The sequence below is a fragment of the Schistocerca americana genome, chromosome 2 (assembly GCF_021461395.2).
Source record: "Schistocerca americana isolate TAMUIC-IGC-003095 chromosome 2, iqSchAmer2.1, whole genome shotgun sequence".
Taxonomy (NCBI): Eukaryota; Metazoa; Arthropoda; class Insecta; order Orthoptera; family Acrididae; genus Schistocerca; species Schistocerca americana.
In genome coordinates this window covers 546,902,529-547,146,321 of record NC_060120.1, presented here as the reverse complement: position 1 = coordinate 547,146,321, position 243,793 = coordinate 546,902,529, and the positions used below count along the sequence as shown (strand labels likewise).

At 41.0% G+C, this 243,793-nt stretch overlaps 1 protein-coding gene across 1 annotated transcript; it reads right to left on the bottom strand.

Annotated features, from left to right (window-relative positions):
* Positions 1-14,739: 14,739 nt before the first annotated feature.
* Positions 14,740-152,845, bottom strand: LOC124595118 (inactive rhomboid protein 1). Its single transcript, XM_047133715.1, has 12 exons — positions 152,728-152,845; positions 133,917-134,104; positions 132,186-132,344; positions 122,030-122,213; positions 112,527-112,601; positions 106,690-106,851; positions 101,370-101,390; positions 83,137-83,222; positions 73,697-73,949; positions 51,550-51,650; positions 27,461-27,614; positions 14,740-18,939 (listed from the first exon to the last, which is right to left on the bottom strand). The coding sequence occupies exons 1-12, from the start codon at positions 152,800-152,802 to the stop codon at positions 18,505-18,507; spliced, it is 1,893 nt and encodes a 630-aa protein (XP_046989671.1). The 5' UTR covers positions 152,803-152,845; the 3' UTR covers positions 14,740-18,504.
* Between the last annotated feature and the right edge of the window lie 90,948 nt (positions 152,846-243,793).

Below are 243,793 nucleotides of genomic sequence, written 5' to 3'. Positions count from 1 at the left end.
AAACATGACCTGCAACAAATGATGATGCCCAAGTAGGTGTTTTAGCTGCTGTTGTAGCTAATCCACACATCAGTAGCAAACAAATTGTGCGAGAATTGGGAATCTCAAAACCGTCGGTGTTGAGAATGCTACATCAACATCGATGGCAACCATACCATATTTCTATGCACTAGGAATTGTGTGGCGATGACTTTGAACATAGTGTACTGTTCTGCCACTGGGCATAAGAGAAATTATGGAACGATGACAGATTTTTTGCATGCGTTCTATTTAGCGATGAAGCATCATTCACCAACAGCGGTAACGTAAACCGGCATAATATGCACTACTGGGCAATGGAAAATCCAAGATGGCTGCAACAAGTGGAACATCAGCAACCTTGGCGGGTTAATGTATGGTGCGGCATTATGGGAGGAAGGATAATTGGCCCCCATTTTATCGATGGCAATCTAAATAGTGCAATGTATGCCAATTTCCTACATAATGTTCTACCGATGTTACTAGAAGATGTTTCACTGCATGGCAGAATGGCAATGTACTTCCAAGATGATGGATGTCCGGCACACAGCTCGTGTGCGGTTGAAGCGGTATTGAATACCATATTTCATGACAGGTGGGTTGGTCATCGAATCACCACACCATGGCCCACATGTTCACCGGATCTGACATCCCCGGATTTCTTTCTGTGGGAGAAGTTGAAGGATATTTGCTATCGTGATCCACTGACAATGCCTGACAACATGCGTCAGCGCATTGTCAATGCATGTGCTTACATTACGGAAGGCGAACTACTCTTGTTGAGAGGAATGTTGTTACATGTATTGCCAAGTGCATTGAGTTTGACGGACATCATTTTGAGCATTTATTGCATTAATGTGGTATTTACAGGTAATCATGCTGTAACAGCATGCATTCTCAGAAATGATAAGTTCACAAAGGTTCATGCATCACATTGGAACAACAGAAATAAAATGTTCAAACATACCTAAATTCTGTATTTTAATTTAAAAAACATACCTGTTACCGCTGTTCATCTAAAATATGTTTGTGACTATTACAGCACCATCTATCACAAAGAGAAAAAAGTGGTCCAACTAAAACATTCATATTTCTTTACATACTACACGAATATGTAATAAAAAATGGGGGTTCCTATTTTAAAAAATGCAGTTGATATCCGTTTGACCTATGGCAGCGCCATCTAGCAGGCCAACCATAGTGCCATCTGGTTTCCCCCTTCAAGCTAGACAAGTTTCGTTCTTTGTAGTTTTTTCGTTTGACACTTATTTTGTGAGATACTTGGCCCGGTCACGATCAATGGACCACCCTGTATAAGTGGCATATCAGAAGCCCACAGGCAGTCATATCACTTGACAATGGCCAAGAAGTGCTTGGCTGAGAGCTTGTGTAATTTTAATCACTTAATACAGCTGGAAACCAGAGAACCTTTTATTCAGATGAAAACAGTGATCAAAATTAGACTGAGCCCCAAAATTGTGATACACTCAGATCATTAGCTACTAAGTTCAATGATTACTTCCTCACAGTAACAGCACACACTGCACTCACTAATAAACAACCAAATACAGATGCTTTAGATTTACTTACACAGAGACTACACGAATCAACAACACACATTAGTTTCAAAAATATAGCTTCTAAGATGAATACAAAATTCATCTGGTCACTAGTAGTAATTCTGCTGGTCATCATGATATTTACAGCAGAATGTTAATATCTCATGTCAGCTTTGTAGGACTATCGCTAAGCTATCTTTGTGATCATTGAATGACCATGGTCATATCTCCTGATGGATTTAAATATGTATTAGTAAAACCCATCTATAAAACTGGAGTTAAGCAAACCACCTCTAACTATAGTCACATTCCTTTTCTTCCCAACATTTTGAAAGTGGCTTGTGGTAGAATAATGACTCGTTTATGTAAGCAGAACTTCTTAATTGCCTCTCAGTTTGGCTTTCATAAATGATCCTCCCCAGAGAAAGCAGTACAAGACCTCGCAAATGAATTCCTAGCAAAGAAAAGCAAGAAAAATCATTGGTGCATTTCTCAATCTTGGCAAAGCCCTTAATTGTGCAGATCCAATGGCTCTATCTGCTAACAGAAGTTTACAAAATCAACTCCCCCTGCTGCTTGGATTACGGACCTGCAGAGCCCCATGCACAAATGAAAATTTATGTGTGAAAATCATGTGTTTTAAAAATGATATGAAGGTTGTCTTACCATGGAAGTCATGATTTGGTTCTCATCAGACAAATAGGCCCAAGCAAAACCACAAAGGAAAATGACTACAACAACTGACAGATGTTACAAGTCATTTCACCAAAGGTACATAAGAAGAAGGCCACAGGAAAACATGAAGAAGCTTGCATTTTTGCCATTCTGTGGCTCAATTATGTGAAAGATTAATGGCTCCTCAACAGGTATGAAACTGAATCACTCTTCAGGCCTCCAGTAAGCATTTGACAACTCAATGTCTATGATGATGATGTAGGATTGAAAATGCCCAGGATATATACCAAGATACTGTGTGGTTGTGGAGAGTCTTATGTTGAATAGAGGCTTGTGCACTAACATATATTCCTGAAAAATCAGCAGTAGCAGAAAATTCACTGCCAAATGGACACCAAATACATTAAAGAGTCTGGAATAGCATAATAAAATAAGAGATAAAAATAAAAATACATAACAGCACCCTGAATAAAGAAAGATGGTAGTACAGCTATATAAGGGCAGAAGCAGCAATCACATGGCACTTTCCACTTGACAATGACTGAGGAGCACTTGTCCAAACAGTCGTGGAGATTTAACCACATAATGCAGCTGAGAGCTAAAGAAATTATTTTATATTGCCTTGAGACAATTTACCAACCTAGAAGTGCTAATGCTTCCAGATTCTGAACCAAAAGAAATGCTGTGTGTAGCCCAATTGTTTGAAGTCTCTAATGCAGCAAGCAGCTACATGCAGAGAACAATGGAAGTGGCACTGATCAAACTTCAATACTAATTTCATGCTTTCCCTCTGACATCATCATCTAACTCATCTAATAACTCAGTATGAGGATTTGACCTCTGCCATCGCTTAAAATTTACTCTAAGTTACATAAATAATACAGTTTCCTCTATCAACAACAGATTTGTTCAAAAAGTTGAATACCCTGACATGTTGCCTCCATCTGCCAGCACTGTCACTGCTGCCACAGATCATCAGAGCTATGGATAGAAAGCACAGAAATAGACAGCACTCAACTTCAGCAATCAAAACTATCCAGTTCAGCACAACATAGGTTTATAGACTTCAACGTGGCATTCATACATACATACAGATCATGAATACGACATTTCGTAATGATGTGGAATGTGTCAGTTTAACATAAGTTCTCTTTACACAAAATAATTAATTAATTCTTTCTTTGTTCTTTTTATTTTTTTATTTTTGTTTATTTATTTTTGCAGTTACTACTTCATATGTAATAATTCATCTATTGAGTATTCTTTTCATTTGCTTTCAAATGTTGGTTGGCTATCTGTCAGACTTTTAATACTATGTGGCAAATGACCAAAGATTTTTGTGGCAGCATAATTCACCCCTTTCTGTGCCTAAGTGATATTTAATTCAGAATAGTGAAGACCATTCTTTCTTCTGGTGTTGTAGCTATGCACTTTGCTGTTATTTTTGAACTGGGATAGGTTATTAATGACAAATTTCATAAGTGAATATATTTATTGTGAAGGTACTGTGAATATCCCAAGTTCCGTAAATAAATGTCTGCAAGGTTATCTTGGGTGGGCTCCAGCTATTATTCTGATTACACACTTTTGTGCAATGAAAACTTTCCCTCATAATGTCAAATTGCCCCAACATATGATGCCATATGAAATCAGTAAATGAAAATAGGCATAGTAGGCTAATTTACTGATATGTTTATCACCAAAATTTGCAATAACCCTAATAGTATATGTAGCTGCACCTAAACTTTTCAGCAGATCATCGGTGTGTTTCTTCCAATTCAATTTCTCATCAATGCACACACCCATAAATTCTGAATATTCTGCCTTAGCAACAGACTTCTGTTCATAGTCTATATTTATCAGTGGTGTTATGCCATTTACTGTACAGAATTGTATAAACTGTGTTTTCTCAAAATTTAGTGATAGTCCATTTGTAGAGAACCACTTAATAATTTTCTGAAAGACATTATTTACAATTTCCTCAGATGATTCTTGCTTGTTGAGTGTGATTACTATACTTGTATCATCAGCAAAAAGAATTAGCTTTGCAGCTTGATTAATATAGAGTGACAAGTCATTAATATATATTAAGAACAATAAGGGACCCAAGACTGAACCCTGTGGGACACCATTTTTGATACCTCTCCAGTTAGAGGATTCTGCTGATTTTTGCAGACTATCTGTACTGTTAATTTCAACCTTCTGTATTCTTCCAGTTAAGTATGAATTAAACCATTTGTGCACTCTTCCACTCATAACATAACGCTTAAACCTAATCTAGGAGAATTTCATGGTTCACACAATCAAAAGCCTTTGAGAGATAACAAAATATCCCAATGGGTGATGTTCTGTTATTCAATTCATTTAAAATCTGATCTGTGGAAGCATATATAGCATTTTCTGCTGAAAAGCCTTTCTGAAAACCAAATTGACATTTTGTTAGTACTTTGTTTTTACAAATTTTACAAATTGACATTTTGTTAGTACTTTATTTTTACAAATTTTACAAATTTTAGATAAAGCTATGCAATGGTTTAACAATAGGGTATTTCAGTCTATCTGTACAAATGCCCTGTTTCAGTGAGCTATTATATATGTGGCTGAGAATCCTACTTATTTGTTGAGAACAAGATTTTAATACTCTGTTGGAAATTCCATCAATTCCATGTGAGCTTTTAATTTTGAGGGAATTTATTATTTTCCTATTTCAGTAGAAGAGTTGGGTTGAATTTCAGTTTTATCAAATTGGGTAGGTACTGCCTCTTCCATATACTGCCTTGCATTTTTTAATGAATAGCTTTGATCGTATTTTTTCTACAACACTTTAAAAAATGATTATTAAAAATGTTTTCTACTTCTGGCTTGATTTATAAAAACTCGTTGAAATTAATTTTGTTGCTGAATAGTTCATATCCTCTGAATAAATCATTCTTAAATGAAACTGTTCATTATAAAATACTGTTCTATAGTTCTTAAGCACAATGTGACTGATTATATTAGGAGCATTATCAAACTATCTATACACAGTTAGCATGAGATCCATCACCCCAGAAGTCACTGTTCAAGTCCTGAAAAAAAAGGAGCACGGCATTACAAAGCTTACCTCACACGTCGTACTCAACAGGGGCCCCAATTTTTTCTAGATTCTGCTCCTGCAGTGATCATATTAGCTACAAGAACACCCTTGTAACCATCATCCAATGTACTTATGGAACAAATTCAGCATATGGTTGCACAAGTACAGCATGTGGTTGCAGCCCTGCCAAGATATTCCATGGGTGACAACCGTACTCTCTCCTACAGCTGTTTATGCCATCACCTCAGGACACCAAGACAACAGTCTCATCACCATCAGAACAGCACAAAGGAAATAAGGTTTGGGCCCATACATTTGGTTATCTCAAAGGATGAACATTTGCAGTGGTCACCAGCTGGCAAGCACATCTGACATACATAGTTCAGCTGAAACCAGAGATCACCAGTTGTGACCCTAAAAAGAAGTTCATTTGCCACACTACAGTCTTCATGTTGTTTGTGGACTCCACTTCGTTTCTTATTACAAATTCCAGTTCATTGTGCTACAAGTGATAAGCATTAATCTGAAGTTTTATTGCATTTGTGTCTGTGCCATTGTTCACCCTGCCAATAAATTTCATTGATATTCAGACAGATTTTGTTTTACTTGTAACCTGTAGATGGACCATTGCTGGACATACATTACCTGACAAAAAAAGTGACGCATCCAAAAGGGGAGGAGGAAACAAAATGAAACTTCATGGATTATGAGGTTAGTCTACTTGATGTTGTTTCAATACTTAGAAAATCAAGTCAAATTTACAAAGAACATGGCAGTATGAGCCTACTTATCAGTATGACATTGTACCCCCCCTGGTCTGAATGCACATACCGACTCAGGTAGGGAAAATGTCGTAAAACCTTTGTAATCTCTCCGGAGACAAGGTGGCCCACAACTGCTGTAACTGATCCTTGGATACTGTCACTGGTATCGAGTTGATGTCCAACCTGGTCCCACATATCTTCTATCACTGACATATCCGGGAATCTTACTGGTCACATCAGTTTTCTCAACATCACACATGTGTGGACAATCATTGTTCTGATGAGATACAGCACCACGATACTGTTGCATGAGAGGTAACACATGAGGACACAGGATGTCTATGAGGCACTATTGTGCTATAAGAGTTCCTTCAATCAACAGTTGTGACCTGAACTCATACTCAACTACTCCCAACACCATGACACCGGAAGTAACACCCCTGTTCCTCTCCAGAACAGTGGGAGAATGGGACTTCTCCACAGGTCTCTGCCATGCTCGCTGGTGATGGTCATCCAGGGCAGTATAGAATAGTGATTCACCACTGAACGCAATGTGATGCCATTCATCAGTGATCCATGCTTCCTGGCCATGGCACCACTACATACACAGCCATTTGTTTTGTGATGATAATGGCATCCTATGTATGTGATGATAATTCCCTAGTCCAGCTACTGCTAGTCTCTGACCAAATGGTATGGGATAACACATAACATTGTGGAGAGTCCATTAGTTGTTCTCTGATGGCATGTGCAGATGCAAAGAGGTTATGATGAGCATGGTGCACATTATGGCAAACCTTCCCTGTAATGGTCAGATGTGGTTAACCAGAACCTAGATGATGAGCATGTTTGCCTTCATGATCCCATGCAGTCCATCATCAGGCAACAGTCACATTTGAATGTCCCACAAATCTGAATATTTCACTATTTTAGCAGCTGAGCAAATGAAGACCTACAATGAGGCCCCTGTCAAACTCTGTCACATGCTGTCTTACATGAGTACTATGTGGTTTCCATGTTCTCCACAGCGATCACTCAACACTCAACTCTTCGCACCACTTATACAGGGTGATTTTTTTCCACTGTTCACAAACTCTAGGGACTGATCAATGAGAGGACATGGAACCAAAACTTTATAAGGAACTTATATCCACAAGTGCATGATTTCCATGCTACAGACCATTTATTCATACTTTGTTACAGAGAATGCTGTCTGATATGCACTGTACCATGTAGCCACAGTTACAGTATGCATGGTTTCCTCCTAGAGGGTTCTACTATCACTCATATGTCATGCCCTAACACTGTCTCCTGCTATAATAATAGGTAATGTTGTGTCCAATTCACTTCTCTTGCTGGCATACCTTGTAGGGGATGTGATACATTGATGTACACAGTGGTTAAGTATTCGAATCAAGAGCTTGCCGAGATGGTGTTTACTTGGAGAAAGGCAAAAGGCAATGGGCAAAGGGCAGCAGGTTTGTATGAGGAAAACTATTCCCGCTGGCAATAACCACAGCATTCAATATTTGCAACAGTGTTTTGCCATTTGTCTGAGACAGGGTCATTTCACAAAGCAGGAAATCATAAAGGTAATACCCGAAATATTCAGACACAAGACTTGAAGGAAAATGTGATTAACACTGTGGAAGGCAACCGCTGTGTCAGTACCAGACAGTTGGTCTGCCTGTACAGGGTAAGTCAGATGGCCATGTGGAATATTCTCCATGACAACTGTCACTACCCTATCACTTACAGCGTGTTCAAGGCTTACTAGCAACAGACTTTCCACACTGCAAGTAGTTTTGTCACTGGTTTCTTCACCAGGCAACCATGGTTCTGGAATTTGTATCATCTATCCTATTCACAGATGAGGTCACCTTGATGCAGAGTGGTATCTTCAACTTTCATAATAGTTATCTGTGAGATAATATGCGGAACCTCCATGGTATGGTGATAGTGAATCATCAGCATCAGTGCAGCCAGCATGTGTGGGCCAGGATAATTGGTGATTGTATTTTGGGACCAGTCTTCCTTCCACGTCACCTAACAGACCAGAACTATCGGCACTTGTTGCAGGTGATGTTGCCTCCCCTGTTGGAAGAAGTGCCATTGTCCAGCCCACTTCACTTTTAACATACGAATGCATAGCAATCATGTCTTCCCTGGTTGATGGATCAGTTGAGGGGGTCTAGTTGTATGGCCTGCTCATTCACTGGATCCCAAACTGTGTGGTTTCTGGTTATGGGGCCATCTCAGAAGTATCATGTATGCAGAGTCCATTCGAGATGTGAAGACACTGGAGCAGCATATTTGTGCTGCATTTGACACTGTTCAGATGCATCATGGCTGATGTGAACGTGTGAAACAGAAGGGGCTACAGTGTGAGCACACATGTATTGAAGCACATGGAAACTATTTTCAGCACATACTGTAACTGTGGTACATCACAAATTAGACTGCAGTCTCTGTAACACTGTATGATTGAATCAATGGTCTCTAGCATGTAAACCATGCATTTCTGGACATAAGTTCATCAGACCTTTTTTGTTCCATAACCTCTCATCAATCAGTCCCCGGGGATTCTACACAGTGAAAAAAATCACCCTGCATACCTACCAGGATTGTTAATGACACTGAACACAAGCAACACTAATGAACTCTGATGGCTGTTCTACCTGTCACAAGGAACTGCTACTCCAATCATTTAGGTATCCACCAATGGTGTGTATATATACAAAGTTACATTGACAGCCAATCATCTCTTCCGGGTGCTCTCTTTTTTCTCGTGCAATGGCTGTTCCTATGCTTATAATAGTAATTTAAGGAAGTAAGGTTTCTGAATTATTTTCAGAATCTTCTGCCATTCTACAACAGAATAAGCTTCATTAGTCACAATAATGTTTATTAGGGGCATCAATGCCTTTATGTTCAGTGGTGACCTTTAAAGAAATCTGTCCTTGTGGCCAATGTCACTAATGCGCAATTGTTTTTGGGTGCTTGACTCAAAAGTAGAGACTTCAAATATTGGTAGTAGAAGAAATTTTCACCGCCAATATTTGGCTAAGGTGTGTCATACTGTTCCTGATCACTAAACATAGTGCAAATTAACTGAGTCAAAGCACAAACATCTCCTCACAGAGTCAGGCATGCAACACTTTTGGTGGTAATCTGTTCATGATCCAGAGATGGACATTAAGCTTCATGGCCCCTTGGTACTATTTGAGAGGAGTGGACTATGTATCAACATTTGGTTTTATCGTCGCCCATCTCTCATTATACAAGACAAATATGACAACACTCTAAACACCATTACAGTTACCTACACTCAAAAAGCACACTATAGCACAACATTTACATCTCATGAATGAAACATGCCATTGTGCACTGACAGGGTGTATACGCAGACAAAGAAAATAATTCCTGGATTTCCCAATTAAAAAATACACTGTTTCACAGGTGGAAATACACTTTTTCCGTGTTATTTGACAGTAAAATTTCCCTCAGATTCATAAAACTTATCAGTCCTTTGAATGGTTAAGGTTTTATAAACCAGTGTAGAACCTCCCACCACTTTAGGAAATGAACCCTAGGGAAAAAAAGAAAAAAAAAAAAGGGTTTTCAAAAGATCTTTGACTTGGAGCAACATGCACGGTGCATATTTTCATGTTATGAAAGTACATAGTCAAATTCCACCAAACATGTAACGTTAGTTTCCAAAGCATTGAAATCGATATTGCGATGTGCTATTGGATAGCAGATATTTAACGCATTTACATGGGGCTCCCAAAAGTGGATTTTGTAAACCGATCTCCAAATACTACTTCTGGTTGCCAGTTTTCCAGTTCCAATTGGTTTCCACTCCCATGTAAATGCAGCGGTATTGAAATGTGCTTTGGCTGTCAGGTTTCGTCTTGTTTTTTAAAAATTTCAGCTGATATTGATGGAGCGGCTTTTTGTGCAGCGAAGGATAAGTAGAAATATTAGACTGAAGCTGTTTACACCTTGTCTAATTGAAGAGAAGTAGCAATTGTGCTGACTAAATCATAAACTATATCAGCTATTTCCAGGCACTGTAGTTAACTGGGCTAGCGAATCCGCTTCAGACCTTAACATGTAAACACGACAGCAAAAATCAGTTTCCAAAATTCAATTTTCATCTTTCAGGAGATGCGTCAAATGGAAATGTAGTGATTCAGAGCATAGGACATGTGATGGGGTCAGCCTATAGCAACATCACTGTTAAGTAGCACGAACACAAAATAGGAAAAGTTAATGGTTTAAATTAATATATGTAGTGTAGCTACAGGAAAAGCTGAGATTTCACATTTTTTTGCATGTGTTGCACTTCGATACATCGCACAATTGAGCCAGTAAAATTTTAAGTAATGATGTAAATGTCTGTCTGGTTTTCTGGGCTCGAAATTCTTCTAAGTGACTGGCCATAAAACTGTTAAGTTTAAATGAAAGTCAAATGTTCTGTTACTTAAGAAATTCAAAACTTGTTCACTCACTTAACATAACTCATATTGTGTAAAATGAAATGCACTTAGAAAGTAATGCTTTTCAAACAACCAATGGCAATATTTTCCCGTGACCTTTTACAATTCATTTCAGCTGTTGTCAGAGCCAGGAAACGGCATTACTGTGCCTTCGCAGCTATGATGACATAGGTAGCCTGTATTTTCATATGTATATAGCATTAAGATATCTTACATTATGTCTTAAATGAAACAGGGCATCAGAAGATACTCCAAGAGCATCGGAATTTCGTAAACCCTACTAAAAGGCTTAGTTCAACTTAAAGGACACATTCATATTTCCAGATTCATGAAGAAGTAGGCCTCAACCTGATATTAAACTTTTCAGTGTAGTTTTCAGGATGCAAATTTTATTGGAGTACCAGTTTTGTATTATCTCATGTTTAGTTCTTTATTTCCCAGATGATAACAATGTGCACTTGAAATTCTGTGAACAGTTGACACTAGCAATAGTGTTTCAAATAAATTGACTGCCTCTGTGGGAAAGAGTAATTAAACTCAATTTTTTTTAGCAAATCAACAAAAATAAATTCATTTTTCTGCAAGGCAATTAATGCACGACTGCCTAAGACCTCGAAATAAAATAAAATCAGAAAAGTGAAACTAATAACCATTTGACATGAGAACTGTAAACCAAGAGGAGACAGCAAAATCACTAAACATAAACACAGTTCACATGGAGACTACACCTCAACCCACTACAACCCAGACTGCTCTGTGCATGCGCAAATCGGGCAGCATGGGCCCGCCAGAAAAACTTTTCCGGGTAGCATCTGGCTGCTTGTTGATACTGCTGATACAGCTAACAGCCATGCTTCAAGTAGCCAGAAGCGGGAGAAGGTACTGCTCATAGGTGACTCAATCGCATATGCGCATAAGACCGCTGGCAATTGCTCAAACAAACCTAATATAAACTGTTGTGATGTTATGCCCATTGGAAGCAGTTTGTTGTTATAAAGTATTGTATAGCCTTTAACACATTTTGCTATTGGCAGACGTTTGTGTGTGCACTGTGTTTTGTTGCTGTAAATGGCACATTTCCTTTGTATCTTAAGCTGTATTTTTTTCCTTGTTTATGTTTTATTAATGGAGTATTATTTTACAGTAGCGGGCTAAAGTAAAATTCTTTGTTAGAATATCAGTTCTTACCAGTCCAGACTACAAAAATTTAACTGAAAACTAAAACAATGAAAAATTCCCAGAATTCTAAAAATTTCCTGGATTTTTCCCAGTTTTCTCTTAGCTGAAAAAACTCTCGGGATTTTCCTGGCCTTCGCAGTTCTCCCAGAGGGTATATACCCTGACTGATGAAAAGCAACTTTTCCAATCATGTGGCTGAATCTACTCTTTGTGATCTCACAGCCATCAACACAATAAACTTTCCATTTTACTTCAAAAAATTTTATTAACTTGCACTAGTCTGCCCGAAGGCAACTAAATTTGTCAGCAGACCTTCTTGTGTTTGAATATGGTATATATCCTGTAATTGCAGAGTTATTTGATAGATAACCACTTCCTCAAATGAAAAGCGAACACAGAGAGTATTAAGTTTGAATTTATTAGTTTCACATTCCAGTAATTAGCTGCTACTCACTCAGTGCTGCCACCCTTGTGAGTAAGGCCCTGTAATAACAGCTAAGGTAATTAGGCCCAACAAAAGAAAACTGTATAGTAAATATGTCAGTGGCTAAGGATGTGTTGGGTATGGAGTCAGTGGATTGTGATGGATGATTTTGCTAAAGAATTGTAACTGTAAAACAATATCTAGTTCAAAGTAATATTCCAGCTAAACTGTTTTAAGACTCAGGTCCTTAAAAGTGAAAAGAAGTTTAATATTACTTGGACTTTGCAGAACACAGAGAGATAATACTGTACAACAAGTGTGTGATGTAGGTAACATTAGTTTAGATGAGAAGGCAGCTGGTGGGAAAGCAGTAATAAAATGTGATGACTAGTTGTAAAATAAATTAGAAAGGTGGATGACCATTCACTGTTAATAAGTTATGAGAAAAACTATCCTCTTAAATTAAATACTTTCTAATTATTATCTGAAATTAAACTGTTCATAAAATGTTTACAAATCTGAAAATGAATTGGTCATGTAGTGGGATTTCAGCATGAAAATTACCTAGCAATGAACTCTTCAAATTAACGTACTTTCATTTATGTCTATTGTTTCAAGCAAATACTATAGTGACAGCCATTAAAAGGCAAAACTGAGGGAAAGCCAAAAATTCACTGAAATTATAGAAGTATTGAACAAAATCATGTCATGTCTGCAGAAGATAAAGCATAAAAGTGGCACTTAAATAAATTGCAATGCATAATATTTGTAACAGTGAATATTCTGAGTGATAATGTTGAAAATTTGTTATACATTAATGTGACCACTTGCCAGAAGCACCTTTTGCAATGGGGATGTGCAGGAAGAGACAGTGAGGTTCTGGAAGTTTTCAACAGGGATTTGAAGCCAGTATGATTCTAGTGTCACGGTCATCTGCACTAGATTTCTTGTTGAGGATACATGGCATGGACGTGCCAATCGAAGTGGCCCCATAGATTCTTGATTGGGTATAAATTCAGGGAATCTGGTAGCCAGTCGAATATGGTAAACTCACCCTGGTGGTCTTTGAACCACCCACATACACTGTGAGCTGTGTAACACCTTGCACTGTCCTGCTGGTAGATGCCACTGTGCTGAGGAAAAAATAAACTGTATGCAGGGGTGAAAATGGTACCAAGGATAGATGTATACTTATGCCAATGCATTGTGCCTTTCAGAATGATGAGATCACCCAGGGAATGTCATGAAAACATACCCAAGGTCATAACACTACCTCCTCCAGTATGGACCCTTCCAACGATTGTTGCACGTCTGTACACACCAATGGTCATTGGTGCAATCGAGCATAAAACATGATTATCTGAAAAGGCCACCTATCACCAGTCAGTGGACATCCTGTTGTGATACTGGTGTGCAAATTCAAACCTTTGTCACTGATAGATAGCAGTCAGCATGGGTGCTGCCTGCTCCAGAGGCCCATACACAGCAATGTTCACTGAACAGTCATTGAGGAGACACTGTTGGGAACCCCTTCATTCATCTGGGTGGTTGATTGCTCAGACATTTTGCATGTCTATTTGCCCATACACATCTCCACAGCCATCATTCATGCCTGTCATCTACAGCCAATGATGCACCACAGTTGCCTTGGTGCAGGATTTGGATAGCAGCATTTTGCCATATGCGGTATACTTAAATCATGACAGCATGTGACAGACTTAGCCATTTTGGAAATGCTTCCAGTCTTGGCCTGAAAGCAAATGATCCTGCCCTCTGAGTGTCTGATAAATCACTCTGTTTTCATATTACGATAAAGACTGTATTGTTTTCTGCATCCCCCCAACACAATTAACATACCTTCCTCTGTTAGTGCTGCTGTCTGAGTTATTATTGCATGTTGATGTTGAAAGAGGTGATAGTCGCATTAATGTGACTGGTCCATGTAAATATGAAGTGTGTGCACAGAAAAATGGGGGTTGCAGAGCACAAATTGTGTTAGGATTCATAAATGTGACTACAATGAGAATGTCAGAGTGGCCCATGTGAGAGGAAGAAATGAGGAAACAAAGTATAAATGTAACTGTCTCACCAGTGTAAGACTCCTGCACACAGAGCTAAAAAATTATGATAATTAATAGTGTGAGGTGACATTATGTATGTCTGCATAGCACCTGACTAATAATGTAAAATCTGGACAGAAATACACAATCCAGTTTGCTATATTAATGATTTACTTTATTCTTACACAAAAATTACCCCATCTGTTTATCTTCTCATATAAAAATCTAGGTTGGGGAGGGAAAAAATCACAATTACACATAAACTTCCAGTATAATAAAAGTTCTTCTCATGTTCATTTCATATTATGAACAATAATGGAGAACATAAAGCATATTACATTTTGTTGTTTAACTGCAGAATTGCCAAATATTCTCATCAGTCTTAATGATGACCTGAAACATGCTCATATTTCTAAACATACTTTCAGTGACCAGCTCTGATTCTACTCAATCCCAATAAATTAATGTGACATATTCCCATACATACGTGGAATATGAGACAAATTAAAATTAAGTTATTTTTTTCACATGATGAACCACATTATTAAAAAGAAAAAGCTAAAAGCATTTGGTTTTGGAAATTGAAAACCTGCACTTCATAGTTTCAGGAAGTACAGCCATTTCCAGGTGTTCATGTTAATAATTATGGAAACATATTTCAAGGTTACTTCAGTTTCAAAATATATTTGGTCACATGTAAATGTTATTGTACAGAAATATCATCTGATAAGTATGTTGCACAAACACATTACATATTTTAAGATTAGAATACTATTTAAATGTTCTTACTGTTTCAATACATATGGGAAATCTCAGGAGTGTTATATATTTAGCAATGTCAAATCCAAATTAAAATCTGACCTGAATGAAAAATTAACTTTGAAGTAGAAACAAAACTTACTGCCTTAAATGGCAAAATAACATCAGACTGAACTGTTCCAGGGTAACTTTGCATGGCTGTATACAAATGAAATCTGAACACCATCCGTAAGTTGTATAACATCATGGATAATTTTGTAAATGAATTTTACTATGCAGACATCCCCTGAGATTTCTTGAGGAGTACTGTTAATTTCATTGATCTACAGCAAGGGGCATGTGTGAAATTTTCACAACACAAGGCTTAAGGTCAAGAGATTTGTATGGTGTTTGCTATCAGTTTCAAAAAAGCTTCAGAAAATTAATTAATATAACAATAATAATAATATTTCTGACACAAATACAGAGAATATATAAGATCCACAGATAATCAACAGCTGAATGTCATCCTTTAGTATACATCATTACCTTTGTACAGAATTGTGGCTTTGGGAAAACCTTCATTATTTACGTAAGTATGTTTGGATTCTTCCTAACACTGTGATCATTCATCAGATATTAAGAATAAGAATGAGAGAAGACAAGCAGGCATTCACCATCTCAATTACTTTCAAGAGATGCAGCCATTTCAATGAAAGAAAATACTAAATTCTGATGGGAAGAAAATGCTCCATTAAACCTGAAAGTACTTCATTGTTTGAGCAACACCGGCACAATAATGTATAATTGCCCTGTAGTATGACAAAATCCATATTCAGAGGTTAATGTATGGTACTGATGATCACTTAAAATTCAGATCAAGCATAAATTTTTACTATACAACAGACCATCCACAAATATGCATTTAGTACATGGGCACAGACTAGTGAAAGGTCATTTGGCCTTAAAATATTAAGCCTCTATAAATAAATTTAAACAGATTGTGCATGGAAACTTAAGTTCCTGAAACTGAGATCTTGAGGACATATGATAAAACAATGTCTCATTAAAAAATAAATAAATAAATAATAAAAAATGAAAACAGTTAAATAACTGTTGTGGTCTCTAGTCCTAAGACTGGTTCGAGACATGCGATAATCACATAAATCATGTTCTATGGGTATTGATTAGAAATAGGATTGTTGGTAATGTGAAACTGAACATTACACAATGAAAATGTAGATGTAGAAATACCAACTAAGCTTCAACCTGCAGGCTCAAATATTGCATATCGAAACATACAGCTCAATATGAAAACACATTTTAGTATGAAGGTTTTTCCAGTTCCATTGCAATGTTTTATGTATGTATACAATTTTCAAACATGTAACAAAAGAAAACATTAATTAAAAGATATAAATGATTTTAAGATGTAATGACATTACATATATGAATTAATGTTTCAAAACTTGTTTCCCTAGGGAAAAGAAACTTTAAACTTTAAGGCTGACAAATAAATTTTTAAGGAGAGCATCAGGCATGTTCTTATTTGGAAGCTTGCGAGGAAGTCCCAAAAAAACAGCACAGAGTTTTCTTCAACAAGTTTTAAACTAAATAAACATTATTACTATTGTTGTAATTATCATAATTATAATTATTATTGTTATTATTATTACTCTTACTTTTGTTGCCATTAGTACAGAAGGCAAGTGCACACTTCAGTCTCATCAAACAAAACTGAGAATGATGGGTAAATAGAATATGTGATGAGTAATTAATGGAATTTGTGAGTAAAAGCACACATTCATCTTCCATTATTATAAAAAAAAGCCATTCAAAAAGATTTTTTACATACTAACGGAAGACACATACCCCATGCTGTATAATGCTGAGCTGACTCATACACAGATTCCTCAACATGCCAATGACCAACTTACATCACTTTCATATCATACCATTTCATTTCAACATGAAGTCTTGCAGTGTGATGGAGTGATTAAAAAATTGTTTATCACATGCTCAAAAAAGCATTTTGGATGATTTGTTTATAATATATATATATATTTATATTTATTTATATATGATGGAAAAAATATCACAAACTGTACATGATGAGTCTTTCTATATATTTTCAGTTTCTATACAGACACTTGTGTGTAGCTTTATTTTTTATATCACTTTTGTAGATTTTTTTATAAAAGACTGAAGACATTGTAAAACAATGTTGCAATCATTTTTGCGATTTTTTCGTTACATATAAAAGGAGTCATTCCACAGTCCTGCCTTCTGTCACATCCTAGAGCCTTAACGTGTGAAATCGTTCACTATGGGGTGGATACTGGTGAGAGTGATGACTTTTGAGACTCAAACAAAAAGAGATTTTAATTATATCCTGCTTGTAGAGATTTCAGAGCAAATATTATCATTAACTCACAAAAATAACAAATATAATTTAATTTATGATGTGGCATTAATTTGTAAATGAAAAATCACCAAAAAAAATATTTTTGATTAATGCCCCAAAAATATAAAAAATAACTCGTCTTCCCAGGGATGAGGCATTCTATTAAAATGAATATGTTCAACGTACACTTAATGAGTAAAATGGCTATATACTGGATAAATATGGGTAATAAAACAAGAATTCTCACAGTGGAATGCAAAGTTTTGACACATGTTTCACCAGTATTATGTTCTGTACATTTATCTCTGTCTCATCCCTAGGTTTAAATAAAATAGTGTTGATAGAAAGATAATCATAAATATAAAGCAGCTGAAACAATTATTACAGTTTACAAAAGTTTTCTTCACTTAACAAATCTCACAGGTTATCTCTTACATCATTTCAGTTTGAAAGTTGGCACATTCTCTTTCCTAAAAACAGTTTGTACCACTCTTACCCCCACTGGTATTAGAAACACAATGTGAAGTTTTATTTCTCTGACATGTTCCTATTAACACTGACAGACTTCATAACAGAGAACAAGTGCATCTTATCAGTTTTTTAAGCCACAGATGCAGAAGTCTGTCGTTACAGTTTTTTATTAGTATATTGTCTTCATGTATTTTGAGTTCCACACTAAACACTTCTATTATATGTAATGAACAGTATTTTCAGAAAGCATTAAAGCTTCAGAGTTAAACATCTGGCACATTATAAATCCGGCAATGATGGTAGTATAAAACAATCACTCAAAGGCAAAGATCAGCACTCATAACATACACTTTTGAAAAAACAGGCTGTAATTCTTGTGAAACATAGTTGGAAGGAAAACTGCAGTTATCATTTTGTAGGAATTTAGTCCAAGTAAAACAGTATTCATGTGGCAGTCAGTCTCAGATGGCATAAAAGCATCAGTACAGGAGCTCATCTGACTGTTTTTGTAGTCTCGTTTCCAACTGTCCACATTTGTTTGGAAATCAGTGTACTTCCCACAAGAAAGCATTTGTAACCCAGCTGACAGGAGCCTGATGAAAATAACGGTTCCTCCCAACCGTTGCCACATTTGTCATACCACAGGTTCTTCACGTTTGAAGTTGATGTTCTGGCTGGAGCAGAAGTCCCGAGTGATTGGGAGGCAGTTGAAATAAGTACATACTTCACAGTCATAAACAGGGACAATATAAAACAGCACAATAAGAGCTGCAAACAAGAAGGCTGCTGAAAGCAGGCAGACCCAGATGAGGGCTACTTTCTTATGACGATCATACTCCCCAAATGAAACAAACGGTAGCAATGCATATGACAAGAGAAAGCCGAATATGAACCCAAACAAGTGTGCATAGTTGTCGACCCAAGGAAGCAGGCCAAAAACAAAAAGTACCAATGTGATACAAAGCAGCTTCAAAAGAGCGTGATCTGGATGGCGTAACATCTGCCACACATTAAGCACCTCTACAATGAGGCACGCAAGAAGTCCAAATTGTGCACCAGCAGGACCCACCTGAAAACAAAACAGAAAGAAGCTCCTTTTAATTACAGAAAATAATTTTTTTATTATATATATGACAACTGTTAGTTTAGTCATCTCAGTTTTAAATAATTTGTCTTCCATTCATCCAAGCTGAAACTTACTACTACTAGAACTGGGCACAACAATGAAAATGAAATTCGTAACACCAGCTCCAGTTACCAGCACTATATGCAGTGAGTGAACCGAGAGTAGTATACAGCTCAAAACACATTAACCTCCTGACAGGATGTTCTGCCAAGTAGTGGCCATCGTCAAACTATTACCTGCTGCTGTTGCACTGCTGTGCAGGCATTTGTGCACACAGCCGTCTGTTCTCACCCTTGTAATTATTCCTGTGTTTTGCAGCACTTTCTTGTGGGGCAACATAATCTGACCAGTTCTGCCACACTTTGCTCCAGTCAAGTGATTGTTGTGATTATCAGTTGCCAACAACTAAAAGTTTTTTCAGCAGCAGTGTGATTTTGAAAATAAACAAATTAATTGTGATTCATTTTGAGAGTCAAATGAAGTATTTTATTGAAGGAGTTCATGCATAATATGGTACACTACTTTTTGTAAAATCTGTGTTTCAAGAATTTCTTTCCTTGAGTAATACATTCAGGTTTCTGAACAATACCTTGTAGGAATAACATTGTGAACAAAGAATAAAATTCTTCATTGTTTGTTGGTACCCATTTGTGCACATGCAATCATTGTTTGTGTGTGTCTGCATGGGAACTTACAAATGGTTCAGCACATATTTTGTTGGTCTCATTGGTCATCATTGTCAACATAAAATAATGCGAAAATACCAAGTGGATTCCGAGTATCTGAAAAATGTATTTTTACACCTGGTGTCTCTGTAAGTGCAAATTTACTCCTATCACTGTAAATGTAAGTTTACCGCCATCTGCACTAGAATTGACAGACCATGTTCTTGCAGAACCACAGTCAGCAGTCACACATCTTTTGACACTGCTTTCGCCATTTGACATTTATGTATCAAGGCATTTAACTTCTCATCATCGGCCTTCTTCTCCACACAACACAAATGCCACTGATATCTGTCAGATAACACTTATAATATGTAGTGCGAACCTTGTGGCTTATATACAAATATAAACACAATTTGTAGAGCCTCCCAAATTTTGCTGACTGTGAGCCCAAGCACCATTGTATTGCGCACAGCACACTGACATCAAGCAGCCTGAACTCAGTCTGGAGAGCACGTGCAACACGGCAGTTGGCATGCCTCAGTCCAGCTCATAAGCAACAGATCCCAAGCTCAGCTCCCAGATCACAGAGCACGGTTGAGAATATAAGCCTAATGCATATTATGGACTACTACTTACAATAAGAGATAAGTAATAATGGCACTAAACATGTGCCATTATTACTGCCATAATATAATAGAGGGAAACATTCCACGTGGGAAAAATATGTCTAAAAACAAAGATGATGTAACTTACCAAACGAAAGTGTTGGTATGTTGATAAACACACAAACAAACACAAACACAGACACAAAATTCAAGCTTTCGCAACACATGATTGCTTCATCAGGAAAGAGGGAAAGAGAGGGAAAGACGACAGGATGTGGATTTTAAGAGAGGGGGTAAGGAGTCATTCCAATCCCGGGAGCGGAAAGACTTACCTTAGGGGAAAAAAGAACAGGTATACACTCGCACACACACACATATCCATCTGCACATATATAGACACAAGCAGACATGCAGCAGTGCTCCAACAGATCTGCTTGTGTCTATATCTGTGTGTGTGTGTGTGTGTGTGTGTGTGTGTGTGTGTGTGTGTGTGCGTGTTTGTTTGTGTGTCTATCAACATACCAACGCTTTTGGTTTGGTAAGTTACATCATCTTTGTGGGGAACTAGCCAACCAGCCCCACCTCCCCCTTGCAGGGCTGGAAGCTTACTTCCATGTTCTGTGATCCTGTGACAACAGAAGTGACGTAACGGTCACAGTGACTGCCAATCCCTTCTTGTGTTGCAGTGTTTGTAATCAAAGCCCATGGCATAACAGGAATGGTCTCTTCACTTATTTCAAAATAAGAAAAGAAAGTGAGCAACACACAGCACAGAGCAAAGTGGAGTACACAAAGCATTTGATAATGGCTACAGTGCAATAGTTTGCTGAGGTTGGCAGTGCAGTGAATGTTGTACTTCTGGCCTGACTTCTATCAGTATCTTACACATCTATAGGTCAGAACACACTCACCTAAGGCTGCCACATTAAACTGTCTGCATAATACATGGCACAATTTATGTCCTGAAGAGGAAACATGGAATAAGTTACAAAAATGGTGTTTACATTATGAACTGAGAATAACAGCTCATGATGATGAAAGTGTTGCTACAGAAACTACACTGAAAATGAAGGTTAGGTGCAGTCAAACTTCATCTAAAGCTATTATATCAAAAATTTATTATTATAAATGGGATGAAGATAGAAAATGATTTTCATGTGCAAAGTAGGTCACCATCAAAACTTTTAAGTAGTTTTGATTTTTTGAATTTGTGAAAAAGGGCCATCATCAAGTAAAACTACTAGCATAGACAAAAGAAAGGACTATATTATGTTATCAACTAGGGTAACATCAGTGGGAAGTTCAAGAAGTCATAACCAGACAGAAACTTCAAAAATTGAAAAGGAAGTTTTAATGGTGAGAATGACAATTTTTCTGTAGATTCAAACAAACTGGACTGTGATGAGTGGTACATTGACAGTGGTGAAACACTTCACATAACAAATCAGTGTGACTAGTACACTATATAAGAACCATTTGAAATCCTAAAATGATTTAAAAATTGAGGTACTTGGTGCAGGTCAAATGGATTTACATGTTTTCAATTAACAGAGCAATATTTTGAAGACTTTGGTTTTGCCCAAGTGGTCTTGTAACTTGTTTTATGTTAAGAAAGCTCCACAGAAAGAAATAAATCAAATAATTGAAAATGATGACAAATTGTGGGTAGTTTTCAAATCCAGTGGCAAAATGAGCTTTATTGTTTGGCTGTGGAAGTAGTTCATCAAGAAAAGTCTTATGTTATTGCTAAAACTGATGATACTTTACAGTCATGGCATGAAAAAATGGATCATTAAAATAAATTCTATGTGCACCACTTTTTAAGGATTGTGATATAGAGACAACTGATGTCAGCTCTTGTGAGGAGTGCACCTGTGGTAAACATCATCAGCTGGCGAATGGTGAGAGAGTGCACACTAAACGAGGAGTTTATGCAGAAATTTGTGGATGGATGGAAGAAAATGATTCACTCATGTTTTGTTGTTTTTATGGATGATTTTTCCAGTTTCAGGGTAATGTATCTTTTGAGAAGATAGAGATGAAATTAAAGGAAAGTCATTACTGTTTATTAAAATGATTAAGTCTCAATCTGAAGTTTCTGTGAAAGTATTACATACAAACAATGGTAAGTTGTTTCATAATAAAGATGTACACAAGTCTGCTGAATCAGTTTGACTGAAACATTCAATTACTGTGGCATATACTTCCTCAGCAGAACGGAGTTGCTGAGAGGAAAAATAGAATAGTTCGCAAAATGGCATATTCTTGGCTCTGCTCAGCTCTGCTGAATAACTACTAAAAGCATTGAAGGGTGAGACAGTTTCGGCTGCAATGTACATTCCGAGTTGAACTGGTCCCACAAAAATGAAAATAAAACTCCAATTGACATATTTCTTAAGAAAGAAGGTCATTTCGATAATTTGGTGATGTTTGGTATGGGGTGCTACATGGAGGTACCATGTTTACTTTCCTGGAAAGAGGAAAAAAATAAAATAAAATAAAATAAAAATGTATTTGCGTGTCTGCAGAGAGATAAAATTGAACTGGAAACAATTAAGAAACCTCTTACACAGGAGACTGCAAGGGTTATTGATAATTCAGATATATATGAAAGGGAAGATGTTACAGAAACTGAATGTGAAAATGTTGATTGTGAAGGGGATGGTTAATGATATTGTATGACCCATGATGTAACTGTAAGTGAAGAAATGGTTAGTAGTTCTTTGTACAACACTGAGGGACAAGCTGAGACCAACTTGGAAGCAATAAATAAAGACACAGGAATCCACAATTTACATGTACAGTGAAACTTGAAGAAACCATCATGTTACCGCAAAGATTCAACCCATCAATCAAGAATGATGCTACTTTGTGAAATGTCAAGAAATTATAAAGCAGTAGTGCAGTCAGGCTATTCTGAAGAATGGAAGAAAGCAATGGAGGAAGACCTCGTGCTCTGAAGAAGAATAAAACATGGAAACTAGTTGACAAAACTGAAGCAAATGAGATGACTGAAAATTGATGGGTTTTTTTTCCTACAAAATTAAATTCAAATAATGAAATGGTTTGATATAAGGCTCATTTGGTGGCAACATGTTATACCCAACATTCTGGAGTACATTATGTTTACACATTTAACCCTGTAGCAAGATTTGAGCCAATGAGAGCCCTGTTGAATGTTGTGATTCAACATGATTGGTGTATCTAAGGACAGCATTTCTCAATGGTACTTTGAAGATGAAATCTACATGGACCAACCAGAGGCTTTGCCGATGGTACACAACATGTATACAAATTACTGAAGAGCTTGTATGGTTTAAAGCAAGCCTCAAAATGCTGAAAGTAATTTATGACCTAACTGTTCAGATCCATATATGTTTTATGGTGAAAACTTGGTACTGATGTTCTATGTTGACAATGGACTGGCTATGGGCTCTATTGATGCAATAACTAATTTATTGAGTAGCGGAGTAAACATTTTCAGATCACTGTAGAAAAGATAGATTACATTATGGACTTGTAAATCAACAAATTCGACAACTGTATTCAAATTAATCAGTACGAATATGTGAAGAGAATGTTAGAGTGGAAAACCATTATCTTTATTCATTGAGCCAGGATGGAAACAAGGTGCATAATCTTCTTTTAATAATACTAAACTACTGAGGAAGACAGCAGTTGGAAGTTTGATGTATTTAACACAAGGTGCAAGACCAGATTTGTCATACTTAGTTAATGTCACATCAAGAGTTAAAGATTCACCAATACAGACACATTTTCCATTGCTCAAACAAATATAGTACACAGGTATCTTAAATCAATTATTAGGCCCTGCAGATGGCAGTAAGATTGAGAAGGATGACTACTGCAATATTGAAGTTTCTAGTGATGATGATCATGGTGGAGACAGAGGCACAAATGATCAACAAGTGGCATTCTACTCAAGTTTCATGGATGACCAATTAAGAGTAAATGTAAATTAAAGCTCTTTCTTCAATGGAGGCAGAATACATGACTGCAAGCAAAGCTTTCTAACACTTGTGTTGTTAGACTGACTTCTGAAAGAAGTAGCAGCTGTTGATGAATCCTCAGTTCCTACTGTGCAAAGTTACAGGTGTGTGTGTGTGTGGAAGACTGTGGAAATATCAGTATCAGTATTTATTCAGTGTTGTTAGGAAGATGCATACAGTGTGCATTATTAATCTTCGAAGGTTGTCAGTTGTCATCACAGAAACTTTCTTAATTCACTACAGAGTGGAGTTGGGAGTGCTTTGAAGGTTTTGACATATTCTTCCAGTGCTGTCATACTTTTGTGGGATTTATATAAACATTTTGTTTAAAAACAGCGTTTGATGTTTTATCAACAGTTTAACATAAAAAGTGAAAGAAACATAATTTTTCTATTAACCACTGTACTATAAAATGTTTCATATGCATGTGCAAACACTTCTGTGTCATTAGCTCTTGAGAAATTAGTCCATGTTATGCTCCTTCCAATAACACTGCATTCACTCTTCCATGTGATGCATCAGATTCAAAGATATATACAGTGTGTAACTTTACATTACTTATGTTACTGGGTAGGGTTATTGTTCTGGAAATAAAATGTGTAGTGTGTTTCTGTTTTATCTTTGAATTCAAATACTTCTGGGAATGTAAGTGCCACCTTTACTTTTGACTGCTGCATTGGTAAACTGTTAACACTAATAAGCACTAAATTACTACGTGTTATTATAGGTTATCTGTCTTGAGCTAACTGCAATGTAATTAAATAGAATTACACCAGAAGCATTTTGCTTTAATTCCTAAAGCATCTTCTGTGGCATTCTGTAAATTGGATACATACATTTGTACATTTATTTTTTGATTCTTCTTGGTTAAAAACAGTGCTTTCTTTTGAAGTTAGTCTGTAAGCTACTTACGGTGTTTCTTTACATAGTCTGCACCTTCCCCTCTTGTTAGCAGTGGCTGATGTCAACAGGCTTCATTTCACATCTGCAGTTTTTGGTATTTTGCCTTATTTCCTGTGCTGCACTACTTATAAATGACTTTCTTAACTGTTTTTGATTCATCACTGCTGCAGTGTTTATTCCTATTCGTTTGTTGTGAGTGTTGCCAACCTATGAAATTATTTTGTATGTGTGTGCGTGTGTGTGTGTGAGTGAGTGAGAGAGAGAGAGAGAGAGAGAGGGAGGGGGGAGGGAGTTAGTGAAAGTGTCTTATATGTAGATAGAGACATGAGAGGTGTTGGGTGGTTCCCCCCCCCCCCCCCCCCCCCAAGAATGGGGATGGGGTAGAGGGGGGGGGGGGGGGGGCAAGGATGAGAGGGATGGCCTGGACAGTGATTATGGGATAGATTTGGGAGGTAGTGGTAAATGCCTTGTTTTTTGGAAGTATTGGATATTCTGTGTGTGTATTTGTGGTTGTAAGTCATTGTGTACCATCTTTTACCATCTGTTTCTTTCACACATTGTGCTGTTTCTGTTCTTGTATTTGTGTATTTCCTTGTGTGTGATTTTGTGCTTGTGTTGGTGACAGTTGGGTGTTTGTTCTTTTCTATTTCTTGATTTTATTGTTCAACTTTGTTACTAAGTTCTCTTTGTATTCATTGTTTCAGAAATACTTTGCAAAAACAATAGGAAAAACTGGTCTGTATCAGAAATCAGGAATATACCAACTGAAATGCAATACATGTGATGGAAGATAGATAGGTCAAACCAGCAGGACATTTGACACCAGATACAAAGAACATGTAAGAGCATGGAAGTATAGGACAAATCATTCAACTTTTGCAGAACACTTACACCAATACCAACATAAAATTACAACCAGAGGCACAAATATGGAAATCATAAGGATAAACAACAACAAAAAACACCACCTCACATTACAAGAAAACTACCACATCTAAAAAACCATAACAGATAAGAAACAACTCATAAAAGATCAGATCAACTTGGTTAACCACACACTCTTAAACTGATTGACTACTTAATATAACATTTAAAGTACAAATATAACCACAGGCACCTTTTATCCATTTATCCTAAAGGATTTATTGGTGCCTAAAGGATTTATTGGTGGCCAACTCCTTCTACTCCGTTGATGAATTTCTTAGTAGAATCAACTGATTTCTATATATATACAATATAACTTCTGCACAATTTCAGTGCAGTAATACGTTCATTGTAAATAAGAATGTGTGTGTGTGTGTGTGTGTGTGTCTAAGTACAATCTAACTTCAGCACCAGTTCAGTGCAGTAATGTGTTCATTGTAAATAAGTATTTATTAGTTGTATTACACATTTACTACCTTATAAATAAATTAAAAAGAAACTTTTTTATTTTAAATTCAGTGCATTAGTATTTGTAAAATGATTCTTTCATATAGCGTACATTAAAAAATGATGACCATGCCACTTGGGACCTGTGGAATGGGACATTAGCTTATTTGTTTGAGTTGTAAATATTTGTCATGTATTGTTGTTTTTCTGACATGTTCTACATCCTGGAAGACCTCCTCACTACGGATCAATTGGAATGATAGTAAATCTAATATAATCTAATCTAATCTTACCCAACAACTCTCACATCTCTATCCTCATACAAGACATTTTCACTAAATCTCTCTCTCTCTCTCTCTCCCTCACACACACACACACACACACACACACACACACACACACACACGCACAAAATCATTTCATAGGTTGGCAACACTCACAACATGAACAAAAACAAACAAATAGGCCTAAACACTTCAGCAGTGATGAATCAAAAACAGTTAAGAAAGTCAATTATAAATACTGTAGTGCAGGAAATCATGCAAAATGCCAAAACCTGCAAATGTGAAATGAAGCCTGTCGACATCAGCCACTGCTAACAGGAGGGGAAGGTGCAGACTGTGTAAAGAAACACCGCAAGTAGCTTACAGATTAACTTCATAAAGAAAACGCTATTTTTAACCTAAAAGAATCAAAGAATAAATCTACAAACGTATGTATCCAATTTACAGAATCCCACAGAAGATGCTTTATAAATAAAAGTGAAATGCATCTGGTGTAATTCTTTTTAATTACATTGCTGTCAGCTGAAGACAAATAACCTATAATAATAGATGTTAACAGCTGGTGTGGAAGATGGTCACACAAACAAACGTAATTACTAATTTTTACAATATACTGAACTTACCTCTGCTCGGTAGGGTACAAAAATGGCACTTGCCAGGTTTCCAGCCATGCCTGAACCCAAATATATGATAGCTATTCGTAGGGGACCTGTGAGTTTCTCCAAATCTCTCATCAGAAAATACTGAATCACAAGGGTTATTGCAAGGTGTAGTACTCTGTACAGAAAGAGAAAGAAATACCTGTCACTATAATGTAACAAGAGAAAAAACAATCAAAATTAATGTAGTGCAGGAATAAATGAATTAGTTTTTGAACATTTTGGGAATGCTAAAAATGTTACTCCATATTCAAGAAAATAGTATAAATTTAGGTCATGGTTATGAAACTGTTGGACATGCAGATTCATTTATTATTAATGTAACATTTGCTAAAAGTAACATACATAATAATGGACACTGCTGCTCAAGCAAATAGGAGTTGTTGTAAATGGGTGTGTTGGAAGGGCACCCAAGAGTCATTTACCAGAGATAGCAACAATACTTCAAGTACTATAATCTCCTGCAGATACTGATTCTTCTGCAGGAATACAGAATCTATCACTACTCATCCACTTGACTGTGAATGGTATGTCAATGTGTGATTAGTCCTATGTCAAGGGAGGCAAGCAAAAAAGCATAACGATCCACTAACCATCAACAGTTTGAACACATGGCAAATAATGGTACCCCTTAGGGAAGAGGCAGCAAGAAATGGGAAGGAACACCATGTCCACTGAGTGTGTATGCCTGGATGCCTCACTCAATATGTTGAAGAGGCTACCCCAACAACCACTGAAGGAACAGGGTTTAACAAACTGCAGACCGTGGCACATGTTGGGGTTAACAATGCCTGTTGTCTGGACTCGATATCATACTCAGATCATTCCACTGAATGACAGAAGGTTGACAATACCAGCCTTGCTCACAGAGTTTCAATGAAGCTCACAATCTGCAGTACCCAGAACACATCATGGCACTTGATTTTGAGTGAAGTGGAAGGTGCAAACCAGAGACTGAGAAGGTTCTGTGCCAAGCTGGACTGTGATTTCCTAGGCTTGTGGTACAGGGCTGAGATACGGAAGACCCCCTAAATGGGAGGTGTGCACTGCACATCAGAGGCTGTTACACAGGTAGCTGATTGTGTGTAGGGTGCACACAAGGTATTTTTACATTAGTCAACCCTCCATCCAGTCCAGATAACAATAGCTATAGGAGACCTGGAAGTATCAGTGTAAGATCCAAAGAAATAATAATACAAGGTACATCAATAAGAATCACCCAATTTAAAAAAATCGTAATTATTATGTTACTTGAGATATGTGCATGAACAACATACTGTTGGAAAGAGCAAACTCTCAAGTTTTGCACAGTTCCTGCTAGGTAGCAGCAGTGTGCACCCACTTCAGTTCTAGTAAAAATTGTGTTGGGACAACAGAAAGCATTTTGTGTTCTACATTTTGTGGAGTGCAAGTCAGTAACAACTGTTAAGCATGACTTTTATACTAGGTATGGTGTGGATCCTCTACAGCACAGAGCATTAGACGATTGCATGAACAATTCTGAGAAACAGGTTGTTTGTGTAAAGGCAAATCACCAGGCCATCCCCGAGTGTCTGACACAGACGTCAAACTCATCTGCCATAGTTTCACAAGGAGTCCGCAGAAATCTGTTCATCATGGAGCTTGACAGCTCAACATGCCCCCAATGTCCATCTGGCGTGTGTTGCTTCCACATTTATACATGAAACCATATAAAATTCAGCTACTGCAAGCTCTATGTGAAGTTTAGTGACGAGTCAATATTCCATTTAAATGGAAAGGTAAACAATCATAATGTGAGAAAATGGGGTACAGAACAACCACACGAAGTTGTACAACATGAGAGGAACTCTCCAAAATTTAATGTGTTTCATGTAGTTTCATGGGGAAAGATCTATGGTTCATTTTTCTTTGCCAATAACACTGCTAAAGGAAGCACATATCTCGATATGGTTGAGAACTTTCTTTCCCACAATTTGAGACTGATTTGAATGACTTCTTTTGTCAACAGGGTGGGGCACTGCCACAATGGCATCTGGAAGCAGGAATTTTTAAATCAAAGGATTACTGAACGATGGATTGGTCACCCTAGACCAAATGATTCAGCCTTACATTACTGGCCTCCAAGGTCACCGGATGTGACTGTATGTGATTATATCTTGTGGGGGGTTTATAAGAGACTGTTCATGTGCCTCCAGTACCAGCAACAATGAATGAGCTGAGATATTGCATAACAGCAGCTGTAGAAGCTGGAACTCAGAACATGCTTGCTGCAGTGTGGGAACAGTTTGAATACAGCATTGACATATACCATGCACCTAAGGGGGGGCTATTGAACACTTATGAAAAGGTATGAAGAAAAAGCTTTTTGCGTTTTCCGTTCATCAAAAAACAAAATTCATTGTATATGTTTATTAGTTTCAGAAATATAGACATGGCAAATCGGATGATTATTTTTGATACACCCAGTATTAAAATACTAATTGTTATCTGTTGAAGCATTCAAAAGTCAGCACCTGAGTTTGAAGCATCCCAAAAAGAAATGAAGGTCACATGATACTAGGTATAGAAAGCTGGTAAAAACTTGAACTTGACAGCAGTGAAATTTTTGGGGGAAATTTAACTGTATATCAACAGGATAGGTTAATGGTAAATCAGTGTGGTGTCTCAATACACAAGAAACACAAATGTACCAAGACAGAAATTGACACTGTATGCCAAATTATTGGGACAATGCTTAGTATCAGGGGTGGGCATAAAATTATAACTGGAACCTTCTATCGACCACCATACTCACCTCCCAATATACATGAAAACTTTAGAGGAAACTTTAGTTCACTAGCACATAAGTACCCCAACCATACTGTAATTATGAGAGGAGATTCAAATTCTTCATAATTAAAGATAAGAAGGAGTGATCTGTAATTGCTTTGAAGAAAAGCTAAGATCACGTCCAGTACTATTTATTCATGACGACCAATTTCAACAGATAAGACTGTTATCTTCTGATCTTCAAAAAACTTGTTGAATTATGACGGTATGGCACATGTGATGCAGTCATAATGGAACAGAACAAATAACAATATGATTTTTAAAGGTAAGAAGACGACAGATTTAACTGTTGAAACTGGTCATTACAAATAAATATATTGAATACAATCTTGGCTTTTAAATTTTCTTCACTGTATGAGACTTTAACCATCCAACAATCAATTGGAATAATTACAGATTTTTATTCGTGTGCTTGACAAGTCATCCTGTGAAACATTTCAAAATGCCTTCCCTGAAAACTACCTAGGACAGATGGTTCAGAACACCACCAATTATGGGAATATTTTAGATCTAACGGCAATAAACAGATCTGACTGCTAAACAGATCTAATGGCAATAGACAGATATGACTGCTAAGGACACCCACATCAAAACTTGTATCAGTGACCATGGACTAGTTGTAGAAACAGTGATTGTCATGGTAAAAAAGGGCAACTAAAACAAGTAGAAAGATTAATATGTTGAATAAACTAGGTAAAGAAACAGTGCTGTCATACCTCAATGAAGAACTTGAAATTTTTTGCACACCACTGGAGGATGTAGAGGAATTATGGCTCAAGTTTGAAACAATATAGCTGACGATGCACAGGATATATGTACCCAGTAGAACAGTTCAAGACGGAAGGGACCATCCAATGTATACAGTCATTTTACAGAAACTTCTGAGAAAGAGACATTATAGGTGCGACCGAGCGAGATGGCACAGTGGCTAGCACACTGCACTGGCATTCGGGAGAATGACAGTTCGATCCCACGTCCAGCCATCCTGATTTAGGATTTTCATGATTTCCCTAAATCACTCCAGGCAAATGCCGGGATGGTTCCTTTGAAAGGGCACGGCCAACTTCCTTCCACATCCTCCCCTAATCCGAAGAGACTGATGACCTCACTGTCTGGTCTCCTCCCCCAAACAACCCAAACCCAACATAATCAGGGTGTTCATGCGGGCAAGGAAACAAATTCCCAGATTTTTCCCGGATATGCTGTTTAAAGACAGCAAAGGACTTGGAAGAGCAGTTGAACAGAATGGATGGTGTCTTGAAGGGAGGATATAAGATGAACATCAACAAAAGCAAAACGAGGATAATGGAATGTAGTTGAATTAAGTCGGGTGATGCTGAGGGAATTAAGATTAGGATATGAGACACTTAAAGCAGTAAAGGAGTTTTGCTATTTGGGGAGCAAAATAACTGATGATGGTCGAAGTAGAGAGGATATAAAATGTAGGCTGGCAATGGCAAGGAAAGCGTTTCTGAAGAAGAGAAATTTGTTAACATCGAGTATAGACTTAAGTGTCAGGAAGTCGTTTCTGAAAGTATTTGTATGGAGCGTAGCCATGTATGGAAGTGAAACATGGACGATAACTAGTTTGGACAAGAACAGAATAGAAGTTTTCGAAATGTGGTGCTACAGAAGAATGCTGAAGATTAAATGGGTAGATCACATAACTAATGAGGAGGTATTGAATAGGATTGGGGAGAAGAGAAGTTTGTGGCATAACTTGACTAGAAGAAGGGATTGGTTGGTAGGACATGTTCTGAGGCATCAAGGGATCACCAATTTAGTATTGGAGGGCAGCGTGGAGGGTCAAAATCATAGAGGGAGACCAAGAGATTAATACACTAAACAGATTCAGAAGGATGTAGGTTGCAGTAGGTACTGGGAGATGAAGAAACATGCACAGGATAGAATAGCATGGAGATCTGCATCAAATCAGTCTCAGGGCTGAAGACCATATCAACAACAACAACAACAACAACATGCTGTTTAAGAACTATACTTTCTCCCAGGTGAAAATTCACTTTTTCCGTGCTAAGTGACAGTAGGTTTCCCATAGATTTTTCCTTTGGAACTGTAAAACTTATCAATCCTTTGAGTGGTTAACATTTTATACACTGGCATAGAACTTCTCAGAAAAAAAGAAAAAACAGGGGAGAAAAGTTTTGAAAAGGCTTTTGAGGGAAAAGAAGAGAGAGAGAAGTTTTGGAAAGACTTTTGATGTGCAGCAACATATACACTGCATATTTTTGTATTATGAAAGTATAAATTCAATTTGCATCAAACACAGCACGTTAGTTTCCAGAGCAATGAAATAGAGATTGTGATGTCCTTTTGTAAGCCAGTCATATCTCATGCCACGTGATCTCGCCAGCCGGTGACAGCAGATATTCAGAGCATAGGACCTGTCTTATAGTCAGCCAATAGCAAGATCACTGTTATGTAGTGTGAATACACAAAGAGGAAAAGTTAATGGTTTACAATAATATAAATAGTATAGATACAAGAAAAGCTAAGCTTTCACATGTAATATTGGTTTCAAAGATTAATAAGCTATAAGAGTAGCTAAGCTTTCACATGTAATATTGAACTTTTTTTGCGTGTGTTATACTTTAAGATACATAACACAAATGTGCCAGTAAATTTAAAATAATGACATAAATGTTTGGTCTTCTGGGCTCAAAATTCTTGTAAGTGGCTGGTTCTCAAAGTGTTCAGTTATTAAATGCTCTGTGATTTAAGAAATTCATCCCACTTTATCACACGTAACATAATTCATCTTTGTAAAAAGAAATTTACTTTGAAAATAATGCTTTTTGAATCACCATTCGCAATACTATCTCGAGACTGTTAGAAATAGGTTTGACTTGGCAGTTGCCAGAGAACACCAGAAAACAAGTATTATTGCATGTGCGCAGCTGCAGTGGTGTAGGAAGTCTGCATGCTTGTATGTATAAAGCATTAAGAGAGCTTACATTACGCCTTAAAAGAAAAGGGACATCAGATGATACGCCACAAGCATTGGAATTTTGTTGAAGTACACATTGGTTTTTTCCAAATTCACAATTAAGTAGGTCCCATCTGAAATTAAGCTTTTCAGTGCGGTTTTTGGGATGTAATTTCTTGGAGTACCAGTACTGTACTATCTCATATTGGTTCTGTATTATGGCATAATGCCATACATGGCAGAAGATGAAAACATGCACTTGAAATTCAGCGAACAGTTGGAACTAGTCAATACCGTGGAACGAAACACTTCATTTCAAATAAATTGATTGCCTCAGGGGAAAGATTAATAAACCCACATTTCTTTGGCAAACTGACAAAAATAGCTTCATTGTTCTGCAAGCTGATTAATGCTTGACTGCTAATAACTTGGAAATAAAATAAAATCAGAAAACTGAAACTAATAATATATTTTTGCCCTCCATAATTACGTGAATGTATTATAATTCAGTTGATAGCTCGCAGCCGCAGAAATCTGTTTTGTTTTCATTTAACGTAGGAGCTATAAAGGAAGAGGAAACAGTGAAATCACTTAGCGCAAACAGGGATCAGGTGGAGACTAACCCCCTCCCCACAACTCAGACAACTCTGCACGCGCGCAAATCTGGCAGCTAGGGTGCACGAGAAAATTTTTTCTCATTATAATCTGGCTGCTTGCTGCTGCTGCTGCCGATACAGCCAACAGCCACATTTCAAGTAGCAGGAAGGGGGAGAAGGAACAGCTCCAAGGCCCACGAGAAAGACAGGCTGTGGCACGTACGTCACGAAGGTAGGCCTGAACTCTGCGGGCTTTCAAAAATATAATGAAATGATGAGGTGTGGTGGCCCTCAAATATGCACCCACAGACTCAGAGTTGAAATATTAAAAGTTTTGACTGGTTTCATTGTCTAGGGGCTGGGATACATAGTTGCCACATTACAACTCAAGTACTGCTGAGTCTACAGTATACAATATGAATATGCATATGAATCGAATGGTCGATGGTTCCTATCACTCGGCAATGCGAATGTAACATAGAAACTTATAACTAAAATATTGCAATTAAATAAAATGTGCAGGAACTATTTTTAACGACTTCAAATGGTAAGTATGATAGTAGAAGTACTTTTGAGAATGTGGTATATTTCTGCAAAACACTTACTGGTGTCGATGGTCCAGCAATTAAACAAAATATAAGTTTAATAACAGGGAAACAATAGATTCCTACTTTTTGTAATTAGTTATGAACAACAACATAGCTCACAAAATATTCACTTCTAAACGCATACTATGTCTTCACTGCAGAAGCCACAGAAATCACACAAGAACACAAGTCAGCACTCCAAAACAATTCTATCTCCTGTGACCACATGCAAACCGCTCCACACTCTCCAAGTCTCTCCCGCGACTGTGTGTCCCCATCGCATCTCCCTCATATCCTGTGTGACCGTCCATCATGCCACACTGTTCACAACTGCCCCTCCATTCGCTTTGGTAGTTGCTTCCCTTAGTAATGAGCACTGTGACTGGCGATAGTGCTCCTGCCATGTCTCCAAGCCAACGCACACTCACAAACATTTTGAAACACATTCTAAATACTGGATTTACATTTAAATAGCTTGAAATTAAACAAATATTTCTACGGCTGGACCATAAACATACTCTAACACACATTATTAAATACATAAACCAATTAAATAAACATATATCAAAGAAATAGCAACGAAAGGTAGGCCAGTGGCCTAATGTCTCTGTGCTTTCTAAAACACAGTAAATATTTGACCAATTTCTTCATGAATAGTATATATCAGATACAAACGAAGACATAGATGAATAAATATATTTATAAGCATGCTGCTACCATTTTCTCATGCAACTGTGGAGTACTTATGGACTGATGCGATCGATAGTAATCAGCCACTTTGACCTCCAATAACTCATGTACTATTCAAGTTACATGCCTGTAATTCATACTAACTTAGGTTTCACTAATAGCATTCTAAGGACACTTTGATCGATGAAATCGGATGAACTATTTAGATTTTGGACATTCGTTGCTGGGTGTTACCTGTATAATTTACTGTCAGATACTAAACTTTAAATTAATAGAGATATTGAAAATCTGATTACACCATCAGAATCATCATGCAAATAATGGTAAGGTAGATTTTTCTTTTCGAGGTATCATGATTCATCTGGCTACTATTAATTTCTATATGAACTGTGAAATGTCTCCCATGATGGTTTCACAAAGTCCGCCCTCTTTGGCACTCTCCGCATACAAGTCTCTTTCATCAACACAAAATCACCAAGAAATTCCCTGCCTGGACCCTGGCTAATGTTTGGCACCACACGGCTGCTGATGAGCTGTGAACCGCCGAGAGGCCCCAGCGTGGCCACACTTGGAATTCAGAGCGCCACAACTCGCCCGTTACCTCACAACTTGCTCGCCCAGCTCTTCCACTTAACAGTCCTCATTTCATACAAGAAGTGATGCCTTAAGCAACTGATAATCACTTTGGCATGATTCTAATTTTACTGTAACCTAGTAAAGCTGCAACAAATTATAAGTAGACCTGTAGACTTCCGATCATTGTAGGACTAATAACAGTAAGACTCCATAATAACGGATTCCAGTAGAAGAAGCAATTCTCATTTGTACGAACACACCTTGTCATGAGTTAACAGGTGTAGAAACGCATTTTGTCTGATGAGTTGAGCGAACAAGTGAGCACAGGCCTACCTTCGTGATGTACGCACCATGGCCTGCCTTTCTCCTAGGCCTCATACTGCTCATACGCAAGTCAACTCCGCTTTGCACTTAAGCCCCCTGGCAAACCTATGTAAACAATTGTGACATCGCACTTATAGAAAGCTGATTATTGTTATGAAGTATTACATAGTCTTCGGCCTACGGCTTTTTTGACATATTTATGCTGCTTGCAGACATTTGTGCATGCACAGTCTTTTGTTGTTGTAAATGGTGAAATTCCTTTCCAGCTAAAGTTTTATTTTTTTCCTCTAATTTATATTTTATTGTTGCAGTATTATTCTCCAGTAGCAGGATACAGTAACATTCTTTGCTACAGAATCAATTCTTACCAGTCAAAATTACAAAAATTTAACTGAAAAAACAATGAAAAATTCCCAGAATTCTGAAAAAGTCCCAGGTTTTTCTTGGCTTTCCCCGGATGAAAAAATTCCTGGGCTTTTCCCAGATTTCCCGGGTTGTATACACCCTGATAATAGATGAAAAACAAAGCATAAGGCTGTGAAGACAGTGCCCCGAAGATTGTCACTGACCAGTGATGACAGCACAGAGTGAAGTGTTTGCACCCAAAATAGTTAGTTCAGGCCAAGAGACTGCAGTAGCAAGATGTTTGTGTATAATGCTGTGTAAAATAAATTACATGTATTGAGATTCTTTGTCTATGCATGTCTACACCATGGAGGGACCAGCAGACATAACTTGGTGCCCACCAAGTGTTTTACAAGGTTCGATGATTCCGATTGTATCACATATTAATCCTGCTCAGTATCCACAGTACTCAGAACAACAAACAGTATGCAAGTTGCAAATTAGAATAGGATGTGGCTGCTGACATTACTGTGCAGAATACAGTGACTGTGATGCAACAATGGATACTTTCAACAGGTAACTGGAGCTCTGAACATAATACAAAGACTTTTAGTGATCCATCACAAGCTATAAGTATATGGAATGATTTTACACCTTCCACATCTTCAGCACCTACTCCGTCACATATACAGACGTCTGGTAAGACCACTCCGTACTAATAACAATTGTGCAACACCGACGACATGTGCTGTGAAACTACAAATTTAGTGTTTGCAAAGGACAAATAATATTCCAACTGCCAATCCTAAATCTACAGTAATGTACACCCCTACTGCATCTCTTATGCTCTGTGATAACAAACTTTTCATGTGACCATTCCGCAACACAACCTAGGGCAAAGGTAATGCCATGTTTCATTGAAAAACTATGTCATGTCTACAGGCAAAAGCCATGGTAGTGCCTTAATATCCAGCCCTCACAGGGCAGCAACCAGTGGACTACACTGCACAATGATGATTAGTAACATGACCTAAAATCCCTCTAGTCAGGCCTGACAAAGTGACATTATGATTTGCAATGACAGAGTGCATATTTGTGACGTTAGGAATTGCCGATGATAACTTTAAATTTGTGATGCTAATATGCCATCTCGCTGAGCACACAGAGTTAATCATTGACCTAATACTCACCCTTCCTACCAGTAATAAATTCAACACATCGAAGGCACCACTCTTGCAATGTATTTCTCGCTCACCGGAGCAATGGGTGCGGCAAGTGATTTACCAGGAACATTTACTGGACGGCACACCCTCTCAACTGTGGCACTGCCTTATGGTCATTAGTGGATCCATCCTGATGCCTGACCTTGCCCTCTGGACACTATGGATTGTGAAGCCCCCTTAGCAAATGCGGATGATAATGATCACACACAAAAAGATATGCTGGACAGGAAATTGGCTCCGGCAGACAGATACTTTACAGTCACGCAATATAGGTAGTGAATCAGCACAGGTGAGCCTATCCCTCTTCCCATCTGACTGGCCAGCACATAGAGTGAAGCAATGTTACCTGACAATGAGGGAAGCTGACATCGCAACCCCCTGGCCCGAGCACTGGCACCTGGAGTGCGCACTTCATGGCCCCACCAGGCCAGCTGATTCTGCCAACCTGCTGCCTCCTCACTGCAGGTACGATGTACATATCAGCCATACTGCTCTCAACTGCTTGCACCCAAACTTCAAGCACAGACTGATATAGGTGCACCAAGCTGGCCATAACTGACAAGTCAACTCTCATCCACAACGATAACACACACTGGAGGGCGTGTGTACATCTGGAATGCATCCACTAGTACATATTCCCTGATCAACACAGGCTTGGAAGCATGTACAGTATCATGACACATACCTAAACCTTGCTATGAGGCTCTGGGTTTACAACTCGGTGCGACAAATGAGATCAGCATCCATGTGCATGGCAAAGCAGAACGTACTGTATAACTCATGACCATGTTACATTATCCTTCGATGTTCTATGTCACCAATGTAGCAGATAGTTCTGTCTCTCACTTGACCTCCATTGGGCCACTCTATTCAACCACATGACCCAACTGTTCGTCCTGCGCTCTTTGCCTCAAATCTGCCACCAGTCGTGAGACAATATTCACACCTGCTCGGGGCTGCCAGCATGAAAACTGACAGCTTAACCCCACTATTACACAAATGCAAAAGCTATGACACCTAACACACATAGCAGTGGCTGTGAATATCACAGCCATGTCCCCAACAGGCAACAACACCCCTTCACAGTATGCAAAGGATACCGTGCAGCCTGATCTATTCTAATGACAACAAACACGTGCTGTGGTAGCCACAAATGATGTAGCCATGCCCTCAATGGACACCAACACCCTTTCACCACATACAAAGATAGCCATGCTGCATGAGCTGCTACATAAACAACTCTCTCATAGTAAAGCACACCTCAGGGTACCTATTGTGTCTTCCCTAAAACTCCCTGACACCATCAGTGATCTGCCTCAAGTTCTACTTTATCACTGCCTGGTTAAAAATGGTATGATGCACTACATAAAAAGGACAATGGGGCCCCTGTCTAGCACAAAGCATGCCATCTCATTCCAATCCTCCTGCTTGGAAGGTGAGATGGCTGTAAATGATATGTTGCATGTGGGCATCATACAGCCATCAGAGAGTGCGTGAGCATCTCTCATGAAAGTAGTAGCTAAGAACGATGGTTCTATCTGATTATGTGGAGACTACAGAACACTTAACTGATGCATAATTTATGACAGTTACCATGTACCAAACATACAGTGCTTTGATCATAGTATGAAGGCTTTCACGACCGGATACCAGAAGATGTACAGTGCTTTACCCATACGCTTGCGGGGGCAACTGTTCTTTCCATATTTGATTGTGCAGAGGCGTACTACCAGATTCATATGCATTTAGATGATATTGGTAAAATGGCCAACATTATGTCATTCGGCTTCTTCGAGTATCTGGGGATGCAGTATGCCCTCAAAAATGCAGTGTGGACCTAGCAGTGGTTCATCGATGGGGGATTGTTTAAACTAGACTGCTGCTAAGCTTATTTAGACAACATTCTAATTTTTTGCCATTACCATCAGAGCCATGAAGTTCACCTCAAACACAGTCTTAATGAGCTCTGTGACGCAGGTGTGATCTTAAATGAAGACAAGTCACAATTACGTACAAACAGGGTCATGTTTCTCAGACATACATTCAATGTGGACTGCACTCAACTGGTTCGACAGCTGCTGCCTCCTCGCACATATCATGACCTTCAACAATTCTTGAGAATACTTAATTTTTATAAATATTTCCTACATGCTGCACAAGTTCAAGCATCACATGTCCTCATGGGCCCTCACATACAAGACAAGTGTAAACTACTATGAACAATGGCAATGCAAACAGCATTTGCTCATGCAAAGGAGTGCCTGAGAGACGCAGTTGCTCTGGCAAACCTGGTACCAGATGTGCAGCTTACAATTAAAATGGATGCAAGCGACACAGCCATAAGTGCCATCCTCCAGCAGGCAGCAGCAGGTAATACACAACCTCTACAATTTTTCTCCAGAAAGCTTACAGCCACACAAAGAAAATGTCCATCTTTGAACCATGAACTGACCATAGTTTAGAATCTGTATACCATTTTTATGAGGATATCGAGGGCCATCACATAAATCTTTATACAGTTCATCAATGATCAAACTGAGACAATTTCACCACCTTGGTTCAATTGCACATACTCTACAAATGTCCAACACTTCCATGGGACAGATAACATTGTCGCAGATTACCTGTCACAAGTCAGCACCATCTCCCTCACTCCTGAACTCAGCAAAGCTGCAGAAGAACAGGAACATTATCAGACAATTGGTACAGTACCTCAAGACTGAACTCAGACTGATCCAGGGAATTGATGCAGCTGTCCTCTGTAACATGTTGCAACAATGTTTTTGTCATATCATACCTTCATTGATGGGGCACATGATTTTCAGCACAGTATATAATCTGAGCCATCCAGGCATATGGCCAATGACTCGGATCATTACTGAACATTTTGTTTGGCTGGGTGTTAAGTTCAAATGGAAGAGGCAATGAGAGCAGGCCTGAAGTTGAATATGGATAAGACAAAATACATGTAGTTATCAGAGAAAATGATGCCAGCCCCCTGAAGGTGGAGGACAAAGTCTTTGAAAGGTAAAAGACTTTAAATATCTTCCGGCTGTACTCAATGAAAGGAACAAGATAGACCAGGAAATTACCGCATGAATACAAGCAGGAAACTGATCAAGGTTTGCTCCGGGAAAGCTGTTAAAGTCCCGGCTTCTATCAATAGCCTCAATGACCAGTCAACAAGACAATAATACAACCTGTGGTCTTATACGGAGCAGAGACCTGGACCATCACCCAAAAGATGGAAGGAAAACTCCTGAGATTTGAGAATGCCATCCTCAGACATATTTTTGGGCCAGTGAAGGATGAAGATGAATGGAGAAAAAAGAAAGAACTGTGAATTGCAGGAGCTGCACAAGTCGATGGACAGTGTGGCAGTGATCAAAGAAAGAAGATTGAAGTGCTATGGACACATAATGCGTCAAACCAGATTGCCATATTTGGCTGCCCTGGCACTACTACAGCAAATCAGGGCCACCAATTTCAGTCTTCACTTTTTAAATCATTATGCAACTTTTCCAGAATAACTCATCATCATTTCACAGCTTGTCATCACCAAAGCAACAGCCTGCTGGAATGATGAAAACTGCACTCATGTGGCATGGGGGTGAATGAATGGAGATACTTCCATGGGTTTTTCCTGGAATCCACATGGCACAGGATGATTTAAAAGCATCACTTGCAGAGATTCTATATGAGGAGAGTTACATTGCTGGTGGAGTTTGTGCTGCCTATACTCGTCCCTTGGTTCAACTGACATACTGAAGATGGTATGGTGGGTCAAAAGACATATACAGAACACAAGTGAACCTTCTCCAGTTGCACATACAGTACAGATGCTCTAAGGACTCACTGACTGTGACTATGACAATATTACGATAAGGATAGATTGCTACTCACCATGCACAAGAAATGTTGAGTCACAGACAGAAACAACAAAAAGACCAAAGAATGCATGAGCTTTTGGCCAGAAGGCCTTCTTCTAAAACAGGCAGCAACACACACACACACACACACACACACACACACACACACACACACACACACACACACACACACATTCGTGGTAAATGCAGCTCGCACAAACACGAGTGTCTGAGTCTGGCCTTAGCAACCAGAGACAGTGGTCATGCTGTGTGATTTGTGTTTGAGTGAATGTGTGTGTGTGTGTGTGTGTGTGTGTGTGTGTGTGTGTGTGTGTGTGTGTCTGTGTGTGTATTGCCTACTTTGGAAGATGGCCTTCTGGCCAAAAGTTTGTGTGTTTAGTAGTCTTTTTGTTGTACTTGTCTGTGACTCAGCATCTCTGCTATATGGTGAGTAGCAATCTATCCTTTTTGTAATACTGTCAATATTCCATCTTGGATTTTCCATTGTTTGACTGAGACTAAGTACTTATTTGAGATGATACTGTACAGATAGCACTGCAACCACCCTACAATGGCCCATTTTGGGTGACACAATGGTATAGGCACACTTCTGATTTAGTCTTAAATGGCAAGATAACAAGAGCGTTTTTCAACAAACTAAAGCCTGTATGGACTCTCCACTCCTTGGATGATATGAGTCTCCTCCAACAAGACAACACCTCAGGCAACATGCCTGCCACTAGCTGTCTGTTGGCACAACCAGTATGTACTAGCTGTGGGAAGTGCTCCCAAAAGCTATCACTGACCAGCAATGGCAGCACAGAGTGTCAAGAGAGCAATGCTTGAAGCTTTCAGTGACTACCATAGCAGAATATTGTCAAAAGATCTTTCTCAATACCCTGAGAAAGCCTGGTTGTATGTGAAGCCTGTTAATGGCACCAAAATTAAGTCGAGTAACTCAGCGATGAGACAGGAACCGAAACAAAATGTGTCAAAGTAAAAGCAGAAATGCGTAACTCCACTTCCAAATGCCCCTATACAAAGAAACACCTAGGAGTACTGCCACAATTTAATTCAGTACCACTGGAAATATAATTGAAACAGACATTAATGACAATTGTATTGAGAAACAGCTGAAATCACTAAAACTGAATAAGGCTCCAGGATCTGGTGGAATTCCCGATCCATTCTGTACTGAATTTGCAGCTAAGTCAGCCCCTGTTTTAATTATAATATACCACAGAGCCCTCGAACAAAAACCTTGCCCAATAGTTTGAAGAAGGTATACGTCACATCCATCTGCGAGAAGGGTAATAGAAATGATCCACAAAACTACCACACAATATCCTTGACATCCATTTGTTGTACAACCTCAGAACATGTTTTTGATTATGGGACACAGCATCTCTGAGGTAGCGACGAAGAGGGGATTTTCCTGTACATCCAGTTCAAGAGTGTACTGTGAATATCAGGAATCCAGTAAAACATCAAAACTCCAACATCGCTGCAGCTGGAAAAAGGTCCTGCAAGAACGGGTGTAATGACAACTGAAGAGAATCATTTAACGTGACAGAAGTGCAACCATTCTGCAAATTGCTGCAGATTTCAATGTTGGGCCGCCATTGATATGGGCTTTCAGAGCCAAAGGCCCACTCGTGTACCCTCGATGACTGCACGACATGAAGCTTTACGCCTTGGCTGGATCCATCAACACTGACATTGGACTGTAGATGACTGGATACATGTTGCCTGGTCTAACAAGTTTCATTTCAAATTGTACAGAGCACATGGACGTGTACAACTAAGGACAGAACCTTGTGAATCCATGGGCACTGCATGTCAGCAGGGGACTTTTCAAGCTGGTAGTGGCTTTGTTATGGCATGGGTCATGTGCAGTTCGAGTGATATCGGACCCCTGATACATCTAGGTGTGACTCTGACAGGTGACACATACATAAGCATCGGGGCTCATCTACATCCATTCATACCCATTGTGCATCCTGATGGACTTGGGGCAATTCTAGCAGGGCAGTGCGATACCCCACACATCCAGAATTGCTCCAGGAACACTCAGAGTTCAAGCACTTCCGCTAGCCACCAAAGTCCCCAGACATGAACATTATTATGGTCATCTGGGATGCCTTGTAATGTGCTGTTCAGAAGAGATCTCCACCCCCTTGTGCTCTTACAGATTTATGGATAGCCCTGCTGGATTCATGGTGTCAATTCCTTCCAGCACTACTTCAGACATTAGTTGAGTCCATGTCACGTCATGTTGCGGCACTTCTGCATGCTTGCGGGGGCCCTACATGATATCAGGCAGGTGTACCAGTTGCCTTGACTCTTCAGTGCACAAAACGAAGCGAGCAGGGGACTTGAGTTTACATATCTAGAGAAGGATGATTTATTAAAATGTTTTCTGTTTACTCACTTAAACATGACTACAACTTACGTTTTGTGTTTGCATGCAGTAACGTTCGTCTGTTACGCTTTTGACGGATGATGAATGCAATGTATGTTCAGAAGGAAAAAGATATGTTTTATGTGATATAGTTACAATTTAACAAGTTGAAGGTATTTATTTTATTTGTACTGTGAAATCTTGCTTCTTGCTGACTTTCAAGATTCCAGGTCATCTAGTCTTATAGGTTTTAATGAGTGAGTTTGTGAGTATTAAAATATGTAGCCTAAATGGTCATATCTTTTGGGTGCAATGACTTGGAAGCTTAAAACTTTTACACCACCAAGGGCCTATAGACCTTAGTATGTGATATAAATTTTAACTTGGTGCATCAACCTACTCCAAAGAAAAAGGGTCTTAACAGATGGACACACAAAGAAACAGAGGGATAAAAAATGACAAAAATATGTTCTCTCATGTGATATAATTACAACTCAACAAATTTCAGATTTTTCCTTTACTTTTAGTGTGAAATTTTCCTTTTCCTCAAATTTCATGATTCTAACTCAACAGGAAGTAGGTTTTGATGAGTGAGTTTTTGAGTATCAAAATACATTACATACACTAAGTGATCAAAAGCATCTGGACACTGGCTGAAAATGACTCTCAAGTTCATGGCGTGCTCCGTCAGTAATGCTGGAATTCAATATGGTTTTGGCGCACCCTTAGCCTTGATGACAGCTTCCACTCTTGCAGGCATATGTTCAATCAGCTGCTGGAAGGTTTCTTGGGGAATGGCACTCAATTCTTCATGGAGTGCTGCACTGAGAGGAGGTATCAATGTCAGCTGGTGAGGCTGGCATAAAGTCGGTGTTCCAAAACATCCCAATGGTGTTCTATAGGATACAGGTCAGGACTCTGTGCAGGCCAGTCCATTACAGGGATGTTATTGTTGTGTTTATGCATTATGAACAGGTGCTCGATTGTGTTGAAAGATTCGACTGCCATCCTTGAATTGCTCTTCAACAATGGGAAGCAAGAAGGTTGCTTAAAACATCAGTGTAGGTCTATGCTGTGATACTGCCACGCAAAACAACAGGGGGTGCAAGTCCCATGAAAAACACGACCACACCATAACACCACCATATCCGAATTTTATTGTTGGCACTACACATCTGGCAGATGACGTTCACCAGGCATTCACCCTATCCACAGCCTGCCATTGGATCGCCATATTGTGTACCATGATTCGTCACACCACACAACATTTTCCCACTGTACAGTCGTACAATGTTCACGCTCCTTATGCCAAGCGGCGCGTCGTTTGGCATTTAGCGGCATGATGTGTGGCTTATGAGCAGCTGCTTGATCATGAAATCCAAGTTCTCTCAACTCCCACCTAACTGTCATAGTACTTGCAGTGGATCCTGATACAGTTTGGAAATACTGTGTAATGGTCTGGATAGAAGTCTGCCTATTATACAATTGGTGGTCTCTGTCAGCCAACAGAATAGTTTGGCCTGTATGCTTCGGTGCTGTACGTGTCCCTTCACTTTTCCACTTCCCTATCACATTGGAAACAGTGGACCTAGGTATGTTTAGGAGTGTGTAAATCTCATATACAGATGTATGACACAAGTGACACCCAATCACCTGATCATGTTCAAAGTCTGTGAGTTCCACGGAGCACCCTATTCTGCTCTCTGACGTTGTCTAATGACTAATGAGGTCGCTGATATGGAGTACCTGGAAGAAGGTAGCAGCACAATGCACCTAATATGAAAAGCGTATGTTTTTGGGGGTGTCCGGATACTTTTGATCACATAGTGTAAATGACCATATCTTTTGATTGTAATGTCTTTGAAGCTTAAAATTTTTACATTACCAAGTGACCACAATTCTTAATATGTAAAATATGTCTGAACTTGAAACATTTACCTGTTCCTGAGAAAAAGAGTTCTTAAAAGTTGGAAAGATAGAAAGAGAGAGTGTGTGAGAGAGAGAGAAAGAAAGAGAGAGAGAGAGAGAGAGAGAGAGAGAGAGAGAGAGAGAGAGACAGTAAAGCAATCCTATAAAGGTTCCAGTTTTGCAATTAAGGTATGAACCTAAATGTGTATGATGAAATTTAAAGCATAATTATTAAGATCAGTGTGACATACATTAATTCTGCACTTAGTCACCTGGGCAACGTGTCTTCCAGGTGTGGCCAGTTTGTTGGTAGATTGAAATACTCATTACTGAAATCACTTCAGAAAAGGGTGGGACAGATAACATAGACAAATAACAACCAATTTCTTTGACACTAGTATTTCTGAAAGTTTTTAAGAAAGCTATGAAAAGGAGAGGCACATCTCAGTTATATAATTTGCTGTTACACAATCAGTTTGACGTTAGGATCAGTGTATCTACAGGAAACACTATTTATTCTTTTATTGTGTGGAGTATTCAATACCTTTGCACAAATTGGAACATCATGGGACTGGGATAAAGCTCAGCAATGGTTATTTCATATCTGGAAAGTAGGAAGCAGAAGGTCGGCCTCCAGTGTCCACAAACAGGAAAGAGGTTTGAATCTGACTGGAGCCATGTAAAGTGGGTGACTGCCACAGGACTCTATTCCAAGTCCATCGCTTTTCTTGACACTAACATAATATATGATACAGAAATTGTTCTCTTTGTGAATGACACAAATGTTATCGTGAAAGATGTGGAATGGATTATAAAAAAATTAAATAATTTACTTAATAGGGTAGTCAATGAATGAACATATGGCTTTCAGAGAACAGATTAACGCTTAACTGCAACAAAATACAGAGAACACAGCTTCTGAAACAGAACTCTTGCACAAGTGATATTTTATTGTCCACAGATAAACAAACAAATGGTGAAGTCAACCATTTTAAATTCTTAGGACTGTGGGCAGATGGACTACTTTCTTGGAAATATCATATTCGCCATTTTCTGCAGAATGTGACTACTCATATCTTCACTAGAAGAATGATGTCTGCTGTCACTGACATTGAGAAACAAAGGCTTGTCTATTATGTTTACTTTCACTGTATTATCTCATATGGTGTTTGGGGAAACTCTGTGCATTCACTAAGAATATCCTTATCCCAGAAACAGCTGATCAGACTGATCTGTGGTGTCAGTTCATGAGCTTGCTGTAGGCCATTTATACATAGATTCTACTGAGAGATTTGTTTTTGACAGTATTGACTCATTCAGATAAAACTGCAATGTTCATTCCATGAAAATGGAAAAATTATGTGCACTTGGATCGCATTTCATTAAGCCTCACACAGAAAGGTGTTCACTACTCAACAGGTTTCATTTTCAATGGGTTCCAGAAGAACTGAAAACACTGAGTGACAAACCCTAAGTATTGAAATCCAAATTGGAAAGTGCCCTTATAGCACACTTCATCTATTCTAAATAAGAGTTTCTTGCAGTAGTTAGGACTTTTCTCTGTAATGTGTTATTTATTCATTTGCTCTTTTTCACATCTTTTATTAATTCATTAATTCTTTGTTTATTAATGTACGGGTTGTTCCATGATCAAATAGCTTCACCTAACTTGGTTCCAAAGAGTTTGGATAAACCTTTAAATAAGTACATAAACCCAGAGCAAGAGCAGAAGGCTGTGTTTCATTCCTGGGATTGGACTTTTGACATGCTACTGACATCTGTCTAGAAGTAACTTCATTTCACATGTGCAATTTTTGAATGTCTCCCTGAGAAGATCAATGAGGTTTCAGCATCAGCAATTGTTACTTGCCTGTTATAACTAGCATCAACAACTTGAAGATACTGAGCATTTACCTTGATTAAATAATTGAGGTAGTTAAACACTCTGATGTGCTGCCAGATACAACAAATATAAAAGAAATAATCTGCAAACTGGTTTGATTACTGAAGTACACTGCTGGTCACCAAAAATGTAACACAATGAAGGAAGCATCCAAATCAGGTAACATTTGCAACATGCATTTGCGGTGATGAGAGATGCACGATTAGCATTTCAGTGTAGGTGCATATCACAGTTGCCAGTAGTCCCAGCTGCAAGTGCTATATAATGGAGGAACAGATGTTCATACGGATGTACTGGAATTGTTCCTTTGTGTAGTTGTTTTACATAAGCAGCTTCAATAGGCCTCGTACGAGACAATGATAGTCTTTCAAGTGTGTTCCAGAGTTCAACCTAGGAAAAATAGTTGCCTATAGGGATGGTGGATTATCCTTTAGAGAAATGGGTGATGTATTGGATAGAACCAAGCAACTGTGATGCAGATCTGTAATCGCTGGATGCAGGAGGCAACGACGGATCGACAGGGCTGACTGCACTCACCTTGTTGCACCACTACACCTGATGACAGGCATATTGTGTACATGGCAGTGATGATCACTCTGCAACACCACAGTACATATCACAACAAATTCAGTTTGTTGCAGAACAAGCAATGTCCGTGGATATCATTTGACACTGTTTGCAGCAGAAGTGGACTATCTGTGAGGTGCCCATTGCTGTATCTACTACTGAGTTAATGCCAAAAGTGTTTGCACTGGCAGTGGTGTGATGAATGATGGGCATGGACAATAAAATGGAACAAAATAATTTTTTCCAATCAATCTTGATTCTGCCTGCTGCACCACAATGGTCAGATTAGAGGCTAGAGACATAGCAGTGGGAGACTGTTGAACTGCTACCTTATGCACTGCTGTACTGGTACTGCGCCTGATATTATAGTTTGGGGTGGTATTGGATTCCACTCCTCCACCCTCCTAATATGCACTGCTGGTACACTAATAATGTTACAGCTCCGAAATGTTGGAGACTGTTGTTCTTCCATGCCCTTGGAGCTTTCCAACAGCCAAACTGCAGCAGGATAATGTGCAACCATACGTGGCACGTAATGTTCAAGACCTCATCACCCTCCAGATTGTATTTCTGCTTCGGCTTCCCTGTTCTCCCACTCTCTTGCCTATTGAAAATGTCTGGTTGATGACTGTGCAATGACTGGCTCGGGTTACACAACCAGCTGCTACAGCAGATCAGCTTTGGCAATGTATGGAAGCAGCATGAACTGTTATACCCCACAAACACATCCAGAGCCTCTTTGATTCAATGCTGAGGTGCGTAGCAGCCAGCTATGGTGGCAACAGTGAATAGTGATTTCATCATCTTCCCCATTTCACATGAGGCTGTATTTTAAATTATGAGATCTTTGTGCAATTTGTTATGTCCTAAATCAATTTAACTGTGATGTCTCTGGTCCTTCTAAGTGTTACAATTTGGATGGCCTGCAGTGTAGTTTCAACAGTGAAGTCTTCACATAGAAGTTCCATAATCTGTAATGGATTTTACTATCTAACACAACCTGCTTGAGGCTTTCCCAATCTAATAACTGCTTCAAAGATTCTATGGCAGTGTTTCAGATGGTGTTGTGGAAACTGCACAATATTTCTTGGAGTCACATCAATCTGAAGATCAAGAGCAGCTGTCTCATACAAATATTGTTCAGTTTTCTCAACATCATCTGATGCAACACCTGAGAACCTTTCAAGCAATTACAAAATATGTTTGTAATCAATGCAGAAGAAAATACGACCATGGATGGGTCCAAACAGATTGTTCACATTGATGACACAATGCTAGCCATGTAAGGAGTAGCTGCCATTGAGGTGAAGAATTGTGTGAGTTAGCTCCTGTTCTTGCACTTTATCAATATTCATGGGAAGACTGATCATAGCTACAAATTTATTATGATAAATGGAATGTGGACCTGCTGAGGGTGACATAATATTTGGGATTAAAATGTGTCCATCCGCATTTCATTTAGTCAGCACTTCTGCTTGTATTTCATTCCACTACACAGTTTTGTTGCACTTAGACTTCTCAGAAAATAAATTAGCATGCTGACTCTGAAATTTATGTTGTGAAGTGGGAACCTTGTATTGTTTAAACATTGTGAAATTTGACTGGCAACCATTTTGTATGATAGTCCATTTAATTAAGCTGCACATTACAGCCCTCTCACTGACATTTGCTGATATACTTGTGTTAATGGCTGCAGATTTGTCATTCCACTGCATTAATATAACTCTTTTAGTAATTGATGAGTTGTTATGATTTATTATTAGTTACAGGTCCCTGTTTGTCAAAAAAAATCAAGATGTTTGAGTCCTAAACTTTTTTATAAAATTATCATGCATGCTAATTTCCCTCCTCATGCTGGGTTCATGACCTCATCAAATTTTAATGTCAAATAAGAGAACCCTTTTGCATCTAATTTGTCTCTTGCTTGGTCTACAAGCTTCCAGCTAAATTTTTAAAATTTAATTTTTAATGCATGCTTTTAATCTAACTTTTAACTAATCAAAACTGATTTCTTGTGCCACTACAGACAACATCTGGCTGAAACTGCTACAAAAAACACGGTGGGGTAGATAATTATTTTTCTTTATATAAATTTAGCAGCCATATGGAATCAGCTCTTCAGACCTCTCAGCTTTCTCACAACTCAAAAAGGCACTATGCTACCCTATCATCCTACTTATTTCTTAAAATGTAACCACCTGCAGTCACTATTCAGCCTGATTCACAGTGATACTTCCACTTGGATTGATAAGTAATAATGCCAGAAAACAAAGTGATTGCTGTCCCCATTTATTTGTCAACAAGCAGTATACTGTCCTTGTTTCTTACTTTCTTAGTTTCAAAGTAAAACAATTTCTTTCCAAATGGTTTTTAGTAACAGTGATATTTATAATCAAACATTGCAGTCTGTTCCACTGCTATTTTTAGAATGCTGTTTCGGCTAGTTCCAAACTTCAGTGACCTTCTATAACTGTTGAAATTGAAACTCCACTACACCACTGGAAAGTTTGGTGTTTGAAAGAAGACATGATCTTTCCACAGAAGGTGTTGTTAAAAATGAGATGAAATTAAAATTTTGATCAAAACCTTCTAGCATCATAACCCAAACCAAAATGTTAAATTCCTGGAAATGAAAGCATATAAGCATATGTCTTTCATACACAGCTTTCAGCAAGCTATTCATTTTGATATTTAATACATATATAACAACTTGCCAAATGGTAAGTCTCCCCTGACCCAGGGTTCTGGGCAACTTTTCCAAACTCTTCCCATTTCTTAAACCTTGTCACTTGTTTTCTTTCACCCATCTTCCTTATCCTTCAACCCTTCTGCCAGAATAAGGAGCCACTGGCTCTGAAAGTTTGCACATTTATTTAACCTTCACATATGTTTTCTCCTGCCACCACTTGTTGAGTAGATTTCTTATCTATCCAATTACATTTTCAAAAACTGTTTATGTTTGTTGAAGTAATAGCTATGTGAATCCTTGCACATCAACTTCAAATAAGCAAAGCAAATTGTCATCAAAATATATTCAGTTATTTCTTAAGTGATGTGACCATGTACAGACAGAGAAAAACTTTATAAACGGTTGTCATATGCCTAGAGATCTTTAAACTCTATCAGTCTGACTAATATTTTTGATGCACTGACAAAACATAATTGCAATTTATTACGTTTTTAAACAAATGGTCATGAAAAACTACATTACATATATCTTCAAATAACTCCATCACAACAAATCCTGAAAGAAATTTTAAATTAAAAATGATGAGATGCATTATTATTCAGACAGGAGTTGAGAATTACCCTGCATGTAGGAAAAGGGAAGTCCACAGCCTGTAGAACTGATCTGGAACTTCTGGTGCATAGAAAGGAATCATTCCACAAACATTGTCAAGGCAGGAAACCTGAGGACAGACATGAAATTTATTGTTGCTTTTTATGGTTAAATTTGCAAGCAATTTAAGATATATTGAAAAAAAGGTTGCCCCACATTTTAATGCACACCCTTTCACAATTATTAAAATTGTTACAAGAAGGAAATGAATTTAGTTCTCCTTTGCAATACATTCTCTTGTATTAACTAAACAACTCAGAAATTATTTTGATTTATACTGAAATGTCAAAATGCTAACAAAATAAATTCTGTTAAGTAACTAAGTCAAAAATGATAACATGTGTTTCTTGTACACTGTGTAGATCCACTAATTTCGTTGTCTTTCACTCTCTTCTAAACTGAACAAGAACAATCAACTGTTGACCTCGAAAAACTAGATAGAACTACCGTCAAATGTCAAATATTTTTTATTCATGTCATTAGTTGAATTTCATTCTATTCCTCAATCTGTGCACTCAAGGAGAGGAATAGAGCGAATTTCATGAGTATTGGAGAGGTTAGTAAATTTTCTGTGGTTTTCAGACTTTCCAATTAATTTAATTAAGTGTGGAAATCCAAAAGTTTATGGGCGGTATGTGTTATTTAAAGTGATGATATTTCTGACTCATAAGAGAAGAATAACACTACTATTGATATTTGTATCATAATCACATCTATGATTTCATGTTACATATTTTTCCATGGCAAAGGTATATATATTCAAAATTCTAGCTTTCGCAACAAATGGTTGCTTCGTCAGGAAAGAGGGAAGGAGAGGGAAAGACGAAAGGAAGTGGGTTTTAAGGGAGAGGGTAAGGAGTCATTCCAATCCCGGGAGCGGAAAGACTTACCTTAGGGGGAAAAAAGGACAGGTATACACTCACACACACACACACACATATCCATCCACACATACACAGACACGAGCAGACATTTTTCCTACGTGGAATGTTTCCCTCTATTATAATTTTTATATATATATATATATATAAAAAACAAAGATGAGGTGACTTACCGAACAAAAGCGCTGGCAGGTCGATAGACACACAAACATACACACAAAATTCAAGCTTTCGCAACAAACTGTTGCCTCATCAGGAAAGAGGGAAGGAGAGGGGAAGACGAAAGGAAGTGGGTTTTAAGGGAGAGGGTAAGGAGTCATTCCAATCCCGGGAGCGGAAAGACTTACCTTTCCGCTCCCGGGATTGGAATGACTCCTTACCCTCTCCCTTAAAACCCACTTCCTTTCGTCTTCCCCTCTCCTTCCCTCTTTCCTGATGAGGCAACAGTTTGTTGCGAAAGCTTGAATTTTGTGTGTATGTTTGTGTTTGTTTGTGTGTCTATCGACCTGCCAGCGCTTTTGTTCGGTAAGTCACCTCATCTTTGTTTTTATATATAATTTTTCCCACGTGGAATGTTTCCTTCCATTATATATATATATATATATATATATATATATATATATATATATATATATATATATATATATATATAATAGAGGGAAACATTCCACGTGGGAAAAATATATCTAAAAAGAAAGATGATGAAACTTACCAAACAAAAGCGCTGGCAGGTCGATAGACACACAAACAAACACAAACATACACACAAAATTCTAGCTTTCGCAACCAATGGTTGCCTCGTCAGGAAAGAGGGAAGGAGAAGGAAAGACAAAAGGATATGGGTTTTAAGGGAGAGGGTAAGGAGTCATTCCAATCCCGGGAGCGGAAAGACTTACCTTAGGGGGAAAAAAGGACAGGTATACACTCGCACACACACACATATCCATCCACACATACACAGACACAAGCAGACATTTGTAAAGGCAAAGAGTTTGGGCCAAACTCTTTGCCTTTACAAATGTCTGCTTGTATCTGTGTATGTGTGGATGGATATGTGTGTGTGTGCGAGTGTATACCTGTCCTTTTTTCCCCCTAAGGTAAGTCTTTCCGCTCCCGGGATTGGAATGACTCCTTACCCTCTCCCTTAAAACCCATATCCTTTTGTCTTTCCTTCTCCTTCCCTCTTTCCTGACGAGGCAACCATTGGTTGCGAAAGCTAGAATTTTGTGTGTATGTTTGTGTTTGTTTGTGTGTCTATCGACCTGCCAGCGCTTTTGTTTGGTAAGTTTCATCATCTTTCTTTTTTTATATATATATATATATATATATATATATATATATATATATATATATATATATATATATATATATAAATGGAAAAGTTTACATATACCAGTTCTTCAGCAATAATGAATAAACATTTGACTTTAATTTTTCCTACCACATATGAAGTAATGATAATCTCTACTGAAATATCCCATTGAAACATTTGTTCCATATTGCTGTAGGTTTGTTAATTAATGACTGCTTGGTGCCACAAAATAGTTGATAACCATGAAACTGACTTGCACAAAATAATGTAGTGATGCATTTAATGTAATAATTTTGTCTTTAAATGACAATTACTGTTTCTGAAATGACTTTTCAGAATAATAAAAGCTATTACTCTTCATTCAAAACAATTAAGTAACTGTTTGGCACATATCTATTTGAGTAATGCAATCTTCTTAAATGTATCATTGAAGATCCTGTGTGTAATAGGTATAAAACAAAGTATAAGACTATAGATAGAGAGATGCTGAATGAAACACATTTGGCAGTCAAGAGAGCAACACATGAAGTCTATATCACTGCTGTTGCAAAATATTGTTGAATGATCTTTCACAAAGCCCAAAGAAATTCTGGTTATATCCAAAAGCCGTAAGTGGCAATAATATTAATGTCCAGTCACTCATGGACAAGAAAGGAATTGAAACTCAGAGTAGCAAAGCAAAATCAGAAAGCTTAACTCTTGTGTTCCTTCACACAGGAAAACCCCAGAGCATTGATAAACACCTGAAAACATCAAAATTCAACGAACCCACAGGACCCGGTGGGATCCCTATCAGATTCAGCTCCTGACTTGCAGCTGAGTGAATCCCACTGTTAAATACACTGGCGTCCAAAATTAAAGTAACAAACTGCCATTTGCTCATCTTCTGTCTAATTCACCGTACAATCATACAAACTGTCAACAAATGTCTGTACAATGAACTTCAGCATGGAAAATGGCATTCTGTTCAATGGACAACCACATCAATGATGATGTCAGGGCATCTTTCATATGGGGTAGTGTTTGTTGGATAGCCTCACATCCACAATCACTCTGTATACAGTCACCGATGGTGCAATATGATCAAAGAAGATGCCTACCAGACTCTCTGTGGTGAAGAGCCATAAGAAGAATGGAAGCAGGACATCGCAAACTGATGAGGCCTGATAGCTTAATGTGAATCATTCTGTTGTTTCTCGGATGTCACAATTTATAGAGATCAAAACAGTACTCCAAAGACTAAGTCAGGTCCGACCAAGTGTGACATCACTGTGATTTGGATGTAAGGGCATGATCGTACCACATTAGAACTGGACAGCAACTGGCATCTGACATTGCAGCATACACTGGACATATCGTATTAAGACAAATGTTGTCCAGAAGGCTCCAGAAGAGTGCCTTTATTGTTGGAGACCTGTTGTGTGTGTACCTCTGATGCATCTTTACAGGACAACATGCCACCTTGGCAGTCGAACAGTGAGCCAAAGTTCTTTTCACAGATGAGTCTTGATTTGGGCTGGAGAGTGATTCTCGGTGCATTCACATCTGGAGGGAATATGGAACATGATTTTGAACCCAAGCATTATGGAAAGAGACTGATATCAAGGAGGATCCTTAACGTTGTGGACAGGGATTATATTGATCACATGAACACCTCTTCATGAAAATGTATGAATGAATCGGCAAGGTTTAACTGCTATCAGGTATCATGATGAGATCTTGGGACCTCATATGTGGATGTTGTGAGGTGCTGTGGGCCCAGACTTTGCATTGATGGATGATAATGATCGCCCTCATAGAGCAAGAGTGGTTGACATTTTCTTGGGAACAGAATATATTGCACGAATGGCATGGCCTGCTTGCTCTTCCAATTTGAATCACACAGCGCATGTCTGGGGTGCACTAAGAAGATGGGCTGTATTACTTCAGCATCCACCAAGTACTCTCCAAGACTTACAAGCAGCTGTCCGGGAAGAATGGGTGTTATTGCCTCAATATGAGATTGATGATATCATTCATTCACAGCATGCCCCATCATTGACACAGACCTGAATTGTTGCCAGAGGTGGTCACACCCTTTACTGAGCACATTAAACAGCTGTCGGAATGTGTGTGCAAATCCATTAAGTTGGAAAAAATGAACATTTTTGTCTACTGTTATGCATATTGCAGTTGTTTATGATCTGTATTCTTTACATTGTTTCTACTTTACTATCATCTGTTTACACTATTTCGTGGCAAAATAAACACAACCTTGCAAAATTTCTGTTTGTTGCTTTAATTTTGGACACCAATGTATAACCTATCACACATCCCTCAAACAAAAGACCATGCCCAGTAGCTGGAAAAAACATGGATTACACCTGCCTACAAGAAGGGTAGCGGAAGTGAGCCATAGAACTACCATCCATTATCCTTGACATTTGTTGTAGAATCTTAGAATATATTCTTAGCTCAAACATAATGAGGTATGTCAAACAGAATGACCTTCTCCATGCCAACCAGCATGATTTTCAAAAACATTGATAAAGTGAAACCCATCTTGGACTTTTTTTCACATGACATCCTGAGAACCATGGATGAAAGCAGTCAGGTAGGCGCAGTATTTGAAATGGATTTAACTCTGTGTCATACCTACACTTGTTATCAAAAGTATGAGTGTATGAGACATAAGGCAAACTTTGTGATTAGATTGAGGATTTCATGGCAGTAAGGATGCAGCATGGTATCTTGGATACAGTCATCGACAGATGTTGAAATACCTTCGGGTGTATTCCAGGAAAGTGTGTTGGGTCCCTTGCTGTTCGTGCTTATGGTTTTCACAGATGATGCAATTATCTACAACAAAGTACAGTTTGAATGAAGCTGCATAAATATTTAGGTGGAGCTTGATAAGATTTCAAAGTGATGCAGAGATTGGAAACTTGCTCTAAGTGTTCAGAAATGTAAAATTGTGCACTTCACAAAATGGAAAAAAAAAAAAAAATGAAAAAACCATAATATCCTATGGAAATAATATCAGTGAGACACAGCTGCAGTTAGTAAACACATACAAATACCGGATTGTAACACTTTGTAGGAAAATGAAATAGAACAATCACAAGCTCAGTCATGGGCAAAGCAGATAGCAGACTTCAGTTTATAAGTAGAATACTAGGGAAATCATTCTACAAAGGAGATTGCTTACAAATCACCCATCCTATAATACTGCTGATGTGTGTGGCATACACATGAAATAGGACTGGCAGAGGATATTGAATGTATATGGAGAACAGAGGCATGAGTGGTAAAGGGTTTGTTTGACCTGCGGCCAAGAGCTGACGAAATTTTGAAAAAGAACTGAATTGGCAGTCTCTTGAAGGAAAGTCTACTAATAAATTTTTGAGAACTGGTTTTGAATTATGACTATGATTATACCTACGACTCCCTATATATCACTCCCACAGATTTCATGAGGACAAGATTATATTAATTACAGCATGCACAGAGGCATTTAAGCAATCATTCATCCTGTATTCCATACATGAATGGACCAGGAAAAAGCACTAATAACAGATATAGTGGGACGTTCCCTCTACCATGCATTTCACAGTGGTTTGCGGAGTATAGATGTGTATGCAGATACAGATTATTAAGCTGAGAGTAAACAATAATAGCTATGTGTATTAAGTATTTTATTCTGTGCAATATTTACACATAATTATTCAAACGTACGAGTTTCAAGACTCGAAAGCTGTCTTTTCTGTAACATTAATGTTTTTGGATGAAGAAATGAATAGAACTAACCATGCAATGTTTTTTGTGTGTCCTCTTAGTTTCAGTGATTTGATTTGATATTACCACTAACTGCCAATTGTATGAAATGATTCTAAATTCATTTTTATGACACTTAAATGTGTGATGTCCAAAACTTACAATAAATATGAGAGCAGAAATACCCACAAAATGAAAAACGGAATTGTGGAATTGCATACTAAAATATTTAAGTAGTTTGCACTCATATGAAGCCACAACTTTAACACTACTATATGTTGAAGAAAATAGAAAGACAGAAAGGATGTCATAGAGGAAGACAACAGAGGTTTCACATTCTTCAGGGAAGGATGGGCAATGGAAGCAAAGGTGCCAATGGGATAAGGGCTAGTGCACATACTAGAGAATCAGTGCAGCACTTTTAAGGCCATACAAAAGCAAATGATAACAGGAGGGGAAAGATTATGTTGTCAGAATCAACCAAAATCTGTTCTTCTGATCTACTGTTTGTCCTGCTGTCTATTCTTATTTGCTTCTTTGTACTTTTTAAATTTTCAATTAATTTTATTTAATTTCCAATACTACTTTTCTTCACTGTCTTCTATCAAATAGTTCCACAGTCCAGATGTAGCTTAGCCAATTCTTTCACTTTTCCCTGATGATTAAATCATGATTATTATTATCCTCTGTTGCTATAATAGATTACTTGCTCTACTGAACCTTTGATCATCTTCAACATTTCTTCCGCTACTGGCTTCTACACTTGATAGAAGTCTCCACAGTTGTCTGTGTGCTGTTAATTAAACAATTCTATAGAAGAAACAAATTTTGTCAGGCAAGAACTAATCTCAGCCTTTTAAATGAGCCTATATGTCGCATATCACTTAAGTTTAAAGGCGTGTCAGTAGATTGACAAGTGTGGTCAATTTCCACGAACAAAATAGGAATTTCTGTTAAGTGGCATGACTACTAATGAAAATGCTATACAATTTTGTTGACATGTTTAACAGGAATAGTTGAAGATGAATAGCATGTTGTATCATGTATTTCATGTATGTGATGAAACGTTTGAGGAGATGTTGAGTGGCAGACAGACACAATGAAAAGACCACTAAACATTTAAGTTTTCGACCGAAAAGTCTTTTTTGGAAATAGAAAGCAGACAAACACACACATTCACGCAAGCAGAATTCACACATACATGGTTGTTGTGATTAGCAATTTACCCTTTTGATAATACTGTTGTTATACCATCTTGGACTTTCCGCTGTCTGATAAAACATTTGTAGTTGAAATGTAGTCTGGAGTCCAGATATGAACTGAGATGACATAAGTTCATGAGGATTCTGTATTAGCAGTCAACACCATTTATTGCTGGACAAACAAATGTTAACATAATCATATGAGCATTGCACATATGGAATGTTCCAAATGCTTAACTGTGGTTTCTACTAATGAAATGGCTGATAACATTCTTGGTATTTTGATAGAGGACTGTGGAGATGGTAGGTATCTTCACACAAATGCTTATCTCATATTCTGAATGATTTTCATCATGAGAAGGAGCTAAGCATATAATGGTATCATTAGTGGCTTTTGAAAATAGTGGACGGAAATTAGAAAATTAAATTTAGAAAACGAAAGCATGCCACAATCAAAAGAGCTTCCGGTTTTGTGTTATGTGACTACATAAAATAAGGATTCATCATTACATGTCAGAGACAAAACTGCATTCAAGATAGAGAGCTTGTGAAATTAAAAATGCACAAAATATACTGAAAATAATTTTGAAAGCTGGAAAAGTGATGGAGGCTGTTTGTGGCACTCACAAGGTACACTAAAGTTTTGGAGTATTAGGTCGTTTGCATACTAAGTTGAAGAAGACCTAAGGGGTGTGTTCAATAAGAAAGGTGACTATATTTTTGCGAAAAAATATTTATTTGTTCATCAATATTCATGTGATCCCTTACAAAATAATCCCCCTCAGATACAATACACATGTGCCAACACTTCTTCCAGTCCTCAAAGCACTACTCATAAGCCCTTTTTGGTACAGCCTTGAGTACTCCCAGTGATGCAGTTTTTACTTCCTCAGTCATTGAAAATCTTTGTCCTTTCATAGGTCTCTTCAGTTTTGGGAACAGGAAAAAGTCATAGGGGGCCAAATCCCGTGAATATAGTGGCTGAGGCATGATTGTTATGTTGTTTTTCGCCAAAATATCTCTCACAAGCAATGATGAATGAGTAGATGCATTGTCGTGATGCGAAAGCCATGAATTGTTTTTCCACAATTCTGGACGTTTTTTGCGTATTGCTTCTCACAAACCATGCATAATGTCAAGGTAATACTCCTTATTGACTGTACAACCTTGAGGCAAAAATTCATGATGCACTACGCCACAGTAATTGGTAAAAACACTGAGCAAAACTTTGACATGTTTTTTTCAGTCTTGGCTCTCCGGGATGCTTCCATTGGGATGACTCGGCTTTCATTTCGACATCATAACCATAAACCTATGTTTTGTCATCAGTTACAATGCTTTTGAGAAAATCAGGACCATCACGGATGTCATTCAAGAGCTCCTGAGCGATGCTCACGCCCAAAACATCTAAAAAAAATTGTATGACACCAGCCGACCGATGTGCCAACATCCTCAGCAACGTCCCTTACAGTAAGTCAACAATCTTCCAAAACAATTTTCTTCACAGATTTGATGTTATCATCTGTTGTTGATGTGATAGTGTGTCCAGAGTGAGGTTCGTAATTGCCATTTTCTCGACCTTCTTGGAAGAGCTTGTACCACTTGTAAACATTGCTTTTTACTTAGAGCAGGCTCATCGTATGCCACAGTCAACATTTCAAGTGTTTTAGAGCAGTTGATTCCATTTTTCACACAAAATCTGATGCAAATTCTTTGCTCTATTTTTTATAATAATCAAAAATTGCTGAGCACACTGAAACACATCTAACTTTCTATCTGTCATAAACAAACTAAGTATACTCTACACATGAAACTGTGAGTATATGTTCAGGACATTTGTACCAACACAAAAAAAATTAAAAAAAGGATTGATAATTGAATGTATGTTGTCTGTACAATTTGGAAAGTCACCCTACTTTTTGAACAACCCTTGTATGTCAATGCACAAAAAGTGATATTGTACCAGAAGATTGTCTCTGCTTATACACTGACCATTGCTATGGCAAAAAGAGGATAATTTGGCCTTAAAATAGTTCCTCCAATCACATTATTCTCCAGATATGGCCATAAACAATTTATTTCTGTTTCTTAACTTCAGCTGCAACAAACCCAGAAGTATCAAAGTAAGATCCAAATAAATGCCTCCCACAGGTAAGAGTATTAAAATCCTAATGATAAAATGCCAAAGTATTCACAAGGTGCCAGTTTGAAGCACTTATAAAAATCAGTGAAGCTCACATAATACTAGGTGCAGAAAGCTGGTTGAAAACTGAAATTGATAGCAGTGAGATTTTTGGGAAAAATTTAAGTGTATGTCAAAAGAATAGGTAAACAGAGGTGGTGTATTTGTTGCAGTAGACAAGAAACTCAAATTCACCAAGGTAGAAACTGAAGCTGCATGTGAGAGTGTGTGGACGAGATCGAATAACGGGTGGACATCAAATGGTAATTGGATCCCAGCAGACTCATCTCATTATGTAACCAAAAACTTTAAAGAAAACCACAGCTCAATTGCATGTAAGTTCCCCAATCATACTGTAATCATAATTCGGAAGCCCACTCATTACGGAAGTATATTGGGTCTTATGACAACAAATAGATCTGACTTCTTTGAGGATGTCCACATTGAAACCAGTCTCAGCGACAATGACACAATTGTGACAACAGTGATTAACAAAGTACAAGGGACAATTAATACAAGCACAAAGATGTTCAGTAAATTAGATAAAAAACCAGTAGTGTCATAAATCAATGAAGAACTCGATACTTTCAGCTCAGGGCAGGAGCATGTAGAGGAAAAATGGTTCAAGTTTTAAAGAATAGTTGACCACGCACTGGATAGATATGTACCTAGTAGAACAGTTCATAATGGGAGGAAACCTCCATGATACACAGTCACCTCTAAAGAAACGGAGATTACTGAATAATAGGTGTAAAACAAAGGGTATGGCCATTGGCAGACAAATGGTGAATGAAACACACTTGGCTCTCAAGAAAGCAGTGCATGATGCCTTCGATGACTACCGTAGTAGAATACTGTTAGATGATATTTCACAAACCCAAATAAATTCTGGTCATATGTAGAGGCTGTTACTGGCACCAAAGTTGGTTTCCAGGCCCTAGCAAATGAAACAGGAATTGAAACTGAGAGTAGCAAAGCAATATCAGAAATGCTTAACTCTGTATTTAAATGTCCTTTAGAAAGGAAGACCAAGGAACACTGCCTCAATTGAGTCCTTGTACCACTGAAAACATGAATGAAGGAAGTGTTAGTATCAGCCGTGTTGAGAAACAGCTGAAATTGTTATAAATGAACAAAGTCCAAGGCCCGATGGAACCCCTGTTAGATCCTATACTGAATTTGCGGCTGAGTTAGATCCTCTTCTAGCTATAATCTATTATAGATCCCTGAGACAAAAAATCTTGCCCAGTTCTTCACAAAAAAGTACAGATCACACCTATCTACAAGAAGAGGAGTAGAAGTGATCCACAAAACTACTGCCCAATATCCTTGACATTCATTTGTTGCAGAATCTTAGAACATATTCTGAGCTGAAACATAATGAGGTATCTTGAACAGAATGACCTTCTCAATGTCAAACAGCATGGAACCCGAAAATATCGATCATGTGAAACCAACTTGCAGTTTTCTCCATTGACATACTGAAATCTTTGGATTGAGGTAGTCAGGTAGATGAAGTGCTTTTGGATTTCCGAAAAGCAAATGACTCAGTACCAAAACTACAATTATTGTCAAAAGTATGATCATATGGAGTAACAAGTGAAGCTTGTAAATATCAAGTGAAACTTGTGACTGAACTGAGGACTTTTTGGTAGGAAGGATGCAGCATGTTAGCTTGGATGGAGAGTCATTGTCAGATGTACAAGTAACTTCAGGTGTGCTCCAGGGAAGTGTGTTTGCCATTCAAATGGCTCTGAGCGCTATGTGTGTTTGCCATTCATGTTGTATATAAAAGACCCTGCAAACAATTTTAATAATAACATCAGACTTTTTGCAGATGATGCAGTTATCTACACTGAAGTGCCAAATAAACTGGTATATGCGTGCATATTCAAATACAATATAACAGAGGAAAACATTCCACGTGGGAAAAATATATCTAAAAACAAAGATGATGTGACTTACCGAACGAAAGCGCTGGCAGGTCGATAGACACACAAACATACACACAAAATTTAGCTTTTGCAACAAACGGTTGCTTCGTCTGGAAAGAGGGAAGGAGAGGGAAAGACGAAAGGAAGTGGGTTTTAAGGGAGAGGGTAAGGAGTCATTCCAATCCCGGGAGTGGAAAGACTTACCTTAGGAGGAAAAAAGGACGGGTATACACTCGCACACACACACATATCCATCCACACATATACAGACACAAGCAGACATATTTAAAGACCAGTGCAGAGACAAAGATGATGTTGAATGACAGGTGAGGTATGAGTGGCGGCAACTTGAAATTAGCGGAGATTGAGGCCTGGTGGGTAACGAGAAGAGAGGATATATTGAAGAGCAAGTTCCCATCTCCGGAGTTCGGATAGGTTGGTGTTGGTGGGAAGTATCCAGATAACCCAGACGGTGTAACACTGTGCCAAGATGTGCTGGCCGTGCACCAAGGCATGTTTAGCCACAGGGTGATCCTCATTACCAACAAACACTGTCTGCCTGTGTCCATTCATGCGAATGGACAGTTTGTTGCTGGTCATTCCCACATAGAATGCACCACAGTGTAGGCAGGTCAGTTGGTAAATCACGTGGGTGCTTTCACATGTGGCTCTGCCTTTGATCGTGTACACCTTCCGGGTTACAGGACTGGAGTAGGTGGTGGTGGGAGGGTGCATGGGATAGGTTTTACACCGGGGGCGGTTACAAGGATAGGAGCCAGAGGGTAGGGAAGGTGGTTTGGGGATTTCATAGGTATGAACCAACACGTTACGAAGGTTAGGTGGACGGCGGAAAGACACTCTTGGTGGAGTGGGGAGGATTTCATGAAGGATGGATCTCATTTCAGGGCAGGATTTGAGGAAGTCGTATCCCTGCTGGAGAGCCACATTCATAGTCTGGTCCAGTCCTGGAAAGTATCCTGTCACAAGTGGGGCACTTTTGTGGTTCTTCTGTGGGGGATTCTGGGTTTGAGGGGATGAGGAAGTGGCTCTGGTTATTTGCTTCTGTACCAGGTCGGGAGGGTAGTTGCGGGATGCGAAAGCTGTTGTCAGGTTGTTGGTGTAATGATTCAGGGATTCCGGACTGGAGCAGATTCGTTTGCCACGAAGACCTAGGCTGTAGGGAACGGACCGTTTGATGTGGAAAGGGTGGCAGCTGTCATAATGGAAATACTGTTGCTTGTTGGTGGGTTTGATGTGGACGGACGTGTGAAGCTGGCCATTGGACAGGTGGAGGTCAACGTCAAGGAAAGTGGCATGGGATTTGGAGTAGGGCCAGGTGAATCTGATGGAACCAAAGGAGTTGAGGTTGGAGAGGAAATTCTGGAGTTCTTCTTCACTGTGAGTCCAGATCATGAAGATGTCATCAATAAATCTGTACCAAACTTTGGGTTGGCAGGCCTGGGTAACCAAGAAGGCTTCCTCTAAGCGACCCATGAATAGGTTGGCGTACGAGGAAGCCATCCTGGTACCCATGGCTGTTCCCTTGGTATGTCTGGCCTTCAAAAGTGAAGAAGTTGTGGGTCAGGATGAAGCTGGCTAAGGTGATGAGTAAAGAGGTTTTAGGTAGGGTGGCAGGTGATCGGCATGAAAGGAAATGCTCCATCGCAGCGAGGCCCTGGACGTGTGGAATATTTGTGTATAAGGAAGTGGCATCAATGGTTACAAGGATGGTTTCCAGGGGTAACAAATTGGGTAAGGATTCCAGGCGTTCGAGAAAGTGGTTGGTGTCTTTGATGAAGGATGGGAGACTGCATGTAATGGGTTGAAGGTGTTGATCTACGTAGGCAGAGATACGTTCTGTAGGGGCTAGGAAACCAGCTACAATGGGACGGCCGGGATGATTGGGTTTGTGGATTTTAGGAAGAAGGTAGAAGGTAGGGGTGCGGGGTGTCGGTGGGGTCAGGAGGTTGATGGAGTCAGGTGAAAGGTTTTGCAGGGGGCCTAAGGTTATGAGGATTCCTTGAAGCTCCGCCTGGACATCGGGAATGGGGTTACTTTGGCAAACTTTGTATGTGGTGTTGTCTGAAAGCTGACGCAGTCCCTCAGCCACATACTCCCGACGATCAAGTACCACGGTCGTGGAACCCTTGTCCGCCGGAAGAATGACGATGGATCGGTCAGCCTTCAGATCACGGATAGCCTGGGCTTCAGCAGTGGTGATGTTGGGAGTAGGATTAAGGTTTTTTAAGAAGGACTGAGATGCAAGGCTGGAAATCAGAAATTCCTGGAAGGTTTGGAGAGGGTGATTTTGAGGAAGAGGAGGTGGGTCCCGCTGCAATGGAGGACGGAACTGTTCCAGGCAGGGTTCAATTTGGATGGAGTCTTGGGGAGTTGGATCATTAGGAGTAGGATTAGGATCATTTTTCTTCGTGGCAAAGTGATGTTTCCAGCAGAGAGTACAAGTGTAGGACAGTAAATCTTTGATGAAGGCTGTTCGGTTGAATCTGGGAGTGGGGCTGAAGGTAAGGCGTTTGGATAGGACAGAGGTTTCGGATTGGGAGAGAGGTTTGGAGGAAAGGTTAACTACTGAATTAGAGTGTTGTGGTTCCAGATTGTGTTGATTGGAATTTTGAGGTTTTGGAGGGAGTGGAGCTGGAAGTGGGAGACTGAGTAGATGGGAGAGACTGGGTTTGTGTGCAATGAGAGGAGGTTGAGGTTTGCTGGAAAGGTTGTGAAGGGTGAGTGAGTTGCCTTTCCGGAGGTGGGAAACCAGGAGATTGGATAGTTTTTTGAGGTGGAGGGTGGCATGCTGTTCTAATTTACGGTTGGCCTGTAGGAGGATGCTCTGAACAGCCGGTGTGGATGTGGGAGAGGAAAGATTAAGGACTTTTATTAAGGATAGGAGTTGATGGGTGTGTTCATTGGCTGAGTTGATGTGTAGGTGAAGGATTAGGTGGGTGAGGTCAATGGATTGTTCAGTTTGGAACTGGTATAGGGACTGATGGAAAGAAGGGTTGCAGCCAGAGATGGGAACTTTAAGTGTGAGGCCTTTGGGGGTAATGCCAAATATCAGACAAGCCTGAGAAAATAGAATATGGGAGCGTAATCTGGCCAGGGCGAAGGTATGTTTGCGGAGGGAATGTAAATAAAACTTAATGGGGTCGTTGTGGGGGTGTTGTGAGGGTGACATGGTATTAGAAGGTGGAAAGTGTAATATGAGGCTGAAATGAAAATGAAAATAAAAATATATGGGGAGAGATAAAGGTGAATTGGAAAGTAACTGGAGATCTGGTGTGAAAAAAGGCGAAAAGGTGTTGGTTACAGCTGGGCTATGTTGTCGCCAAAACACGTTAAAGGACGGAGAAATTCGGGAAAATTTCGAAAAAAATGCGTGTAATATATTAAAAGGAGTGGTTTTGTGGTGGCAGATTATGAAAATGAGGCTAACAATTGTCTGACGAAGAAATAATGACGTTAAAACCTGGGGGAAGCAGCTAAAAATTATCAGTGATGTGGAAAAACGGAAATGGAAATAAAGCGAAAGTTATTAGAACTAGCCGAAATGGTTGTTTAAAAGGTGAAAGGAACTGTTTGTGAACTAGAAATGGTGGATTTTATAGCGGCAGTAGTGTTGAAAGCGGCAAAAAAATTTTTTTGGTTTTGGTTTGGAAGTGGGTTGCATATTATTGAGTATATATAGGCGGGATAAAATTGTATAGCAGATTACGGTAAAAAGGAGAAGGTGAATACAAAGTGAAACTACTGGAAAAAACAGGAAGAGAGAATAAGACGACAGAAAAGATTTCGAAATGCAACAGTGACAATAACAAACGTAATTGTTGGGTTCAAATTAATAATATCAATATAATAGAGGGAAACATTCCACGTGGGAAAAATATACCTAAAAACAAAGATGATGTGACTTACCGAACGAAAGTGCTGGCAGGTCAATAGACACACAAACAAACACAAACATAAACACAAAATTTAGCTTTCGCAACAAACGGTTGCTTCGTCTGGAAAGAGGGAAGGAGAGGGAAAGACGAAAGGAAGTGGGTTTTAAGGGAGACGGTAAGGAGTCATTCCAATCCCGGGAGTGGAAAGACTTACCTTAGGGGGAAAAAAGGACGGGTATACACTCGCGCACACACACACACACACATATCCATCCACACATATACAGACACAAGCAGACATATTTAAAGGTCTTTACATATGTCTGCTTGTGTCTGTATATGTGAGGATGGATATGTATGTGTGTGCGAGTGTATACCCGTCCTTTTTTCCCCTTAAGGTAAGTCTTTCCGCTCCTGGGATTGGAATGACTCCTTACCCTCTCCCTTAAAACCCACTTCCTTTCGTCTTTCCCTCTCCTTCCCTCTTTCCAGACGAAGCAACCGTTTGTTGCGAAAGCTTGAATTTTGTGTGTATGTTTGTGTTTGTTTGTGTGTCTATCGACCTGCCAGCGCTTTCGTTCGGTAAGTCACACCATCTTTGTTTTTAGACATATTCAAATACAGATATATGAAAACAGGAAGAATACGGGGCTGCAGTCGGCAATGCCTATATAAGGCAATAAGTGTCTGGCGCAGTTGTTACAGCTGTTACTGCTGCTACAGTGGCATGTTATCAAGATTTACGTGAGTTTCAGCATTGGCGCATGAGCGATGTGACACAGCATCTCTGAGGTAGTGATGAAGTGGGGATTTTCCTGTACGACCATGTTCAAGAGTGTACCATGAATATCAGGAATCTTGTAAAACATTAAATCTCTGACATCTCTGTGGCCAGAAAAAGATCCTGCAAGATTGGGATCAATGCCAACTGAAGGTAATCATTCAACATGACAGAAGTGCAATCCTTCTGCAAATTGCTGCAGCTTTCAATGCTGGGCCATCAACAAGTGTCAGTGTGTGAACCATTCAGTGAAACATCATCGATATCGGCTTTCAGAGCAGAAGGCCCACTCATGTACCCTTGATGACTGCATGACACAAAGCTTTACACCTTGCCTGGGCCTGCCAACACTGACAATGGGCTGTTGATGACTGGAAACATGTTGCCTGGTCGGACGAGTCTCATTTCAAATTGTATCAAGCGGATGGTCATATATGGGTAAGGAGGCAACCTCATGAATCCATGGCCCCTGCATATCAGCAGGGGACTGTTCAAGTTGGTGGAGGCTCTGTAATGGTTTGCAGCATTTGTAGTTGGAGTGATATGGAGCCCCTGATATGTCTAGTTATGACTCTGACAGGTGACACATATGTAAGCATCCTGTCTGATCACCTGCATCCATTCATGTACATTGTGCATTCTGACAGTCTTGGGCAATTCCAGCAGGACAATAAGATGCCCCACATGTCCAGAATTGCTACGAGTGGCTCCAGGAATACTCTTCTGAGTTTAAACACTTCTGCTGGCCACCAAACTCTCCAGTCATGAACATCGTTGAGCATATCTGGGATGCCTTGCAATGTTCTGTTCAGAACAGATCTCCACCCTTTCATACTCTTACGGATTTACGGACAGCCCTGCAGGATTCATGCTGTCAGATCCCTCTAGCACTACTTCAGACATTAGTCGAGTCCATGCCATGTCATGTTGTAGCACTTCTGCATGCTCACAGGGGCCCTACACAATATAAGGCAAGTGTTGCAGTTTCTTTGGCTCTTCAGTGTATAAAGAGGTACTATCTGAAAGAAGTTACATAAATATCCAGTCTTATCTTGATAAGAATTCAAAGTGGTACAAAGATTGGCAACATGCTTTAAATGTCCAGAAATATAAAACTGTGCACCTTCACAAAATGAAAAAATGCAGAATCATATGGCTATAATATCAACGAGTCACTGTTGGATTTGGTCAATTCATACAAATACCTGGGTGCAGCACTTTGTAGGGATATGAAATAGAATGATCACATAGTTTCTGTCATGGATAAAGCAGGTGGTAGACTTGGTTTATTGGTAGAATACTAGGGAAGTGCAATCAGTCTAAAATGCAGATTGTTTACAAATCACTTGTTTTTACCAAAGTTGTGAGTGTAACCCTTTATATGCTTGTCCGTCCTCGTATATTTTCAGTCAAAGGTTTTCTGCAATAATCACTTAAACAACAGTTACAATCGAGAGATTTACACACACACACACACACACACACACACACACACACACACACACACACACAAATCCTGTCACTGCACAGAAAATTCAGCAACTACAGTTCATTAAAATTTATCACATTAACACCCTGTACTAGGACGGTTACTGTACTGGAAATATGGAAACACTACAAGAAACGTGTGGTTCTACATAAAAGCAGATGCCAGCCAAGCTTGCAGGTTGTGCTCCTGTATTTGATCATGAATGGCACCTATGCAGTGTCCTCAATATGTTGTAAGTGTCAATCATGATCACAACAGTATTCTGTGTAACTGTGAGTGTATTATGTCAGAGTTAAGTGAATTCTAACATGGACAAATTGTTAATGCTTGTATGGTGGGTGCCACTGTATTGAAAATATACCGCATACAGGGAAACCAGAGAAACATCATCTGCTAAGCTACAACATGGACAAAAGTGTGTGTTGAGTGATCATCAGAGATGAAGATGATTGTGATGAAAAATAAGAGGACAACATTTGCAAAAGTCACTGTAGAACTGAATGTCACACTTGTGAAACTTGTCAGTACCAAAGGGAGCTCCATAAGCACAAAACTGCTGGGAGAGCTGGAATTGCCAAACCACACCAGTGACACAAATTTTCTGCAGCTGACATGGTGCTGCAGCCATAAAATCTGAACTACGGAGCAATGGAAAAACTAATTCAATTAGATGAATCTTTTTTCATGCTCTTTCCTATTTTCACCCAATTTTATGTCCATGAGTGAAACATGGTGTGGGTTTGGTGATGATTTGGGCAGCCATATCATGGTACTCCATGGGGCCATGTTTATTCTGTTGCATTCTGTGGTCAGGCTCATCCCTTGGCACAATGTTTGTCACGCACTGCTGTGTTCCAAGATGATAGCAGTGCTCACACAGCTTGCATGATCCAGGATTGGTTTTGTCAGCACAAAGATAGATCGTTGCATTTCCCCTGGCCACCACAGTCACCAGATCTCACTATTACTGAGCCTTTGTGGCCTACTTTGGAGAGAAGGGTGCATGATCACTATCCACATCCATCAGTGTTGCCTAAACTTGACACTATGCTGCAGGAAGAATAGAATAGAGTCCCTGAGAACCATACAGAAACCTGTATTTATCTATTCTGAGATGAATTAAAGCTGTTTTGAATGCCAACGAGTTGCCTACACCGTATTAAGCATTGTAATGTGTTGCATTTTTGCTGTTTCCATGTTTTTATTCACTCTCTGTATCATTCCTGGATGTGCATTGGGGCATTGAGGTGCCTGAGCTGCTTTTCAGCAACTGATGTTTGGAGGCCTTGTCTATTATGGAGATTATGGGTCAAACAATGGAAAATCCAGGATGGAATGTAACAATATGAGAGAAGGAAAGTTTCCACTCACCACACAGCGGAGGTGCTGATAGGCTCAACAAAAAGATTCACACAATTATAGCTTTCGGCCATTAAGGCCTTTGTCAGCAATAGACATACATACACACATGTGCACGCACGCACGCACGCACACACACACACACACACACACACACACACACACACACACACACACACACACACACACTCACGCAAACGCAACGTGCACACACGTCTGCAGTCTCAGATAACTGAAACCACACTGCGAGCAGCAGCACCAGTGCATGATAGGAGTGGTGACTGGTGGGGGTAAGGAGGAGGCTGGGATGGGGAGGGGGAGGGACAGTGTGCTGGGGGTGGTGGACAGTGAAGTGCTGCAGTTTAGATGGATGGCAGGAGAGAAGGTGGGGAGGGGAGGGGAGGAAGTAGCGGAAAGGAGAGAAATGAAAAGAAATTAAAAGACTGGATGTGGAGGTGAAATGATGGCTGTGTAGTGCTGGAATGGGAACAGGGAGGGGGCTGGATGGGTGAGGACAGTGACTAACAAAGGTTGAGACCAGGAGGGTTACGGGAACGTAGGATGTATGGCAGGGAAAGTTCCCAACTGCAGAATTCAGAAAAGCTGGTGTTGGTGGGAAGGATTCATATGGCACAGACTGCGAAGCAGTCATTGAGATGAGGGATATCATGTTTGGCAGCTTGTTCAGAAACAGGGTGGTCCACTTGTTTTTGAGCCACAGTTTGTCAGTGGCCATGCATGTGGACAGACAGCTTGTTGGTTGCCATGCCTACTTAGAATGCATCACAGTGGCTGCAGCTTAGCTTGTAAATCACATGACTGGTTTCACAGGTCAGATTATGGGTCAGTCTTTCTGCATAACATCTACTTGGATTGTAGTCAGAGCTACTAGGCTAGCTCAAGGACTAGAGATTCTGTAATGTGGACAATTATGTCCCATCAACTTTTGTAAATTAATTTGCGAGAAATCCCTATAGGCAGCAGCACTCTGTAGAGTGCTATTGGTGGGAGCACAAAGTGAGTGATGGACATTCTTCCATTCTGGTCCTGAGGCTGCCTGGCTGAAATAATGAAAACAATTTTGTGCAGCTGACTGGAGCTCACAAAATTGAGAAGTTGGCCTCATGGATTTAGGAGGCAGGTCATGGGCCTTCAGGGTAAGAGCTTTTCTTCACATAAAATTTCTGAAGACAGAGTTGCTGTGATCCTTTGTGATCCACAAGACACTTTTTCAACATGGAAAGCCAAATAAAAATTCAAAAGTGTGTGTCTATGCATTACCATAGAATTCTGAATAGTGCTTTTCCAGTTTTCTTAGTGAGTGTCATGGTTTAGTGAGCCTGCGTGTACTCTGCAGAAACAGGACATGTAGCAGAGCATAGAACCATTAGCTAGCTGGATGTGATGTTTAATACAAGTGGTGAACTTCACCAACATATAATCAAAGGCAAAAAATTACTTGTATTTCCCTGGAAACCTAAAGTGTGATGTACTGACTCTCAGCAGTGCACTTTTTCTTGTCTTTGTGAATGTAGTTGGATAATTATGAGTTATTAATCATAGGTTTTAGAGTAGTGACAATTTCTGTCCAGTCTCATGGGTCAAATAACACAGGAAATCCTCATTTAGCCATATTTTAATAGTTTAGTAGTGAAGAAAAATGATCTGGGTCAATTAATAAATGCTTCCTCGTAAGTCTTCAAAGAAATACTGGTGTGAACTGTGCTGCAAGGAATGTCGCTTAGCAGTTGGTGTTGCTGACTGGCATACTGCAGTTTGGTGGTTCAAACCCAACCACCAGCAACTATTTGTTATTTAATATTTATCAGTTCTGTAAAGTTCTCAAAATATCTCATGTTTCTTATGTTTGCATATTCTGAAATATTCAGTGTTAGTACAAATATCAGTAGTCTTTGTACAGGAGTTCTGTTCCACTTGTACACTGGTGTTCACAATAATTGTGCCTCTAAGGCTCAGTGTTGTACTTCACTGATGACCCTGCCTTCATATTCAGAGTAAATTTTGGTTACGACATGACATAATTGCATAATTTGTCTCATATGCAACATGTCACTAAGAGTGTGTCAATTATGGCCACAAGTGTGAGTGAGAATTTGCGCAAAGCCAACAAAGCAACACCCTATCCAGTGATGGTGTAAGGAATGTTTCACTGCTTCAGCACAAATCAGGAAGGATGGGGTAGTTCACTGTCCAATTGTAAACACAAGCCTCCAAATGGACCAAAGGAGCCCTCATATGCTGCCAGTATACCTACCTTTGATGAACAATGGATTTTATGATAACAATCTATTTCATTTCACAAGAACATTCCACAGATGTGGATACTACCAGATTCAAATGTATCTTGCTGACTCCATTCCTTCATGACTTTTCTAATTCACCTCTCCCGTCACTGACATTTAGCAACATGTGCTGTGATTTACCATCTGCCCAGTGACTTTATTCTCATAGTTTGAGTATTCATTGTGAGGCACCCTGCGCATTGGCATTCACAAATGTAGACAGTGGCATCTGCACTCCATTGTGAAGGGATCTTACTTGATCACACAATTTCTCATTATGTTTTCTTTGTTTAGCACTAAACTTGCTAGTGATTTCCGGCACTGTGACCTGCCTATTGGCAATTACATACAGAGTTGGTTGACAGTGATCCTTGCAATCCACACCTTGTTTCCTAAACCTGTTGTGTATTACGTAAAATGAGGTACTCACAATGGTCACTGGCATAGTAACTAATTGAAAGTCCAGAATCTGGATGACTTTTTAAGTGGAATGAATCCTGTGTCAAAATGTAACGATTGGGCTATATCAAATAAAGTGAAAACTTGTGTCCAGAGCATACTGTGTATGACCTATGTATAGACTGCGCAAGATCTGAGAATATAAGCCATGATCTATGTTGAATTTTTCCATTTACTGACAAGTGGAACACATGAGTCCTGTATATAATTCATTTGCTCACCACTGTGGCATATAGACATAAAAAATTAACTAAGCTAAGAAAAGGTGATGAAAACACAATGTAAGCAAATAAGAATGCTCAATGCTGTGATCAGTTCCCAACAGACCTGCAGTTTTTTTTTTTTTTTTTTTTTTTTTTTTATACTGACCAGAATGTACACTGTAGTGAAGTATGCCTAAACAGAACACAAAAATGTGATGGAGAGTTTTCACATACAATATATATTGTGTACAAACGTAATAACACTTTTTGTGACTTTAAATATGTAGCACCAAATCAAAAAAATAGCTTTAACAATGAATACTGAAGTGCACGAGTGAAAAATAACTATTGCATTTCTTCACCTGAGAGCAAAGAGAGGCCTCTTCATGGAAATAACCACGAACAAAATCACAGTATTCCTTTGTTGTTATTCGGCATGTCCCATGAATACCAATACAGCATGGGTGACCTATAACTTCACAAACCATATGCTCTGCCATTTTGTCTTTGTACCGAAACCGTTGTGGAAAGGAATTGGTTTTCCGGCAGATGGGCCACTTGGTGATGTCATCAGGCCACTCATATGGTGCAATGGATGCTGGAGCTTCACAAAATCTGGAAATGCAAGTAATTTAAATAAAACAACATTACACCTGCAGAAATTATATGTCTAATATTAATTAGTCTCAAACAAATGTGCAACATTATGTGCTACCCATAATAGAGACAAAGGAAAAACCAGTTTAAATATTTTTTCTCTGTAGAAACAGGCTAACGATGAGCAAACAATGGCTGCATTGACATTGTTGTCACTTAAAATTTCTGGAACTACAAACCATCCTTAACATTCACCTTTGCATCTCTCTCCACAACCAGAGATGTAAGTACCTGACACATTCCCCAACTTACTATAATCTATGTGATCTCTTTACAGAGCAGTGGTTCGATCACCTTCAATATTTTATTTTCAGTTAATATTTTTCAGTGTGAATTCAAATGCTCTCATTTTGAGGCTTCCACTATAAACCTTACGTGAATTATAATGCTCATACAGCTATTTTTGTGTCACACTTTTACTTCTATGACACAGAAGATGTGTGCTTAGAATACACCGATGAAAACATTCTGAAAGCACTACACAGTGTAAAATTGACCACCAGATTTCATGAGAGAGAGACCTGCCAGTATAAAAGGAGACAGAGAGTTTTTGTTGTCAATAGAGAAGCAGTAACAGCAGAATGTGTGGTCAGGAGACCTCAGTGATTTTGAATATGGACTAATCACTACATGCCACCTCAGTATCAACTCCATTAGTGATATTTTGACCTCCTAAAGCTATCATAGTTGACTTTTGGTGATGTGATGGTGAAGTGTAAATGCTAAGGAAGAACCACAGCTAAACCAAGACATGGCACACTTCACGTACTGACAGACAGGAACCATGAGTGCTGCAGAGGGTGATGTAGAAAAATCACATGAAATCATTTGTTAGTTCCAAAGCGCTATCAACAGTTCATTTAGTACAATGACTGTGCATAGGTTGTTAAAAAGAATATGATACACTGATCGAGCTCCTCGTAAGCCACAAATTTCTGTAGTAAATGCTAAGCAATACATCAAGTGGTATAAAGAGTGAAACCATTGGACAGTGGCTGACTGGAAGCATGTGTTTTCGAATGATGAATCACACTATACCCTGCAGCTACCCAGTGGGAGAGTTTGGATTTGGTGAATAAAAGAGGACCTTACTTGTCATAATGTGTAGAAGCAACAGCGAAGTATGGAGGAGATTGTTTTGCAATAGGGGAGTGTGTTTTCAAAGTAATGATATGTTCCACTTACTGCATTTGAACACTGCTAAATGCAGAAGCATACGAGAATTTTTGTAGCAGTATGCACTGTGTGCAGTACAGAAAAGGTTCAGAGAAACGATTTTTAGTATAAAAAATACAGTGCACCATATCATAAAGCAGCACAAATGAGATAATGGTCTGTGGACAAAAACATTCCTGAAATAGACTGGCCTGCTCAGAGTTCCAACCTGAACTCAATGGAACACCTTTGGGGTGAGTTACAATGTCGACTCCACTCTAGACCCCAGCATCCTTCTCTAGTTTCAGCTCTTGGAGGTGAGTGGCCTACCATTTCTCAACAGACATTCAGACACCTAACTGAAAGTGTTCCCAATGGAACTGAAGCCATCATAAAAGTGGAAGGATGGGCACACTCCACATCAATGTCCATCAATATGTGTCTGAATAATTTTGATAAGCTAGTGTATTAAATAATAACATACATCTACATTTAGTTTAAGAGAATGGTAAAACTGCTCTGTTCACAAAATTATATAAATATTTTCTACAGTGGAAAATTTTTATAATCTTTTGCATAGAGTGGCAAAGCATTGAACACCATCAGTCTAATACAAGACATACATTACATACATCAATTTTGCACAAATTTTTTCTTAAATCTACAGAATTTTTCAGTGGAGCCTTCCTATTTACATAGGACACACCACCAGGGTGTCTTCACCAAATATTACAATGATCAATAAAGCTATTACTTCTAGTCTGGTACCTGCTGCAGTTTCCATACCAACAGCAGCACTATTATACAACAATGTTTCTTGAACAATTTTTGGGTGCTGGTTAAACAAGTTGCATGTAATACACATTAATGTAAATATAACCATCTATTTTACTCTGATATAAATGGAATGGTATAATTTCAGCTGGATTATAATGTATTCAAATATACTAATGAATGTGCTTTGTTGTTCTTGCCAAGACAGCATAAGACAGAAGAGAAATTTGGAGCAATGGTATAATTCAGAAATGGGCTACAAGTGATCATAGAAAGACTATAGTTAATGTACTCGCTCCCCTCTTCAAAAAACAAGTATCATCACATATTACTTCTCTCATCTGCATGGATGAGTCATCATCTCATAACTGGATATTAAAAGTGAAGTAATTGGATGTCCTGACCAGTTCAGCAGCAAGCAAAAATTGCTGCCAAGAAAAACATGTAGGATTTCATGAATTTCACAAGGGGATAGATCAGCTGAACCTAGAAGAATCATAACCACTTGTCTTAAGTTCTGAATTTGGTTCACTTTAAGCTTTGAGTTCTGTTTTATCCACACACCCAGCCAAGGAAGTTTTCCTGTAAGTAGACTTAAATGCAATGAATTTGGTCACAGTACTGTAGTAATACCATTTACGTTACAGTATAACATTTACATCTAAAGTCTGTAGTGCCAAGTACCATCATCTACAAAATGGGGACAGAGCTGCCAATGGTGTCAACAGGAGGTTGTAGGATGCCGTTCCCATAAATATGTGATCCCATTTAAGTATTTCAGAAGACACGTTGGGATGTGCCCTCACCAGTGTTTATACCTACACATTCAATCAGTCCATTACTACGACGTTAAGAGTATTCAATATAACACTGTGAGATTACTTTGTACACCACACCATCTTCAGATGATTGTTACGGTTAGTTTTAAGTTATGGCTTATAGCAGCTGTCGGCTATCCACAGGCTGCATGCCTTCTCCTTGCAGCCAGAGACTGTTTTATAAATAAAGGTCTTATTATTCAGAATTATTTTAATTTCACATCAAAGTTGAAATCTGAATAACAGCAATGACCAGACTTCAGGAAAAGGTGCTATTATCTGAATGGTTCTCTTTAGCTATCGAAGAAAGTGATGAAGCTTCAGATACTGGGCAGCTACTAATATTTGTTCACGAAACTAACCACAACTTCAGTGTTTTCGAGGAGTCTCAAAGGTGTGACTACAAGGGAAGATTTATTTCACCACTTAAAACACACAATGTAATTACCATGGCTAAAATTGCTAAGCTTTGCAACTGATGGAGGCACAAACATGACTGGAACAAGAATCTGGTGAGTAGAATTAAAACTAAACTTACAGAGATCAATTGCGATATCTCATTATTTTTCTCCCCTACTGTCCTTCAAGAAGTGTTATGCTGCCAAGTTCTTGCACATGGAAAGAAGTAATGGATATCGTAATATCCACAGTAAACTTTGTCTGAAAAAATAGATTGATACATTTCCAACTTCAACAGTTTCTGTCAGATATGGAAGGAGGTCAGTGAGATGTCCTATATTATTCTGAAGTGAGATGCTTAAATGCAGGTGCAGTAATGAAAAGATATTTTGACCTAAGAAAAGAAATAAAACAATTATGATAGAAAAAGGCAATTGTGTTTCATAACTTACAGATCTTCAACAGTTAAGAGATCTTGGATTTTTTACAAGTAATGAGTTGAATGTGTCGAATATGGGGCTTCAAGAAAAAAAAAGTAATACCTGATACTCACACATGTGTGAAGGCATTTCAAAGGAAAAACAAGCATTTTACAAAAAAAAAATGAAGAGAGAAAGCTACATTATTTCCAAAATTGTAAAATGAAATGTCGTGTGGCTAGGGCCTCCCGTCGGGTAGACCGTTCGCCTGGTGCAGGTCTTTCAATTTGACGCCACTTAGGCGACCAGCGCGTCGATGGGGATGAAATGATGATGATTAGGACAACACAACACCCAGTCCCTGAGCAGAGAAAATCTCTGACCCAGCTGGGAATCGAACCCGGGCCCTTAGGATTGACAGTCTGTCACGCTGACCACTCAGCTACCGAGGGCGGACTCCAAAATTGTAAAAAAGCTATCAAGAAAGTTGGAATAAACTTTCATTGGCAAAAGCGATAATATGAAATTCACTTTAATGCAGCTACAGAATCATTTCAATGGGAGATTGTAACTTCTAGAAGGTTCCTGGTAAACTGAATATTTTTGCAAACCATTATTCTTGTGGTACTGATTAATTTACAAATGAATGTGACTGAGCTTCAGTCTAATGACTCTTTATATGAGATCAATGAGGTTGTTAAATTTTATGGCAGTTTGTCATCTAATTTTGAAGAAATAAAAAGGTTTGCTCGCCAAATAATTACAATTTTTTGCAGCACTTATTTATGTGATCAAACTTTTCCAATTCTCAATTATGAAAAAATAAATAATGTTATCATATCACAGATGAGCACTTGAATGCCATTCTGTGAACTTCTGACAGACATGAAAGCAAACATTCCACAAATAGTCAATCAAATAAAGCCTCAAAAATCATATTAAATGTTTATTTGATGCACATGTATTATTATTTTGAAGTTCTCAACTAAGTTATCTGTTTTTTTCCCCATTTATCAATAAAAGATGACGATTGAAATGTAAAAGTAAATATCTGTATTTATGAATTTTTAATACCATAGTTATAGTCATACATACACAAAATTATTAGTAACAAATGCAGCCCCCTTTATATCATTTTGCCACAGTATGGCTCTTTCCTACTAAGAGGTTGCCAACCACTGACTTAGAGAAAAAACGTAGCTCCGTCTCCTTTTTTGTTTTTTTCATATAGATGTATTCCTCTGCAACCTTTTTCTGTCAAGCACCCACTCTCTTGCATTACTAAGTGCATTTTAGTTTTATAACAGTCATACTTGACCTATAAGAACATTTATAGAGGCTGTCAATGCAAGCTTGAGATTTTATCTGAATTTGACATGGCAAATTAAAAAGTATGTTTTATCCACATGAAGCGTTTTCTGATAAACTGAAAGACTTTAACTAGAAAATATATGAAATCTGAATATCTCTGAAGTGAGTCATCATTCAAAACAAAAATTAGTCTACTTTGCTTATTTTCATTCGCTTATGTCATATGGTATTATATTTTGGGATAACTCTTCCCATTATAAAAGGATATTTTTGTCTCAGAAATGGACAGTTCAGGCAATATGTGGTGTAAGTTCACGAACCTCTTGTCAACCCCTGTTCATGAGTCTGGGTATTTTGACACTGGCCCCTCTCTCTCTCTCTCTCTCTCTCTCTCTCTCTCTCTCTATATATATATATATATATATATATATATATATATATATATATATATATATATATATATATATATATATATATATATATATATATACATAAAAACAAAGATGAGGTGACTTACCGAACAAAAGCGCTGGCAGGTCGATACACACACAAACAAACACAGACATATGTCTGCTTGTGTCTGTATGTGTGGATGGATATGTGCGTGTGTGCGAGTGTATACCTGTCCTTTTTTCCCCCTAAGGTAAGTCTTTCCGCTCCCGGGATTGGAATGACTCCTTACCCTCTCCCTTAAAACCCACTTCCTTTCGTCTTCCCCTCTCCTTCCCTCTTTCCTGATGAGGCAACAGTTTGTTGCGAAAGCTTGAATTTTGTGTGTATGTTTGTGTTTGTTTGTGTGTGTATCGACCTGCCAGCGCTTTTGTTCGGTAAGTCACCTCATCTTTGTTTTTATGTATAATTTTTCCCACGTGGAATGTTTCCTTCCGTTATATTGATATCATATATATATATATATATATATATTCCTTAATGTCATTTCTTGTTAACAGTATTAGGTTATTCCCAAGAACAAGCAGCTTTCCCTCAGTTAATACTCGGCAGAAATCAAACCTGCATTTGGATCGGACTTCCTTAACTCTTGTGCAGAAAAGTGTGCAGCATACTGATGCACCCATTTTCAATAAGATACCATTCGAATTCGAAAATCTTAGCAGTAATCCACGCGCTTTCAAATCAAAACTGAAGAGTTTCCTCACGGGTCACTCCTTCCAGTCTGTTGAGGAGTTCCTTGAAAAATTAAGCTGATTATTGTTATATTGTTGAATGCGTTTACTTAAACTTATTGACTTTTTTGGGTTCATAAACATTTATTTTTATCTGTTATTACTTTTATGTTGTAATTTCATGTACTGACACATTCCATGACCTCCTGAGTTTAGTCCTATGGAACTTGACATGTAAATAAATAAATTACACTAACTGTGGTAAAAGAACTTGATTTTGAATGAGTGTTAAGTCTCGACTGAAAGTAGGTATCTGAGATAGGAAAACCTTTCCATGGAGGTATATGTGGAGTAGACAGAGGGAGAATGGGATTTTCATATTCGTACATGAACCATAGTTCATACGTTTATACATGTATCATTCACATGTCATCAGATTTTCATTGACATTTAAAATTAGATTTGAAGAGTTTGTTTTAGCATTAATAATAGGGTGAAAGGGCACAAGACTGTGTATACAGGACAGGTAGTGGACTAAGGGATAAAAATGTTATTAACAGACTGATCGATCTAATGCAGCTGGTAAGATTAGCAAAAGCACAGAAATTTGTGAAGAAATCATCATGCCAAAACTGCACTAGTAAGTAAAGATGGAGTTCCTGGTATGTAAGGGATCCACTCTTAGTTATTTTAACATTTGTGACAGTCAACTTTAATATGAGCAAGTGGTTCATGAAAAGTGTTGTGATATGAATGTGAATCAGCAGTACAGAGAACGTAAGTGATCCTAAGCAGAATGAAAGAAAAGAACAGTTCCCTCATATCATAAAAAACAGGTGGCAGAATCTAAGAAGTAGCTGGATGAGAATGTCATCTGTGTTATTAAAACTACATATCAGTAATGGCAACACATGTATGGAAAGGAAACAAATAAAATATATTATGCAGCATAGTAGCTTACTTAAGATATACATCTTTGCCTTAAAGTATCTCTTCAAAAAGAAGCTAGATTTGGTAATACCCATGTAAATGGGAAAGAGGATAATTATGAGAGAATTGCAAAAACTCTGGGCTCTCTGATTTGATCAGAATTTTGAGCAAAATACTTGAAGGAATTTTATACAGTTTGTTACTGTCTCTGACCCTCCCTCCCCTAATATAACTTGCTGTGATTCCTACTTTTAATGTGCCACAAATATGTATGAATTGTATATTGCCTTAGAATAGCACCCAAAAAATTGAAAATCAAAAAAGTATAGCCCAGGAAGTTGAGGAGTACCTGTTCCATGCAATCAGCTTAAAAACTATAATGGCAACAAACTCTTACAGTCTTGATAACTTCTTAATTTACGTGATATAAAATCAAAGTGAATATTCACAATTACAGTGTTTTCATTAGGAACTATGATTGTGAACACCATTCCATAACTATGGCTACATGAGTGGAAAAAGATGGGAATGTTGTTTCTTTTAGTAGTTTCTTTTTGCATTTGGGAAGACAGTCTTTTTCTTCTTATTTTCTTTTTTAGTTTAGGGTCTTCCCCCTTATGTCTTTTCTTTCTCAGCCTCCTGTGGGTTGGTGGTTCTACTGTGGGCTCATAAGCCACATCGGGTTTGCTGTTGACAGCAGACACAGTCAGCCTGTGAGTGGTTACATCGCTAGAATATTAACAGTTAGGTGGCACGCGGGTTAAAAAAAACCTTGTGTTCAACAGAGCCTGTAAGTTGACTCCCATGATTCCCACCCTCTTCTTTCTTGAATCTGTGCCTGTATCTAAATCAGTGTGGAAGAGGTTGCATATGTTTAAAACAAGGTTTTGTTGAGTTATAACAGGCTGATTCTCAATGTGACATAATGAAGTGCCTGACAGGAAGGGTAGTTACACTAAATATTAAAAGTCTCTGATGTGATAAACGAAAGTTGAAAGTGAAAAAACAAAAAAAAAAAAGAAATGGAAGCATCGATGTTAAATTAAGTGTAATTACATAGATAAGTGTTTGTTTGCATCAAAGAAGATGTACATTGGTACAGGCAGGGATAGGACTGGGGGCAGGAGGAGAGTGTTTCTGTGCTACATGAGGCTGTATTAGGGATAAGTGTATACTAAGCACTTCACTATTCTTACAATTAGAAAAGTAACTGACCAACAAGGAGAAGTTTTACTGAACGAAAAAGTGTTTATTGTGAGATTAAGATTGTAGACATTGTAAAATATTGCAAAAAATATGTAAAATTATTTATAATTCGAGATTAAAAAAATTAGAATGTTGCTGGATTCTGAAAAATAGAAAAAGGGAAGGAAGTCAAATGATGGGCCAAAAAAATGGAGGAAATAGTTTTATTTTAGTTGATGATTATATTGGATCTTTAGTTCTTTCCAGAATGGTGCTAATGGATTTAGATAGTTGAGTGATCAGTGTCAGAATCTTGCAAGTGATGCATCATCATAAACTGTGGGATTTACATGTTGATGTTACACAGTGTCAGAGTATAACTGATGTAGTGTACTTTCTAAGAAATTATGCTCACCACCTTGGCATCTGGCACATTTGTGAACCTGTTTATTGTTTTGAACACCTGTAGTGTATTTTAATAATATTTTGAGAAAGATAGTTGCTACTGACCATATAGCAAAGATGGTGAGTCACAGATAGGCACAACAAAAAGATTGTCAGAAAGTGAGCCTCCAGCCAACAAGACCTTTGTTGAAAATAGACAAAATGAGCATGCCCCCCCCCCCCCCATCCCCTGTCCCCCCACCCCCACATGACCACAGTCTCTGGCAGCTGGAGCCAGATGGAATTTTTCAATTACTTGACAATGATTATATCCTAATATCCAATATAATCTTGCAAATTTCACAATAATTGCTGCCTTTACTGTTTGTTTCTAACCCTTTCCCATATTGCATTAGGCACACTGATCTGTCCAAGTCTCCAATGAGTATAATTTTTGGAATGTAATAACTAATATTTCATTTTGAGCTGGTTCTGTGATTACTGGTACTGTTATGAGTTACGTATTTCTTATTTGGAGATTGATTTCAAATTTTTAGATATTAGCAGTTGGCGAATCATATGGTCAAATGAAAATTGTAACATTAATCGTAGTTTTTTTAAATATATAGTAGAAAGTAACACTTACTTTGGATCTAACCCACAAACGGATCCAGAAATTCTTCCTCCTGGGCCAGCATCTCCGGCAGACCACTTCTTCCATGTGGATGTGGTCTATTGGCAGACAGGGATGTCAACATTAACAAAAGCCTAGCTTTGGAATTACTTTTGTAAGTGTGCTAACGCTACTAGTAATAATATCATTTATATTGTTTTGGTCTTGCTTAAATCCCATATTAAAATTCTGTATGCTAAACCAAATCTGATTCATTAGCAAATATGAACTAATTCAAATTATTATTAAATTAAGGTATAGGGAAAAATGATAAAAATACAATGATACTAAAGTGACATTATGCACATTAAGAGACTGATTACGAACTTTCATTTTCACATTAAGATATGGCTGAAAACCAGTATTATGTCTTTGAAATAAAACATACATTTTTTCTTTCTTGTGGTTGTTTAATATACTGTATTTATATGCCATTCTTTTCTTACAGTGCTTTGTTTTCGAGATAGGTTGGTACAATGAAGTTTCTTTCCATCTACATGGCCTATGTCCTTGTAAAAAGAGATCTACAGATGAATAAAGCTACTACTACTACTACTACTACTACTACTAAATTCTGATGCTGTTGCCTACCTAACTACAATAATAATTTAAACATGCAAAAAATAAGATTCGCTGACATATAATACAGCATGGTAAAGATGCTGGACTGGAAAAAAACATATGCAATGAAAAACGGAGAAAATCTATGCAGTTAGGAAATCTAAGTAATTATGTATTATTTACTGCACTAAAAACCTCAGTAGAGTTGTGTTTGCATCAAGAAGGATAATCAACAAATGCTGAACATCATCTCTCAATAGTCATTTGACATCCATTCCTGGATAAGTCCTCCTCCAGACATGCTAGACATGACAGTACATCAAAGTCCATGTTGCTCCTGAATGATGTCACTTGTAATAATTTATTAAGCTGTAGCTTAAGTATTTTTGAACCTTACCTGATCTATCTAACATACATTTGACTGACTACATGTGCACACCAATTCTTTTTCATTACAGTCACAATTACACCTTTTACATAATTTTGTTCTGTCGCCAACAAGTCCAACCCCTTGTCCATGTCATGAAAGACTGGTAACAGTATGAACTAGAGGAATGCCTGTGGGGGCAGAATACAATGGTCACTGTGTGCACCCCAAGAACATTAGGGTAGCTGTGAAGGTCATACGGGAATCCTGAAAAATGATGGCCAACAAGGCTCTAGTGAAGACATGATAGGGCTAACAAGTCAGTAGTGGACAACCTCTTTGCTTTCAGCTATCAAATGAGCTTCAGATCGAAACCAATACTGAAAGTGACAAAAAATTTGAGCAGATCTGCCAGGTATTATGGTCAACGTGATCCAAATTAAAGACAGATTTGTCCAAAGAAATATATAAAAATTGGTACTTATGTTGTATCCCTAGAAAAGGAAGCAAGAATTTAGTAAATCACCAAGTAATAAGAGAGAGGAATAGGACAAAGTGTGATAAGAAAGGGAACGGTAGTAAGGTGCAGGGAAAAGGAAATACAATGTGGTAGTCAGGAACAAACAAAAGAAGAAAGCATGTTGCAATAATAGTTGCTAAATAGTTGGCAAACAAAATACTTACGGTAATGCAGAAAATGTAGGTGACAGAATAGGTAAAGTTTAGATAGTGACAGAAGGAAATATTCTTGATGTCATCCAAATGGCCTTGCTGCAGTGGTAAAACCGGTTTCTGTCAGATCACCAAAGTTACATGCTTTCATGCTTGGCTAACACTTGGATGGGTAACCGTCCAGGTCTGCCAAGCACTGTTGGCATGCAGTATCCCCTTATGAGGCCACTCAAGGAACTACTTGACTGAGAAGTAGCAGCTCCAGTCACAAGAACTTGCAACAGTTGGGAGACCACTGTTCTGATCACATGCTCCTCCATATCCACATTCAGTGATACCAAATATCTGAGGATGACACAGTGGCTGGTTGGTACCATTGGGCCTTTTGAAGCCTGTTTCGATGGGGAGAGAGAGGGGGAGGGGGAGGGAGAGGGGGGGAGGGAGAGAGCCACAAAAGTTAATCAAAATAAAAATATAAACAAAAGTATCTGGATAAATAATGATGTCATTGAAGCATGAGAAAAATTGAAATTATTCCACAAGGCAATGTTGAATAATAGACAAAATCTCCAGCTACAGGAGGCCTTCAAAATGTGTCAAGAATGCTATAAAGACTTATTAATACAGACCAGGAGCAATTACATTGCAAACAAGCTTCAGGCTTCACACAGTGTTACTACTGGTGTCTGGGGAGTGATGAACAGTTTTAGAACAGGCAGAGACAAATGCTGTATGGACTTTAATATACCTCTGTCTGTAGCAGTAAATAATATAATAGAATAATGCACTTTCCCAGACAGACTAAAAATAGGTCCGGTAACACTGATCTTTAAAAAAGGAGACAAACACCAAATTCAAAACTACAAATCAAACTCAATACTTCCTGTCCTTTCCAAAATAGTTGAAAAAATCAGATACAGCAGAATTATACACTTTCTCTAGATGCACAACCTAATATCTGAAAATCAAAATGAACTCTTAAAATGTAAATCAACTAGCACACCAGCTGCTCAGTTAATTGAAGTGATAATAGGTGGCACCAAGAACAAGCAATATGTTGCAGGTATATACCTACAACATAGAACCACAATAAAGAGAAGAACAACAAAGGTTTTGACCCAGAAGATCAACTCTAGATGTCGTATTTACAGCCAGACAGGCTGGAGGAAAGAAATGGGAATTCATGAGACATTGTAGTTGCAGTCATAGATATAAAAAAGGTGTTTCACTCTGTTAGAATGGAAGAGACATGGAAAGGTCTGAAGAGACTGTAGTTGTCAAAAGGAATGCAACTCAGAGTCAGAAACTCTTACAACAAATGCCTCAATTGTGCTATAAAAGATGGCAAAAAATCAGAATTGTTTAGAAATGACAGAGAGGCTCAACAAGGAAGTGTGCTCACACAAGTGCTCTGTAATATACTCACTGACATCATCATACACAAAATTAGCCAAGGGTCAACAGCAGATGATATGAAAATTGTAGCATATGCAGATGACGAGATGATTTGGGAAGAAAATGAGCAGAAATTGGAAGAACAAATAAATATCTGGCACGGAGAGTAATTGAAGAAACTATACCAGCAAAAAATGAGGCGATGAAAATCAACAGGAAAAATTAAAAAAAAAAAGAAGGATAGAAGTTGTGATGGAAAAATTATGAAAGAAGTAGATGCTTTCATGTAACTTCAGAGAAGATGGAAATTTATTCAAAATTTTATTAATTAGATATTGAGAAATACCTGCAAAAGCAAAGATTATGATACACAAGTTATATTATCTGACAATTTTGACCTATGGATCAGAATGTTGGACTCGCATAAACGAACATCAGAGCAAAATACAAACAACAGAGATTCACTTTCTATAAAGGATCCTGGGTAAGATGAGAAGGGACACGATAAGGAATGAAACATAATGAAATACCCTTCAGATCAATCCCCTAACTTTTGTATTGAGAGAAATACACTTAAATGATTTGACAAGAAAGACTCCAAAAAGAGCTTAGTAGTGGACAGAATCTGGACAAAGTCCAGTTGGAGGACCATAAACAAGACTGACAGACAAGGTGAAGGATGATGTGAACTACAGAGGACTTCAGAGGGAGGAAATGCAGGATGACAGAATGTGGAGGAAAAGAGAAGCTTCAAAGAGGTGCTGTAAGCGACTTGCATAAGCAGAAATGTTTCAGGAAAAAGAAGATGAAACTTAATTTTGTTCTATGGTTCATTTTTGTTTTATTTTGTCTCTTGGTAATTATCACTGTGAATCTCTCAATAGTAAATTGAAGAAGCCCTAAAGCTTTGAATGGTTTTCACATTAATAGTCCATGTTTCACTCCCATAAGTGAATACTGGTAAAATATACTATGAACTTTCCTTGTCTGGCAGATTGGAAGCTTAGTTTTGAAATTCTGTTTAGTTTACCAAAAGCAAGTCAGGTAACTTTTACTCTTCTCTTAATTTCTTTTCTAGTCCATTCAGTTGTTGTCTTCGACCACCCCAAATACAAAAACCCTTCAACTGGCTCTGTGATGTCATTGTTACTTCATACTATTCTCTTTGCAGTGTGTACATGACTGTAGCCTTGCTATAATTTATTTTCAGGCTTAATGTCAAACTTGCTCTATCAAGTTCGTCTGTCTTTCTTTAAAGTTTATCTACACTGAAGGACAACTATACATTGTCATTAGCAAAACAAAGGTGGTTCAAATATATTCTATTAACATGCATTCCTTCTTCTTTTCCCAGTTTAAAGATGTTAAAACTTCCTCTAGATCAGGTAATAATGGTTTAGGTGATATTTAATCCCCACACTCGACTTTTTTTTCAATTCTGCAAATCTTATTATCCTGATGAACTGTATTACAAGCTGTAGCATTCACATGTATACTCTTAAGGGCATTAATATAATACAAATCATAGCTTGGTTCTCAAGGACTGTTGGTATAGATTTTTTTGAAGCAGAATCCATAGCTTTCACAAAAATCTATGAACCCCAGACAAAGTAGTAATTCATACTCATTGCTCCATTCTGCAGGGGGAGGCAGCTAAGAAAGACCATTACAAAAATATATACAGAACAAATAAATATATTGCGGTATAACTTTTGATAAGTTACAGCTGCCTATGTGGTGCAATTTCTCACATATGCGAGTAATTTTATAGTTGGTGAATAATGTCACTGATTTTCTTTAAATGAAGTAAAGACAATTTGCTGTGGCATGGAAAGAGCCTTTGAAGACAACTTCAGCTTCATAACAAATGTGGAGCCTGATCAAATAGTAACAAGAGAACAGCACCACAAACAACTGTCCTACCTCCAAGAGAAAGAATGCCACAATGTCTGCTCTGCTGTACCAAACGGAAGCAAACAAATAACTCAATTTATCTGTGTACTTGAAGCCCATCAGTCTGTGCTATACGGTTGTAGTGGTTAAACAACCTGTTTGTGCAGGTATTCAGCACTTAACAATTTATATGGCAGTCAAAAATGCAGGTGTAACTTTCAGTTATGACAAATGTCTCCAAACTGTTGGAGCAGCAGTGTCATGTGATGGATGGTATCCTCATCACATCCAGTGCTCATGACAAGTCCAATATCACTATTTTATAATAAGGATGCTAAATAAATAAATAATCTGTATTTACTATCATGACAACAAAATTTGAAGAAACCGGAAGTGTGAAGAATAAAATATTTGAATGAAAAGAACAGCAAGTGACGAGAAAAATGTAACTAATGTTCAGGAGCGATAAAACATAAGCCACATGTCACTACGAGGCAATTTGAATATGCGCGTGGGACCAGCCTAAAGAGTATTCTGAGAGTATAAGAATCCAAACACATTTCATCCTTTCCACATTTTGCTGCATCAACAGCTTCATGCCAGAGTTTCAAAAGTGGTTACTGTTCTCTGTATGTAGTCTACAAACAGTGAATAGATGCAAGACTTTATATATGGATGGAGTATTGTTAACAGACCATGGTAAATCAATCTTCACAATATGCGCTACTGGTCAGCTAAATATCGATTCTGCCTGAGGATAAACAACAACCCTGGTCTGTCAGTGTGTGGTATGGGCTTTTCAGTAGTCACATAATTTGTTCCTGTTTTACTGATAGGACTCTAAATGGCCACATATATCTACAGTTCCTAATTATATGCTGCCACAGTTATTGGACATGACACAGCCCATATATCAATGTGAAGGATGTCCCACTAATGTTGCATACATAATTTTAGACCTTACCAGAAAAGTTAAAAAAAATGAATGATTAGTTATGCAGGAAAAGCAAAATGGCTTTTTCTAATAGTGTGAAAAATGAAACCAAGACTCCTACATAACTACTCAAGATATGAAATTACATATAACATGGGGCTGTACTGCTTTAAGTTCCAATGAAATTTCATCAGTTTGATCTGGAGCTCCTTGTGTTGGCTGTGTTTTTAGTTAAAATTCTAGGATGTGAGGTCTGCCAGTTATGCAAAACACCATTTTTTCTCAGTACCCAAACATGTTTTGGCACCACTGTTCCATTATCAGTGAGTTTTTGCTTTTATTTATTCTGTAATGTGAACAATTCTGTTAAATAATTATAAAATTATATGCAACTTTAGTTCAAACAATAGATCATTTCTTTTTGTAAATACCTTTACATTTGGTGTGCATGAATTTTCTGGATCACTTGTGTGTTAATTACTACAGGTAGCTTGTCATCTGCAACCAATGTTGATGAGAAAGTTTTTTGCTGGGAGTTAATCTATCTTCTAGAATGTCTCCTGGGACACACAACAAACCACAATCACACAGTGTTTTGGTGAAGTGAAAAGTGTTTTACTACATTATTTGTGAATATACATGTTGTAGTTACGTGTGCATCACAACACCTCAGCATGATGCAGAGAATGGAAATGCTTGCCACACGAAAATGTAAATAAAACTGAATATAGGCACGAAACATCACGACAAATTAAATTACATTCTAGAAGACAGATTAACTCCGAGCAAAAAACTTCCTCATCAACATCATTTGGTTGCAGATGACAAGCTACCTGTAGTAATTAACACATAAGTGATCCAGAAAATTCATGCATACCAAATGTAAAGGTATTTACAAAAAGAAATGACCTATTGTTTGAACTAAAAATGCACATAATTTTATAATCATTTAACAAAAATGTTCACATTACAGAATAAATAAAAACGAAAGCCCACTGGTGATGGCACAATGGTGCTGAAACATATTTGGGTACTGAGAAAAAAAAAAAAAAGAAAACGGAGTTTTGCATAGCTGGCAGACGTCACATACAACAATTCCAATGAAACTGAATGTGCAGTATTGGCCATTTGTAATCATTAAGGCATGTGTCACTGCTCAATTTCAACACTGAGCACTTGATATGCCAGACATAATAAAAAAGTCATAAAGTGTAAATGAGTTATACATTTGCTTACGTTTGATACAGCAGGCTAGACATTTGTGGGGCATTATCTCTTGGTGATGCAACAGTGATGTGAAGCTCTGTTATATTGTTTCTATTTGATCAAGTTTCACACTCACCACAGTCCTCTTCAAAGGCTCTTTCCTATGCCATAAAAAAGTATAATTCCAATAAAAATGGTGTTATAATTTTGCAGCTATAAACACTAAAAATAACAAGAATGTGTCAGAAAATTCCCCTCATTGTCAGCAATGACTTAAAAGAAATCACACCTTGATATCTTGACTCATTATGGATACATCTTGAGTGGATGTCATCATTGTCTCAGCCTACACAATTTCACTGATGACTTGCAAGTGGTCCATTGTGCAAATTTATACCTACTTTTAAAGTCAGTGTGTTCCTGTGAATTGTTAATAATCAAATGATTTTGCATACAGTTAGTAACTGTTTTACTGAGTAGCTTGCATATAATGAAAAGGAATTTGATAGATCTATAGTTTTTTATGGATTTTCTGTATCCTTTTTAGTGAAGCAGGACCATTACAGCATTGTTCAAGATTTGTAGGGTTGCTTTACTTTGCAGATATACTACAATCATTCTTCAAGTTCCTTGTTATTTCTCCAGCTTTAATCATTTCTACTGAAACATGATTATCTTCAGGCATCTTTCCTTTCCTCATACCACAATTAGATTACACATCCCACCTGATATACCTTCCAGAATGTTATTTTCATTACTAACTGTGTCGCTAAGTCATCTCTTAAACTTAATAAATACTTACAGAAATTTTTGAATACTTGTATAGTGGTTTTTGTTGCTAATTAGTTATGCAGCCACTTGCCATCACAACTAATGAAATGTAATTATCATCTAGCAATAAGTATCTGTATTGTCTTATTCACACACTTACTGTCTTCAGATGTGTCTTTTATAAAATTTTCATTATAATATCTTATCATACTCTCAAAGACAATTCCTAATGGTTTTGTTCAGTTATGAATTTTTGTTGTGTTTTCTTAATGGTTTTTGCAGAATTCTCATACCCTACATAATAGCTGGATTGTTTAATTTCCAATAGAAATTTATTTTTCTGCTTGCTTCAGCAGCTGTCAATGAATATTGCTATCAGTCTATGTATGTAGGCCTATAAGCTTCATTTTCAAAACTGCTAAATTTGTGTGATTTGCTAAATCTCCCTAATTTTAAATAAACACATCTACCTTTCTGATTTATAATCTAACAAGTTTCATTTCTTCTAACTCTGCATCTTTCTAATCTTGAGTCCTTAAAATTCTAAAGACCATCACATCTTGTACAAAAAATGGTTTACGATGATCAAATGCAGTACAATTTATTTACTGCTTAATAAAATACAGTGAATTTAATTTTCAGTTCCATTCGGTACTTTCGAAGTCAATTTTCTATTTGTTTCCTCCTGGATGAACGTGTTACAGTCAAGTATGTCTCATTCCATATCTTACGATCTCTGCAAAGGTTACCATGGTCTATGGTTAGAATCATTGATTACCAATCATAAGGTCCTGAATGTCAGGTTTCATTCCAGTCACTCCTTAGATTTTGAATATAAATCATCTGGAATGGCATCTTAAGACTTCCCCATCCACTTGTGGCGACCATCAACCGCCAGTAGCTGCCACCTACGACGAGCGGAGTAAACAGTCTTTGGGGACTTGTTGTTCTTTGGGTTGGTCTTGTGGACTTGGGTTACGATGTGTGTGTCGTGATTTTCTGAAGTGTTTTTCTTGTTTTTTCTGTAATTACACGAGCCTTAATAAAAGTGCCTGATCATAATAGGTTGGAGTTTTCTGTGCGTGGTCAGTCGCTATAGCCAGAAAACCCAAATTGGTGACCCCAAGTCGCGAAAATACATTGCATTCATTCGCTGTGTATCACCGGTTTCACACCAATAGACAATGTCACAACCTCCCATTTTTCCGGCAGTGCAGGACACCATGACCGCAGAATGGACAATCGACTGTGAAGTGCTGTGCTTTACCCCACATGCTACTAATACAGTGGGAATGTTTGTATCTCTGGTGTTTGCTTCGACCAGCCAGACGACCCTAACCTCCACCGGCATACCACAACGGGCACTGTACACATCAGTGTAGACACCTTCTACGGCATCTGCAGTGAATTGACACATGGTGCAGGGAATGGCAATTGAATCTCAATGTAGACAAGTGTAATGTGCTGCGGATACATAGAAAGAAAGATCCCATATCATTTAGCTACAATATAGGTCAGCAACTGGAACTAGTTAATTCCATAAATTATCTGGGAGTACGCATTAGGAGTGATTTAAAATGTAATGATCATATAAAGTTGATTGTCGGTAAAGCAGATGCCAGACTGAGATTCATTGGAAGAATCCTAAGGAAATGCAATCCGAAAACAAAGGAAGTAGGTTACAGTACGCTTGTTCGCCCACTGCTTGGATACTGCTCAGCAGTGTGGGATCTGTACCAGATAGGGTTGATAGAAGAGATAGAGAAGATCCAACGGAGAGCAGCGTGCTTCGTTACAGGATCATTTAGTAATCGCGAAAGCGTTACGGAGATGATAGATAAACTCCAGTGGAAGACTCTGCAGGAGAGACGCTCAGTAGCTCAGTACGGGCTTTGTTGAAGTTTCGAGAACATACCTTCACAGAGGAGTCAAGCAGTATATTGCTCCCTCCTATGTATATCTCGCAAAGAGACCATGAGGATCAAATCAGAGAGATTAGAGCCCACACAGAGGCATACCGACAATCCTTCTTTCCACGAACAATACGAGACTGGAATAGTATGGAGAACCGACAGAGGTACTCAAGGTACCCTCCACCACACACCGTCAGGTGGCTTGCGGAGTATGGATGTAGATGTAGATGTAGATTCTATGCTCAGCAGAATGCTCATGGACCATGCAGCTGTCCAGTTTCGGGCTCCACAGGCATGACTGCCCCCTCCTCAGAGTGGTCCGCCGTTTAATGTGTCCCCCTCCGTGCCGGTCGAAGGGACACTCTCGTCAACTGCACCGGGCCATGTATATGGCTACCCATCCTGCTGCTCCACACACACCTCGGGTGGCGCACCTGCTGTGGTTCCGCCCTGTCACTTGGTGCTCAATCGCGATTTTGCGCCTCTACTCTAGATTTTGTTTGCATCCAACGTTGATCCTTCCGCATTGCCGCACTGTGCTCGTCGTGTGGCAGGTATAGATTTCCTGCCTACAAGGACTGGATATCAAGTCTTGCCTGCACATCTAATGGATGTTCAATGCAACACATTGCCTGCCACTGAGGCACAGTTCGCATCAGTGAACACCATGCAGAATCCCTGTACGATTCGTGCCTGTACTACACCCCTGCAAGCACTGGTCCCCAGTCATCTTCTGAAGCTGCCACCATTACAACAGGACAATGCAAAGACATGGTTTACTTTGGTGGAAAACATGTTGGACATACACGATACTGCAGATGACAGCACTCGTTTTGTGTGTTTAGTGAACCACCTGCATGACCACCCTGATCTCATCAGTGACTTGTTGCTGGACCACTTTAGTGCAACAAATATGCCTCTGTCCGTGCATTACTCATCGAACTCCTTTCTCGTTCACCAGCCGATACGATTCACAACATTGGTTATGACGAGACTTTAGGCAACAGAACCCCTCACAGCTGTGGCAACACTTGCGTGCGCTGGTCAGTATCGAGATTTTGCCAAACTTAGCGCTCTGCGCATTGTGGTTGGTGAAGCTGCCGCAAGAACTACAATTACATTTGCTTCCACGTACCGTAGCGTCACTCGAGGATAACTACGGCTGGCAGACCAGGCATACGCCTTTATTCGGCACTGCCACCTCTCGCGCAGCACAGTGCCTAATACCTCTGAGGTTGATAATCCTGTGAATATACTTTCACTGTTGGGTGGTAGAGGCTGGGCGCATGGATATTGCGGACAGCACATGGAACAGCAGCCATCTAGTGGCTGAGACCGGGAATCGTGAGCAGGCCGGCACCAGCCTCTCCCCACCCCAAATGGGCTAGCGTCTGCCCGCCCTACCTTCCCCTCGCCTGACGCTTCGGCTGGCAGGGTGAGTACAGTTGACTCACACATATGCTAGTTCCACTCCACCTACAGGGATGCGACTTGCAACTGCTGTCCAGCATGCGCATTCCCAAATGCCACACGCAGGCCACAGTAGGTGCCATGGCTCACGAGTATGTCTCTACATCTTGGATTTAGGTTCGAGCCGGTATTTTCTCATTAATACCAGAGCAGACGCGAGTGTCATTCCTCCCACATTTACCGTAAAGGACACGATACCAGCCAAACTGTTTCTTCGAGCAGCAAATAAATCGTCAATTTATGTCAATGGTTTGGTTGAGTTACCTATTGAACTCATACCTAGCAAACAGTTCACTTGGTCCTTCTACATGGCTGATGTAGAAGACCCAATATTAGGCATACACATCCTTTTTCATTTTGGACTGTCTCCAGACCTCCAATTGGCCACAATATTGCACCACGCCTTGTCCATTCATCTCATGTTCAGTCGCCTCCTTGGCCCCCCTCCCCCTCAGTTTCCTGATGATGTTGTCATGGCTAGGGTGACCAGACATCTGGATTAATCTCGACATGTCCTCCTTTTTAGCTCTTGGTCCAGGGTCCGGGCAGATTTTTACAGTGTCCGGCTTTTTCGCAAAGTTGAGCGTAATACAGTTAAATTTACAATTCATCCCATTCATCGTTCTTTTCTTAAATACTTTAACTACTGGCACAGCCTTCGTGATAAACACGCACGAAGGTGGTGTTAGTAGGTGGCACCAGGATCATCGATGTTATCGTTGATCGACCTAAAAGTGAATGCAAATATCGATTATTTAAAATTTTCATTTCATATTTTCGCTTTGTATTGTCTTGGCTTCCTGTAGTGCACGAGTGATTTGTGAGTGTAATTTTTGACCGAGTGAGTTACGTAAAATATTTGGCTATGCCTAAACGAAAGTGTACATTTTCTGATGTCCTTTCCTGCAAATATCCGGCTTTCAAGAAAGGAAGAAATGAATTTGAAGCAGAATGTAAGATACGTGGAGCTGGAACGTACATCTCAGTGGCCAATAAAGATAAGAAATAACTCGGCAGATTAACTGTCATGGTTTTATTTCATTGTTTTATAGTCATTCAGTTCACTTGTATTCACAAGGTTAAACTGCAGTTTACATGTCATCAGCTGCTGCTTGAGTTGTAGCTGTTGGTAGCGGTGCGATGAATGAAGGGAGGTGAATGGTCTTACGTTTTTCGCTTTGTAAACAATTCTGTGTTGTTGACATAACAAAACAATTGATGCCACACTGTCACCACAATCAATGTTTTTAATTTTATTTTATATTGCTCAGTTAACTACCAACTGACCATCAGTAACAAACTACTAGTTTTACCAGAAATTCCCAGCAGTCATGTGACTTGTCCAAAGCTGACGGGTGGTATCCTCATCTGCAGTTGACCCATTTGATGTGTCCTCTTTTTTCTTCCTTTGCCCTCCTTTTTGAATCTGTTTGTCCTCCTTTTTAAACAATTGCATTTGGTCACCCTAGACATGGCTCTCACTGAGTGCTCTTCACTGGTGAACAGCCTCGCAATTTCCATCACCCAGCTTCAGTCCAAATGCTCTGCAGTCGAGGATCTCTGCACTCGCAACGCTGAACTGAACTGTGCCGTATCATCGGCTACGCAAGCCCTTGCCGAGGAACGATGCCTCGTACAATGCCTGTCAATGTCGCCATCCTCTGACACCAGTGACACAATGCATGGGACTTTCACACAGCTGCCCCCCGACACTGGAGACGCACCTCCTTAAACTTGTCACCGCTGACATGGTCAGCTTCCCCGGCCCATCAGTTTAGTGACTCTCACATGCTACTGATTCTCGTTCACGAGGGTCCCCAAGTGAGTTCGTCAGCCCAGCTGAACGCTATGACACTCAAAATTGTCACAACAGATGGGCCACCAGTGCGTCATAAAGCATGCTGACTACTGCCACATAAACCACGCCTTGCTAAGGCCACAGTGGAGGAACTTCTGCGAGCAGGTAATGTTAGTCCATCGGACAGTAACTGGTCTTCGCCCATACATTTAGTTCCCAAAAAGGATAGCACAGTGCAATTCTGTGGTGACTATCGCTGCCTCAACGCACGGACCGTATTAGACAATTATCCAATACTGCATATACAAGACTTCGCGCAAGTACTTAGCGGAGCATGTATCTTCAGTGTCTTGGACTGCTGCAATGCATATTTACAGATACCCATGGAACAGAGTGACATACCAAAGACAGCACCAATCACAACCAAAGACAGCGCCAATCACACCTTTCAGCCTCTATGAATTTTGTTACATGCCTTAGAGTCTCAAAAATGTGGCCCAACTTTTTATAGACTAACTTCTATTTAAATGCACATATTGTTACGCACACCTCGACGACATACCCATTTTTTCCTCCTCTGACAGAGAACATGAACTCCACCTGGCCATGATACAGGTGTTATTGACATGTAATGGAGTCGAGATCAATAATGACATGTCATAACTCTGCTGCACCGCTGTCACTTTCTTGGGGTACACCATCTCCTCAGAAGGTATATGCCCCTTCAGGAGCGGGTTGACTGCAATTGCGATCTATCTCTTCCAGTGTCATTCCATGAATTACACCGGGCTTTAGGAACTATAAATTTCTACCATTGTAACCTGCTGATGGTGGCAGCAATTTAAGCCCCTTTGACTGATGCATTGGCTGGGAAACAAACCTCGGGCAATCACCGAGTACAGTGGTCTGACAACATGGTGAGAGCTTTCGAAGACCTTAAGTCAGCGTTAGCACATGGTGTCACTATTGCCTACCCTTTGCTAGATGACTGCATCTCTATTACAGCAGATACAAGTGATTTTGCAATCACTGCAGTCCTCCAATAGTGCGTCAGCGACATGACACTACCACTATGTGCCCCCCCCCCCACCCCACCCCCCAAAAAAAAAAAACTATCTACGACTCAATGTAAATGGTCAGCATTTGACAGAGACTTGCTTGCAGTTGATGAAGCTGTAAAATATATCTGCACAGACATCAAAGGAAGGAACATAACAATTTTCACAGAGCATTGAACCCTCTCAGAGGCTATCCGTAACCCCGCTGTTAATCATCCCCCAGGTAGGTTTTGGCAGATGGACTTAATTTGCCAACACACAACAGACATCTGCTACATCCAAGGTTCAGAAAATGTGGTGGCCAACTACCTATAATGTATCACTGCCATTTCATTCCCCATTAATTTTGACGAATTGGCCAGCTTACAGGACAATGACATCAAATTGCACAACCTCCGACAGGACTCAGATACTCATCTCCAGATCGTCTCCTGCAACCTACTGCGCTCAGTCAGGCCACTGTGGTGTGTTACATCCAGGGTCACTGCCCAGCCTATTGTTCCTCCTGCACTGTGTTGCCAAGTATTCATTACATTACATAACCCTTTACATCCTGGTGCTAAGGCTACTACGCGCCTTGTTACATAAAGAACACTTTGTGTGGCTGGGTGTGAAGAGGGATTGTCGTATTTGGGCTCATGCTTGTTTACAGTGCCAGTGCAGCAAAGTTGGCAGGCACACACAACCCTGTCTAGGTTAATTCAACATTCCGAAAGTCTGCTTCCGACATGCGCATCTGGACCTCGTCGGACAGCTACCCATGTCTGATGGTTTCAAGTATATCCTGTCTGTCATCGACTGCATTACACATTGGGTAGAGACAATACCCCTGCAGGACATCACAGCAGGTTCTGTAGCATGTGCATTCGTATCCTCCTGGATAGCTCGATTCGGCTGCCCTACATCCATCACCACTGACCAGGGAAGGCAGTTTGAATCTCTGCTGTTTAACAAACTCTGTGTACTCTGTGGGGTGGATAGATTCCACAAAATGGTTTATGAGCCACAGAGCAATGGACTGGTCAAGCAGTGGCACAGGACTCTGAAAGCGGCCCTCACGTGCCACAGCGGTGAGTGGTCCGATGCCCTTCCCTGGTTTATGTTAGGGACAGACAAATCTCCAGGCTTCACTTGTGTAGCTCCTGTATGTGAGACCCTAGCTCTCCCAGCAGAGTTTGTCAATGATGAAGCACTCGTCGACCTGTCCGACCTCCCCGCTCCAGCTGAGCATGTCCGGACACACATGGCTGCAATCCGCATGCCCCCTCCGCAAGCACACACCCGTCCTTGGGTCTTTCTGCATTCAACACTGGACTCTTGCGAGTTCGTTATGTTATGGGATGACACAGTCAAACTGACTTTACAGCCACCTCAATCTGGCCCACATCGAGTAGTAGCTCACACGGACAATACTATGGACTTTCTTGTCAGTGGCCGTCAGTAGACAGTTTCCCTACAACACATGAAACCAGCCTGGATGATTGAGGGATCTGTACCACACCCTCTCGAGTTGAGTGTTCCTCCATCAGGTGATGACTCTGATCTCACAAAGACTGCCCACTCCCCTGCGCCCCACCATGATCATATGTGCACTGAGCCTACACCTGTGGGCAGCTCAATTGTTGCGTGTGATGATACTCTACCCTCGTTTCACTTGGGCACTGTGTGTGACAATCCACAACCTCAGGCCCAACCACATGTTGCATGTGACATTACCCCATTGCACCCAGTGCCCCCACAGTGTGTTCCAACGTTTCTACTGAACTACATTATTTTTCTCCACCACCTCCCATAGTGCCCCTATGTCCACTGTCAACAAAATTTGTATCTCAATCAACACCTCTAAGTGCCCACGTGACGAGCTTTCCTTGCAGCTCCACGAGGGATCCATCTTCACCCTCCGCATAAGAGGCACTTTGCACGAGTCTACTCCGACGTCACATATCACCATCCTGCGCACAGTCCCCATCCAGAAAGGGGTGGATATGGCTGGCATAGCTGCAACGTTCAGCACCGATGGGATGCTCAAGATTTGCATCCCTCTCTCTGCCTGTATTGTAACACCGACATCTTCCATGCCAGTCCAGTTCACGCATGCAGGTCGACCAGTCTGTCGCCCCCCCCCCCCCCCCCTCTCCCCCCACTGGATGGCAGACTACACAGCGCTAGTCCACCCAGCACCGACAGCATGGACTCTTCGCACACGCCTCTATCAACCAGCAAGCATCCCACAACACCACTACACAGTAAGACACCCACATCCTTCCCCCAGTGCTCCACACTCCTGGGAAGGGGAGGAGGGGGGATAGGGGGGGGGACTCTGTGGCAACCATCGACCGCCAGTAACTGCCACCTACGAAGTGTGGAGGAGTAAATGGTCTTTGGGGACTCTTTGTTCTTTGGTTCAGTTTTGTGGACTTGGGTTACGATGTGCATGTTGTGATTTTCTGTAGTATTTTTCTTGTTTTTTGTGTAATTAAACAAACCTTATAAAAGTGCCTGATTGTAATAGGTTGGAGTTTTCTGTGTGTGGTCAGTCGCTATAGCAAGAGAACCCACAAGCTCTTAGCACAGATACATTTTGCAGCCCAAATGCAGAACACGTCATCAGATAAATATGTGCTGAATATATTTATTCAATTTATTTGGTGTGAGCTTCAAGTTTATCACTGTTCAAGCAATCTGTAATGTATCAGCACTGAGAGATAATTATACTTCTCAAAATGTGATCCATTCTAAGGAGTTTGTTATACTAGCCCTATCACTTTTTACAAAAGGAGTACACCAACAGAATTCAGATAGGGTATGTAAACAAGAAAGTTTAAAATCATTGTGATGTAAGTCAACACCACAGCAGGAGTTTATTAAGGAAGCTGAAGTTAACCTTTTCAAACAGAGGAGTGAATAGCAGTTTATTTCTTGTTCCAAAGAAAAAGGAAGAACAATAAAAAAAAGAAGCAAACTTCATGCATAAAAAGGGAATTGTGAATTCTTACTTGTTTATGTATTAAGATCAGTGAATTAACTATATTAACATCATGCAATAGAAAATACTTTAAATGTATTGTTGTGTGTGCATTAGTGTTCCTCGCACTATAAAGGCTTATATATTATAGAGTGGCATTTTGCAAAGTGGTTGTTAATCTGACGGGTAAATAAATGGTTGAACATTTAAAAAAAAAAGCGTATAGCATGGGCAGTGAAGTTCATAAATTAAATTTAAAAGGATATACTTTTACAAGATCAATACAACTTGTTTTTCACTTCATAAATTTCTTCCCATGCAAATTACATCATTGGCAAATAAAATGTACTGCTATTTCATAGATGGCATGTTCCTTCTTTCCAACAAATATTTTATTACTACCCACACTTCTACATATTTTACCTCTGCCATTTTGCTTCTATAGCCACTTTACATTTGTAGCTTTTTGTGACTATAGCTTTATTTAAAGTCACTCTTTCTTCCTAGTTACAAGGCACTTTCTGTGTCATCAAACCCATTGTTTAAAATTATATAAAACAACAACTACAAAACATGATGTTGATATAAAACATTTTGATAATGGCAATCAGTAAACATACCCTTTTCACTTAGATCTTTTCAATGAATTAATGAGTTACAACAGTGCAGTGCATATTTTAGCAGCAACCATATCAAGTGACTGATAGTAGAGAATAATGCATTTGACAGTAAGATGGTTGGCATTAGAAGCATTAATTAAGAAATAATATATCAAAAGTAAATACAAAAGAATTGCTTTTTTGGATTCAATGAAGTACAAGTCTTTCTGACAATGGATAATGTTTGTGTTTGACATTATTCAAAAAACTTGTTCCATTTAGTACATAAATCTAAACTTGTTACCTCTGGTTTAGAGAACCTATCCACTGGTGGGCATGAATGAACTTGGTTACAGAGCTGTGATCACTACTCTTATAATTTGTGTAGTTCAGGAGGGATGAAACAAAATATGGCCAAATCGTCTTTTCTCTCATCATTTTGTGTGTTACATGGACAGTATTAAATTACATACACAAAAAATTAACAATCAAAACTACTTGCACTAAATTTTCTAAAGCAGTAAGTGTGATATACAAGTGAAAAGCATACATACAGCTCATGCACATGACAGATCGATGACCAATTAATGGCTTCTTAACTTACCGTAGGTCTCAGTCCCCGCACCAGTTGGTTGGAAAAAGAAAAATAGTGTACCTTATTAGATTTGAAGAAGTAACAAAACCATGCACAAACAATCACAGAAGAAAGTATCATCACAATCCTTAGCATAAAATCAAATTTATATTAATATATTATTTCAAATTTACTTCTTAGTTTAAATGTTCTCCATTGAAATTAAGTAAACAAAATAAGTGGAATTACGAGATTTAACTGGAATGAATGTAACAACATTGTAAGATTTTGTATCATGAGTTTAAGTACAACAAACAACCACAGACTATTAAACTGAGATGATATTAGCTTTTAAGTAATTTTAATTGAGTTAATTGACTTTCTTATAATTATACATGACTGAGATACAAAAAGACCATCACTTAACATTACTGTAACTGTTTTTGCAGGAGGTTTATATGTTAATTGTTTAAGTAATTTGAATGAGAAAACTTAAGAGCCCTTTCTTATTGTTTACAGCAATAAGTTCTTTCAACTCTCTCTGAAATGTGAAACTCGCTACTAAAGCTAAGTAACATGTGCTAGACATTATTATCGTACTATTACTCACATAATTCTCAGGAATTCAGATGGCCAACTGTATTGGAAAGCACCGATGAACTGTGCACATTTATAACATTTAGTAAATGGGTCTCAAGTATTTTATTTGTCAATCATGGATAATAAAATGCAATATCCACTAACATTGCATGAGGAAGTAATTCACAGGCAGTTTAGTTGAGATTTTATAATGTATACTGGAGGCCCTTAAAATGGCATAACTATACAGTTATAAATTATGGTTTTGTGTGGTGAGTTCTTGAAAGTATCTGAAGTGTATAATTACTTAAATATTTCTGCAGAATGTATCACTGCCACTATCAAATCAAATGCTGATGACAGAAAGACAACGAGAGTACTTTCTCAACAAGACACCTCCATCACACTAAAACACTAAGAACTCATAATACTCCTACAATCCTGACAAAAGATACCAGTTTATTTACCATTCACTCACTTATCTCTTTCTGTATGTAATACTTTTGTGGGAAGTAAAGGGCTCATTCTTCACTGATATTTCAGTAATTCACAACCTGGGAGGTACAATTATATTTTAAACTGGCAAAGGACCGAATATAGTGATCAATTATAAGAGATCTGGAACTGCTACATGTAAATTCAACACTTTCTCTCTTACACATATAGCAACTTTACATACAACATACATCTGATTGCTGAAATTGGCCACGCGGGATTAGCCGAGCGGTTTAAGGTGCTGCAGCCATGGACTGTGCGGCTGGTCCCGGCGGAGGTTAGAGTCCTCACTCGGGCACGGGTGTGTGTGTTTGTCCATAGGATAATTTAGGTTAAGCAGTGTGTAAGCTTAGGGACTGATGACCTCAGCAGTTAAGTCCCATAAGATTTCACACACATTTGAACATTTGAACATTTTTTGCTGAAATTGAATATACAATTTTCTACCCTGTTGCCCAGTACAATAAAAGTGTGAATGTTTTATTATGAGACTTGCTTTAGATATGACACTCAGTTTTATGCTAGTAAGAATCTGAAAATGTGGCTTGGTGGTTCACTGGTTAAATGGCAGATTACAAACCAAACAGCCAACATTCAATCTTCAGTCAATCATAGGATTTTTTTCTGTCACTTATCATTTCTAGCAATGATTTATTAGTGGAAAAAATCAAAGTTGCACCATGGCTTGGAGTTCATCTTAAGCTGCAGGTTCTGCTACAAATGTCACAATCTCTGCAAATGCACCTCTGATGTTTCACAGGGACTCCAATTTGCTTACGGCAACACGTCCCTCACTAACATTCAACAATACTGATCCAATCCTAATACAAAGACAACCCAGTAGGTGTTTTAATAAGTGGAACATACACCATAACAGAAGTTCTCTTATAGAACAGGGCACTTTAATAAAAATAATTTACATGTGTGTGCAATGTTTTTGACTCTGATGCTAATGATTAATGGCTCTGTGTTATAAAACTCACTGCAAAGACAAGTTATCAGCATCATGGGCTGTTCTTCCTCATGCCTTTCATTCTTACAAAGCACCAAGGTGAATCAGCTGTTTTGTTGCCACATCTTAGTATTAGAAAAGATAACTAATCCACTTGTATCAACAACACAGGATAAAGTATTTTCTTCATTAAATTTTTATTCACAGTTTGCTGAATCTGTTATCTGAATATGTGAACACTAGTGATATGGTTACTGGTGAACTGTGACTTAGATGCCCAACACAATACTATCAACAACAAAGGATCATCACGTAATTGGCAACATTTAGCAGTAAAAAATCAGGACAACGAAAAATGGTTTCTTCTGGTATTTACTAGTACTTACAAGTCACAGTTTGACTAAGTGTGATGAAATTATTCAGTGAAAATTGGAACTAATTAAGTTCATTGCATGCTATCTAAAAAGAATAGGATCATGTTACTGAGTATCTCCGGGAAATAAATCAAATTTGGCCATGGGTTTCAATATGGTGAAATTAAACCATACTACTATTAGCATAGTGTCACAATCTCTGCAAACACATCTCTGAATGTTTCACAGTGATTCCAGTTTGCTGATGGCAAAAATTTTGTCCTTGGTGTGATTATTGCTTGCAGTTATTCGTCACTGCCCACTCATTTTCCACCCAATGTTTTCTGAGTTTGACAAATGTACAGTATTATGAGACAAAAGACTTGTGATGCAGATGCCTTCATACCTACTACCCAATGCTCTCAAACAGAGTGCATTTTGCACATTTGATATGATGCATGTTACACTTGTTGAGAAAGAGGAAACTGTATGTTGTTGTTTTGCATAGGTTGGGTGTTCAGTAGTAAGAATTGACAATTATATTATAAATTTTTGTTGTAAATATGATGTGATCAGCTCTTTCAAAATAAAAACGAAACTTGGGAGCTATTGTGGTGTATTGTTACATACCACCCAAAGTTTAGAATATGTGGACTGCAGCAGAATGGACAGTGTATTTTTCTGGGAATCAGGGCCTAAAACTGTATGTGGTGTTAGACATACAGTTACTTGTGAAAAAAAGAAAATGGGTTCCATTTCATATTTGAGTCAGACATACAGGTGCAGCAACAATGGACAGTGGCAGTGCCCTCTAAGGAATAGCTTCAGTTCCATGTAATCAAACTTTTAGAACATGGGGTGTGAGAAAACTGGCACTGTACTTTTATCTGAGACAGGAAGCAGTGTAATGTTGGTTATGTTAAGGATATCCAGTGCAGACATCTGGAAATAAATTACAAAGAGCATTAGAGTGGTGATAACTGTGGCCGACTCAATGAATGAAAAGAAAACTGGTGGGCCTAACTGGACGTGGCAAGTGAATTCAGTATATATCAAGGTGTTGTGTCCAGGCAATGGTACTGTTTTCAAAATACTCAGCTCTTTGCTAGATGATACAGAGGAGACTGGCTGAGGACAAAATTCACAGTTGGAAATAAATCAGCAAATTCATTTCTAGCTTCGAAATGATCATTTGATTTCACAGTTTGTTATGGTAGTTCTGAAACTGTTAGCAGAGGATTCAATCAAGGCTTCTTGTATCTAAGGATGACAGGGCTTTGATATCCACTGAATCAGAAGTGTAAATCATGTACTTCACATGGTGCTGAGAAAATGTTATATCTGAGAAAACCAGTAAGCATTTACAATTTTCATTCATGAATCCCACAATATTTTATTGACCAAGTCCATCTGTATGCTGAGAACTAATCTTATAACATCCTAATTTCACAGTAACAAGGTCATTTGATGGTTGTTCCCAATAATATAGATTGGTATATGCAAAAAGAAACTCTTACAATGTGGAATGTGGAACTCTTAAAGGTGTAGCATTTATTAGGACATAATTCTTCATGCACGAATTGTGGTCTGGAGTTTTCATAAACAAATGATAATGTATAACCAACCCACACTCATCTGTTTTCTGAGTCATCAGAGAGAGAGAGAGAGAGAGAGAGAGAGAGAGAGAGAGAACATCATTATACAGAATAATGAACTAAACACACACTGGATCTTACTTCCATTCGACATAATGAGATGCTGTTGGTCAATAGCAATAATGGACAAGACAGCAGCACCACAAACCATTTCTGAAATTGTACAACCCTGTCAGCAGAGTATCCTAGTGCCCTTTACACATTCATGAACATTCATACCTGCAACACAGAGGCCAATTGTTGTGGCTGTGTACTTGTTAATTTGCACTGCAGTATGCATCTCTACTTATCTGATGTTCCCATGATCTTTTATGTTACTTCTTACAAATTGTCTACCCTCTGTGGAGGTGCATTTTTTCCTCATATTTTCACATTAATCTATAAAATGATAGACAAGAAGGTAAATTGCTTGGGGAATAAATAAATCTGTCTGGAGCTGTGTTGGCAGGTAAATATCCATGTTTTCATGCAGACAGCATTAATCAACAGAAATTATTCTTTTAAATACTGTACACAAGTGAGCCATATGCTCCATATGCAAGAGAAAATTACAAATGATTTAAACTAGAAAAGAATATTAATAAAATAAAATATGTAACTGTATTCTAAAAAATATGTGCCTGCACTGCCCATGTATGAACTCGGTGGAGATTTTGATGTGCCAGTCATAAAAGTCCATCTTTGTAGCTAAGTGGTAGTGTGGTTGACTGCTGTGTGGAGGATCCAAGTTCAGCTCCTGTACTGCCAGGGATTTTGCCTTGGTAAGAAGGCCTGGAATGAGGTGCACTCAGCTTCAGAACACCAACTGAAGAGCTGCTTGAGTGAGAAGTAGCGGCCCTCAGCTTTGGAAAGTCAGCAATGGCCAGGAGAGCAGTGTGCTGACCCCATGAGCCCCCTCCACACCACATCCAAATGATGCATTTGGCAGCCAGTCTGTACTGAATGGTCCAACAGGACCATCAGATAGAGTCTTCAAGCTTTCACTCATAAAAGGCACATAGTCAAGCTTGGAAATATGGTTTATTTTGCATGCATTATTAAATGTGTTTGAGAGTTAAATCATTATTGAACTTATTTTTAGGTAATATTTCACTTTGTTTCTTCTTGTCTGGAGATCTTAAAGGAGTTCCTTGAAAACTTTTCAGATTTCATTTGTCTCCAAAAGCATACATTCTGGGTGAATGAATCATTTTGACTATTTTAGGTAAATAAATCTTAGATAACTCCACATTCAAGCATTATACACTTTTCTTTGGGCAAATGCAGACAACAAAATGATTTATTGTTTTAACTGTACATTGTTCTTGAGAACTTACTGAACAGTCTGCTTGTGATGACTGAACACAACCAGAATCATCATTCCGAATGCAACAGGCTGTTTCTCTCTCCTTTTCCCTCCCCTTCTCAATTTCCTTGATAATCTTGGCATCTTTCCTCATGCAAGGTGCGAATTTTGCTCCAAGATGGATTAAATCGGCCTGTAAAATTTTAACATACTTACAAAATACCAATCCAAAATTATATTTATAAATAAGTCTTGGGGTAAATTCTATTCAGCAACCAGCTCCTTATTGTTCCTAACATACATTAATGATCATTCACTTACAATGTAGTGAGATGCAAATGTTGTCATTATAGTAGGTAATACAGATATTAAAATAAAATTTAGTTCTTTAGACCTCTTGCTGTTACTGAAATATTTGAAAATATTGACAGGTGGTTGAAGCAAATGGACTGTTGTAAAATTTTGACACGACCATGTACAGAAAGTTTAGTTCAGTGCTTCCTGCAGACCGTAAACTATTGCAATCTATAACAAACTAACTACAATTTATTTAAACAATGAAATCCACTAAGAAGATAGTGTCTGGTTGTGGAGCTACAAGCAGGACACAACTTTAATATGGTCATATAGATGTTAAGGTAGCAGTAGGATATGAACAATAGCTAATTAGTATAACTAAGGATGTTGAAAATCTTATTTTTTTCCAAAGTCACACCATTCCTATGTTAAATTTAGTCTGTCTAATCATAAATAATAGACAGTAAGAGGTTAATGATAGTTTATTATCAATTTAGTGTTTAAAATTATTCAACTAACTTATTAGAATGCAGTAGATAAATCCTTGGCAACCGGTTGTTGGGGATGTTATCTGGCTGCAGTCCTGTAAGTTATTTGAACATTCGATACATTAGGAGAAGCTGAAGTTTCGTGTTGTTCAAAACTAGTTTCCATCAGTCGCCTCTGATTTTTAAAGCATACTTTGATTCATCCTTATCCCCACAAGTTCTCTTTTGTAATGGGATTCATAGAACACAATGAATGAGTAAACTGTTAACAGCAAACCATGGATGTAATGGAGACACAATTGAAGTAGGTTGCTATAAGTGATTAAAAAATGAATGAGTCCCTTCACTAATCATTTACAGAAAATTATTTTTAGGGAAATTTGACTTATAGAGATAACATTTCAAAACACAGAAGGGAATTATAGGAATCATTTATGGTGCTAGGCCTAGAACATATTGTATAAATCTATCTAAAGAGATGAGGGTCTGACGGCTATTTTACTGCTTATAATAACAGGATGCATTTTCTACAAAGTGTTCCTTTGTTACAAAAAGGTGTCAAGAGTAAACATGCATTCAAGAACTTGCCAGAGTTTATAAAATGTCTGTTGGGTAATACAGTGACATTTACAAAGGAATAAAAGAACTTTCTGTTGATTACTTCATTTACAGAGGAGTGAGAATCTCGTAAACGATAATTTTGTTCATGTGTGTTAAAGCATTTAAATAACGATGAGTGGTATTATTTTGTGAATGAAATATTCATCACAATGATAGGAACTGTGCTGCCGATAGTAATCCTTTTTTATGAAGTGCCTTTCTGTCTTAGAATCGTTGTGGATATCTTCTTTTCCACAGACAAGCAATATCTGAATAACATCATCCAGATGTCAAGGAGCATCTGGCTGCAGGCACATTTATTCATGGATGTAGAGGAGAAGGGTATACAATGATTTCCATCAAAGAGTTTGCAGAAGAGAAATTATGTTATAAACTTGTTGAGTTTTCTGTTGCCACTTCTCGACATGTTACCTGTCGAAGTTCATCACACGATCTTTGATTGATAGTCATTTAGTGGTTTTTCTGGTGTTTCAGCAGTATAAATGACTAGCATTATCAAAGATTCACCCACTTCTTAGTCTGAAAGCAGCAATGGAGTGCAAATCTTTGATAATACAGGCAACTCACACTAGTAAAATATCAGAAACACCATTGAAAAACCACCAACTGAAGATCTTACGACAAGCATCAACACATCAAGAAGTAAAGTTGTTAGACTGAAGCCTGTCAGAGTGGCCGAACGGTTCTAGGTGCTACAGTCTGGAACCGCGCAACCGCTACGGTCGCAAGTTTGAATCCTGCCTCGAGCATGGATGTGTGTGATGTCCTTAGGTTAGTTAGGTTTAAGCAGTTCTAAGTTCTAGGGGACTGATGACCTCAGAAGTTAAGTCCCATAGTGCTCAGAGCCATTTGAACCATTTTGTTAGACTGATCAAGTTTTAAAAATAACTGAGTTTAAATCTCAATGTTAGTTTTTTAGGTACATGAGAATAAAATAATGTGACATTTTGTATAACTTAATTCCATTTGAAACTGTAACAAATGTAAAGCAGAATATAACTGAATGACAATTTCTTTGAGCGTGACATTATGAGTGGAGGCATGAAGTATTTTTTTAAGTAGTGCAGAAAATTTTAGACTATTTTGCAGCCTGAAACATTTGCAGGGGAGTATATGATGAGAAAGTGCTAGGGTATTACTTGTGTTCCTGTGTATTAAAAGCCTCGCTGTTGATTCATAAAGCATGGAAAAGATTTCAAAGAGTACACAGGGCACTCACACATTGAAGAGTAGCATCACATGGTCTCAGAATACCTCTTCTGGGTTTAATACAATATGCATTAATTCTTTATATTGCAATATTTTACAATGCTTAAGTCATTCTGCTGCACTGCTTTAAATATAATTTACATATCTACATTTTTCCACACACCAGTTACTCAATGAATATGATCCTTGTGGTGCACTATAATGTTGATATGTTTATCTTTCTTTGTTCAGGGTCCTGAGTATTCTACTTTATAGTTCATAGTTCTATTTTTAGAAAACCAAAGATCTCTACTTGTTTACATTTTTATTCATACTTTCTGAAAAAAGTGCAGGAAAAATGTATAAAGACTTTACATTCCAACTAGAGTGTGAATATGATATAAAAATCTTATAATGAGCCTTTTAATTATAGTAGGAAAGTTCTGGTAGCATGTATCGGTAAATACTTTAGGAGTAAAGGGGACCACTCACCAAAAAGCAGAAGAATTGAGTTACACAAAAAAAGAGAGAAAAGTTGCTAGCTTCTCGAATAAATCCTTTCTTGAGTTACAGGAAAATTACACACACACACACACAAACACACATGCACACACACACACACACACACACACACACACACACACACACACACACACACACGGTATAGGGAGAGAGAACCAGGAGGCATGAAGAGGGGCTGGTGGTGGGTAGCTAGAGGCTAAGACAAAGGCAGCAAGATTACTGCCTGGGAATGCAAGAGGGAGGGGTGGCAGGTGCATGGGCCAGGCATGTGATGGATAGGTGTTGGAGTGCAAACTGGCTGCCTTTCTCTGAGCTGGTAGCTTCACACCCCGAACCTCTATTCCTGCCTATTCCCTCTATCCACCCCACATGACACAACCCACACCCCACCTGTTGATAACTCACAGTTTCTGCTTTTTGTGAGTGATCTCTTTTACTCCTGGAGTATTTGCATGATAATGAACTTTGATTTTTCACTATAGAAGTTTCCTTCTTCATGAACTGAAGAGGGAACCACTGAAAGGAACATTCACAGAAAAGAGAAAAGAAGGAATGTAAGTCATTGATGGCTTGAAATAGAAACATAATGGAGTGGATAGTAATAGAATTAGAACATTTATTTTGTTTCTCTTATTATGATGTTCATTCAAATGAAGCCTGGTCAGAGTGTTTACCTTTGCCTTACACGTAAAGTGGCACCACATAACTGACATGTATGGTGGCGCCAAGTATTGGCAGAGAGACTGATGTGTGCACACCATTTAATGTTGCATAGTGCCAGTGTGGTTTCACGCCGAAGAGAACGTGGTCACACAAGTTATCGTCCACTACCGAACAAGCAGGTGAGTAAGTAGGAACAATGAGGAGTGATTCGAGTTTTGGCCGCAGAGGAAGTTGGAGGCTGTGAAACGCGTCAACATATGAAGGCTGTGTATGGCGAGTACAGTCTGAGTCATTCCAGTTTCGTGGAATGGAGCAAACGATTCCTTGTGGGGCACGAGTCACTGGAGGATGATGCTCGTCCTGGACAGACTCATCATGTCATCACACTGGAAATGGTTGCAGAAGTGAATGCTTTAGTCTTGGACAACTGCAGAATCACTGCGGACAATATCCATTGGTGTTTGGACCTCTAAAACAAGCTACTCGTGGATATAAATTCACAAAGGACAACGAAGTGTGTGGTGGGTCCAGGCCTGGATCTGACAGCAGCCTACTAGCTTCTCCAAGGATGGAATCGACCAGTTGGTGTCACAAAAGACTGAATGTGCCAACAGGTTTGGCTACTATTTTTGAGTATGTGTACTATGTATAACTCCATTTTTGAGTTAATAAAATCATTACTGTTACTTTACGCTAGTGACCGTGTTTCGTTTGAATGCCCCCTATACATTATGGGTTTCCTTCAGTTGCTTACATTTCTTTCCCTCATCATAATGTTTCAGTTTTGTAAATTTTATATTTAGTTTTCATGAAAGACTTTTCTACCCTATAGAATACTAGAGTCATGACTTTATTGTGATAATGTACATACAATTTGACCTCTAAGATTTAATGAATCTCATGATTTGTTATAAATAATGCACAATTCTGTTGACTTTCACATACCTACAGATGTGATAACATTTTATAAAACCAACATAATTACTCAGGAGATTTATTGATCTCTTCTGCGCAACAAAACTTTTATTTATCTCAGTTCTTGCTAAATGAAATTCCACATCACAGTGAATGGGGAGCTCAGGTAAGGTATCTTGCTGCCTCAACTTTCTTCACTCATTTAATCCCACAACACAGCCACTGCTTTCAGTTATATTTGTTGAAAGGGTTCTCTGTTTTGTTAAATTATTTGGTCTTATCAATATTTAGTTTCCACTACTAATGAAGTTATTGAACATAAATGCATGTTTTGTTTTGATATACATTTCTGTTTAATTTTATAAGATACCAGATTAGCCCATCTGTAAATATTAAACTGCAGCTGTGGTAACTACATTTCAATTAACATAACTGCACTGTGTTCATAGGTGAATTATGGACAAGATCATGTGTACATGTGTATAATGAATTATTTGTCCCAGATACTTTTGCTGCATGTCATCTTCATGAAATGTAAGTGGTCATTATATATTCATTTTACTACGAGTCCTGAATTAATTTGGTTTCAGAACATATGCCAATATTGCTCAACATATTGTCAGCTCTTGTATTTAACATTATACAGGAAATATGTGATTACCTCTAATTTACAAATATTTATAGGAAGTGATGAATTAAGCCATCTTAAAAATACAAAACTGTAAAAAAAAAAGAAACCATGGTCATAAGAAAGCTTTGTGAGCCATATCTTTGAAAAATGGGCTCGGTGCCAATATTACACTCCTAAATTCCCTAGATTTGTTTCATTGAAGTTATTCAAACAGTAATTAATTATTATTTTGAAATAGTAGTAGTGTGGCTAAGCACATATTCATTTAGTGAAGTAAAGTACTGTACTTGCAATTTGTTTAGTTGCATTCTACATGACACAGCAGCAGGAACTCTGGATTTCATAGCAAAGTTGTGGCATATCAGTGATTCAAAATTGCACCAATGCAAGCAAATAAACAGTGTGGGCTATGAACATTAACAACTTTACAAAATTTCATTTGCCATTAGTGCCTATATTTTTATAATGAGTTAACAATATCCTGAATATTTTAGGCAACATATTCTGAAACTGACATAGCTCTACCATCCTTTTGTAACTTACTGCTCTTGGCCCTATCCAGAAGTTAGCTGGTTCCTGGTAATCCACTTGTTGAAGAGAGAGACTTGTTACCAGTACCTGAAACAAATAAGATAAAGAAGTAGAAGTTTTAACAGCTCAAACAAAAATCACTTCATTTATGATAGATATAGTATTATGACAAAATAGTTATGACATTATGACAAAATAGTTATGATTATACGAAAATGATCCCTTCAGATACCAAAAATGTCTGTGTTCCTGTGCACTGAATCACACAATGTGATATGCTGGGTAGGCTGTAAAAGAGGGCATTACGCTAGGCAGTGTAGGGAGAATGTTTGGTTAAGATGCTGCAGCCCATGGGTACCAGGGAAATTTAGGCAAAAATAGATGGCAGGTAGCTGAAGACAGAGTTTGTTGTAAATATGTTGTTATACGAATTATGGGTTTAAGAGTCTTCCAGGAATCTATGCACGCAGATACAGAGTTTTATGTTCACAGAGTGTTTGAGTTGTCTGTGGAGTTTTTTCCTTCTTTTCAACTTCTGAACCATAGTTTTCTGCTTATTATATTCTCTAGTAAGTTGTTATATAGACACTGGTACACCATTAACAAAGTAAAAATAGATCAATGCCACAGTAGTAACATATGTTACATGTTTTTCCATCATATGGCAAAAAGGCTCAAAAAACATGCAAGGTGGAGATCAGTGGGTATAATAGCAGAAAATCTACCTAATATAGCTTCCTGAAACAGTGTATGGAATAATCGGAGAATGTATCAAGTATTAGGAGATTACAACAAAGCAAGTATTATGAATTACATACAATTGTTTAACCAAAAAATGGAAAATCCAGGATGGAATGTAACAATATTATGAAAAGGAAAGTTGCTACTCACACACACACACACACACACACACTCACACTCACTCACTCACTCACTCTGCCGTGTGATTTCAGTTGCCTGAGACTGCAGTCGTGTGTGTGAGTTGCACTAGCCTCTGTGTGTGTGTGTGTGTGTGTGTGTGTGTGTGTGTGTGTGTGTGTGTGTCCGGGGGGGGGGGGGGGGGAGAGGGGGGGAGGTGAGTTGCACTAGCCTGTGTGTGTGTGTGTGTGTGTGTGTGTGTGTGTGTGTGTGTGTGGAGGGGGGTGTCTGTCATCTAGTTTTGATGAAGGCCTTACTGGCTGAAAGCTTTATTTGTGACAGTCTTTTTTGTCATGTCTATCTGTGACTCAGCATCTCCACTACATGGTGAGTAGCAACTTCCCTTTTCATATTATTGAAACAATTGTTTAAGGGACATAGGTTGTAGCTGGAAAAGTACCTGAGTTTAACTAAATATATCAGTGGTATCACAGAGCACATGAAACACAATACACTGAACAGATCTCTCAGGCATGAGAGGTGAAGTTTAGGGTCAAGCGATTGTTCTCTGGACATTATTATAAGAAATGTGTCTTTATAATGAATTCTTCCTTTAGTAAATAGTGCGTGCTACGTTCGTCTTTACGAACTTGTGTAATTATTTCTCACAATATGGTGATGAGGCACAATAGGTCATTAGGATAGTGCGTAATGTGAAGTATGGGAGAAGTAGGATGACAAAGATGAGTAGCATATTGTTAAGGCTAAGTACAGAGTCAAGGAGGATAATACTGGGAAAAGGTTTTGTATATAATGTTCGTATTGTCAGTGAGATTACTGTTGTAGGATATCTCCTGCATTCCCACACCCTTATACCTCTGAGTGGTTTGACACAGCTGCCAAAATAGACTGGTGATGGTGATGATGATGATGATGATGATGATAAGGCTTTAAGGATGGATGATAGCAAGGGCTTTAAAGCTCATAATAAAAAGTAATGAGATGAGTGTAGAGAAATATCATAAAATGACTAAAATAAGAACTGCGGATAAAACTGTAAAGAAAGTCCGGATTAACTTGAACACATGCACTTGCATACAAGGTAATGAAAATGACATTATCAAATCTCACATGATGCAAAAAGTGAAAAAGTGGTGGAAAGTATTAAAAGAAGTCTGTGGACAACTGCAGCTGGATGATCACTGGAAGAAAAGGGTAGATCATTTACATATATTGTAAACAGCCCTCTTGATGTAATGTAGAAACTACTTCTACCTCCATAATTTCATCCCATTAAGAATAACGTACTGAGTCCTAACTCTTAGAAAGCTCCGAATCAAGTTACAAATCTGGCCTGGTGCACTGTAAGCTCGTATTTTGTTCTCTAAACAAAAGTGCAGAAATATATTAAATGCTTTCCAGATGTCAAGGAACAAGGTGTGAACTTAAGTGCCTCTGTGTATAGTTCTCTGAATTTTATGGAGAAACAGAGTGAGCTGTTTTTGCAAGATCCCTGTTTACAGAACCCAAGTTGGTTTTGTGGAGCAGTTTTTTTATTCTTCAGAAATGGCACAATGTATAAGCACAGAATATGTTCCAAAATTCAACAGATCGAAATCATTGATAAAGGCCCATAATTATGTGCATTGTTTTACTGACCTTTCTTGAAAATGGGAATGACTTGTGTCTTTTTCCAACTGCTTGGTACCCTACATTCTTGGTAGTGGGAGTACAGAAGAGGTGTGAGATGTGAGGGGGAGGGCTACAAGGGAAGGGGTGGGTGAAGATGCTGTGCTAGCTGTGGAAGCATGCAGGAACATTGTGGGGGCAAGAAAGGCTGCTAGGTGCAGCATTGTGAGGCTAAATTTGGATGGTGGGGGTGGGGGGAGGAGGGTCATTCCACATCAAATCACCCAATAAAAAATAAATTTTACACCCACCTCCTTAGATTTTCACGAAATTTGGCTCAAATGGTTCTAATACTATCCTGACAACACCTGCAAAATTTTTTTGCTGTATCTGTTATAGTTTTTTTTATAAATTTTTTAAGTTTTTATGTTTTGCGTTTTCCGAACCTTCCGAAATGGTAAATTTAATTTGTATTCAAAACTTTAAAATTGCTTATCTTAAAAACTCTTCTAGATAACATCATGAATTTTTGCAGCAAGTTTATTTATTATACATATTTGAAGATAAAAATGGTACTATTAAAATATATTAATATTTTCCATGAAAAAAAAATATGTATGTATTTTTTTTCTTTTCTTTTTTTAATGGAGGTTTTGTTTTATAAGAATTGCAATATCTAGAGTCTCAGACCTGATAGAATGCTCAAATTTGTTTTAATTTACTCTTAAACATATAGGCTACTTGATAAAACAAAAATAATGATGGCTTTTTAACATGTTTATTAATTATAGTAGATTAGATTAGAATTATGTACAAAGATAGTGTACTTATGACACTTATGTATAACCCAACTGATTGCTTGAAACATCGAATTTTTTGAGGAATTTTGTCTTTTTAATAAACATTAATGCTGATTCAACTTGTTTTTCCACTTCATCCAAGAGCTTTCAGTTCTTTTGATACAGTCTTTATTGAAGTAATACATTTTTCCAGTGCCGCTTGACTGAGGTGCGTCTACTACACAGACTATGTGCTCCAAAGGCACTATGCAAGAATCTTCTCTTTCAGGCCAATAAAATGATGCAGCTGGTCCTGAAGGATGTAGAAATAGAATTTCTGCATCTTCTTCATCATTGAATATTGTTTTTACCAGTCCAAAGTACCAGTTACCATCATAATTTACAGCCACATAGCTATTTATGGATGGTTCAACACGAACCCAATCAGAAGATGAATGGAAAGAAAAGAGTAAGGAGGGTTTTACACTATCTGCAGTCCTTCTAATTTCAAGGTTTTTTGTTGGAAGTGGTTTGAAGTTATGAAAACTTGTTGTTCCAGGAATGGCTCGGGTTGCTGAAAAACGGTTTTCTAGTTTTAACCATAGCAAATCAGCTTCTTTTTTGTCAATAAAGTGAAAATGAACACACATCGATTACTGTCATTATTTGTTCTTTGTCTGAAAGCTGTAGACTAGCTTTCCTTAAAATTCTTTTAATAGTTCCTCCTAGGCCATCACAAATTGACTTCCCATGACTTGTTGCAAAAAAAGTGTGTTGGGCCTTCAAATTAAAGTCTCTCAAGTGTTCAGTCAAATTTTTAAAACTGTTTCTATTTTTGTACTGCCCAGCACAACCATCTGTAAAGTAGTGAACTGAGTCAATGTCAGTATGATGTGATGACAGCCACTTTGTAATTTCTTTTTGTACAAAGTTAACAAAACCAGTATCACGTTCTTGGTCATCACTAATAAAACATTGGTTGGAAACAAAAACATTGTTTTCCTCATTTCTTAGAAAAACTCCAACTGGGTGTAGAGTAAAACCACCTCTATTCCAGTGGTAACTTTGGATCTCATTTTGTATAACAAAGGAATAATTTTCACTGAAACCCATCACAATAATTGCTGTTTTGGGTGGTGGGTCTTCTTTCAATCTTTTAAAGGCTGCTGATTGGGATTTTGCTATAAACGAGTGCGGGGTGAGCTTTTCCGATGACCTAACCAATAAAGAAATTTAGTCTTCAACACTGATAGACTGTTTGATCATTTCTGCCCTGTCTGTGTTAACCCACTGACTGATTACAATTTCTTCTTCTAAATCATAATCTTCAATAAGTTTTTCAGATAAGTACTCAGTTAGTGCAGTATTTGCAGTACAGCTGTTGCAATGACGTAGCATGCAGTTTTGGTTTTCCGTGTTGCACACAAGCATCTTAATTAGGTCCTTATAAGATTCTTCAATTTTCACAGCATCCAGTAATACACTCCTGGAAATTGAAATAAGAACACCGTGAATTCATTGTCCCAGGAAGGGGAAACTTTATTGACACATTCCTGGGGTCCGACACATCACATGATCACACTGACAGAACCACAGGCACATAGACACAGGCAAAAGAGCATGCACAATGTCGGCACTAGTGCAGTGTATATCCACCTTTCGCAGCAATGCAGGCTGCTATTCTCCCATGGAGACGATCGTAGAGATGCTGGATGTAGTCCTGTGGAACGGCTTGCCATGCCATTTCCACCTGGCGCCTCAGTTGGACCAGCGTTCGTGCTGGACGTGCAGACCGCGTGAGACGACGCTTCATCCAGTCCCAAACATGCTCAATGGGGGACAGATCCGGAGATCTTGCTGGCCAGGGTAGCTGACTTACACCTTCTAGAGCACGTTGGGTGGCACGGGGTACATGCGGACGTGCATTGTCCTGTTGGAACAGCAAGTTCCCTTGCCGGTCTAGGAATGGTAGAACGATGGGTTCGATGACGGTTTGGATGTACCGTGCACTATTCAGTGTCCCCTCGACGATCACCAGTGGTGTACAGCCAGTGTAGGAGATCGCTCCCCACACCATGATGCCGGGTGTTGGCCCTGTGTGCCTCGGTCGTATGCAGTCCTGATTGTGGCGCTCACCTGCACGGCGCCAAACAAGCATACGACCATCATTGGCACCAAGGCAGAAGCGACTCTCATCGCTGAAGATGACACGTCTCCATTCGTCCCTCCATTCATGCCTGTCGCGACACCACTGGAGGCGGGCTGCACGATGTTGGGGCGTGAGCGGAAGACGGCCTAACGGTGTGCGGGACCGTAGCCCAGCTTCATGGAGACGGTTGTGAATGGTCCTCGCCGATACCCCAGGAGCAACAGTGTCCCTAATTTGCTGGGAAGTGGCGGTGCGGTCCCCTACGGCACTGCGTAGGATCCTACGGTCTTGGCGCGCATCCGTGCGTCGCTGCGGTCCGGTCCCAGGTCGACGGGCACGTGCACCTTCCGCCGACCACTGGCGACAACATCGATGTACTGTGGAGACCTCACGCCCCACGTGTTGAGCAATTCGGCGGTACGTCCACCCGGCCTCCCACATGCCCACTATACGCCCTCGCTCAAAGTCCGTCAACTCCACATACGGTTCACGTCCACGCTGTCGCGGCATGCTACCAGTGTTAAAGACTGCGATGGAGCTCCGTATGACACGGCAAACTGGCTGACACTGACGGCGGCGGTGCACAAGTGCTGCGCAGCTAGCGCCATTCGACGGCCAACACCGCGGTTCCTGGTGTGTCCGCTGTGCCGTGCGTGTGATCATTGCTTGTACAGCCCTCTCGCAGTGTCCGGAGCAAGTATGGTGGGTCTGACACACCGGTGTCAATGTGTTCTTTTTTCCATTTCCAGGAGTGTAGTTTTAACATTCTGGTGGATACTGCATACACATACAGTGTGTGCGCCTGCAGCACCAGCAAGGATACACCATTTAGGTCTCAAGAAACAAAATTTTGAAAATCCTACTTCTACCTCGGGATTCTCCCATTAGCAAGAATAATAGAGTTCTCTCAAGTTACACAAAATGAGTCTTTTTTGCATGTACACATTTTTTTGAACACTTACTTTCTTTTGTTCCAGGTAGCACTCTGGAACTTTCATCCTTTTCATAAAAATCTGCTACAAGTCTTACTGTATCTTCAGAAAGAGTTTTACCTTTTTTTGGACCAGGAGTTTCCAAATACCCTTTTCAGATTATAGCTTTCTAGCTTGTCGCACCATGTACTCACTTACATTAAATTCTTTCATCACTTTATTTTGACTCCATGAATCTGGAGCTAAGGTCAGAATCTGGATTTTTCTAGACCTCCCAACAGATGAAATCTTCTCTTTCATAAGAGAAATCATTACATCAAAATCCTTTGCTTTCTCAACCACACTTGCATCTTCTTCGACACCATCAGAACTTGGTGCATCATATTTTAATGCTTTTGAAACCGCCTTTTTTGCAGTCTTTTCAATACTGCTAACCTTCCTTTTAAAATAAGACCCTTTACTTTGTTCTGACAAGCCATGAAGCTCTATCGGTGTTAAACCTAAATTATCAAGAGCAATGTTTGTTTGTACGAGGGATTCATTTCTGGATTCCTGTGATTCTAATTCAACCATGACTTCATCTGATTCACTTTCATTGACTTCAACTCTTAATTTTTCCTCACAAAAGTTACGGCATGTTGAGCAAAACTTTTGTCCAGGTTTTATGCCAATATTTTTTGTCAGCAATTGTTTAGAAAGATCCAAGCCTACACTTCTCAATGATTTTTTGATGGGCTTTTTGTGTTTTTTTAGTGGGTCTACACATGTTGTTTGATACTTTTCAAAAACGTTTAAAAAGTAGTAGCTGTGGTATGAACATATATTCTTAAATTCACACAGATTAATTCCAGATCGTAAGTGGATCAAATCTTTTTCTTCCTCGCTCAATTCAGATACCGGCTGTAACTTTTTTGAAGGTGTGTAGGTTGTTTGGAAACAGTCAGATTTTTTAAATAACCCTACGCTACAGGTTTGAATATCTGACATACTGATTTCACTTTTGGTCTGATTACTGTTCTGGTTACTTTTATAGGATATTGGAAAAGAATCTCTGTAAACTAAGTAACAGTGCTTACTGAAAGTTCGAATAAACTTAATAAAATACTATCCAAGCACTATTTAACATGTAATAATTTTTTACTTCAAAACACAGGAGTAAAAAAACAAAATCCAAGCGTACATTGTTACTTGAAGAAGACAAAAACTTATTTTCGGTGTCTAAGTCATTGGTACTTTTTATTTTTAAAATATAATCAATATTATTTTAAAAATTAGATAACTATTAAACAGGTTAAAAAGCCAACATAATTTTTCTTTTATCTAATAGCCTATACAATTAAGAGTATTTTAAAACAAATTTGAGCTTTCTATCAGGTCTGAGACTCTAGATATTGCAGTTTTTGTAAAACTGAACATCCGTTAGCTAAAAAAAAAAAAACTTGTAAATTTTTATTCATTTGAAAGGTTTTAATATATCTTTATGGTAATTTCCGACTGCTGAAACAACGCCAAATCTAAAAACTTTAAAAATTTATAAAAAAAACTATCAGAGAAAGAGCAAACAAATTTTACAAGTGCATTCAGGATGATAAAAGAAGTAATTGTACCAAGTTTCATCAAAATCTGACATGGTTGGTGTCAAGGCCTGGGTGACTTGACATGGAATGACCCAGGAGCAAAGGGGAGAGGAGAGAAGCAGAGAAGGGGAAAGCACTATGCAGATGTGCTTGCAGGATAGAAGGCATATGTAAGGCTGGAGCAAGAGTAGGGAAGGGGTAGGCCAGTGGAGAACAGGAAAAAAATATGTATCGGAGGAAGAGTTCTCACCTATGTAGTTATGCTATTGGTGGAAAGAATCCGTGAACCCCAGCCTATGCATATCCTTGTCTGTCCCTATTTAATCTCTGCTCCCACCCCCTTGCCCCATGGCTCACAGTCCAGCAGCAGGCCTAAGTGCAAGACCAGTCCCATACATCCTCCCACTACTACCTACTCCAGTCCTGTCACAGCCATCTCCTACTGCATCAAAGGCAGGGCCATATTTGAAAGTAGCCATGTGACCTACCAACTTAGCAATAATCATTGTGCTGCATTCTACCTGGGCATGACCACCAACAAGCTGTCTGTCCATGATAATGCCAAACTGTGGTAAGAGACACCTGGACCATCTAGTTGTTGAGCCTGCCATCCAACATGATATCCTTGACCTTAAGACTGCTTCTCAGCCTGTGCCATTTGGATTCTTCCTACCAACACGAGTTTTTCTGGATAATGCAGGTGAGAATTATCACTGCAATATATCCTTCATTACCCAAACCCCCTTGCCTCAACCTTCACTACTCCCTGTCCTCCAACTGCCTATTCCCCTCCCTTCTCCCACTTCTACTTTACAATGGATTTCTATGTGGCCAGTGCATCTGCATAGTCTTTTCCCCTTCTCTACTTCTCTCCTAATCCCTTTGTCCCCCCCCCCCCCCCACCAACACTTGAATCTTCCCCAACCCCTACCCCTGTATCCCTGTTCCTCTCCAATTCACAGCTCTTCTGTACTATTTATCCCATCAAAGGCTTCAGTTGTAGTTGGGCCTTAGTGGCCAGAGATGACAGTGGCTATGTGTGAGAGTTATGCACCAGTGAAACTGTGTGTGATTTGTTTTGTTTGTGTCCGATAAAGCACTTATAAAAATAGCTGATAATATCTAGAAATCATTTTCCAATGAACATGTCTACCACGCAATGCTGCCTCTATGTGGTGAGTAACACTTCATCCTTTTCTTATTGTTATTTCATACCACATACCAGTGTTTCTATTGATGGATGCACTATTAATTAACTGTGTATGCTTTTCTCTTTGAGAAGGCTTGGGCCAAATTATGAAGTTCTGTTTCCAGACCTCTCCCTCAAACCTAACATATGTATGTGAACCATAAATAGCTTTTCAGAGGTGCACTTGTTTCATGGTGGTCTTGAAGGCATGGCAGTAAATTTTAACAATGTCTGACTACATTTCTACTGTCTTTCTTTAATTTACCAGAGACAGTAATTACCACTGTTGACAAATTTATGATGAAATTATAGTACTTAATTCCAAATCAGCAGTAACTAATTTAGATTTTGAATCTAGGATGTTGAATGCATACAGATTTAAACTTGATTTTGCAACCATACCTGGCCTGACCTGTGATTCAGATCTATACCAACAGGTCCCAGTCCATAGCAGGCTATTGATATGATGAGAATGAGAACCTGAACTGTTGTTACCCAGTATGTAAAAAAGGGACGGTGGTCCTCTGTGTCATCCAGGTGTTCCTTGAAGTCTATTCTTTTAGAATATGCTTGTCTCATGGATTGTCTGAAACAAAGATATGTGTTTATAAGCCTAAAATTAGTTTGGTACATCTACGATAGAAGAAAAGATCTAGTAATGTTAATAAAAACTGGATGATGACTGCTAAATATTAGTATAGTAAAAAGGAGAAAACTGTGTGTTTTCTAAGTATCAGTAATTTGAAGTTTGCTTATAAAATTAGACTTTAAATAACAAAATGAAAACTGGAAAATCAATACACACAATTACTAATTCAGATCATGGAAAACATTTTTAAAAGTAAGAATTTTATCCATCATAGATGTGCAACACTACGACTGTAGTGAATAAAGGTTTCCAGAAATAACTGCAACCAGAATAATAAAAGGTAACTTGTTGCACTTAACTAGGAAACCTTCATTTTTAAAAGTAATTACGAGTGTCTTCTTTCATGTTCTGTCTTGTGTATTGGGCAAGTTATTTGTTCTCAAAATGAAGGTCTTTCAGTTGTGGTTTTATTTTTTAATATATATTTATTTATTTATTTTATGAGGAAAAATTTGCTGAAAGTATGAAGCCTTCCAAATTAACTGACTGTGTATTTATTTGATAAGCTTTCTATAGCTTGCAATAAATAAGCTAAGAGAAATGATGATAATTTTGGCACTAATTTTCTGAACTGGATGCGTATAGTATGGAGAATTTCTTGATATGAATCTTTTAAATAATCCAATGGCATTTCTCTATCTATTTTTTTCACAAAATTTTCTTTTTTGCTATTGTTTTCTGTTGTCCTGGGGATCAGTTTTTCAAAAGTAGCACACTGGTAACATTCCCTTACTTAAATGATGAGAGCTTATTATTAAGGCAAGCCGGAACGATGAAAATGACAAAATAAACGTTTTTTGTTTTATTTTTTTTTTCATCATAAAATTATTATAAGTTTTCTGAATAAAACAAATCAAGTTTCACCCTTCTAACTGAATTCCAAGTGTGTGTTTTTATCGCTGCAAAGTTGATGCGCCGCGTAAACGGTTGTAGCGACTGGGTGTGTCACCTCTGACGGCGCAGCTCACCGGCTGCAAGCAGGGTATCTTTGCGGAATTAGACAGTGTTTTGTTTTCCAGTATTGCATGGCTTTACCTCTGTGACAAGTGACTGTTCATATTGGTAAACATAAGCACTATACCGTATGTGTTGACTTGTGGAGTTTGCTTTGTGTTTTTTTGCTTGTACCTGTTTTACATATTTGGTTTGTGGATATCAATATACCCTGCTTCAGCAATCAAGTGTTTAAGAAAAGGCACAATGATTGGAAGAAGAAATCTTTTGTTGCTTTGAAGGTAGATACTGCTTAGACTGCTTCACCGACTACTCCAAATGAATATGATAGAACTTCTTCCAACAAGAAAATGTGACAGCAAAGAAAAATTTGAAAACTATGAAAGTGACAGTAATGATGTGAATGAAATAATTAACATTTCCTTGCTCTCTAATATTTTGAAACATAATGTATTATGCCAAGTTTGCAAAGAAACAGGACTGGAACTGAAAATAACTTCATACATTGGTTTGGCATGTAAAATGTTATTGAAGTGTAACAAATGTGTTGTAGAAGTTTTGTTTTCTAATTCCAACAGTATTCCTCATAGTGGTAATAGTGGAAAGAAGGTGTATGATATAAATGTTAGGCTAATGTATGGCTTGCATTGCATTGGCAAGGGCAGTGCTGCTGGGATAATGTTATATGGAATTATGAACTTGCCAAAATCACCAACCAAGTTCGGATTTTATAATGAATTGGTGGGATCTTCTGCTGAAGATATTGCCCAAGCAACAATGAAGAAAGCAATTGAAGGAGCTGTGACAGATAATGGGAATTGTAGAGATTTAACTGCTGCTTTAGATGGATCATGGCAATGTAGAGGTCATAAATCTCTAAATGGAGTTGTGACAGCTACCAGTGGAGACAGTTGCAAAGTAACTGATGTTGCTCTTCTCTCAAAACATTGTAGATGTAAGGGAAATACCAAGGATGAACTTAGTAAAAGTTGTGAAGCAAATTTTCATGGCACGAGTGGAGCGATGGAAGTAGAGGGAGTGAAAGCAATTTTTTCCAGAACACAGGAGTGGTATAATGTACGATACACTAACTATCTTGGAGATGGTGATTCTAAGGGATATAAAGCTGTAGAGGAACTCAAACCTTATGGCAATGAAATTCACATTAAAACACAGGAGTGCATTGGACATGTGCAGAAGCGCATGGGGGCTTGCTTGTGCAAACTAAAGCAGACATTAGGATCGCATAAGCTTAGTGATGGTAAGACCCTTGGAGGAAGAGGAAGAGTGACAGAGGAAGCAATTAATAGATTGCAGAGGTATTATGGGTGTGCAATTTGGCAAAATATGAGAAGCATATGAGGAGAGCAGTATGGGCATAATTTTTTCATTCTGCATCTACAAATGAATACCCACAACATGCACTGTGCCCCACAGGTGATGACTCATGGTTTAAGTACCAATCAGGAAAAGAATATGCCCATAAAAACAGTTTGCCAAATGCTGTAATTGATGTAATTAAGCCCATATTCAGAGATTTATCACAGCCAAGTTTATTGGAAAAGTGTATACATGGGAAAACACAAAATCCCAATGAAACTGTAAATAATTTAATTTGGATTAGGATTCCCAAGAGAGTGTTTATACAGATAAAAACATTGCATTTTTGAGTGTATGATGCAGTGGCAACATACAATGAAGGAAACATTATCAAATGTGATGTGCAGAAACATTTAGGTTTCCAACCAGGACACAACACCATTTCCACAATGCGACTAATTGATGAAGAAAGACTAAGAGGTGCAGGAAGAAGATAGAAAAGCCTACAACATGCAGCAAAAGGGAAGAAAAGACCAGTGAAACGGAAACTAACACTGGAAAGAGAAGAGGATGCTGATAATCCATCATATGGGGCAGGAATGTATTAAAAAACTTTGGAAACCATTTCCTGTAACTTTATAAAATTTTCATCTTTGAGGAATATTTTCTCAAAAACTGCTAACAGTATATCAATAAAATTTATACACAACATTGTTTACTTCTTTTCCTTCCTTTTTATAACAAATTGTAAAAATATATTTTATAATTCAAGAGTTATAGAAGAAAATGTGCAAAATTTTAGAGAAAAAATAAGCATCTGTTTAAAAAAATTGTAAAACAAAAACCAATAAATATTTCTTAACATGGCATTATAAGTTTGTAGAGAAATTTCACTGAACATGTAGTCCTAATTTCAGAGCAATATGTTTAATGGTTTTAGAAAAAATGTTCCTTCTAGTTGCTAAAATTAACATGGAGGAGATGGATCGTTCTGGCTCCCCTTAAAGGATTTTCCCCAAATAAGAACCTACTGAACTACAAACAATGGAGCATGACATATATTTTTCAGCAGAATTCACAAAGAAACTTGCTTTACAGTACACAGAGCACCATATGAATATAAACATGATCCTCAAATACTATTTTTAGCACCAATGGCCTTCATTCTTTTAATTTAATATGAATTTCACTATCCACAAAAAAAAGAAAATCTCTGAAGAACACCTAATTAATGTAAACCTTCCAGACTGTCATATTTCTATGTTACCTTTCCATCTGATTTTTGTTTAGTCAGGTTAGCACTATAGGTTGAAGGAATATATGACTGGTGGCGTGCAGTGAGCTTTTATGACAAAAATATTTTAGGTGAACATTCTCAAGTACTGTATTTATGTGACTACTGTAACTATTATTCTCATTTAGTGAATTTTCAAAATTATACAGTCTTCTTATACTGTCCACCATAAACTCTTGACACATCCTTCTAGTTATATTTAAATTTTTACTAATTGTTGGATAGGATCTGTGGACATGACATGTAATTACAAAACAGCTGTACCAAACACAACTAACACATAGCTCACGCATTAAATAAAGACAGGGGTGTACAAGGTAAAAAAAAAAAAAAAAAAAACTGGTACAATGCATCAAAATTCTTCAAAGTAGCACCCTCCTGCATCAATACATGTTTGCCAGTAAGATTTCTAAGTAGTGTTGATGCCCTGGGAGGCCGGGCTTGGAGTGTCCTTTAGGGCACTGGTAACAACTTTCCCATTGTCTACGGCCTCAAAACATGACCCATTTGTGAATGTCTCGACCTGGGGGAGAGGTGGAGGTGGGGGAGGGAGAGGGAACTGCTAGAGCATAGTTGGGACAGGGGCAGCATTGCTTTATTGTTTTAGACCAGTTAATCCCTCACCAAGAAGGTGACGTGGCTGAGCACATTGTCTTGGAGGACCTTCCAGGAACTGGTGATGTATGGTCTGAGGTGCACAACACTATTTTCAGTTTATTGAGCATTTCTACTTAAATGACAGCGTTTGCAGTCTGTCTGGCAGGTATGAACTCATGCCAGGCTATACTACTAACAACAAAAAAAGACAAGGGACACTGCCTTCACTTTGGATCTTCTCATGTGTGCCTTCTTGGGGCATGGCGACTGTATCATATGCCAATGGGAGCTCTGTCTATTTGTCTTAGTATTGCATTCAATAACCCATGTTTCATCTCATATTAAAAAATTACCAAAAAGTAGTCTCATTTCTACACAATACTAGGAGTTCTTCACAAACAAGCAGAAATCAGTCAACATTTTTGGAACCAGTTTTGCACATATTTTCTGCAATTATTTGGTTGCAATATTGTGAACAAAGGTTTTGGGTATATCCACAGTCTGAGCTATCAGATGAACACTCATTCTACAATCTGTATTCAGAAGTTCACACACGAGTCACACTGTCTTCAGCTTTTCATGTTGAAGAGCATCCAGAGTGAGTTTTGTCATCAGCCTCATCCCAGCCTTATGAAAATGTCTGGTCCAACTGAAACAACTGTCAATTTGACAGGCATTCATTCTCAAGTACCTTTTGAGTCAGTGAAAACATTTTGGCAGCTGTTTTTCTGTGTTTCACACAGAACTGATTGTGTACTGCTGTTCAAGTAGATGCTGCATTGTGGCTTGAACTGAACCATCAACAAAGGTTCATGTTGGGACATGTCCTGACTCTCTGGTGCTTGGAGGAAACTGGTTTTGGTCTACCAGGAAGTTAACAATCCCCAACAACTAGCCCAACCAATAGGAGTGTCAGGATAGAATTGGTAACATTAATTTCTTTTAACTTCTAGATGAACATTGTAGGTAACAATTTAAATCCTAAAAGCAATTTCCAAGAAAAACATTGGAAGTATGACGGCAGAGGTCCTACGAAATGCCACGTCCTATTTTTTATAAGTGTAGGACAAATGATTCTAGTATTGATGACATGTTAAACCCTATCCTTTCTTCTTCTTATTATTATTCTTTTTCTTCTTCCCCTCCTCATCCTTTGCCTCCTCCTCATCCTCTTTTAGCATCACAATTTCACTAAAATTGTCAGTCAGGCCTTTGAATTACTCTCGTGTATTATTTAAATTGTAATTTATAGTATTTTTTCTTTTTGACTTTCAGATTAGCGGCAGTTTTTCTTGTAAATTTCACATGAAAACGTTACAGGAACTCATCCTCCACTTAACAGTGCCAAGAAAATATTGTTTCCATTTAAACTGCACAAACCAGTTTCATACCAGTATACGATCCCACCTAAATCCAAGTGAAACATATTACAAGAATCTTCTTTGAAAATGCAATGTGTTTAGCATCATGTGACAGGGGAAACATAGGAGTTAATACAGTTGCACAGGCTTGGGAGAAAGAGGAATAAATGAAGTAGTTTTACTGATTAAGACTTGATATATTCTTTTAGAAGATATATTACAGGTATTTTATATGGAAGTGCATTTAAAACATCTAAGAATTATTTGATTTTAAAACATTACTATGTGTGACACACCGCTACAAAACTATTATTGTTTTCACAGACATCACACTGTCTCAAATATCTTATATCAATGTCAAAAAGAAAATTCACTTGAGAAAAATATAAAAGTTATGAAACCGATGGCCAATACTTAGCTTCAAGAGGCTAAATCAATAGAGAGTGGTAAAATATCTATCACCTCCTGAACCTTTTACTAGCCAGAATTCCTGTCTCATAGTTTTACATTAACGACAATATTATGAAAAGGATAGACTGCTACTCACAATATAGAGGATATGTTGAGTCACGTAAAAGCACAACTAAATGAGCAAAGGCATGACAAAAAGACTGTTATATGTGAACTTTCAGCCAAAAGGCCTTCTTCTAACATAGAAAACACACACACACACACACACACATTCATGCAAGCAAAACTCACACACATTATCACCGTCTCTGGCCACTGAAGCCAGACTGTGAGCAACTGCACCTAATGGGGGAGAGTCAGTCTCAATCGTGGGGGCAAGGGGAAGGATGGACTGCGGCCCCTCTGGTTCTCGGGGAACAGAAAAAAATATAAGGTTATCATTTGTTTTTCTTTCAATAAAATGATTAGAAAATTGGTATTATGCAGGTTTTTAACAGGGTCCGAACTGGAACATTTTTTATGGCTCTTCACAGGTTGCCATTAATCTTCTAAAAGTATTCCATACCTCCAGTTCTAGCCCCCCACCACCACAGACCATCACATGGGTGCCCTTGTGTGGGGGTAAAGAGGAGGGTGGGGCAGAGACAAGAAGGGATAGCAAGGTAGGGGTGGGGGAGGGAGTAGTGTTCTTGTGGGAGCATGTAGGGATGTAGTGCGGACATGGTAGAGCTGCTAGGTGCAGTCGGGAGGTTTGAGGGAGGGGGGAGGCAGGAGAGAGCAAAGGAGAGGGGAAAAGGCGGAAGACAGAGAGAGAGAGAGAGAGAGAGAGAGAGAGAGAGAGAGAGAGAGAGAGAGACTGGTGGGTGTGTTGGTGGGATAGAAGGCTGTGCAGTGCTGCAGTGTGAGCAGGGAAGTGGATAGGTGGGAGAAGGACATGGAATGGCAAAGGTTGAGGCCAGGGGGTCATGGAAATGATGGATACATCAAAAGGAGAGCTTCCATATGTGCACTTCAAAAAAGCTAGCTGATTTCCTCTTCTAACCTTGTGCAGAAACAAATTTCTCATGGCTTGCCTCTCCAGTCACCTACCACCTCCGACATTCTCATCATCTGGCCACAATGGAGCACCCCCTTTCGTCTCAGAAACACCCATGACTGAAGCAACTGAATCACATTCTCAGCCAGGGTTTCGACTACTTGTCATTGTGCCTATCCTTCCCATGCCTCTCACAGTGGTACTCAACCACCCACTGAATCTACGAATATCCTTTTCCATCCTTACTCTACTCATGTTCCCAAACCCTTGTCTCATGGCTCATATCCCTGTAACAAACTTAGATGCAAGCTCTGTCCCACACATCCTCCCACCACCACCTCCTCCAGTCTGGTCACAAGCATCACCTAGCCAATCAAAGGCAGGGCTACCTGTGAAAGCTGTCATGTGCTGCAATCACTGAGCTGCATTCTATGTTGATACAACAAGCAACAAGCTGTCTGTCCACATGTATGGACACCAATAAACTGTGGCTAAGAGACAGCTGGACAATCCAGTTGCCAAGCATACTGCCCAACATAACATTCTTCACTTCAGTAGCTTCTTCACAGCCTGTACCATTTGGATCCTTCCTACCAACACCAGCTTTTCTGAACTGTGTAGATGGGAACTCTCCCTGCGATATATCTACATACCTGTAACCCCTCTAGCCTCAATTTTTGTTAGTCCCTGTCCTTCACCCACCTATCCCTTTCCCTGCTCCAATTCCAGCACTACATAGCTTTCTGTTCCACCAATGCACCCGCAGTATTTTCTTCCTTCCTCAACATCTCTCCTTTTCCAATCCCCCTCCCCTCCTTCTAACCCTCTGACTGCACTTAGCTGCCCTATCCTGATCCCACCATGTCCCTGAATGCACTCAAAGGCAGCACTTTACTATTTCCCTTCTCCTCACCCTCACCACCCAAACTGTTTCTCCCATCAAGCACAGTTGCTTGCAGTCTGGCCCCAGTGGCCGATGACTGTGGTCATGGGTGTGTGAGTTGTGCTTGCATGCATGTTGATGTGTTGACTACTTCAGAAGAAGGCCTTTTGGCTGAATGCTCACATGTGTCTGTCTGTGACTCGGTATCTCCTCTATATGGTGGGTAGCAATCTATCCTTCTCATAATATAATATAATGCTGGATTTTGCATTGTTATATATTATATTAATTATTTATAATAAAATGTATATGTTTCTGTCTAATTTTTACTTTTTTTATGTTGGCAGAGTGAAAATCAAAGAAAAAGTAAGCAATTAAAACTGATAAATAGGCAAAACAGAATAGTCCAGATCCAGCCACAGAAACTATGCCAACGTTCAGTACTGATGTTAATGAAAATCAGTTAAATTTAATCAGGACTGCTGGACCAAAATCTGAATTTATCTTCTTCAGGATTTATTCTATTCTATTGCTTGCGCCTTTGTCCCATATTGTGTGCGGAGCTGGCGTGGTTAAATCAAATTTGGCATGTGAATTTGAAGGGGTGGCCAAATGCCCTTCCTGCCGCCACCCCCTACACCCCGGGACGGAATCAGAGTACCCCATCTGCATCTAGTGTAAATCATGGAAAAGTGCAGATGTATGTCAAATGTCTGTCAGTCGTGTACCTGAGGCGGGATGTGGGGACCAGCTCGGTATTCACATAGGGGGATGTGGAAAACCACCTAAAAACCACATCCAGGCTGGCAGGCACACCAGCCCTTGTCGTTAATCTGGCAGGTGGATCCGGCGCGCCTACCCGAGTCCAGGAAGCAGCGCATTAGCGCTCTCGGCTAATCTGGCGGGTCTATATTCTTCAGGATATGAGATACTAAACTCACGTGATTCTTCTGTCTACCCAGTGTATTTGTTGTTCAAACAGTCCATGGCTGTACTGCCAGTTCATAATGTCCAAGGGGCACAATATTCCAACAGTTGGACATGTTGCTGTCATCAGCTGTGCTGACATACTCTACCCCTGAGCACACATGGCTGACTTATAACTGTCCCACTGTGAACCACTTTTTATGCAGTCCACGCCCAAGGGCGGCATTGATGTGGCTGTGGAAGCAATTGTGTAGGTGCCAGCATGCACAGTGGCTAGGGCGACTAATCGATTGGGGTGGATGGAGAAACTACACCCATGGTACAGTAACTGGGACACTATGCCACACATCACCGGCCACAAACACTGTCACAATCACCCTTGCACCTGTTACAATGCTTGCCCTTGGGCACAGATCACATAGAGAATAGCTCGCAGTGGGGGATATAAGTTGGTTATGCACCCCCAGGAGGTCAGTATGTCAGCACACCTGGTGATGGTGACATGTCTGATTGCTGAAATTTTGTCCCCCCCTTGACACTATGGACCAGTAGTACAACTGTGGATTGTTCAGTAACTAGACTCATGTTTAAGAGGGGCCAAGTTGTATGTCTATGCAGTCCAACAGATTTATGTCTCCTACTGTATTATAATAAGTTATCTGAGGCAAACGTCAATCATTTTCCATCAGTGAAACTATGGATGATCCCTTTCTTTATCAGTTGCCAAGTGATTTGCAACTCATTTCTAATGATCTTGTTGCTAAGTAATGTAAGATTTGCAAATATCAAAGATACAATATACAACTCACCTAAATCTGAAAGCAACCAGAATTATTTAATGCTGGTTTATACAGGTAAAGTGGTAGTATTAACACCTCTGAATCCTTCAAAATGTTTTAACATTTACATTTCTATATCTACATTACATGAGTATAGAGCACAGTGAGTCAAAGATTACAGTTGAGTAACTGCTTAAAAGAAAAACATCCCTACTGATATATTGGTAGTAAGTGTAAAGAAATTGGCAATAATCAAGCTTCATCTTGAAGTGATTGTTAGGTTTAGTACTCAGTAAGTTCATTTCAATTTAATATAATGTCCAAGTTAAAAAAATTATGAAACAAACCCAAAAAGTCTTCCTAGGACACTCATGCCATATTGCCGCCTGTCAGAATTATCGAATACCCGATCCAAGACTCTGCTCCAGATTCTTGAACAACCCACTTCAGGGCCTGATTCAGTTATGCACTCCAGTCTTTCAGGTGTACGCCTCCAACTTGGTGCCCTGCAAATATTAGAGTCTGTGAAAAACTGAGACAGAAAATTTTAATATCCTGTTAATGAATGTTGTTAGCAGACATGGCAAAATTTGTATTGACAATTTGGAAGGTTTATAAGGGAATAATCACGTAAAAGTGCTACATCACGATCCTTAAAACATCATTGAACCTGAAAATAACAATTTCTAACAAGTAACAAATTCAATTTGTATGAAATGTTGACTATATAGATCTCATATTTTTGTAAAGTGAAGAAAAAGATTGTATCAACTGTAGTAGGCTATACTAGCCACCACTTCAGTGCTCACCTCCAAGCAAACTATTTGCTATAATCCTCAATTAAAAAGCAACAAAATTAACAACTCAGAGAATGTGAATGAATCCCCAGTGGAGATGTTGAATTGCGAACAGGCACAGCAAAAAGACTGCTAAACATATAAGCTTTTTGTCAGAAGGCCTTCTTCTGAAATAGACATCATACACAGACACATTCATGCAAATGCTGCTGACACACACATGACCACTGTCTCAGGCTGCCTGTGTCAGACTGACCCAGACAACCAGGGACAGTGCTCATGTGTGTGCGAGCTGTGTTTGCATGGAATGTGTCTGTGTATGTTGTCTATTCCAGAAGAAGGCCTTCTGGACAAAAGTGTATGCATTTAGTAGTCTTTCTGTTGTGCCTGTCTGTGAGTCAATATCTCTGCTGTATCATGAAGTAGCAATCAATCCCTTTCGTAATACTGTCATTATTCCAACACTGAGTCTTAGATGTAGTCACCTGTCTCTGTATTGTACAATAATGTAATTACTATACAAAAATCTTGTTACTACTGTTGACAATGTACTTTTGTCAGTTACCCAGTTTTCTAATTACTTGCTACAGTATTTTCTGTCATTATTAACCATTAAATCTTTTTACATATTTTTATCCATGTGGTCTTAATTATTTCTGTATGCAGTGCCTACTATGCAGGCCACTATTTTTTTATCTTTATGATTACAAGCAAGCACTTCACTGCACAGCTTTTTTCCAAGGGTACGATACCCTACATAATTTAACAATACTGTGTATTTCAGTTTTAATTAACAAAATTTGCTTGGACAGTAGTATTTATGACGAACTGTTAGTGATCCCACTAAGTATCATCTTAAAACCAAAGACTGGTTTTCCACTGAAATATTCTACAGACACCAATTCACAACTTCATTCAGGCAACAGTTATTTTGTACAGTTTCTACTTCACACAGAGGCCACAAAAGTATTATTATTGTTGTTGTTATTACTATTATTATGACATATTTTTATGTTAAGAGATACTGAAATAGTAACATTTGAACACAAATCTTGCACCAACACATTGTAGGAAAGCCTTACCATTCAAGTTATATCAGTGTGTAGTCCATATCCTTTAGTAACTAATAAAAATTTATTTCTGTTTTTGACAGAAGCTTGGTACTGATTAAAATAACAGCCTTAATGCATACTGACAAATTAACAGTTAATTGGATATTACAAATTTGAGAATTAACATGATAACAAATTGGTTGTGACTGTGTACCATGTAGAAACTCACCTTTCTCTCGTTGTGTAATGCTCATGAAGATGTGGCTGACGATGATCCAGTTGGTCCCTACTGCTTGAAACAAAGCCACCCTCTCCTAGAGGTTCTGATGAGCTGACTATGCCAGCATCTGCATAGTCAGGTGCATTTGGTGGTTGAGATGCTGTACTTCCTGCTGGTTGAGGCTTATCAAAGAACACCTGCAAAAAAATTACAGCAAGTGTTTAAACATGTCTTCCTTAAGAAATGAGGAATATATTACATAAAAGCAGTTTTTACTTCAGGCAGTGAGCATCACTGAATAATGAGTCAAAAACAGGAAAGTGGTCACTATTAATGGTGCTTTAATTTTATCAAATAGGCTAATATTACATTTGCTGAAAATTTATATATATAATTTCATGTGTATGTTTGTGTTTGTTTGTTTTCAGGTTGGGAACATGAAATGTTGAAAGTTTAAACAGGCCAGGAACATTCCAGACATTATTAGACGAATTAGATGGATAGATGTAGACATTACAGCTATTCAAGAAACTCGATGGCAGGGGGAGGGTAGCGTAAGGAGGGGTAACTATACATTTTTCTATAGAGGTGCGGAAGCTCACAGTTGTGGAACAGGTTTCACAGTACAGAGAAAAGGGCTTCACACAATCAGAGATATAAGGTTCATTAGTGACCGACTATCAGTTATAGTGTTGTCCCGCAGGTGAAATAGACTAGTAGAATTAATATACACGCACCAACTGAGTACACTAAAGAGGTTGTTAAAGACAGCTTTTATGATGAACTAGATCAACTGTGGGATGAGTTCTCCTCATACAATACAAAATTAATCATAGGTGATTTTAATGCAAAGATAGGGAAGGAGGAAGCATTCCAGCCTACAATTGGGAAAGAAAGTTTGCATAACATTTTGAATGATAATGGTACAAGGGTGGTTAATTTTGCTATTTCAAAAGACATGATTGATGAGAGCACATATTTCAAAAGGAAGGACATTCATAAAGCAACTTGGGCCTCTCCGGATGGACACACTGAAACCAAATTGATCATGTTCTTGTAGATCGGAGATGGCACACTAGTATAGAAAATGTTAGGACTTTCAGGGGAGCAGACTGTGATTCTGATCATTTTCTTGTAGTTGCCAAAGTTCACCAACAGCAACATCAGGGTGTCATAATGCAGAACTTGTTATGTTCGACACTGACAAGCTAAATGATGAAAACTTTAGAAGAAGGTACATGATAGAAATTTCAAATAGGTTTGATGCTCTCAGGACACACGAAGATCAAGATGAGGATGTAAATAAACAGTGGATCACTGTGAGGAGTAATATCAAAGAGGAATCAAAGGTCACAATAGGTACAATTAAGAAGAACAGGAGGAAACCGTAGTTTGATGAGGAATGCAAGAAATTGGTAGACGAAAGGAGAAAAGTGCAATTTCATTGGGATAGAATGGGAGACAGAAAACGAGAGGAGTTCTTGAACATGAGAAGGGAAGTTGGTCATAGGCTACAGGCAAAGAAAAGGGATTATTTGAACACTCAAATTTAAAAAATGGAAACAAACAGTAAACCAAAAAAAACATTAGGGAACTTTACCTAGACTTAAATGGGTATAGGAAGGGGTTCAAGGCTAGGGCAAATGAATTTCGAGGGGATGCCAGAGGAATACTGACAGATCCCAGTGCTATATTAAGTAAACAGAGGGCGTATTTTGAGCATCTACTAAATGTACACCAGGAAGCAGGAAATGAGCAGGCATACAAAATACATACAGCAGAACCCCAGATACCTGAGCCAACGTTAAAGGAAATAATAGATGCAATCAACAAATTGAAAAACCATAAAGCACCAGGATCAGACTGCATAACTGCAGAATTAGTTAAAAATGGGGGACAGAAATTGGTGGAAGTAGTTCACAAAGTGATAACTAAAGTATGGAACTCAGAGGTGATACCTGAAGAGTGGTAGGAGTCGATTCTGATCACAATTTTTAAGAAGGGCGACAAAATGTAGTAATTATAGAGTGATATCGCTATTACCAGTATGTTCCAAAATTCTCTCGAATATTCTGCTAAGCAGACTTACACCATATGCACATGAAATTGTGGGGGTTACCAAGCTGGCTTACGGAGGAACAGATCAACTATAGACCAAATATTCACCCTGCGTCAAATTTTGGAAAAGAAATTGGAATACAATAAACCAGTTCATAATCTTTTCATAGATTTTACAAAAGCAAATGATACAGTATTGCAATAAAAATTGTATAGATGGAATACCAAAGAAGTATGTTAGACTTACAGAAGCGAGTTTGAAAAACACAAAAGGCAGAATACGTGTGGGGAAATTGGAGTCAGAAGACTTTGTATTAAAGAACGAACTCAAGCAAGGAGATGCCCTGTATCCGTTACTTTTTAATTTAGTCCTAGAATATATTGTACGAATGGCAGCAGATAATTCAGAGGGTGTGGAGTTAAATGGAAATATTAAGATATTAGGGTATGCAGATGATCTAAACATCATTAACGATAGGAAAGAATCTGTAACAGCAAATGCGAATACGTTAATCAAGGCTAGCGAAGATGTAGGTCTAAGGACTAGTGAAGACAAAACTAAATACCTGGTTACTATTAGAATGCCAACAGCAGTAGATCAGGAAATGTTAAGAGTTGGTGACATGCAGTTTGAAAATGTGAACACGTTTAAGTATGTAGGCGTGGACATCACTTCGAGAAATGAGATTGAATCCGATGTGAAGACGAAATTACGGGCGGGAAATGCGTGCTACTTCTCACTGAATAGATTACTTTCATCACGGATATTGTCTAGGAATTTAAAGATTAGAATATACAAAACTATTATTCTACCAGTTATGCTGTATGGGTGTGAGACTTGACTTCTCATTGTGCAAAATGAAAAGCCGTTTCGAGTATTTGAAAACAAAATTTTGAGGAAAATTTTCGGAGCAAAAAGGGATGACAGTAGCGGAGAGTGGCTAAAACAGCATAATGAAGAGGTTCACGAACTCCATTCAAGCCCTGACATAATCAGTATTATTAAAGAGCTACTCGTAAACTGAAACTGGCAGAAAATAATGACCTTACCGGGTAAAACCATTGTTAACGGAACAATACTCACCTCTTTCAATGCGCGCATTGCATCAGTGTGTTGGTAGAAGCGCAACAATGTTCCTGTATGCGCCGGCGTGCGTCAATAATGAGGAAAAAGAGAAAGTCGGCAAATAGAGCGCTGACGAACGAAACGTTTCGTTTGATGTACTGTACCGACACTGACAAGTGAGCGTAACTTACTCGTTGTCCACACCAGCAGCGCCGCGCTGCGCTGGACTTCTTTTCTTGGTTTTGCGCCGCCTAACAGAGGCGTTAAAAGTAAAGTCCATATAGAGTTGTGAATAACTAATGAACTGTAATACAGTAGTACTGTACAGGCTCTTTTCCGCATTATACAATGCTTTACAAAGCATGTTCTAAGATTTGCTTTCCGTTTCCGCGTTAGGCACGTTCCGCTTTATACAAAAAAATCAGCATATAAAAGTGCACTGAATGCGTCGGGACTGAAATACTTGTACGGTTTTGGCAGATTTCCGAATTATAGGACTATACGTGCCGATTTGAGCAAGTTTTACTTACTTAAGCTCGCTGAGCGCCTCGTGACGTAATGCAACATCAGACCTTCTGGAGAATGAAGACAAAATTATAGCGTTACGTTAATGTTCATGAGGTAACGTACCAGTATGAATGGCACCCAGCTGCAGTTGTTGAAATCGGCACATTTCATGAGTAGTCCGTAATTTCCGTGTCATTGTCGTACACTAATAACATTTGAGAGCTATCAGTTGCAAAGATCTTGCTCTCCCTCACACGAATTTCTTCCTTCGGCCGCATTGCCCACCTATACCATATACGTTATAGTTATGTTGTGAATGCATGTGTGTATACGCGAACCCAGAAGCAAGGATGCTCCTTACTTCAGTGGAGACATATTTTGTGAACATAGTATAATAATTTTATAGTGCAATAAGTTGTGTTTGAATATGCCGGTAGTGGCGTCTTTTCCTCTGTTTGGAGACATTTAGAAACTAGCAAAGTTTTAATCAGTAATATGGGACCTCAGTACCAACTACAGTTTCGAAAACAGTGGCTTTCGGCCAATGAATTCAAAGATTGGATTTTGGAAGTTCCTTCGGATACTTCAAAAGCATGGTGCAAGTGTGATATTCAGAGCTAAAAGGTGGTGGTAGGAAAAACACACCAGTGCCTTATAGTCGCTCTCAACACCTCGCTCCCTAGCTTCTTCTGCGGCTTGGAACGTCAATACGGCGGCCGCTAGTAAGGGATCTCTCAGTTTTTTTTTGTGGTAGGCCCTACTTTAGTAATTAGATTTGCAAAGGAACAAAAGGTGCTGTGAATCTACAAACTTCCAGAAGAGGTACTGCAAAAAAGGTCAGTACAAAGGAGGCTTACGCTACAGGTCCAGCATTCATCCCTGGACCTTCTAGTTCTACTGGTACAATCGACTTCTTGGAGTACATGCCCGAATACTATTATTTTTCATACACAGAAACTTTGGTGAGATTTTACATACTTTACGTAAAGAATTTCTGTATAGTACCTACTTCATACTTAAATATCGGCTACCTTTGTTGCATCATGTTGATGTACAGCATTGCAGTTACGATTACAATTTTATATTATACGGGATGCTCGGGAACAGTCTGAAAACCTCGTAAGGGTTTTGCAGGGCAGGTTTTGCTGAGAAGCAACTGTTAAGAAGAAAATTCGATACGTTGCGCCGTTTCCGAATTAATTAGCATTGAAGTTAGCCAACAAGGCAGTTTACGCGAGCAAATTCGAGCATCCCGCCAGAGAGGTGTCGCTAACGTTATTTTTGTTTGGTTTCCTAAAACCGAACAAGAGAGCGATACAAAAATTGGACATGGGACGGTAGTAAGGATCGAACTCGAGCCAAAGGCTGTGCAGTGTCGTGTGCTATCGTCTACAGTCTACACTATGAGAACAACTGGCACTAACTGCACGTGGCGGACCGCTTGCATTTTCTCGCAATTGCCGTATGGCTAACTTCAATTCTAGTTGACTCGGAAACGGTGCGACGTATCTAATTTTTTTCTTAACAATTATTCCTCAGCACAGTCTTCCCTGCAACACCCTTACAAGGTTTCCAGGCTGTTTTTGGCCACCATGTATAACTCAGTGGGGTAGCGAGGATTGTTTTTGCGGATAAAACTCCACAGAGCCCCACAGATAATGCGCAGTTACATTTATTGAACGGATTTATGGTCCACCCGGCGGAGGCCCTAGCCACACGGCAACGTGTTTATTTCATTATTGAGTAGTGCTGTAACATCAGTGTGCTTCTACCGTTTCTGATAGCGAAAGAGAAAAAAACTAGTGTCAATAAAATAAGCGAGCTTTTTAAAAAGTGAAGAACTACACAAAACCAAATCCTGTCAAAATTATTTTCATTCTGCAAGATTTCAATATGAGACTATATTTATCTTGCGATATTTATTATATCTTAGATTCTGCAATCAAATTTGAGCAGTTTTAGAGACGTCAATTACATCCAGCCTTTTTTGCTACAATAACGCCTTTTTAAGATGCCATCTAGCCATTATTTGAGAGTAACGGTTGTTAACACTGGCGGTGCAGAGCGGTGGCAGTCAGCGCCGACGTGTCGGGACTGCGATAACGCGTGGTAAAATAAAGTGAAAACACCAGCAGTCCTGACCACAGTTTTAGGAGGTTTTCCTTGGTTGTAAGACGAATGTTGGAAGTGTCCCCAACGTTCCCCACATTGCCATTTGGGTGACAGTAAGCCCAAACAACCCACAACCATGGAAAGGAGAAAGAACAACCACAGTTAGACTGACTGGGCAGACGCCATGTGTGACGGAGAGGGACGGTCGAGCATTACGGAGGTTAGGGGTAAAAAAAAAAAAAATCACATGAAATCAGTTAGTACCAACAGCCCAGCTAGCACAATGACTGTGCGTAGGGAGTTAAAAGAATTAGGGTACGATTCTCAAGCGCTCCTCATAAGCCACGCGGTTCTGTAGCCAGTGATAAGCGACGCTTGAGTTGGATTAAGGAATGACGCCTCTGGACTGTGGATGAATAAAACGGATGGTTTGGACTGATGACTCAGCGACACCCTGTCACAATCCATTGGAAGAGATGGGGGGCAAATCCCTGCTTGGCAAATTCCTGCCACCAGCTATAGTGCCAAAAGTGAAGTACGGAGGAGCTGGTGGTATGGTATGGAGGTATTTTTCATGTTTAGGGTGTGGTCTCCTTATTACACCTTAAAGAGAATGCTAAATGTGGAAGATATTGTGTACTGCTGTAGTAGAGAAACAGTTCGGAGATGATTATTGTAACAGCATGTCGATGCACGCTGTCATAAAGCAGCATCTACGAGGCAATGAGCTGTGTAATAACATTCTTGAAATGGACTGGCCTGCCCAGAGTCCCGACCTGAACCCAATGGAACACCTCTGGGAAGCGCTGGAACATCGACGTCTGCGGACCTCAGATTCTAACGTCACTACCTTCTCTTGTTTCGGCTCTTGAGGGGCTACCATTCCTCCACAGACATTCAGACCTCGCTGAAAGTGTCCCCAGCAGAGTTCAGGCCGTCGTAAATGTGTAGCGTGGACACACCCCATATTAATGTTCACTAATAGGTGTCCGGCTACTGTAGATCAGATAGAGTAAGAGCGCGGCGTAACAAACGACCCTGCCTCATCCCACCAGTACTTGCAACACTGTGGATCTGGCTGGACCTACTCTTATCTCCTTGTGTATCCCACTCCGAAAACAAACAAGAAAAAGTGCCTGACTGAAAATGGGTTGCCGTCAGGAAGAAAAGCGATTGTGTACTGTGTTACTACGCTGTCGAGATGTGACAAGTTTATTTTTCGCAAAAGTGTAATAGTTATTTACTGCCAAAGTATGCATTTGCGGCTTGTGAGTTCAGTTTAACACGTGGAAGGTCATTGTCCTCTGGAACAGAAAATTTTAGAGTTAGTTCTGAAATGGAGCCCATTTTCAGTGTGCCAAGAAGTTTTACTTCAATATAAACGCCAATCACCCAAAATGACGGAACATTGCGTTGGACGATAGCCTTTAGAAAACAGCCTTTACGTACAGACAACTTTATGCATTACGACTGAATTAAACTTGCCAGGACCAACAGACTTACTCGTTCCTGCAATAAGGTTTAGCCCCAATGTCTTGTTCAAAACGTAGTTGTTGAAACATACATTTTAGGAATGTTTAAGGCACGCACCATGCGTTACTTGTGGCTAAAGAGTGGCAGCAAGCTATGATATAACAGAATTGTAACGGTAAGCTACAAGTAGCTCGCACTGCTGAAGGGTGGAAATTCGTCTTCGTGAAAAGTTTGTTGTTCCGATTTTAATAACATGTTGGTCATCTCATCATTAAATGCAAATATAAAAAAATGGTTCAAATGGCTCTGAGCACTATGGGACTTAACTTCTGTGGTCATCAGTCCCCTGGAACTTAGAACTACTTACCTAACTAACTTATGGACATCACACACATCCATGCCCGAGGCAGGATTCGAACCTGCGACCGTAGCAGTCCCGCGGTTCCGGACTGCGCGCCTAGAACCACTAGACCACCGCGGCCGGCAAATGCAAATATAGATGAGATTGTTATCCAGCAATGGTTGTCAAATGGTAGATGATACACTAATGTCGTCATCACTCTACATAAAATCATGTTCAGATCTTTCCAGAGTGTAACACCGAGCGAGGTGGCGCAGTGGTTAGCACACTGGACTCGCATTCGGGAGGACGACGGTTCAATCCCGCGGCCGGCCATCCTGATTTAGGTTTTCTGTGATTTCCCTAGATCACTCCAGGCAAATGCCGGGATGGTTTCTTTGAAAGGGCACGGCCGACTTCCTTCCCCATCCTTCCCTAATCCGAGCTTGTGCTCCGTCTCTAATGACCTCATTGTCGACGGGACGTTAAACACCAATATCCTCCTACATATCCAGAGTGTAACAGTTTCTTATCCATGCGGCCTTAAGGGTAACATACACAGAATTCACGGGTAGTGTTAGAAAGGCAGTATTCTTGACTCATTATTTCAGCAACCAACTCAAGTTCATTTGCTTACGAAAAGATCAGTTGGTCAGTTCTAATTCTTAGGACCAGCTCTACTGAGCAAAGTTTCTCCCACTTCTCACGTGTTGACTGTCGCTACAAACGATCCCTGAACAAAATGAAGTGGTCAAAAAGAATGCACTGATTCTAAGACAAACAGTACTGTTGGCGACGTGAAGGTGTATGTCTGACACAATCCATATTAATGTCTCGCAGTTGAATGGCCAGAAGGTCTGACAATCACTCAACAGACCTAGATTCGTGGTTGTGGCATAGAATAGGGCCCACCCAGATTGGTGATAACTGAGAGGTTGCTTCAAGAAGTGCTCTGGTTCTCAGAATAGAAGTTGACGGTCGTCAGAGTGATGTTCAAATGGTTCAAATGGCTCTGAGCACTATGGGACTTAACTTCTGAGGTCATCAGTCCCCTAGAACTTAGAACTACTTAACTAACTTAAGGACATCACACACATCCATGCCCGAGGTAGGATTCGAACCTGCGGACCGAGCGAGGTGGCTAAGTGGTAGCACACTGGACTTGCATTTGGGAGGACGACGGTTCAATCCCGCGTCCGGCCATCCTGATTTAGGTTTTCCGTGATTTCCCTACATCGCTCCAGGCAAATGCTGGGGTGGTTCCTTTTAAAGGGCACGGCCGACTTCCTTCCCCATCCTTCCCTAATCCGATGTGACTGATGACCTCGCTGTTTGGTCTCTTCCCCCAAACAACCCAAATCGAACCTGCGACCGTAGCGGTCGCGCGGATCCAGACTGTAGCGCCTAGAACCGCACGGCCACGGAGTGACGCGTTGATCACATTTTCCACCAACATCGCCACGCTCTACGGCACTGTTATTATTGTTATTTGTATTGTATGGTATTACAGAGGGTGGATAAAAAAATTAGAAACATCAAAAACACAACACATTACCATGCCTAATACGGTGTAGGAAAACCGTTAAGATTTAAAACAGCTTCCACTCTTCCCAGAATGGATAATTACAGGCTTCGTAAGGTTTTCAAGGGAATCTCATACAATTCTTTCTGCCAAATGGTGGAAATTACAGGTAATTATGATGAAGGTGGATAGCGATCCGGCAGTCTTCTCTCCAAAGTACAACAGAAAGGTTCAATAATATTGAGATCTGGTGAGTGTAGTGGCCAGGGAAGATGCGACATTCATCCTCGTGCTTACAAAGCCAATCATGGGCAATGCGAACTGTGTGAACAGGAGCGCTGTCGTCTTGGAACACGATAACCATTGTGGAATAAACATTGTACCCTGGGACTGACCTATTCAGCCAAAATAGTTACATGATCCTTGGCGGTAATGCGACCTTGCAGAAAAACCATGGGGGCAATGGAATAGTACGATGTTGTGGCCTTCAGCCCAGAGAGTGATTTGATACAGCTCTCCATGCTACTCTGTCCTGTGCAAGCTTTTTCAACTCCGAGTACTACTGCAACCTACATCCTTCTCAATCTGTTTAGTGTATTCACGCCTTGGTGCCCCTCTACGATTTTTACCCTCCGTGCTTCCTTCCAATACTAACTTAATGATCCACTGATGTCCCAGAACGTGTCCTACCAAGCGATCCCTTCTTCTAGTGAAGTTGTACCATAAATTCCTCTTCTCCTCAATTCTATTCAGTACCTCCTCATTTTATCCGAAGACAGTAACTTGTTCTCGAAAGAACAGTTACTGTTGATGACCGTGCAGCTTTTCCCTGGAATAAATGATAACTAACTGAAAACCTCAGCTGCCGACAGGTGTTGTTGAAATACCTCGATGTGGACAGCTGAAAATGTGTGCCCTGCCATGTAAGCAGGAGGTCCCGGGTTCGAGTCCCGGTCGGGGCACACATATTCAGCTGTCCACATCGAGGTATATCAACAACATCTGTCGGCAGCTGAGGTTTTCAGTTAGTTATCATTTACCTCCTCATTAGGTGAGAGATCTACCAATCTAATCTTCAGCATTCTTCTACGCTGCCACATTTCGAAATCTTATATTCTCTTCTTGTCTAAACTATTTAATGTCCATGTTTCACTTCCATACTTGGTTACACTCCATACAAATACTTCCAGAAAAGACTTCCTGACACTTAAATCTGTACTAAGTTGTTGTTGTTGTTGTGGTCTTCAGTCTAGAGACTGGTTTGATCCAGCTCTCCATGCTACTCTATCCTGTGCAAGCTTCTTCATCTCCCAGTACCTACTGCAATCTACATCTTTCCGAAGCTGCTTACTGTATTAATCTCTTGGTCTCCCTCTACGATTTTTAACCTCCGCGTTGCCCTCCAGTACTAAATTGGTGATTCCTTGATGCCTCAGAATATGTCCTACCAAGCGATCCCTTCTTCTAGTCAAGTTGTGCCACAAATTTCTCTTCTCCCCAATTCTATTCAATATCTCCTCATTAGTTATGTGATCTATCGATCTAATCTTCAGCATTCTTCTACAGCACCACATTTCATCAGCTTCTATTCTCTTCTTGTCCAAACTATTTATCGCCCACGTTTCACTTCCATACATGGCCACGCCATACTTTCAGAAACAACTTCCTGACACTTAAATCCATACTCGATGTTAACAAATTTCTCTTCTTCAGAAACGCTTTCCTTGTCATTGCCAGTCTACATTTTATATCCTCTCTCATTTGACCATCATCAGTTATTTTCCTCCCCAAATAGCAAAACTCATTTACTACTTTAAGCGTCTCATTTCCTAATCTGATACCCTCAGCATCACCCAATTTAATTCGACTACATTCCATTATTCTCGTTTTGCTTTTGTTCATGTTCATCTTATATCCTTCTTTCAAGACACTGTCCATTCCGTTCAGCTGCTCTTCCAGGTCCTTTGTAGTCTCTGACAGAATTACAATGTCATTGGCGAACCTCAAAGTTTTTATTTCTTCTCCACAGATTTTAATTCCCACTCCGAATTTTTCTTTTGTTTCCTTTACTGCTTGCTCAATGTGCAGATTGAATAACATTGTGGTAGGCTACAATCCTGTCTCACTCCCTTCCCAACCACTGCTTCCCTTTCATGCCCCTCGACTCTTATAACTGCCATCTGGTTTCTGTACAAATTGTAAATAGCCTTTCGCTCCCTGTATTTTACCCCTGCCACCTTTAGAATCTGAAAGAGAGTATTCCAGTAAACATTGTCAAAAGCTTTCTCTAAGTCTACAAATGATAGAAAGGTAGGTTTGCCTTTCCTTAACCTACTTTCTAAGATAAGTGGTAGGGTCAGTATTGCCTCACGTTTTCCAACATTTCTACGGAATCCAAATTGATCTTCCCCGAGGTCGGCTTCTACCAGTTTTTCCATTCGTCTGTAAAGAGTTAATGTGTACTGTGATATGGCTGCCCAAATCACCACCCTTCAGCATGTTTCGTTCTTGGAACATAAACGCGGCTAGACGTTGGAAACAGTGTGAAACAAGACTCATCCGACCAAATGACTTTCTTCCATTGCTCCTCAATCCAGGATTTATGGCTTCGGCATCGCGTTTTCCTGTTACGGGCATTTGCATCACTCACGGGTGGCTGTGGAACTCCATCTCACACGTAATGTTCAGCTTCTTGAGTTTCGTGTCGTGTTGTTATGGTACTTACAGGGTTCGCGAGTGCTCCATTCAGTTCTGCAGTGACCTTTGCACCTGTCGTCCTCTTATTTCTCGCCACAATCCTCTTCAACGACCGTCTGTCACAACCACCCAATACATACCTTCGTCTGTGTCGTGACTCGGCGGATGATGTTTTTCCGCTTTGTATGCGATACGGGGCCTCTTGGATCACCAAACACTTAGGCTACCTTGGTTACAGATGTACCCACCATATGAGCACCAACAATTCGCCCACATTCTAATTCACTTAGATCCGACATAACGCACTCACAACCACACAGAACACTGTTCCGACCATGACTGACGCTTGCAACGTGTTAGAGACATTGCACAGGTTCGTTCTCAAGTAAAGCAGCGCAACGTGCAGGCATGGCTAGCGTCTGCATTTATTGCGATGTTCCCGTATTTTTGTCCAACCCCTTCATGTATACAATGTATTTACAAATTAATGTTAAGTCTAGATGGCAGCACAAAGTATGTCATTTCGCGCAAGCGTTTCTGACCGCCCTAAAATGCCTGGAGCGGACACGGGTGGGCTGGCCCATATGTCGTCCAGCGCAGAGCGCGAGACGACTCTACCGGTGGCTCGGTAGGTAAATGCTGGATTACGGACGCAAAGGTCTGGGGTAGAGTTCCTCACCCATCGTGAATCAAAAATCCCGATGAAATCTAAGAATTTTTCAACCTTCGCTAGATTTGTCGAATATTTGACTGTGTACGGCACTGTTTGACGTTTTTGTCAAACATAGAACGTGGTGACGCGTTTGAGAGAAATTTTGATCAACAGCAGACTTGACAATATGGTGGACGTTGTTTGTGTTGTTTTGCCACGTTTTGCGTAAAACAGTTTTAAAACAATTTATTACGCTCTGTCGTAAGTTTCCACAACTATGGAAACTACGATAAATGGTAAAAACATAACAGCGCTGGAGATTACCAAAATGGTAGAGGTGTTGCGTCTTTCCCAGGAAGAGTTGAAGAAGGAAATAAGTATTCTACACACAATGTACAAGCGGGTGTGCAATAAAATAAAATAAAATAAACGAAGCTCTCTGGTGCTTTCGTGGATGTTGTTTATTTCCCGCGTTGTGATATTTTAATGGACTGTCATAAGAAGACCAAGTAGAAGAGAATAAATGTTTCTTATACTTGTGACTTCTTTGTCAATGTGAGAGCGAAATAACTGCAACGAGTTACTAAAAGTTTTACTGTGCGTTTGCAGAAACTTAATATAATCATCTGATACATTATTTCCTTTAGCAGATTTTCATGGGTATATTTCTCTGCCAATTTCAATCATGGATCACCCTCGTCTTTTTTACTATTTCTTTTTTATGAACAGCGCTAAAGGCAATGCAAGAAATGCTTTGCCTGTATTGGTAGCCATTCCTACTAGTGTCAAAGCACTTCGCTAGTCGAACAGCGTCTGCTTCAGAAGTGAGTTTAAATTGGCAAACTTTGCTTGTACGTGCATGGGCCTTTTGACAAGTCCGTGGATGGAAAAGAGCAAATTTGGCAAACAAGTTTGATCGTGTACGGGGACCTTTAGAATTTTTATCTGTCACTTATCACTTCTTTCAGTTCCGGGGTAATGTTTGTTAATGTGAAAAATGCGCTGGGCTGCACCGAGGTTTGGAGTCCATATGAAATTGTAGGTATTACTATAAGTGACTGCAAGAGTTTTGGAGGCAGACGAGGCCAAGAGATTCTACTGCCTTGGAAACGCAATGAGACATGACGGAGGGAGCTAGGAGGACATAAAAACAGACTAGTACAGTTAAAGAAGACGTTTCTGGCCAAAATAAGTCTACTGACTTCAAACTGGTCTTAATTTGAGGAAACAATTTCTGAGAATGTAGTTTTGGAGTACAGCATTGGTTGGAAATGAATCATGAACTATGAGGAAACTGCGAGAGAAGAGAACAGAAGCATTTAAGACTTGGTGCAGTGGATCGATGTTAAAAATTAGGTTGACTGATAGGATAAGAAGTAAGAGGGTTCTCCGCAGAAATGGCGAGGAGAGAAACATGTAGAAAACATCTCCAGTAAGAACGGACTGTATGATAGAACATGTATTAAGGTATCGGGGAATAACTTCCATGGTAGTAGAGAGAGTTGTAGGGGGTAATATCAGTAGGAGAAGACAGAGGAATGTATCAAACAGTTAACTGAGGACGTCGGGTGAAAGTGCAAGACTGATGATAAGGTTGGCACAGGAGAGAAATTAGTGGTAGACATCAGACCGGTCAGAAGACTGATGGAAATAAAGTCAGTTCACAGGTCCAACCGGACCGTTCTATCACAGAACTGTGATGTTCAAGAAAACCTTCGGTTGCTGTCAGCTTTATCTTTTAGGTCTAGTAAAAACGTTTCGCTTAGCTCTGCCATCAATTTTAGGAGACTAGCACACTGATTTGACACAAGACGTGTGACAGCTCCAAATGCCGTGCATTATCTTCTTTTGCACCGCGTAGTGGAGCACCTAGACGTGTCATGGACTCGACAAGTCGCTGGAAATTCCCTGCAGAAATACTGGGGCATGCTGCCTCGATAGCCGTCCATAATTGCGAAAGTGCTGCCGGTGCACGATATTGTGCACGAACTGACCTGTCAATTATGTCCCGTAATGTTGGACGGGATTCATGTCGGGCGAACTGGGTGTCCAGATCATTCGCTTGTGTTATCCAGAACGTTCTACAATTGTGGCCCGGCGACATGGTTCATTGTCATCCATAAAAATTCCATTATTGTTTGGGAACATGAAATCTATGAACGGCTGCAAATGGTCTCCAAGTAGCCGAACAAGACCATTTGCAGTCAAGTATCGGTTCAGTTGGACCACAGGATCGAGTCCACATCATGTAAACACAGCCCACACCATTATGGAGCCACCACCAGCTTGCACAGAGCTTGTTGACAGCTTGGATCCATGACTTCGATTTGCGTCACACTTGAACCCGACCGTAAGCTCTTACCAAATGATATCGGGACTCATCTGACCAGGCCATTGGTTTTCAGTCGTCTAGAGTTGAATCGACATAGTCACAGGAGAGGCTCTGCAGGCAATGTGCCATTGGCAAAGGCACTTGTATCCGTCGTCTGGTGCCACTGCCCGTTACCGCAAATTTGGCAGCACTGTCACAACGGATACGTTCGTCGTACATCCTGTATGAATTTCAGTGATTATTTCACTAAGTGTTGCTTGTTTGTTAGCACTGACAACTCTATGCCAAAGCTGCTGCTCTCGCTCGTTAAGTGACGGCCGTCGGTCGCTGCGTTGTCCTTGGTGAGAGGTAATGTCTGAAGTTTGGTATTCTCGTCACACTCTTGGCACTGCTGTCCTGTGAATATTGAATTCCCTAACGATTCCCGAAATACAGAGGGGTCCAAAAAAACGTATCCACTGTTTAAAAGTCCATAACTTGCAAACTAATTGACGGAGTTGTCTCATTTTTGGTGAAAGTGTAGCTTAAAGTCCAATTTAAAGATATCACTGTAGGTGTTCGAAATGGTCACCATTAACATCCACACACAAACGATGCCGCCGAACTGCAGCACGAACTACTGACTGCAACGTGTTCGGTTGGATATTTGTACATGAATGTACGATGGATTCTCGAAGTTCATACAATGTGCGTCGCTTTTGTCGATAAACGACGTCCTTCAGTGTTCCACACAGGTAAAAGTCTAGAGGAGTTAGGTCTGGGGAACGTGGTGGATACTCCATAGCACCTCTATGGCCTATCCATCTTCCTGGTAGATTTTCGTCGAGATACGCCCTAACACGATTTGGTAGTGGGCTGGGGCACCATCTTGTTGAAAGTAAAGTCTTCCGTCTCCATACAAGTCTCGGATGGCAGGTAAAATGGATGTCTGAAGCTTCTGAAGGTACACCTCACCGGTAACAGTGCCGTCAAAGAAGAATGGCCCAATCAAGCCCCGGTAAGACAACCCACACCACACATTTACTCCTGGCAAATTCACGGCTTTGTCTACATGGACGTTCGGATTTTCGGCGGCCCAGTAGATGCAATTGTGGCGATTTACTGTACCATTGACTTCCTTTCATCGAATGTAAGCCTTGCGCCAGCCATGTTTACTCGAGTAACTAAAGTGCGCGTCATTTATGACGGCGGCCGGGTTTAGGTTTGTTCTGCGTATCTGACGTCACAAAACACAGTCAGCCAATGAACAGAGAACGACGTTGCCAGAGCTCGACTGCAGTGCAGAGAACGGACGAATGTCTTCAGTTTTAGTAACGTTCAGTCATAAATAAAGTAATTGAACAAAAGCAATGTCTTGATAGCAGACTTTCTTTTATAGAAAGTTTGGAAAAAGCATTATTTATACCAATTGCTTCATATTCTATTAATTAATTAAACCAAACAAGCAATAAGCCTCCTAATTCAGGCAATAGCAAGGAAAGGTGTTTGTATCATTCTCACTAACCGTTTTTTCGCAATAAAGAACAGCGGTAATTGGTTTAATTGTTTATTTCCTATTGTACTTCGATGAAACGTAATTCATAATCATACCAACAGTGTTTGTCGGTATTTTGCTTGATATTTAAAGTCCTTCGGTAGATATATTGAAGGACGAGCTGTGTTAGCGTGATGGTTAGTGTATGGCTGCTAAGCGAAAGGTTCTGAGTTCAAACCTTGATCGATGCTTAATATTTTCTTTATTTAAAAACAATATCGAAGTGTCTTACTTCATGAATTTTATTCATTTGAATGTAATTTTTTGAAATTTCTAGTGGCAACTAAAATCGACCATACGCTATGGACTTTTTACCTCTGCAAACTCTTCAAAATTTCGTGCAGTGGTTTACTACATCTATAACTGCGTTGATCATCGAAACAAAATTAAGTCATTTATGGGGGGAAGGTATCAGTCAAGAAGATGTGTAAAAATCAAATTTTTGGGCGAAATAGTTTTTGTGAAACCGAATGATAAAGTGTGTCAAAGCAGTCAAAACACCATGTGTCTGCACAGGCGAGCAGTGCAATCATGACAAAATCGCGCACATCGCGGAATGCGGGGAGCACGTCTCTGTAGCAGCGAAAGGGTTAATGCGGCCGTGGTGGCTTTACTTCATAAACTGCGCGCTCCCCCCTCCCCCCACCCCCCGCCCCCTAAACGTAAGTTTGCGAACTATACTATGGCGCTGCTTCTCTTGGCGCGTACAACTGGCAACGCAGCAATCTCCCGCGTCTGGGCGGGCATGCGCGAACCGCCAAGACAAAAGAATTGAACTATAGGTGCAACTAAGAACAAAACACTGACTATCTGGCGACTGTCATCTGACAAAACAAAACAACGCAATACAACGGTTGTGTGGCGGTTGCCGGAACTACAAACTATTACACTACCAAAAATGAGACAACTCCGTCAATTAGTTTGCCAGTTACGGATTTTTTAAACAGTGGATAAATTTTTTTGGACCCCTCTGTAGAATGTTCCATGCGTCTAGCTCCAACTACCATTCCGCGCTCAAATTCTGTTAATTCCTGTCGTGCGGCCTTTTTACATGAATCACCTGAGTAGAAATGACAGCTCCGCCAATGCACTGCCCTTTTATACCTTGTGTACGCGATAAACCGCCATCTCTATATGTGCATATCGCTGTCCCATGACTTTCGTTACCTCAGTGTATATTCTTTTCAAATCTGCTGACTGTCTTTGATATTCATGCGATACAGTATTGTACTAATTTGTGCCTCCTTGCAAGCAATGTTCTGTGCATGTCGTAGTTCATCAGGACTAGTTGGATGTAAATCGTATAGCTGCACCTGGAAAGGAAACGTTAGCGACAGCCGCAGACATTCGCACAAGCCCCGCCCATTTACCCCCCACCACACCAACCAAGAGCGCATCAACATGATCTTTGGTAGTACTCGTCGCTGTCGTGTTTTTGATCGTCGTTTTTTGTCCGCCACACCTACCAAGAGCGCATCAATATGGTCTTTGGTTGTCCTCGTCGCTGTCGTGTTTTTTTCGTCGTTTTTTTGTTTTACCGCGGTTGTTCATACTATCAGTGTTGTGCTGTTAGTACTTCTTAGCAGTTTGTGTAATACCGTCAAAATGAAACATAGATATGCACTCTGAATAAAGTTATCATACACAAGGTACCTAATCTTGACTGTTGTGGCCAACTGCCGTCAAAACTGATATCTAACAGACATTAAAGTACGATAACATGACACTGACGAAATTATGTACATATGTTTAACAATATGCAGCTCTAAAGCTCTCAAACACTGAAGAAGAACGCAAAGTAATCTCGTGTCTGCTATAAGCAAGCAGTCATAAGAGTTCACAAGTAAAAATTCACCCATTACACAGGCAAATATTAATGAAGAATGTCACTGTATAAATATCTAACTGCTTGCATTACGCATTTCTACATTATCCCACTCTTATATTCTTTAGTTTTAATGAGGTAATCAGAAACAAACCAAGACATCGATTTTGCCTTGTTTATGCACAACATTGTCTTTAGACAATCGAGATAATGGACAGCATCCTTGGCGATACTACCAGTTAATATTTCCCAACAGAATTTCGAACACTACGCGAGGTGACGGAAATTTGCGCTCACTGCAGTTAACAAATATCAGATTTTTTGATATAGTGCAGATGAAAGCTCATGAAATAAAAAAGACATTGTGGATACCATTTTTATTTTTCTTTCTCATTGATGATTTTTCAACTCGCATATTCAATGAACATATTTCTAATTCTTTTCACAATGGTTCCGGAAAAACTGTATTTCGTACTAACTACTGATTTTCTCCCTTGTTATGACTGGCATATCTGTGATACGAACAACTTTGATGTTGGAACATGCGGCAGACCATGGGCGGAGCTTAGGATATGGATTGGTGTGGAGGGGGGTGATTGGGCGGGACTTGTGCACCGTCCGGGGCTGTCGCTAACGTTACGTCACCCGGAAGCACCTTGCTTGTGGGCGGGGCTGTGCGATGCTGTGCGGCCAGGTACTTACCTCGTCGGCGAACAGGGGCGGCGAGCGGGTGTCGACGACTGCGTTAGCGACGGCGGGCAGCGAGTAACTCCGCATGTGCTGCCGGCTGCGCGACGGCGGCCGCCGCCGGTGCTTCGTCAACGTCTGCAACACACCAGCCGGGGGAGTCGAAAGACAGCCGGGAGTAAAGGCGTCTCTTAACACCCGAATAAACGGCTCCAGACACTGAAGCTCCAGGAAAGCTGTTACCTAGGGTTGTAAAACCACCGTAGGCTACCATAGACTATCATAAGCAGGCGTAGACTACGGTAGTTTTCCTAGTACACTACTGGCCATTAAAATTGCTACACCACGAAGATGACGTTCTACAGACGCGAATTTTAACCGACAAGAAGAAGATGCTGTGATGTGCAAATGATTAGCTTTCAGAGCATACACACAAGGTTGGCGCCGGTGGCGACACCTACAACGTGCTGACATGAGGAACGTTTCCAACCGATTTCTCATACACAAACAGGAGTTGACCGGCGTTGCCTGGTGAAACGTTGTTGTGACGCCTCGTGTAAGGAGGAGAAATGCGTACCATCACGTTTCCGACATTGATAGAGGTCGGATTGTAGCTTATCGCAATTGCGATTTATCGTGTCGCGACATTGCTGCTCGCGTCGGTCGAGATCCAATGACTGTTAGCAAAATATGGAATCGGTGGGTTCAGGAGGGTAATACGGAACGCCGTGCTGGATCCCAACGGCCTCGCATGACAGGCATCTTATCCACATGGCTGTAACGGATCGTGCAGTCACGTCTCGATCCCTGAGTCAACAGATGGGGACGTTTGCAAGACAACAACCATCTGCACGAACAGTTCGACGACATTTGCAGCAGCATGGACTATCAGCTCGGAGACCATGGCTTCGGTTACCCTTGACGCTGCATCACAGACAGGAGCGCCTGCGATGGCGTACTCAACGACGAACCTGGGTGCACGAATGGCAAAACGTCATTTTTTTTCGGATGAATCCAGGTTCTGTTTACAGCATCGTGATGGTCGCATCCGTGTTTGGCGACATCGCGGTGAACGCCCATTGGAAGCGTGTATTCATCATCGCCATACTGGCGTATCACCCGGCGTGGTGGTATGGGGTCCCATTGGTTACACGTCTCGGTCACCTCTTGTTCGCATTGATGGCACTTTGAACAGTGGACGTTACATTTCAGATGTGTTACGACCTGTGGCTCTACCCTCCATTCGATCCCTGCGAAACCCTACATACCAGCAGGATAATGCATGAGCACATGTTGCAAGTCCTGTACGGGCCTTTCTGCATACAGAAAATGTTCGACTGCTGCCCTGGCCAGCACATTCTCCAGATCTCTCACCAATTGAAAACGTCTGGTCAATGGTGGCCGAGCAACTGGCTCGTCACAATACGCCAGTCACTACTCTTGATGAACTGTGGAATCGTGTCGAAGCTGCATGGGCAGCTGTACCTGTACGCGCCATCCAAGCTCTGTTTGACTCAATGCCCAGGCGTATCAAGGCCGTTATTACGGCCACAGGTGGTTGTTCTGGGTACTGATTTCTCAGGATCTATGCACCCAAATTGCGTGAAAATGCAATCACATGTCAGTTCTAGTATAATATATTTGTCCAATGTATACCCGTTTATCATCTGCATTTCTTCTCGGTGTAGCAATTTTAATGGCGAGTAGTGTAAATTTGGCAAGTTAAGATCGCAACCGCATTACCTATATGTTAGGTATGTTGTATACCTACCGGGCGTTACCTCCTTTCGATCGCTTTGTTTGCGTATGCTATCGGTGTACTCTTAGGTTTCCCTAGAAACCGGAAGCGGTGAAAAGTCTAGAACAATGGTCGTCAAACTGCGGCCCCAGGGCCGCATACGGCCCGAAACAAGTGTTACTACGGCCCGGGCTACTCAGCCGTATATTATAGTAATATGCTTTCAGTAGCTAACAGCTGAATCCAGAAACTTGAACTAACGTTAATAATTTGTTGCTCAGTAACGAACAAAAAGTACTTACAGGGGTAGTAATATTTTAAGATGTGCTTAATTTTAACTGAAGTTGGTGAATTCGGCATTGAGCTAAGTTCATTGTTTGCGACAGTGGTAGAACGGTATATAGCGGGGCCACTGCGGGGTTAGTAGAAGTGAGAGGGGGAATATTTTGTTGTTTGTCTTCCAGAGCTGACAACCCACATTCGTGCGCAACCAGCACCGGCCAGCTACTGTGATGTAAAAGGTCAGACGGAAGTAGCGTTGATTCGTCAATGCGCAGTATAGAGATGGCCGTCTTCAAATATGGTACGTGTTTGTCCAAGCAGTACGAAATCAAGTCAAGTGTGTTATAATACAATGTAATGAATAAAAGATACATTACATTAAAAAGTTTTAGTAAACTTTTGTGGTCGTGTCTGTTATTTGCAGTTACTGTTATCAATTTATATAAATACTAAATTATGATTATGTAGGTTACCAAGTAATAGAAATATCGGTAGGGGAAAGTGTGGTCTAGTGGCCAGGTTTGGAAAAGTGGCCATTGCATGTTTTATGTCTCTAACAGTGTTACTGCCTGTCGAGAACTGGTCGCAATAATCCTAATACACAGGGCCATTGTTGTCATTAAGACTGATGGCGGAACTTTGTTCTGTCAGTTTTTTAGTAAATGTTTTGATTTTGATGCGTCTGGTATAAGGTAAGTCTTTTATATTATCCTTATTATCTCACACTCATAGAGAGTAGTAGTTTTCTACAGTATCAGTGTTTCAACAAAGTCCAAAAGCCTACACATGTAGCTGCTTGTTATTTATTTCATTTTGATAGTTTCTCCTGTGGAGCACTAACGCCCACATGGCGTCCGGTTAATATACTTTTATGTCCAGCATTGTATCCCTTTTAAAAATTTTGAATTAATTAAGTTATCTTTTTTCAACCGTATCTGTTCTATTTGGCCTAATACAAAAGTCCGATTGAAAACGGTCTGCAGCAGCCGCTTGGCATTGCTTCAGACACTAGGGTGCAAAAATGACTAGAAAATGTGGCCGCAAATCAGAACAAAAAACATGGGATCCTGTTGCGATGGCACAGACCACAGTACCCCCATAGGTACTAAAAATTGGTTCTTCAGAAAAACGTATGTAGTTCCAATACGTTATTTTTTTAACTTCAAAATATTTGGAATGCCATCTTATAACTTGTAATTTCAAAATTTGAACGTGGTATGCTTCTGTCCATAACGATGGTTTGGTGAAAACTGAATTTTTCTCCAATTCCCACCACCCCATACCAACCCCGTCTCCATCAAAAAAATTTGACGACCACTGGTCGAGAAACTGAATGCGGGTATGTAAAGGGCTGCGTAATCCTCGAATCATTTTTGTTCTGCATAATTATCCTCCTGTCCGTTACTTAAAAATAAACTGTATCTATAGTAAAACTAAAATTGTCAATGTTTAGTTCAGGTTTTGTTCGAAAACTGTTGATTTATAACGTGAAACAAAGAATGTTGTAAAAATTAAAAAAAAAATACAGATTCATTACATTGGCGACGCTAGGCGACGTAATTTACTCGTAAAGGATAAAATAAAGAACTGCGAAACAAAATCCAATCAAACATCGCTCCAATACTTCGTCGATCTTAGATAGAACATGTTTCTGATATTCATAAACAATTTTCGCACTTATCAATAATAATGGGAAACTCTTCTCTTTCATCATGATGATGAACGTTCTATTCAGTACACAATAACAACAATTATTACACAGATTTTTTTACATCTGTGTATGTAAACTGTACTTGTACCAAAAGTAATAGCTTTGGATACATAAATGCGCAGAAGTTATGCGCTCAACTAATTTTCATTACTTATAAAAGACATTTTATGTTTTGTAAGTATATAGTAAAATGCACAATGGAATAAGACTGTGGTTCTAATTATGTACAAAGCAAACAACCAAACAAACAAAATAAAATGTCGTTAGCTCCCAGACACTCTTACACATTCATTTATGTTCCTCTCCCTACCAGTGCTACCAATACTACCAGTAATCCTACCATTTACTATGTCATATACGTAGTGTACCTCACTGTAGGCTTCCGCCAACTAAATTTGACAAGAATAACGCAAAATTTACTGTCTCTCAATAATTTGGTAGTTATCTACTTGGTATTTTAATGGTAGATTACTTTTTTACTCAAGCACTAAGTATATTGCAATAGTATAGGCAAAATACGTCTTTTATGTTGTTAATGCGAAAACGGATGCCACCTCTTTGATTCAACGACATGAAATTACGAGGACTATGCGGAAAGTAAGGTCGCGAAATGGAAACCACAGTGAAAACCAAAACTTTTTTATTTGCAACAGTTTGCTACACCTTACAGCTATTTCTCTAAATAGACTCCGTTCCGACTTAAGACATCTGTCGTAGCGTTGTACCGATTTTCCAACGCCCTCGTCAAAGAAGGTAGCTACCTCCGCTTTCCGCCACTTCTCTACGCTGGTCTTCAGTTCGTTGTCTGTGCCAAAATGTTGTCATCACTGACAGCGGTTCGTGGAGCATCAGTGGGAGCCAAATCCAGGCTGTATGGCGGGTGACCAAACAATTCCCGCGGAAAACGCTGCAGGGGTGTCCTCGTTGCCCCTGCAATGTGGGGTTGCAAGGAATCAGGTGAAACCTCGCAGTGGGCACCCATACTTGGCGGGAGGCACTATTGATCTAGGCATCTTAATGTGCTCATAACTGAAAAGAGCGAAATGACGCGATCGACTGGTGTACTAGAGACACTGCCCACAACATTTGTGCAAAGCTTCATCGGATTTTTACTGTCGTTACCATTAAGCGACCTATTGGGCCTTCCTTTTCGAACAGCCCTTGCACATTCTCACAAGTTTAAACTCAGGGTAATCAATTGCAAAAAATATGGAGGAGGACAAAAAGTCAGAATATTTGAAAAAATGAGCTGGATATCCTTAATATCCCTCAAAAAAAAAAAAAAAAAAAAAAAAACAGGGAATAAAATTTTAAAAAAAGCTTATTCAACTTTGTTGTTATCTAGAAATATTTTTTTACAGAAAATCAGATACTTTAAGTTAACTGATTTATTGCATTACTGGCAACAGTTACGTCGAAGAAAATGTGTTTCGAAAGATACTTTTTTGCGTTTGTCGCCCAAAGTGTAGCCCAGGACCATTATATGACTAGATGAATGTGAGAAACCTCCTCAAACAAACCTCAAATTGACCGATAAAATCAACTGTTAGCAGCCTAGGATTGCAGCAAGGTAATCCTCGTCTCTCTTAATTTGTCACATTATTGTGCTGCATGCTAACCGGAACGCAGAAGTCGTAGCTTTGTGACTGCATGTGGTAGTGTACTGCAATGATAGACGTTGGGAAAGTTCCCAATCTGGAGAGAACATTTAGCGACATTGAAATGTCAACTTCTTTCCATTTTTTATAGTGCAGAAAATGGTATTTTGGTTTTTCTGCTGATGTGTTTTTGATTGATTATAGATGTACATACCTACAACATATGGTAACTGTATTCTTCCGAGTTTACTACAGTTAGTACGTTGTGTAAAAACTGAACGCAGAATTATCAAGTCGTCATGGGTTTTCTTTTTCCACAGACAAATGTTAAATTATCGTCGTGTCCGCGGACCCAACCGAATAGCGCGCGCGCCCTGCCGTCGCCTCGCTTGCCACAGTTTCCCGTCGTGACCGCCGGCGGCGCATGGCGTTGCCGCCGACCGAAGACGTCGCGCCATTGCTGAGCTGGGGCTTACAGCGCCCTCTGGCTACACGATATAACAGGAGCGCTGGCCCCGCGTCAGCTCGTTGCAGTCGTCAGTGCCGTCGTTCGTTGTCTGGTTAGCTAACTCGCTATGTGATTCAGTATTGTATAACGACTTAGGCCACGAATCAGGAATATTCTTTGGACACTAATTGGAACTGTATCTACGGTACACTCTTCGCTGTCAATAAAGCTAAGTAACTGTTTTATACTAGCTGGCGCTTATTTGTGACTAATCGTTTTCCTGCCACCAGATTTTAGTCACAACTTGGTCACGTCCTACTCCATATCCAAATTATGGTTGCCACTCCCGGGCAGCCATAAAAATTGTTATGATTCTGTTGTACATGAATGAGTGAGCGGGTCCCCGTGGGAATTGGTGACAGATGACAGGCACGTGTACAACAGCCATGTTTATGTCTTGGGCATCGGCGACGGAATACGCGCCCCTTGGTGTTATGTCGACTCCCTTCTGCAGCTCGTTGAGAGCGGAATGACGAAGCGACAAAATAAGATTGAAGACATCTGTGAAGGTTCGTATCTACTTTGACGGACCAGATCAGAGCCAAAACCGGAACTATATTAAGTAATCACCATAATTTCCCATCGGAGCCCAGTTCGAAACGAGTGTCCAGTCAGTGAGATTCCAGGCGCCGATGACCAGTGAAGGCGTGTCTGGAGACGCCGGAGGCAGCGGTGGGAGACCAAGCTGATTGCCGTTATACGGCACGACAGCCAGAAGTGGTTGTCTGAAGTGCCACATCATTTCACAGCAGGACCCCTCTCCTTGTCATCTGCGGCACTCTTACAGCACAGCGGTACATCGACGATATTCTGTGCCCCGTTTAGTCGCCCCTCATGGCGAGCCCTCCCGCACACGGCGGGGTCTCTACTGCTCGTCGTCGCGCTTGCCGAACCCTGCGTTGGCCAGCATGGTCGCCGGTTTTCTCCCCAATTGAGAACGTTAGGAGTATTATGGCCAGGATCCTCCAACCACCTTGGGATTTTGACTATCTAAAGCGCCAATTGGACAGAATTTAGAACGATATCCCTCAGGAGGTTATCCAACAACTCTCTCTCTCTCTCAATGCCAAGCCGAATAACTACTTGCATAACGACCAGAGGTAGACGGTTACTGACGAGCTCAATTTATGAAGCTCTTTCTCTTGAATAAATCATCCAATTTTTCTGAAATTTATGGGGACCTGCACTCGACAGTGGGTAGGTTTCGCCAACTGATACCCGTCGGCTCCCACAATGTGCGTGGTGCAGGCTGTGTTACTCGCTACGAGCTGAGAGTAGGACCGACTGTGCAGGTGCTGCCTTTGTTTCGTGTGACGTAGCGGAAACCGCGGCGCACCACCTCCACGTTGTCACTGGGGGGTGGATTGCGGAAGCTGCTGCTTGGCTGCATGCAGCACCACCACTCGAACCGGCCTCTTGCCCTTCGGACGTGAAATGACGCTTGTACCGAATGCAGTGTACGGTTACGAGTCTACATCTACATCGTTACTCTGCGATTCACACTTAAGTCCTGGCAGAGGGTTCATCGAACCATTTTCACACTACTTCTCTACCATTTCACTGTCGAATGGCGCGTGGGAAAAAGGAACACCTAAATCTTTCAGTTCGAGCTCTGATTTCTCTTATTTTATTATGATCATCATTTCTCCCTACGTAGGTGAGTGTCAACAAAATATTTTCGCATTCGGAAGAGAAAGTTGGTGATTGAAATTTCGTAAATAGATTTCGCTGCAAAGAAAACCGCCTTTGTTTCAGTGACCGCCACCCCAACTCGCGTATCATATACGAGGGAGGTTCAGAAAGTAACCTCCGATTGGTCACAGTGCGGGTTGTGGGGGGAGTAGCGGCGCCATCTGTGCGTTCACGCACTCAACAGGTCAGTCGGCATCAAGCCGTGGTCGAGTGAACGTCGTACCTGCGATAGTTTAGTTTTTGTGGCAGTTTGAAATGTGTGCTGCAATAGAAAACCCCGCCAAATGTGAAGTGCGTGCTGTCATAAGGTTTTTTACAGGCAAAGGATATTCTGCAGCAGCTATTCATCGTGAGCTTTGTGCCGTGTACGGACCAAGAGTTATGAGTGAAGGAGTTGTCCGTGAATGGGTACGTTTATTTAAAAGTGGACGAGAAAACGTTCATGATGAAGAGAGGAGTGGTAGACCATCATTGGTGACTGACGAACTCGTTCAGACAGTTGATGCAAAAGTTCGTGAAAATCGACGTTTCTCAATGTCGGAGTTGTCTACTGGTTTTCCACAGATTTCTAAGACTCTCTTGTACGAGATAGTGACAGCAAGATTGGGTTACCGTAAGTTCTGTGCACGATGGGTGCCCAAAATTCTTACCGACCACCACAAAACTCAAAGAATGGCCTCTGCATTAGACTTTCTGTCACGTTATGAGGACGAAGGAGAACCATTGTTAAACAGAATCGTGACCGGTGACGAAACCTGGATTAAATACGTGAACCCTGAGACAAAAGAACAATCAAAGATGTGGGCACATTCAAATTCGCCTACCAAACCAAGAAAAGCCTCGCAAGATTTTTCTGCCAGAAAACTGATGGCAACGGTGTTTTGGGATGCCAAAGGGGTGTTGTTGGTTGAATTCATGGAACGTGGTACGACCATTAATCAAGACGTGTACTGTGAAACAATAAAAAGGTTACGACGGGCTATACAGAACAAACGCCGTGGTATGCTGACTTCCGGTATGGTTTTTTTGCACGATAACGCCCGTCCTCACTCTGCTCGCAGAACAACGGCCCTTCTTGAGTCCTTCAAGTGGGACGTTATCAACCATCCACCTTACAGCCCAGACCTGGCGCCAAGTGATTATCACCTCTTCATGCATTTGAAGAAATGGCTCGGTTCACAGCGGTTTGATGACGACGAAGAGCTCAAAGATGCTGTCACAGGCTGGCTCCAGGCACAAGCGGGTGATTTTTATGCAGAAGGAATTTCAAAGCTTGTGAAGAGATACGATAAGTGCCTCAATCGCTATGGAGACTATGTAGAAAAATAGTGCAAAGATGTAGTTGTAAGATGTATATATTAAAATATTTTTATTTAACTTGGTGTATTTTTTTAAATCAACCGGAGGTTACTTTCTGAACGGCCCTCGTAAGTGGCACTCTCACCCCTATTGCGCGATAACACGAAACGAGCTGCCCTTCTTCGCAGTTTTTCTATGTCCTCCGTCAAGCCTACCTAGTAAGGATCTCATATCGCGCAGCAATATTCTAGCAGAGGACGGACAATTGTAATGTAGGCTGTCTCTTTAGTGGGTTTGTCGCATCTTCTAAGTGTCCTGCCAACAAAGCGCAGTCTTTGTTTCTCCTTCCCCACAATATTATCTATGTGGTCTTTCCAATTTAAGTTTGCTCTTAATTGTAATTCCTAAGTATTTAGTCGAATTGACAGCCCTTACATTTGTGGGATTTACCGTATACCCAAAATTTATCGGATTTCTTTTAGTACCCATGTGGATGACCTCGCATTTTCCCCAGTTGGCCTCACAGTACCTTCCAAATACACAAGTGTTCGGAAAAACAGTAACGCCTCTGAACCAATTATGAGACACAAAACGTTTATGGGAAACAAAGGTTCAGATGTAGAGATCGTTCGCTTGCTTAGCTGGAGAGAAATGACCAGGAATTTAGCGGTGGTCCTGCTGAACGATCAGACCTGGTGTTTGCGTAGAGAAATGACTTTTTGTTGTCATGCTCTGGTCTTTAAGAGCAGTATTTGTGAACGGCACAAAATAATGCATGAAGCATCACATATATGAAGCTCCATAAATAGACGGCAACCTGGCCTACATTTATATTATTTTAAAATTAATAATAATATTTTTAACTGCACAGTGGAACTGAAAATTAAGATATTCGGTAATTTATGTGACGTTGTAAGGGATTCACCACCCGGCTGGAGCAAATGTAATCACTATGTATTACTCACTTGCTAGAACGACAATTCAGAAAGACAATTCACAGGGGCTGCCTGAGACATAAAATATCCTTGCCCCTGTTAAAAGAGAGCTGCAATAGAGTCGCAGGTCAAAGCAGTCTCTGCCGCAGTTGCAGTCGCTCGCTGCTACAGTGTAGATGTAGTCTGTCGCTGGTACAGCGGAGTTTATAGTTAGTAGTTGCTAAAGTCACAGTGCAGAACAAATTGTAAAATTTTATTATACGGAACTGAATAATAATTGTGATCAGCCGCAGAGCTAAATGATACCATGGAATGAAATGCTGATGAACAAATGAATAATTGTTAATCTAAGAAAAACAATGTAATTAAGTCAACCATTTATTGTAAGGTAAATTTTATTATTTTTATTGGCATGCGCGTAGTTAAGTCACTTGTCTGAGATGTTAATATGAATTTATTTCAATCTCTTCTTTTGTGATTCGTCAGCACCAGTTAACCCAGATTTCTAATATATTCAATTTTCCCGTGTAATGTATTGTAGATATTTATCAATAACGCAAAAAAAATTTTCAGAATATAGTTGTTTTTACCAGTCAACTATAAAAATATAATTTCCCCTTAAGTCATTGCCAGCCCAGATCCAGTCATTTATCTAAATTAAAATATTCCAGAATTTTTGTCAGATCATAGTCAAGTGCTTTTTAGAAATCAGACGACCAGCTGTGCATCTGTGTCATTAAATAAAGTCAGTTTCTCTAGTAATTCAGATCTCAGACAAATGTTATCCAGTATTAGTACATAGGCCAGCATTGCACTAAGCTGCGCCATTTACCAGCAGATATATAGACAGCGTTATCCGGCGACACCATCACGAGGTAAGAATTTTTCGGTTTATTTCTCACACACAGATTCAGACTGATTTCACAGAGCCTGGGCGTAGCGCTGCTTACGTCAAAATTTACCAGTTTTCCATGAGTTAAGATTTATCAGTTTTCATACATCAGAATTTAATTATCCAAATTCAATTATTTTTATTTTCTGTTCAGGAAGGTACACATCATTATTTTTTTTATTTATACGGGAAGGTTACAACATGTTATAATAGAGAAACTAAATTAAAACTTCATAATAATTGTTTCTCGAACATTTAGAAATGTTACAATGACGCCATGTTAGTATGAGTTCAGTAAAAACCATAGCGGAGAGTTAACTGGTTGTTCAGATGTTACGTAGGACTGAAAAGAAGATTAAAATTGAACACAGAGATCGTTATATACACAGCTTAAAAGCTGGGAGGCGGAATAGCATGCAGCGCACATGAGTTTGATTATATGACTCAATATGCGAGTTCCGACTCATTAAAAAAGGGCATAAAGTACCAATAATAATCATATTTACTGAACATGCAGATACATAGGAAAGTCTCCACTCCGAATCTTCCACTCTGCTGCCATTTCGAAACTTTCTGACAGATTAAAACATTGTGCCGGATTGGGATTCGTACCTGTAACCTTGCCATGCATGGGCGATGCTCCCTGTTGTGTTTTCTTAAATAAATCACATCAGAGTAACAGCAATAATCCTACTTCATAAATTGTGTAAACTGTTAAGTACTTGCACTTCCGTCTTCAGTAGAATGTTTTTTAAGGATCTTAGGTCTATTTTTTGAGTGAACTGTTTGGTCAATTGCTTGCAACGCCTTAAAATGTACGTGGCACTTCCGTAGTTCCCAGTATAAACAAATAATTCGACACGAAGAAGTGATTTCGGTCCCGAAGAGGAAGTACTTCTTTCTTGAACTACTGGACTGTTCCAGTTTTACAAGTTTAGTTGAAAGTCAGGTCTTGGTAAGGGCGTGATTCCATGTATTCGCAAGAAATTAATCAGTACCGACTCACGAACCGTCCTCACAGCTTCTATTCCGCCAGTACTTCTGTCATACTTTCCAGACGTCTCCCAAGCTCTCCTGCATACCTTACTGGGCATGCGCCGCTGGAAGAAAAAATATCATGGAGCGGTGTCTCAGCAATAGCCAAATCAATTGCTTCAAGAATGAATTTATCTTCAGCGGAGTGTGCAGTATTCTGAAACTTCCTGGCAGTTTAAGACTGTCTACTGGATAGGTATTCGAACCCGGGACCTTGACCTTGCAAGCAACGTAGAAGTGGTATCCAAGTTTTCTCAGACTATTATTCTTGAACGAGGTTTGATGTTAGCCAGTACCCCAGAAAAGCTTAGAACGTGCACTCTCATTGGCTGACGACGCCCCACGTCCCGGAAGTAAAAGTTGTCTTCGAGGGCACATCTCGCCAGCTTAATACTGTCGTTGTTCATCCGTGGCACCTTTCTACTCTGCGCCTGCTACGAATCACGGACTATGTCGTTGTAGGTACATTCCACGCAACTTCAAGCACTGACTTTTCTGTTTGTAACAAAGTAATGTGGACATTCGTCTAAACTGTATTTAGTTCTGTTTCTCAAATCGTTAATAAACAGTTGTTATTGCGACTTGTGCATTTCAACTGTACTCCGTCGCACCCCACTTCCTAATCGAAACTGGAGGAGGAAAAATAGATAAGGAAGAGCAACATTCAAAAGCAACTATCGGTTCTTGGAATTCAGTCCAAATTCCATCCATAACCTTTTATGCGAGAATGTAACTGTCTTTAGCAGTTAATTCTCCGACATATGCTTAACAATAACTTTTAGTGCGCGTATATTTGAAGAGAGGACATGTGAAAACTTCCGTGTGCCATTTTTCACAAAAACGTGTTTTCAGTGTCATTGTCTTTTCGGAACTCTACTACATGTCCCAAATGCCAAATTATGCAGAAAGTCCCTTTGTCTTAGTGCCAAGTCCGCAGTTCGTGGTCTCGCGGTCGCGTTCTCGTTTCCCAAGCACGGGATCACGGGTTCGATTCCCAGCGGGGTTTGGGATTTTCAAATGCCTCAGATGACTGGGTGTTTGTGTTGTTCTCATCATTTCATCATCATTAATGATAACTGAGCAGCTAAGCGCCCCAAATACCATCATAATCTTAGAGCCAAGCAATACATACTTCATTCTGTAGTTCCAAGCGCAATGCGTCAGCAGAGTGCATGTAAAGTTTTGTTTGTCTCAATAAAATTTCTATGTAATGTAAGGAGAATGTCGGTCTGGAAAAAATTTATGAAAAGCCATTTCTTTCTCAACAGTACAGGGAGCTCTACAATAAACTTTGTGTATCCGATCTTAAGAATGAAGTTGTGCGAGAAACAGAAGTTAATAATGAAAGATTTTTTCTTTACTTTCTTGTGAATTTAAAAGGCATGAGAAACGGTTTTTGTTCACTACAGTTCCACAAGTTCAAACGTTACTGCTCTATCTCTGTACTTCTATTATCATAAAAAACATTGTGCCCCAGTATTAACGGCACTTGAAACAGTATCTTTCTTATTGACAGAACCAGTTACGTTCACTGGTATGACACCTAGAACGATCTTAATAAATTAACATTTTCTAATGTTTCTCGCTATTTTTTGGCAGTGATGAGGTAAGAGGGATAATTGTATGGTATCGGAATACCTTCTAATTTTTTTTATACATATAAGGTAGGGCGTATGTACAAAAAGAAATACCTTAGTTTTTTGAATCTCCTGACAAATGTGTGCTTTGCTACTTAGAACGTTTGACATTTCCACACTTCATTTAACTAACGATACTTATAGAATTCTAAACATTTAGGCATATAAAGGAAAAAATACATCACGTGATTTTTTTTTCTTCGTACTAATTCTCCCGACTCGAAAATCGAACATTAGTGTTAGCGCTTTAAGCTTTTGTTATCATTTTCTGTATAGTAGCTTCCCTACAAGTAGTTTCCACCTTGAGAGAGGAAGGAACAATACAAATAACTGTCATTTCAGCACAGCTGCACAAAGTAGGTAGAAGTAACAACATGTACATTGCGCATGTAAGGAAAGATTGCTGCGCAGGTTTATCATTAAGAAATGTCAATTTGGATGTTGTTTGTTTGTGAGAACATCGTGCTGTGGCTCTTGAAATAATAGGAAACGTTTACTAGCACTTGTCAGAATTCGACAGCGACAGAATATTTATGTTCAGTGTCATGCAGGACCTGAACGGTTCCACGCGACTAGCGGCCGAGAGGACAGACGTATTGTTCGGTCGGCCGTGCAAGATCGTACAGCTACGTTACGTGCCTTGAGTGACGAAATGGGCTTGTTTGTAGCATGACAGGTATCTAAGCGTACTGTACGACGAAGTCTGGAGCGCTAACGATTATCAATATCACGACCTGTGTCACGGCTTCCCTTGAAGCGGTGACGCGGCAGTGCGACAATAGCGCACACAATGACGACACTGGACACAAGGGTGGTAACACGTTAGCTTTCAGATATATCCCCGCTCTGCGTACGATGTAGCGGTAGACGTATCCCTGTGTGCAGACACCGATGAGAACGAACGCTACCCGATTGCATTTCTCATCGCCATACGGCTTTCAACAAGATAACGCAAGACTGCACGTTGTCAGTGCTGTCCTGACTACGTACTTATAGAGGGTATTCAACTGTTGTCATGGATAGCACATTTTCCATATCTTCACCCAGTGAAAACATTTCTTTATGGACTGCCGGGACACAAGCACGCCGCCACTACGATTGATGAACTCTGGCATAGACTTGAAGCAACATCGAGGTCCACGAGAAATACGGACTCCGCAACGAACTTGGAACGTCACACTAGTTGCCTTGCCTGACATACATCGCGAAAGCTTGGCTACGTCCGGGGCCAGGTGGGAAATCGGTTTGTCTATGGAAAGGAGCCCAATAAACTCCTACACTCTGTCATATGTTACTGGGAGAACGAGTCTATTTAAACACGCAGTTACGAAGTCCTGAAGTAGTCTCATATAATATCTCGCTTACTTTAGGAGGCTTTGGTTCAAATGGCTCTGAGCACTAGGGGGCTTAAATTCTTAGTTCATCAGTCCCCTGGAACTTAGAACTACTTAAACCTAACTAACCTAAGGACATCACACACATCCATGCCCGAGGCAGGATTCGAACCTGCGACCGTAGTAGTCCTGCGGTTCCGAACTGAAGCGCCTAGAAGCACTCGGCCACCGCGGCCGGCGGGCCGGGGTGGCCGAGTGGTTCTAGGCGTTACAGTCTGGAACCGCGCGACCGCTACAGTCGCAGGTTCGAATCCTGCCTCGGGCATATATGTGTGTGATGTCCTTAGGTTAGTTAGGTTTAAGTAGTTCTAAGTTCTAGGGGACTGATGACCTCAGATGTTAAGTCCCATAGTGCTCAGAGCCATTTGAACAACCCCGGCCGGCTTTAGGAAGCAGTCCCTGCATCTGGTAAGATCTGAAATGTCACGTGCTGCGACCTACGCCCTGGGGTCCGTCTATCTCAAAAAAATGGCTCTGAGCACTATGCGACTTAACTTCCGAGGTCATCAGTCGCCTAGAACTTAGAACTAATTAAACCTAACTAACCTAAGGACATCACACACATCCATGCCCGAGGCAGGATTCGAACCTGCGACCGTAGCGGTCACGCCGTTCCAGACTGAAGCGCCTTTAACCGCACGGCCACACCGGCCGGCCCGTATATCTCGCTGGCTCTGAGCAACATGGAGTGATGTACTCTCATCTGTCATCCGAGCTTAGTTCGACTCGATACCCTGTCGGATTAGAACAAGAGTTGATGTCAGAGAAGGTACCTTTGAGTATTAAGGTTCGCTCATCCTAAGCCCCCAAATCCCGCACAAATTTAATCATGTTTTCTTCCACTAACCGTATAAGCACAACGAGTAAAATTACTGCTGTTAATATTTTAAATCCTAGCAGTGCACATCGTCTCAAAGTGCTCTCGCCATAAAGTTGTAAAAAAAAAAAAAAAAAGAACTGTGGCGTTATTTCCGGGTGAAATGAAAATTTGAAAATATGCTCGCTGGAAAATTTCGGTAAATCGCAGAACGTGCGATTTTAAGATTCTTGTTAAAAGCTGTGAGACATTAGTACCAATGAAATTAAGTTTCCAGTTTAACATACAAGAGATCCAGCTGATTAAGGTTTCAATCCGAGGCAGAACAAAAATCGTTTACGACAAAGAAAAGAATTAAATCCTACGATCTCCTGCAACTAGTGAAGTAAGGAGTAAAGCCGTGCGGCAGCAAGCAAGTATTGCTACCCAGCCGTATTGCCAGATCCTTGTTTGCGATGCAGTCACGATGGAAATTCTGGGCAAGAAACTGCCGCCTACGTCACTTGCTACTAATCCCACCACTTTCCTCGAACTTACGATCCTAGCGGAATTTATGCCCAACTCGTGAAAGTTGCGTCCACGGGCTATCAAACTTGCTGGAAGCAGACGTGTTACGTCGCAAGATTAATGTGCGTGCCCTATTTGCTAGTCACAGCTGCCCAACAGCTACACGAGTACTTGTACGTGCGCCTGCTACTAGTACAGCGGCTTAGGTTGGCGGCAGGTGTTTACTGCACACCGTGTAGGCAACAATTGAATAGCAAGGGGAAGTAGCAAAATAGTAAGCAAACGTGGCAAGTAGGGTAATGCACTTGTATTTTTTTTTGTAAGTATAGGAATTCCGTGCAAATTTTTCGATCTCAGGCAGCAGTGTAAGACCGCTACTTAAAATCGCTGGGTAATTACACGACATGTTGCACCTAAATTGCTGTTGTGGATATAGTTTGCCTTGGTCCGATTCATAGTATCTGAGTCACCATATTCATTCAATAATGACAAACACTTTATAGGTCACATGACAGTCATGCTGTAAAGAGAAATGTAAAGTGTTGTAAGGATGGCATTTGAGTAATTCACACTGTCACGAAAATCGGCCATGGTGGCCGAGCGCTTCTAGGCGCTGCAGTCCGGAACCGCGCGACTGCTACTGTCGCAGGTTCGAATCCTGCCTCGGGCTTGGATGTGTGTGATGTCCTTAGATTAGTTAGGTTTATGTAGTTCTAAATTCTAGGGGACTGATGACCTCAGATGTTAAGTCCCATAGTTCTCAGAGCCATTTGAACCATTTGAAAATCTATTAGTGTAATACACCTTTGTAAATATCTATTTTTGATCTGACAGATAAACGGTTAGCATTTTAAATGTGGAAAGGATAGGAAGAAACGCAAGTGACTAAAGGTGAAAATTAATTTTTTTCTTGTTCAACTAAATAGGGTCCAAAATATAATGTCAGTGAAACGTCATGTCGTACTTTCCGCGCGGGAATATTTGGGAGGCGTCAGCAAAATATGATGTGGAAAAATAGCGACCTACTGTTGTGAACGTAAGGAAGCATAAATTTGTGTTCTGCTTGACATGTAAAATCGTAGTAACATTTCATTATGCGACCAACGAATCACAACTGGAAGCATTCATATCTGTAAACTAATCAAGAGGAACAATAGCTGGTGATATAAAGTCGAATGATCATACAGCTTGAACCTTGACTTCGAATTATTGGTAGGAACGTGGAGGGCTTTAGTTTCTCTGATAAACTGATCGCTATGAAAGACTTGGTGGAGGATAACAACTATGGCAGAGAAATAGATTTTCACTCTGCAGCGGAGTGTGCGCTGATATGAAACTTCCTGGCAGATTAAAACTGTGTGCCGGACTGAGACTCGAACTCGGGACCTTTGCCTTTCGCGGGCAAGTGCTCTACCAACTGAGCTACCCAAGCACGACTCACGCCCCGTCCTCACAGCTTTACTTCTGCCAGAACTTTACAGAAACTCTCCTGTGAACCTTGCAGAACTAGCACTCCTGAAAGAAAGGATATTGCAGAGACACGGCTTAGCCACAGCCTGGGGGATGTTTCCAGAATGAGATTTTCACTCTGCAGCGGAGTGTGCGCTGATATGAAACTTCCTTGCAGATCAAAACTGTGTGCCAGACCGAGACTCGAACTCGGGACCTTTGCCCGCGAAAAGCAAAGGTCCCGAGTTGGAGTCTCGGTCCGGCACACAGTTTTAATCTGCCAGAAAGTTTCAACTATCGTAGAGTCAGCGAAAGAATTTCCTTGACAGCTTGCAGGCTAGGGCCGGGCAATAGTACTCGTCTTTGAATGGCCTCGAGATTCCTCGATACCCCTCAGCGTTCCATAGAGCATTGAGCTTCTTCGAACAGTCCGTGACATTTGACTCGCACGGCGCCAGTGTAAGAGACAAGCAAGAATCTACGAACTACCTATTATAATAAGCTATGACTCTGCTTAAAATTTGATAATTTCGTGAAATCCTGGAGGAAATACCATTAAATCCAGCACTGCACAAACTCTTACCTTTAACAAATTTACGGCTTCTCATACAGTATCGGTATCTATGGATATATTTACATTACTCTGATTTTTATGTATATGTCCTCCAAAGAAAAGTACTTTTTTTTCCTTAACCGAGTTCTCTACAGAATTTTTGTTAAAAAAATGAAGATAATAAATAATAGAAGTGGGGGATAAAATCAGTGACTTAAATAGTGAAATGGCGGAAAATTGTGGAACTTAAAACATAAAATAAAGGATTGGCGATGCTAATAAAATACACAGGAAGCAGGCAGGTAAAATAATAGACAAACAATTAAAAAACACGGTGACAGTCTGGTTTCTGTTCGCAAGAGATATAAAAATCACACCTAGAGACAGTATGATTTCCGTTCGTAACACTTTGGAAAAGACGCACAACACTGAACACTCACTTGAACACTGCAGCCGAGGGCAGATGGGGGAAACCTGGACAGACGATGGGAAAGAAAAGGGGGAAGGAGAGGAAAAACGAAGAGGGGGGAGAGGGGCAAGGAGCCGACGGAGTACGAGGACGCATAAGAGGGGGGGGGGGGGGGCTGGGCAGACGCGAGAGGGAGTGGGGAAAGGCAGAGGAGGGGAATGGAAAAAACTCGGGGGGGAGGAGGAGAGAAGGGAGGCAGAAAGAGGGTAGGCGGGGAAAAAACAGGATGGAAGGGGGGGAAGAGGGAGCCTGGGAAAAGGACAGAGGAAAGGAGGGGGAGGTGAGGATCAGAGTTGATAAGAGGGATAAATGGAGGGAGAAAGGGCATCATCTGGGAGGGGGAGTTGACGGAAGCCACCTAGGGAAAGGAGATGAAGTGTGTAGAGATGGAAGGTAGGGGGGACACAACAGTGAAGGCGTGGCAGAGAGCGGGGGGCTGGAGAGGAGAGGAGCAACCAGGGGATAAGGGGGATCAAGGGGGTGGGACGTATAGAGTATATGGATACGTTCGAGGAGTAGGAGCAGATGGGGAAAAGGAATCAGGTCATAAAGGATCCCTGTGGGGGACAGGAGGTGTATATGGAAGGCGAAGTGGAGCGCATGGTGCTCGAGGATCTTGAGGGACTTATAGAATTTGGGGGGGGGGGGTGGATATCCAAGCAGGACTGGCATAACAGAGGATGTAATGGATTAAGGATTTGTAGGTGTGGAGGATGGTAGAGGGGTTCAACACCCATGTCCGGCCAAAGAGGAGTTTGAGGAGTCTGAGGCAGCTGTGGGCTTTGGATTGGATAGAGCGGAGATGAGGGATCTAGGTGAGATGACGGTCAATGGTGAGGCCAAGGTAGGTGAGGAAAATTACTTGACTTAACCCAGTATAATTTTTTATTTGTTTCTGAGAGACTGTAATGAATTACCAAGTAGGTTCACATATTAGGGTAACAGGTAAAACTGTTACCAGATTTTAATCAGTATGAAAACAAGACGGCAACATTCATATGAAACAATCAAGAATTAAATGCCAAAAAAACGAAATAGAATGTAATATAGTGACTGTAATTCTTATCGCGAGAGTGAATTAAGGCGACATGACCCGTCTCGGAGATAATACCATAAGACATCACTAGATCGCGGGACCAACGAAACCTCGAGAACTGGAGAGAATCATGACTGCAATATTTTATTTATTTATTTATTAGTTGCCATTGATACGATGACCCTTACCCAAGAAGATATTCTAGTCCGTGTTTCACAGTTATTTTTATTATTAGAACACATAGTGCATTAAAAACGCTAATAAAAATATGCCTTCTTTGTGGTACTACCAACAGAAGTCACTACATCTACGTCTACATCTACGTGATTACTTGTTCCATCTCATATCGCTCTACAGCGTTACGCATAGACACTTAACTGATGTGACGGCGTCGAATAGCATGCCACCAATACCGTATTCGAACACTACACGATTGTTTTTCTACAGTTAGAGCACGCTGACATTTATCACACCTAATAGATGTTGTTGTTGTTGCGGTCTTCAGTCCTGAGACTGGTTTGATGCACCTCTCCATGCTACCCTACCCTGTGCAAGCTTCTTCATCTCTCAGTACTTACTGTAACCTACATCCTTCTGAATCTGCTTAGTGTATTCATCTCTTGGCCTCCATCTACGACTTTTACCCTCCACGCTGCCCTCCAATGCTAAATTTGTGATCCCTTGATGCCTCAGAACATGTCCTACTAACCGGCCCCTTCTTTTTGTCAAGTTGTGCCGCAAACTCCTCTTCTCCCCATTCCTATTCAGTACCTCCTCATTAGTTATGTGATCTACCCATCTAATCTTCAGCATTCTTCTGTAGCACCATATTTCGAAAGCTTCTATTCTCTTCTTGTCCAAACTATTTATCGTCCATGTTTCACTTCCATACATGGCTGCACTCCATACAAATACTTTCAGAAACGACTTCCTGACACTTAAATCTATACTCGATGTTAACAAATTTCTCTTCTTCAGAAACGTTTTCCTTGCCATTGCCAGTCTACATTTTATATCTTCTCTACTTCGACCATCATCAGTTATTTTGCTCCCCAAATAGCAAAACTCCTTTACTACCTAATAGATATTCCGTCTAATTCAGACTGTATCCTCGTACAATCGCTCAACGACAACACTTTCCTGTACGCTAAAGTGGCATAAGTAGTCCTAGATTGCTTCTCACCCTATCTGCCATATCATTTATGTGTTTAGAAGGCTAGAGAGGTCTTGTCGCACTTCCCTGTGTTACTGATGACGATACCATTGTCTCGTATACACGTGACACTCACGACAATGTATTGAGTTCTCAAGAATCTTGGAGCCACTGGCATATCTGGGAGTGTCTTCCGTGCGCTCGGACCTTCGTTAACAGTCTGCAAGGGGGCACTGTACCGAACGGTCTGCGGATATCTAGGAATATGGAATCAGTCTTTTCCCTTCTTCGATGATTCACATGAGATCGCGCGAAAAAAAGGTTAGCTGAGCTTCACATTCTAAAGCGGTACTGATTTGTAAATGGAAGCTTTCCTGTCTTAAGGGAATTTATTATTTTCGAACTCAGAAAATGCCCAAGAATTCTGCAGAAAATCGACATTAAGAATATTGGCCTGTAAATTTGCCGGTCTGTAACCCATAAAATGCTTAGTGTTTTTGCCATATCGTGGGGTGGTGCCTCTGATGTCTCGACATATTGGCTTTGCGTTTTCTGTGTGAAGGGAACGATCTGTTGTAGCCACTGAGTTCCCACTATGGTTCACTCATAGATGCTGAGAACCTTCAGTAACTGGGGTGTCGTATGATTTCCAGCAGTCAGCTCACGATCCCGTCGCATGGAGCATCTTTGCCTTGATTAATCTTATTAAGATTTGAATAGTCCCTGATGATGATGATGTTTGGTTTGTGGGGCGCTGAACTGTACGGTCATCAGCGCCCATACAAAGTCCCAATTTTTACACAATCGAGTCTAGCCACTGTCACGAATGATGATGATGATTATGATGAAATGATGAGGACAACACAAACACCCAGTCCCTGGTCAGAGAAAATCCACAATTCGGACGGGAATCAAACCCGGGACCCGTGAATAGTCCGTGCTTCTACTGGCACAGGGAAGACTTTTCTCTTTCCTCCCCCTAACTCTTGTGAACTGTTAATCGTTCACTCGATACATGCTAATTGACAGAAGGAAGACTAGACACCGTACGCTTAGACAAGGCGATAATTGTGGTAAGTCTCTGCGTCTTTGGATAACACGTGGACATCCATACGGCACAGATGTCATATTTTTCTGACCGTCGTTTGTGAGTTACCGAATCAGGTACCGTCTTGCGCACTCCGCATGAATGCTGGTTGTACATTGACTACGCAAATACCCCTCTGCACTTCCCGTTTGCGCCAGCAACGGAATTTTTCCTCATTCGGCATGAATGTTGCCTGGGCGTGGCATTTCACGCAATCCATGTTGCGTGGTGAGACATCGTGCGCCACCATCCATGAGCATAAGATTGCTTTATTGATTTTGTATAAAACAAACATCAACTGCATTCCATTTTGTACAGTAAACAGTATGGTCACAGCACAGTCTTTGTTTCTTTCATTGTTCCACGACGTTATGTACAGATATAATTTTCAATGATATATTATTATAGACAGGAACTATCAATAGTTATACTTCGTTTAATACACAGTCGATGACTCACAGCAATTTAAACTGTGCCATTAGACCCCAACCTCAACACACCCTCGGAGTTCACGGTATATTCGACAAAAATCAAGCAAATATTTGTGACAACCAAGATTATGTGAGGAGGCATAGCTTTGATTGTTATTATACTGTTCGTATATTAATTTGAGACTTTAACCATGCGTGCTGCGTTCTTGCTTTCGTAGTGTTTGTGCATTCGCGCGACGAAAAAGTGATATTGCGATTGGCCGACTAAATCACGTGTCCCGTGCTCTGATTCTGTGCTGTGATTGGCTGCGCAAGATCATGTGTTCTGTGCTGTGGTTGGCTGACAGAAGCAACTCGAGCAGCTGCCATCTTGCTTTCAGTGTTCCGAAGCTAACATGCTGTCATATATTGACGACGTAATGACTTGTACGTTGTTACGCTTAAGGCTGTTCGGAGCCGTCAAGGGCACTTCAACATAGGAAATCAGAGACACAATGCAGAGTAGACAAAAGTGGTAGCGTTTATGTTACCGGGGCTAACAGTATCATTAGAGCCTTGTAAACTGCAGACGCTCTGTGCATCTGTCTCAGGTGAGAATTTCCATTTCAGAGAATTGGTTGGTAACTCCATCCACCGTCTAGACGCTGTTGTAAAGCGTCACAGTAGCAGATGGTCACGAAAAGGCACTTTTTAGCAGAGGCAGCAAGCTTGATACTTGCTCCTGAGAACTGCGTCGTCAGTGAGTTTACACAGGTCAGAGTGCTGCCACAGCAGTCCCCACTCACGAAATGATGTAAAACACTGTTGTTCCTGGCCACAATAGGAGTGGCAGTGATTTTTTGCTTTCAGCTGAGCGCTGTTGCTACCAAACTTGGAGTTTGGTAGTTTCCAGAAATGTCCTTACCTATCGAGTAGGAGAAGGGGAAGAATCTAAGAAAGTGGTTGGTCATGGGAGCCCTGGAGGTGCAGAGCGACTCGTGAGATTGGCCGCAGCTTGTTAAGTGTCGGTGGACTGGAGGGTCAACTAAAGGAAAGGAGAAATAGTGCACCGCCACGATTCTTTAAAAGCCTATGTAGTTGTCATCAGAGGGGGTTCCTAGTTAGATCGTTGGGGCGCTGTCTCCAAGTCGCCCGTGGCCAGCCTCGGTAAGCTCGGACATGTCTGTTTTTCTCACTTGGAGTGTTGCTCTCTGGCCTGTACTTAACGTGCTGCTAGTGTTCACTACGTCTGCTAGCACACGCCCCCGTGGGTTCAGACGCTGACTTCTGTTGTGCTACCAGTTGCCTGCCTTACTTTTTCTAATATTTAGAATTAGCCTTCAGTGTAGCAGTTAGTGTGATCGCTGATAAATAGTGTTAATTCCATGAGTGTCCTGCTGCGAGCATCCTGTCGAGTCCCAAAATCCACGCCTCTTTTAGGTGGTCTGTGACAGTGTTTGGCGCTGATCCAAGTTGTCAGCTTGCCTTCACTGGTAATTTGTGCAGACTGACCTCAAATCCCCCTGTCGTCCCTCTATCTTCTGTTAGGATACGACAGTGCTGTATTTTGTGGTTTTCGTCTTTATACTTGCACGTTACAAAAATATGCAGTGCTCCGAGTTAAAGACCTCTCCAAATCGCATCATTTTTAGTACGGGTTCCAGTGTTAAGATTGCTGGAAGTGCGACGCCCTAATAGTATTTGCAGGTAGTTGCGATCTTGCTGAACATTCCTAAACGGATACCTGTTGCGTGGTACACGTAAGTAAGAAAGAGGCACTAATATACCAGAAGATGAGGGAACATGCAGCACTGTCATTGTAACAGATAAAATGTAGAATTTCATGGGATTTGTTGTAACTCTACAAACACAGGTTCACAATAAAAACTGGACATTTGGACTATCAGATAAAAATAAAATAAATCCAATGAAAATGTGTTATTAGCAAAACTGAATTAATACAGTTAGCCATATCGTCACCGCCGAGGTATGCAAAGAGCATTCCTGAACTTCGTTACGTTTATGTTCGTTCACCAACAATACATGTCTTTGTTGACGGAACCTCACCGCGCGGAGAGGCCGTGCGGTCAGAGGCGCCCTGCATTGATTGCGCGGCCCCTCCCGCCGGATGTTCGAGTCTTTCCTCGGGAATGGACGTGTGTGTTGTCTGTAGCGTAAGTTAGTTTAAGTAGTGTGTAAATCTATGGACCGATAACCTCTGCAGTCTGGTCCCTTGGCAATTCACACACACAAACACACACACACACACACACACACACACACACACACACACACACACACATAAGTTGCGGTCAGGTTGTTACGAGAGAGTGTTCGCTAATTTCTCAATGTTAGATTGCATTTTCATTTACACTAGCTGTAAATCCTGCAACAATTCATGGGGAAATAACACTGGCTGGAATAATAATTATGCTGAAGTGAAATGAAATGAAATGATCGTATGGAATTGATGGCACTTGACTACTGATAAGTTGATAAGCATTTGACTGTGTGGACTTCGCAGTTATTTTACACAAGTTGGGACATTATGGGTTTAGGGAAAAATCTCAAGGATGGTTCACTTCGTATCTGCAAAGTAGGAAGTAGAAGGCTGCCTTCGGGTGTCAACAAACAGGGAAGAGATTTGAATCTGAAAGAGGTCAGTAAAGTTTTTGATATATGAGAGATCTGGCACTAATCATGACAGATGACTCAGAATTAATTTGTTTTGTAGATGCACAAGCGCTATTGTGAAAATCGCGGAATGTAATACAAAGGCAGTAGACAGTAACATCAACACGTGACTTTGAGAGAATAAATTAACGCGTAACTGCAGCGACACACATTTCTTACAGTTTCTGACACGCAAGTATTGTAAAAGCCACATTTTGTTCTCTTAAGATGGTCAAATTTCATGGATGTATCACGTTGAAGATCGTGTACGGAACCGGATGCTGCTATCTTCGCTATGAGAATGGTCTTCATTTTCTGTTACATGAAACACGAAGACTTGTTTACTTTGCGACTTTCACTCCATTATCTCGTGTAGTGTTATATTTTGGGGTAACTCTGTGCACTCACTGAGAATATTCTTAGCCCAGAAAAGGGCGGTCAGGCCGACCTGCAGTGACAGTTCGCAAATTTCACCTAGGCTCTTCGTCAAGTGTCTCGGAAGTCTAAGCGTATATTCCATCAAGAGATTTTTTGCTGACAGTTTTGACCCATTTAGAAGAAACTGCAACTTTAATTCAGTGAATGCTATACAGAAAAACGGTGTGCGCTCGGATAATACTTTCCTAAGCATTGTGCAGAAAGGTGTACGTTGCTTCACAGGTTTCATTTTCAGTAGAATTCCAGCACTAACGGAAAATATTGAGGAACAAACTACTATTGAAATCAAAGTTTGAAGGTTTACTTGTGGCATACTACTCCTTTTCTATACAGGATTTTCTCGCAGTAGTTGAATGGCTGGCTCTGAGCACTATGGGACTCAACTGCTGTGGTCATAAGTCCCCTAGAACTTAGAACTACTTAAACCTAACTAACCTAAGGACAGCACACAACACCCAGCCATCACGAGGCAGAGAAAATTCCTGACCCCGCCGGGAATCGAACCCGGGAACCCGGGCGTGGGAATCGAGAACGCTACCGCACGACCACGAGATGCGGGCGCAGTAGTTGAAAACGTGTTGTTTATTCAAATACGCCCATTTTTTTGTTTCATTAACGATTTATTCATTTTGTCTCAAAATTTTCTAACCAACATTCTGTGACTATGTACTTGTGTCGTTCCATGACTAAGTGGCTTTGGCTTGCATAGTTCCACAGTACCTGATAAATTAATAAAACAAATAAATAATAATTAAACGGCGTTTGCGGAGCAAAACGACAGGAGGCATTTTCACTGGATGTAATGCCCACCACACGGATGCCAAACGCTAGTGTGAACGTGTTTCTAGAACAGCTGTTGTGTTTCTGCATGGAACTTGCCGCTAGCTGGTGGCGCCACTCTTTGCTGGTGGGAGCCTCTCGGCGGGAGCGGTTGATTCGTGTCCCTGCAGGGCCTCACGAGACTTCAACCCCCCCCCCCTTCCGCCCCCTCCACCTCCTGCTGCTTGCAGGAGGCGAGCAGCCCCAGCCGGGCGGCGGCGCCGGTGGATTATTCAGGACTTCCGCCCACATCGCGCGGCTGAATTGTTCGCCGCCAGCGCCGCGCGGCCAAACAAACCGGGCGCCGCTACTCCCGCCTGCTGAAACATTCACACTGCCGCTACCCACCGGCGCACGTGCAAAGCCGCCTGTTTCATTACCATTCAAACTCATTTTCCGGCCTCTTCTTACAAACTAGCATCCGGTGTCCTATACTGGGAGGAGGAGCAGTTGCAGAAAATGTTGGTAAATATCAGTGTGTCACTTGCCTCTGTGCCTATGTTTGTTGATCATTTTTTTCTTTGACGTCTGACACTGTATTGACGCATGCACCTGAAGAGAAATTGTTGCAAAAATGGTTCAAATGGCTCTGAGCACTATAGTACTTAACTTCTGAGGTCACCAGTCCCCTAGACTTAGAACTACTTAAACCTAACTAACCTAAGGACGTCACACACATCCATGCCCGAGGCAGGATTCGAACCTGCGACCGTAGCGGTCACGCGGTTCCAGACTGAAGCGCCTAGAACCGCTCGGCCACAACGGCCGGCGAAATTGTTGCATGTGGTGGAGGTTTGATCAGCAGAACGTGGCCCTGTGGTACGGCTTGGTAGTACGGCTTATTTCGAGTAAGCCGAGCACGGCACTAGCACTAACTTCTTCCATGGGCAAGTCGACCCTAGGAAATCGCAGAAACCACAGCTAAATTTTCATACACAGCAATTTAAGTTGTCCTTGTACGTTCCTGCCTAGCCACGCCCTTGGAAATCGCGAATTATTCCGGAAAAATGGCCAAATATTTGCGACAAACAAGAATACAAGTTTTATTCCCAGTCGTTTCACTCACAGCAGTTTCATCCTTCGTTTTCTAATCAGAAGACACAAAATCGAAGAAACTCATTCCTAACAGAGCGTGCTCTTACATATACAAGGGACGATCAGGAAGTCCCAGTTCGAAGGCCTAACCTTCAAGACTTTTTTTACGTGACTAAAGGCGTAATAACCGCATGGGAAGAGATCAGGACTACAGGGCACGAGCTCCAGTGTGTCTCACTTGAGGTGGCGTAACTTTTGCGTTACGACATTATCGATATGGAGACATGAAACAGCAGCATCCCTCGTGGCACCATTCCGAAACTGTGGTTTCTAACAGACAAGCTCTAAAGGACATCCATTGTTTTTTGTCCTTCGGCAGGTAAGAAATGATTAACAGTACGTTGATACTGTTTGGATGCATTTGGTAATAACTTCACTGTAGTTCACATTTCCACATTTTCCTCACGTACGTCGGAAAGACGAGAGCACCACACTAATCCCTTGTCTATAAAAAATGGCTCTGAGCACTATGGGACTTAACTTCCAAGGTTATCAGTCCCCTAGAACTTAGAACTACTTAAACCTAACTAACCTAAGGACATCACACACATCCATGCCCGAGGCAGGATTCGAACCTGCGACCGTAGCGGTCGCGCGGTTCCAGACTGTAGCGCCTAGAACCGCTCGGTCAACCCGGCCGGCCCTTGTCTACATGTTGGTGCTTAAATACCTGCAGCGGAGTAGCATGTGTTAGATAAACGCTGCAGCAATGCCCTCAAACAGAAACTTCTACCGATCGAGGCGGCGCAGTGGCTAGCACACTGGATTTGCATTCGGGAGGACGACGGTTCAATCCCGCGTCCGGCCATCCTGATTTAGGTTTTCTGTGATTTCCCTAAAATCGCTCCAGATAAATGCCGGGATGGTTCCTTTGAAAGCCGGCCGCTGTGGCCGAGTGGTTCTAGGCGCTTCAGGCCGGAACCATGCTACGGTCGCAGGTTCGAATCCTGCTTCGGGCATGGATGTGTGTGATGTCCTTAGGTTAGTTAGGTTTAAGTAGTTCTAAGTTCTAGGGGCCTGATGACCATAGATGTTAAGTCCCATAGTGCTCAGAGCCATTTGAACCATTTTTTGAAAAATAAATATTAGCTTACAGCAGAACACAGAGCTACTTCCTATGTCTCTGTAATCCACATACATAACCACTACGCTGCGACTAAGGCAAGGCATGCAGCTTTTAACTCTAGTGTTGTTCAGCATAGCATCTCCGGAAGACTTTTACTGGCGACGCGTTATTAGCTGATCTTTAATTATATGAAATCATACCTTGGGTTACCTGTATGTGACAAATTTTCAAAATGCCCTTGCCTTGAAATCGAATACTACAAAATATAATATGAAAAGAGCGAAATACAACGAAGCCAGTATGGCGTTTAGCTGCGAAGGTACCAGTAGGGCGAAGAGTGAGAGTAGCTGGGTAAGGCGAGCTGCGCAGGCGTTAACGTTTGCTGCAGCGACTACTGTTGCTGCGTCAGTTGTTATACTGTAGAAGCCGCTGAAATCTCATTTAAGCGATGCGACCTAGCCGTCGTGGTTCGAGACCACATTCCGCACCGCCAGACCGTGGTCCGTCTGACCCAGCCTGTAGGTCCAAGCGAAACAAGGTGCCGAGCTGGTAGGAGCGCAAAATTCGTAAATATGTTTTATCATAATTAGCAGCGAAAGCTGAGGTGGGCGAAAATATGCGATAATATACTGTTCACTCACATTAATGCGACCACTATCGATTTTCGACATCAACGTGCAATAATGACTTACAGATGGCAGGTGGCAGCACTAGCAGTGGAGGGTATATACAGCGTGTTAGGGAGACTCGGTACACAGTGCAGTCGTCGTCATAATTCGGAAACGGAGCGATTTATCTGACATCCAAAAGGGTATGCTCACTGGCTTCCGCGCTAAGGGTGGAAGTATTTCCAAAACGGCTTAGACTGTAAACAGTTCGTGTACTGCTGTGGTTAAAGTATACCGTGCATGGCAAAATGGTGCTAACCAAAACTGACCCGAGGCAACGGTGGTGTACCACGGATCATAGATGATAGGGGTGAACGACGGCTGCGGAGGTGTGTACGGGCTGATAGACGTTCAACTGTTGAGCAACTGATCGTTCAGATGAACAAAGGATTTGCCAACAGTGTCTCCTAAACGACCGTTCGGCGAACGTTGTTACGTATGGGCCTACGCAGCCGGCGTCCGGTTCATATACTTATGCTGACTGCTGTTCATCAGGGATGAAGGCTGGAATCTGCATGCCTGCACCGCAACTGGATGTCCACTGAGTGGCGACAGGTGGCCTTTTGAGATGAATCACGTTTAATGCTCCATTGGACAGATAGCCGTTGGTGTGTACAGCGTGAAAAGTGTAAGGGCAAAGGCTGCAGGCCGGGGAAGGGAGCGTTTTAATGTGGGGAATATTTTAGTGGCATTGTCTGAGTGATCTCGTCGTTGTGGAAGGCGCAATGGATCAACGGAAGTGTGCATCTATTCTTGGGGACCATGTCCATCCCTACACGCAGTTTGTTTTTCCTCGGCACGACAATGCAACGCATCAAACAGCTCGCAGTGTACTTTCGTCGTTAGAAGAGTATCAGCAAGAGTTTACTTTACTCTCCTGATCACCAAACTCCCCGGTTTTGACCCAATCGAGAATCTGTGGGACCATCTCAGTCGCGCTGTTCGAGCCCTAGATGCTCAACCGCAGCTGGCAACAGCACTCGAGTCGATTGACTCAAAAAGAGGTAACAAACCTCTCCATCGCTCGCTAAATTTTGGTATATTTGCATAATCCAAGGAAAGACAACTCAAGAACTTAATTTGATGGTGGTGGGGGAGGACTGATGGTCGGCAAATGATGTGTCGCTTATGGGGAAACATGTCCTCGAACCGCCCGTGGCAATCTTTTATTTGGTTGATCTGTCTCGTTTCCGTGCCCTGTAGTAAATGTAGTATCGATCACTGATACGGAAGTTGAAACTTGGACTAAAAGAGTTAAATAGTGAAGTACTTTTAGCTCTAGCTGATGCTAAGGAACAATGTTCTATGAATACCACTGGTGGTCGGAAGCTTCCGTCGCTGTTAACTGTTAATGGAAATGCGCGAAGTATTGTTATCTTCAAAGTAGCTGGCATCGTCATATTATTCTGTAGACCGATGTTTTAGCCTCTTGCAACAGTGGTAGAACCGTTAGTGTGCAAAACAACAAGAAGCGGTCACATTTCCGGAAAAGCTTTATTGTTATCGAATTACTAAGCTGTCCTAACAGTGGCATCTCTTCGCACTTTTCCATCTCTTCGTACTCACTGCTCCCTGGAATGATTTCTGCGTGGGTTTCTTCGCCTGGCTTCTCGCTTTGCTGAGTTGTTCTGGTGATACGTAAAGACTATCTAGAGGCAACTAGCTTGAAGCTTGTAGCACGTTCTGATACTATGTTGAGTAATCCACTCTTTTTGTCAGTTTGCAATCGACTGTTTCAGACGGAACACACTGTAATCAACATAACCGAAATTTTCACATAATGAAAGTTGGATCAAATGTAACATAAAGGCAATTTTCAACTACTACGTAAAACTGCTTCAAATTACCCGCATATCAACGTTTTTACTTACTTTAGCAGCTCTCAACTTGTGGTTCAAGTTTTCGCCTTCGGTTTTTTTTTTTTAGAACTTATCCCCAACATTAGTAACATTTACTGAATGCCACAAATAACTCTACTCATAGCGATATAACAGTGTTTCTGGGAAATAGCTTTCATAAACCAATGCTACAAAATCTGCTTCGAGAGCACTCTTCAACGTATTTTTTATTCTTTCTTTAAAAAGTAACGTATATCAATCGAAGTTGGAGAACAAAATACTTCAGTACAGGTAACTTATTCCATGTAAAAGATGGTGTTTTAATTAATGTTAATAATTAACATTAATTAATCAAAAGTTCGATATAATAGGTAAATAATCTGAGAAATACTGTACGTTGAACAAATTTGTAATCTACTTATAAAATGCAATCTTTTGATGTACATATTAAACCCATTCTGTTTAATTTATATTTTTCCATTTTTCGAGTGGGTTTCGTGTTTGAATCTGTTTGGCCCGGCGATAAAACGAGTAAAATATTTAATCAGTTTATTATAAACATGATTTGCATGTACAGTCAACTAGAAATCAGTGAGGGTGCACAGATACTATTTTGGTTCATTCAGCATCATTTTAAAGTTCATAAGTAATAATTTGTTTCAATATGCATTATGTATTTGCAAGCTGTAGAGACAATGATCTCAAATTGGTTCAAATGGCTCTGAGCACTATGGGACTTAACTTAACATTTTACGCTACTCAGTTGCACAATAGGTAAATATTTTATAAAATAAGCCAGTTAACTAAGTGATAAATAATAAATATCCCAGTAGTAGATCATTTTTAATGTCACTCTAGAGGCCTATTTACGGGAATCTGTTGGTATTCCTATAAATTATTTTTTTTACGCTTGGGACTATGAATTTATCAGCATGAAGCAGCGAAGAGGGAGAGTACAATTGTGAGATAAATATTGGATATACGATAATTTTGCAGTATCAGTTATCGCCATTAAAGTTATACTTCAGTGTTAGCTACGTTTCGCGGCTATAGCTATTATTACTACCGAATACAATGAAGGTACGTTCCAGTATCCCACTCCCTTTTCCAATAATGGGACGCTTGGGACAACGCAAAATCAGCAATTATTTCATCTGTTGATTGGTTCTTCTCCTCTTCTTCCTTAAAACCCCATGTACTTGTGACTTCGCTGATTGAATCGCAGTCATGTAAATCTGACGATCTTAATTCGTAAGGTCTTTTCTGTTTATTTGTGCCAGTTGCGCCTAGCAATCATATTCTTCAAGAACGCGTGAATATGATGTATTAGGCTATGTGGATCCATAGTTTTTACGTGGCCCATGAATAGAATTTCAGCTTTCATTTCTAGTTGATGATTTAACGTTTTTTTGTTGCAGAACAAGTGTCTGATGTGTAGAGTGATTGTGATTTGATTACAGTTGACTATGTTGGACTTTACAGTTCAGGAAATGCATTCTTTGTTCTAAATATTGATCGTTGACTGAAACGCGGTGTAGGTAACACATTTAAAGAATTTAGTGCATAAGTATTGCTGGAAGTGGCAGCTAAACCGCGTCCTGAGCTTACCTGAGAAAGTTTAATTCAAACGATGACGAAAACTGCCGCTGCACTATTAAAAGAGAAATTATGAAATTATGCGCCTTTGAGCTAATAAGTGGTCGCATTGCTGCAGGCTTTTAAGATCAGTTGTTAAACTTCTGCAACAGGTGACGCACAAAGAAGATACTTGGGCGGTAATAAAGTTAAAAATTAGGTTTTAAAAGCAGTGAAAGTTTTGCAAATTTTCTTCTGAAAAATTTCGTAGTGTGAGAATAAGCATTTCTGCACAGACACGTTTTCTCAGGCCTTCGAAATTTGCGTATTATTCTGTCACCATACGTTAACAGCACTTATAATCTAGGTACCGTTGGGATGAGTTGCCAGATCGTGAACTCTATTAAACACTTCGCTACATGAGTATATATTGAGGATGTAGCAAGCCATTTAACAGTCTGCACCTATCCTAAGCGTAGAAGGTACGTTTACTGCTGCTCACATTTTCAGTTTCAGTCCGCGGTAATATTGCTTCATAGAACAGAGTTTTCATGTGAAAAGACCCTGAGCGTGGAGAATTCTTAGATCTTCCGTGACGCCTCTCTCTGTCTTTAGGAAGTCTTAATTTCTGCGTTATTGTTACAGCTGTTATTATTATCATAACAGTAAACACAGAAAATGAGTTCACTACGCTAAATTTCGTATTGTATCATTAGGCGGGCACTTCCCAAGCGTCTCGGACTCCGTGTTATGTCGACGGAGAATTGGTATAGGTCTCAGTAAAGTAGCTAAGCATATTATATCAACGCCAGTGGTTCTCAAGTGGTTCTCTCTGCACCATTCCCAGTGTGCTGAGAACTTCCGGGAGCACTTTCAGTGGTTTACACCATAGTCCTGTAGTTTGATTTTCAAGTTCACGCATCCGACAAATTTTTCAGTTTGCTTCTTTTCAGTTCTTCTACCACGTGGGCTGACACTATCGATGATATACACTTCCTATTTCTCCACAGTTGTGACGCCTGGCGTAGACTACTGTGTCCTAGTATTCGATCATTTTGAAGTCAAAAGTTCAACAGTAATTTTTCATGATCATTTCCGACAAATATTTCTGGCTTGTGGTCCCAAAAGTTCCTTGCCCCTGGCTGCTGCATCTCACCTGTGTACTCGCATCTCGTTATGCTGTAACTCACGGAACGCCCCATGGCGTTAGTTCTGATGGCTTGCTCCTATGCAGTAAAAAGCAGTCCTTCAGTTTCCTTCTTTAGGGTTCCGTTGGTCAGCAAAGGCCAGGTCTTTTGTCTATCTGTTTTGTCTTCAATCTTCGCGAGAAACTGTGCTTGCAATGCTTTATTGGCTCGCATAGTTTTATTTGGTAAAGATATGATTATAACGATTTAAATAACAAGTTATCACACAGTTAACTACGTTCGCTAAGAAACCCAACGCCGGGCGATGCCAGTGTCCGATATTACCGCAGAGATGATATGTATAATATTCCGTTTCCGCACGGAATTTCTCTCATCTGCAAGTTCCTGATTTGGTCGGGTCGGGGGTCTTCTCATCGCAGGTGTGAAACGTGTTAGGTACAGCGATGTGTATGAGGAACTTGACTTGCTCAGCCTTATTGATCACTGTTATACAAGGTCATTACAATGGATTGTTTTGTCGATTATTATGCTGTGATTCCAGTACGTTTTGCATTTTTTCTTCTCTACAAAAATGAGAGGAACATATATGTAGTATTTCTTTAACTGATAGATCTGTTCCAACTTTGTTGGATTATCCCGTTGACCTCCTCATTTCTTTACAAATATTCCGTGTGGGCAGATTTTACTCTCAGAAGCAATATGCTATATCGTCTACTCTGATCTCCACACTTCCTACAATTTTGATCTATTTCCTGCTTCTTCCGGCACTTTATCGTCACGATAACCTGATCTTGTGTTGTTATCGGAAATGCCTTAGTTATAGTATGCAGATTTTTTTAAATCTTCGCGTTGACTTGCTAGAATCATGTAACAACTTCAATTAATGTTCTTTCTTGGTTTCTTCATATTATTCAGTACTGCTTCATCTTCGGCCCTTGTCGTTTTTTCCTTTCTTCTGTTCTTGGTGTTCCAGTGTCTGCCTATAAACCTTCTAAATTTGCTAACATATTTAAAAAAAAGTTTATTTCTGTTATTTTCGATTATTTGATGCCTCCTATGCTTATCGAATTCCTCGAGCGTAGAACCACAATCAATACGAGGTGCTATGAAGACACTTTGCAGAAACTGCAATGTGCCATAAAATCAAAAGGACCAGAAATGTCGGACGGAATTATCCTAATGGAACCATTCCATGGTATCGTTGTGGCGGGTGTTCGCTTTTCATTTGACTGCCTCTCATATATTCCTAGAATCTCTTCGGATTTTTTTCTGAGGTAGGAGGTCTAATACAGGATACATTCAGGCATTGAGAGACCAAATGAGGAGCTTGTCGAGTAAACACCAGCGCTGTATCCAGGATTCATCTTCTGGCTAATAAGGGCTGGAAGGATCGACAACATGCTGATCACATGTCTCACGATCATTGATCGCTCTTCATACTGTCTTGAACGCGGCTGTTGTAAGAAGCCGAAGGCCTGATTGGTCAGTAGTGTTTACGTTTTACTATCAAACTCAGATGAATTATTGATAACAAATTTCATAAGTGAATAAATGGACTTACGGATTTGGTTAATATTCCCGGCTACTTAAAGAGATGCGTGCATGTGTGGATTGCACACATAATTCTACTGACTTTCTTTTGTGGAATATATACTTTTTGACTAAGTGAGTAATTACTGCAGATTATTCAAATAACTTACAGGTTTGTTGGCGGGTGACGTCGTCGACCACCACCGATATTTCGACAGGAGCACACCGTGCCATTCTCAAGGCACAACTTCAAGGAGGATGCAGTGTGCAAGGGAATTTATTACCTCAGTTCACAGAAGAGGAACAAGGAAGATACCAAACACAGAACAAGTAACCGCAGAGTCAACACACAACCAAAGATAACCAACATCAGAAATATCGATAGTGACTATTAATCAACAGGTGAGGTAGCACTAATTCTATCCCTCTGTTCTTTTATGAGAGACAGAGCCGGATTCCAAGTAGCATTTAAACAAAATCCACCATCTCTGATTATAAAGTTGCTTGATAGTTTGATTTCAAAAGCTTCCTTAATAACACTATCCCAATAGCTGGACGTGCAAGCCAGAATCTCCGCGTTGTTGTATTCCATAGGATGACCGGTGACAAGGCAATGTTCTGCAATAGCGGATTTGGTCGGCTGTTGTAAGCGTGTGTGACGCTTATGTTCAATACACCGATGTTCCACAGTCCTGATTGTCTGACGAATATATGACATGCCACAACTGTAAGGAATACGATAAACACCAGGCATACGCAAACCAAGATCATCTTGTACGGACGCCAAAAGGGCCTTAATTTTAGAAGGTGGTCTAAAAACACATTTCACATCATATTTCCGCAAAATACGGCCAATCCTGTTGGAAATACTTCCTGCGTAAGGCAAAAAGGCCGTAGACTTAGGTGCCACTTCGTTGCTATCGTCACGCACCCGCTGCACAGAAGGCTGATAGCGCAACGCACCCTTGATCTGCCTCTCACTATAACCATTCCGACGAGAGGTGACTTCGAGATGTGATAGCTCAGCTGCCAAAGTTTTAGGGTCTGAGACAACGTGGGCCCTGTGAACCAAGGTACGAAATGCTCCTTCCCGCTGAGCTGGATAGTGACAACTATCAGCTCGCAGATACATGTCAGTGTGAGTAGGCTTCCTATAAACAGAATGTCCCATCAGTCTTCCTTCTGGACTGTCCTTCATCAAAAAACAGAGGGACAGAATTAGTGCTACCCACATGTTGATTAAAAGTCACTATCGATATTTATGATGCTGGTTATCTTTGGTTGTGTGTTGACTCTGCGGTTACTTGTTCTGTGTTTGGTATCTTCCTTGTTTCTCCTCTGTGAACCGAGGTATTAAATTTCCTTGCAAATTGCTTCCTCCTTGCAGTTGTGCCTTGAGAATGGCAGGGTGTGCTCCTATCGAAATATCGGCGGTGATCGACGACGTCACCCGGCAGCAAACCCGTAAGTTATTTGAACATTCAATTCGCCAGGAAAAGTTAAGGTCTCACACTGCAGATTATTATCTCATAAGACATCAGCGGATGACAATGAGCTGAATACGTTAACTTGCTGAGTTTTATGCGCTCAAAGCTGACACTTCTTTTTGTAGCAAAAGTAGCCGAACCTAAACATGTTAACAGGTCTACAATATAGGTTCTCTAGTTTAAGTGTGCATCAATATGCACACCTAAGAATTAGTTCTACTTATTGGTACACTTGGTTGTGGGGGCTGGATATTTTTGACAACGTAAAGCTGTATGAAATGGTTCAAATGGCTCTGAGCACTATGGGACTCAACTGCTGTGGTCATCAGTCCCCTAGAACTTAGAACTAATTAAACCTAACTAACCTAAGGACATCACACACATCCATGCCCGAGGCAGGATTCGAACCTGCGACCGTAGCAGCAGCGCGGCTCCGGACTGGAGCGCCTAGAACCGCACGACCACCGCGGCTGGCCTAAAGCTGTATGAGCTGTGTTTTTTCGAAGTTTAAAGCTAGTCCATTTGTGGAAAACCAGCCAAGTATCTTTTTTCAAAAACATTACTTACTCTTTTCTCGGCTGATGTTTCGTTCCTCGTCTTCAGGACAATGTTCGTATCATCTCCAAACATGACTAATTCTGCGCGTGGATCAAATTAAATGATAGATCATTAACATAAAGCAAGAACGATAGTGGGTTCATAACCGAAGTCTGTGCAAACCCACTGTAATTTATCCGCACCCAAATTATGTGTTTTCTCTCTTTGTATTACTCGAATAGCCTATGGTAGCTTTCTAATTTCTGTTTCTTAGATAAGAAAGTATCTGCTTTCTTTCTTTCTTTCGCTTACGCCATAGTCCCGCAGCGATCGCAGGGTCGGCGTGGTTACAACGGGTTTGGTAGTGTTAGTGTTACGGATGGCCGGATGCCCTTCCTGCCGCCACCCCGTATCCCTAAGGATGGAATCAGTGTACCCCAACTGTCTGCGTCTAGTGTAAATTGTGAAATAGTGCGGACGTGTTTCAAATGTCTGCGACTCTTGTAACTGAGGCGGAACGTGGGGACCAGCCCGGTATTCACCTAGCGGGATTTGGAGAACCACCTAAAAACCACATACAGGCTGGCCGGCACGCCGGACCTCGTCGTTAATCCGCCGGGCGGATTCGATCCGGGGCCGGCGCGCCTCCCTGAGTCCAGGAAGCAGCGTGTTAGCGCGCTCAGCTACCCTGGCGGGTTATAACAAAGTATGTGCATGCAGACATTGTTATTATCAGTATCAGGACTGTCAAATAAACGAATGGAAAAGGTATCGGTAGCGAAAGCAGCTCCTCGGCGGGCGCTGCCTAGAGCTGCGCCGGTGTACTCACCGAGATGACGTAGGCGAGTCCGCTGTAGGTCATGGTGGCGACCGACTGTTTCCGGCGTCCCGGCGGCTCGGCCCAGCGCGGCACTACGCCTCCGTCCGGCCGGCCGGCGGGCAGCACGTCTGGCGCACCGGGCGCCGACCCCTGCGGACATAGGCAACACACCACTCACCACTGCTGCAGCGCCCGCACAGGCGGACAAGCGCATTCTCTTGCCAAACGTACATGACGTTAACAGCAAAAATATGCTAGCCGGAAGTGCCACTGGTTGTAACATGTGAAGTACCTGTCTCTTCATGATCTTTGCATACACTAGGAAATAAACAAGCAGCCATCGATACTGATTACACTGATAAGCCAAAACACTATGACTACTGCCCGCCGCGACGTTGGGGCGTTGCAGGCACGTGACACGATATCAAAAGCATGTAAGCGAAGCAGACACGGACGGGGGATCACCATATCGGAGGTACGGGCTGCAAAGTGGGAAATCCATTGAGAATAGTGACTCTGACAAAGGGGAGATTATTATTATGCAGATCCCATGAACGAGTATCTCGAAAACGGCGAAACTGGTCGAATGTTCATGTGCTACCGTCGTGAGCATCTACAGGAAGAGGCAGGACAGTCAAATGCCTCTAGGCGCTGAATGATTGGACATCCACGACCCTTCAAGAACGTCAGGTTCGGAGGCTTGTCTGCTGTGTAAAGTGGGACAGGTGGTGATTTGTGGGATCTCTGCCGAAAGAGCACAACGCTGGTGCATGCACAAGCATTTCGGAGTACACAATCCATCGTACATTGTTCAACATGGAGCTCCGCAGCAAACCACCAGACCACTCCTACGTGTTCTCATGCTGACCCAACGATATCGTCAATTACGATTGCAGTACGCACAGAACCATCGTCAATCGACCGCTGATCAATGGAAACGTGTCGGCTCCTCGGGTGAATCACATTTTTGCTACACTAGGTCGATAGTCGTCTCCAAAATAGCCGTCATCGAGGTGAACGAAGGCTCGAATCGTGCAGAGCGCCACGGACGCAGGCTGGTGAGAGCAGCATTATGTTGTGAGAGATATTTTCCTACTCTTGCATGGGACCTGTGGCAGTAATTGAAGACATGCTGACAGCTGCGAACCACATGCATCCCTTCATGCTTTATCGCAACAGCCATGCCAGCTTTCAGTGTTGTAATTGTCTGAGTCTCGGAGCCAGAACCGTGCTACAGTGGTTTGATGAGCATTGTAGTGAACTCTCGGCGACCAAATTCGCCTAATGTAAATTCTATGAAACTGATGCGGGTCCCTATCGGGCGCCATCACCGCGAACGCAAATCAGCGGCCCCTTTATATCTCCACAAACCTACCAAGAAACTGTCGGATCCCTCATACACAGAATCAGTGATGCATTTCGTTCCAGAGACGAACAGACAAGCTATCAAGCAGGAGGTCATAATGTTTGGCTCATCAGAGTATATACTTCTTTGTAAACAGCGAAACATTTGTGACATGGAACAAGATGAAATTTATTGCTGCTTATTTCACCTGCAGCAATGCTGTTCGCTTGGATTCCTGCCCAACCACACTTTCGGAAATCGCTACATATCCGAAAATAAAGAGCGAAATATTAGCGAAAAGGAAGTATGTAAATGTTATTGATCCTCTATTCACTCGCAGCAATTTAAGCTGTCCTCTTAGGTTTCCGCTTAGCCACACACTTGGAAAACATCACATATTTGGAAATAAACAGACACATATTTATTTCATCCTTCGTTTTGTAATCATACGGAAATATAAATAGCATCGAATACTGAGGACCTACTAGTATTACATGCACAAGAAAGTCCCAGAGTGCGTTAATACCGCTAAGATGGAAAAAAAGTATTACCATCGAGCAGGACACGAACCTACATCTCTTCACTGCGCAATCCACCACCTTGTCCATTGCGCTAGTCCTGTGTTGCGATATTTTCTGCTGTTGCCTCGATTCTCATTCTTTCTCTCGAAGACTTAAATCGTTCATGCGTCATTAACTGACATTGAATGACAAGAGAGATGTGTTTGTGATAAATCTTCTCCAATGATCCGTCGCCACGAAACGGCATACTACAAGTCATAATACAGAATAGCAGTGTAAGTCAAAATCAGCGGTGTCTATTGCATCTACTCAAAGATACGAGTAGTACACCAGTAATGTTTAATAGTCTCTGGCCATAAACAGAAGTAGTGTAATTCTGCCGTTAACGTATACTGCCGAGCGATGGGCGATTTCATCTCTGCGTTCTGAAGAGCGGCCACCTTAGATGTCGCCTGCACAGCTGAGCACTGGGAACGTTCTCGTTGCTATCTATGCAGTATACAACACAGCACCGCTCTTTTCGCGTACCACAGATGCCAAGTAAGTTCTTTATAATCGGGTACGTTTGAGTATATGCTGTGCCATTAAATTTTTTCGTAACAGGCAAACGAGGAGGCAAATACACTCCTGGAAATGGAAAAAAGAACACATTGACACCGGTGTGTCAGACCCACCATACTTGCTCCGGACACTGCGAGAGGGCTGTACAAGCAATGATCACACGCACGGCACAGCGGACACACCAGGAACCGCGGTGTTGGCCGTCGAATGGCGCTAGCTGCGCAGCATTTGTGCACCGCCGCCGTCAGTGTCGGCCAGTTTGCCGTGGCATACGGAGCTCCATCGCAGTCTTTTAACACTGGTAGCATGCCGCGACAGCGTGGACGTGAACCGTATGTGCAGTTGACGGACTTTGAGCGAGGGCGTATAGTGGGCATGCGGGAGGTCGTGTGGACGTACCGCCGAATTGCTCAACACGTGGGGCGTGAGGTCTCCACAGTACATCGATGTTGTCGCCAGTGGTCGGCGGAAGGCGCACGTGCCCGTCGACCTGGGACCGGACCGCAGCGACGCACGGATGCACGCCAAGTCCGTAGGATCCCACGCAGTGCCGTAGGGGACCGCACCGCCACTTCCCAGCAAATTAGGGACACTGTTGCTCCTGGGGTATCGGCGAGGACCATTCGCAACCGTCTCCATGAAGCTGGGCTACGGTCCCGCACACCGTTAGGCCGTCTTCCGCTCACGCCCCAACATCGTGCAGCCCGCCTCCAGTGGTGTCACGACAGGCGTGAATGGAGGGACGAATGGAGACGTGTCGTCTTCAGCGATGAGAGTCGCTTCTGCCTTTGTGCCAATGATGGTCGTATGCGTGTTTGGCGCCGTGCAGGTGAGCGCCACAATCAGGGCTGCATACGACCGAGGCACACAGGGCCAACACCCGGCATCATGGTGTGGGGAGCGATCTCCTACACTGGCCGTACACCACTGGTGATCGTCGAGGGGACACTGAATAGTGCACGGTACATCCAAACCGTCATCGAACCCATCGTTCTACCATTCCTAGACCGGCAAGGGAACTTGCTGCTCCAACAGGACAATGCATGTCCGCATGTATCCCGTGCCACCCAACGTGCTCTAGAAGGTGTAAGTCAACTACCCTGGCCAGCAAGATCTCCGTATCTGTCCCCCATTGAGCATGTTTGGGACTGGATGAAGCGTCGTCTCACGCGGTCTGCACGTCCAGCACGAACGCTGGTCCAACTGAGGCGCCAGGTGGAAATGGCATGGCAAGCCGTTCCACAGGACTACATCCAGCATCTCTACGATCGTCTCCATGGGAGAATAGCAGCCTGCATTGCTGCGAAAGGTGGATATACACTGTACTAGTGCCAACATTGTGCATGCTCTGTTGCCTGTGTCTATGTGCCTGTGGTTCTGTCAGTGTGATCATGTGATGTATCTGACCCCAGGAATGTGTCAATAAAGTTTCCCCTTCCTGGAACAATGAATTCACGGTGTTCTTATTTCAATTTCCAGGAGTGTATCTCATTAAAAACTGTGACTGACGGGGCTGCAAGAACCGCTAGCTATTCCAATCGTCAATAACGAGAATAAAGAAGTAGTGTGAAACAGAGCTGCCATAGCGTGCTGAAAAGTAAAGTCTTCAAATGTTCTATGTAAACACTCTTAAAGTTTTTTAAATAACACAAAAGTTATTAACATTCTACATCTTTATTTTTCATGTCTACATATTTATTCCTCAACTCAGTCACCCTGATGACGAACACATTTCTCCGAACGAGAGACCGTTTTGTTGATGACATCACTTTAAAATGTCTGACCTTATTGTCAGAGTCACAACTCACCTCTGCTTGGACGGTTTCATCACTGTGAAAGCGAAGTCCTCGATGGTGTTCTTTAAGTTTCGCAAACAGATGAAAATGAGATGGGGCGAAGTAAGGACTGTATGGAGGGTGATCGATGGCAATGAGCCTAAGGCATCGGGTTGATACAAATGTCGCAGTGCTCGTGTATGGTCTGGTATTGCCTTGAAGAAGGAGAGGTTGCTCCAAGTTTCAAATGGCTCTGCGCACTATGGGACTCGACTGCTGAGGTCATTAGTCCCCTAGAACTTAGAAGTAGTTAAACCTAACTAACCTAAGGACATCACACACATCCATGCCCGAGGCAGGATTCGAACCTGCGACCGTAGCGGTCTCGCGGTTCCAGACTGCAGCGCCAGAACCGCGCGGCCACTTCGGCCGGCGTTGCTCCAAGTGTGGACGAACTCTTCAAATTCGGATCTCGATTATAACACTCTGTTCCTGCCGCACCGACATAGTTACGTTGCACACACCCACATGACACGCTACAGCTCGGAGCCCTCTAGGGGCAGAGGGCTGCAATAGTGTGGACATGAATAATAAAGATGTAGAATGTTAATAACGTTTGCTTTATTTAAAAAGCATTAAGAGTTTTCAGATAAAAAATCGGAGATATTAATTTTCAGCCGTCCTTCGTAATTGTACGGTGAATGAAAGAGAACGGAAGGCATTAATTTCGGCACGCCCTCGTGGAAGTACTTCCTCTGGCTACACTACTTTGGAAAGACGCTGAAAACGGAGAAGAAAATTTATATTTGAGTTAGTATTGCTGAAAAAGATGTCAGTGCACTGACACATAATTTTAGTTTTCTGAACAGACTGGAGTTTGTGCAGGGGGCAATGTAGCAAGTTCACGGTTCCAGAGTCAACAGAGGGTGTCTGTCCTCTATATGTGCAGCGATGAAGAGTAAAGCTGTGTTTATATCAAAGAATATTGTACAATAGAGAACAATGTAATGAGGTTGTGAAGTTGTTAAGACACTGGTGTCATATTCGACGGGATGGAGTTTGCTCTCTCCGGATATCCTCATTGAGATTTTCGGTGGTTTACCTAAATTATGTCGGGCAAATGTCAGGATAGCTCCTTCATCCAGGGCTAATGTATCCTCATGAAGCCGTGTGCCTGACCTATCTTGATACTGCATTCTTACACACACACACACACACACACACACACAGCTATATATATATATATATATATATATATATATATATATATATATATATATATATATATATAGCTGTATCTGTTTCTATTATATTGCCATGACACATCCAATATAACTGTAAGAAGATCTATGGACAATGAACACGCTCCTTATTTTGCGTTGTCAGAATCGCGGTAAGTGGCGTTTTCTACGTTACATTTTTTCTCCTTATTTTTTTTTCAGGGGGTCTCTTTGTGGAAACGAAAAATTGATCTTGTTTTGCTTTAGCTGATCCTTGTTTATTCAACAACTTCTTTTTCGGTACTCTATAGGGAAACTATTGACTCTGAACGTCTATATTTGTTGAATTGTGTATCGTACTGAAATATCACGTTAATACGATCGTTTGTAGACTCGCTAGCTGTAGGTTACAAGTTGTGCGAGATACACTTTTGTGAGTAGTTTCAGCTGTCACGGAGTCTCCACCACCACCGTTGTCCCTTGCCGTTCCACGCCATCTGTGCACTTATGGTCTAAGTTACGTGGTGCGCACTCTACCTGCGTTATGCTATAGTAAAAAGCAGTACGGAGTTGGGCAGACACCACCGACCGGCTTACTGCATATGCTGCAGGCGCTCACTCCGAACATTCCCATCGAGTCATTGATTTTCGTTTGGTTCCATTTTTTTCACTGCTGTGGTGTCGTCCGAAGGGCGGCTGCCAATGCAAAATTGGCACCTCGCAACGAAACCACAGAAGAGTACAGTCGCTGCATGCCGCACCGACGAATGAGCAACGCCGGCGTAGCTACACCTCGTTGAGCTTCTCCACGCCAACACAACGGCTCGTCTACTTCCAGCTGAGCAGAGGAACGCTCGCCCCCGTTTTTAGTCAACCATCAAGACGACAGTATGGCCCCTAGTGTATTAAATGTCTTAGGCAGAACTTAATGTGGACAGTATGTTAGTTTTTCCTCAAGTGAAGAGGTTTGTAGAATTATCTGTATCAAGTGATACTTTATGTAATATTCAGAAAAAGTTGTAAACATTCAGAACATTCCTGTCGAAATCGATTGTACAAAGTTAAGTAAACCTTCATATCTATATGTCACAAAGTGAAGTAATATTTTATATGTTATAGTTCCGCTCTAATCTCCTCCCGAAGCAAATCAAAGAGCCCACCGTTGTGCCTGTGGGCGTATTTTGGTACTGCAGAACTACATTTTGCAGAAGTGTCATTATTAATAGAAGAAACTGACACTGATGAATGTATACGGAAGTAGAAGCAGGAACCTTACAGTAAACATAGATTCATCAAACGAGCCATTTGCGAGATAACTGCGAAATTCTGGTTATGGGCTGCCACTGACTTTATACGTTGTAAACATCTTTATGTTTTACTGGATGTACACAAAATACGGTAGATGATGTGATGATGTTTATAGAGCTAGTGTGGAGTTCTAATTAGCCCATATATACAGACAGGAAAGGATCTAGGGTTCGGCTGCGGGGGGTGTGAGGGGGTGGGGGATAACAACTTCTTACTGCTCACTTTCTGGCCAAACATTTTACTTGTTATCATCCACAGTTTTAACATGCCACAGACTTCTACGATTCCAATAATAGTAACAACAAAATGGGTAGAATTTTTTGTTATTGTTATTAAAGTTTGAGCGCTGCTGGAAAACGTAATGTACAACAATAGGAATTTTCAGAGTCTTGTTTTAGGTTCTCTTTGTGTCGATATTACTTTAATTTGCTTACAATGGGCTCTTTCCCACTTGTCAGACCAAGCTGTTCCGGTCTTGTTGGTGTTTCCTGCCAGTCCAACTGTCTAGCCTTGAATTTTCCGCCTTAAATTTTATGTCTATTACATCAAGCTGTGCTAATCCTGCTTCTTTCAGGCCTTCTTTTACTGCACCAACCCTCTTTTTTGTTTAAATTTTAGCTGCTAGCTTCGTTGAATTTCAAAACCTTTGTAGCTGATCTGGTTGGTTCTATTCTTTTAACATGCAAATTGAATTTTAAGCTGCGTTTATTCATGGCAGTTGGTGTAAATTTCCATTTCTTGACATGCCCAAGATCTGTATGTTCTTTCGTCGATATAATTTGGACCTAAAATTTTATGACTAATATTCGTTCTCTTTTTTAGGCTCCTTCAGTGTCTCTCTCTCTTCGTAATAATTATTTCAGCCCGATATGTTAGGCCAAGTGGCCAGTAGTTAGCAGACCGAGTGACGGTGCAAACTCTCGTCTGTGACGGAGATCTTTTCTCGTAATTATTAAGAGCATCCGACTTTTTGATAAGGGTTTTTGGTCCGACAGCTGAGAAAACAAACGTGTTTGTTAAAACATTGAACTAATTAACGAAAGCGTAATAACTTGCTATTTCAGCAAACCACTTCTGCCAGCTCCACGAGATTTACCAACCTTCTATAATCTGATACTATACAACCAAGGAGATTTACTCCCCATCATCTCCGCTATAAAGGCGGCAAAAGGAAACATCAAACTAGACCAACTTCGTTGTTAACGTCCTGATTGTGCCACGCAGGTCACATCGAGTCCAGCTGGTGTAGTGAACCTGTGCCGGGACGTGACAGTAACAAACTCTCAAACTTTGACTAAGTCTTAATTTACACAGTAATAAACCAACGTGTGCGCTGAACATTGTCAGTATTTCACTTACATATACTCTGTAGACCTGAGTTTCCAGTCTTAGTGCCATGTAAGCGTGTAAGTAGAAAAATTCGGTTTCTCAATCGTTTCCGCATACTCTGGGGAAGTCAGTCTTTCTCACAGTGGAAGGTCTTCCCACTTCTCTCTTCCCTAAGTCAGTTTTCTGAGGTTTTTGTCGGTTCTGCCTGCGGTGTTATCAACTGTGTCAAATTTGTTGTTGACGGCATGCACGGTCAAACTGGGTATGTGCAACTTTACCTGGCTAGAATAGTACCGGGGAAGTCGTAAACCCATCTGAAAGGTAGGCCCTCACACAAGAAACTGAAAAGTGTCCGGTGTTAAGTGTGACTTTCGTTATAGAATTCCTTACCATTTTTGAGAGTCTTAGTTTCATGCTATTTTATTCTCCTAAAGTTCGCTATGAAATTTTGAAATTGTACCAACAAATATATACACTTCTACTGAAACGTGCTTTTAAGAGGGGGGAGAGGGCAGGGAGAGGACCGTGATATTTCTTATTCAGTACGGCCTTCGGTGAAGTTTGCGCCCTATTTAATGGGACTCGAAAAGTTTTCAATTCAAATGAATCAAGATACAAAGGAATTGTAGACATTCGCTGCGAGTGGGCATAGATTTAAATTAGTGGGGAAAGCTGAAAATATTTGCCGAACAGGGATTCGAACACGGGTCGCTTGCTTATTTGGTGGATGTTCTGGCCGCTACGCCATCCAGACACAGTGGTCATCGCAACTGCACGGACACCCCTAGAACACCTGCCGTCAGATACAAATTTGCAACTTATCCACACAATACTAATGTAGTTTCCCTTGCCCATTATCCTCATTACTTGCGGCAATTCGCCGATTCCCGTAACAGTTCCAGCTTCTTGTGCTCCGCACTGAAGAGATCGTTGGCCGTTCGCCTTAATTATAAATGTGGTACCTCTTCTTTCGGACGTGTACGAAAGAGCATATACCACATTTATATCAAATGAATTTCTGTTAACTAGGACAATATTTCATAGTGAGGTAAGTTGCGGTAAGAACTTGTAAGAGATGCATGTGGAGGTATTCATGTTCCTATATACCATAATGTCGCACCGGACGAGAACAGTGGTGAGACTTTTCCTCTACACTGACAGGTTTGTAGCATTTCTGAAGGCGCTCGAGTTGAAAACGAGAAACTCACTATCCAGTCTAAATCAAACAATGCAAAATCCAGGATGGAATAATTACAATATTGTGAAAAGGCTAGATTGCTACTCACCATAAAGCGGAGATGCTGAGTCGCAGATAGGCACACCAAAAAAACTGTCAGACACGTAAGTTTCAGCCAAAAGGCATTCTTCCGAATCAGACTACACACATACACACACACACACACACACACACACACACACACATACACACACACACACACACACACACACACTCACGCAAATGCAACTCACACACACACATGACCACTGTATCTGGCTGTCCAAGATGCTACTCGAGGCTGGTGTAAATTGAATATGCGCAACGGAGAATAAAAACGCTAAAATGAAGATTTAGTCCTGTCTGACTACCCCTTGAAGCAGATCTTAGGATCTCTTAATTCTATAAATTACAATCTAAACATAAATGAATGATGAAGGCCTACTAAATGATAAACGTTGTCCCTGCTTGTATATTTATTGTAGATTAAAAAAACCGTTATTTTACAAAGATTACATTTCTTAAGCAAGATTACTAATCAATTGCCAAACTCTGCCCCTTATTATGACTGTGCGGTCTAATATCAATAACGCGAAATGCCTGACATCATCTACGTACCAAACACTAGAAGACAATGCTTTCAAAGGTGATCTACGGTGGTGTGGAACCTCAGTGGAAATAAACAAACGTGATCACAGCTGTTTATAGCTTTTATAGCCCTAATAAGCCGAAACAATTTGCGATATCACCGTATGTACTGCATATGGTGCGTCGGCGTACTGGTTCTCGTACACGTCTGCCTCGATGGAAGAACGCCAGCCACAAAAAACCTCTTTCAAATACTCTACATCTACGTCTATATACATACTCCGCAGTCCACTATACGGTGCGTGGCGGAGGGTACTTCGTACCACAACTAGCATCTTCTCTCCCTGTTCCACTCCCAAACAGAACGAGGGAAAAATGACTGACTATATGCCTCTGTACGAGCCCTAATCTCTCTTATCTTATCTTTGTGGTCTTTCCGCGAAATATGAGTTGGCGGCAGTAAAATTGTACTGCAGTCAGCCTCAAATGCTGGTTCTCTAAATTTCCACACTAGCGATTCACGAAAAGAACGCCTCCTTTCCTCTAGAGACTCCCACCCGAGTTCCTGAAGGATTTCCGTAACACTCGCGTGATGATCAAACCTACCAGTAACAAATCTAACAGTCCGCCTTTCCGCTTTTATGTCCTCCCTCAATCCGGCCTGATAGGGATCCCAAACGCTCAAGCAGTACTCAAGAATAGGTCGTATGTTTTATAAGCGATCTCCTTTGCTCGGACGGCAGAAGGCGGTCCTCTGACTAATATAGTCTAAATACTGTCTTCTCCCCTCTTTGTTTTACAGACGAGAAACGCAAACTTCCAACCACAAGGACGGAGTTCAGACAACGTCTCAACGTAAGTATAGGCAGAGGAAGTGCTCTCAATTACTGAACGCTGCGTACTCAACGATTTCCAAACCGGAGGTGAAGTCCAGAATCGTATAGGTTCGCAACAGTAGAGTGCCTAACTGTTCTAACTATAAACTCTCCTCAGAGCAAAGACAGCAAGTCCGTCTGTATCAGCAAAGCTGATATCAAGTGACTGTCACACACAGGCGCTCACAATGTAAGACAATGTTTCTCCAGCGCTGGCTTCCGAGCAATGCTTGGCTACCCACCATCGTAATTCCGAAAACGAATGATATTCCCGAAACGAAGGAATATTCTCCCTCTCTACAGATTCTTCCAAACGCTGAACAACAATATTTTAGTCTTTTGTCGTCCAGCACGGAAAGTTTGCCAGGAAAAATCTATACTCGTACAATGGTACGCTTCTGGGTAAAAATCCATGGAAATAACCCAGCCTGCGTGGTTTCCGAGGTGACGCTTCCTCGTTCCTCTCAGCTGCATCCAAGATTTTCGTAGTTTCCAAAGCATAATCCTTCCCGTCCGGCTACAACACCAGCCGGTGGCGACTCTATTGTGCTCCAGCGCTTAGGTGCTACGATGTCTGTCTTGCTATTTCCTGTGTTTAAGCAGGACCAACACACCTGTGGGGGCCTTCTACCCAGGGCTTGAGTTCCATCTGCTGTTTCATTTCCGCTGTCGTTCCAACCTCTACTAGTATGGTAATAAAGACACTCCGTCACCTTTCATGTAATAAGCGCTAACAATTACTTACAAGTCGTACGTGACAATGTCAGTCTCCTTTCAATATTCATATAAACGATGTACTACCTATCAAATAATACCTAATGTGGTTGTAGATCATGGCAAAGTATGTGGATGAGTGCTTGTAAGGTGCGAAATTATAGCCACCTTACAGCAGGGAGACAGAGGTCATGAGAGTGTGACGGGTTTGCGTGAATATGTGTTTGTATGTGGTCTAATTCGTAATAAGGCGTTTTGGCCGAAAGCATACTCTGCTGAGGCAGCCAGAGACAGTGGTCATGTGAATGTGAGTTGTGTTTGCGTGAGTGTGTATCTGTATGAGGTCTAATCCGGAAGAAGGCCTTTTGGCCAAAAGTATACTTGTTTGACAGTCTTTTTGTTGTGCCTGTCTGCGACTCAGCATATCCGCTGTATGATGAGTAGCAATCTAACCTTTTCATAATATTGTGACTGCCCAGGCTAAGTTATGTCTCATTCATGAACATACACTCACCAGCACTCTCTTACTGATGTCGCTTATTCTGGGCGAGACACTAGTCGATGGCTCGCGGGGATGAGTTTGTGTGATATGGGCGCATCAGGCGGGTCGCCTGACATACAGAGCGCCATCTCGAAGCCGAAGATACACGTCTGACAGGAGATGTACGACTCGGAGAATGCCACGAAGCTGGTGCAGGAAAGCAAGGACCACTGCATCACTTCTTCCCGCTGACGGATAACAATGTGGTTGCGACTATACGCGATTATTTCCTGTGCCGTTCAAAAGCGACGAGATAGCTCCTCCACAGCCGCTTTGACGTCTTTCAGATGAAGGCGTCTCTTGTGGACGGTTCAGAGGATGACAACGACGTTTCCGGCTGCGTCGTCAGCGCCCGGAAGGCGGCGTCCAGCTGCGAGTCTGTGTGCGCGCGTGTTGTTGCTGGGTCGGTGGGCGGCTCGGGTGTGGGGTGTTTGCAGGGCGCGGCTAATGGCGCCCTGTTGACACAGCCCTGGGCCGCACCGGGAGTGGGACAAGAAGCGGCCCTTTGTGCGCCGCCTGGCCGGCGCCCGGCATGGCACGCTCGCTACAGCGAGCAGCGGCGGCCGCCTTGCAGCGCAGCGGTGCTGCTCTGTTCTGTGCTTCCCGGATCTGTCACACAGAAGTGGGCGGCTGCGCACCGCGAAGTTTTCCGTAGCGAAAGAGCTGCACGTACAGTGAAGTGTGAGAAAACTGCAACGGCCAACGGAATGAATCGAGTTAAAGAAAAGGTAGATTTTGGTATCTCCCGCAGGTAATGATGTGGAGCTCGTAACTATAGCCCGCCTCAGTGAATGTTGCCAATTGAAAGGTGGCTACACTGAGTCACAGCGCCAGAGATTGCGCCAAAGATTATTATTCCGCCGCCTCCACTGGGGCAATTGTAGTTCAGAGGTTGCCGTGGGAGTGCTTGTTGAGAGGATGTCGAGAGCAGTACTAGTTCAGAGGATGTCGTGTGCAGTTGTTGTTCTGTGGGCGAGACAGTAGATGCTGTTCGGTTGGTGTAATGTATAGATGGAAGATGTTGCAAAACCTCTGAACTACTACTGCCCCAGTGGAGGTGGCGGAATAATAATCTTTGGCGCAATCTTTGGCGCTGTGATTCAGTGTAGCCACCTTTCACAATTCGAAAATCTACTACGCTCAACACAATTAAGGGCTCACGTTTTCGAAACCCCGTAATAGTCTCCCATTCCGAGGCACAAGTTTGAAATTTCTTTCAAAGGTAACTAGAATCATCCTCTATAATGGTGCTTAATGTGGCGCGCCACACCACCACCCTCGGTCTCGGCGACGCTTCAAACAACAAGGTCTCGACACACATGAAAAAAAAAAAAAAAAAAAAAAAAAAAGCCAGAGCTCAGAATTTTATGTGGAGTGTAGACTGGGTTAATAATGTCACATTGGCACCAATTTCACCTCAAGTCTGCCCAGTGCCGCCGCTGACCTGTCACACAACGAGTAGGTCGTCACACCTTCACCCCTTCTTTTAACGCCTCTGCGATGGAGGTCAGAACCGCCACGCCCAGCGTTGGAATCATGCGGGTTTCTCATGCTTGGTCGAGGATAATATTTCTGAGACATTCTCGCTCAGACGCGACACGAAAAGGCCTCAACGGGTGGCATCAAGGGCGTCATTGAAATCACCCCTTTCTTTGGAGCGTTGACTCCCACGCATTTCGCAGCCGAAAACGACAGTTCGAATTGCGATGAGCAACAGCACGACGTTCTCGACAACCCCTGATACTGCTAGCACCCCCGGACGTTTCAATCACTTCTCTGGGGACACTGTGACGCTACATCACTATCGAAAGTGACTGCATCACTTTGCAGTGCAGCGTGACTGCAATTTTTGTTCTCGTTGTGAAGGTTGGAACCGGTAGCGACCGTTGAAAATCATTCATCAAAATTTGAACCTGATCCAAAGCTGTGCTCCTGATTCACGCCCTCCTTTGTTGTGATCACAGGGGGAGAGGTTGGGCAGCGGGTGCAACGTTGACACATGCATGAATAAAACGGCCGAGAACCCATCCCTCTGCGGCCACTGCAGTTGGATAAGATCTCTGTAATGATTTCGCGCTGGCTGTACGAACCTGAAAGAAACGCGCTGGTCGTCTTCGAAGCTTCTCTATTTTCTCTACCAATCCTCTCTTGTACTGATCACATACTGACGAATAATACTGAAGTGTCTGTAGAACGAGGATTTTTAGGGGTCGATCACTCCCTGAGGATTCTTCCAATGAGTTTCGGTCTGGCATCAGGCTTTCCTACGATGAACTTTAGCTGGTCGTACCACTTTAAATCCATCTATACGCCCACTCCGAGATATTTCATCAATGTCAGTGCTTCCATTACATGTTCGGCAGTCGTGCAATCATACAACACCGGGCCTATTCGCTTGTTTGTGCTCAGTACGTTACTTTTGTTTGTGTTGAATGTTAACTGTCAGTCTCTGCATCAACGTCGATCCTCTTCAGTCTTCCTGCGTTTCGCTACAATTTTCTAGCGTTGCGACATCTCTGTATACAACAGAGTCATCCGCGAGTATGGACTAGATCATTTATGTATTTTGTAAACAGTAATGGTTCTATACCACTCGCAAGGGTTTCGTCCGAAGATACTTTTATGAATGAACGTCCTGTATCCTGTTCTGTAGTAACTCTTCAGTACAGTCAAAAAGTAGCAGTGATGTTCTGTACATTTTGTTCATTAGGCGCAAGGCGCAGTGAGCAACTTTGTCAAACGCCTGCCGAAAGTCAAGGAACACAGTATCAACCTGGACGCCGGTATCTACTGTCTTCAGTGTCTTGTGGACGAACGCAGCGAGCTGCGTATCAGACGATCGTTGTATGCGGAATATATATTTATTCCTGCAGAGGAGATATTCGGTCTCCAGTAAGATCACAATACGCGAACATAAAACGTGTTCCATAATTCTACAACAGACTGACGTCAGCGGTATAGCCTATAGCTGTGGACGTCTGTTCAATTGAAAGAACGAACCGCAGTACGATCTTCCTCTGTGAAACAATTTTGTGAGAAAGAAATTAGTATTTCTGCCATCATTTCGATGCCGTCATGTTCACCGAGTGTCCAGGTAAATGGTTTTCGTCTTTATAGCGTGTCCCAGAGGGAACGGTCAATATTCGGGGAAAGGACAGGAACGCCAATTTGAAGCAAAAAAACGAAAAAAGAAAAAAAAGTCATATGGTATATGACCACCCAAATGATTTCCGAGATATATTTAATGTTCATTTGCTTTTGGCTTAGAGGCGCACACGTATGTGTCTTACACACCCAAGCTATTTGGACGTTTTATTATAACCCATCAAACCTCGTTGCTTTCAGCCTCTTTGTTCGGGGTGTGTCTTAAACTAGCCTCTTGGACGCGCAGTTGTCCGTGGCGTGTTGTGTGTGTGGTAGTGCGACGGACTGAAGCAGAGAGAAGCATCGCTTGACTGTGTTGGTACAAGCTTTGGCTAAAGTTACACATATCTACACTAACGAAGAATACGCAGATATGGTGTATATTTACGGCTATTTCGATGGCAGTACTCTTGCTGCTGTCGAAGATTACGGTAGACGCTTTCCGACCGTCCAATTCCTGATCGTAGAGTTTTTGCAAGAGTTTTCAGCACACTGCAAGAAGTAGATATTCTTCCAGGTTACTGTTTTCCTTCGGAACCTGTAGTTCAACTACCTGTGAGGAAATTGCAACACATTAAAAATGGTGCAGCGTAATCTCACTGTCAGCACATGGCGACTTCCTGAGCGTACCAGTATCCCACAAACACGTATATGGCGGACATTAAACTGTGTCCAAAAATCTCCGCATTGGCGACAATCAACTAAACACGTGATAATCGTCGATGATAGCAGAAAATCCACACACTACAGTGGAAAACAATTTCCAAGGTCGTTTTCCGATCAGTGTTTGGTGAGGCATGATAGGTAATATGTTGATTGGTCCAAGAGATTTTAGAAGAGCTAACGACAGGACAGAATTTCTTTCACTTTTTTTTTGTTGTTGTTGGAAAAATGCTTTGTTGAGGACGTTCCTCTGGCCACACTGACTGCAATGTACTTCCAGCACGACGGACACCCTCCGCATTTCATCAGATCTGCGAGAGAAAACTTCAACCGCACTTACCCAGATCGCTGGATTGGTTGCAGTAGTACAATTAACTCGCCACGAAAATCGCCAGATCTTACGCCATTAGATTTTTGGTTTTGTGGTTGGATGAAGTCTGAGATGTACAAAAGAAAGGTGAATACGTGAGATGAAGTCGCCAGGTGGACGCTGCTGCCCACATTCATGAACGCACAGAGGCACTCAAACAAGTGACACGCAATGTTCTGCCAAAAGCGCACTAATGCATTGAAGCTGACGACAGGATATTCGAGCATTTATTGGGAACTTAGGTGACTGTGACACAAATACGAATTTTTCAATTGAAACTTTGTAAAACGCGTGTTGTAATGTGTACTAACTGTTGTACATGTATAGATGTGTCAACCTGACATTGTGCTGGAATAATACAGAGAATAAACAACAATTTACATTAAATGTATCTATCTCGGAAACTATTCGGATTATGGCATATGTCCACATGAAGTTTTTTGCTTCAAATGACGGTTCCTGTCACATCTCTGAATATTGACCGTTCCTCCTGGGACACTCGACAAACAGATTTAATATGAGACTAAAACGCTTTACCGATTTTGTGTGAGAACAATAGATTTTGGCTTCCAAATTTGTTGAACGCTTTACGGATGGATTTTCTTGTGCTGATTTTGCCTTCGTTCGGTTTTAGTTATCTACGAAGCTTTGGGTAAGTTTGTATTTGGAGTAAAGCTCTCTTTGTTTCTGAAATACGGCTGGTCGTTACCATCTCTCTCAATAATGATAGGCACATGCCTGCCTAAGGTCATTGTACAATACTCATGAATTTTGTCCATTTGCACTCAACATATTCAATGTCAAAGATGAGTATTGGACGATGAATGCTCAGATAATCTGAAATCTTGAAGCACTTGCTTTGCAGAAATGTCTTCCTACCTTTCTTTACATTCCTACTAACATTCGTAGTCAATGACACTATAACGGCCTTACGATCAATGATTTCTTGCTCCACATCAACTGAGTCGAGAAGATTCGTCCTGTTTGTAACCAGAAGATGTAAGATGTCTTCATCACGAGTCAGTTCTCTGTTATGTATTCAAGATAATTTTCGGATAAGGTATTTAGAGCAGCTCTGCACAATTCTCCGTGTCTGCAACCCGCCTTCTCTTTAGTCTATGGAGACTTTGTTTCTCTGGGATTATTACTGTCTGTGTTAATTCTTCCAAGGCTTCTACAGTACTGTTTTAATAAACTTGTGTTAGTTCGGTGCAACACAGATGATGCGTGCACTGTGCAAGGAGTAAGTGACGCCAACTGCAGAGAGGTAGCACATAGATAGGCCCAACAGCGGGCTCCTTGTGTGACCAGAAATGTCAATGTTAGAACAAGCTCACTGAGCTAGGAAGAGTCAAACGAAGTGGAAAACTTTAGAAGAAGGGGCAGCACGCGTTTTCGACTTCAAAGGGCGTAATTTCAACAGGCGAGTGAACTCAACAAGGACAAGATGTTTCGACTTCGGTAAATGTGTTTGCCATTCAGTGACATTTCGATTCCTGTAGCGCATGGTTGCTATAGTGACACGTGTGGTAGCGCGGAACTTGGCATCTCGTACGGGTCCGTGCAAAGCATTTCAAGAATAAAAATTTTCCTGGCAGATTAAAACTGTGTGCCGGACCGAGACTCGAACTATGGACCTTTACCTTTCGCGGGAGTGTGCTCTACCACTGAGCTACCCAAGCACAGCTCACGCCCTGTCCTCACAGATTTACTTCCGCCAGTACCTCGTCTCCTACTTTCCAAACTTTATAGAAGCTCTTGGTCCGGCACACAGTTTTAATCTGCCAGGAAAGTTTCATATCAGCGCACACTCCGCTGCAGAGTGAAAATCTCGTTCTGGAAACATCCCCCAGGCTTTGGCTAAGACATGTCTCCGCAATATCCTTTCTTCCAGGAGTGCTAGTTCTGCTAGGTTCGCAGAAGAGCTTCTGTGAAGTTTGGAAAGTATGAGACGAGGTACTCGCGGAGTTAAAGCTGTGAGGACTGGGCGTGACTCGTGCTTGGGTAGCTCATTGGTAGGGCACTTGCCCGCGAAAGGCAAAGGTCCCGAGTTCGAGTCTCGGTCTGGCACACAGTTTTAATCTGCGAGGAAAGTTTCATGTCAGCGCACACTCCGCTGCAGAGAGAAAATCTCATTCTGGCATTTCAAGAATAATTTGCAAATGAGACGAGTGAATGTAAAATTTATATGGAGTCTTTTGAGTGATGAACAGAAGGAATATCGCGTGTCAATGTGCACGGAGTCGAAGGATCTTCATTCACTTCCGGACCTCATGTCAAAATTGTAACTGGAGATGAAACTTGGATCTATGGATATGACCCTGAGACGAAAACTCAGATTTCCCAAAGGAAAACTGATGAATCTCCTCGCCCTAAAAAGGCACGTCTGTGAAAATCGAATATTCGTCATGCTCATTGTATTTTTTTCGACACTGAAGGCATAGAATGATAAGAGTGCGTTCCAAGGGGAACAACTGCAAAAGATGAGTTTTACAAGGGCATACTGCAACTTTTGCGAAACGATGTACGAACAACACAGACCAGAAAACGGACCAGTGGCTTCCTGTTCTAGGCGCTCAGTCCGGAGCCGCGTGACTGCTACGGTCGCAGGTTCGAATCGTGCCTCGGGCATGGATGTGTGTGATGTCCTTAGGTTAGTTAGGTTTAAGTAGTTTCTAAGTCTAGGGGACTGATGACCACAGATGTTAAGTCCCATAGTGCTCAGAGCCATTTGAACCATTTGAAGTGGCTTCCTTGTTCATCACGACATTGCACCGTGCCACAGCTTGCTTTTGATTCGCGGGCTATTGGCCAAGAAAAGCGTTCCTGTCTACCCATATCCACCTTAGTTGACAGATTTAGAACTTTGCGACTTCAGGCTCTTTCAAGAAGTTAAAACCGTGCTTAAAGGAAAACGTTTTGACGCCATTCCTGACGCTGAGAGGGCCATGACAGAGCAGCTGAATGCGCTTCAAAAAGAAGCCTTCCGGGAATGCTTACAGTCACGGATTCAACGTTGAAATAGGTGGTAAGTCCATTGCTAGAAAATGATAGTGCTTTGAAGGAAATCAAATCATATTTCATGTAAGCTGATTATTTTGCTTCTTTTAAAATTATTCACCGTATCTTTTGATCATACCTCGTACATAATTAAGTTTGTATAGAGCCCTCAAAGCGCGAGTCCAAATCGCACTTGTCCGGTTTTTTAGGCTACAAGTCTTCTAATTGGTTCGATGCGGTCCATTACGATTTCCTCTGTTGTACCGATATCTTCGTCTCAGAGTAACACACTAACGCCTTGAATTATTTGTTGGATACATGCCAAACTCTGTTCTTTCCTATAATATTTGCCTTTTACAACCCCTTCAAATAACATGGAGTTTATTCTGTGACGCCTTAGCACATTTAGTATCATATTTTCCCTTCTTATAGTTAGCATTTCCTACACATTATGCTCCTCGACCATTTTTCTTATCAGTCTACTTAACTGACAGCATTATTCCATGACATAATGCCTCAAATACTTCTATTTTCTTCCTTTTTCCCTTGCATTGGATATTGTGGATAGACTAGCATGAAGAGCTGCATCAAACCATTCTTCAGACTGAAGACAACTACAACAGGATGCTGTTATCGACACTAACGTTCTGAGAAATTTCTTGCTCTAGCTAAGGCCTATGTTTGATAGGAGTAGACTTGTTTTAGGGAGGAATACTCCCTTTCCCTGTGTTAGTCTGCTTTTTATGTGCTACTTTTTTGTCCTTGAGACGCTATATTGCTTCAACCTAGATCGACTCTGCCATGTATTCGCAACACAAAGGTGTCATCCATGTACAGAACCAGATGTTCGGTTTTTTGGGGTCAATTCGTAGTGCTTGTTCTTAGAATTTTGCTTTGCTAAATCCATGCTCAACTAGTTTCCCATCGACACGCCATCCGTCTGTTCGTAAGTGAAGCAACTCTTTAGGCTGAGGACCTCAAGAACAACAGTAGTTGACTCATATTACTAATGTCATTGCTGAGGCGCCTATTTAGACATCGCGGAAAATAACGTGGCACCTGCAAAGAAAGAATCATTCGCCTACTGAGCGTTGGGCGACTGCATCCCAGTATTCCAAATGAACAGCTGCCGTTGTTGACAGTCACTTATCGACCTACGCACCTGAGCATTCTCGTTGTCATCTGTTTATTATATAGCATGGCACTGCTGCGCACCGTAGCTCTTAGTGGTCAGACAAGTGTGATTATATGCTATGCCATTAAATTTTTGTTAGAAGAGCCAAATGAAGAAGCAAAAATCTCACTGAAAAGTGTGCTTGGGAGAGTTGCACCAACCGCTAGGTATTCCAGTCACACAATGAAGAGAATAAAGGAACAGGGGTAACAAGTACTTCCCAAGGCTTCACTACTTCGGAATGACTCGAGAAGAAGAAGAAAATTTTATTTTTAGCTAATGTTGCAGAAAATGTTGTCTGGGGACTGGCGCATAAATTCCACGTGATACATGTTCTTTATTTTACATGAGTGTCGTGCAAAGCGACGTTGTCAGCTAAGGTACACATTTTATTACTTTCTGGGTATGGGATTTCCTTCTGGCAGCGCAACGTCGGACTTACTTTGCTTTGGTTGATTCTTTGTTTATGCGACTACTTTTTATCAGTATTCTAGTGAGAGGCTATTGACCTGAACATCTATAATTGTCGAATTGTTGTTAGCACTGGCATAACCCGTCAGTGCGATCGTTTGCAGACTCGCTACCTGTAGCATGCAAGTTACTGGAGATACAGGTTTGTGCTTGGGCTTCAGCTGTTGAACTGCAACTCCCCCATCACGCGATGGCCGTTCACAATCGCTTCCCCACGACTACTGCAGTCCGCTGCCCTACCCAGCCGAACCGTCTGCACAGATAAGGTCCAAGTTATTTCTGCGCACTGTACACATCAACCGTTGCAGCCATGTTTCGAGATAAATCTACGAGGACGTGCTGAAAAGTAATGTGTCTGAATTTTTTATGTGAAAACTCTTAAACCTTTTTAAGAAAAACAAACGTTATTAACTTTCTACAACTTATTAAGACAAAAAGCCACCACAAAAAGCCACCATGTCCCGTTCCTACCCCCAGGAACCAAGGAAAGCGTAGGCAACGTTGGATAGAGACACAATACAATCAACATGAATGGTTTATTTATGTATGTTCCTTTTTCTAAATTAACATTATGTAGATTTTCGGAGAAGAACATTTCGATGACTAAAGAATATACCGGTTCTAAATGTGAAAGAGACGGAGATCAACTCCTCATGGCAGAAACACCCCAGCTCTCGGGTTTTTAAGGAAGACACTGCAAAGGAAACTGGAGAACAATTGTCTGTATTTGAGATTGCGGACAACTGCACAATGGCGTTCATTAAGAAAGTGCCAAAAATCAAGGATATTTTTCTCGTCATCAGCAACTGTGTGTCCACAAATCTACTTCACAGAGGAGCAGTTGAGTAGGTACCTAATGAGGAGTAAAACGGGTTTAGGGTCATCACCTGTCGCGCCAAGAACCAAACACCTCTTGCCGGTCTGCACACCAGACGATGCTCGTTCATGTCCAGAATATCACAGGCGACACACAATGATGTGCCTGCAAGGTGAATCCCATGAAGGCGTGCTCGGCATACTTGCTTCCCTTTGGCAGTAAGGTACCGTGCAGACTGTACATCAGTGTCAAGGTAAGAAGCGCCTAGCGCTCTGGCGAATACAGCAAAGAATTCCTGGGTTCGTTGCCACCACTCCGAGACCTCGCTTCCAATAAAGGCCTTGCGGAGAGCAGGCTTTGCGCAGAGCACCCACCACCACTGGACCAACTGATATGCATCACGGCCTCGACGACAAGTTGTCCACTGGTCTTGATGAGCTGCCAGCAGTCGGGCGAAGTAACGTGGATCGTGCTCAGTTTCCATGGTCCACGGCCGCGTCACACCCTTTGGCAGTAGGGATTGATGGCATACAAATATTCGTCATGGTCAGAGAATGCAACTGGGCAGACTCCAGCATCCTGCACCCCATTGACAATATGGTGGGAGACGTAAACACTATCGAGGCAGCTGGAAGAACGGCTATTGACATGCGTAATCCCCAGACAATCACCACGAACTTTGATGAATTCTTCTCGGGTTATCAGTCGAGTGGTGGCGTCATCTTGTCGCAACGTTTCAATGAGTTTCGTACCCATCGTCTTCTGGAGAAGATGATGGGTACGAAAATCATTGAAACGTTGCGACAAAACGACGCCACCACTCGGTTGATAACCCGAGAAGAATTCATCAATGGAATACGCCGAGAAAGATTACAATTGCATATACCACGAACATGTTCCCAAGAATCCACAAGGCTGAGGTGCTGGCGAACTGTCGCTAGCGCCGATCACGGAGAGAGAGACGTGGTAGTTGGTCTTTGGGTGCCTGGGTGCAGTTGAAATCGCCTCCCATGACCAATAAATCCTACCGGACGAGGAAAAGGGGCGCGACTGCCTCGGAGAAGAAGGTGGAACGTTCTCGGCGGCGACCCGAACCACATGACGCATAGACGTTGATGATCCTAACGCCACTAAACGTGAGAGCGATGCCTCTGTCACCAAAGAGATAGGCAACTGGATTAGCGAGGATGCTACCACGTAGGAGGATCGCCACCCTACTACTAGTAGGGGAAGCATGGGAGACATGTGCTGTAAAACCACGGAGAGCACAGAAAGTTGCAACGTGCACCTCCTCAAGCAGGAAAACGTTAACACCCGCAGCATACAGCATATCATGGAGTAAAGCCAGTTTGTAGTGTACGAAAATGGTATTGGCTATGCGATAAGTATGGAAAGCTGTCATCCCTAGGAGGACGAGCGATTCAAACACGAGGGAAGTACAGGGATCTCCCTGTTAGGCTGCCATGGAAGGACACATCAGTGCAGTGTGATCTCACCAACGGGGGGAGGGGGTCCATCGTTCTGTAAACCTCCAGAACGTCTGTCCTCAGCATCGAAGTCGTCCGCTCAGACTCACTGAATCGGTTTAGTGGAACACATCAGAGGTGCGCCCAAAGACAGCGTCAGACACAGAAAGGGAGACAACCACAGCACACGCAGGCAGGGGGAGGTCGGTGTCCGGAGGTGGTAGTTCACTGGAGACGGAGGCGAGGAAAGACATCGCTTCTTCATGTGCCAGGGCCTCAGAGGACATCGCATCCTCAGTAGCAGGATTGTCAACCTGTGCACACATAGCATGGAGGCAGTCATCTCACGGGATGCAGCGTCTCTTCCGGTTCCTCGGCGATCATTGCTCCTAACATGCTGTTCCGTATCGGATGGTGGGTGGCTGTCATCTGACAGGCGGCAGAAAAGCGGAGCTCGGTACGGCTCCATGATCAACAACCATGGCAACGGGACAGACAGCTTGAGCCTGCTGACTATTATAGTTCGTTTGTATTGCCTCTGGCCGTAGTGTAGGAGAGACAGGCAAAACGTTCATCGTATCGGCGAAAGGAATCGACGCACGTTCAGAGTGGGCGCAGCAGGGAGTCCCGTCGCGGACGCGTAAGATAAGAGGCAACACATCGGCGTCTGAATCAATCTACGTCGGAGACATTCAGAACGGACATGGTTTTCCTGGCCACAACCTGAACGAATGCGCCGCTGGCCATCGTATATGACGACAGTCCTGCATCCGGCAATAAACAAGTAAGAAGGCACGTGTTTCCATATTTCAGTTTTTATCTGACGGACATTATTAAGGACACGGTAGGTTTCTACAGCGTGACTGACGACTTTGCCGTAAGGTTGAAGGCGGCTACCACAAAGTCCGACGGTACCTCAACCGGGAGTTCGAAAACGCTTGACGTTCGGAGGTCAAAAACAGCGTGATCATCCACGACGTTTCCTATATGTCCGTCACAATATCGCAACTTTAGATCGTTAGCATGGGGCCGGACAACATCGGCGCAGAGCTCTTCATTCGCCAGCTTATTGTGCGTGGTACTGAGGACCGAAAAATGAATTCCGAAAGCATCTTGTGGCGGGAGCCGTATTTCGTTCCGTATGAAACGTTCTACTTCATACGCCTTCAGTCGTTCATGATCCAACGGAAAAGTTAACTTAATTGTGGCTTGGCGGTAAGAAAACGCCGTGGTGATCGATGAAGTTGGACCTTAAGACAAGCCGCAACGCCGGCCGAAGTGGCCGTGCGGTTAAAGGCGCTGCAGTCTGGAACCGCAAGACCGCTACGGTCGCAGGTTCGAATCCTGCCTCGGGCATGGATGTTTGTGATGTCCTTAGGTTAGTTAGGTTTAACTAGTTCTAAGTTCTAGGGGACTAATGATCTCAGCAGTTGAGTCCCATAGTGCTCAGAGCCATTTGAACCATTTGAACAAGCCGCAACGAGGAAGGAAGGAAGCGCGCGCTCGCTTGCCAGCAGCACAACAGGCGAGACGCAAACAACGTCTGCTCGCCTAACCACTGCCAAAGACTACTAACCACTAAGCCATCCGGACACAGTGGTCATCGCAACTGCACGTACTACCCCAGCACACCTCTCGTCAGACCCAAATTTTCAACTTATCCACACAGTACTAATGTAGTGTCCCTAGCTCATTACCTTCATCACTCGTGGCATTTCACTGATGCCGATTCCCGTAGTATTTCGAGCCTGGTGTGCGTCCACACTGAAGAGATCAATGGTCCTCTCGTCTTAAATAATATATAGAGAAAGAACAGACACCACATATATGTACACAACTTTATTCTTCAAGTCTGTGTCGTGCAGTGTCTCTTTTCTTTTTTCACTACATCGACCGGTGCCTCAGGATGGCAGTATCGCCGGTTGTGGCAGTGGAATGTGCGGTGTATCGACAGCCAGAAAAGAGGTAGCATGTTCTTCGATTTAAGGACAGTCACTCTGGTCAGCGGCCTCCTGCCCTGTAAGAAGCAAGACAAATCATTACTCGCCTTGGGAACCACTCAGTCCCAGGCCCAGATGGAATTACCATTCAACAACTTAAGCATCTTTCGAGGAAGCCAACTGTGCTCTTAACGCACATTTATACAACTGAACGCTGTAAGGACTTTTCCTAACTGCATTGAAGATTGCGCATGTGGTCCCAATACCAAAGCCAGGGAAGGACTTAACAAGCCCTAAAACTACCGTCCAACAAATTTACTTTCGGCCCTCTCCAATATCCTCGAAATAATTCTGCAGCCCATCCTTGACAACGATATTATACGTCCATACCAGTTGCCTTTCAGCCTTCATTGTCTGCAGAATTACAACTCATTTGGGTCTCCGAATTTATTGCACACAACCTTAATGTGTCCAACTTTTTTTGTTTCTAGATGTTGAATAGACGTACGATCGAGTCTGGCTGGACAAATTACTAGTCAAACTGGCGAACTTGCGACTGCTCCAGGATTACAGCCGCAAGATATCGACAGCTTTTTGCACAATAGGCGTATGCCAGTGAAGATCGAGGGACAGCGCTCTAGCCCGAGACTCCTCACAGATGGTATTCCTCGAGGTTCTGTATTGTCTCCACTACTCTTTGTCATCTATGCCATTGATATTCAGGTATTGCCTCACGTGCTACTCACCCAATTCGCGAACGACACCGCCTTGCTGACCAGTAGGCGTAGGGTCAACGCGGTCATCGCTCGCCTACGTCAGCTCACGATGGTAAAAGATTGGGCCACCGAAAATATAATTACTGTCAACGCAGACAAGGCGGTGATGTTTACCCATCGCCGCCCAGATTTGAGAGATAGGCTGAGTCTTCACCGTCAGGAAATCCCAATGGATCAATCAGTTCAAGCACCTTTGGGTCACATTCGACAATAAGCTGTTTTTCAGACTGCATGAATAGGATAATAGGATCAAGATTTTACAACTCATCCGCCAACTATATCCCCTACTGGCCAGCTCGTAGATGAACGTCAATACGAAACTTCGCCTTTACAGAGCAACAGTCTTCCCAGGTGTTTGATATGGCTGTTCCACTTAGGGGACAACCAGCCCCTCTAATTTGAAAACCATCCAGACTTGGCAAAATCGATGTCTTCGACTCATTATTGAAGCGCCCAGATGGGCAAGAATCGTGACCTACACGGAGAACTTAGTCAACCAACCATCCAGAAAACCATCATCCAATACACATGCAAGCTTATGGACAAAATAGAAGCCCTACGTCACCTAGAATATGTTGGATCAGTAGCTCCTGAGCGTTGGCACCAGGCCTGGGTGCTTCGGGCGATTCAGTGCCCGTATGAGAGCTGCAATAAAGATGAAGGTACACGTCGTCCAGCGGTAAATGAAGTCCAACCAATAGATTGGCAGCGCGTCGTCACAACCACAAGAAAGGTCAGCGGCCTCAGTCAGTTATGGGCAGACAGTGAGTCGCGAGCGAGAAGTGTGCGTTCGGGGCCGGTGGTAGGCTTGGGCAGCAGCTAGCTTCAGACGATAGTCTGCGTTGTTCTGATGTGCCGGTTGCGGCTGTTTGAACAGTAATGTCGTCTGGTGGGAAACTCATTCCGACGTGACGGTTGAACCTTACTTAGCTTCTGCTGAGAATATTTAATATCTGAAGGAATCCTGTGTGAACTGTGGCGGGTTTGCTACATCTCAGACAGTTGCAGTTATTGACCGTCAGGGCTGCCTGTGGATTACGGCCTGTTGGTTTCTGAACAATAGCTGTACGGCGAAAGCACCCGATTACTTGCAGTCTGGGGTTACTGTTGATTGCCACGTCGACCCTCAGAAATTACCGTTAGCATTTTGTTTTACGACTGTTATGACGTTCTGTGATCTGCCAGTTCGTGTGCTGCCCCTTCTGGTTACACAAAAAATTGTCAGAAGCACAGCAGAATCAGTGAACTAGTTAAGTCATGTTGGAAATTAACTGTGTAAGCAGGCTGTTGGTAACGCCACGTAGCGCTCTCTATGAAAATCACTGACTGTGCTGTGCGCAGTCTGTGGCTGGTTGCATTGTTGGAATATTTGCTATTGTAGTGTTGGGCAGTTGGATGTGAACAGCGCGTAGCGTTGCGCAGTTGGAGGTGAGCCGCCAGCAGTGGTGGATGTGGGAATGGAGATGGCAGAATTCTGAGAGTGGACGATCTGGACGTGTGTCCATCAGAAAGAGTAAATTTATAGTATATATATATATATATATATATATATATATATATATATATATATATAATGACTTTTGAACACTATTAAGGTAAATACATTTTTTGTTCTCTATCAATATTTTTCATTTGCTAACTATGCCTATCAGTGTGCCTTCAATAGTTAGAATCCTTTATTTAGCTGGCAGTATTGGTGCTCGCTGTATTGCAGTAGTTCGAGTAACGAAGATTTTTGTGAAGTAAGTGATTCATGAAAGGTATAGGTTATTGTTAGTCAGGGCCATTCTTTTGTAGGGATTATTGAAAGTCAGATTGCGTTCCGCTAAAAATATTGTGTGTGAGTTTAGTGCTGATCAGAATAAGTAAAGAGAGAAATGTCTGAGTAAGCTCAGTTTTGCTCAGCTGTTTGAAAATCAAATGACGTAAGAGGTTTATCAGCACAGTAATTCGTAAATTTTTCGAAGGGGACGTTTCAACTGATTTCCTACCAGTTGTTTATTATTAATCTTACGGTATCCGTGGAGCCTCTAGGCAAAATTGCTTCGTGATAAGCATGGGCCCTTTTGAAAATGGCAAAGCCGCATGTAGTAAATCACCACTGTCAAGTTGTAGTTAAAGCATTATTTACTGCTCTTCACTGTACCTCCTATGGACGAGTGGTCCTTTATCTCAAGGTCGTCTGTTCTGTATATTTATAGTTGTACATCTATTTTGATTGTTCATCTGTTTCTCATGTGTTACAGGAAGGGGACCTTGTAATATTGTCTATTCATTTTGATAAGTATTTGACAGGGTTCTGAAATATATAAGTCGAAACAAGGGAAGCTGTTTAGAAGGGAGTGAAACCGAGTTTTAGCCTATCCCCGATGCTATTCAATCTGAATACTGATCAAGCATTAAAAGAAACCACAGAAAAATTTCGAGTAGGAATTAAAGGTCAGGCAGAAGAAATGAAAACTTTGAAATTTGTCGACGACGTAGTAATTCTGTCAGAGACAGCAAAGGACTTCGAAGAGCAGTTGAACGGAATGGACTGTGTCTTGAAAGGGAGATATAAGATGAGCATCGACAAAAGCAAGACAAGAATAATCGAATGTCATTGGATTAAATCAAGTGATGCTGAGGGAATCAGACTAGGAAACGAGGGTCTCTAAGTAATAGATGAGTTTTGTTATTTGGGCAGCAAAATAATTCACGGGCGAATTAGAAAAGATATAAAATTTAGGCTGTCAATGGCAAGAAAAGCATTTCTAGAGAAGAGAAAGTAGTTAATTGTAATATACATTTAAGTATTAGGAAGACTTTTCTGAAGGCATTTGTCTGGAGTGTAGCCATACATGGAAGTAACATGGACGTTAAACAGTTTAGAGAAAAAGAGGATGGTGCTGCCGAAGAACGCTGAAGATTAGATGGGACGATCACGTAACTAATGAGGAAGTACTGAACAGAATTGGGGAATCAAGAAATTTGTGGCACAACTTACCAAAAGAAGGGATCGGTTAATTGGACACATTCTGAGACATCAAGGAGTCACCAATTTAGCACTGGAGGGAAGTGTGGGAGGTAAAAATCATAGAGGGAGACCAAGAGATGAATACAGTAAGCAGATTCAGAAAGATGTAGGTTAGAGTAGTTATTTGGAGAGGAAGAGGCTCGGACAGGATAGGGTAGCATGGAGAGCTGCATCAAACCAGTCTTCGGACTGAGGACCACAACTACAAAATTTTGTGTATTCACGGACCCCAGAACTAGGGCCAGCATATATCTGGTAACGCCTGTACTGGAAAGGTGGGTCACTTGCTACTAAAAACTTTACGTTATTCATAAGCTACGCTACTTAGGCTGGCCAGCCGTTTAGTCAAATTTCTGTTTTGGCTTTGATTCCGTTATTATCTGACACTCCCATCTTACAGACGGAATTTCGTATTGTCCTGTTGAAAGTGGGGACTGTTTATGGATGTCCGTTCTACTGCATGGACCATGGATTTCAGCTGATGATATATACGAGAATAAGTACCACCACAGCTGTATCTCGAGAATTCTCACATGCAACTAGTTTCGACGGCACATTACCGCTATCCTCAGGCCACATCACTGCCGAAAGAGTGTTGAAATTCCTTGGCGCATTTATTGTGGAGTCCTTGTTACTAGTACACATGGGCCAGCTATCCTCAGGAGTCTTTGCTCTACACCATGTTGCATTGGAGACAACACGGTGACGAGGAGAGACTCCTGAGGAAAGCTGTCCCACAAGTACTAGTTTCAAGGACTCCACAATAAATGCGCCAAGGAATTCTAGCACACTTTTGGCAGTGGTGGGACGTGAAGATGGCGGTAATGTGCCGCTGAAACTTGTCGTGTGGGACAGTAAAGACGTTCTCAACATACAGCTGTGGTGGTACTTTTTCTCATTTATGTGAACTGTTTGTTTTTCACTATTAAAAAAGTGGGCTTACTGACCCGGTGCTAGTGAACATATTTGGTCCGGTATTTTTGTGGACTTCCCGCTCTGAATAAGATATAAATTTAAATTTAGTAGTCTGTGCTGTACTGAATTATATCTACGCCAGTTTTTATGGTTCTCAGATTGACAGTGTTTTTAAATTCATTGGAGCATTTTATTAAATCTGCTGCCATTTATTCTCGATTAGTGGTAACAGAGATCTGGTGGCAGTTGCTGTTTTGCTTAATGCATTGATTAATTCTTTAAATTCTGCCACCAGTTGCTTTCTGGAAGTTATAATGATGAAACTGGCGGGCAGTTGCTGCTTTACTTATTGCAGTGATTATTCTTTTGAATTCTGCCACCAGTTTCTTTCGTAAATTGTTACATTTAAGGGGACACTGTACGCGAAATTCGTTGAAATTTAAGATTTTCTGTTTTCTACTCCATAACGTACTTTGGACTTTCCTGAACATTTTGGTATATAATACATTAAAATCAGACAATTGTGAGACCTTCAAATAATATATTGAATGTTGACGTGCGACTGTCAAATTTCGCGGCTACGTATATACTGCCACAGTTGAGCAGTCACATCTTGGGAACTACACAGTCTAGAAGCTGTGAATTGCTTTGTTTTGTGCCTAATGCTACGCCTCAGAAGTTGTTATTACGAATAAACAAAGCAGTCCTTTGTTTCTGATACCAGTTTTCGTTTAAAGTAGTGTGATTATTGGCTATTTTTGTAGTAAGCTAACTTCTATTGCTTTTTATACGTAAATAAAATCACTAAGTGTAAAAGTAACTTCAAGAAACGCAAATTTGCTGGTAACAGATATATGAGACCTGCATTTTATTCTGAAGTTCTTGAAAACACATGTGCTAGCACTGAAGGAAACCACGATAATGTTTCTGAAGTGACCATGCTCCCTGGTGCATCGAAAAGGTAAGTAACTTTAGAAACGCGGGACAGTGGTAAAAGTAATGATACTATGACAACGTCATTATTGATCTATAAATCCTCGCACAAGGTCATTCTGAAACTGTCTCTTGCTGTCTCTGTGGTGGTGAAGTTAAGCTTTGTGAGGATATTGGAGCTAGAATAGGTGTTGTGTTTAAATTAAGTATCAAATGTCAGAAGTGCAAAAACGAAAAAGCATATCGTACTTCATCAAAGTGTTCAGATGAAATGTATGAAACTAATGTCGGACTGTTCTTTGGCCTCAGATGCATTCGTAAAGGTGCAAGGGCTGGTAATTTTCTCTGCACTGTGTTGAATTTGCCAAAACCACCTTCTAGGTATACGAAATATGTAACAGCAATTGGAGACTCTTTAAATGCTGTGACTGAAGAGTCAATGGTTGCTGCTACATCAGAAGCTGTTGAACAAAGTGAGGGTGACTCAGACATCAGTATTGCTGTGTTTGGATTCTGGCGGAAGCTTGGGTTTAGTTCTACATCTGCAACAAGTATTGACACTGGAAAAATTTTGGATTTTGAAGTTCTCAGTAGGGTACTGCTACGGTTGTACAGTGAACAAGAAGAACAGATTACTTCATAAGTAGCAGTGTATAAAAATTATGATGGCAAAAGTGGAGGAATGGAGGTAGAAGGAGCAGTTAACATTTTCCAGCGTTCGCAGAAGGAGAGAAGTGTCAGATATGTGAATTAGATAGGTGATGGAGACAACAAGGCTTTCATTACAGTACAAAACAGTAAGCCATATGATGTTCCTATACAAAAACTTGAGTGTGTAGGACGTGTCAAGAAAAGGATGGGAACACATTTGCGTGACCTAAAAACCAAGCTGGGTAACACAACAAAACTGTCTGATGGCAAGACAATAAAATGTGCTGGAAGACTAACGGACAAAGTAATTGATGAATTACAGCAGTATTATGGGAAGGCCATTGGAGATAACTGTGACAATTTAGAGAAGATGAAGAGAGCTGTGTGGAGCACTTTCTTTCATCGAATATCAACCGATGAAGAGCCATGACATGCTTTGTGTCCACCTCCACCAAACATTTGGTGTAAATATAGGCAAGCTGAATTTTCCTGGCAGCCTGCATGAATTTACACGTAAACATTCTCATCCTTTGGCAGTAATGGAAGCAATCAAACTTATTTACAGAGACTTGGCAAATCCTGAGCTACTAAAGAAGTGTTTACATTGGAAGACTCAGAACGTGAATAAGTCCATCAATAATGTTGTGTGGTGCCGTGTGCCTAAAAATGTATTTGTTGGCCTTATGACTAAAGTTAGCAGTGTCTGATGCTGTAATACCTTTTAATGGTCGGAACTATGAAAGACTTAATGTTCTTGAGAAGTTAGGCGTAAGATTTGGTCAGAACACAGCTAAAGGACTGCGGTAACAGGATGAGCTTCGTGTACGTGAAGCAGAGTTAACTGCTCAGCAAATAACATAAGAAGCAAGAAAGAAAAGGAGGAAGCAAGCACTGGGCTGTTGTGACACTGAAGAAGACTATGGGCCAGGGCAATTTTAGTGCATAAAAGACGCAGAAATGTAAGTCTGTATAAGAATTTGTAATAAAAAAGTTTTAAACCACAGTATCTCTGAACTAAATTTTTTGCAATAAATGACCCGTTTTCTAGAAAAGTGCTGATGGTAGAGACATGAAATTTTCACAGCATGCCCAGTGTGAGATTCAACACATATGGAACTAGAATAATTAAAATATCCTGAGTTGTTTTGTTTTTACGTTCATTTACTTACAAAATTCTGTCAAAAAATTGAGTGTTTGAAAAAAAAGATAACATGCCCCACAATACAATTTTAGTAATAATTCTAGTTCAGTGTATCTAGAAAGGTGCATTCTATAATTATGGAAAATTGTAAGTTGGTGTCTTAAAAAGGTTCGAAGATAATAGGTCACAAAATTCGATAATTTAACGTTGGCGGCATAGGACATACAACGTCCCCTTAACCTGACTGACAGTCGGTGCTTAACGTGTTAGATCATGTAGTTAAATTCTGCCACCAGTTGCTTTCGATAAATCATAATTGTAATCTCGAGGCAGATGCTGTTATGATGCCTGTTTAATATATTAAATTCTGCCCACAGTTGCATTTCTTAAGTTGTAATAATCGTAATAATAATAATAATAAAGTTTGTTGGGGGTTGCTTTCTTGCTCATTGCTCGTGTTTGTAAATTCTACCACCGGTATCCTTTTGTAAAAAATGTATTGATAAACACTGTTATATTTTATAATTGTGAAAATTTCTGCTTGTTTAAATGAAATGGTTTGTTTAAATTTGATAAACTTGTTGTCTCCACTACCTTCCACTCAACACCAGCTCCCTTCGCTTTCAATGTCTACATATTTGCAGCATTCTGCTGCTAGTGGGCTCCTTATTGTACCGTGTAACATGGCGGTGTAACGTAACTATGTCGGTGGTGATAAACAGCTTGCTGTAAGCAGTTTCTAGCTCTCCGTCAGCCTGACAGCGCTAGACCACACACGAGCGCTGCGACATCTGCAACAGTCCGACGCCTTGGGATTACTGTCATCGATCATACTCCGTACAGTCCCGACTCCGTCCTATCCGATTTTTATCTGGTTCCAAAACTTAAAGAACACCTTCGAGGACTTTTTAAGAATGGCAGAACGGTACAAGCAGAGGTGAGCTTGTGACTCCGACAGTAAACTCAAACGTTGTACAGTGACAATATCAACAAATAGGTGTCTCGTTGGGAGAAATGTGTTCCCCTCCAGGGTGACTATATTTAGAAATAAATATGTAGAGTAGGATGGTCCTTATTTTTTCGAATTCCATGTTTCTTCACGCACACAACCTAGGTTTTTCCCTTTAGTGTTAAGAAGAATTTTAGGATCTAGTTTGTTGACATTGAAAAAGAGGAACCTATGCCGCAGTGACCAAAGGTTGCATCGTGTCACTGCATGTTGGTTTATTAATGCGTGGGCTTGAGCGCTATCACACTTCAGAACGAAATTTTCACTCTGCAACGCAGTGTGAGGTGATGTGAAACTTCTAACAGATTAAAATTGCGTGCTGGAATGAGACTCGAACTCGGGATGTTGGTCTTTCGCCTGCAGGTGCTTTACCGACTGAGCTATCCAACCACGACTCATGACCCCTCGTAGATTTACTTCCGCCAGTGCCTCGTCTCCTACCTTCCAAATTTCACAGAAGTTCTCTTGCGAAACTTGCGGGACTAACACTTCTGGAAGAAATGATGAAATAATATGTCAGCTTAAGAACTTTTTAGCCTCTTTGACACTAAAGTAGGAAGTGTTTGAATCCCGCGGGAAAGGAACCTAATTTAAGAAATCTATATCTATTCTTGACTTCTACAACATCTCCAAATAATAGACCGAAATGGACTCGTTACTCAACTGTAGACGGAAAATTTCATTCTGCAAACACCTGCCAGGCTCCGGCTAAGCCATGTCTCCGCAACATCCTTTCTTCCAGGAGTGATAGCCCCGCACATTTTACAGGAGGGTTCAAATGGCTCTGATCACTATGGGACATAACATCTGACGTCATTAGTACCCTAGAACTTAGAACTACTTAAACCTAACTAACCTAAGGACATCACACACATCCGTGCTCGAGGCAGGATTCGAATCTTCGACCGTAGCGGTCGCGCGGTGCCAGACTGAAGCGCCTAGAACCGATCTGCCACAACGGCTGGGTTCGGTCGCGGCGGCGCCCTCTGAGCAGCCATAGCGTACGGATCTCCGTGCCGGCACGTTCACAGGAGCTCAGTCCGTCAGTTCGCCTGATGATGGCGACATGTTTGATCGCCGAAATATTGTGCCCGTTGGACACTGTAGACCGGCAGGACACCCGTGGATATTTTGATTATCAAATACGCCGGGAGAAACTCAAGAATCACAACGCTTATTTTATTAGAAAAGCTTTGAGTTTTCACATAAACAATTCGGGACCATTACTTGGCAACACGGCCTGGCATTTGGTACGTTTCTTTGCGCAGGTTATCAGTTCGCTCCCGGTCGCCAGCGCCGCCACTTGGCTGCCTGCAGCTGGCCTATGTGTGTGTGTGTGTGTGTGTGTGTGTGTGTGTGTGTGGCAGCCAGCCTGGGACCTCCTGAGGCAGGGCCGTGGGGCGCGCGGCCCGGCTGAGCCGCGCACAGCAGAGCAGGGCAGGGCAGGGCAGAGCGCGCTCGAGTGGAATGCAAACCTCTCCGGCGCGCTGCGGCCCGCGCCCTCTGCCCGCGGCGGATTTCGCCCTCGGCGCGTCTCGAGAGCGGCTGCCGCGCCGGCCCGGCTCACCTCACCTCACCTCCGCACAGCCTTCACCGCCTCGGCATACAGCATTCTGCAAGCCTTCCCGAGCACCGGGCGGAATAAGGTATTCAAATTCCGTCTCCCCTCTGAGACAGAGCAAACGCTCCGAGAAGGTAAAAACAAATTTGCTTCCTGATGTTTCGGAAACATCTGAAAGTATCATCAGTCAGTGAAAAAACAGTCTGGAATGCGATGGCTATTTTATTAAAACGACCGATTTCGGCCTAGCCCTAGACCATCTTCAGTGTTGTGACTTGGCAAGACAACCAAGCCGCTCTGAGGAAGCCGAAAGGCACGCGTTTAAGCTCACGCAGGCTGGCGTGAGGTCTGGAACAGTTAAAGGAATAGAGACTAGCCAAAAAAGGTACGTAGCTTCTGGAATACTTAACTTTAATCCATAATTGGTGAACATCGGTCTGACGGTACATGCATCACAAGATAAATAGCAAATGATAATGGCGCCTTGTTAGGTCGTAGCAAATGACGTAGCTGAAGGCTACGCTAACTATCGTCTCGGCAAATTAGAGCGTAATTTGTCAGTGAACCATCGCTAGCAAAGTCGGCTGTACAACTGGGGCGAGTGCTGGAAAGTCTCTCTAGACCTGCCGTGTGGCGGCGCTCGGTCTGCAATCACCGACAGTGGCGACACGCGGGTCCGACGTATAGTAACGGACCGAGGCCGATTTAAAGGCTACTACCTAGCAAGTGTGGTGTCTGACGGTGACACCACATTCAGAACAGTACCATCAGCTGAAGTTGACGATTTTTGGACAACATGGTTGTGGAGATGTAGCAGCGATTAGTACGTGGACATAGTTTGCTGCCGTTATGTAGACAGGAGTGACACCACCAGCAGTCGACCAATGGTGAAACGCCCAGGAGATAACCCCTACGTCGGGTTGAAACCGGTTGGCGGTATAATAATAATAAATGCGATTAAGACTGTTTTTGAATAATTGAAGTTGACGATGTCTGGAACAATCAGTAACCCTCAGCCGCTGGAACTGATTGGGGTCTACTGATTATTCTAGATATCGTCAGCTTCAGCTGATGGTGCTGTTTGAAGATAGCCTAAGACTAAGTCGAAACCGGTCATTTCAACGAAACAACCATCGCGATCTGGATTGTTTTTGCAGTGATTGTATACGGCTTACAAGATCGCGGTTTGCCAAAAAGTTACCAAAAATTTTGAATCAGTTACTATGTCGGAAGAGCGCATGTGTAGAAACGACATTCCCTCATAATTATTTAGGTCCTTTGGAGGGTCTAGCATGACAAAACTGTCCCACCTTGTACGTATTTCCCAGTACCAGAGAACGCATTTGCTGACACGTATAAACGTTACTATATCGTCCGATTAGTAATTCTTGGTCATAAAATTCTAACACGAATTATTCGTAAAATAATGGTGCGGCCGATAGAAGCCGATCTGCGGGAAGATCACATTGTCTCTAATAATCCATCGAGGACAGTGGAACAGCAGCCGGACGTGAAGTGCTTGAATAATGGAAATTGTAAGTAGGCTGTTTAGCACCATGTAGCGCTCTGTATGAAAATCACTGACTGTGCTGTGTGCAGTCTGTGGCTGATTTGCATTGTTGGAATATTTGCTATTGCAGTGTTGGGCGGTTGGATGTGAACAGCACGTAGCGTTGTGCAGTTGTAGGTGAGCCGCCAGCAGTGGTGGATGTGGGGAGAGAGACAGCAGTGGTGGATGTGGGAATGGAGATGCCAGAATTTTGAGAGCGGACGATCTGGACGTGTGTCCATCAGAAAGAGTAAATTTGTAAGACTGGATGTTATGAACTGGTGTATAATGACTTTTGAACACTATTAAGGTAAATACATTGATTGTTCTCTGTCAAAATCTTTCATTTGCCAACTACGCCTATCAGTAGTTAGTGCCTTCAGTAGTTAGAATCCTTTATTTAGCTGGCAGTATTCGCGCTCGCTGTATAGCAGTAGATCGAGTAACAAAGATTTTTGTAAGGTAAGTGATTCATGAAAGGTATAGGTTATTGTTAGTCAGGGCCATTCTTTTGTAGGGATTATTGAAAGTCAGATTCCGTTGCGCTAAAAAAATATTGTGTGTCAGTTTACTGTTGATCAGAATAAGTACAGAGAGAAATGTCTGAGTACGTTCAGTTTTACACAGCTGTTTGAAAATCAGAGGTTTACCAGCACTGTTATATGATAATTTTTCTAAGGGATGTATCATAAAACCAAAAACTCTATGCAATTTAAACGTTGTTTATTCAAAACATGCTGCCAGTTCGAAGCGAAAAAGCGCCATGTTCAGGCCCCAAACGTAAACTGCCCTCAACTTACTACTCGTAACGATAAACAGCAACAGAGCCTTCGAATGAAACAGCACAACTTATTAAGCATGTTACACCAGTATGTGCTACCAATAAAGTCGAGTGAAGCGGGGCCAAAATCAACTGGATTTCGTAACTTCCAGTAACAAGCCCTCCAATGGTCAGACGACGTAAATGACAGGAAGTCATCTTAGGAAAATAGAGATAATATCTAGGGTTTCCCAAGTACTTTTTATAGGCTCTCTGCTGTTCTTAATCTATATGAGCGATTTAAGATACATTCTGAGCAGCTCTCGTAGAATGTTTGCAGATGATGCTGTAGTTTACCGTCTAGTAAAGACAGCAGAACATCAGCCAGTTGCAAATGATTTAGACAAGATACTTTTATGGTACGAAAAGTGGCAAATGTTCTAAATAATGCACAGTGTGAGGTCATCCATATGAGTACTAAAAGAAACTCGCTAAATTTCGATTACGCGAAAAATCTCACAAATTTAAAGGCTGTCGATTCAACTAAATACCTATCAATAACAATTAGGAACAGCTTAAATTGAAACGATTTCATAGACAATGTTGTGGGGAAGCCGAACCAAAGGCTGCGTTTAACTGGCAGAACACAAATCCACAAACGAGACTGCTTGCACTACGCACGTCCATCCTGTGCTGAAGTATTGCTGTAGGGTATGGAATCCTTACCAGATAGGATTGACAGAGGACAGCGAAAAAGTTCAAAGAAGGGCAGCTCGTTTTATAGTATCGCGAAAGAAGGGAGAGAATGTCACGGATATAATATGCGAGTTCGAGCGGCAATCATTAAAACAAAGGAGTTTTTCGTTGCGGCGATATCTTTTCACTAAATTTTAGTCCTCAGCTTCCTCCTCTGAAAGCGAGAAAATTCTTGTTGGCGCACACCTATACAGGAAGAACGTATCATCTAATAAAATAAGAGAAATCAGAGCTCGCTCGGAGAGATTGAAATGCTCATTTTCCCCCTGTGCTACTTGAGAGTGTAACGGACAGGGAATAGTCCCGAAGTGATTCTATGATCTCACTGTCAAACATAAATACGAACTGCTGAGTAATCAAGTAGATGTAATATCCAAGACTTATTTGAATTAATGCTGCAATGTTTACAGGCACTAATTGTTGGAGCATAGCACTGTATGGTAGTGAAACATGAACTGTGAGAATACCACAACAGAAGATAATCGAAGCATTTGAGATGTTGTGCTACATCGAATGTTGAAAAAAAGGTGGATTTATAAGATAAAGAATGAGCAGGTTCTGCACAGAATCGGAGAGGAAAGGAATATCTGGAAAACACTGACAAGGAGAATGGACAGGATGGTAGGGCATCTATTAATACATCAGGGAATGATTTCTATGGTACTAGAGGGAGCTGTAGAAGGGAAAAACTGTAGAGGAAGACAGAGACTGGAATGCATCCAGCAAATAATTGAGGTCATAGGTTGCAAGTGTTACTCTTAGTTGAAGAGCTTCGCACAGAAGAGGAACTAGTGGCGGGCCGCATCAAACCAGTCAGTAGACTGATGACTCAAAAAGAAAAAAAAAATACTGGATGGGGGGTTTCATATCACCCTGACATCTCAAAGGTATCTGGTCGAAATGAATTAGTGGGTAATAAGATAACGGGTCCAGTCACAGTCCAGTGAGCCCTCGTACGTGTATGACCCTTAAGAAGTCTGATGGTATCTGCTGTCATGGCAACGACTGTGAGTTGACAGCAATCACTTGAATTTTCTCAACGATATCGATATTGGGCTGCTACTGATTTGTTACGGCTTAATTTACCCCACACATATGCTCTCCTATTCACAGCGCGAATGGATGTTTGTGCAGCGTCTGGGCAAGTGGGCACGCGGCCGACCACTTCTTTTGATCCGTTCGTAATAATATATTTCAGTAGTATTTCGTTATGATCATAAAACTTGGTATTTCCTACCAATTCATATGACATTTTTCTCTTATGACTTACGCAGAACACATCGCTTACGCCGTAAATAAAACTATCACAATGTCAGAACGTTCCACTTCAGTACTTGCGCTAGAGCTGTGTCTATAGTCAGTTCAGTGTCTTCGTTGTAGTAGATGACATCCTTCGACAATTCGAGTTATTAGTTATAAAACTGCGAACGATGTCAGAAGCTAAAGAAGGAAAGAAAGGAAGAAAGGGCTGAGAAGTAAATCCAGAGATCAGATAATTTCAGGACGAATGGTTGACCTTACCTGCGCGCTCCGCGTCCACATCTGTATGTGTAAATGAGTGACTATGGGACGCAATGTTCACTGGTAAATGAACTTCAGAAAAATTTCCGGGAAGACTGTACATTTGCATACAGTTACAGATGTAGTCTGGTCTTCATAGTCATTTGTTTATATTGATCATTTGATAATGGCTGAGGAGGCTGAAATCACCTAATTGTGTTACAAGTGGAGACTTTTGTGGTAAACGAAAAGTGCCATCACTTAACAAATAACAGCCTACTTCAAGAAACAACAGGAAGAAATGAAGATGCTAAGTTCACAAACACAAATCCGTAACCCTTCCATTTTATTTTATTTGCTGTCAGGAGTGCCTTCCACAATGTCGTTACATATGGTTCAAATGGCTCTGAGCACTATGGGACTTAACTTCTCAGGTGATCAGTCCCCTAGAACTTATAACTACTTAGACGTAACTAACATAAGGACATCACACACATCCATGCCCTAGGCAGGATTCGAACGTACGACCGCAGCGGTCGCGCGGTTCCAGACTGTAGCGCATAGAACCGCTCGGCCACTCCGGCCGGCCGTAGTTACATAACCTAACACCATGGTGACAAGAGCAAAAGTAAGATGACTGCGAAGTGACAGAGTAGTTTTTATAAAACTGATGCTGCTGTCTTGCATAACCTTTATTTGTTTGCATCGCGTCTTTATTTAATGATATGGCCGGTTTCGATTCTGCTAGCAATCAACGTCAGATAACAAAATATCGTTACAGAGTGTCGCACGTCAGAAGCTATACAATCAAGTACTCAGTCATTAAAACATAAGCAGGAAGATAGATAATGGATATATCTACAAGCACAGGGAAATATCCACTGTAACAATAGCTACCCACAAATTGCACAAATGCTCAAATGTACCACCCAAATACTGAAGAAAAAAAAATGGCTCTGAGCACTATGCGACTTAACTTCTGAGGTCATCAGTCGCCTATAACTTAGAACTAATTAAACCTAACTAACCTAAGGACATCACACACATTCATGCCCGAGGCAGGATTCGAACCTGCGACCGTAGCGGACACGCGGTTTCAGACTGAAGCGCGTAGAACCGCACGGCCACACCGGCCGGCCAAAATACTGAAGACGGTGTTTAGTTGAGCATAGTAATATAATATGAGCGTACATGGGGAGAGTGGTCCTAAAATGCTCATCAGCTAGCAGTATGTCAGGGCTTCGCGCCCACGTGGTTTACCAGTAGTTATATGCACGTGAACATGTTAATAAAGATTGCTGGAATCCACAAAGCATTGTGTTCGCCTCTTCGAACAGGCTGCATAGGAGCCACGAAGCCACTTTGTGTGGAAGCGTAGCTACAGCTATGTTACATGCCAGGAATACGTCGTTACATCATTCGTGGTGCACCCATGGATGCTGCTGCACCTTACAAAGCGGTCCTGTAAGCCTCGCCTGGCGGGCTACATTGGTGTGCGTCCACAACAGCCTGCACGTTCACGGGAGTTTGCCTGCCACTTACAAAAGCCCTCTGCTTTGTTTATCTAACCCCTCGCCCCCCCCCCCCCCCCCCCCAAACATTGTGCGGCACATCAAGCTTTGTCCATGGGATGTTGCCAACGGCTACAAAAGTGTCGTAGCATTGTGTTCCTTGACGAGCTCCGCTTCGTGAGGACGGCAAGCAATATACGCCACAACGCAGCAATAGTCAACGGGTACATGAACGTTTTACACTGAAATACAGGTCTCACTACACTGCGCAAAGAAAAACCGGATGACTAATTCGAAACACCGTCATTGTTCAAAAATTTTCCAATGTGTGTGAAATCTTATGGGACTTAACTGCTAAGGTCATCAGTCCCTAAGCTTACACACTACTTAAGCTAAATTATCCTAAGGACAAACACACCCATGCCCGAGGGAGGACTCGAACCTCCGCCGGGATCAGCCGCACAGTCCATGACTGCAGCGCCTTAGAACCGTAATTGTCTCCCACTGCGACGCGTAAGTTTGAAATTTCGCTCGAAGATGACCAAATCCTTCCTGTGCAAGGGTGTTGCATGTGGCGTTCTGCGATGTCACCCTCGGGCTCGGCGACCCTTCAAACAGGAAGGTGTCGACATTTGCGAAAAGATGGTCACAGCTCAGAAATTCATGTGAGTTGCAAGGCGGGTTAATAATGTCACATTGGCATCAAATTTCACCACAGTTCTACCCAACATCATCATCACACCCACTCTTACGCTGGGGCACCCCCCACTTGACCGTACTCCACTCAGACCCCACATCACAGCCATTCGCAACATTGTGCATAATGACCTTTTACTGTCTGTTGCTAAAGTAAGACGTGAACCAATTGTGGGCTACTCCCCGTAGTCAGTAATGCTCCAACTTCTGAAGCAATATTTTGTGATCATCACAATCAAACGCCTTAGTTAAATAAAAAAATACGCTTAGCGTTCAAAACCTTTTGTTTAACCCATCCAGTACCTCACAAAGAAAACAAAATATAGCATTTTCAGTTGTTAAACGACTTCTAAAGCCGAACTGTAGATTTGATAGCAAATCGTGCGATATAAAATGATCAATTATCCTTAAATACACAGCTTTTTCAATAACTACAGCAAACACTGATGGCATAGAAACAGGTCTAAAATTGTCTACATTATCCCTTTCTCCGTTTTTATAAAGCGGCTGTACTACTGAGTACTTTAATCGTTCAGGAAATGACCATTACTAAAGGAAAAATTACAAATATGGCTAAATACAGGGCTAACATCTGCAGCACAGTACTTTATTTATTATTTATTTATTTATTGTTCCGTGGGACCAAATTAAGGAGAAGTCTCCATGGTCATGGAACGAGTCAATACATGAAATTATAACGCGATAGTAGAAACAGATAAAATGAAGTATAAGAAACGTATTCAGGCGACAATTCCTAAGTAAAGAAAATCAACAATGTAACACTGGAATTTGCTTAATTTTTCAGCTCTTCCAGGAGCTCCTCGACAGAACAGAAGGAGTGAGCCATGAGGAAACTCTTCAGTTTAAACTTAAAAGTGTTTGGGCTACTGCTAAGATTTTTGAGTTCTTGTGGTAGCTTATTGAAAATGGATGCAGCAGAATAATGCACTCCTTTCTGCACAAGAGTCAAGAAAGTGCAATATTCTGTTAGGGACTCCATCATATCCATGAGAGTTCTTAGTCTTCAGTGATTTAGTTATTGACTAAATCTCCCTCTTGTCTGTATCACAGAGGAGTATTTCAAACATCAGTCTAGTAAAGGCATTTGCCAAGAAAGTTATATGATTCCCTGTAGAAAATAAATTTTTATTTAACTCACCAGCAATGCTCAGAAAATGATTGTTAAATACTGTACATATTTGATCAAAAGTATCCGGACACCTGGCTGAAAATGACTTACAAGTTCGTTTCGACCTCCATCGGTAATGCTGGAATTCAGTATGGTGTTGGCCCACCCTTAGCCTTGATGACAGCTTCCACTCTCGCAGGCATACGTTCAATCAGATGCTGGAAGGTTTCTTGGGGAATGGCAGCCCATTCTTCAGCGAGTGCTGCACTGAGGAGAGGTATTGATGTCGGTCGGCGAGGCCTGGCACAAATTCGGCGTTCCAAAACATCCCAAACGTGTTCTATAGGATTCAGGTCAGGACTCTGTGCAGGCCAGTCCATTACACGGATGTTATTGTCGTGTAACCACTCCGCCATAGACCATGCATTATGAACAGGTGGTCGATCGTGTTGAAAGACGAAATCACCATCCCCGAATTGCTTTTCCACAGGGGGAAGCAAGAAGATGCTTAGATCGCCACATTGTGTACAGTGATTCGTCACTCCGCACAACGTTTCTCCACAGTTCAATCGTTCTATGTTTACGTGCCTTACACCAAGCGAGGCGTCGTTTGGCATTTACCAGCGTGATGTGTAGCTTATGAGCACCAACTCGTGAAATCCAATTTTTCTCACCTCCCGCCTAACTATCATAGTACTTTCAGTGGATCCTGATGTAGTTTGGGATTACTGTGTGATGATCTGGATAGATGTCTGCGTATTACACATTACGACCCTCTTTAATTGTCGGCGGTCTCTGTCAGTCAACAGACGAGGTCGGCCTGTACGCTTTTGTGCTGTACATGACCCTTCACGTTTCCACTTCACTATCATATCGCAAAAAGTGTACCTAGGGATGTTTAGGAAAGTGGAAATCTCGCGTACAGATCTATGACACAAGTGACACCCAACCACCTGACTACGTTCGAAGTTCTTGAGTTCTGCGGAGTGCCCCATTCTGCTCTCTCACGATGTCTAATGACTACTGAGATCGCTGATATGGAGTACCTGGCAGTAGGTGGCAGCACAATGCACTTAACATGAAAAATTTATGTTTTTGAGGGTGTCCGGACACTTTTGATCACATAGTGTAGCTATGCGTTACCTCGTGGCCCTTCTACGGCCTGGGGGCAGGCAACCGCACCTAAGGTGTGTCGAAGGACGTCACGATTTTCACCATTGGAGAGGATGGATGTAGACACCTTTGAGTCAAATTTCAAACTTACGCGTCGCAGTGTGTGACCATTACGTCGTTTCGAAAAAGTGATACTTCTTTTTTTCTCTTTTTTGTTTATGCGCAGCGTATTTTGAAGGTGTTGCGCTACAACAATCCACCACTTCTCACGTATCTCGCCTGCTTGGAGGCACCGTAATTACGTGCTTAACAAGTTCTGCGGCAGTATTTCATGCCATTTTCACTAGCTTAAATGATGTGTAACTGACAATTTGAACTTGCACATACGGAGCAGCAGTAAACATGGGTCGGAGAAATGAATTCCAGTCGTTCAAGACTTGTACTGCACTTAATAACGCATTTTGAACAGACTTGTACAACTAGTTAGCCAAAACACTGTAGGCCTTTAAATGCTTCCTGAACGCTTTTCTGCCTTCAAACTACTTCGATTTCTTCGCTTCCTGTAATGATGCTAGAAACAGGAAAGGAGTTGATCATGTAAAAACGATGAAGACTTCCGTACCTAGTCCTACCATTCTGATTAGGGTTTCCTTAGAATTCCCAAACAATTCAAGAAGAATGTCATTGTAGTTCCTGTAAACAGAGCAGTGTTGACACTTTCTCTGTTCTTTACCTATTGCTAAACTTCGTAAAATAAAATATTTGTGCCTAATGATTACTTTTATTTTTATTTCCAATTCGTCTTATTATTAATTCTTTAGGTAATTTAGATACTTCTTATAGAAATGCCTTGACATATAATGGCAGGATACATGATTATTTGTTGAAGGCACAGGAGACCAGCTGAATACAGGTAAATAACATACAGTAGCTCTACGAATTGTGGACGGTATTCCTTCGCCTGTAAGACGCTAGTACTGGCGAAACAAACAACTCATCACCATACAAAAAAAAGACAGGGCACATGTTACAGCTTTTTATTACCAGTGGGACAATTCTCTTACAGAGCGTTAGTAGACCACTTACATAGCTCCAAATAACTGAATGAAATGAATTATTGAAATTGTTCAAACATGTTAGCCTCTGGGATTACATAATTGTTTAACTTTCTTCTGTTTGGACGGAATAACTTACACTATTCATTTCTCTCATTTTTAGCTACATTGAAAATGAAGCTATATTGCACTGAAATCTAAATACTATTAAAAGCAAATCTGGCGACTGCATGGCGTATTTTTTTCCATTTTACAGTGAAGAAGGCAGTTGAGGGCAAGCGCATTCCACCACAATTTGGAATAACCTCAGTCGAGGATAACGATTTCTCCTTCGTCACTTTTTGAAACAGGTGTTGGACTATCTAAACTTTTATGTAGAAATTATGATGTCTTCATCTGGAAAGTACAGAGTAACATCGGGTCACATTTAAACATTTACACCAGCTTCAAATAGTACTTTTGTACGTTTCAGTACTCGTCACGTAGTCGCGACTTGGGTGTTCGTGTCATCATTTATTTTTCCTCCATTTTCGTTGCAGAGGCTTTGCATGAAATCATTGACCAGCAAATGAATATCACACTCGTCTGGTAAAAGCAGACTATATTGCTGAGGCCCTGTGTCCTCGAATTAAGATGGTACACATATGCGTTATATTCATAATGAAAGCAATACATGCATTACACCAGAATTCAGGGAGTTTTCACGGGAGCCATTAATTCAAAATAATCTCTTCCCCATCATACTCTGTATGAACTTACGACACCTGTGGAAGATGAAAGATCCAGACGAGCGTTATTCACACAAATTCAATCACGACTCCGCAAAACATTTTGCCATCTGGGACTTAATGCACTAAGAGCAAGGATATTAAAATACTGCCTGGTAACGGTCACCAAAGTATTCTCCAATCCTATCACATTTACCCACTCAGTAACAACCACAAGATCACTCGGGATTATCTAAACAACAATGAGAATATGTAAAGGAGGACATTTAGCCCAGCCCTACTTACCACTACAGTGGATAGGAATGACGCAGTGGAGTGGTATAAGTTTTGATCATTTGAGCAATCAACGTCTATGTCTGCAATTATATCACTACTGAAATAAATATTTTGTTCACATATCAAAGTCACTTCCTACACTATCTGACATACTGCACTTGAAACGAACTATTAGTTCAGCCTATTGCTCCCCTGAGATTCGATCGCCACCAGCAACATGATCTGCGCTCGGCCAGCCCTCGTCATAATCCAGTTCAGACAATGTATTGCTTTGTTTGTGAACTTTTCTCTGCCTGTGGATGAGATGTATCAATTTCCAGAGCACATGCAGTTAAACTAATTTTGCTAGCGCCAACTGTAACAAACGTTTATACCCACTGTGATCAGCTATTACGCGAATTTTATACAGGGTCTCCCACTTAACTTTCCCACTCACATACCTCCGAAATGAAGCAAAATCTGAAAAATACAATTGACCAAGGGTGCACCTATCTCAGGAGCTCACACAATGGGCGGGAATGCACACTCCGTAAATGTAAACAATCGTCACTTTCAACACAAAGTTACGGATTTAAAAAAAAAAAAAACACATGTATTTTCGGAGTCTTCGCGACGACATACATGAATAAAACGAATTCGATATGCATGCTGCCACATTCGCAGGGTACACCATGCACGCCGGACGCTCGAAGAGCGATGTCGTCTTTAACAGGGCGCAACATACCTCGTATCTTGGGGGCGGGCCGGAACACTGGTCTTAGCCCATGTTTCTGCAGCAGACGTCCTAACTTTGCACGGTTGCGGAGAGTTGAACTGAGCACAAGCGCCATATGAAACAAAGGGAGCTTGACAAGTTGGCCATAGTGGAGCATTGCCTAGAAACCGGAAATAAAATACCGTTCGAAAATAAAAAAGTGTTGGCTCATGCATCTACATATTGCGACTCCGTTATAAAGGAAGCGGCCGATATTCGTTTAAACAACAAAAATTTCAACAGAGACCAGGGGTACACACTCAGTAGGGCATGGAGGCGGGCGTTGGACATCGAAAGAAAGCAGAGACAGATGCGCGACGCGGGAGCGGCAGTTTCAAACGTGGCGCCTGCCCCTGGCGCCACCTGACGTCACCGGTGCTGCCACGGGCAATAGCTCCGCTAGCTGCCCGGGTCGACTTACGCGCGCGCGCCACATTGGGTCTGTCTCATTGGCTGCTGATGATGTCAGAAACCGTAGCGGGGCTGGCAGTCAGTGAACTCCTGACGACGATGGCGGAGATGGTCATCGAAAGCTCGAGGATTTTATTCAAATTGACGCGGCTTAAAACACATGTATGTTTTTTCTATTGAAATGACACACTTGGCTTCACTATTCTAACTCTTATACCTTCCGGAATACTTAGACTTTAAATAATGGAAACACTGCCACAGTTTCTGCCGCAATGCTGTAACGCCGTAATCCAGCCTCGCTCTGCGCATTATGGCAGAAACTATGCCGCTGTTGCCATCCTATAAAGTATACACATTGCAGAAAGTATGATGTTTAGAACGGTGAAAATAAGACTGCCGTCACTAATTGTAGCTCTAGTTTTCATTTCCATAGAAAAATGTACGCGTGCCGTTAAAAAAAGTAACTTTGTGTTGAAAATAATATTAGTTTACATTTATGGATGGCGGATTCCTGCCCATTGTGTGAACCTATGACATAATTACGTCCTTGCCAATTGCATTTTTCACACTGTGTTTCGTTTCGGAAATGTACGAGGTGCCAGAGTTAGGCGGGATACCGTGTGCGTTTATTATCCAAGAAGAATCTTTACTGATACGCTGTTTTTCTCTCTCCTACTTCAGGGACAGGAACGAGTCCATTCCTTTGAGACCAAGTGGTGTGGCTCCACTCAAATTGCGTCTTACTTATCGGTTTCGCCGGACGTTTATCTGTACCCCACATTTCTAAAAGGTTCTAGAAGCCACTTTAGCTTCTCCCAATGGCAACACAGAGTCCGCGCCGTTTCTCTTCTCGCATTCTATAACAATGGCAAACCTGACTACCTCGCACTTCCTTGGAAACTGCTACCCTAATAACTTCAAAATTGTATAGAAGTAAACCGTAAGTTCGATTTATAAGCGGATAGCATTAATTACTTGGAAACTTTCTACTCATATTTTTCAGCCTAGAACACAGTAGCTTATTCTTCACCTTAACTTCCTTTATTAAGCAATCTTGTATTCGGTAATGAGCCCGGGTGGGGAAATGAAAAGTCGTTCCCCACATCTTAAGTCGAACGTAGAGGGTGTGAAGACGCGTTTCATAGTGCAAAGGGAACATTATACACTGTCTGATCACCTTAATGTGACCATCTGTCTCACCAGTACCATTATTTCTACAAGGACTGCAGTGGGTCTGCGCCTCTGGTGGCCCACCAATACCGTAATCTCTACCAGGACTACAGTGGGTCTGCTCTGTGATGACCTACCAATATTCTTCAAAACTTCGACTGACTCTGCTGTGGGTTTGCTCTGTTGTGGCGCATTACCTGCCTGCATGTCGAGAGTCAAATGGTTCAAATGGCTCTGAGCACTATGGGACTCAACTGCTGAGGTCATTAGTCCCCTAGAACTTAGAACTAGTTAAACCTAACTAACCTAAGGACATCACACACATCCATGCCCGAGCCAGGATTCGAACCTGCGACCGTAGCAGTCTCGCGGTTCCAGACTGCAGCGCCAGAACCGCGCGGCCACTTCGGCCGGCTGTCGAGAGTCAGCACTGTCTTTCCGTTGGAAGGTCAACACTACTTCTTCAAGACTGCATGGAAATCCACTACTTCCGCGTGCATTTTCTTTTACTGCTCAGACTTTGAGAAAAACACTGCAATGTTACTGTGATGAATGATCAGGACTGTCTTTATGGACTGTGAGAAAATTTTAGCTTTTGACCAACATTGTATCAATAAGTGTGTGCATTTGGTATCTTTGTTATTGTAATTATGAAAAATTTTATCAAATCATTATTGGCCACTGCCCAAAACAATTTGTAAAATTTTTTGTGGGGAGCATGGGGGCTATGTAAGTAGGCTGTTTAGGTTTTTTTTATTGGTAACGCCACCTCTATATGAAAAATCACTGGCTGTGCTGTGTGCAGTCTGTGGGTAGTTTGCATTGTTGTCTGCCATTGTAGTGTTGGGCAGCGGCAGCTGGATGTGAACAGCGCGTAGCGTTGCGCAGTTGGAGGTGAGCCGCCAGCAGTGGTGGATGTGGGGAGAGAGATGGCGGAGTTTTGTAATTTGTCATGAACTGCTAGATATATGATGATATTAAGGTAAATACATTGTTTGTTCTCTATTAATATCTTTCATGTGCTAACTATCCCTATCAGTAGTTAGTGCCTTCCGTAGTTTGAATCTTTTATTTAGCTGGCAGTAGTGGCGCTCACGGTATTGCAGTAGTTCGAGTAATGAAGATTTTTGTGAGGTAAGTGATTTCTGAAAGGTATAGTTTAATGTTACTCAGGGACATTCTTTTGCAGGGATCTTTGATAGTCAGATTGCGTTGCGCTAAAAATATTGTGTATCAGGTTAAGCACAGTCGTGTATAAATTGTTCAAAGGGGACGTTTCAGTCTGAATAACCACCATTAGCAGTGCAGATCGCTATAAAACGTGCAGGAGGAGAGTCAACGAGGTTAAGGAAGATAGCCGGCCGCGGTGGTCTAGCGGTTCTAGGCGCTCAGTCCGGAACCGCGCCACCGCTACGGTCGCAGGTCGAATCCTGCCTCGGGCATGGATGTGTGTGATGTCCTTAGGTTAGTTAGGTTTAAGTAGTTCTAAGTTCTAGGGGACTGATGACCACAGATGTTAAGTCCCATAGTGCTCAGAGCCATTTGAACCATTTTTTAAGGAAGATAGCGACAGTGATGTGGATCCATGGAGACTACAGTGCCGTGGTCAGTTGTCTTACGTTTCTCAGTTGAGGCGCGAACAGCACGAGCACGGAGTCTCCATTGGGTTTAAATTGGGGGAACTTGGTGGCCAGGAGCCTTCGGTAAATTCATTCTGGTGCTCCTCGAACAAAGCAAGTTCACTGCAAGCTGTGTGACAAGTTGTATTGTCCAGCTGGCAGATGCCATCGCGCCGAGAAAAACAAATTGCTTGTGAGGTTGGAAATGGTCCCAAGGATAGATGGATACTTGTGTTGGTCCACTGTGCCTTCCAGAATGACGAGATTATCCAGGGAATGCCATGGAAACATTACCCAGAACCTAACACTCTCTCCTTGTTCGCTTTCTGACGTTTAACGCTGTACACGCCAAAGGCCATCTGTCTGATGGAGCATACGACATAATTCTTATGAATAGGCCACCTGTGGCTCTAAATGGCTCTAAGTACTATGGGACTTAACATCTGAGGTCATCAGTCCCCTATACTTAGAAGTTCTTAAACCTAACTAACCTAAGGACATCACACGCATCCATGCCCGAGGGAGGATTCGAACCTGCGACTGTAGCAGCAGCGCCGTTCCGGACTGAAGCGCCTAGAACCGCTCGGTCACACCGGCCAGTAGGACAGCTGTGGCCACTGAGTGGACGTCTGCTTGAGGCATTAGTGTGCAAATTCCAACCTTCGCCTCCAATAAACAGCAGTCAGCATGGGTGCATGAACAAGGCGCATGCTGTGGAGACCCATACGCGGGAACTTTCGCTCAACGGTCGTGGAGGAGACACTGTCGGTAGTCCCTTGGTTCATCTGGGCGGTCGGTTGCTAAACAGGCGCACATTTATTCGCCCGTACATATCCCCACAGCTGCCGTTCACCCTGTCATCCATAGCCAGTGGTGTACCACAGTTGCCTCCGTGCTGGTTTTGTATAACACCATTTTGCCATGTATGGTATAACTTAACAACGGCGGCACACGAACAGTTTACAAACTTAGTCACATCGGAAATGCTTCCACTCTTGGCCTGAAAGCCAATGATCAAGTCCTTCTGGACGTCAGATGAATCGCATTACGACAACGACTGCATTGTTTTCCACGTCCTCCCCCCCCCCCCCCCCCGACACACTTTATATACCCTCCACCACTAGTGCTGCCACATGCCGTCTGCGTTATTGAACGTTGACATCGAACAAAGGCGTGGTCACTTTAATGTGACTGGATCGTATGCAAAAATGTAATTGCGAGAAAGGCAACAGAGTTGTTTGGGATATTGGTGTAAGTGTACAGATATTGTGTTGGGACGGAAAGGAGCCTGTTGACGATTCGCCTTATTCGAGTCGACTGTCAACAGGGATATCGACCGACAACACCGAGCAATGGAGGCAGAAGCTGACACAAAATCGGCGACTGCCTCTGAAGATGATATAAGAGGCACTGGAAGTAGGAAGGCCGCTGTTAATGACAGCATACACGAAGATTTGAGGATGCCATTGATTTTGTCGGAGTTTCCCCTGCCAAGCAGAAGCGAACAGAGATGAACATTGTTGAAGATTTCATTTGAATCTTTGATCGAGATTTATTTATTTATTTAATAGCTGACAAGTCCGACATTGCCCGGTTACTCATTTTTTCAATTTTCTGCTACGAACTAAAACAAAGGAATGAGCTATTTTTCCAGCGTGATATCCCCGACAGTTTCTGTACGCTGGGCACGGCTGCTTGGCATCTCTACAACGCGATTTTGTAGAAGTCTCTGTGGCAACGTCTCTTCATAGGTCTATAGATGATGATGATCGTTTTCGCCTGCAGCCGTTTGCGCATCGCTGGTGGAAACTGTCAAAAACGCTGTCAGGCGTCAGAAACTTCCTTAGCAGTAAAGAATACATGTACTAAAACTTCACGCATGATATGGCATTTTTCAGGCATCAAAGTGTTTATGACGTCGTATCTCGTGAACTATATGAGGTACAGTGATGTAATTTTGACCGGCCGGAGTGGCCGAGCGGTTCTAGGCGCTACAGTCTGGAACCGCGCGACCGCTGCGGTCGCAGGTTCGAATCCTGCCTCGGGTATGGATGTGTGTGATGTCCTTAGGCTAGTTAAGTTTAAGTAGTTCTAACTTCTAGGGGACTGATGACCTCAGATGACCTCAGAGCCATCTGAACCATTTTTCATATAATTTTGTAGGTGCATTTATCTTCACATGTGGGTTCTATCTGCAAAATTTATTGCGAATAGAGGGTCTAGCACAGAAGCAATAAATTTGAACATCGTACACGGTGCTGCAGTTTTCCACGTATCTCATTGTTTATGACGTCATATCTCCTGAGCTGTGATAAGCAGATACTTCTTATTCCGACATCGAATGTTGCCAGACAGTTTGGAAGCCAGTGGTTTAGGAGGAGATGTGGAACACCTCTCTCTCTCTCTCTCTCACACACACACACACACACACACACACACACAGATTTCTATAATATGCATGGATTTCTTAGAGTAGATCATGGGGGGAGGGTGAGGTATAGTAGTGTACAGAACTCCTACTGCCGCAACGCACAACTACCAAAATAGATTCCAACCAACTTCCAGATATGCTACAATTACAAAATGAGGCTGTTTTCAACAACTTTATGTACACTGCCACCAAGTGTATCACAACCACGGGATTTTACTGACAGTGCGATGGAGAGTAAAGGCATCTTTCGTTTTCAACGTTTTATGACAAGACTAACAAAACTATTTACACATACTTTGTACGTTTGGCTTCACGTTCAGCATTCGAAGAGGAAATAAACTGAAAATTGCAGTTGCTCTTCAGATATGAATGTACGTTAAAAACTTGTCCTCACTCTTTCTCTGTGTGTGTAAGGGAAAAGAAGAGAAAAAGCGAACGTGAGAGCGAGTGCTAGAACAACAGGAGCCTGGGAAGTTACATTAATGAACTCTGAGATTGGCTGAATAATTCACCAGTGAATGCCAAACGAGAAAAACTGAATGCCAACGAGGCGGGGGCTGGTTGCTGTTCCCGCTGCTATCACTCTCTCTCTCTCTCTCTCTCTCTCTCTCTCTCTCTCTTGAGCGCCCCTGCTGTTGGCCGGTGGTGGGGGCTCTGACTGCCTGGGATGGAGAGTGCGGTAAGAGT

Bases quoted from the DNA above. Each gene is read 5' to 3' on its own strand.
- LOC124595118 (XM_047133715.1), bottom strand. From the start codon at position 152,802: ATGCGGAGTTACTCGCTGCCCGCCGTCGCTAACGCAGTCGTCGACACC. The intron at 106,852-112,526 runs GTAAGTTACAAA...AAAATTTTACAG, and splicing joins TCTGGATAGGGCCAAGAGCA to GCCGATTTAATCCATCTTGG. The intron at 27,615-51,549 runs GTAATTCTCAAC...CTTTCTGTACAG, and splicing joins TCCCTTTTCCTACATGCAGG to AGTACTACACCTTGCAATAA.